The sequence below is a fragment of the Cricetulus griseus genome, unplaced genomic scaffold (genome assembly GCF_003668045.3).
Source record: "Cricetulus griseus strain 17A/GY unplaced genomic scaffold, alternate assembly CriGri-PICRH-1.0 unplaced_scaffold_30, whole genome shotgun sequence".
In the NCBI taxonomy this organism is placed as follows: domain Eukaryota; kingdom Metazoa; phylum Chordata; class Mammalia; order Rodentia; family Cricetidae; genus Cricetulus; species Cricetulus griseus.
Window position 1 is genome coordinate 1 of NW_023277031.1, and position 225,637 is coordinate 225,637.

The 225,637-nt window shown below is 41.6% G+C and overlaps 6 protein-coding genes and 3 pseudogenes across 28 annotated transcripts; 7 read left to right on the forward strand and 2 right to left on the reverse strand.

The window, feature by feature from the left end:
* Nucleotides 1–29,830: 29,830 nt before the first annotated feature.
* On the forward strand, nucleotides 29,831–58,626 carry LOC100765869 (zinc finger protein 850). Of its 2 annotated transcripts, XM_027434016.2 has the most exons (6): nucleotides 29,831–30,059; nucleotides 31,633–31,718; nucleotides 32,750–32,787; nucleotides 35,075–35,166; nucleotides 38,107–38,233; nucleotides 45,467–58,626. In XM_027434016.2, the coding sequence occupies exons 4-6, from the start codon at nucleotides 35,086–35,088 to the stop codon at nucleotides 58,393–58,395; spliced, it is 13,137 nt and encodes a 4,378-aa protein (XP_027289817.1). In that variant the 5' UTR covers nucleotides 29,831–30,059; nucleotides 31,633–31,718; nucleotides 32,750–32,787; nucleotides 35,075–35,085; the 3' UTR covers nucleotides 58,396–58,626. The 2 variants fall into 2 exon arrangements, with proteins under 2 accessions (XP_027289817.1, XP_027289818.1); XM_027434017.2 differs by lacking the exon at nucleotides 31,633–31,718.
* Nucleotides 58,627–60,339: 1,713 nt separating this feature from the next.
* On the forward strand, nucleotides 60,340–62,408 carry LOC103161286 (annotated as a pseudogene).
* An 11,511-nt stretch (nucleotides 62,409–73,919) lies between these two features.
* On the forward strand, nucleotides 73,920–90,033 carry LOC113838224 (zinc finger protein 54-like). Its single transcript, XM_027434030.2, is given in 6 exon segments — nucleotides 73,920–73,944; nucleotides 74,866–75,030; nucleotides 81,880–81,971; nucleotides 83,862–83,988; nucleotides 88,654–89,998; nucleotides 90,000–90,033. Coding segments are annotated over 6 exon segments (1,788 nt in total).
* A 1,170-nt stretch (nucleotides 90,034–91,203) lies between these two features.
* On the forward strand, nucleotides 91,204–157,445 carry LOC113830959 (annotated as a pseudogene).
* On the forward strand, nucleotides 101,123–116,698 carry LOC100765289 (zinc finger protein 54). 4 transcript variants are annotated; one of them, XM_027434023.2, is made up of 6 exons: nucleotides 101,123–101,401; nucleotides 102,871–102,954; nucleotides 108,133–108,224; nucleotides 109,554–109,602; nucleotides 112,751–112,877; nucleotides 114,866–116,698. In XM_027434023.2, exons 5-6 carry the CDS (start codon nucleotides 112,844–112,846, stop codon nucleotides 116,542–116,544), a joined length of 1,713 nt encoding a protein of 570 aa, XP_027289824.1. In that variant the 5' UTR covers nucleotides 101,123–101,401; nucleotides 102,871–102,954; nucleotides 108,133–108,224; nucleotides 109,554–109,602; nucleotides 112,751–112,843; the 3' UTR covers nucleotides 116,545–116,698. The 4 variants fall into 4 exon arrangements, with proteins under 4 accessions (XP_027289824.1, XP_027289823.1, XP_027289822.1 ...); XM_027434022.2 differs by having other exon boundaries at nucleotides 109,554–109,597; XM_027434021.2 differs by lacking the exon at nucleotides 109,554–109,602.
* LOC118237715 (zinc finger protein 54-like) lies at nucleotides 127,931–174,773 on the reverse strand. 5 transcript variants are annotated; one of them, XM_035453805.1, is made up of 5 exons: nucleotides 174,509–174,771; nucleotides 172,543–172,627; nucleotides 171,510–171,636; nucleotides 129,398–130,728; nucleotides 127,931–128,405 (listed from the first exon to the last, which is right to left on the reverse strand). In XM_035453805.1, the coding sequence occupies exons 1-4, from the start codon at nucleotides 174,706–174,708 to the stop codon at nucleotides 129,407–129,409; spliced, it is 1,734 nt and encodes a 577-aa protein (XP_035309696.1). In that variant the 5' UTR covers nucleotides 174,709–174,771; the 3' UTR covers nucleotides 127,931–128,405; nucleotides 129,398–129,406. The 5 variants fall into 5 exon arrangements, with proteins under 5 accessions (XP_035309696.1, XP_035309697.1, XP_035309695.1 ...); XM_035453806.1 differs by having other exon boundaries at nucleotides 129,979–130,728; nucleotides 174,509–174,770; XM_035453804.1 differs by having other exon boundaries at nucleotides 127,931–130,728.
* On the forward strand, nucleotides 135,708–154,143 carry LOC100759173 (zinc finger protein 54). 15 transcript variants are annotated; one of them, XM_035453813.1, is made up of 9 exons: nucleotides 135,728–135,842; nucleotides 136,331–136,435; nucleotides 136,531–136,622; nucleotides 139,534–139,660; nucleotides 140,732–140,828; nucleotides 144,494–144,643; nucleotides 148,108–148,199; nucleotides 150,089–150,215; nucleotides 151,633–154,143. In XM_035453813.1, the coding sequence occupies exons 7-9, from the start codon at nucleotides 148,170–148,172 to the stop codon at nucleotides 153,129–153,131; spliced, it is 1,656 nt and encodes a 551-aa protein (XP_035309704.1). In that variant the 5' UTR covers nucleotides 135,728–135,842; nucleotides 136,331–136,435; nucleotides 136,531–136,622; nucleotides 139,534–139,660; nucleotides 140,732–140,828; nucleotides 144,494–144,643; nucleotides 148,108–148,169; the 3' UTR covers nucleotides 153,132–154,143. The 15 variants fall into 15 exon arrangements, with proteins under 15 accessions (XP_035309712.1, XP_035309699.1, XP_035309709.1 ...); XM_035453810.1 differs by having other exon boundaries at nucleotides 135,755–135,937; XM_035453812.1 differs by having other exon boundaries at nucleotides 135,758–135,892.
* Nucleotides 174,774–180,765: 5,992 nt separating the features above from the next.
* LOC100768463 (zinc finger protein 54-like) lies at nucleotides 180,766–187,973 on the forward strand. Its single transcript, XM_027434034.2, is given in 6 exon segments — nucleotides 180,766–180,824; nucleotides 181,274–181,358; nucleotides 184,545–184,671; nucleotides 186,596–186,732; nucleotides 186,735–187,406; nucleotides 187,408–187,973. Coding segments are annotated over 6 exon segments (1,626 nt in total). The 3' UTR covers nucleotides 187,954–187,973.
* Nucleotides 187,974–188,723: 750 nt separating this feature from the next.
* On the reverse strand, nucleotides 188,724–189,202 carry LOC100765583 (annotated as a pseudogene).
* Between the last annotated feature and the right edge of the window lie 36,435 nt (nucleotides 189,203–225,637).

Genomic DNA, 225,637 nt, shown 5'->3' on the forward strand with positions numbered 1-225,637 from the left:
TCATCTTTCACTTTTATCCTCCTACTTACTGCATATAATACCATTCTCTTTCAAATTCATCACATCTTTTGTTACTTTTATATGAACATATACCTATAAATATAAGCAAATGCATAAAATATGCTGGTTCATTTAAAGGTACTTTTATTTAAATGTGTCTGTGCTGGATAACTTGAAATAGAAAATGTAGCAGAGATCTGGTTGCAGTAGAAGACACAGTATAATATTTCATGGGAACAGCAATCATAAAAGTAGCCAAGACCTCAGGAATCCATGGGATCTGGGATTTTAAAAACACTCAGAAAAATCTGGGGGTAAAGAATAGCATCTCTCATTTCACCAATATAAGTAATTTCTTCACAGACCCAGAATGTACCAAAAATCTGTGCTTCCAGATGCCATGTCACATGATTGCATCAACACAGCTAACAGACAAAAAAATAATTCTTTGCTTTTCTTAGGCTCAGTGCTTAGCTGTGGGTGTCTGCTTCAGCTTCCATCATCTACTGGATAAAGGCTCTAGGATGGCATTTAATCAATCTCACTTAGGGGAAGGACATTTAAGGTAGCCTCTCCACAAATGCTTACAATTCTTGTTGTGGTCATCCTTGTGGATCGTTGTACAATTCCCTCGGGCCATAATTGCTCTTTAAAGTTATTATTGCTCCCTCTATTGATGAGTCTCTATTTTTGCTCTTCTATATTCATCTCCCTACTCAATTTTCCTGATCCTTCAGCCTTCTTCCCTTCCTCTTCTCTCATCTTCTTTCTACTACCTGCCTTCCCCCATACTCCCAATTTATTCAGGAGCTCCCCATTGAGATAATAAGCATTAGAAAATGGAAGCATTTCTATGCAGCAACACCTGTCAATGACATCCTCATCATAAAACTTGCAGATATTGTAATGCTTCTTATGTGCATGTAAATGAAATGCTCTGTCAATAAAAATACTTAAGGTGAATTAAGAATATGCTACTCTCTCTATCAGATGTGGGATACTGTGTGAAGTGCCCAGAGGACCAGTTTGCCAACAGAGAGCACAACCAGTGCATTCCCAAAGCAGTGATATTTCTGAGCTATGAAGACCCTTTAGGGATGACTCTTGCATTAATGGCCTTTTGCTTCTCTGCATTCACAGCTCTGGTTCTTGGAGTCTTTGTCAAGCACCATGACACTCCCATTGTGAAGGCCAATAACAGGAAGCTCAGTTACATCTTGCTCATCTCACTCTTCTTTTGTTTCCTCTGCCCTTTGCTCTTCATTGGTCATCCAAGCTCAGCGACATGTATGTTGCAGCAAATCACATTTGGAGTTGTATTCACTGTGGCTGTTTCCACTGTGCTGGCCAAAACAGTTACTGTGCTTCTGGCTTTCAAGGTCACAGCCCCTGGAAGAAGAATGAGATACTTGCTGGTTTCGGGGGCACCAAACTACATCATTGTCATCTGTACTCTCATCCAAGTTATTATCTGTTCAGTCTGGTTGGGAGCTTCTCCTCCCTCTGTTAGTATCGATGTACACTCTGAGCATGGCCACATAATTATTGTGTGCATCAAGGGTTCTGTCACTGCCTTCTACTGTGTCCTGGGATACCTGGCCTGCCTGGCTCAAGCAAGCTTCACTCTGGCTTTCTTGTCCAGGAATTTGCCTAACACATTCAATGAAGCCAAGTTTCTGACATTCAGCATGCTGTTGTTCTGCTGTGTCTGGATCACTTTCCTCCCTGTGTACCATAGTACCAAGGGTAAGGTCATGGTAGCTGTGGAAATTTTCTCCATCTTGGCTTCCAGTGCTGGGATGCTGGGATGCATCTTTGTTCCCAAGTGCTACTTCATTTTGTTAAGACCAGCAATAAAAATCTCTGCAAAATATCAGGGAAAAATCACATTCCAGAACTGATATTTCATTAACTTTTTTCTGACAATTATATAGTGAATTCAAATATTGACTTATTTAAAACCTATCTGTTTTAGAATTACTGTCACTGTTCCCTGTAATCATATTGACTTGCTGTACCATGTCTACTTATTCTCTTCTTTGTGTCCTATAATATTTCATTCATTCACTGATTTCATGAGACCTAACAATTTGACTACAGTGGAGATTAGAACTATTCTTTTCTGCTCAAGAATACAATAGTGTTCAAAAATATATGCATTGTTCCTTTTCAAATATCTGAGTGAATGAATGATTTTCATGTCAGTTGACTGCTAACAGAAAAATACAAGATATTGCTGTGACAGTGAACTTCTGTTTGTAGACAGAGCTTAAACAATATTCCTCCTAATGTGGGGGATGGAAAAAGTTACTGATGCATCATAATAGTTAGAAGAGTAGAACACAGAAGACAGATGATATTTTGATAAACAGATAGAAAGAATATTAGAGTAGCTTATTGATGACTCAAATGTTAATGGAATGTGCTGTTCTGGCAGAGGTCCTTAATCAATACTAATCTCCAAAATGTTCCTCAGAACCACTTGCAGCAATATATCCAAAGGATCAGATGCCCTCTTCTGGGCTTCAAGTTTACCTGGACTCTCTCTCTCTCTCTCTCTCTCTCTCTCTCTCTCTCTCTCTCTCTCTCACACACACACACACACACACACACACACACACACACACACACACACACATGCCCTCACCAAAAATTATATGTTTTAAATATAAGAAAAATATTAACGACTCTGCACTGGGTTTGACTTTTCTTTTTTATTTTATTAGTTCTAGTTAGGGAACAAGCTTATTTCAAGTCCCTTCTCCCTCTCCCTCCCCTCACCCCCAAACTTCCTCCCCCACCCCAGCCCACCCCCCACCCCATCCACCCACCACTCCCCAGGCAGGGTAGGGCCCTCAACTGGGGCTCTGCAAAGTCCACCAAGTCTTCCTATGCTGGTCCTGGGCCCTTCCCCATGTGTCCAGGGCCAGACTGTAACCCTTCATATGGGATGGGCTCTCAAAGTCCCTTCTTGCACCAGGGAAAAATACTAATCCACCACCAGAGGCTCCCTGGAGTGCAGAGGAGGGTTTGACTTTTCAATGTGCTCTTAAGATAACTGAATTAGAAATAACAATCAGATAAATGATGGGATATGAGAAGAGATGCCTGTGTCTCTTTTCATGCATTTGACATAAGAACCTTCAGCTTTTAGTGCACCATAAGAGACAAAGATAGGGAAGTGATAATGGAAGAACTCCTTTTCAAATTGATGTCTTATTTATGAATTTTATATTACACTGACCATTAAAATTCTCTGTATCTGTCGTATTTCTATTAAAGAAAAACATAGGTCACAATATAGCTTTGCTCTAGTAGGAACTACCAAAAATATTTGTGTAGCATAAATGTTCCTGGTTCCCGGTTGTAAGGATTAGATTTGTTTTATAAAATTATTTCATTTTCGTTTCCAGCATAAGTGTGTTTTGTAATATACATGCAGTAACCACTGATCCCAGAATGGTGCTTTAAATCCTTAGTACTAGTGTTTTGAATATTCTTATCTGCCATTTGGTTGATGGGATGTGAACATGGGTCCTCCAGGAGAACAGTCACTGCTCTTAAGTGGTCCCGATTAGATGCTACTTGGCTATTAAGTGTTAAAAGTTGCAGACTTACTTGTTTTCTTGAGTGTTGTAGTGGTGGGTTCATTTAAGTGACCAAAAATAAAGGAGTTTGACACTGAACTAAATTAGGCAGAATCCTATCCATAAACATTGTATACCAATGTGTACTTACACCATTAGGAATTCATGCAAAGTGCAATGTCATAGAAATGTAATAAATACTATTTGATTTCCAGCCTTATACACATTTGGATTCGTGAGAGATGTTGTAGCATTGAGGAACAGGGGATGGTCTTGCACAAGACCTGGGTTTGATTTCTAGTATCCATATTGTGGTTCACAGATGAGAGTATTTAAAGTTATAGAAGATTTGAGGTGCATAGGTTAAAGGAATGTATGTGGTACACACATATATATCAAGGCATTTCACTCATACATATAATGAATATAGAATCAGGGCAGAATTTGTCATAACAATACCTGTTTGAAATACTAAACTTTTGTAACAGAATTCTAGTGTGTGAAGTATCAAAAGATCTAGTTATATTTTTATTATGGTATATTAGCCTTTCTATGAAACATTTTAGAGATATGATATGAAGTCCAAAAACTAACTATAAAATAATTTAGTTAATCATTAAATTTAGAGAGAGTTAAAGTGGTGAAATACTACTGGAGGTATTCAAGGGATTAAATCTGGCCACAAAAATACCTAGTCTGATTATAATTTTAAAAACAAAAAAGTGTGGCAACACCTAAGGCTTGGGACTGAGCACTTCAGATCCCAATTCGGCAGGATCCAACCACTCAGAGACTGCAAGGGTCCTAGTCCCTTCCACCACCCATGGGACTAGGTGATCTTGGGTCTATTTCCAGCCCACCATCCTATTCCCTGCTTAGAGACACCTGAGGCCTGGGGACTGCTCATAGCAGAACCCATCCCAGCAGGATCCATCCCACCCAGAGACTTCCAAGACCCTGGTACCAGTCTTGCCTCCATCAACAGGAAGAGGACAGACATCAGAGTATTGGGCCTGTTTACACCCGCTGGAAAGGACCTTGGTTCCGCACACACCAGGAGAGGAAGAGACTCCTTCTACACACACCTGAAGAAGGAATAGGAAGAAGACAATATAAAAACACATACAACAACAGAAAAACCAATATGACACCACTTCATGACCCGTCCTGCAGGTCCAGTCATTCAGGATTCTGAAGAAGGGCTACCTGAAAGAGTCATGGGCGAGAGAAAGAAAGGAGACCAAGTGGCGCAAGAAAGGACAAGAGTCCGTCTATGCAATGTCAAGGTCTCGATTTATTGGGGCTTAGAGTGGGCTTAAATAGCCCTGCAACAATAGAATTGGGGGGAATAACAGAAGGAACATCAGGTATTTGCTGGGACTGGAACATTCTTCTTGTCAGCCGGAACATCTAGTGGTCTCCCTTGGAACAGCGAACAGAAAAGCCCCAGACCCTTTCTCGGAACAGAAGCAGTTAGCAGTTCCACTTGGCCAAACCGTGTCTAATTACAGGTTACAGGAGGCTCACAGACCTGGCTTTAAGCCAAAAACTTAAAGGTCATTAAAAGGCTTACAAAGGTGGGCTTTAAGCCGAATAGTTTTGGGCCCACGGCCCCTTACAACTTCAGTCTAGGGAACCTACACCAGCATTACCTGACCATCAAAACACAGATGAAGCCAAAGAGAATTACCTTAAAAACATCTTCATGAAAAAGAGAGAGGCCCCCAAAGGTGATATGAGAAAATCCCTTAAATAAATGGAAGAAAAAACAACCCAAAACTCCAGGAAATCAAAAAATCTCTTAAGGATACAGTTCAAGAGCTAAAAACTGAAATACAGAATTTTAAAAAAGCACAATCTGAGGGAGTGCTCTAAATAGAAATGCCAGGTAAACAATCAGGAACTACAGATGCAAGCATAACCAAGAGAAAACAAGAGATTTGTGAGAGAATCACAGGCATTGAAGAGACACAAGAAGAAATAGACACATTGACCAAAGAAAATCTTAAGTCCAACAAATTACTAATACAAAATGTCCAGCAATTATGGGACACAGTTTTATGGAGAAAACTTGATAATAGCTATCTCTGCCCATGCCTCCTTAGGTGTGGTCACAGTTATGTGATGGGGGAGGTACTTCTGTGTATGGTTGAGTTATTGGTTGATAAATAAAGCACTCTTGGCATGTAGAGAAGCAAGTTAGGTGAAACTAGGAGACGAGGATTCTGGGAAATGTAAGAAAAGAAGAGAGTCGCCTAGTGATCCCAGGAAGAGAGGACGCATAAGGCCGGCATCCTCAGTAAGATAAGTCCATATAAAAATATATAGATTAATAGTTATGTTTGATAATTAAGACTGAGATAGCAAATAAGAAATCCTGGTCACTGACATGCAGCAATGTAACTAATATAAAACTCTGTGTTATTTGGGGGCCCTAGTGTCACCGAAGAACCCAGGCAGCTGGCAGAAAGAGTTATCATTGGTTATGTAACAATCATTACAATAACAGTTATGTAACCTATTAGAAGAGAAAGTGGGAAATATCCTTGAATAAATTGGTACAGGAGACCAATTCCTGAACATTACACCAGTAGCCTGGACATTGAGAATGAAAATTGAAAAATGGAACCTCCTGAAACTGAGAAGCTCTGTAAGGCAAAACACACAATCTGCAAGCCAAAACGACAGCCCACAGAATGGGAAAAGGTATTCACCAAGGCGACGTCTGACAGAAGTTTCCAAAATATACAAAGAACTCAAGAAGCTAGTCTCAAAAAAACCCAAACAATCCAATTAAAAAGTGAGGTACAGAACTAAATAGACAATTCTCAACAGAGGAATCTAAAATGGCTGAAAGACACATAAGAAAGAGCTCAACATCATTAGCCATCAGGGAAATGCAAATCAAAATAACTCTGAGATACCATCTTACTCCAGTCAGCATGGCTGAAATCAAAAACACCAATGATAGCTTACACTGGATAGGATGCCAAAAAAGGGGAACACAGTAAAGGATTTGTCACAGGCCTTACATGTGTAAGGCTTTTCTACTGTATGACTTCTCTGATGCAGTGTAAGACTTGACCTCATAGTGAAGGATTTGTCACAGCCCTGACATTTGTAACGCTTCTTTCTTGTATGAATTCACTTATGCAGTGTAAGATTTGAACTCACATGAAAGGACTTGTTACAATCCTTACATCTGCAAGGCTTCCTGCAGTATGAATTCTCTCGTGTTTGTAAGACTTGACTTCATAATAAAGGACTTGTCACAGTACTTACATGTATAAGGCTTCTCTCCTGTATGAATTCTGTGATGCACAATCAGGTATGAGGCCATAGTGAAGCACTTCTTACATTGCTTACACTGTTATGGTTTGTCTCCAATGTAGTTTGGTTGCTGCAAAAGAGTATATGTAGTGTCAAACATGTATCATGTTCTCCCTCCCTGCATTCTTTCTTTGTCACGCAGAGTCTCTGGTTTTGAGTAAGGCTGGGACTCAAATTTAAGGATTTTTCACAATCTTTAGAAGTGCTAGGTTCTTCTCCAGTGTGCATGATTTCATGTCTACCTGCATTTGATAAGTCAAGGGTGGCATCCCCAGGACTACTGCATCTATAGTCATTAGAGTTTTCTGTAGTTTCATTCATTTGAAAAAGTGCCTGGTGTCTTCCAAGGGTTTTCCAGACCTGAGGCTCCTCCTCTTTCATTTTATACAATGAGGCCACTGTAGCTACTGCACCATGCTCAGGCGAGTCACACTGGATACAGCCCTGGTGCCTGGAACCACCTACAGCCCTGTGGGTTTCCAAAACCCTCCTTCTAACAAAAGCCCATCCTTTCCATCCATTCTAAGTTGGTCTGAAAGCAATTTAGATATTTTTCAGAATTATCTTGAGACCAACTTGACCATCTGCAGATGAACCCTGGGCCACCACAACCGGCCACATGCACCACCTGCTGGTCACACACAGTTACTGCGACTGGCAGGGAAACTGGTGGGTAAATTCGCTTATGGCTAAATGTCTGACAGTGCAGACAATTGGTAACATTCCTGCTTCTTACATGAAGCAGGTAACATACCTATATACTATGTTAGTGGTCAGCGTCATAGTTCATATGATATCGCTAACCAGAGTACTGAGACACAGGGAACAGGAAAAAGAACCTATATGGATTATGGTCAGCTTGAGCTTGGATGCAAAATATAAAAGCCAGCCAGGAAAACTTGATCTCTGAAATGCAACACATAAAAATTTTAGGTAAAAAAGTTGAGGACACTAAGTCTATCCATGCTACATTACTAAAACAGGCAGAAAAACCTCATGGCCAAATAGAACCCAAAATTTTTTCCATGTCTGATGCCTTAAATAGAAAGATAGCTAAGTACCAGGACAGGATGATTGAACTGGCCTGGACAATTCACTCTATGTCTGATGAATGTACTGCCACAGGCCAAAAGCTGGAGTCTAGGACTGGATATTTAAAAGGCAATTTACATGGCATTCAGACACTTTCTAAGGATGATACTATTAAAGCTTTAGAAGCATGTGTAAATTAAAGAAACAAGAAAAATGAATGATTCTATGAAGTTTTTTAAATCTTATATGATTCATGAAATTCAATCTCTCAATGAGACAGTGGTTGCCAGGATCCAAACCTTGGATGACTCCTAAATGGATTAGTCCCAATCCAATGCACCTATTACAATCAAACATCTGGAAAACCTTCCTAAGTTTGTTAGCCCCATACCACTGGTCTTCCCAGTGACTATGACAGAAAAACAGCCATCAAAATATATCCAAATGACCACATAGCAGACAAATGGGGATCAATAAAACTAAAAGAATTGAAAGAAATTAAGGAATCTTGTTTCATAGGGTCTCAATAGCCCTTATATCAAAGAATTATTAAATTGGTGAACAACCTTTAATTAAGTAACACCCATACACTGGGAACACCTAATATCAGCTGAGCTTAAAATTTCATCTCAAATGCAGTAGAGCTCTCTATGGAGGGATGAAGCAAAAGCCCTGGAGATTCAAGTCTTACAGAAAGGTTATGAATCTCCCCAAGACAAGATTCTTGTTGAGCATCTTTATGCTGACCAGTAGGCTCAGGCTGGTTATGATGAGCATATATTGTCATGCAGGACAGCAGGCTTAAATGCCTAGGTAAAGAAAAGTTCATGAACCAGGAAAAAGAGAAGAACCCTAGACTAAGATACCACAGGGAAAGATAGAAAAATTCACTGACTTTTTACAAAGACTATCCAGGGCAGTAGAGTTACAGGTAGCAGGTTTAGACACTAGAAAAATACTAATGGATTTTCGTATGTTGACCCATCCTTGCAACCCTGGGAGGAAGCCTACTTGATCATAGAGGATGATTTTTCTGATATGTTCTTGGATTCGGTTTGCCAATATTTTATTGAGTATTTTAGCATCGATATTCATGAGGGATATCGGTCTGTAGTTCTCTTTCTTAGTCTCATATTTGTGTGTCTTGGGTATCAAAGTGATTGTAGCCTCGTAGAAAGAGTTTGGCAATATCCCATCTGCATCTATTGTGCAGAACAGTTTGAAGAGTACTGCAATTAGCTCTTGTTTGAATTTCTGGTAGAATTCTGCAGTGAAGCCATCTCCCCCTGGGCTTTTTTTTGGTTGGGAGGCTTTTGATGACTGCTTCTATTTCATTAGGGGTTATAGGTCAATTTAAACTGTTTATCTTATCTTGATTTAATTTTGGTAAGTGATATTTATCCAGAAAGCTGTCCATTTCCTTTAGATTTTCCAATTTTGTGGAATACAGGTTTTCAAAGTATGACCTGAAGATTCTCTGGATTTCCTCGGTGTCTGTTGTTATATCCCCATTTTCGTTTCTGATTTTGTTAATTAGCATGCTCTCTCTCTGCCTTTTGGTTAGTTTGGCTAGAGGTTTGTCTATCTTATTGATCTTCTCAAAGAACCAACTCTTTGTTTCATTGATTCTTTGTACTGTTTTCCTAGTTTCTACTTTGTTGATTTCGGCTCTCAGGTTGATTATTTCCTGGCGTCTACTCCTCCTTGGTGTGTTTGCTTCTTTTTGCTCTAAAGCTTTCAGTTGTTCTGTCAATTCTCTAATGTGACTTTTCTCCAGTTTCTTCATGTGGGCACTTAGTGCTATGAACTTCCCTCTTAGCACTGCTTTCAGAGTGTCCCATAAGTGTGGGTATATTGTGTCTACATTCTCATTAAATTCTAGGAAGTCTTTAATTTCTTTTTTATTTCTTCCTCAACCCAGGAATGGTGCAATTGGGTGTTATTCATTTTCCATGTGAATGTAAGTTTTCTGCAATTTGTATTGCTGTTGAATTCTAGCTTTAATGCATGGTGGTCTGATAAGATACAGGGGTTTATTTCAATTCTTTTGTAACTGTGGAGGTTAGCATTGCTGCCAACTATGTGGTCAATTTTAGAGAAGGTTCCATGTTGTGCTGAGAAGGTATATTCTTTTGTGTTTGGATGGAATGTTCTATAGATATCTGTTAAACCCAGTTGGGTCATAACTTCTGTCAGATCCTTTGTTTCTTTGTTAAGTTTCTGTCTAGTGCTCCTGTCTAGTGGTGTAAGGGGGGAGTTGAAGTCTCCTACTATAAGTGTGTGTGGTTTTATGTCTGATTTGAGCTTTAGTAATGTTTCATTTACAAATGTGGGTACTTTCATATTTGGGGCATAGATGTTCAGGATTGAGACTTCATCTTGATGGACTTTTCCTGTGATGAGGATGAAATGCCCTTCTTCATCTCTTTTGATTGTTTCAGTTTAAAGTCTAATTTGTTAGATATTAGGATTGCTACACCAGCTTGTTTCTTGAGGCCATTTGATTGGAAAATTTTTTCCCATCCTTTTACTCTGAGGTATCGCCTGTCTTTGAAATTCAGGTGTGTTTTGTAAACAGCAGAAGGATGGATCCTGTCTTCGTATCCATTCTGTTAGCCTATATCTTTTTATGGGTTAGTTAAGACCATTGACATTTAGTGATATTAATGTCCATTGTTCATTGGTTCTTCTTTGTTTTGGATTTATTGTTGGTGGTGTCATTGCGTGTGGATTTCGCCCTCCTTTCTTTTTGTGTTTGGTAAAATTAGATTATCTATTGCCAGTGTTTTTGTGAGTGTAGTTATGTTTGTTGGGTTGGAGTTTTCCTTCCAGAACCTTCTGTAGTGCTGGATTTGTGGATATGTATTGTTTAAATCTGTTTTTGTCATGGAACATCTTGTTTTCTCCATCTATACTGTTTGAAAGTTTTGCTGGGTACAGTAGTCTGGGTTGACATCCATGCTCCCTTAATGCTTGTAAGGTATCTATCCAAGACCTTCTGGCTTTCAGAGTTTCCATTGAGAAGTCGGGTGTGATTCTGATTGGTTTGCCTTTATATGTTACTTGGCCTTTTTTCTTTGCTGCTCTTAATATTTTCTCTTTATTCTGTAGATTTGGTGTTTTGATTATTATGTGTCAGGGGGACTTCTTTTTGTGGTCCAGTCTGTTTGCTGTCCTGTAAGCTTCTTGCACTTTCAAAGGCATATCCTTCTGTATGTTGGGGAAGTTTCCTTGTATGATTTTGTTGAATATGTTTTCTGTACCTTTGAGCAATGTTTCTTCACCTTCTCCTACACCTATTATTCTTGGGTTTCGCCTTTTTACGGTGTCCCATATTTCCTGGATATTTTGCGTTAGGGATTCGTTGGACTTGAGGTTTTCTTTGGATGATGAATATATATCCTCTAGCGAGTCTTAAGAAGCTGAGATTCTCTCTTCCATCTCTTGAATTCTGTTGGTTATACTCACATCTTTAGTTCCTGATCGTTTATCCAGCCTTTCCATTTCCAGCATGGTCTCATTCTGTGTTTTCTTTATTGTGTCTATTTCAGCTTTCATTCTTTGAACTGTTTCAAGAGCTTTCTTCACTTGTTTGGATGTTTTTTCTTGGCTTTCTTTAGATTCTTTAAGAGATTTGTTTATTTCTTGAATTTTTGGTTTGTCTTTTCCTCCATTTTGTTTAATTTTTTGTTTGCTTTTTCTTCTATTTCTTTAAGGGATTTTCTTGTTTCCTCTTTAAAAGTCTCTATCATCTTGCTGAGATAATTATTGAGGTCCATCTCATCTTCATGCTCTGTGTTGGGCTTTTCAGATCTTGCTGGAGTGGAGTCCCTAGATTCTGGTGGTGTCTTTCCCTTGTTTAGTGAAATCTTATTCTGTCTTCTTCCCATATCTTCTTTAAGTGGGGGCAGGTGGGGTCTCTCTATCTCCTCTTGTGACCCAGTGGTGTGTGGGGGCCAGGAATTCAATGTCCACAACTCTGGGTTGTCTTGACTCTCCTGGTAGTCTCCTCACTAGTTCCTGGGTCGGTTGGTGGAATGGAAGAGTGGGGTGCTAGCAGATCCAGGGAGCAGGGAGCTCCTCCCTGCCTGGGCATGTCTACTCCAAGCCCACAGGCGCAGGCCCGGGTGGAGGGGTGGGGGTGGTCGGGGTGTGTGATGTTTTGGGTGGGAGTTGCTGAAGGGCAGAGACTCACTCACTTAATTCCTGGGTCAGTCGGCGGAATGGGTGGGTAAACTCCTTTAATCCCAGCATTACTGAACAGAGATAGGTGGATATCAGTGAGTCCAAGGTCATCCTTTTCTATAAAGGGAGTTTAGGACATGCATGGCTGATTGTTAATTAGGCAAACACAGTCTCAAAAAAATAAAACTAAACCAAAACAAAAAAATTATACCATCAAAAAGAAAATGCAAACTGAAATGGACATTTTAAAAATATGAGCTGGATGGGATGATGTATGCCACTAATTTCAGCACTCCTAAGGCAGAGGTAGGCAGATATCTGGGGTTTTAGACCAGCTTGACCTACCAAGTAAGTACTAGGACTGCTAGTGTTACACAGGGAAACACTGATTCCAAAAACAAATATTTCCAACCCACACATATTCATATATACACACACTGTGTGTTTCTGTGCATGCACACCTAAACACTTTCCACTCTCACCACCTAACTCTCTACTACCCTGGTCCACAATTTCAACCAATCTCTCCACTATGTTTTTCTCTACTGATTTTGCTTGAGAACCACTGGATTGACCAGGGACTTTTGTGAGACTGAGGATTTGGAGTTACGTGTTGGAGCTTGGGCTCAGCAGAGGACTACACCTAAAGGCAAAGTATCTCCTCCTAAAATACACCCATAGACAGCATTTGAGAGGTAAAGGTGGGGCTCTGTGAGCCTTACCCTTTCCTACACTGATTTACTGATTGTGGTCTAGGATGAGGTCAATGTAAGTAAGTTCAGCTGTTGTTGGTTAGTGATCACAGCAGCTGTATGGAATCTAGAGAGTGGCATGTCTTAGACTTTCCTTCTCTTTCCATTCTTATTTCATTTTTCCTCTGCTTCCACAGTGATCCCAGAGCCAAAGATTTAAGGTGTGACTGATTTCTTAGGGCAAGAAACACATACCTGTAGAGATGCTGTTCTTGTAATAAAAAAAAGGATGCTTGCCTGAATAATATATTAGTTGTAACTTTTTTATTTTAGACAAAAAGTGTAAGTGTAGTGATATTTTGCTTGTAATTTACCCAGTAAGCTTTCCTAAATCAGAGTGTAGAGCTAAGCCACGAGTTAAGCTCACTCCTAGTTAAGACCAAAATCACTGGTTAGCCTCACACCTAAGGCAATAGTTAGTCATACAGGCAAGGAAGTGGTGGCCACACCTTTAATCACAGGACTCGGGAGAAAGATGCAGATGGATCTCTATGAGTTCAAGGCCACCCTGGCCTACACAAAAATGAATCAGTCTAAAAGAGAAAGGGAGCTCACACTTTTTATCCCAGCAATTAGGATCAAAAGCCTTTAATCCCAGCACTAGGGAGGTGGGAACAGGAATGATGGCTGGTTGGAGACAGGAATATAAGTCAGGAGGAGACAGGCGCAGTTCAGTCTGAAGTTTGGTGGAGAGCATTGTAGTGTGAGGATTCCTTGAGACGGGATCACCCATTTTGACCGAGATAGAGGTAAGAACAATGGGCTGGCCTCTTTGCTTTTCTAATGTTAAGGAAAGCTTTATTGGTTAGATGACAAAATAACACAACACACACCTTACTTATTTTCTGTGTCTGGTAGAGCCATTGATCTTGGCATTGACCTAGGGGTGGGTGTGGATAATGTGTTGGGGGGGGGGAGTCTAAGTACCTTAGATAGCTTCAGCCACAGAATGCCAGCATGTTTTGGGGTTACTAAAATGATAAGACTACCATCTACTGATGACAACAGGACAGTGAACGATGAACTCAGACTTGGGCAATTAGCCGGGGCTGACGACTGACATATTGAGACAAGTATTTTTATTTTGGGAGGTGGGGGAGGAGGGTTCTGAGGCAGGTTTTCCCTATGGCTTTGGAGGCTGTCCTGTAATTAGCTCTTGTAGCCCAGGGAGGTCTCAAACTCACAGAGATCTGTCTATCTCTGCCTGCCTCTGCCTTGGCCTGGGCCTCTGCCTCCTGAGGGCAGGGATTAAAGGCGTGCACAACCATCGCCCTTTTTTTATTTTCTATTTTTTTATTTTGTTTTTTGAGACAGGGTTTCCCTCTATTGCTTTGGATCCTGCCCTGGAACTTGCTCTGTAGAACTAGGCTTGCTTTGAACTCACATAGATCCACAGGACTCTGCCAGGCGAGAGCTGGGATTAAAGGCATGCACCTGCTGTTCAGAATCCAAGTTCATGAATTGTCTCTCCCCAACTCACAATTGCAGTATTTGCTTTTGGCTTGTCAGATTTAAAGATTGCGGCGTCCACCCTTGACCAGCAAGAAAGACGCCACACCGAGGAATCTTCTTCAAACACAGTTTAATCGGGAACCTCTTTGCTTTGTACAATGTATAATGGAGGCGGCGGCCCCGGGCCGAGGGAGACGGGGCCTGATATAGTCTACATCTACCAATCACCTAACCCTACGTGGCACGCCAGGATAGGTTGTCTCCAAGCAGAATTAAGAGAATACATGACCTTTACCATATTTGGAGTTGTTTACCACAGAGAGCGCTCGCCGTCGGGCTGGCGGAGGGCAGAAACCGGCGCCATCTTTTGGGTGCGGTTTTCTGCAGCTCCCTACAAAAGATGTGGCTCTATCATTGAGAATTTAGCTTGTTTGTGTTTGGTGTAAATTGAAGCCAAGGAGTTTGGTAGTTTTAAGTTGAGGTTCGGCTCCCTGATTTTATCTGAAGGATTCAGACTCACTATGTAGGTCAGGTACTGGGGTGCAGAGTTCTCCTACACTCGGTTCTGCTCTGGGCTGGCAGCAAACATGTGGATAGGCTGTGAGGAGCAGGTCTAGGGCATGCTGGAATTAACTGTGTGGAAGACAATTTGAGACAGTGGGAGGGACTGGTGCATTGTGGCAGGACTACTCACCTGAAAAGAGAAGTTGGGAGGGAGTTAGACTTTAGATGGTTGAACTGAAAAACTGCAGAGTGGAAGAGGCTAGAAAATTCTCAGTAATTGGATTTTGGGATACAAAGTGAGTGAGGCATGCGAAGTTTCACAGTGAAGATAAAGAGTTAAGTGTCAAATACAAAGTACCAGATATAATAAAAATTCCAGGACTTCAATGTGGGGAATTCCTGGTGCAGACCTGGGTGGTGAGAAGAACGGCAGATACTCATTGTGAATCAAAAACTAAACAGAGTGAGTCATAGGTTCCAGGTCAGTAGTCATGGAAAAGTCACAAGTCAACAGGACAGTAGCAGTATCTTTGACAGCTTGGTGGCAAGCGCCTTTAATTCAGCCACCAGGGAGGAAATGACAGGTTAGATGTAAGCTAGACTGATCTCAATAGTGAGTTTTATGACAGCCAGGAATTCATGGTGAGATCTTATCTCAGGGGGAAAAAAGGAAAAAAAAAAGAAATTTGTCTTCTCCTGCTGTGTTTTTAATGTTGCGCCTTATAGCCTGGAAAAACATAGTATGCTATTTTATGGTATCAGATCACATTACTTTCACAATTATAAAAGGCATTACAAAATGGATGGTTTTGACACTAGCCCTTAATCCTAGTATTTGGGAGTAGTGGCAGATCTTAGAGTTACTTGCCAGACTGGTCCACAGTGGGAGTTTAAGAATAGCTGGTATTAAACAGAAACCATGACTCCAAGGGTTGAGAAAGAAAAATAAGATGAAAAGGTATTATCATACAGTATAAAATTAGAAAGCATCTTTTTGAGTAATTACAATAACTCATCTACATCAAAAAATCTCAACAGGAGTCTTATGTTTTTTGGTCCAAAATATATACTCTGTTCATGAACACATGATCAAATTTCTAATTTTGTCCCTGATTTGCTGTTTTTGAGACTTGAACTCAAGTTATTGCTCTGTCTTGCCCAGGACTCACCATGTATAACAGGATGTATTTGGCCTCAAGAGTTCCATCCATCTCAGTCTCCCAAGTACTAATATTAAAGGTGTGCATAAAAACAACAGTTAGAGCTTGGGAGCTAGCAGCCAGTAAACCATAGAAGCCAGGCAGTGGAGGCCCACACCTTTAATCCCAGCCCAAGGGATGAGAAAATAAACAGATACCAGTTCAAGGCCACCAAAGGCTACAGGAGAGTTAATCAGTCTCAAAAAGAATATAGAGCCCATACCTTTAATACCAGTACTTGGGGGTCACACACCTTTAATCCAGCACTAGGGAGGTGGACACATTAAGTAATTTGGTTGGGCCGAGAGGGATATATAAGGCAGGAGCATATACCAGTTAAGACCATTCAGTCAGAGGACTTCTAGAAACTGGATCTCATCCTTTTGGCCTGAGGATTCAGGAGAGGTAAGAAATCTCACTAGAGGTTGGCATTTGACTTCTCTGGTTTTTCAACATTTATAGTGATATCTGACTCTGGATTTATTAAGACTAATTAGATGTTTGACTACAAAACCTATTGTGTTCTATTGTGTGGTCTGTTGAGGCCCAGTGGTGTGTTCCTTGACTTCTCACAGGAGGAGGGTCAATGCCAGCAACCTGTTTACAGGGCTCCATTCTGAGAGGGGATTCTACCCAATTGCAGCATTCTGCTTTCTGTGGGCTAGAATAGGTTCCTTGCAGTCTCCTTGCTCATCCTCAGTGTTTCTTGGAAAATTGTTCTGCAAATGTGATTCCCGTTGACAGTTTTAAGACATTCATCAAATTTGTTCAATAATAAACTCAATAATTTATTTTTGTATGCTTTTGTGATCCCAATCATTCAGCTCCATTTCTGCACCTGAGATTTGACTAAGAAGTGACTGGAAGTGGCACTCAGGTTACACCTCACTGAAAATGCATACTAGGTATTTTCATTATTGTGACTCTGCGTGATGAGAGAGAATCATTGGTAGAATCTTCCATCTTTCTCAATTAAATACAGTACTGAGTTAGAAATCTAGGTGCTTTCTGAATGATGTCTTTCTCAAGTGTAAGGTAAATAAATGATCACCCAGACCCACTCACCTGTGGATTGAAACTAAAATCCCTGGAAAAAGGAGAATGAGGAAGGTAGTACCTAAAGATATTTGGGACATGAAATCAGTTATTTGTCTTTTTTGTTTATTTTTTTGAGATAGGGTTTCTCTGTGGCTTTGGAGGCTGTCCTGGTGCTAGCTCTTGTTTTCGAGTCTGGTCTTGAACTCACGGAGATCCTCCTGCCTCTGCCAACCCAGTGCTGGGATTAAAGGTGTGGACCACCACAGCCCAGCTCTTGAACTCAGTTTTGCTTCATTCTGATTTACAAAAAATCAATCCACACACATCCACTGAAAAAGATCTCATAATTATCCTACTATACCAATGAGAAGACTTGTACATAATAATTGATACTAGGAGGCAAATCAATTTTATCTTAAAATAAATGTAAGTCTTGCATAGTAATTTTAGGTTCTCGTCCCAGAACTGTCTTTCACTAAACCCAGAATATGCCTAGGTTTCCAGTACTAGGCATGATTTCCCTCCTGTTGAGAAGGCCTCGAGTTCAATTAGAAGCTGTTGGTTTCCAACAATGTGTGTGTGTGTGTGACTCTTGCACCCTTTGTGTTGTGGTGCAGTGTAGATCATTGTTTTCATCCATAGTCGTCATAGTTGGGTAGGACTGTAGGATCCCTCCTTTAAAAGCTTGAATGTTGCCTTATGATACCATGAAAGCTAGTCCCCAGTAAGGAGGATTTAAATTCTGGTCCATCTCCAGTTCTCTGGCTGTGAATGAACCACATGGCTTCTTCAGCTGTAGGGGCTCACCTCCAACCTGTGGGTGGCAAATGTGGACAATCCCAGAAGCCTGTACTGTTTAGGGAATCTCAAAGACAGCTGTGACCAACAACTTCAAAGCAGGCTGCTGTGGGTGGTGTGTGACAATATCTGTGACTCTTGTGAGGAGCATCATCAGCTGAGATGGGAAATTTTCATTTATACTCTAACTGTACATGCTTACAGACACATGTGTACTGTAGGCAGTTTTGGTAGATGATAATAGTAAGATTCCTTATGACTTTTTCCAAACATCATGACTTCTATTTTACTCATCTGTCTTCATGTCTCTCCCTAGTCCATACTTTCTCTCTCTCTCTCTCTCTCTCTCTCTCTCTCTCTCTCTCTCTCTCTCTCTCTCTCTCTCTCTCTCTCTCACACACACACACACACACACACACACATCTTTATTCCAGTTCCCCATTTTTAGATGATTGTTCCCTAGTTTTATTATGTCTATTACTCCACCTCACCCCTTAGTGGTCTCCTTTTACTCCTCTGGTTACTGCAGTCACTCCAGGTTGTGGACTCACATCTGAAAATTTGGAGATGAGAACTTCTTGTAAGAGAGGAGTGGCAATGTCTGTCTTTCTGGGTCTGGGTTTCTCCACACAATATGATCTTTTCTTGGTCCATCCATTTAGCTGAAAAGATCATGATTTCAATTTTCTTTACATCTTAATAGTATTTCATAGTGTATGTGTACCACATTTTCACTATCCATTTATCCAAGTCAAGGACATTTAGAGTCTTCCATTTTGTAGATATTGTGACTAGAGCAGCAGTGAATACGGATGAACAAGTATCTGTGTAGAAGGATGCTGACTCATTTGAGAATTTGCCAAGGAGTGGAAGGGATGGGTTGAGTTGCAGAATTTATTTAGGTGATTTATTTTAATTGAGAAATGTCCACTTCAATTTAAAATTTGGTTAGATTTTTGGTAATGACATATTTATAGACTTTTCCTTTTTAGTGTTGATGCATCCTGGACTGTTAGCAGTTTTATCCTTCATTTTGTGTGAGGATTAGTAATTTGCTGTCTTGCCCAGTGGATGATTACCTCTGAGGTTTAGTATTCATCATGTATAATTTATCATTGCCTATTTTCTCATGGGTAAATCCTCTGATACTCCTGTATAAATTTTGCCACTAATTGTTATCTGCAAGACTGCTTTAGTGAAATCAATGATCTTAACTTGAGAGTATTTTGAAATACACTTGGGTCTCCTTCAATTTTAAGATAGATTTTTTATGGATATAATATAGTTGATACTAATTTTTCCTTCAAGCTTTAAATGTCATTCAAGATTCTCAGCATTTAGGATCATTACCTGGATACCTGGTATTTTTTTGCTTGGGTTTTATCATGTGATGTGACATTTTGTCTAACAGCCATATGTACTAATTTTTTTGTTTCTCTTTTTGGTCACTTATATTAAGGAGAGCAAGCCATCTATCTGCTCATTGTTCCTGAAAAAAACCTCACAGAAGAAAAACAGAAAGAAATGGCTGAATCTCCAGTAACCATGTCACAGGTTAGTGGACATGTCCACTTTTCTAGAAATATTGTATGTTTAGATATTGAAAGTCATTAATTTTTGTCAGTGGTAATATTTTAAATTTTATTATGAAAATTGACATTAAGTATATGCCACTTCTGACTGCATCCACATTTATAGTTATGTTTACTTGCTTAAGTACAACTTAAACACCATAGGATGTATATTTGGACATTGTACTTGGATTTATCTTGTGGGACAACCAGGTCTCCAACAATGACACAGAGACCTATCATTATTTATGAAAACTTGGCCTTTAGTTTAGTCTTGAACCTCTTATAACTCAAATTTACCTTTTTATATGAATCTATGTTCTGTCATGTGGCGTATTACCTGTCCTTCTTCTTTGCTCACATTTTGCTATTGGTCTTGCTGGAATCTACCCCCCTACTAGATTCTTCCTGAACTCTCTCTTTCTGAGAAAGTCTGCCTTAGTTAATGTTCATTTGGCTCTTTATTAAACCAATCAGGTACATTAGGCAGGAGAGGCGATACATACACACATAGTCATGTAATGTAAACACATATCCTGTAACAGGACTTCACTCAAGTTTTAAAACACTACAGAAATGAAATATTCTTCCAAATATTAGAAATTGTTATTTAGCCTAATTTGTCATATTCCTATATTAGCAGGTAAATTTTAGATTATGTCAAATGTGGTTGATGTGGCTTTTTCTATCTCCTTGGTAAGGTCTCAAAATTATGTGTAAAAGTAATCACATAGATTACCTGTTCTTCTAGGTCACTGTTTAAAACAACAGAATTCAGTGCCATTACACACATAGGTACTGTGAAAAAAAGAGAAAATTATTTGCCTGTGAACTACGAATTATGCCTTCTTATCTGCCACTTTTCTATGTAATGGAATGGCAAGGGTCCTAAGGTCCAAACATACAAAGTGAGCATGTTAGAATAGAAGCATGTAAAGTCAAAGAATGCACAGAATTAATTAAAGGGCTGTATATCATCATGATCTACAGGTAAAGCAATTAGAGCACATTTCCTTACCATAAGTATTCCTTCTGATTCATGTACACTCTGACCCTGTGGGACATAATCACAGCATCCATAACAGATAATAACAATGTCCAGACTTTCAATGTGTGTAGTTTTGTGTATAGGGCTTGTGAGCCTGTTGTGTCATACCATTTTCACTGAGGTAGAACATTCATTACAAAAGATGACTATATTAAAGTCATCGATTTGATTAATAGTGTTCATCATCTACATCCCTAATTTCCTCTAGTCTTCTTACCTATAGTAATGCACATAGCCAAACAATCTCTTGTTTCAGGATCTGTTGACATTCAAGGATGTGTCTGTGGACTTCTCCCAAGAGGAGTGGCAATGCCTGGACTCTTCTCAGAGGGCTTTGTACGTTGACGTGATGTTGGAGAATTACAACAACTTGGTCTCTGTGGGTAAGAACATTTTACTTTAAAATTAATAACTAATAACTTGTATGTATTGGCACTATTGGTTGTACGCTCTATGTTAAGTTGCCTTAGAAGCAGCAGGAATACGTGGAAATTTTGGAAAAAGAAAAGAACCTTTTGATGGTACTTTGGGTTTTTTTTCTGTCCATTGTGCATGTAAAATGTGTCAACCATGCCTCATTTTGATTCCATAATGCATTCAAAAAATTAGAATCATATAACATTTATACCCATATATTAAAGCTCTACATCTCTAGTTATATGTAACATGGTACAATACTAAGAAAAATCTCAAGATGTACACACTTTAAATTCCCCTAAAGTTCTTGAAGATTCTGACAGGAAATAGCACCTGGAAAACATACCTACATTGCTCTGCCCTATGTTCTCTTCATGTGCTGAGCAAAATATTTTGTTAGATATCTGAATTCTTTCACAAAATTGCACATGGCCACGGGTTACTTCACAAAGCTTGTGGATTCTTGTATTCAACGTAGGCCTGGTAAGCTTTTGGGAGCAAATGAGATTCCCCTGGGATGTAGAGTGGAGAGAATGTAGAGTAGGCTTAGGAATGAGCAAGACAACAGCGAAGTCTTCTGGTAAAAGGGAAAACAAGAGCTGAGAATGTTTTCCCATGTTCAATTCTACCTGAAAAGATTTCTGATCATTACTTTTAGTGTAGCTTTCTGGTACCTGGATGCATCGTGAAAGTTGTATCTACTACAAGGGCAAATAACACCTTACCTATGATGAGAAGAGTAGTACAAAGTGTAATTTGATTTAATGTTCTTGACATCAGATTAGAAGAATTGTACAAATTATAAGCCTAATTTGGGTGCAAGAAAAAGGATTTTTCTTTAATAGCATTCCTTGATGTCTGTCTTGATATTGATCCTTCATTTTCTTCCTAGTAGAGAATAGACAGACTTCCTTCTGCAAACTCTCTCAGGAGCTGGTTTACTGGCTAGGCTCAAATAACCCTAAGAAGAAAGTTAAGAAGCACAGCACCATGAGGAGCTCAGACAATGGAGAACATAAATATCCAATAGCTGCCCTTGAGAGCCCTGTCTCAAATGATCTGAGCCCCTGATATCTGGCAGAATACTGCCTTTCCTTCTGCTTCTTTAAAGAATCTAATATGTTTTTCCAAGGGGGGAAGTAAACCCTGTGATATTTTAAGTAAGACTATTTTTTTAAGAAATTTGGTCTTATGAACACTGCTCTTCATTGCCTCTCATTAAGTATGAGTTAGGGTTGAGAGACGTCTCAGAGATTATGAGCACTGGCTGCTCTTCCAGGGGTCCTGGGATTGGAAAGAACACTTCTTCATTAGTTTCAGAAGATTTATTTAAAGATAAACACATGTATTCTATATTTAATGAGTCAATGAGCACATCTCAAAGCTAACTATTTCTCTTCACTTTCCTGATCCATCTGGTGCCATTACATATTTTCAATAAGGATGAGATGTCAGTTGTGATTCACTGACATTAAAGACTACCAGTCTGATTTTGGGATAACACATTCAATTTCAGTTTAAGAAAAATAACTAAGTGCTTGCTGGTTGATTTCACAAATGAGAGAGCTAAGAGAGATGGTCATTTATCAGATGTTTCATTTTGGAACAATTCCAAATCATATAACCTGAATCATTTTGCAGAGAACTATTACAAATGTGATCCTGTCCATCAACATAAGAAGACTGAAAAGAAGTCTGGTCAGTGTACTGAGTTTGGCAAAATTCTTCATGACCCCTCCACAGGCTCTGGAGACCAGGCTGGCCTCGAACTCACAGACAAACACCTGCCTCTGTCTCCCGAGTGCTGAGATTAAAGGTGTGCTCCACCAAAGCCCAGCCTCAAGACCCCTGGAAGAGCAGCCAGTGCTCATAATCTCTGAGACGTCTCTCAACCCTAAATCAATAAATGTTTTAAAAAAATTCAACCTTGTGCCTCTGGGCTTTTACTTTTCTCTATCTCTTTCTTTGCTTCTTACTCGGTTGCTGACTGTGTGGCTGGTGTTCTCTCTCCCCCGTTTCCCCTCCTTCCCTTTTCCTCTCTCTCTTCTGTATATTCTCTCTGATCACCAGCCCCATCTGTCCTTCTCTCCTACCCAGCTATTGAGAGTTCAGCTATTTATTAGATAATTCAGTGGTGTGAGGTAGGCAAAGTAACACAGATTCACTGAATTAAACAAATGCAACATGAAAGAATGTAACATATCTTTACATCATCAAACAAATGTTCTACAGCATAAAAGAATGTAACACACTTTCAACTAATATTCCACAACAGCTGTGAGCTGCCATGTGGATGCTGGGAATTGAACCCCGTGTCCTCCACAAGAGGGGCCAGTGCTCTTCACAGCTGAACCATCTCTCTAAGCCCATAGAATAATAATATAATGATATATAATTCCTGTGTGAGATTGAAGGGAGACACCGTAACCACGCCTCCTAAGAGCTGGCTACGGGTGTGCCAGGTCAGGATAGGTTCTTAAAGGGCTGCAGACACATGGGTACTCGCTCTCTCTGGCCTCCTTGCCTTGCTGCCTCTGGGCACCCTCTGGCTTGTGCTTTGCTGGTGTATCTGAATAAAGAAAACCTATATCCTATTGACCACTGGTCGAACTCTAACTGGAGATTGGTTCATCTTTCAGGTCTCAGAACAAATACCACCGACCAAAGTGTAACCTATTTTCTACTTGGCTTTCTGTTTCTGTGATAAACAGCATGACCAAAGTCGACTTCGGAAAGCAAGAGTTTATTTTACCCTACATTTTCTTTTTAGAAATAAGCAAAACCTTTAAACAGAAATAACAGGTTATGGTCAAAATTTTTAACCCATATTACCATTTTTTTAAACTTCGTATTTGCAGATTCGAGAGCCCATAGCCAACCGTTTCCATCCTCCTCTGACACTTTTACGACTTTCTTTGACCCTCTCTAATTTTTTAACGTTACCTTGCATTCGTTCTCTGATTCTCTCAGACATCCCCATCTTAGACAAACCTCTCCTTTTCTCATTGTCTCTTTCTTCTGCCCTCTGGTCAGTTACTCTCACGCCGGGGTGTATGGTTGAAGTGAATGCCTTATCTTCTTATGTCCTCTAATTCCTGAGTGTACCTTCTTAGTATAGTCCCTTACACTGAGCCTCTCTGGACCCTCGGCTCTCTTAACTTCTTGGCCCTTTTACTGTTTATGTGGGGTGTACCAGATCTCCTTTTATGTTTTTTTAATAATTTTATAAATTTCTTACCTCGATACAACTCTCCCCTTTTACTGTTTATTGCCCAGAAAAGTAGAGTGGTACTCTCAACACCTTAAGCTCTTTCCAGTGATCTTCTGTACTGCATTGGTGTATTCTGTGGTCATCCAAATTTGCACCCCCATTTGACCTCTCCAACAACTACTGTTTTACCACATTTGGTCTTCTTGCATCAGACTGAGCATGCCAAGCCTGCACATAGCCATCACATCTATACATCATCCATTTTGTTTTAGCTTATTTCTCCATCTCAGTCCTTAGCTATTATTATTATTATTATTATTATTATTATTATTATTATTATTATTTAGTTGACTTTACAAAAGTCCCCCATTTTCTTAATTAATAATATATGTACCATTTTTTTTAAAAAAAATGATGACAAATAAATGTAACCCTGTTAAGTTTAGATGACTAAAACCCATATATATTTTTTTTCTGTGGAAACAAAAGCATCGTTTTTTTTTTTATTATAAGGTATCTTTGACTTTCATTTTAACGTCACAGCTTCCCAAACTATACAGAATGGCATAATTTAACATTACTTGGCTGAGGAAGAAAGGGAGGCAGCACTGGTGGGCATAAAGTGTCCTTGGCTGTCAGTGTTTTTGAAAAACAAATTTTATTATCCTAACCAATAATAATTTGTAACCAACCCTTGAATCTTAATGACCAAAGCAGCCCTGGTGGAGGGAAGTCTGACTACAGTGTTATAACAGGGCCCTAGCACCTATATTCAGTAACTTGATACCACAAAGCCAAGCCTATTTGGCTTGGAGTGGACATTTGTCAGGGCAGGGTGTGGGAATCCCATTTACTATCACAGGAGAGAGCCTCGATGGACAAGTGAGCCAGTGAGTGTCAAGTTTGGGGGACCATGTATTTCCTAAGAGTAACAAGGTTTCTAAAGGTTTCACACAAGCCCTTTAGGCCTCACAAGCAGGCAAGTGCCACCCCTGCTGCAGTCCTGCTCTCTGCACTCCACTGGGCAACATTGCAAGGGCAACACTGGGCAACACTCCCTGGATGGCTCAGTGTCACTGATGGCACCTCCAGCAGTCACAGGCCCGCTGTGACCAACTGGGCCTCGCCCACAGCTAGACCCTCTGGGGCTTTAGCTTCCCAGGAACAGAGGGCCAGCTGGGTGCACTTAGACTTGGAGGCACCCACCCTTTGGCTAGCCAGGTGAGCACCCGGCGCACATCTTTCTCCCGAGGCTTTGTCACCTGTGCATCCACCACTAACAGACGCCTCGGTGGAGGATGATTGTACCCTGTGCATTCAGGCAGGCCACTGTCCCCCTGCAGGGATGGAGGGGTGGGGCGAGTCCCGTTCAGTGCCAGCTCCTGCGCCAAACCCCAGACCAGCCGGCTCTGGCTCTGAGTGCCCGCCATTTGGCGACAGCTCCTTGGCTGCCTGGCACAGCTCCATCAGGAGGCAGGCAGATCAGCCTGGTTTCCGGCCAACCCTGTCTCCCAGCGGCAAGGAGCAAGGGCATAGTGTCCTCTGCCAGGCTGTAACTTCCTGCCTGGAGCCACTGTGGCAGAAAAGTCTGTGTTTTTCAAAGGGAAGGAAAGGGTCTGTCCCTTTAGATTCTGTCCTGAGTCAACTTCTATCAAGACAAGACAGACAAACAAGCTAACACAGCGCTGAGACAAAGAAGAAAGGGCCCTAGATTTACCTAGACAGTCTTCAACTGCACCCCTATTTTACCTAGATTAAAGGTTTGATCCAACTCTCCACTGAATAGGGAAGTGGGGGTCATCTCCTCACTTCTACGGGCCTGCCTTGAAGGCAAGTGTGCCAAGCTCTTGGCCTATTACCTATTTTGCTAGTGTACCTAAATGCCTAGAAGTACCTGGATTCCTAGATTAAAAGAACATGCACTTAACAGACAGACATAAAACATTTACTCACCCAACAAGTTGGGGTTGAAACCCTCAGAGTTGTGAGTCCTGGGTTTCCCAGTTAGGGAACCAAAATGTGCCATGTCAAGGAACCCAGAGACTAACCCAAGGAGCTGACACTCTGATGCAAAAGCAAAAGGTTTCTTTTTATTTCAAGCTGGCCAGCTAGGATCTCACTGCATGGTGGTCAAATGAGATGCCAGCCAGCCAAAAAGAGAAGCTTTTAAAGGGGCAGAACATAAGGATTAAGGTCACAAATTGCAGAGTTTCCATGGTTACTTCAGGTCATGCAAGGTACAGAGTAAAGCAGTAGCTATATATTTTAAGTGAGATACATTTGAGCCAGATAAGACAGGGCATGGGCTTCCAGGGTTACAGGGTCACAGGGTCTGTCAGTTATCCCCTAGGCTGGGGATCTTTTTGACCAGCAATTAGCAAAGGAATGTCAACAGGAGTGGTAGACAGTTACTTCCCCTTCTCTGAGAGCAGGGGATCAGGCAACAGTCATGACACTCCTGATTTCTCTTTTAATTCTTTAATTACTACTCATATTTACATATCCTTCCCCCCATTCCCTTGACCTCCCATCCTTCCATGTTCCCCACCAACCCCCCCAACCGGCCCCCAACTCCTCCCCAGTGAGGCCCTCCACGGGGGACCTTCAATGTCCATCATATCATTTGGGGGAGGGCCTAGGCCCTCCTTGCTGTGTCTGTGTTGCAATAGTATCCCTCCATAGGGAATGGGCTCCCAAAGTCCATTTGTGCTCTAGGGATAAAGACTGGCTCCGCTGTTAGAGGTCCAATTGACTGTCTTGGCCTCATAGCTGGCACCCACATTCAGAGGGCTTGGTTTGGTCCAATGCTGTTTCCCCAGCTTTATGACTTAGGGTCTCCATGCTCTCACTAGGTCAGGTCCACTGTTCCTGCGGATTTCTCCAGACCCATCTTGGCTCCTTTGCTCATCCCTCTTCCCTCTCCACAACTGGATTCCAGGACTATGGTTCAGTGCTTAGCTATGGGTGCCTGTTGCTGCTTTAAACAGCTACTGGACGAAGGCTCTAGAGAAGTTAAATTTTCCTTTACCATTAGATGTTCCCTTTTCAGGGCCCACCTTGTTAAACTTTTATTAATTTCAATTTTTGGTTCCTCAGTGTGTGTGTGTGTGTGTGTGTGTGTGTGTGTGTGTGTGTGTGTGTGTATACACATATATCATATGGCGAAAGAGTGAGAAGAGAGAGAGATTTCTTCTATCAGTTCTGTTCCTCTAGAGAACCATGACTAATATGCAAGGAGGCACAATCTCATAGCAAAGTCCCTATCCCTTGGTTCATACAACCTTTGAGTCCACATCTTCACCTTCCTTGAGCCTAATATTGAGCAGTGTTTTGTATATGTATCTACAGTGCCTGCATCTACAACTCTGCGTTTTGATTAACTTTGGTTCATTAGTAGTGGTTACTGTGTGTTGCAAAGTGACCACAGGAAAAACTACACTTACCTGCAGTTATAAGAAAAATGTTGCCGGGTGGTGGTGGCGCACACCTTTAATGCCAGCACTCAGAAGGTAGAGGCAGAAGGATCTCTGCAAGTTTGAGACCAGCCTGGTCTACAAGAGCTAGTTCCAGGACAGCCTCCAAAGCCACAGAAAAACCCTGTCTTGAAAAACCAAAAAAGAAAAACGTTTAGATTTTTGTGAAGGATTATGCTGGTATAGTAAAGAGGCAGTTGTTGGTTATTCTCCAGGATTCATGACTTCACCAGAACTGAGTAGTTAGCCAGGTTTCTAGCACCACTCATTGTTTGTCTTTTGTTAAGAACTTAAGTCCAAATCCAAAGTCATTGGTCACCAAGTTATGCGTGCTACGACTGCACCAGTCAGTGTACCATGGTGACACTTGATGTGGTCCATAAGAATCTTAGATGGATGAGACTTTTCATTGGCTTCTTGCTTTGGAACTGAGCATGCTGCCTCTGGTGCATGAAAGCTATGTTTCAGCAAGGAGTTTTTGTTTGGGGGGGACAGGGACTCTGCATATCCCCAGTTTTCCTAGACTCACTATGTAGACCAGGATGGTCTTGAACTGGGTTTAAAGTTTGCATAACCTTGCAAACTATACATAACTTTTTGTTATCATGTCATGACAGTTACCAAAGGTAACTGCATGGCCTACTTGATAGACACGAGTAAACACGTGGACCTTATTTCTACTGATATTAAAGACCTACAATCCATTAAATTGGATAATGTAAACGAAACACATGAGTTTCCAGACACACAACATATTAAATTTAAACATCATGAAATAAATACGTAAACTCAGTAGCAATGAGACTGAAGCAGAAATAAAATACCCCCCCAACAACCTCATGACCTATCAAAACCTCAAAGAAGAACACCAAAACTAATAAAACACTTGAAACAAAAGGAAGTCATCCTGATTGAGTATTACATATTAAACCAGATAGTGAACCAACCAAAGAGAATTACAGACTGCCGTTCTTATTTAAAATTTTTTCTCTTATTAGTTCCCTGTCATTGATTTATCTCTCACACTGAATGTGTGTATAAAAGTGTGTGTGTGTGTGTGTGTGTGTGTGTGTGTGTGTGTGTGTGTGTGTTGCAAACACTGCCCACTCTCACCTTCTACCTTTCTACTATCCTGGTCCACAATTCCAACAAATCTCTCTGTTATGTTGATCTCCATTTATTTTGCTTGGGACTCACTGAGATTAACCAGAGTCATCTGTAAGACTGTGGGTTTGGAGCTCTGTGTTGGGTCCTGCTGGGCTGAGCAGAGGACTGCAGCTAAAGGCAGTGATTCTCCTCCTACAATCCATCCATAGACAACACCTGAGAGGTAAAGGGTCGGCCCTGTGAGCCTTTCCCTTTCCTAGACTGACTGTGGTCTAGCGTGAGGTCAATGCAGTACAGCTGCTGTTGGTTACTGATTACAACAGCTGTATGGAGTCTAGAGAATGCCAGGTCTTAGCCCTTCCTCCTCGTTCCCCAGTTACTCCCTTTCCTTGTCCTCCTCAGTGTTCCCATTTGTTTTAGGGCTGGGACCACATATCTTACTTATTTTCTGCATCTGGGACAGCCAAGAGTCTCTTCACTAACCAGCGCACTAAAATCTTTTTCTATATTTAATATAAAAGCACCTTTAGCATTAGACACAAAGGAACTTGGTTGCGTTAGTAAAATAATAATCAGCCCTGGGCTGTAAGCAATGGCTGACCACTGACTTCTGGAGACACCTATTTCTTTGCAAAATCCTGAAATGTCTCCCCCCTCCGAGGCACAACTGCAGTATTATTTGGTTTTGGCTTCTCAGGTTTGTGCTGCCGATGGGACACTGGCATCTGAATTTAGCCTGTTGTCATTTGCTCTAATTACGTAGCCCGGGAGGCTGGTTGTCAAGTCGAGGCTGGGCTGCCTGTCTTGTCCGTCTCAGAGCTCACTGTGGGGTAAAGAGCGTCCTCCTGGCTGCAGCTCTGGTCTGGGCTGCAGCAAGCGTGTGTGGAGCCTGCGCAGAGCGGGTCCAGGGCGGCCTGACAGCTGAGCTGTGTGCAAGGCAGCCAAAGATGCAGGGGGAGATGCAGGGGTTTTGGGGGGGGCGAGGAGGGGGGGTCAGTGGGGAGGGGACACCCGAGCGGAAATAGCGGATGGGAGGACGTGGCCAATTGGCTAGCATTAGGGGAAGAGTGGGTGGTGGGTGGGTTTAGAGAAGTGACGTGACGGAAATTGGACACAGTGGCAGCGGAGAAATTAGGGAGGAGCCTTGATCAGCGACACCGAGTGTCCTTTACCTGTCATTGTTCTGCACGGAGGGAGCGGCGCGCTGCAGAGCCGGGTGCGCAGGACACGGCGGGTCCGCGGGGACCTGAGACCTCGGGAGCCGCAGTGTCCGCGCTCGCGGGGCGGCCTGGGAGAGTCAGCAGTCAGCAGCGCAGTGGCGGGAACCGCAGCCCGGCGGCCCTGGAAGCTCCCAGGTCAGAGGAGCTGCGGGGCTGGGACCCGGGAGGGAGGGAGGAGCGGGGGCGAGCGGTTTCTCTGCTGCTCATCAGGAAGCCGGATCCGGGATTCTGCTGTGCATGTCTTTCTTTGGGGTATTTTAGATCGTATGGAACACGCCTGCTTTTGTTTGTTTTTTTCAGTCGATCTTCTGATTGCCAAAATATTCTTGTAAAAATAATCCAATAGAATGTTTGAATTTATCTGTTAAAATTTGCAAGCATGATTCTCCTGGCAATGGTGGAAATGACAAAGCTCTTGAAATTTACAATCATCCGTACTGATTTCCACGTTACACCCATCTGCCCGGAGACTTGGATTCCCAGAGAGATTATGGATTATTGTCATGAAAGGAACGCCTGAAATTTTTACTGAATCTTATATATATGGTTGTAAATATTAACTTTCAAAAGTGTGCTTTTATCCACCATTAATTGTCCATCTCGGACATATACATATACATATGCATGCACTCTGTACTATAAATACAGCATTCTGAAAAGAGTCTTTTCCAGGCCTGGTGGCACAGGCCTTTAATCCCAACACTCAAAAGGCTTGAGCAAGTGGATCATAGACAGTTGAAGGCTGGCAGGGTGTCCATTGTGACTTCAAGGACAATCAATACTACATAGAAAAATCCTGTAGGAGGGGAAAAGAGAAATTTAAATACATTGTAGTGTAGAATGATATTGGAAAGAATCTCTTGAGTCATTGCAACGATAATTGATCTATGTCAGAAAATGTCTACAATAGTGTTCTGTCTCCTTGGTCCAAGAAAAAAACCTCTGTCCATGGGCACATGACCAAAATGTTATTTTTGTTTCTGCTGTTAGAGGTGTTTGAAACATGAGCTCACAGTGTTGCTCTGTCTGGAGCAGACCTCGCCATGTAGACCAGGCTAAACTGGAAAACACGCCTACCTGTTTCTCCCAAGTGGGAGGATTTTGTGGTCTGTTGACAGCCAGTGATGTGATTGTGGACTTCTCCCAGGAGTGGGGGCAATGGCTGGCGTCTCCCTTGAGGGTTTTGAACTGGGACTGGATGCTGCAGAGTGGCATCAGTGTGGTTTCTGTGACTGAGAATTGTTTGCTTGCAGTCTTCCTCGCTGCTCCTCAGTATTTCATGACAAACTCATCTGCAAGTGTGTGAGCTTTGTGTGAGTGAGTCCCACATCCCACAGAATAAAGTGGAATCCTCAAAGGGAAAAGGAGAATTCTCATAAATGTTCTCTCTTCTTCTTGTGTGTCCCTTTGGGTGGTGTGAGCATCCATCATCATTGGTCCGTGGTCAATTCAGAACCTCTAGTGTGTGACATCCTTCCCAGTCATTCGCTTCCATTTCTGCCCCTCGGGTTTGACTGAGCTGTGCTTGGAAATGGGATTCAAGAAATGCTAACTAAAAATGCTTTCTAAATATTACCAGTATTCAGACACTGCATGACAATTGAGGAATCATTTGTATAATCCTGTGTTTAGTTTTTTGTTCGTCTGCTGAGCACAGTACTGTGTGAGAAATCCAGGGCTTTTTGAACAATCTCTTTCTCACGTGCAGGGCTCACTGATCGCCCAGTCCTGCTCACCTGAGCAGCAGAACAAGGGGACCTGGAAGGAGAGAGGAGACAGTAGCTAAGGAAGCAGGTATGGGGGAGGGATCGAGTGAGTGTTTGGAAGTGTGACAGGAAATCAGTTTGACCACATTCTGTTTCACTAGAAACAACAGTCTAGACTCCCACTGAGGGAAATCTCGGGATTATCCCAATGTAGGCATGAGAAGAATTTCTTCAGAACAATTGAAACTGGAGTCAAATGAAATTATTTGACTGTGCATGTGATCGATACTGTCCTTACCCATTCACACCACTGACCATGTTTCCATACCATTATTGAATCATTTTCATTTATTTGACTTTAATATAAGAATGAGTAAATATGAATACCTTTAGGCTTATTTATTGTTTTCAATATTTTGGAATTTGGTATCCTAGCACATTCTCTACCTTTAGTCGTTTTGTCTCTGTTCCTGAAAATAATGGTGTCAGGGTTTTGCTCAGAATCGGGAAGTATATTTACAGCCTGCTGCCCTCCATCTATAGTGTCTGCTATGTCTGTTGGAAATTAGGAGAAATATTGAATAAGGATTATGCTGACTTAGAAAGTAGTGGTTATAGGTTCTCCTCCAGGATCTATGCGTTTCCTAGCCCTGGAGTAACTGGTTAGCTTTCCAGTACCAGGCATGTTCTCCCTCTCGTTGAGAGGGTCTTAATCCAATTAGAAGCTGTTGGTCACCACCAAGGTTTGTGTGCCATTCTTGCTCCCTGAGGGTCATCACACAGTGTAGATCATTGTGTGATTTATAGGTGTCATAGCTGGGTAGCACTGTTGGCTGGCTCCCTTCTTTGGAAGGTTGTGTGTTGCCTTCTTGTACCATTAAAACTAGGCAACAGGCAGGAAGCTTTGAGGTCAGTTCCAGCTCGAGCCATCTAGGATTTGTACCTGAAGTGTATGGCTTTTTCAACATTAGGGACTCAACTTCTGCCTGTGGGAGGCGACCATGGGCAACAGCAAAACCGTGTAATGTTTGGAAGTCTCTTGGACAATTGTGACCAACAAGTTCAAAACAGCCTACTTAACACCTGATGTTGTTTTTTTTTTCTTTTTTTTTTTTTTAGAAATTCTATTATTCTTGTGAGAAGTATCATCAGCCCAGGTGAGAAGTATTCATTTACACTCTAAATGTGTATGCTTACAGAGAGGTATAATATGTATTATAGACGTGGTTTTTTTTTTTTTTTTTTGGTGGTTGGATAATGGCCAAGGAAGAGATGGATTCCGTATGAATTTCCCAGACAAGGTTACTGTTATTATTGTACCCTCCTTGTTCTGTGTTTGTATTTGTCCATTCTCCATAATTGAATCCTCAACCCTGTTTTTTCTGTTTCCCCTTCTGATCGTTTGTTTGCTCTTACTCCTTTCTCTGTCCCTCCCTCGAATCCTGTGGTCTCCTTCCCCTTGTCTGATTCCTGCACGCACTGAACGTTCTGTACTGACAGCTGAAGATTTGGAGGTGGGAACTTCCTCTTAGAAAAACATACATTGTCTGTCTTTCTGGGTCTGGATTACCTCACTCAGTGTGATCTTTTCCAAGCCCATCTATTTACCTGCAAAGCTCATGATTTCAATCTCTTTTTAGCTGAATAATATTCCATAGTGTATATGCACAATTTCACTCTCCACTTGTCAGTGGAAGGACATTGAGGTTGTTGCCATTTCGTAGCTCTTGTGGGCAAGCAGCAATGAATGTAACAGGAATTCTAATTCTTTGTTTGTTTGTTTGTTTGTTTGTTTTTGTTTTTGTTTTTCAAAGAGACAGGGTTTCTCTGTGGCTTTGGAGGCTGTCCTGGAATCTAGCTCTTGTAGACCGGGCTGGTCTCGAACTCACAGAGATCCACCTGCCTCTGCTGGGATTAAAGGCGTGCGCCACCAACGCCCGGCAGGAATTCTAATTCTTAATAATAAAAACTTGGCGACAGGGAGCTGGCTCACAACCATCTGTAATGAAATCTGGTGCCCTCTTCTGGTGTACAGATATACGTGGAAGCAGAATGTTGTATATGTAATAAATAAATCTTTAAAAAAAAAAAACAAACTTGGCAACAGATATTAGGGGATGAAAGCTGAGAGATCAGAGAAGCAGAGTGGCCAGCCATTAGAAAGTTCTTACCTCTACAATACTTAGAGCAAAGGGGCCAACATGTCCTCAAACTGCTGCCCTAGACCAAACCACTCCCTAGAGTGCTTCAGACTGACTGCTTGAGCTCCAGTCTTCTCCTTGCTTGTAATCCTCTCTCCACCCAGCCATATCACTCCTTTCTCCCTAGTACATGGATTAAAGGCTGGGATCACTTTTTTTGTGAGCTCTGTTTCTCTTTTAAGCTGGATCAATTTCATGTAGCCGGTGGTGGCCTTGAAATAAGAGTTCTGTCTGCCTCTGTCTCCCAAGTGCTGGAGCTGAAGATGTATGCCACCATTGCCTGGCCTCTATGGCTAGCTAGTGTGGCTAGGTCTGTGCTCTGATCCTCAAGCAAGCTTTATTTGTTGGATCATAACATATCATGGCTAGGTGGTGTAGCACACACCTTTAATCCCAGCAGTCAGGGGAGCCAGAGGCAGATGGGTCTTTATGAGTTCAAGGCCAGCCTGGTCTGAAGAGCTAGTTCCAGGACAGTTAGGGCTACACAGAAAAACACTGTCTCAAAGAAAAGAAAAAAATCACCAGAATGAACATGGGTGAGCAAGTGTCTGTGGGGTAAGATGTCAAGTCCTTTGAGCCTATGCCAAGGAATGGTACAGCTGGTTCATGTACTGAACTCATTTAACATCAGGTTTTGTTTATTTAATCGAGGTTTCTCTGTTTTGATTTTCAGTGTGTTTTGTGGGTTTTTTTTTTTTTTCTGTTCTTGTGATTTTCAGTTTTGTGGGGTTTTTTCCCCCACAGCATTTTTATTTCCTATGATTTTGTTTTTATGTTGTCAATGGTTGGATTATTGCTAGTATTCTTTCTTTTTGAAAAATAGTGCTTTGCTGTCTTGCTCGTGGATTATTTCTTCCCAGTTCTCCTGTATTTATCTGTTCTTCACATTTCTTCACATGAAATCAGTTATTTCCCAGGTTTTCGTGGATGATTCCCCTGACTCTCCTGCGTGTGTTTTGCCTCTAATTTATTATCTGCAGTGCTGCTTTAGTGAAATCAGCTGTGTTGTTTGGTGACTATCTTGGTCTCCATGAATTTTAAGAGAGTAGTCTTCTTTGTGCAACAAGATGCTTGATGGTGATTTTTCTCTTCAAGCTTCAGATGCCTTTCCATGCTCTCCTGTCTTTGGGATCATTGACCAGACACCTGGTAGATTTCTGTTGCTTGGGTCTTTTCATGTGGTTTGACATTGTTCTCTAACAGGTTTCATATTACTCGTACATTCTGACCCTTTACTTTATAGAGAAGTGAGCCATGGCTTCATTGTTGGTGAAAGAGGAAATCAAAGAAGAGAAACAGGAAGAAATGGACGTTACTCCGGTAAATCTATCACAGGTCAGTAGTCCTTCCCACTCTCTATCAAATATATTATACTTTGATAGATTAAAAGCCTTTAATTCTCTGCTTCTGATACTTTTTAGAAATTTTTATTATGAAGAATTCTGCAAACAGACAAGCAGTAAAATCCCTCACTGCAATTAAGCAGACCCAAAGACCGTACAACTCAATGTTCTTTTATACAGTTAGAGTCATCATAGGGAACAGAAGCTCTGGAGCCTCACATGGGATTTTATGTTTCACAATCAAATATCCTCTGATTTACTTATCCATCACCCAACCCCAAAAGCCTTTGACAGAATTAGAACTAGAAAAGCTCTTAGCTTAAGTAACCTTTCCATAACTGGTGTTCATTACCTGGACTCAGTCCCTGATAAGTTAACCTTCCTGTTCTCTTTTCTCCAAGTCATACTGTGTCCATGTTAGAATTATATATATTGTAATACATTATATATACATATACAAACATATATATATATATGTGTGTGTGTGTGTGTGTGTGTGTGTGTGTGTAGATTCTGCATATGAGTGAAAATATAGTGTCTTCTTTATAAAAGTGTATGACCGCACTTTATATTATCCATTTTAGATCCATCCATTTTCCCACAAATTTTTATTTTCCTCTTTAACTGAATTTTACCCCATCTTATACAGTTTTCATTTTACATTCATCTGTTGAATAGATAATTATTTTGACTCCAGTGCTTTTCCTTTGGTGCTTAAAACAGCAGTACACATGGTATATAAATACATCTATGGGGGGGGGTTCTCTGTGTCTATGGCCAGGAATGAAAGAGCTGGGTTATATGTTAGTTCTGCCTTTATTTTTTTTTCAGTAATCTCCAAACTGATTCCCACAATATCTGTATTAATTTGCACCCTCCCCTCCATCAACAGTGAAGAGGGCTTCCTTTCTCTCCCTATGCCATCAACCACTTATTGTCAGGTTAATTGGTCATAGTCATTCTGTCTGGGACGAGGCAGTATTTCTAAGTTGTAACACAAATTAATAGAAGACCCAGAGACCGATGTTGATGCTCAAACTTCAAGCTGAAGATCAGAAAAGCAAAGCAGCTAGCCACCAGCTTTTTACCTCTACCTCAGGCTGAATGGACTGATCCTGTCTCCAGGAGCTCTCACCAAGCCTCAGACTACAACCTTTCCTCAGCTTTCTTGAAGAATGAATACCTCCTACCGATTACTTAGTCCTGTTTTTTATACCTCTCTAGTGCTAGGATTAAAGGTATGAGCTATAATGCTCTTTTAGGCTGATTCAGTCTCGTGTAGATCTGGGTGGCCTTGGACTCACAGAGATCTGTCTATCTCTTAATTCTGAGTCCTAGGATTAAAGTTATGTATCATCACTGCCTGATCTCTATAGCTTGTGGCTGACTTTGCTTTTCTGAATCCCCAGTCAAGCTTTAATAAATCATAAATAATATATCACTATACCAAGTAGTTTTACTTTGTGTTTCCATGGTGGCTTTTTTTTTTGGGGGGGGGGGGTCCTGAGAACTTTTTAATGATTATTGGCCATTTGAATTTCTGTCTTTGGAAGTCTTTTTTAGCTCATTTGCGGTTTTATTTTCTAAGGATTTAATTCATTTTGACAAATTATTGTTTATGATCTAATAAAGCCACTAGACCTCAAAATGCAAAGCCAGCCATACTAGTTAGCTATAGAAGCTGGGCAGAGGTGGCAAATGTTTTTTTAACCCCAGGACTCAGGAGAAAGAGGCAGATGGATCTCTGTGAGTTCAAGGCCACCCAGAGTGAATCAGTCTAAAAAAGACCAACAGCTCACACAAAAGTAGTCTCAGCACTTGGGATCCCACCCCTTTAATCCCAGACCCAGAGAGTATTTAAGAAGCTCAGGGCAGTCTAGGATCCTGAGTCTTGGAGGCAGTCTGCATTGCACTCTGAGGATTCGTGGAGACAGGGTAACCCACTTTGGTCTGAAGTAGAGGTTAGAGCTAGTGGCTGGCTGCTTTGCTTCTCTCATCTTCAGCTTGAGCCCCAATATCCATCTCTGGGTTTTTAGTTTTCATGTTTCAGTAAATTCTTACTATGACCCTTACTCAGAGTCTCAGTGGTACAGATTCTCTTAGCTATTCCTTAAACATTTTTTGATGTGTTATTTGGAGTTCCCTCAATCTTTATACTCTTTGGGAATGAAGTGAAATACTCTTCCAAACTTCTGAAATTGTTGATTTGTCTCTGTATGACTTGTGCACATTCTTGGGAAAATTTTGAATTATATCAAATATGGCTGATGCCAATTTTTCTATCTGTTCATAGTGGCCCAGATATTCTCATAAAAGTAATCCCATAGGTTACTTATCTTATATGACAATGTTAAAATCTACCATATGCATTACTGTTATAACCTTTGCTACTGCAAAAAAAAAAAAAAAAAAAAAAAAAACAAAATTCTTGTCTATAAAATCAGTCCTACATTCTGTCTTCCATACCTACCTCTTTGCTATGTAATGGTGTGGCATTGTGTCTAGAGTTTAAACAGCAGAACTAAGCCTGTTACAATACAGTCATGTAAGGCCCAAGTGCGCACGGGATTGATTTGTGTCAGTATTTTAAGATGATCTACAGGTACAGCATTTAAAGCCTATTTCTTCATCACGAATTTTCCTTCTGAGATATGTACACTGTGATTCTGTGGGAAATAAACACAGCATCCATAACAGATAGATAACTTGTCCAGACCTTAAATGTATTTCTTGTTTTATGTATACTACTTGTAAGACTATTGTTTCATCCTGTTTTCACAGAAGAAAATGTAAAATGTGTTCATGATAGTATGTGACTGCACTGGAAATCACATTTTTGAGTAATTATCTTCACTTATATATATTCCATCTCCTTATACCCAGGAAAGCACTTCCAGGTAGCACTTGGTCAAACCATACTTTTTTATTTCAGGGTGTGTTGACATTCAAGGATGTGTCTGTGGACTTCACACCGGAGGAGTGGGAAACCCTGGACTCTTCTCAGAGGGCTTTGTACATTGAGGTGATGTTGGAGAATTACAACAACCTGGTCTTTGTTGGTGAGAACATTTTGCTTGTAGAATTCATAACCTATCTTTTGTTTGTTCTGACAGCATAGGATGTAAAATCTGTTAAGCTGTGCTGGGAAAAAAAAAAAAAAAAAACAAGAGTCAAGGCAAAGTTTAATAGTAGGAAAGAACATTTTCATGCTATTTAGTTTTCTCTTTCCATTTTCCATTTCAGAGTTGACATCTACCCTTCATTTTGGTTCCAAGATTTTAAGGAGAGCATTTAAATTACAGCCTCAATGCTCTCTCAGGGTCCAGGCTAGGGGCTATGCAGCAGGTGGGTAGGGAAATTCCAAAAAGCGTCTAAGGGTGAGAGGGAAACAAAGGGGCTCACACACTCATTCCTCTCATGGCTCTTTATTGTTCAAAATTGGAGGTGTCCCACAAAGGTTGTCTTTCGAAAGCTCTCTTTAAGATTTCACTCTAAAAGCTCTCTCCCCAAAAGTTCTTTCTCTAAAAGCTGTTAAGTTCTTAAAAATTCTCTAAAATTCTTTCTAAAAAGTCTCCAAAAGTTCCTTCTTCTAAACGTTCTCCTGAGGTCTCTTTAATCCCATAAGGTTTCTACTTTTTATACTCACAGGCACATTTAACAACCGTCTGACAATAGGGCGTGCATATCTCTCAGCCAGGAAGGCTGGGAAGATCTTAAGAAAAGCAAGTGCCTCCAGTATTTCCCCTAGACATGACTTGCAAAATGTCCTGGCAAACTTAAGTCTCACGGGGGACGTGACTTGCAACTCCCGCAGTTAACTGATAAAAGGGGGCTTTTCAGTGCTATATCAAAGGGAAAACTAAGGCTATGTAGGGTGAGATCAGAGGATCCAGCTCTTACTGCTGACATCCCTTTGAGAAGGTATTTTCTTTCTCTGTGGCCTATTTGAGATACAAAGCACCCAGGATATATTCTACAAAATTCATAGTAACAAATATTCAGCAATTGGTACCTGGAATATTAATTGCTACTTCCGTAATAAATGATAAAGGCTTTCAACATCTCAAGCTTTTTTAGCTTATTAAAAAAAAGGGGGGTTGTGGATAATTCAGTGGGTAGAGCATAAGAATCTTAATCTCAGGGTCATGGGTTCAGGCTTCACATTGGGTGCCATTTTGTAGTAGGAAGTTTCTGTTCCTCCTGGTCTCGCCACCCCCTCAGGTGCAAATAAACACACAGAGACCTATTATGTATAAACTGTTTGGCCTATGGGTCAGACTTCTTATTGGCTATCTCTCTCTTAATAGATTCTCTTCTTGGGCAGTGTATACTGTGGATGAATATAAGTCTGACGATGACTTTAGAATAATTGACTAATACACTGCTGGGGTTATTTGGGATGCATCCCACTATGGAAGGACGAGTGCTGTATCTTCACAAGGGTTCTACAGAGATAACAGTGACAATTCAAAAGACAGGTTTCCCCAAGGCTTTGCAAGTGCGGGTTCCTCCAACGGAATGCATGAGGATCTTGTTGGGTCAGTCTAGTGATTCTGTCAATTGAGATCTTATGCAGTGTATAAATTTCTCTCTGTGCACTGCGTGTGGCAGACCCTATGCATTTGATTACTGGAATAAAAAAATAAAAGTAAAAAGATTAGTATTCCCATAATTCCCATATTGATAAGAAGGTTTCAGAAGGAGTTGTTATTAACAACATTTTTAACTTAATTAACAAGCTCATTAGCTACGTCCTCTGTTGAGGAAAGATGGAGCCTGGAATGGCTAATGGTCTTGATCTGAGAATGTAAAGTGCCCAAGTCTGTGCCTGGCTGGGAACTATTCTAAACACTTCTCAAGTGAGCCTGTACCTGATATCATGACATTTCTGAATCATTATAAGGTAAAGGAATGACATAGACCCATCTAAAATCAGCATGGCATGATGTTGTTACATATGTCTGACAGTTGTGATTTTGAGTTATCAGAAGAGGAATGTTAGTTTGGAGTGTTAGTTTAATCTATTAATTTTTGATTAATTGTATTAAATTGATTAATCTGTATATTGCTGAAGCATTGATAGATAAAGAGTTTACCTCAGTTAAATTTGGAATCAAGGTAATCATAAACCATTTTAGCTATGAGAGGGAATTAACAACTGTCTCAAAAAATACATATCGAAATTTCCACAGAACGGTTGTCAGAGATACATGAAGATAATGTCTGATAGCATATGCATTACAGGATCCGGTTGGAATCTATACAATTAGCAACAGAACATTTTTTCAAGTCAGTTCAGCCCCTGGACTGTAGAGTACAATATAGCAAATAAAACGGGGGTTGGGGGTAAGTGGCAGAAGTCGCTCTTGGTTGCTCCCTGTTGATATGGGGTGGAGTTGAGAGTCTTGAAGGCTGGAACACAGTGGAAACCCAGGAAGAGCAGGCTGTTGTGGGCTTTGTAGGGCCCGCAGGCAACGTTGTCTTTGGAGCAGTCAGTGTCCCAAGAATGTAATAGGGCCCCTCTGGAGTGAGAGCTGGAGGTAGGGCCACCGGGCTGCAGCAAGGCTGTGGTCAGAGGAAGAGCAATCTGTAACACTTTAAATGATTACGAATGATGGAACAAATATATGTTAATGACAGAACATGAAGCTAAGAAATTTTCTGTGAGGTACACATTTGAAATTTTTAAGTGCACAGTTTTTGCAGAACAGAGCAATTCAGGCCAGGGAGAGGGGGAAAGTTCCTCCTCCCCCAAAAATAGGCAGGTGGGAAAACAACTTTAGACAAGTAATATTAGTCTGTGCTTATTTTGACCAGTAATTATGTTGCTGGATCCAAGTTGATCTCTTGAAGCTTATTACCTTTCTTAAGGCGCAAAAATGTTAGATATATCAGGTTATTATTACTTGTATGTTATGAAAGCGGCATGTGTTTTTTGAGTCATAATAGAAGTTTGAAAACCAAAAATAATTTTGGTTAAAAGTAGTAATATTCCCTTTCCTGTTTAGAAGGCCGTATGTATATAAATTAAAGCAATGCCTCCATTAAAATTGGAAGAATTTTCAGGGGGCTGGAGAGATGGCTCAGCAGTTAAGAGCACTCACTATTCTTCCAGAGGTCCTGAGTTCAATTCCCAGAAACCACATGGTGGCTCACAGCCATCTTGAATGAGATCTGCTGGCATGCAGGCAGAAGACTGTATACATAATAAATATGTTTTAAAAAATTGGAAGAATTTTCAAGTTTTACATTTTAAAAAAATGCTCAAAAGGAATATAAAATACTATGCTTATGGCAGAATAGTATATCTTTATAAGGTGCAATGATTATAAATATTAAATTTAGATTTGGCCGTTGTCTTTGGACAGGACTAACTTTGAGAATTAAAGAACCCTGTCCTTTTAACAGATAAAGGAAGGCAACTGACTCCAAAGTATATATAATTAAAATAGAACCCTGGCAGGAACTAGAACAAGGCATAGTTCTGCTTATCTTGAGAAGTTTAGACATCTTAAATGGCAAGGAGCTTAAGTAAGTAATTATTTATATCAATAACAATATGTTTACAAATATAGTTTTAATATGTATATATAAGAATATATGCAAAGATTAATTGAATATATTTGAATAATATTTATAAGATCAGTCAGTAACCTGTATTTTTAAATTATTAATAGCTTATACATTAAATAAAATTGCAATTAATAAGTTGTACAGTTTGTAGTATTTTTAAGTTTATTTTTATCTAAATTATTATATATTTATATGTCATACATGTTGGATGTTATATAAATATATATATATATATTTATGCATTATAGAATTAAATTATAATAATCAAAGAAATTATCCAAAAGTTATTCAGATAATTAATCGTTAGGCTGTATTTCTTCATTATCTTTAATAGTTTGTGATTTAAGTAAACCTATTGCTAACACTTTATAAGTTAGTTATCTTATAAACTTGGAACTTATGTTTTATCAGTTAAATTTAGCCTAAAAAATAATGATGAGGTTTTCTTAATATGGAAACAAAAGCTCTTAAACAGAAATACAATATATATAAGGAGACTGTTAACCAGAACTATGAAATATAAGGAGATTGATAATTATGTATATAATGTAGCATAAAACAGTCATGCAATTAAAAGACCAAAACAGCTGCTTTATGGGTAAAAGAGAGGTGTGTTTTTAATTCTTATGGGGATACTAGGATAACAGAGAGGACATGTAAACTCAGATATTTAATAGGAAGGCAAATAGACAGCTGAAGAAATAGCTCCTTAGTGTTAGGATAAGAGAGTTTCTTTTTAGAGTTAAGCGGAATCTGTAGAGTTCAGACTTTAGACAAAAAGCAAGCAGCAGCAGTGTGACTTTCTAGGTGCTGACCACCCAAAACAGAAGGGCTGAGGGCGGTGATGCAGACAAGGACAGTGGCTCAGGAGAGTGCAGATAATTAGACACAGAGAACAGAGATGTAAAGAGGGTGGGTTTTAAGGAACAGTGTCTAGCAGTCTCAAAGTGAACCTAGAAACCCTGTAGAATTTCTGCAATTCTGGAGAGAGGGTCCTGTCTCCGTGATTTCGACCATGTATTTTTGTAAAGCAACCAGGAGCCTAACCAGGAGATGGGTAGCCTCATCCATTTAGAGAGGAAGGCAGATTTAGAGTATAACCCATGAGAAGAAAAGTTGAAAGAATCATTTGAGGGTTTTTTTTTTTTTGTATTTATTTAGTATACAGTGTTCTGCCTGCATCTATATTCCTGCAGATCAATAGATGGCACCAGATCTCATTATAGATGGTTGTGAGCCACCATGTGGTTGTTGGGAATGGAACTCGGGACCTCTGGAAGAGCCATCTCTCCAGCCCCTCATTTGAGGCTTTAAAGTGGCTGGAAAAGTCTGTGTAAGCCGCTCAGCCTTTTGCTAACAGCTTGTTATTTAACTCTGTTACTCAAATGAGGAGCAGCAGGAGCTCCAAGCAGCAAGGCAGATCAGAAGTTTAAGGCAGAATTTAACTCTTTAACTTCCTCTGAGCAAAGAAAGCCATCCAGAACAGGCAGGGATCAGAAATGGGAGAGCCTGGCAAACATTGAGCTTTGTTTATTACGTTTTTTAGGTGGTCTTGTTGAATGCTTTGGTAGACATTACAAGGGCCACCAATTAGGATTGTCAAGTACTGGTGTTTCTTTGATATACAGTGAGTTAAATAGCAGCTCTGTCCCTTCAAGAGAGACAGCAGAAACTGTAGTAACTGATTCCATCTCTTGAGCCATTACTTTCAACAATTGACTGTTGCATTGTAGATTTTGTTTGACCTTTGCTAAGAAGGAAAATTTTAGAGCACTTAAAGAGGGCTAAGGGGGAAAAGTTAGTAATCCTTAACAAAGCACTTAGTCCATAGGACCAGAAGCATTTTACCAGTGAGGGCTGTCTGACAATCAGCCAATTAGAAAGTGTCTCTAGGATGCTTCCAGAAGGGAACATTTGAGGTGCATTGGCAGTGGGTTAAGGGAAATTTTTCTTTTACTCATCACCAAAAAATCATCCTGACAAACTTAAGTCTCAGGGTGGGCGTGGCTTGCAATTCATGCTGTTAAGCGGATAAAGGGGGCTTCTCAGTGCTAAGTCAAAGGGATACAATAAACTAAGGCTATGTAGTGTGATATCCGGAGGCTGCAGCTCTTACTGCTGATGTCCCTGTGAGAAGGAATTTCCTTTCTCTGGGGCCTATTTGACAGTACAAGTCACCTAGTATATATTCTACATACAGCCAAATTTGCAGTAACAAATATACTGGAGGTGATACCTAGAATATTAATTGCTACTTCTATAATGAGTGATAAAGGCTCCCAACAGGACTTATCCATGAACTCAGTAGCATGTAATATTTGCACTCATATCTTAAAGCTCCATATCCATTATTACAACTGACATGGTGTTAATTGTGACAAAAATTCAATATAAAATTCACTGAAACTACTAAATGTACTGAAGAACTAGACAAAAATTATCAGTCAAGAAATCTTGCCTAAATTCTTCTGCTTCATGTTCTCATGTACTGAGCACAGTACTGTGTTAGACTTCTGTATTCTTCCCAAAATGGGCATTATTGTATGTAAGGTAATCGTGATCACCTGTCTGGAAAGCACGAGTTTGCCCTGGAATGTGGAGAGAAGGGATTATCCACAACTAGAATGGGCAGTGAATGAGCAAGAGAACACTGAAGGCTTCAAGTGAAAGAGAAAGCAAGAGCTGAGAATGTTTTTGCAATGTTCAATTCCACTTGAAAGGATTCCTGATCATTTAATTTAGTATACTGTCCTGGCCAGAGGATGCAACCTGTCTGTTGTAATAACTGTCCATTAGGCTTCTGTCTTACTACACCTGTATTGTGGTGACTTAGTGGTAGTACAAAATGCAGTTTTATTTGACAGTGCTGAAATCGGACTGGAGTAATTTTACAAAATGGTCAGTCCATGAAGTAGGATTATTCTGTAATTGCCTTCCTTGTACACCTGTCGTCATATTATCTCCTTCATTTTCTTCCCAGTGGAGAATACACAGGCACATTTATGGGAAATAGTCTCAGGAGTCAGTGTACAGAGTGGACCTGAAAACAACCCTACGAGGAAAGTTAAGAACACAGCAGTGTGCGGAGCTCAGACAGGGGAGGATAGAAATAGGCAATAGCTGCCCATGACAGCCCTGCCTCAGTCCAGCTGGAGCCTCCGATATCTGGAAGATTATCTTTGCATCCATTACTCTTGAAGAGTCTGATGTGTTTTTCTAGAGAGAAATATAAACCTTTTGATGGTTTTAAGTAAGACTTTAATTTTTTAAAGGAATTGTGTCTTGTGAGCAATACTCTTCATTGCCTATCATTAGTAAGTATAAATACTGTGAACCTGTGATTGGATTAAACTTCTCTTCATCAATTTCAAAGAAGATACAATTGAAGGTAGAGATAATGTCTTTTATATATAATCACTTAGTGAGCTCTATCATACAGCTAATTCATGGCCATCAATTATTTCTTCCATCTTTTTCCAGTTAGAGATTTTTGAGAAATATGAGATATCTGTTATAACTCACTGACATTTGAATGCTGTCATGCGGTGTTTGTGAGAATCCATACAATTACAGTAAATGAAAACATGTCCATTATTGTGAGCTGTAATCTAGGTAGTTCCATGTTCACTTATGTTAAGTGACGACTTAGGGAGACAGTCGTTTATCACACATTTGTTATTGGAACAAACCTTATTAATCTGAACTGTATTCATTTTCAGAGAACTATTTCAAGTATGAGTCTGTCCATCAGCATGTGAAGACTGAAAAGGAGTCTTGTCAGTGTAATGAGCTCGGAAAAGTGCTTCATGAACCCTCCACATGTTCACATCATAGAACAAGTGAAACTACAGAAAACTCCAAGAACTACACACGCAGTAATCACAGGGGTGCCTCTGTTGACTCATCAAACCCAGACAGACAGGAAAGCATGCACACTGGAGAAGAACCGTGCCGATCAAAAGTCTGTGAGGAATGTTTAAATTTGTGTTCCAACATGACTCAAGATCAGAGAGTCTACACTGCAGAGAAAGACCACAGGCTGGGAGAACATGATGACACTTTCAGCTCTACATACAGTGTTGTGCAACAACCAGTCCACATTGAAGAGACACCACACCAGTGTGGGACATGCAAGAAATATTTCCAGACTGCCTCATGCCTCACTGAGCATCAAAGGATTCATTCTGAAAATAAAGTCTATGAAGGCAACATTTGTGAAAAATCTTTTAACCAATATTCAAGTCCTAAAATACATCAAAGTGTTCATAGTGGGGAGAAATATTACGAGTGTATGGAAAGTGACAAGTCCTTTACCCAGGGCTCACAACTTACAGCACATCAGAAAATTCTTACTGGAGAGAGACCTTGCAGTTGTCAGGAATGTGACAAGTCCTTTACCCAAGACACACATCTTATAACACTACAGAGGGTTCCTACTTGGGAGAAACCTTATAAATGTATGCATTGTGACAAAACCTTTACATATGACTCCCAACTTAGAAGTCATCAGATTGCTCACACTGTGGAAAAACCTTACAAATGTAAGGAATGTAACCAGTCCTTTACACATGACTCCCACCTTAGAAGCCATGAGAGTGTTCACACTGTGGAAAAACCTTACAAATGTAAGGAATGTGACCAGTCCTTTACACAAGACTCCCAACTTAGAAGCCATCAGAGTGCTCACACTGTGGAAAAACCTTACAAATGTAAACAATGTGACCAGTCCTTTACACATGACAAACAACTTAGAAGCCATCAGAGTGCTCACACTGTGGGAAAACCTTACAAATGTAAGGAATGTGACAAGTCCTTTAGATATGACTCCCAACTTAGAAGGCATCAGACTGCTCATGCTATGGAAAAACCTTACAAATGTAAGGAATGTGACAAGTCTTTTAAACGGGACTCCCAACTTAGAAGTCATCAGACTGCTCATGCTATGGAAAAACCTTACAAATGTAAGGAATGTGACAAGTCCTTTAGATATGATGCTCAACTTAGAAGGCATCAGAGTGCTCACACTGTGGAAAACCCTTACAAATGTAAGCAATGTGACCAGTCCTTTACACATGAATCTCAACTTAGAAGTCACCAGAGTGCACACACTGTGGAAAAACCCTATAAATGTAAACAATGTGACAAGTCCTTTACAAATGACAAACAACTTAGAAGGCATCAGAGTACTCACACTGTGGAAAAACCTTACAAATGTACAGAATGTGACAAGTCCTTTACAAATGACTCCCAACTTAGAAGTCATCAAAGTGCTCACGCTGTGGAAAAACCTTACAAATGTAAACAATGTGACCAGTCCTTTACAAATGACAAACAACTTAGAAGCCATCAGAGTGCTCATGCTCTGGAAAAACCTTACAAATGTAAGGAATGTGATCAGTCCTTTACATATGACTCAGAACGTAGAAGACATGAGAGTGCTCACACTATGGAAACACCTTATAAATGTAAAGAATGTAACAAGTCCTTTACACATGACTCAGAACATAGAAGTCATCAGAGTGCTCACACTGTGGAAAAACCTTACAAATGTAAGGAATGTGATCAGTCATTTACACATGATAAACAATTTGGAAGTCATCAGAGTGCTCACACTGTACAAAAACCTTTCAAATGTATGGAATGTGACAAATCCTTTACATATGACTCCCAACTTAGAAGTCATCAGAGTGTACACACTGTGGAAACAACTTACAAATGTAAACAATGTAATCAGTCCTTTACAAATGACAAACAACTTAGAAGCCATGAGAATGCGCACACTGTGGAAAAACCTTACCAATGTAAGGAATGTGACCAGTCCTTTACAAATGACAAACAACTTAGAAGTCATCAGAGTGCTCACACTGTGGAAAAACCTTACAAATGTTTGGAATGTGACCAATCCTTTACATATGACTCCCAACTTAGAAGTCATCAGAGTGTACACACTGTGGAAACAACTTACAAATGTAAACAATGTAATCAGTCCTTTACAAATGACAAACAACTTAGAAGCCATGAGAATGCGCACACTGTGGAAAAACCTTACCAATGTAAGGAATGTGACCAGTCCTTTACAAATGACAAACAACTTAGAAGTCATCAGAGTGCTCACACTGTGGAAAAACCTTACAAATGTTTGGAATGTGACCAATCCTTTACATATGACTCCCAACTTAAAAGTCATCAGAGTGCACACACTGTGGGAAAAACTTACAAATGTAAGGAATGTGACCAGTCCTTTACAGATGACAAACAACTTAGAAGCCATGAGAGTGCTCACACTGTGGAAAAACCTTACAAATGTAAACAATGTGACCAGTCCTTTACAAATGACAAACAACTTAGAAGCCATGAGAGTGCTCACACTGTGGAAAAACCTTACAAATGTAACGAATGTGACCAGTCCTTTACAAATGACAAACAACTTAGAAGTCATCAGAGTGCTCACACTGTGGAAAAACCTTACAAATGTTTGGAATGTGACCAATCCTTTACATATGACTCCCAACTTAGAAGTCATCAGAGTGCACACACTGTGGGAAAAACTTACAAATGTAAGGAATGTGACCAGTCCTTTACAAATGCCGAACAACTTAGAAGTCATCAGAGTGCTCACACTGTGGAAAAACCTTACAAATGTTTGGAATGTGAACAATCCTTTACTTATGACTCCCAACTTAGAAGTCATCAGAGTGCACACACTGTGGAAAAAACTTACAAATGTAAACAATGTGACCAGTCCTTTACAAATGACAAACAACTTAGAAGCCATGAGAGTGCTCACACTGTGGAAAAACCTTACAAATGTAAGGAATGTGACCAGTCCTTTACAAATGACAAACAACTTAGGAGTCATCAGAGGGCTCACACTGTGGAAAAACCTTACAAATGTTTGGAATGTGACCAATCCTTTACATATGACTCCCAACTTAGAAGTCATCAGAGTGCACACATGGTTCGAAAAACTTACAAATGTAAACAATGTGGCCAGTCCTTTACAAATAACAAACAACTTAGAAGCCATCGGAGTGCTCACACTGTGGAAAAACCCTATAAATGTAAACAATGTGACAAGTCCTTTACAAATGACAAACAACTTAGAAGGCATCAGAGTGCTCACACTGTGGAAAAACCTTACAAATGTACAGAATGTGACAAGTCCTTTACAAATGACTCCCAACTTAGGAGTCATCAAAGTGCTCACGCGGTGGAAAAACCTTACAAATGTAAACAATGTGATCAGTCCTTTACAAATGACAAACAACTTAGAAGCCATCAGAGTGCTCATGTTCTGGAAAAAACATACAAATGTTTGGAATGTGACAGGTCCTTTACATATGACTCAGAACTTAGAGGTCATCAGAGTACTCACACTGTGGAAAAACCTTACAAATGTAAGCAATGTGACCAGTCCTTTACATATGACTCAGAACTTAGAAGACATGAGAGTGCTCACACTGTGGAAACACCTTATAAATGTAAGGAATGTGACATGTCCTTTACACATGACTCAGAACTTAGAAGTCATCAGAGGGCTCACACTGTGGAAAAACCTTACAAATGTAAGGTAAGTGACCGGTCCTTTACACATGATAAACAATTTGGAAGTCACCAGATTGCTCACACTGTGGAAAAACCTTACAAATGTAAGGAAAGTGACCAGTACTTTACACATGATGAACAATTTGGAAGTCATCAGAGTGCTCACACTGTAGAAAAACCTTTCAAATGTTTGGAATGTGACAAATCCTTTACTTATGACTTCCAACTTAGAAGTCATCAGAGTGCACACACTGTGGAAAAAACTTACAAATGTAAACAATGTGACCAGTCCTTTACAAATAGCAAACAACTTAGAAGCCATCAGAGTGCTCACACTGTGGAAAAACCATATAAATGTAAATATTGTGACAAGTCCTTTACAAATGACAAACAACTTACAAGGCATCAGAGTGCTCACACTGTGGAAAAACCTTTCAAATGTACAGAATGTGACAAGTCCTTTACAAATGACTCTCAACTTAGGAGTCATCAAAGTGCTCACGCTGTGGAAAAACCTTACAAATGTAAACAATGTGATCAGTCCTTTACAAATGACAAACAACTTAGAAGCCATCAGAGAGCTCATGTTCTGGAAAAAACATACAAATGTTTGGAATGTGACAGGTCCTTTACATATGACTCAGAACTTAGATGTCATCAGAGTACTCACACTGTGGAAAAACCTTACAAATGTAAGCATTGTGACCAGTCCTTTACATATGACTCAGAACTTAGAAGACATGAGAGTGCTCACACTGTGGAAACACCTTATAAATGTAAGGAATGTGACATGTCCTTTACACATGACTCAGAACTTAGAAGTCATCAGAGTGCTCACACTGTGGAAAAACCTTATAAATGTAAGGAAAGTGACCAGTCCTTTACACATGATAAACAATTTGGAAGTCATCAGATTGCTCACACTGTGGAAAAACCTTACAAATGTAAGGAAAGTGACCAGTCCTTTACACATGATGAACAATTTGGAAGTCATCAGAGTGCTCACACTGTAGAAAAACCTTTCAAATGTTTGGAATGTGACAAATCCTTTACTTATGACTTCCAACTTAGAAGTCATCAGAGTGCACACACTGTAGAAAAAACTTACAAATGTAAACAATGTGACCAGTCCTTTACAAATAACAAACAACTTAGAACCCATCAGAGTGCTCACACTGTGGGAAAACCCTATAAATGTAAACTATGTGACAAGTCCTTTACACATGACTCAGAACTTAGAAAGCATCAGAGTGCTCACACTGTGGAAAAACCTTACAAATGTACAGAATGTGACAAGTCCTTTACAAATGACTCTCAACTTAGGAGTCATCAAAGTGCTCACGCTGTGGAAAAACCTTACAAATGTAAGGAAAGTGACCAGTCCTTTACACATGATAAACAATTTGGAAGTCATCAGAGTGCTCACACTGTAGAAAAACCTTTCAAGTGTTTGGAATGTGACAAATCCTTTACATATGACTCCCAACTTAGAAGTCATCAGAGTGTACACACTGTGGAAACAACTTACAAATGTAAGGAATGTGACCAGTCCTTTACAAATGACAAACAACTTAGAAGCCATGAGAGTGCTCACACTGTGGAAAAACCTTACAAATGTAAGGAATGTGACCAGTCCTTTACAAATGACAAACAACTTAGAAGCCATGAGAGTGCTCACACTGTGGAAACAACTTACAAATGTAAGGAATGTGACCAGTCCTTTACAAATGACAAACAACTTAGAAGCCATCAGAGTGCTCACACTGTGGAAAAACCTTACAAACGTAAGGAATGTGACCAGTCCTTTACACATGACTCCCAACATAGAAGTCACCAGAGTGCTCATACTTTGGAAAAACCTTACAAATGTAAGGAATGTGACAATTCTTTTACACAAGAATCCCAACTTAGAAGTCATCAAAGTGCGCACACTGTGGAAAAAACTTACAACAGTAAAGAATGTGACCAGTCCTTTACATATGACTCCCAACTTGAAAGCCATCAAAGTGCTCACACTGTGGAAAAACCTTACAAATGTAAGGAATGTGACCAGACCTTTACACAAGAATCCCAACTTAGAAGACATCAAAGTACTCACGCTGTGGAAAAACCTTACAAATGTAAGGAGTGTGACCAGACCTTTACACAAGACTCCCAACTTAGAAGTCATCAAAGTGTTCACACTGTAGAAAAACCTTACAAAGGTAAACAATGTGACAAGTCCTTTACACATGACTCAGAACTTAGAAGTCACCAGAGTGCACACACTGTGGAAAAACCTTACAAATGTAAGGAATGTGACCAGTCCTTTACACAAGACTCCCAACTTAGAAGTCATCAAAGTGTTCACACTGTAGAAAAACCTTACAAAGGTAAACAATGTGACAAGTCCTTTACACATGACTCAGAACTTAGAAGTCACCAGAGTGCACACACTGTGGAAAAACCTTACAAATGTAAGGAATGTGACCAGTCCTTTACAAATGACAAACAACTTAGAAGCCATGAGCGTGCTCACACTGTGGAAAAACCTTACAAACGTAAGGAATGTGACCAGTTCTTTACACATGACTCTCAACTTAGAAGTCACCAGAGTGCTCATACTTTGGAAAAACCTTACAAATGTAAGGAATGTGACAATTCTTTTACACAAGAATCCCAACTTAGAAGTCATCAAAGTGTGCACACTGTGGAAAAAACTTACAACAGTAAAGAATGTGACCAGTCCTTTACATATGACTCCCAACTTGAAAGCCATCAGAGTGCTCACACTGTGGAAAAACCTTACAAATGTAAGGAATGTGACCAGACCTTTACACAAGACTCCCAACTTAGAAGTCATCAAAGTGTTCACACTGTAGAAAAACCTTACAAAGGTAAACAATGTGACAAGTCCTTTACACATGACTCAGAACTTAGAATCCATCAGAGTGCTCACACTGTGGAAAAACCTTACAAATGTAAGGAATGTGACAATTCCTTTACACAAGACTCCCAACTTAGAAGTCATCAAAGTGGGCACACTGAGGAAAAAACTTACAAAAGTAAAGAATGTGACCAATCCTTTACACAAGAATCCCAACTTAGAAGCCATCAGAGTGCTCACACTGTGGAAAAACACTACAAATGTAAAGAATGTAACCAGTACTTTACACATGACTCAGAACTTAGAAGGCATCAGACTGCTCACATTGTGGAAAAATCTTACAAATGTAAGGAATGTGACAAATCCTTTACACATGACTCCCAACTTAGAAGCCATCAGAGTACTCATGCTGTGGAAAAACCTTACAAATGTAAGCAATGTGACAAGTCCTTTACACATGACTCAGAACTCAGAAGCCATCAGAGTGCTCACACTGTGGAAAAACCCTACAAATGTAAACAATGTGACCAGTCCTTTACACAAGAATCCCAACTTAGAAGACATCAAAGTACTCACGCTGTGGAAAAACCTTACAAATGTAAGCAATGTGACAAGTCCTTTACACATGACTCAGAACTTAGAAGCCATCAGAGTGCTCACACTGTGGAAAAACCTTACAAATGTATACAATGTGGCAAGTCCTTTACACATGACTCAGGAGTTAGAATGCATCAGAGTGCTCACACTGTGGAAAAACCCTACAAATGTAAACAATGTGACCAGTCCTTTACACATGACTCCCAACTTAGAAGCCATCAAAGTACTCACAATGTGGAAAAACTTTACAAATGCAAGGAATGTGACATGTCCTTTACACATGACTCAGAACTTAGAAGACATCAGAGTGCTCACACTGTGGAAAAACCTTACAAATGTAAACAATGTGGCAAGTCCTTTACACATGACTCAGAAATTAGTATGCATCAGAGTGCTCACACTGTGGAAAAACCTTACAGATGTAAGGAATGTGACCAGACCTTTACACAAGATTCCCAACTTAGAAGCCATCAGTGTGCTCACACTGTAGAAAAACCTTTCAACTGTTTGGAATGTGACAAGTCCTTTACATATGACTCAGAACTAAGAAGACATCAGAGTGCTCACACTGTAGAAAAACCTTTCAACTGTTTGGAATGTGACAAGTCCTTTACATATGACTCAGAACTAAGAAGACATCAGAGTGCTCACACTGTGGAAAAACCTATCAAATGTAAGGAATGTGACAAATCCTTTACAGAAGACACCCAACTTAGAAGTCATCAAAGTATGCACACTGTGGAAAAACCTTATAAATTTAAGGAATGTGACCAGTCCTTTACACAAGAATCCCAAGTTAGAAGCCATCAGAGTGCTCATACTGTGGAAAAACCTTACAAATGTAAGGAATGTGACCAGTCCTTTACACAAGACTCCCAACTTAGAAGCCATCAGTGTGCTCACACTGTAGAAAAACCTTACAAATGTAAGGAATGTGACAAGTCCTTTACATATGACTCAGAACTTAGAAGCCATCAGAGTGCTCACACTGTGGAAAAACCTTATAAATGTAAGGAATGTGACCAGTCCTTTACACATGACTCAGAACTTAGAAGGCATCAGACTGCTCACATTGTGGAAAAATCTTACAAATGTAAGGAATGTGACAAATCCTTTACACAAGACTCCCAACTTAGAAGTCATCAAAGTGTTCACACTGTGGAAAAACCTTATAAATGTAAGGAATGTGACCTGTCCTTTACACAAGAATCCCAAGTTATAAGCCATCAGAGTGCTCATACTGTGGAAAAACCTTACAAATGTAAACAATGTGGCAAGTCCTTTACACAAGACTCAGAAATTAGAAGCCATCAGAGTGCTCACACTGTGGAAAAACCTTACAAATGTAAGGAATTTGACAAGTCCTTTACACAAGACTCCCAACTTAGAAGAGATCAGAGTGCTCACACTGTGATAAAACCTTTCAAATGTAAAGAATGTGACAAGTCCTTTATGCACCACAAACAACTTATAAGTCATCAGATTACTCACACTGTGGAAAAACCTTACAAATGTAAGGAATGTGACCAGTCCTTTACACAAGACTCCCAACTTAGAAGCCATCAGAGTGCTCACAATGCGGGAAAACCTTACAAATGTAAGGAATGTGACAAGTCCTTTACGCACCACAAACACCTTGTAAGTCATCAGAGTGCTCACAATGTGGAAAAACCTTACAAATGTAAGGAATGTGACCAGACCTTTACACATGACTCCCAACTTAGAAGCCATCAGAGTGCTCACACTGTGGAAAAACCTTTCAAATGTTTGGAATGTGACCAGACCTTTACACATGACTCCCAACTTAGAAGTCATCAGGCTGCTCACACTGTGGAAAAACCTTACAAATGTAAGGAATGTGACATGTCCTTTACACATGACTCCCAACTTAGAAGCCATCAGAGTGCTCACACTGTGGAAAAACCTTACAAGTGTAAGGAATGTGACAAGTCCTTTACGCACCACAAACACCTTGTAAGTCATCAGGTTGCTCACACTGTGGAAAAGCCTTACAAATGTAAGGAATGTGACCAGTCCTTTACACAAGACTCCCAACTTGGCAGACATCAGAGTGCTCACACTGTGGAAAAACCTTTCAAATGTTTTGAATGTGACCAGACCTTTACACATGACTCCCAACTTAGAAGTCATCAGGCTGCTCACACTGTGGAAAAACCTTACAAATGTAAGGAATGTGACATGTCCTTTACACATGACTCCCAACTTAGAAGTCATCAGGCTGCTCACACTGTGGAAAAACCTTACAAATGTAAGGAATGTGACATGTCCTTTACACATGACTCCCAACTTAGAAGCCATCAGAGTGCTCACACTGTGGAAAAACCTTACAAGTGTAAGGAATGTGACAAGTCCTTTACGCACCACAAACACCTTGTAAGTCATCAGGTTGCTCACACTGTGGAAAAACCTTACAAATGTAAGGAATGTGACCAGTCCTTTACACAAGACTCCCAACTTGGAAGACATCAGAGTGCTCACACTGTGGAAAAACCTTACAAATGTAAAGAATGTGACCAGTCTTTTACAAATGACTCCCAACTTAGAAGCCATCAGAGTGCTCACACTGTGGAAAAACCTTTCAAATGTTTGGAATGTGACCAGTCCTTTACACAAGAATCCCAACTTGGAAGACATCAGAGTGCTCATACTGTGGAAATACCTTACAAATGTAAGGAATGTGACCAGACCTTTACAAATGACTCCCAACTTAGAAGTCATCAGGTTGCTCACACTGTGGAAAAACCTTACAAATGTAAGGAATGTATCCAGTTCTTTACACAAGACAAACAACTTAGAAGTCATCAGGCTGCTCACACTGTGGAAAAACCTTACAATTGTAAAGAATGTGACCAGTCCTTTATAAATGACTCCCAATTTAGAAGCCATCAGAGTGCTCACACTGTGGAAAAACCTTTCAAATGTTTGGAATGTGGCAGGTCCTTTACATATGACTCCACACTTAGAAGCCATGAGAGTGCTCACACTGTGGAAAAACCTTTCAAATGTAAGGAATGTGACCAGACTTTTACACAAGAATCCCAACTTAGAAGCCATCAGAGTGCACACACTTTGGAAAAACCTTACAAATGTAAACAGTGTGGCAAGTCCTTTACACATGACTCAGAAATTAGAAGGCATCAGAGTGCTCACAATCTGGAAAAACCTTACAAATGTAAGGTATGTGAAAAGTCCTTTACACATGACTCCCAACTTAGAAGCAATCAGTGTACTCACAATGTGGAAAAACCTTACAAATGTAAGGAATGTGACATGTCCTTTACACATGACTCCCAACTTAGAAGCCATCAGTGTGCTCACACTATGGAAAAACCTTGCAAATGTAAAGAAAGTGACAAGTCCTTTACACATGACTCAGAACTTGGAAGCCATCAGAGTGCTCACACTGTGGAAAAACCTTACAAATGTAAAGAATGTGATATGTGCTTTACACATGACTCACAACTTAGGAGCCATCAGAATACTCATGCTGTGGAAAAACTTTACAAATGTAAGGAATGTGACAAGTCCTTTACACATGACTCAGAACTTGGAAGCCATCAGAGTGCTCATACTGTGGAAAAACCTTACAAATGTAAGGAATGTGACCAGTCCTTTACACAAGACTCCCAACTTAGAAGCCATCAGAGTGCTCACACTATGGAAAAACCTTGCAAATGTAAAGAAAGTGACAAGTCCTTTACACATGACTCAGAACTTGGAAGCCATCAGAGTGCTCACACTGTGGAAAAACCTTACAAATGTAAAGAATGTGATATGTGCTTTACACATGACTCACAACTTAGGAGCCATCAGAATACTCATGCTGTGGAAAAACTTTACAAATGTAAGGAATGTGACAAGTCCTTTACACATGACTCAGAACTTGGAAGCCATCAGAGTGCTCATACTGTGGAAAAACCTTACAAATGTAAAGAATGTGACAAGTCCTTTACACATGACTCAGAACTTGGAAGCCATCAGAGTGCTCATACTGTGGAAAAACCTTACAAATGTAAAGAATGTGACAAGTCCTTTACAACTGATTCACAACTTAGAAGCCATCAGAGTTCTCACACTGTGGAAAAACCTTACAAATGTAAAGAATGTGACAAGTCCTTTACACATGACTCAGAACTTAGAAGCCATCAGAGTGCTCACACTGTGGAAAAACGTTTCAAATGTTTGGAATGTGACAGGTCCTTTACATATGTCTCAGAACTTAAAAGTCATCAGAGTGCTCACACTGTGGAAAAACCTTACAAATGTAAGCAATGTAACAAGTCCTTTACACATGGCTCCCAACTTAGACGTCACCAGATTTCTCACACTGTGGGAAAACCTTACAAATGTAAGGAATGTAACAAGTCCTTTACACATGGCTCCCAACTTAGAAGTCACCAGAGTTCTCATTCTGTGAAAAAACGTTACAAATGTAAGGAATGTGACAAATCCTTTACATATGACTCACAACTTAGAAGCCATCAGAGAGTTCATACTAAAGAGAGACCTTATAGTTGTCAGGAATGTGACACATCTTTTACCAGTTTGACAGATCTTACAAGACATGAGAGAATTCATACTGGAGAGAGACCTTACAAATGTTTGGAATGTGATAAAACCTTTACCCGGGACACACATCTTAGAACCCATCAGCGGGTTCATACTGGCGAGAAACCTTATAAATGTGTTAAATGTGGCAAATCCTTTACATGGAACTCACAACTTAAAAGACATCGGAGTGTCCATACTGAGGAGATACCTAACAAATCTGTGGAATGTGACAAGTCCTCTACCCAAGACTCACAACTTAGAACACATCAGAGAGTTCACACTAGTGAGAGACCTTATAGTTGCCAGGAATGTGACAAATCCTTTACCAGTTGCTCAGATCTTAAAAGACATGAGAGAGTTCATACTGGAGAGAGACCTTACAAATGTAAGGAATGTGGCAAGTCCTTTACCCGAGACACACATCTTAAAACACATCAGAGGGTTCATACTGGGGAGAAACCTTACAAATGTAAGGAATGTGACAAAACCTTTACCTGGAACGCACAATTTAGAAGACATCAGCGTGTTCACTCTGGGGGGAAACCATACAAATCTATGGAATGTGACAAGTCCTTGACACAGGACTCAAAACTTAGAAGAAAAGAGAGAGTTCGTAATAAAGGGAGACCTCACATTTGTCAGGAATGTAACAAATCCTTTATCTGTTGCTCAGATCTTAAAAGACATGAGAGAGTTCATACTGGAGAGAGACCTTACAAATGTAAGGAATGTGGCAAGTCCTTTACCCGAGACACACATCTTAAAACACATCAGAGGGTTCATACTGGGGAGAAACCTTACAAATGTAAGGAATGTGACAAATCCTTTACCTGGAACTCACAATTTAGAAGCCATCAGAGTGTTCACATTAAGAAGAAACCTTTCAGATGTATGAAATGTGACAATTCCTTTAGCAAGTTGTCACTTCTCATAATACATCAGAGAGTTCATACTGGAAAGAGACCTTACAGTTGTAAGCAATGTGACAAATCCTTTACTAGGTGCAAGCATCGTGGAACACATCAGAACATTCATACTGGAAAAAACATTTCCAAATGCAAAGACTGATGTGTCCTCTATCCATATTGCATGTCTTAGGAGACATTAGGAAATTCATACTAGAGAGATAAACACCCAATGTAAATTTTGTGAAGCATTTTTCTTGTATTCTCTGCTTACAAATAACAACAGTATATATAATCGAAAGATAAAGATAAGAAAGTTGTAGGAACCATTAATGAAGTTTAAATCTTAGAAAATATCACGTAGTTTATGCCAAATTAAAATTCTTCCATGTTACTGTGGTGAAATCTTACTTCTTTTACTGTGTTTGTTCTTTGCCTGCTTGTTTTGCTGCCACTACATATAGGTGTGGTGCAGGTGGAGGCCAAACAGGAGTTACAGATAAATGTGTGCTGCTGGGTGTGTGTTGGGAATGGGACCCCCTGTCCTCTTAAAGAGCAGCCAATGATCTTAAACACTAAGTGGTATATCTCTAGGCCCTGGGAAAAGCTGTCATAAAAAAAAAAACATTTATCTTGTCCAACATCCAAAAATTCATGACAGTGTCAGGCATGATGGTGCAAGCCTTTACTCCCTCACTCAGAAGACAGGGATAGTACGATCTCTAAGTGTGAGGCCATCCTGATCTACATGGTAAGCTCCATGACAGCTCCAATTACATGAACCCTGTCTCTGAAAACAGAAAAAAGTCATAATGAGGACAAAAATGTAATAACATAAAGATGTTAAAAAGGCCTTAGTTTTGTTGCTAATTTTGCTATGCATCACAAAAATTCATCTTCTGTCCAAGGATATCTTTATAGCTCCTTTCTTGCTGTTCATTCAAAGTCCCATCCCCAGAATGCTTTCATTTTGGCAAATCCTTTACCTAGTTCTAAATTGTACACCTTAACAACAACAACGTTTTTTTTTGAGACAGGGTTTCTCTGTGGCTGTGGAGGCTGCCCTGGAACTCACTTTGTAGACCAGGCTGGCCTCAAACTCACAGAGATCCTCCTGCCTCTGCCTCCCAAATGCTGGGATTAAAGGCGTGCCCCACCAATGCCCAGCAACAACAAAATTGATGGGTGACCCTGCCCGTCTTGTATTTTTCATTCTGGTAGGGGTTTGGGGAGGAGGAGGAGGTGTCCTGGAATGGGTAGCAGTTGGCAAGGGCATCTGGCCAAGCTGGAGTCTCCAGGTTCCCTCCTGAGGAAGCAAGGCTGCCACAGCTTGTTGGTAGCCTAGGATGGGACTACCAAGCTGTAGGACTTGCCCAGTCGCTGGCTGCGCTGCCCTGGCGATCCTGCCTGGCACCCGGTGCCCTGGATGAGGCCACCGAATGCCTTTCTCAGTCACCCAGAACCCCCAAGCAGCAGCCATTCCTTGCCTGGGTCCAACCCCTGGCACAGTCCTCCTTGGTTGGGCACCTCTGCACCTCAGTACAGGCGGCAGGGCCCTTGCCTGGGATAGATCCGCCAGGAAGAGGTAAAGAAGCACTTCATCGAGCCTTTGTGCACCAGACCATGCATAGTGGGAGCTTGCACACAGTAAGCTTTACTCTTCAAATCAATTGATAAACTGGGGAAAACATGGAACAACTTGAAACACAGGAGCCAGACTCTGTTCAGCCTTGAAGAAGGAAGGAAGCCACACCTGGAGTGTGGACATGAATTCCAGCAGGTGCCTGTCTGACAAAGAGAAAAGCATCAGTCTAGGAGAGTCCACTCCCCAGCAGCTTAGTAGTCTCTTACACGAAAACATTACCTTACAGCTGGGACACAGCTCTTCAAAGACCTTTTCGAGACAAAACCAAAACTGTGCCATGGAGATCCCACAGGTTCTTGTAATAAGCATTGAGAAAAGACAATGACTCAGTGCCACCCAGGAACGAAGATTGCTCAAAGAGACTCCTACTCTCAACGCACCCCATGGGGAGGGAATGGAAAACATTCCTTTTCCACAAAAGAGCCAAAGTTCATGGAATCCTGAAAAAAAAGTTTGGTAGAAGCACAAAAGTTTAATAAAGTTCAGAGACAGGGCGTGACTGGGAAGAAGACTGCAGTCAGAAAGTATGTATGAGAATAAAATTTTTAAAAGTTCAATAAAGTTAATTTTTTTCTTTTATAAAACAAAAAAGTTTGGTAGAATGCGAAGCAGCCTTCAGAGGAGATGGGCACTGTGGAGTCCTGTGGCCAGGAGCCCCTCTTTGAGGCAGAGACTCCAGGACACTGTGGATTTGTTTCTCCATGAGAACTTACAGGAAGCAGTCAAAGCCTCTCTTTCCAACAAAAGAAAAGTTCATCTTTCTGAATTAATTCTGGAGAAATGCCCTTTTCCCACTGCCTCAGATTTAGCAGAAAAGTTGCATTGGATTAAGCAGCATGCAGCTCCCGTGAGCCCACATCTAACATTTTTTGATACATTTGATCCCTCACTGGTGTCTCCAGAAGATGAAGATAGGTTCTGAAAGAGAAGATGACTTAATATTGAAGAAGGGGTGGATCCTGCTCCCAATGCCACACGTACACACATTTGAAGCTACGGCACATGCCAATCCATTGTATAAACAGAAACCAAAGTTAGCCACCTGGGAAGATGGAGATAAGTGGTGATGGTTCTTCCCTACCAAAAAAATGAATTGTAACTCAGAAGAGGTCTCAACCACCCTGTCCCTGCAGCCACGGAGACAGAAGCAGCACCAGGTGTCCTGGGAGCTCCCCTTGCATGTTAGCAGACAGGGAGCTTGGAACGTTCATAAGCAGATCAATTTCATTCTATGCTCTTCTACAAGGTAAACCTGAAGGCACGTTTTTGTTCAGGGACTCTGCTCAGGAGGACTTCCTCCTCTATGGGAGCTTCAGTGGCATCAACAGATCCCTGCATGCCCAATTCGAACAGTGGAACCACAACTTAAGTTTCGATGCCCCAACCCTTGTGAGTTTCACTCCTCCATTGTCACTGAGCTCCTGGAACATTATAGAGACCCGGGTCTTGCATGTTTTTTGAAGTATTGCTTATGATATCACTGAATAGGACTTTTCTTTTCAACCTGCAGTGTATCTGCCCTGCAGTGATCTGCGGGGGGGCACTATGTATGATGGGATTGGTGGGCTCCCTCTGCCATCATGTTACAAGATTTTTTAAAAGAGTAGCGCTGAAAGCAGAAAGTTAGGGTTTTGCTGGTTAGAGCAAGAACCAGTCAAGGAAAAGTAATCTCTGTCCCCTATGTCTTCTCTCAAGTGTATCAGACAGTACAGACATAAGAAGCACAGAGCTGGTCTCTAGGATTTTTCACCCGCAATGTGATATTATTCATTTGCCTCTATCCAGTGGGATCTTGTATTACCCAGACAAAGGTGCCTTGAAACAACACATGGTTTGCTGGTGTCCAGAGCCGGGAAAACACAGCTTGTTAGTGAGTGGCTGGGTCTTAAATGGCTGTGATGCCTGAGTGAGACAACTGTGGGGCATTCGCTATGTAGAATTCTATTTATTACTGAAGAACAAGTTATTAATATTAGATGGATAGTTCAACAGTGTGACTCGTGTTTGAAATTAGTTTTCCTAAGAATTTTTCTATAACCTTCCAAAAGTAGTGGTGTTTGTACTTAACTATAAATCAAGCTTTGAAAGTCCAAGACAAATAAGTAAACTAAAGACTGTCTTCCTTTGAGAGAAAAACAAATGCAATTTTTTTTTGTCCATAGGGCATTGTGAGGTGTTCATGTGGTTTATGGTTAGTGCCCTTTTGTTCTTAGAGAAAGAGACTGTCAAGTAAACCAAGGTCTCTAAGATAGTTCTTCCAAGGTCAGTGTTAAAGGTTAGTCTTGTTTCTGGGATGAGCACTGTGACTTCAGACAGGCCTGCAGTTCGAGAGAGTCCAGTGGGATTTTTTTCTCAGTTGACACATGCAGTCCACACATTGTTTTCTCAGAGTTGGATCTTTTCCTGTGTTCTTGAGCTTGTGAACCTGGAGAGAAATGAGATTAGAAGATGCCCAGACACATCAGATGTGAGTGTCTCTGCTGGTTGCTCATGTCAAGTTATATTTATTAAACAATAATTAATCATTTGAATGGTAGTATTTATCTCTTTGTCTCGTAGCATAATTTCTTAAGTACAATTTATAGCATTTTAGTGCAGTTAACTGTTTGCAGAAAACACAAATTGAAGATATAGAAGGTACTGTACACCCATGATGTCTGTAAATAACATCACTTGGCAAGCCTTTGTGGCATAGTATAGTATGTAGTACAACTTGAACAATTGTCAGATGCTAGTGTTGCTTCTCAGTGTTGGACTGAATTCTCAGATATTTGCACTACAGTAGCCAAGTCCAATCTTGTTGTCTGTCACTGTGCTCTGTGCCCACTGGTGAGCGCTGCTGAGTTCCACACCAGCTGCTGCAAGGGTAATTTTATATCCCTCTGTGGCCAGGGCTGCTGGGATAAAAGGCTGTATTTGTATGCAACACTAACCCTTTGATTGCCAAGGTCTATTTCTGCTTGCTGTGTCTTGTTCTGCCTGCTCTTTCGTGCTAATAAAGTATGTTTAGTATTCTTGAAAAAAATCATGAAAGTGTAGTTGGACTTTCTTTTCAATTTCCAGTCCCCTCCCCAAATAAAATGACATGGAGACTTACTAATTATGAAAGATTGGGCTTCACCTTGGACTTGTTCCCAACTTCCTCTTATAATTTCAATTACCCTCTTTCTACAAATCTACTTTCTACCATATGTCCCTTTTCCTTCATAATGACTTGCTTTGTGACTCAGTGGCTTCTACCAGGCACCAAGACTCATGTCCAGCCTCTCTTTCTCCCAGGAAGTCCCACCTATTCTCTCCTGCCTAGCTATTGGCCATTCAGATATTCATTAAAGCAATTGGAAGTTGCCATTCACACAGTGTTGTCAAATATCCCACAATGGACAAAGTGCCTTCAAAGTAAATCTTATAATGAGACAGAAGGTGACAACATGGTCATGATCACACAGAGCTTAGATATACCCAAAGGCAAAAGGTGTGGTCATGCATGCTTCTAATCCCAGAGCTCTGGAGGCACTTTAATTGGATATTAGCTATAAAGTAAAGGATAACCCTGCCACAATCCACATGCCTACAGAGGCAAGGTGACAACCAATGACCAAGGGGGAATGCATGGATCTCCAAGGGAAGGGGAAATAGAAGAGGTCTCAAGGGTGGACAATTGCCTATGGGAACAGGAGGGATCATTTATGGGGGAGTGAAAGGAGGTGGGTGTACTGAAAAAGATGATTGGAAAGTAGTGGCATTTCATGGTCAGGCAGAAACCTGGTGCAAATGAGACTCCCAGGAATCTACAAGGATGACCCCAGCTAAGACACCTAGCAATGGTGAATGCATAGCCTGAACTGACCATCTGTGACTGGGAATGCTTTCAGTGGATAGAATGTGACACCATTCCAACCACACAAACTTTGACCTACAGTCTGCCCTGTCTCTAGGAAATGCAGGGGATAAAGGTGGCACAGAGATAATAGGAGTAGCCAACCAATAACTGGTGCAGCCTCAGACCCATAGCAAAAGAGTGAGCCCATCCATGAAACGGCCTGGACTGCCAGGGCCCAGAGAATGGATAGCCCAAAGACCTAGGACAGAACCAAACATGATTGAGAAGAGGAAAAAAACAGAAAGTCAGCATAAAGATTTCTAACGTTATCTGATATACTTATAGAATGGTGACTGTTCTTCTTTAGTTTCAGTGACTACCCCAATTGTCATTAGGGAGCCTTCATCCAGTAACTGATAGAAACACATGCAGAGACCCACAGCCAAGCATTGGGCTGAGCTCTGGGAATCCTGATGAAGAGAGAGAAGGAAGATTGCACAAGCCAGGGGGAGTTAAGCGCATCTCAAGGGAACCCACAGAAACAGCTAATCTGGGCTCATATGAGCTCAGATTCTGGATCATCAGCCAGGGAGCCAGCATGAGACTAAACTAGGCCCTCCACATACGTGTGACAGGTGTGTAATAGGCTCTAAGTGTGATGCTACTAGAGTGGGAGCCTGGGCTGGGTCTCATACTTTGGCTGGCTTTGGGGAACCTATTCCTCATACTGGGTTGCCTTGCCCAGCATTAATACAAGGGGTGGAGCTTAGTCTCACCTCAACTTGATATGCCATGCTTGGGATATGCACGGGAGGCATTCCCTTTCTAAAAACAGAACAAAAAAGAGGAGGAATGGATTGTGGAGGCACTGGTGGGAGGTAGAGGGAGGGGGAATAGTGGTGGAGACTTAAAATATATGAGTAAATTTAATTAATAAGAATTAAAATAACAACGAAAAATTTACATGGCACAGTTGAGTTCATTTTTGAAGTACTAAGATTGGGCAGGTATTCACTCTGAACTTTAAAATACTGTAGCTGCCAGTAGACCTCCAAGGAGGTAAAAGAGACTCATGGGACCCACCCTCGGCAATAATGAAATGGTAATTGCACCAATCTCTCACAATTGCTTGCTCTCAGTAATTGTGAACTGGCGTAGTCCCTGCACTACCCACTGCCAACTGGATGAGGCTTCCTTTTCTAAGCTTGAGAGTAGTGCCAACTGATAATTGCAAGCATGAACCTTTAGATCAGACAATCACATGATAATTAACAAAGCATCCCTAGGTTCTGCCCTTGGACCTATAATTACTTTTTTATTATTTTGAAAAAATTACATATCAATCTAAGTTCCCTCTCCCTCTCACCCTCCCATTCCCTGCCCCCACTCACCAATCCCATCTCCCATCCACGCCCCACGGAGGGTGAGGCCTTCCATGAGGGATCATCAAAATCTGTCACGTTATTTGGGTCAGGACCTAGGCCATCGCCCTTGTATTTAGGCTAAGAGAATATCCCTCCATGGGGAATAGGCTCCCAAAGTCCGTTCGTGAACTAGGGATAAATACTGGTTCCACTGCCAGAGTTCCCTATAGACTGTCTAGGGCTCCTAGATGACACCCACATTCCGGGGGGCCGGGTTTGGTCTTATGTTGGTTCCCCATCTGTGAGACTGGGGGGGGGGGGGACCTATAATTCCTAAGCCATGATTTTTGGCCTTGTTTACATTACCAGGCATAAATTCCCCTCTGTGGAGCAGATGTCAATTGCAATCATGTAATAGGTTGCTTATGCCCGTAAGTGGTCATACCACTATTGAAGCAATAAAAACATCTTGGCTACTAGATTGGCAATGAAAGATGCAGTAATCAGGGGTAAGTAAGACCGTGGGCATCTTTTCTCTGCCAGCAGCTTGACAGGACCTTGCAGTGCTACTAAACCTTGCCAGAAGGGAGAGTTCCTTGGTAAGTTCAAGACTGTTCTCTATCTTGTAATCCAAGTGTTTGGTGTCTTTGGCAACATCATGCTCAAAGTTTTTAAAATTATAATTACAATTAACTTGTAAGATAGTGGGATTTCATAAGGCTTCTTCACACATCCTTCCTTTTCATTAGCCCACCCACTCTTCCTCCTTTCTTCTGGCCCTATCCACAGTTAAACATCTAGCACACATTATCCAATGCCTGATTGTTTTATAACACATGTGTTCTCCTATCCTCACTTACTAGAACTTTTACTTGGGTTACAATGTGATAGGTCCTCATGTAGCATCTTCATGGACATGTCATTTGAGTTGGCCTTTCAGTAGTTCCTCTGATTCCCCACCATTGCACTAGGCATTTGAACCAAGCTGAGCCGCACAAAAGATGCTCCTACCAACCATGAAGCAGGCACCAGTCAAGCTGTCTGGACCAGAATAGACAAGGCAAGTTACCTTGAATAGGTAATGAGTGTCTTGAAAGATACTTTCAACCTCCCTTGAGCTGCCAGAAGCTGTGCAGTGATCTCCAGGTTTCCAGATTCATTAGCCATCACCCTTACAAGGCGATGCAGCTGTCACTGAGTCCTATGAGAGTCTATGAGTAACCCATCACCCACACTCTTGTAAATCGTCCCAATAAAACTCAGTTTTCCTCTGGGCTTAGGGATGACTCAGCGGTTAAGAGCACTGTCTGCTATTTCAGATGACTCACTTTGAAATTCCAGCACCCTCACTTGGGCACTCAATCTGTAACCTCAACTCCAAAGCATCCAATGCTCTCTTCTGGACAAAGTGGGCACAAGGAGCACGTATTGCAGACAAACATGCATTTAAAACACCCAAAAAGAGGAAAGAATCTGGATCCTCAGTTTTTCACTAAGTTAGAAATTTTTGATTCTCAACTATGGTTTGTCATTGGACACTTACCTGCCTTAAGTAGATATCTGTCATTTCTCCACAATAATAGTGTCACACAACAGTGCTGTAATTGGATCACACAGTCATTTTCTTTCATTTAGTCATCTTTGAAGGACATAGAGACTGATTTTAAAAGTTGATTCTCTAGTTCTCACTCCAACTCCAGTGTTTTCCTCCTCCCCCCATATTTATGCCAATGTTAAGTTATCATTTCTATTTCTGATGACTGACATTGTAGCTAGGGCAGCACTGAGGCTGAAAGGAGTCTCTGTCTCCATTTCCTGGTAGTTATATAACTTTTTGCCTTGGAGTATTGTTATCCTGTGACCCGTCCAGCAGGCCAGCAGGCCAGGTTATTCGCGGGTCTCGAGGGGGTTGTCACCTAAAGGGGTCATGAGGACGAGAGAGGAGGGAGACAAAGCGGCGCAAGAAAGGACAAGAGTCCGTCTGTGCAATGTCAAGGTCTCGATTTACTGGGGCTTAGAGTGGGCTTAAATAGCCCTGCAACAATAGAATTGGGGGGAATAATAGAAGGAACATCAGGTATTTGCTGGGACTGGAACATTCTTCTTGTCAGCCGGAACATCTAGTGGTCTTTCTTGGAACAGCGAACAGAAAAGCCCCAGACCCTTTCTCGGAACAGAAGCAGTTAGCAGTTCTGCTTGGCCAAACCGTATCTAATTACAGGTTACAGGAGGCTCACAGAGCTGGCTTTAAGCCGCAAACTTACAGGTCATTAAAAGTCTTACAAAGGTGGGCTTTAAGCCGAATAGTTTTGGGCCCACGGCCCCTTACAATCCTGTGTTCATTTATCTTATTTTTGTCTTCCTTTTTGACATTATTAATTTTGAGATTATTTGTAGTTAGAACATTTCTCTTCTTGCTTTCTTGCCACAAAAATCTTCCAATATATGCTCCCTGGTATCTTTCAAAAATGTGCCCTCTTTTTTCATTAAGAGTTAATATGTAAGTATGTATGTGCACACATATCCCCAAACTACTCAGTCATTATAATGTTACTGGTATTTATGTTTCCAAGGCTGACTATTTAGTATTCATGAACCAATTGGTGTGCTCTTCCTGTGTGTATATACACAGAGAGAGGGACAGACATTCATTCTATACGTGTGTTACTCTAAAGTACACCAATTATACAGATTGTGGTACCAGACATCGCCCTAGAACAACAGAAATATAAGGATGAATCATCTCTCTCTCTCTCTCTCTCTCTCTCTCTCTCTCTCTCTCTCTCTCTCTCTGTGTGTGTGTGTGTGTGTGTGTGTGTGTGTGTGTGTGTGTGTGTGTGTGTGTGTGTGTAATAAGCTTTCTAATTTACCATCACCTTCAGTTTCAGAAGCCTGTCCTATTACTCTCTCTTCTGGGAGCCTGGAGAGTACTGAAAGCCCATGGTGTGAACTATATTTAAAAAGTTAAGGAGCTAAATGGATTTTATTATCCTTATTCATTAACTGTGGGTAGCAATGTATTTGGGAACCTTGTATATAAAACTTTTGATGGTTTGTGAGAAAATAAGAGAAATGATGCCACTGGTGGGTTTCAGTTAGCAACTCTGGAAAAATTGCTGCTTGATAGAGATGAGTTCAGTGATAAAACTAACCAACTTCTTCCATTTCAGAATACGGTGAGGACAACAGAGAACATAGTAATAAAATTGACCAGGTCCAGATGCAAATAAACAGTCCAGCGGTTTCTAAGTGTGCCCTGGAAGAGAATCTTCTCTCCAGCAGCCATAGAGCTACAGTTGTAAACATCAAACTGAAGCCCTCGTTGTATGGTGGACTGAATTACAGCAAAAAATCCCGTCTCACCCTCAGACATCGTAGGCAGTTTAAATAAGGGCATTAATTGGTAAAGAATGAGACCCTAATGCTCGGGGTGGGGATGTGTGGAAGGACCCTATTTACAGCTGAGAACTGTGAATCCTCAGATGCTTAAGGGTTTATTTCACCTAAGGAAGTGGTACCCTCAGCCCTACCCTTTGAAATATTCTCTTTTCACATTAGATGATTACACCAATCCTTCATTGTCTGCTAATCCATAAATGACTTTCTCTGAAGGAAAGGCCAGGCCAAATAATACTGATGTTGCTGCCTCTAGACCTATAAGCAAACTTACAGCAAAGCAGGCTCTTAGAAGGGCAGTGGAAACTAACCCGTGAGAAGGTGTGCCACACTACTAGCAGCTTAATGATTTCGCTAATTTGTCCAAGCAGAAGTGTGGAGAATCAGCGTGCGATTCGGTTTTAATGGTGTGGGAAAATGGTGAAAGGAACATAAAACTAGATCAGGCTGAGTTTATGATATGCTCTGAGTGGAGACTGTATGTTTAATGTGGAGGTTTGCACAGATTAAAAAGGTGTCAAAAGGCCAGGCGTTGGTGGCGCACGCCTTTAATCACAGCACTCGGGAGGCAGAGGCAGGCAGATCTCTGTGAGTTTGAGACCAGCCTGGTCTATAAGAGCTAGTTCCAGGACAGCCTCCAAAGCCACAGAGAAATCCTGTCTTGAAAAAAAAAAGGTGTCAAAAGTTTACTTGAGTAATTCACTGAAGCATTTTTCAAAAGGTGAACTAATGAAAGAATGTTGGAGATTCCAGACATCCCTTGGTTTAGGGTTAAAGAAGGCATTGTAATTCTCAGGGAAGTTGTAAGGCTATAGAGGTTGTGCTGTGTAAAACCTAATCCTCAACAATTGGAAGGCCCTGGAGAAATAGCCTTCACTAATTCCATAAGATGCAAAATGGTGAGAGGGGCACAAGAACATTTAAAGTATTTCATAAAATTTTATTTAACATCTTTTCATTTATTTTCCATACTAACCACAGTTCCCCCTCCCTCCTCTCCTGTCCCCTCACCCAGTCTCCCATCTCCCCCCCACCTCCATTTTCATTCAGAACGGGGCAGGCTTCCGGTGGTCTTAACAAACATGGCACATAAAGTGAAGGTAGGACTGAGCTCTCCCATTGCATCAAAGTGGGGCAAGGTCATCCAGAATAGGGAACAGGTTCCCCAAAGCTAGCTAAGCACCGGGTCCTGATCTCACTGTTCAGAGCCTTACAACCAGACAAAGCTACACAACTGTCACGCACATGCAGAGGGCCTATGTCAGTCCCATGCAGGCTCCCTAACTTGGTCCAGAGTCCATGTTCTCCCATGAGCTCATGTCAGATGTCTCTGCGGTTTTCTCTGTCATGACCTTTACCTCCTGTCTCCTACAATCTCTGTTCCTTTCATTCAGGAGAGCTCACTGAGCGTGGCCCGGTGCTTGGCTGTGGATCTCTGCATCTGCTTCCATTACTTACTAGATAAAGGCTTTCTCGTGACAATTAGGGAAGTCACCAATTTGATTACAGGACATGGCCAGTTCAGGCCCCCTCTCCACTACTGCTGGAAGTCTTAGCTCGGATCATCCTTATGGATGCCTGAAAGTTTCCCTGGCAACAGGGCTCTCCCAAACCCTGAAATTCCCCCCACCCCCAATCAAGACATCTCTTTCAGTACTCTCCTTCTCCATCCCTTGCCCAACCCACCTTCCCTACTCACCCTGCCCAACCTGCTCCCACCAGCCCAGCCCAACAAACCTGCTCCCTCAAGTTCCTGTCTTCTATCCCCAACCGATCCCTGGTTTACCCAGGAGATCTCTCCTATTTCCCCAATGAAGGCTCTAGGGATCAGGTCTACAGGGCAGGAGATCCTTTAGGCTGTCTATTAGTGCTCCTGTCCTGTGATTAAAGTCAGTGGGAATCTACAACTCCCTAATCCAGGAAGGATGATAATGAGCACAGACACATCAGGATGAAGAAATGGGTCCCTTTCCAAGGAAGGGGCCAAGACCTGGTGAAGGTGGAGGAAACTCAGAATCGGTAGCAGAGGAAGATAATAATAAACACTTGTTAAGACCATGTGACCAGTAACAGAAGGGGAGATTACAGTTGATATTACTATTTCTATTGAGTTTTCCTAAGAATGCTTTTGTACAGATATTTCTGTTTTCTTTCTATCTCTTTATCAAGTGATGTAACATGAATTAAGAGACTATGAATGTTATCATATTTAAATTTGATATACTGAAACCCTATTCCACAAGAGACATTGTCCCCTATTCTAAATTTCAAATGTGTTTGCCATTGTATGAGAACGAGTTACATCATCTTAGGTGTAATTATCATGTGGTTAGATACATAATACATTTGAGATTCCATTTAATATAATCATATTATATTTAGCTGCTATTATTACCTGAATGAATCATGACAAAAGGAGATATCATTGTGTGTCAAGTTGACAAGGAGAGGACTTGCGATGGCTACTCTTGGTTGTCTAATTTACTACATCTGGAATGAACTATAGTCCAGAAATGGAAGCACACCTATGAGAGATTATTTTTCTTTGGTTTGAAGTGTTTGAATCCACTATTATCCCAGACCCCAAATGCCATCAATGTATATCTTGAGTTGGGAGGACACACGTGTTTGAAAAGGATCGTGAGGCATGAGGATAAATCCAGGCCACTCCTTCTGCTAGAAGCCTATATGATGGCAAGATAGAATGAAACTTTTGCTCCTTGTCTGCTGTCTCTTGTTTTTTTTTTTTTTAGCACATCCATTACTCCCATGGCATTGGAGCCTACTTCTTTGGATTCCAGCATATACTGAAGTCCAGCTGAGACATCCAGCCTTGTGGACTAACTACTAGATTCTAGGATTTTCTGTTCACAGCTAGCCATTGTTGGATTAGCTGGACAGCAAGCTATAAGTCAAGTCATATAAATCCCTTTTATATATGTGTGTGTGTTTATGTATATACTTATATGTCATATATATGTATATGTATGGAGAGAGAGAGAGAGAGAGAGAGAGAGAAAGAGAGAGAGAGAGAGAGAGATTCATTCTTTCAGTTCTGTTACTCTAAAGAACCCTGTCTACACAGAAGGAGACACAATCTCTAGGCAAACTCCCTGATCCTCTGGCTCTTAAAACCTTTATACCTCCTTCTTCAAAAAATTTCCTTGACTCACATATTCAGGAGTGTTTTATATGTGTGTCCATTGAGTCTGCCATCCACAACTCTCCGTTTGAATTAATTGTTGTTCATTTGCAGTGGTCTCTGTCTGTTGCAAAGAGAAGTTTCCTTGATGACAGGTGAAGACTTATGGTATTCTGTGGGTATAAGGAAAACATGTACCTTTTTTTTAGGGATTATGCTGGTTTACTAAAGTGGAGATTGTTGGTTCTCCTCCAAGATTCATGACTTCTGTTGTAACCCGTCTTTGTGGGGCTTCAGTTGGATCCAGCCGATTTGCCCAGTTCATACCTGAGAGGGGAGTGTGGATTGAGAAACAGCAGATAAAGACGCTAAGAAAAGACAGAGGCACAGAATAGAGTCAGGAAGGCAGTTCAGTTAATACTGAATGTCCCACGTTTATTCTTCAACATGCTTAAGTACCTCAACCAGAAGGGGAACATGGCAAATAACTTCTTTATCATGTATAAGAAACAAACAGACTTTCTTCCCTTAATTCTCCAAACATTTGGTAACCACACCTTAGACTCAATTTCCCAATATCCAGCCTTGGGGGTCACGAGTAAACAAACACACCTCAGACCAAGTCTGCTGTTATTTAGATAAGACATTCATTAACAAGATCAAACACCCCACAGTAGCTACGCCTTAGACCTTTAGGACTTATGAATTTAACCTCAGAAGACTAAGAACAGGTTTGAACTCTCTGACCTTGAGTCAAGATGAAGTAGAGCTGTTTTTATGGGTCCCGACAGAGACTTCACCAGCTCTGAGTAGTTAGCCTGGTTTCCCTTTTGTTAAGAATTTCTTGTCGGGCGTTGGTGGCACACGACTTTAATCCCAGCACTCGGGAGGCAGAGGCAGGCAGATCTCTGTGAGTTCGAGGCCAGCCTGGTCTACAAGAGCTAGTTCCAGGACAGCTTCCAAAGCCACAGAGAAACCCTGTTTGGGGTGGGGGGAGAATTTCTTAAGTCCAATTAGAGAGCTGTTGGTTATCACTGATGTATGCCTGCTATTACAGCACCCAGGGTTATCATGCCATGATGATCGTTGGTGAGGTTCTTAGAAATCATACCTGGAGAAGACTGTTCAAAGGCTTCCACTTTTAGAAGCTTGAAAAGTGCTTCTGGTACCGTGAAAGCTATTTTACAGGGAGAATTTATCTTTGTTTTTTGAAAAGCGCTCTCTGTGTATTACCAGTTGTCATAGATTCACTATGTAGCCCAGGCTGGCAGTGACCTCCTCCCAGTTTCCTTGCCCCTGACCCATGAGTGCTGGGATTAAAAGCTTGCATAACCTTGCAAACTATGAACAACTTTTTTGTTGTCATGTCAGGACAACCTACTTGATAGACATGAATAAACAAATGGATCTTATTTCTACTGATATTAAAGACTTCTAGTGCCCTGAATTTGAAACTCTAATTGAAATAGATGAATTTTGAGATCCACATAACATACGAAATCTCAACACCATGAAACAATACAAGTAGCAATGTGACTTAATCAGTAATAAAATACCTCCCCCAACAACCCCATGGCCAGATTGACAGCATTCTATCAGAACTTAAAAGAAGATCGTCAAAGCCAAATAAATACTTGAAAGAAAAAGGAAGACTTCACCGGGGGGTTGGTGGCTCACGCCTTTAATTCCAGCACTCGGGAGGCAGAGGCAGGCAGATCTCTGTGAGTTCAAGAGGCCAGCCTGGTCTCTAGAGCAAGTGCCAGGATAGGCTCCAAAGCTACACAGAGAAACCCTGTCTCAAAAAACAAAAAACAAACAAACAAACAAACAAAAACAAAAAAAGGGGAAGACTTCCTGACCCTTGGTATTACCTGATATTAAACTGATACAACCCAAGGGAAATTTCATATGGCTGTGCCTATTTCAAAAGAATTCTAGTATTAGTTTTCTCTCCGTCTCTGTCTCTCTCTCACACTCACTGTGTGTGTGTGTGTGTGTGTGTGTGTGTGTGTGTGTGTGTGTGTGTGTGTGTGTTTGCGTCAAATACTTTCCATTCTCACCTCCTACATCTCAAATATCCTGGTCCACATTCCAACGAATCTCTGTTGTGCTCACTTTCATCCATTTTGCTTGGGATCCACTGAGATTAACCAGGGCCATTTGTGAGACTGAGGTTTTTGAGCTCTGTGATAGAGACTGCTGGGCTGAGCAGAGGACTGCAGCTGAAGGCAGTGATTATCCTCCTACAATCCACCCATAGACAACATTGAGGGGTGAAGAGTGGACCCTGTGAGAACTTCCCTTTCCTAGACTGACTATGGTCTACTGTGAGGTCAATGCAGGTCAGTACAGCTGCTGTTGGTTACTGATTACAACAGCTGTATGGAGTCTAGAGAATGGCATGTCTCAGCCCTTCCTCCTCTTTCCCTTATTTCCTTTTCTGGTCATCGTCCACAATATTCTCAGATCCTTAGATATCTGGGAAGGTGTAACTGACATTATTTTAGCTCTGGGACCACATACCCTACTTATCTGTTTCATCTAGGACAGCAAAGAGTCTAAGCATTCATCACTTCATTTAAAGGAAAAAAGAAAAAAAAAAAAGGTTTTATCCAAAAGGACCTTAAGCATGAGTCACACAAGACAAACTTGTTTCTGAGTTAGAAAAAAAGACAAGTCCACCACTCTCTGATGAGAGCCGTACAGCGCAGGATGAACTCAACGCTGCGTTGTTAGCAATGGGCTGACCACTTCTGGAGACACCTTTTATTTTTTTTCAAAATCCAAGTTCCTGAAATGTCTCTACCCCAGGTCACAACTGGGATACTTTGGGACTCTGCCTTCTGAATTTAGAAGGTTGTCAAGTCGAGGTTGGGCCGCCTGTCTTTTCTCTGAAGGTCTCAGCACTCTCTGTGGGGTCAGACACCGGGGTGCAGCGTCCTCCTGGCTGCAGCTCTGGTCTAGGCTGCTGCAAGCGTGTGTGGAGCCTGCGCAGAGCGGGTCCAGGGCGGCCTGACAGCTGCATCTGTGGGGAAGGCGGCGGGAGACGGGGTGGGAGGGGCGGTCGGTGGGGCGGGGCCACTCGCTGGGAAACAGCGGTTAAGAGGATGTGGTCCCTTGGCCGGGCAAAGGGGAAAGACTGGAGAGTGGGAGGGGTTGGAGGAGTGAGCTGAACGGAAGCTGGGACACAATATAAGACTAAGGAAGTTGGAGAAGAGCCAGGGTCATCAGTACCAAGTGCCATTGTCCCGGGACCTGAACAGAGAGGAGCGGCGCGCTGCAGACCCGGGTGCGGAGGACGCGGCGGGTCCGCGGGGACCTGAGACCTCGGGATCCGCGGTGTCCGCGCTCGCGGGGCGGCCTGGGAAAGTCAGCAGTCAGCAGCGCAGTGGCGGGAACCGCAGCCCGGCGGCCCTGGAAGCTCCCAGGTCAGAGGAGCTGCGGGGCTGGGACCCGGGAGGGAGGAGCGGGGGTGCGAGCGGTTTCTCTGCTACTCATCAGGAAGCCGGCCCCGAGATTCTGCTGTGGATGTCTTTCTTTCCCTTGGTGTATTTTAGATCATATGGAGTATGCCTGTTTTGTTTTTCTTCCTTTTTATTTATTTATTTTTTCCATTTTACATACCAACTATATTTCGCCATTCCTCTCCTCCCGTTCTCCCCCACCCCCATTCACTCCTCAGAGATGATAAGGCCTCCTATGGGGCACATCAACTTGAGGACCAACTCTTCTTCCCAGTGTGTCAAGGCTGATTAAGGTATCCCTCCACAGGGAATGGGTTCCAGAAAACCAGTTCTTGCATTAGGGGTAAATCCTGGTCCCGACGCCAGTGGCCTCCCAAGCTGTCATTCTAGAGTCAGTGAGCTCCCACTAGCTCCAGTCAGCTGTCTCTTCGGGTCTACCCATCATTATCTTTACCCCTTTGCTCATATAATCCCTTCTACCTCTCTTTGATGGGACTCCGGGAGGTCATCAGTCCAGTACTTAGCTGTGGATCACATCTGCTTCCATCAGCTACCTGAGGAAGGTTCTGTGATGACATTGGGGTAGGCCAGTTCAGGCACCCTCTGCACTTTTACTTCCCAGTTTCTCTTCTTTCAGGTTCAGTGTAACTGGATTTATGTTGAGGTCTCTGATCCACTTGGACTTGAGTTTTGTGCACGACGATAGATATGGATCTATTTGGATTCTTCTACGCGCGCCAGCATCCAGTTATGTCAGCACCATCTGTTGAAGATGGCTTCTGTTTTCCAATGTACAATTTTAACTTCTTTGTCAAAAGTCAGGTGTTCATAGGGCTGTGGATTAATGTCGGGGTCTTCAATTCAATTCCATTGATCCACATGTCTGTTTTTTTTTTATACCAGAACCAAGCTGGCATAAACCAAGGAAATTCAGAATTTTTTATTGATCTTCTGATTGCTAGAATATTCTTGCAAAAATAATCTAGTGGAATATTTGAATTTATCTGTTGAGATTTGCAAACATGATTCCCTTTGCTATGGTGGATATGACAAAGATCTTGAAATTTACACTCATCCATACTAATTTCCGTATTTGAAAGAGTGGCACATGGAAATGGAGACTTGGATTCTCAGAGAGCTTTCAGATTATAGTAGCAGGCTCCTGGCAGAGTTGACTTGAGTTGAGCTCCAGAGGGATGGAGTATCATGCTGGTCAACTTCCCTTGTACCCCTTGTGGCCTAAGGGCAGCTGCTAAGGCTTAGGCTCGGAGCATGGCTTTGTCTTTCGGGAGGACTCCGCTGCCTCCTTCTGGGCATTGAAAACTTTAAAACCCATTTTCACCAGTCCCTGTATGGGAGTTTGGGGATCCCTCCTCATCTTTTTAAGAATTGCTTTCTAATATCTGGCACTGACTTGAGAGATGAGATGGGTGGAGCCGGGGAGGCTAGGTCAAGAATAGGACAATGTCTAGAGGGGGACAAGGGAGGTGTCATGGAAGGACAGGGAGGGGCAGTAGGAGGGAGGGGGAAAAGAGGAAGGTTGGTAAGGAGAGAGGAAGTTGTTACTTTATCTTTGTCCTGCAGGGGAAGAGGTGGATAGGGGAGGAATGAGAGGAATGTGAGCCACCAAATGAAACCCTGGAGGAGAGGCCAGTGTCCCAGGCAACAAGGTCAGGGTGGACTGTTCAGGGTCCCAGGTGGGAATCTGGAGGCACCGTGACCCTAGCCAACAAGACCGGTGCTGTGAGACACTGGCTACTGATGGAAGGGCGGGAGCTCAGTATAGAGAAACTGTGGACATATGGGGGTCCTGTTCACTGATCCCCACTCTGTCAAAAAACTATTTCAAGGTCCCACAGAGGATGGAAAGTTCAAAAGTTCCTCCTGGTGGCCATCATGTCCCATTGGCAAGGGCATATTGAGGCCAGGCCTTAGTGCACAGAGAAATCAGGCGTTCGGGACATACGGTGTCAGACAGCCCCAATTTTAAAAGACTTTGTAAAAGGCAGCCCAAGGACATTTGGGGATCTGGCTACTAATGGTCTGTGCCAGAACCCAGAGCCTAATGCAATGCATCCACTGTGGTAGGCTTTGGGTCAAAAACGGAGGGGATTTAGGAGAATTCCTTGAATAGAGCATCTTCCAAAGAAGGGTTCCCACTGGACAAGGCAGGTCCTCGTCCCACTAACAGGTCAGGGGCCTGGCGTGGCCACGTCTTTCCCAGGACACCCCGACAATCACAGGAGGCCCTGGGCCTCTAAGGCCATGACTTGGAAAGGACAACTTACCCAGTCGAAAGCCAATCTTAGCCTGGAGGAGAGCAGGTGTGGGGGAGAAGAGTGTTTTCCCACCCCATGGCCTTGGGCCAGTGGGGGCAAAACAGCCCCCTTGGTGGGGCCTCCAGATGAAAAGTTTCTACACCCCTTCACCCCGGTAAGCGTCTCGGCTGAGGCAGCAATCCATATCAGACCAAATCAAACTCAACTATACAAAGGCCCACATTTAATGGGTCCAGTGCTCCCGGATAGCCTTCAAGGCCCCCTGAGAGGAGACAGGAAAGACAGACCAGAAAAGCACAAGTCTGCTTTCTGGGGGGCAGTTTAAATACTCTGTGTGACTCGTCTTGAGCACCTCGGGGAGGGGTCATCGTTTGGCGGGCTTTCTGAGATGCAGCAGGGTTGGAAGGGAGATAAGAGAGCGGGGCTTGGGTGGAACTTCCACCATAACACCTAGTAGGGCAGCAGCTCAAGGAGGGGGTTCAGGGGAAGCCCACAACTCACAGGGGAGAGAGAGCTGGCTGTCTGAAAAACACACATGGGAGGATGTGGGAGAGGGGCACTTGACAGGAGCTGACTGAAGGCATAGCCAGCTGGTCTAGGGCGGGCAAGCGCTGTGTGTTGGGAGCTCGAGTGCTTTTGGAGTTTGGGTGGCAGCTGGAGACTATTGTAGGAAGCAATAACAGGAAAAATACAAATTTGCTCAGAGGCTTGGAGAAAAAAGAAAACCTAACCTGTGGGGCTGCGACTCCCAGTGGGAGCCCTCGCGTGTACCAGTGACTGCAATGCCACAGGCAAGCGGCTATTTCAAGATTCCTGCAGTAAAGTTGGGTGCCAAATTGTAGCACGAGTTCTAATCGGTCTTAATCACAAAAACATGGAGACAGTATCAGGATGAATGCAGAAAGATCAGAGAGGAAGGAACAAGCCACAGACAATTCTTTTTTGTTTGTTTGTTTTTCAAGACAGGATTTCTCTGTGTTGCTTTGGAGGTTGTCCTGGATCTCACTCTGTAGCCCATGCTGGTCCCGAACTCACAGAGATCTACCTGCCTCTGCCTCTCCAGTCCCAGAAAACACAGACATCTCTTACCTTGCTAACAGCCTCCCAAACAAAACCTTGACCTCCTGTCTCTTCCTGCCTTATATTCCTCTCTCTGCCTAGCCATGTCACTTCCTCTCTGTCTGCACAGAAACCTCCAGACCTCGACGGTGAACTAGTGGCTAGCTCTGCCCTCTGATCTTCAGGCAAGCTTTATTTGTTAGAGTACAAAGAAGGTATCACAACAGTATTGTGTCAGAAAGCCAGATGCTTTCTGAAGCATCCTTTTCTCATGAGCAGACTTCCGATGCACCAGACCTTCTCACCTGTGCAGCAGAACAAAGAGGCCTGAGGAGAGAGGAGACAGATAATGGAGTCAATAAGATTTTATTTGACTATGTATTGTGAGTGATGCTATCTTTATTCATTCACACCACCAGCCATGTTTTCATGCCATTGTTGAATCATTTTCATTTCTTTATATATATCATAAAATGATGAAAACTAATACCTCTAGATTTATTTATTGTTTTCAGAAATTTTTTTTTGAGCTTTGGTATTAGCGCATTTTCTATGTTTTACTGGTTTTGTCTCCGTTCCTAAAAATAATGGCAATAGAGTTTTGATAAGAATCAGGAAGTATATTTACAGCCTGCTACACTCCATCTATGCTGACTTCTATTGCCTGTTGGAAATTAGGAGAAATACTGAGAATGCAGCAAGGATTGTGCTGACTTTGAAAGTAGTGGTTGTTGGCTCACTTCCAGGATCCATGCATTTTAGCCCCGGGGAAACTGGTTAGCTTTCCAGTACCAGGCATGTTCTCCCTCTCATTGAGAGGGTCTTAATCCAATTAGAAGCTGTTGGTTACCACCAAGATCTGTGTGCCACTCTTGCACCCTTGGGGTCATCGTGCAGTGCAGATCATTGTTGTGGTTCATAGGTGTCATAGCTGGGTAGGGCTGTTGTTTGGCTCCCTCCTTTGGGAGCTTGCATGTTGCCTTCTGGTACCATAAAAGCTATTCCCCATGAAAGATGTTTTAAGATCAGTTTCATCCCCAGCCCTTTGGTATTTGTGTCTGTGGTGTGTGACTCCTTCAGCACCAGGGACTCACCTTATGCCTCTTGGAAGCAACCATGGGCAACAGCAATACCCTGTAATGTTTGGAAGTCTCTTGGACAACTGTGACCAACAAGTTCAAAGCAGACTTCTTACACCTGCTGTTGGTTGTTGTGTTAGAAAATCTATGGCTCTTGTGAGGATCTGCAGCACCAATTCTACTTGGTCTTCATAATAAAAATCCAGAATCAGGTATCAGCAGTGTGATGGTGGAGATTCCACCCAAGTCCCCTCCCCCATCTCCCTCCAAACCCTGATGCATCTCAGAAAGCCCACCAAATGATGGACCCTCCCCTAGAGATACTCAAGACTACTCCCACAGGGTATTTAAACTGTCCACTAGAGAACAGAATCATGCTTTTTCCAGTCTCCCTTTCCATCTCCTCTTTGGGGGGTGGGGAGAAACCATCTGGGAGTGTTGTATCCATTAAACATGGGCCTTTTCTTATTCGGTTTGATATGGTCTGATTTGGATTGCTGCATTGGTGGAGATGCTTATCGGTGTCTACAAACTTTTCATTCGGAGGTTCCACTGAGGGGGCTGTTTTTCCCCCACACTGCTCCAGGGTCATGTGATGGGAAACACCCTTCTTCCCCACACCTGCTCTCCATCAGGCTAAGATCTTCTTTTGACTGGGTAAGTTGTCCTTTCTAAGTCATTGCCTCAGGGACCAGGGCCTCCTTCAATTTTCAGGGTGTCCTGGGAAAGATGCAGCCATGCCAGCCCCCCTGACCTATTAGTGGGACAATTACCATAACAAGCAAGTGAATGCTAAAAGAACAGAGAAGCAGAGCAGCCAGCCACCTCTGCGAATGCTCAGACCAAAGGGGCGATCCTATCTCTAGGAATCCTCAGACTGCATGCTCTTTCTACAAAACCTCCAACTAAATGCTTTGAGCTCCTCTGTTCTCCCGGCTTACATTCCTGTCTCCTCCCCGCTATATCAATCCTGTCTCTTCCCTTCTGTTGATGGGATTAAAGGGTATGCGGCCTTGAACTCACAGAGATCTGTATGCTCCTGTCTCAGGAGTGCTGCAGTTAAAGGTTTGTGACACCACTGCCTGGACTCTGTGACTAACGAGTGCGGCTGGCTCTGCACTCTGATCTTCAGGCAAACTTTACTTGTTACAGCACAAAATATCACCCAAGGAGCATCATCAGTCCAGTTGGGAAATCTTCATTTGCACTCTGAAAGTTTGTGCTTACACAGGCTATACACATTTTTGATGGCTGGTTAATAGTCAAGGGATAGGTGGGTTCCTTATAAATTTTCTACACACCCTTAATATTATTGCCCCTTCTTCTCTGTTAATATCTGCCCCTTATTCATAGTTAAATCCTCACACGTGTTTTTCCATTTTCCCCTTGAATCACTTGTTCCCTGTTACTCTCTGTTAATCCCTCCCACCTCCCAGTGCTGTCTTGTTCCTTTTCTGGTTACTGCAGTCACTCCAGGTTGTGTGGACTCACATCTGAAGATTTGCTGCTAGAAACTTCCTATGAGAAAGGACACGCATTGTCTGTCTGTCTGTGTGTGGGTGACCTCACTCTATATGATCTTTTCTAGGTCCATCCATTTACCTACAAAGCACATGATTTCAATTTTCTTTACACATAAATACTATTCCATAGTGTACATGCACCACACTTTCACTCTCCATTTGTCAGTGGAAGGACATTAGGTCGTTTCCATTTTGTAGCTATTGTGAGTAGAGCAGGAATGAACAAGGGTGAGCAAGTAAGTATCTGTGGAGTAGGAAGTCCTTTGAACCTATGAGAGGAATGGAACAGCTGGGTCATAGTCTGAATTTATTTAACTTGAAGGTTTGTTGATTTAGTTGTGGACTCTCTTTTGATTTTCAGTGTGGATAGTATTTTTGTTGTTGTTGTTCGTGGCATTTTTAGTTCCAGTAGTTTTGTTTTTATGTTGTTACTGGTTGGATCATTCATAGTCTTCTTGCTCCGTTTTGGAAAATAGTGCGTGGCTTGCTGTATTGCTCATAGATAATTAGTTCCCAGTCTTCCTGTGTTATTGTCCGCATGACATTTATTATTTCCCATGTTCTCATGGATGATTCCCCTGACTCTCCTGTGTATGTTTTACCTCTAATGTATTTAATGATAGAAACTGTTGATGGGTGACTATCTTGCATGCCTTGTGTTTCCGTCAATTTTAAGAGAGTAGTTTTCATTGTGCAACAGGATGCTTGATGGTGATTTTCTATTCAAGCTTCAAATGTCTTTCCGAGCTCTCCTGTCCTTGGGATCATTGACCTGACGCCTGGTCATATTCTTTTTCTTGTGGTTTGACATTGTTCTCTAACAGCTTTCAGTATTAATTTTAACTCTTCCTTTCTGACCACTTTATTTGAAAGGGAAGCAAGCCATGTATTCATTGTTCCTAAAAGAGGAACTCACAGAAGACAAGCAGTAAGAGCTGGCTGATTCTACAGTAAACATGTCCCAGGTCAGTGGCCCTTTTTACTCTTTTTCTAAAAATATTATACTTTGATATATTGAAAACCTTCATTTTCTGCTTCTGATAATTAAAAAAAATATTATTAACAATTCTGCAAGCAAACAAGAAAATCTCACACTGAAATTAAGCAGACCCAAAGACTATACAACTCAATGAACTTTTATATAAGTTAGCGTTGTCACAGGGAGCAGAAGCTGTGGAGCCTCACAGGGGATTTTATATTTCATAATTGAATCACTTTTGGCTTACCCACCACCCAAACCCCAAAAACCTTTGACAGAATTAGAACTAGAAAAGCTCTTAGCTTTATATCCTTTTCCATAACTGGTGTCCATTTCCTGCATTCAGTCCCTGGTAATTTAACCCTCCTGTTCTCTTTTCTCTGAGTTATACTGTGTCCACATTAACGTTGTCTCTATATACACATGTAATTGGGAGATAATGCACGTGAGCAAAAACATGGTGTTTCTTTCTGAAAGTGATGACTGCACTGAGTATTACACATTTTGCAACCATCCATTTCCCCTGCAAATTTTTATTTTATTTTTCTCTCCAGCTGAATTTTGCATTTTATACAATTTTCACTGTCCAGTCACCTGTTGATAATTATTTTGGTTCCAATGTGTTTCCTTTGCTGATAAACACGGAGTATAAATATCTCTGTAGTGTGGTGTGTTTTTCTCTGGGTATATTTACAGGAGTGAAAGAGCTGGGTCACGTGTTAGCTCTCTCCATTTTTTCCAGCGATCTCCAAATTGATTCTCACAATGGCTGTATTAATTTGTACCCTCCCCTCCATCAACAGTGAACAGGGGTTCCTTTCTTGCCTCATCCACTCAGACATTTCTTGGCCTGGGGTGAGGCCATATGTTTCCAAGTAGTTTTAATTTGCTTTTCCATGGTGGCCTTTTGGGGATCCTGAAAGCTTTTGCAATCTTTATTGGCCCTTTGAGTGGTCTTTGGTCTTGGAATACTGTCTGTTTAGTTCATTTGCCTGTTTATTGATTTGTAGTTTTATCAATTTTATTTCCTCGGTATTTAATTAATTCAATTTTTGGTAAATTCTTGCTATGAGCCTCATCCAAAATATCACTGGTAAAGATTTTCTTAGTTATTTATACCTTAAACATTTTTTATGTGTTTTTGGACTTTCCTCAATTTTTATGCTCTTTGGGAGTAAAGTGAAATATTGTTTAAAACTTCTAAAATTGTTATTTGTCTCTGTTGGCTTTTGCATATTCATAGGGAAATTTGGGTTATATCAAATATTGGCAGATGCAGATTTTTTCATCTCTTCATAGCAGCCCAAACATTCTCTTAAAATTAAAAGTGAAAGTATGTAGTGCTGTTAAAATCCTTCCTACTCTGGAAAAAAACCAAAACTCTTTGTCTATAAAATCCATCCTATAGTCTGTCTTCCATACCTACATGTTTGATATTTAATAGTGACGCATGGTACCTAGTGTTTAAACATCCCAACTGAGCCTATTAGAGTAGAGTCATGAAAGGCCCAAGTACACACTGGAATGATATGTGTTAGTGTTTTAGCATGATCTACAGGTACAACTTTTAAATGACATTTTCTCATCATGAATTTTCCTCTGAGACATGTCTGCTGTGATCCTGTGTAACATAAACACGCATCCATAATAGATAGACAACTGTGCTCAGACCTTAAATGTATTTCTTGTTTCATGTATAATGCTCCTAAGACTATTGTTTTACCCTGTTTTCACAGAGTTAGAACGTTTGTGATAGAATACGACTGCATTGGACATCATCCTTTTGATCTATCTTCGTTCATATACATTCTGTCTCCTTATATCCAGGAAAGCACTTCCAGGTAGCAAGTCGTCAAACCATGCTTTTTTATTTCAGGGTCTGTTTTCATTCAGGGATGTGACTGTGGACTTCCCCCAGGAGGAGTGGGAATGTCTGGACTCTGCTCAGAGGGCTTTGTGCATTGATGTAATGTTGGAGAATTACAACAACCTGGTCTTTGTGGGTGAGCACATTTTGCTTCTAGAATTCCTAACCCATCTTTTGTTTGTTCTGATTTCATTGGATCTAAAATCTGTTAAGCTGTCCTGGAAAATAAAAAAAGAACAGGAGACAAGGTAAAGTATAGTAGTAGGAAAGAGCATTTTCATGCCATTTAGTTTTCTCTTTCCATTTTCCATTTCAGAGCTGTCATTTACCCTTCATTTTGGTTCCAAGATTCATCTGTAGACTCAGTAGCATATCAGGTTTCCAGCATATCTTAAAGCTCTAAGTCTGTTATAGCAATTGACATGGTTTTAAATTGTGAGAAAAATTCAGTGTATACAAACTGAAAATACTAAATACTGAAGAATTTCATAAGAAATATCAATCAAGAAATCTTGCCTGAATTCCTCTGCTTTCTGTTTTCATGTACTGAGCTCAGTACTGTCTTAGACTTTTGTATTCCTTCTAAAAGTTCAGTCATGGCTCATTCTGTCTCAAAGAACTTGTGTATTATTGTATCAGGGCAGGCATGGCCACCTGTCTGGAAAGAATGAGATTGCCCTGGAATGTGGACAGGAGAGAGAACCACAACTAGGGTGGACTAGTGAGTGAGCAAGGGAACAATGAAGGCTTCAAGTGAAAGAGAAAGCCATAGCTGAGAATGTTTCTGCGATGTTCAATTCCTCTTGAAAGGATTCCTGATCGTATAACTTAATGTAGTATCCTGGACCCTGGATGTATCGTGTCTATTGTAGTAACTGTTAAAAGGCATTTTCTCTTATTACACCTGAATTAATAGTGACTTAATTCTAGTATAAAATGCAATTTTATTTGACTATGCTAAAACTTTATTGGAATAATTTTGTAAAATTTTAAGTCTAAAGTGAGTCTGTGAAGTAAGCGTATTCTGTAATTCCCTTCCTTGTATGCCTGTCTTCATACTATAGCCTTCATTTTCTTCCCAGTGGTAAATACATAGACACCCTTCTGGGAAATAGTCTCAGTAGTCAGTGTACAGAGTGGACCTGAGAACAACCAACCCTGTGGGGAAAGTTACAAACACAGCAGTGTTTGGAGTTCAGAAAGTAGTGAATAAAAATAAGCAATAGCTGCCCATGACAGCCCTTGCCTCAAATGATCTAGAGCCTCTCATGTCTGGAAGAATATTGTTTTTGCATCCATTACTCTTGAAGAATCTAATGTGTTTTTCTAGAGAGAAATATAAACCCTTTGATGGTTTTAAGTAAGACTTTAATCTTTAAAGGAATTGGGCCTTCAGAACAATACTCTTCAATGCTTATCACTTGGAATGTATAAATACTGTGAACCTGTGATTGGATTAAACTTCTCTTCATCAATTTCCAAGAAGATATAATTAAAGATAGAGACATGTATTATATAATCCCTCAGTGAGCTCTATCCTACAGGTAATTCATGGCCACAAATTATTTTTTCCATCTCTTTTCCAATTAGATCTTTTAGATTTTTTTTCTTGTGGTGTGAGTGTGCCTCCTTTGGGTATATGCCCAAGAGTGGTATTGTAGGGTCTTGAGGTAGGCTGATTGCTAATTTTCTGAGGAATCGTCATACTGATTTCCACAGCAGCTGTACAATTTTTCACCCCCACCCCCAGCATTAACTTATTTTTTACATTCCAATGCCAGGTACCCCTCCTCTCCTCTTGTTTCCCCCACTTTACCCCACCCCACATCTTATCTGCTCCTCGGACAGGATAAGTCCTCCCCTAGGAACTCTACTAAGTCTGTCTCATCATCTCATTGAGGCAGGACCACAGCCCCTACCTCATGCCTAGGCTGAGAAGGGTATCTCCGTATACAATGGGCTCCACAAAGTCAGTTTGTCCATTACAGTTAGAACTTGGGTGCACTGCCAGTTGCCTCAATCATTGCTCCAGCCACACCACTGTCATCTGTATTCAGGGAATCTAATTCGGTCCTATGGAGGTTCCTGAGTTATCAGATAGAGTCAGTGATCTCTTACTAGCTTGGGTCTGCTGATTCTATGGGTTTCCCCATCATTGTCTTGACTCCTTTGTTCAAATTTTTGCTCCTCACTCACTTTGATTATACTCCAGGAGCACGGCCCATTGCTTAGTTGTGAATTTCTGCATCTGCTTCCATGTGTTTATGGAAGAGGGTTCTAGCTTCTCTGGGGTTGTGGATTGCCAGCTGGGATCTTTTGCTTTATATCTGATATCCACTTAGGAATGAGTACATAATATATTTGTATTTCTGGGTCTGGGTTACCTCACTCAGTTTTTTGTTTTGTTTTGTTTTTCTCTTTTTCTAGTTCCATCCATTTGCCTGCAAATTTCAAGATACCATTGTTTCTGACCACTGAGTAGTTCTTCATTGTGTAAATGTGCCACAGTTTCTTTATTTATCCTTCTATTGAGGGGAAACTAGGTTGTTTCCAAGTTCTGGCTATTAGGAATAATGTTATTATGAACATAGTTAAGCAAATGTCCTTGTGGTGTGAGTGTGCCTCCTTTGGGTATATGCCCAAGAGTGGTATTGTAGGGTCTTGAGGTAGGCTGATTGCTAATTTTCTGAGGAATCGCCATACTGATTTCCACAGCAGCTGTACAATTTTTCACCCCCACCCCCAGCATTGGAGGAGTGTCCCCCTTACTTGACATCTCTCCAGGATAACTTGTCATTAGTTATTTTGATTTTAGCCATTCTGATGGTGTAAGATGGAATCTCAGAGTTGTTTTGATTTGCATTTCCCTGATGGCTATGGATATTGAACACTTAAGTGTCCTCTCAACATTTGAGATTGTTCTGTAGAGAATTTTCTGTTTAGATCTGTATGTCTTTTTGTTTGTTCGTTTGTTTTTTGGTTTTTTTGTTGTGTTTTTCGAGACAAGGTTTCTCCGAGGCTGGAACTAGCTCTTGTAGACCAGGCAGGTCTGTAATTGTATGCCTTTTTTTGGGGGGGGGGGGTTTCGAGACAGGGTTTCTCTGTGCAGCTTTGGAGCCTATCCTGACACTCGCTCTGGAGACCAGGCTGGCCTTGAACTCAGAGAGATCCTCTTGCCTCTGCCTCCCAAGTGCTGGGATTAAAGGTGTGCGCCACCAACGCTTGGCACTGTATGCCATTTTTTAATTGGATTATTTGGTAGTTTGAAGACTAGTTTCTTGAGTTCTTTGTATGTTTTGGAGATCAGCTCTCTGTCAGATATGATGGAAAATCTTTTGCCATTCTGTACACTGCTGCTTTGTCTTATTGACTGAGTCCTTTGCTTTACAGGAGGTCCCATTTATTAATGTTACTCTCAGAGTCTATGCTACTTGTGTTCTATTTAGGAAATGTTCTCCTGTACCTAAGAATTCAACTGTGTTTCCCAGCTTCTCTTCTAGAAGGTTCAGTGTGAATGGATTTATATTGAAATCTTTGATCCATCTGGACTTGAGTTTTGTGCATGGTTATAGATATGGATCTATCTGCAGTCTTCTATATGTCAACAGCCAGTTATACCAGCAACACTTACTGAATGTGCTTTCTTTTTTCCATTGTATCTGTTTAGAGTCTTTGTCAAAAATTAAGTGTTCATAGGTGTGTGGGTTGACATCAGGGTCTTTGATTCAATTCCGTTGGTCCACCCATCTGTTTTTATGCTAATACCAAGCTGTTTTCAGTACTGTAGTTCTTATAATAGAGCTTGAAGCCAGGGATGATGATACATCTCTTCCTCCAATCAGTATAAGTGGAGCTTGTGCTTCAGTAGGTATCTCTTTCTCCAACTGGTATAGTTCGGGCCTATGGCTGTGTTGACCACACCTTCAGTTGCAAGTAGAGCAGAGCCTTCGGTGATCACTGCTCCTGGTGGAAGTGGGTCCAAGGCTCAGGTATGCACTCCTTGCGGTGCAGGTGGGGTTACAGCTTTGGTGGGTGCCCCTTCTATTGGCGGCGAGGCCACAGCTCCAGTGATTGTTCCTTTAGGTGTAGGTATGGCTGAGGTTCCAGTTGTCGAGGTAGCAGCAGGGTATCTCAAACCAAGAAATCACAGTGGATGCTGTTTGGGACACAGGTGCTCTTTCCTGGAGGAACTTCATGCAATGGCTTCTGGAAGACACTGCTGGAAGCTGCTCCTGTTGTCTGCCACCAATCACTCCCTGGTTCTGGGCTGGTGGCTCGGGTCTCTCTCTGACACTGTTCCTGTGCCTGAGGCTTGACTTTCCTCTGATGATGTTCACAATCCTGAGGCTCCAGCCTCTCTCTCTCCAGTAAGAGATTTTTGAGAAAGATGAGATATCTGTTATAACTCACTGACCTTTGAAGGCTCTCATGCTGTGTTCGTGAGAATCCATACAATTGCAGTGAATGAAAAATGTCCATTGCTGGGAGCTCTCATCTAAGTAGTTCCATGTTCACTTATGTTAAATGACAACTTAGGGAGACAGTCATTTATCACATGGTTTTTTTTGTTTGTTTATTTGGTTGGTTTGGTTTTGGTTTTTTGAGACAGGGCTTTACTATGTAGCTTTGGAGCCTATCCTGGCACTTGCTCTGCAGTCCAGGCTGGCCTCGAACTCTCAGAGATCTGCTGCCTCTGCCTCCCGAGTGCTGGGATTAAAGGCATGAGCCACCAACGGCCCTACTTTATCACTTGTTTATTATTGGAACAAGCCCTATTAATCTGAACTGTACTCATTTTCAGCGAAGTATTGCAAATGTGATCCTGTCCATCACCATGTGAAGACTGAAAAGGAGTCCTGTCAGTGTAATGAGCTTGGCAAAGTGCCTCATGACCCCTCCACATGTGCACTTTATAGAGCAAGTGAAACTACAGAAAACTCTGATAACTACAAGCGACACCATTGTCAGACATGCAGGAAATGCTTCAAGACTGCCACATACCTCAGAGAACACGAGAGAATTCATACTGGAATTAAACCTTTCAAGTGCAACGTTTGTGAAAAATCCTTTACCCAGCGTTCAAGTCTTAAAATACACCAAAGAGTTCATACTGGGGAGAAACCTTACAAATGTAAAGAATGTGGAAAGTCATTTCGTCAGTTGTCAGGAATTAATAGCCATCAGAAAAGGCATACTGGAGAGAAACCTTACAAGTGTAAGGACTGTGATAAATCCTTTGCCTATTCTTCCACTGTCAAGAAACATCAGAAAATGCACATTGCTGGGAGACACTATAGTTGTCAAGAATGTGGCAAGATCTTTCTTCAGCTTTCACATTTTAAAAGCCATTACAGACGCCATATTGTAGAGAAGCTTTACAAGTGCAATGAGTGTGACAGACACTTTCCCGGCTATTCATCATTGAGTAGGCATATGAAAACTCATTCTCTAGAGAAGTTTCACAAATGCAAAGAATGTGGTAAGTCCTTTGTTAAATTATCACTTCTTAACAGGCATTACAGAATCCACACTGGTGAAAAACCTTACAAATGTGAGGTATGTCACAAATCCTTTATCTGCAACTCAACTCTTAGAAGACATCAGAAAATCCATACTGGGGAGAAACCTTACAAATGTGAGGTATGTGACAAGTCCTTTACCTGGAAATTATACCTTAAAAGACATCAGAATGTTCACACCGGAGAGAAACTCTACAGATGTAAGAAATGTGACAAGTCTTTTACTAGCCGCTCATATCTTAGATCCCATCAGAAAATTCATACTGGAGAGAAACTTCATAAATGCCAAGATTGTGACATGACCTTTACGCATATGGCAAAGCTTAGAAAACATCAGAGAGTTCATACTGGAGAGAGGCCGTACACTTGTAAGGAATGTGACAAATCCTTTATTAGTTGCTCACATCTTAGAAGACATCAGAGAGTTCATACTGGAGAGAGACCTTATACTTGTAAGGAATGTGACAAATCTTTTACTAGGTGCGATTTTCTTAGAAGACATCAGAGAGTTCATACTGGACAGCGACCTTACAGTTGTAAGGAGTGTGACAAATCTTTCACTAGGTGTGAGCATCTTAGAACACATCAGAAAACTCATACTGGAAAGAAAACTTCCAAACCCAAAGACTGACATATCCTATGTTCATATTATAAGACTTTGAAGACGTCAGAAAACTCATACTAGAGGGACAAATACCATTGTAAACAATGTGATGTAGCATTTATGTTCTATTCTCTGCTTACAAATCACAACAGTATATATAATAGAAATATAAGGATAAGAAAATTGTAAAAGACTTCAATGAGGTTTACATTTTAGAAAATATCTCAGGGTTTATGCCAAAATGAAATTCTCTAAATGTTACTATGGTAAAGGCTTCTTATTTCTTTTAATGTGTATTATGCTTTGACTGCTGTAGGTCTGTTGTGGGTGGAGGCCAGAGGTGTCATCAACATCCAAAAATTCATAACAGTTCCAGGCATGATGGTGCTAGCCTTCAATCTTTCACTCAGGAGACAGGAGAAGGGGATCTCTGAGTGTGAGGCTTTCCTGATAATCATAGTGAGTTCCAAGCTAGCTGGGATTACATGAACCCTGTGTCTTAAAAACAAAAAAACACTCATAATGAGGACAAAATGTAATAACATAAAAAAATGTGAAAAGGCCTTGAGTTTTGCCTCTTTTGCTGTGCATCACAAAATTCATCTTCTAACCAGCCAAGTAAAAGCATACTTTTACAATTCCTGTTTTGTTGTTCATTGGAGACTCTGTCCCTGAAATGCATTCAATTTAACAGATCTTTTACCTAGTTTCAAATTGTACACACACAAACAAAGCAAAAACATAGTTGGTCCTGCCTGCTCCCCCATTTCAGTAAGGTATTTTCCATTCCCCTGGAGGGTTGGGAGGAGGGGTGGACACTGGTGGGATCATCCAACTAAGCTGGAGCCCCCTCACCCCCACCCCAAGGTCTGTTTTGAGGAAGTGCCCTGGCTTGGCAGGGTGACTGACTCTAGAGGTCAGTCACCCTGTAACTGACTGAGCTGCTCTGGCCCACCATGTCTGGCCACAGGTGCCCTGGATGAGGCCCAGCTGTTTTATATACCCTGCCTAAGCATCATCTAAGCCTCTCCTGTCTCTGTCCCTGTGCCGGGTACCCATGCCTGAAGCAATCCTCCTTGTGTGAATTCCTTGGCACTTCGGCATAGGCGTCATGGACCTTGGGCTGGTCTGGATCGACTAGAAAGAGGAAGACAAACCAGGGCATTTAGCTCCTTCTCACCATGCGTAATGGGAGCTTGCACACAGTAGGCTCTCATTCTTCTAATTAATGGATAAAACGGGGAAAATGGGCAATAACATGAAACACAGGTGCAAGGTTCTATTTAGCCGTGAGGGAGGAAGCCTCAGCGAGAGTGTGGACATGAACTCCAGCAGGTTTCTGTCTGACAAAGAGAAAAGCATCAGTCTGGGAGAATCCACTCCCTAGCGGCAGAGCAGCCCCTTACGAGAAAACATTGCCTTACTGCTGGGACCTTTTCGAGAGGAAATAAAAACTGCCACAGGGATCCTTTTGATGGTCCAAGTAAGCTCCCAGAAGGACAGTGACTCCAGTGTCACCACGGGAACAAGGCTTTCGAAAAGAGACTCCAAGTCACCACATGCCCCTTGGGGAGGGAAGAAGAAACATTCCAGTTCCACAAAGACCCGGAATTCATTGGAAACGGAGAGAAAACTTCGGTTGAAGTCTTAGTTCTACGGTTTAGAATTGACAGGCGTTCTGGAGTCATCTCCATCAAAGATAAGGACAGTGTTTCCAGCCCTGCAGTCTGAGGCAGAGGCTCCAGGACACTGGATTTGTGTTTCCCCATGAGAACTTACATCAAGCTGTCAAACCCTCTCTTTTCCAATAAAAGAAAAAATTCACCTCTCTGAATTAATTCTGGAGAAATGCTCTTTTCCTGCTGCCTCCGATTTAGCACAAAAATGGCATTGGATTTAGCAGCATACAGCTTCTGTGAGACTACATCTAACATTTTTGGCACATTTGATCCCTCACTGGTGTCTCCAGAAGATGAAGGAGATAGACTCCAAGATAGAAGATGGCTTAGTATCAAAGGGGACGCCCCCAACCAATGCCACAAATACACACATTTGCGTCTACTGCACAGGTCAATCCATTGTACAACCTGGGAACAAAGTTAGCCACCTGGGATGATGGAGATAAGTGGTGATGGTTCTTCCGTACCAAAAAAAGGAATTGTAACTCAGAAGAGGTCTCAACCATCCTGTCCCTGCAGTCATGGTGACAGAAGCAGCACCAAGTGTCCTGGGAACTCCCCTTGCATGTTAGCAGACAGGGAACTCGGAAAGTTTAAATGCAGTTCCATTACACACACTGCCTTGTACAAGCAGAAGCCCTTGTGCAAGGGAAACCTAAAGGAATGTTTTTTTTGGGGGGGTTGGTTTTTTTTGCTAAGGGACTCTGCACAGGAGAACTACCTCCTCTCTGGGAGCTCACACCTCCTCAACAGATCCCAGCACGCCCTAATGGAACAGTGGAACCACAACTTCAGCTTCAATGCCCACGACCCTTGTGTGTTTCACTCCTCCACTGTCACTGGGCTCCTGGAACATTATAAAGACCCAGCTCTTGCACGCTGTTTGAACCATTGCTTACAAATGTGTGTGCCCTTGTATTTGGGGCACAAACATTCAGGACTGAGACTTCATATTGATGGATTTTTCCTGTGATGAATATGAAATGTCCTTCATCTCTTTTGCTTACCTTTAGTTTAAAGTCTAATTTGGTAGATATTAGAAGAGCTACACCAGCCTGCTTCTTAAGCCCATTTGATTTGAAAGTCCTATACCAAACCTTTACTATGAGGAATGTCTGTCTTTGAGGTAGAGGTGTGTTTCCTGTATGCCGCAGAGGGATGGATCCTGTTTTCATATCCATTCTGTTAGCCTGTATCTTTTTATAAGCAAGTTGGGCCCATTGATATTAAGGGATATTAATGACCAGTGATTGTTAATTCCTGTTAATTTTTGGTGGTAGTGTGTTTGTGTGTTTCCCTTCTTTAGGGTTTATCTATTGCATGTGTTTTCATGGGTGTAGCTAACTTCCTTGGTTTAGAGGTTTCCTTCTACTTTCTGTAGGGCTGGGTTTGTAGATAGGTATTGTTTAAGTCTGGTTTTGTTATGGAATACCTTGTTTTATCTAGCTATAGCGGTTGAAAATTTTGCTGGATATAGTAGTCTGGGTTGGCATCTATGGTCTATTAGTATCTGCATAACATCTGTCCAGGACCTTCTTGCTTTCAGGGTCTCCATTGAGAAGTCAGGTGTTATTCTGATGGGTCTGCTTGGCTTTTTTTCCTTTGAAGCTCTTTGTATTTTTCCTTATTCTGTATATTTTATGTTTTTATTATTATGTGGCAAGAGGACTTTCTAGGGGGTCCTGTCAATTTGGTGTTCTGTAGACTTCTTATATCTTCATAGGCATGCCCTCCTTTAGGTTGGGAAACTTTTCTTCTATAATTTGGCTGAATATATTTTCTGTGCCTTTGAGTTGGTATTCTCCTTCTTCTATCCCTGTTATTCTTAGGTTTGTTCTTTTCATGGTGTCCCAGATTTCCTGGATGTGTTGTGTTATGAATTTTATGGCCTTAATGTTTTCTTTGACCGATAAATCTATTTCCTCTATCGTGGGTAACTTCAATGCCCGATTCTCTCTTCCATCTCCTGTATTGTATTGTTTATGCTTGCATCTGTACCCAGATTTTTGATTTCCAGAATTCCCTCCATTTGTGTTTTCTTCATTGCCTCTATTTCAGTTTTTAAGTCTTGGACTGTTTGATTGCTTTTTCTTGGCTTTCTTTAATAGATTTATTAATTTCTCCCAATTATTTTTGTCTTTTCCTCAATTTCTTCAAGGAAATCTTTCATTTCCTCTTTGAGGGTCTCTATGATCTTCATAAAGTTACTTTACAGTCATTTTCTTCTGCTTCTTCTGTTCAGGTCTTCTGGTTGTAGGAACAATAGGTTCTGGGGTGCCATATTGCAATTTAGGTTGGTGAATATATTCTTGTATTGATGTCTACACATCTCTTCCTCTTATCAGTGTAGGCAATATCTTTGCCTTTTGGTCTACTCATTGCAGCTGTTGCCTGTGTCTCAGGAAGCCATTCTTAGTCCACTCTGTGCAGTTGCTCTCTCTGTCTCAAGGAGCCACTGAGGTCTAGTTTTGAATTCTCTGACCATAAGCCAAGATAAAGGGAAGCCATTTTTATGGGCCCAGACAACTTATTTCAGTAACTCTTCTTGCATGCATATATGTATATTCATATGCATAAATATTCCTTTGGGGTTGTTGTAGCACCCAACTTTATCACTGCATTTTGGAGAAAGGCAGGCAGATCTCTGAGTCTAAGATAAGCCTGGTCTACAGACCAAGTCTGTGACAGCCAGTGCAACACAGAGAAACTTTGCCTATAAAACAAAAACAAACAAAGAAGCAAAGAAAGAATAATGAAACTACATAATCCTAAACATAACCATCTGTGTCCATAGCATGTTACTTGTATGTGTGTTTTCAAGGGTATGATATTAGATAACCAATTGATAGGCTGTTCCTGAGGTGAGACCATGTCTCCTGCTCCCTGGCTGCCTGTAGTTTTCTGTGTAGGTCTTTGTAACATGTAATCTTTCTGTAATCCACATTGTGGTGTCCATTTACTTGTCCTTGCCTTTCTCCCATTACGTGGGCATGTTGGGGAAATTTTAGAGATGTAGATTCTGGCATTACCTAGGTGTGAGGGCTACTCTTGGTTATCAACTTGACTACAACAGGAATGAACTACATTTCAGAAATGAAGAGTACACCAGTGAGATTACTTTTGCTTGGTTTAAACCCACTTGTAATCTGGACCTTGGGAATGGGAAGACACACCTTTTGAAATGGTTTTGAGGCTGGAAAGTTAAACCTTCAATCTAGGCCATATCTTCTCCTGGAAGCATATATAAGGACAGGGAAAATTGAAGCTTTTGTTTCTTGCCTGCTTGTGGGCTCATTTCCTTGGTAGCATATCCATTCCTTCACTGGCATTGAAGCCTTCTTCTTTAGAATTCCATCATATACTGAAGACCACAAGAGACATACAGCCTGGTGGATCGAGCAACTACTGGATTTTTGGATTTTCTATTTTTCTTTTCACAGCTAGTAATTAGCTGGAGAGCAGCCTATAAGTCATATAAATTGTGTGTGTGTGTGTGTGTGTGTGTGTGTGTGTGTGTAGAGAGAGAGAGAGAGAGAGAGAGAGAGAGAGAGAGAGAGAGATTTATTCTCTAATTCGGTTACTCTAAAGAACCCTGTATATACAGATTTTGGGGTACCAGAAGTGGCTCTAGAACAGCAGAAATATAAAGATGAATCCTTTAAGTATCTGGAATATGCTTTTCAATTTACCAGCACCTTCAGGTACTAAAACCTGTCCACTCACTTTTTGGAGAGCTTGGGTCATACTGAAAGCCCATGGTGAATTGCAAAGTTAAGGAGATACATGCATTTTATTATCCTGATTCACCAATTGTGAGTATTTGAGGACTCTGTATATGAAACTTTGGATTGTTTTCAAGAAAATAAGGGAAATGATGCACCTGGTTATTTGCTCTTAGCATCCCTGGATAAATTGACACAGGATAGGGATGAGTTCCATGACAGAACTAACCAACTTCTAGCATTTCAGAATACAGAGAGGAACTACAAAGAAGTTAGTTATAAAATTGACTGGATCCAGGTGTAAATAACCAGTCTAAAATGTTTCTTAAGTGTGCCCTGGAAGAGAATCTTCCCCAGCAGCCAAAGACCATGAGTTGTGGAAAATCAAACAAAAACCCTCCTTGTAAGGTGGGCTGTGCTACAGCAAAAATTCAAGTCCCAGCCTCAGACAGTGTGAGCAGTTGCAGTAAGAGTTAATAATGGGATCCTATAACTTGGGGTGTGGATGTGTGGGAGGACCCTATTGCATCTGAGAACTCTAATCTTCAGATGCTCAAGGGTTTGTGTCACCTGAGGAAGTGGTACCCTCAGCCCCACCTCTTGAAATATTGCCTTTTCCACATTTGATGAGTACACTAATCCTTCATTTTATGCTAAACCATAAGTTGCTTTCTCTGAAGAAAAGGCCTGGTAAGATAACACTGATGTTCTACAAGGTCCACCAATAGCTGCCCCTAGACCTAAAACCAAACGTACAACAAAAGCAGCCTCTTAGAGGGGTGGTAGAAAGTGGAGCCCATGAGGAGGTTGCTACACTACTAAATTAAATCTAGCAGACATCGGGGTATATGGGTGGGAAATGGGTTTTAATGGTATGAGATAATGTTGGAAGGAACATAAAACTAGATAGGGCTGAGTTTATTGATATCCATCTGAGTGGAGCTTCTAGGTTTAATATGGAAGATCACCCAATTAAAATAGGTGTCAAAAGTTTACTTGAGGCCTGCAGACATGGCTCAGAGGTTAGAGAACACTGACTGCTCTTCCAGAGGTCCTGGGTTCAATTCCCAGCAACCACATGGTAGCCCACAAAGATCTGTAATGGGATCTGATGCCCTCTTCTGACCTGAAGGCATACATGCAGACAGAATGCTGCATACTAAATAAATAAATCTTAAAAATAAATAAAGTAGCCAGGCGTTTGTGGTGCATGACTTTAATCCCAACACTCAGGAGGCAGAGGCAGGCAGATTTCTGTGAGTATGAGACTAGCCTGGTCGACAAGAGCTAGTTCCAGGACAGCATCCAAAGCCACAGAGAAACCCTGTCTCAGAAAAGAAAAAAAGTTTACTTGAATGATTGACTGAAGCTTTTATCAAAAGACAGCCTTCTGCCTCAGTGAAACTCTTAGGAGTTTGGTGGTGTGGGGTGTGCTGAGATATTCCTTCTGAAGAGAGAGATAAATTATTGCCCCCTGGATACACCCATCACCCAGGAAGAAGCACAAGGTTTCGTGGGCCCATTCAGATGCTGGAATGAGCACATTCCCCACTTGGATGTGTTACTTTGGCCCGTATCCCCAGTGAGTAGGAAACGTGCTACCTGTGTATGGGGTCTGGAGCAGGAAAATGTTTTTCAACAGATCAAGGGTGTTGTGAAGGCTGCTCTACCACATGGACCATATGAGCCAGCAGATCCGATGATGCCTGAGATGCCAGTGGCAGATAGGGATGATGCTTGGAGCCTTTGGCAGGCTGACATAGGTAAATCGTGGGCGCGACCATTGGGATTTTGAAGCAAGAATCTATCTTCATCTGCAGCTAACTATTCTCCCTCTCATAGACACCTCTTATGCCCTCCCCCCGGGGGGTGACAAGAGTGAGTGAGAGAACTAACCCTGCTGTAAGCTAGTTAGAGCACACAGGAGAGTGGGCCCTGACATCCAGCTGGGCAACATACTAGGGCTGTCCCTGTTGTCCTTGTCAGAGAAGCCATCCCTGAGGGAGTGAGAATGAAAGAGCTGACCCTGCAAACCCTCATGTGCTGCCACAGCAACTGGGAAAGAGGGTCCTGAACCTTGTCTGGGCAAAACAGTAGAGCTGGCCCTGGCAATATGAGTCAGGGGGACCAGGAACTGAGGGTCTGAGAATAGAACTGGCCCTTGAGGCTGCACTGGGTGGGCTGGCCCAGGCAATTTTGCAGAACTCCTCTGTGTCTCAAGGGGCCACAATACAGCTTCCAACACATTTTTTTTACACAGGATTATTCTTTTTGTTTGGAGGGGGGCTAGAGAGATTGTTCAGAGGTTAAGAGCACTGGCTGCTCTTCCAGAGGTCCGGAGTTCAATTCCCAGCAACCACATGGTGGCTCAACAACCATCTGTGATGAGATCTGGCATGCAGGTGTATATGCAGGCAGAACACTGTACCCATAGTAAATAAATAAATCTTTTTTAAAAAGAAACAAAAAACACAGGATTTATTCATTTCATTTGTTTTCATTTACATTTGGTTTCTTTGTTTTGTGTTGTCTTTCATTTTTCTTGTGAATTTGGTTTTGTTTGGAGTGAGGGAAGTTGCAAGGGCAGACTGCTGATGTGAGGGTACAAAGGGGATAAGTGGGATCAGGATGTGTGATGTAAAATTCACAAGAATCAATGTAGGTTGAGAGAGAGAGAGAGAGAGAGAGAGAGAGAGAGAGAGAGAGAGAGTGTTAGTTCTTGCCTGCTATTCAACCTTAGTGGAAACTGAATGATGGACAATGAGCCACCAAGTTACCATGTGATCTGAGCTGCCCATCATGAGCTGGGCGTTATCTGACTCACCAGCTCATGAAACAGGACATTCACAGCAGCAATTATAGACGTGGTAGATGTGAGCATGTCCTGAAGACCCAGGAAAGTTACATGAAGAAGTTGCCAAACGCAATGCTGTCTGCTGCCAAGCATTCACTTTTAGCCTCACGGTGTGTCCCTCTGAATGGTTGACTGAGGTTGCCTAGGGCCTGGTTCCCTGGTGGCTCTGCACATTATAAGACACCACCCACGCAGAAGCTGACAACTGCAGCATTGTAACCCCTTTCTGGGACAAGCCTGAAAGACACAGGAAAAGGGAATTCTTCACAGCGGACAGAACTTTAGGCAGTTCACACCGTTACACAGTTTGTTTGTTGTTCTCCAAATGGCTAAATGTGTGATTGTTCGCTGACTCGCTGGCTGTGGCCAGAGGATGGGCTGGATGGTGAGGGCCTGGAAAAAGCATAACTGGAAAACTGTAGATCTCTCCAAGTGGGCAAAGGATATGAAGATATTCCATGTAAATATTCACCCAAAGGTGGCTCAGTTTAAGAGGACTTCAGTAATCAAGTAGATAGACTGGCCCATTCTGTGGACAGTCAGCCTCTTTCCCTATCCATTCCTGTCATTGCCTAATGGGCCTGTGCACAAAGGGGCCATAGTTTCCACAAATGCTGGTTATGAATGGACTCAGCAACGTGGACTTCTGCTCACCGAGGCTGGCGTGGATACAGCTGCTCCTGAGTGCCCATAGCATAGGTCAACATGAATCCCCAGACACGGCACCATTCTGCAGAGTGTCCAGCCAGCAACCTGGTGGCAGATTAACTACATTGCACCACTTCTTCCATGGGAAGGACAATGCTTTGTCCTTACTGGAGTAGGTACTTATTCTGCTTATGGATTTGCTTTTCCTTCGTGAGATGCTTCTGCCAAAGCCACCATCTGTGGACTACAGCACGCGTTATCAACCATCATGGAATTCCACAGAGTATTCTGACCAAGGAACTCACTGCACAGCCTAAGTGCAACAGTGGGCCCACGATCATGGAATCCGCTGATCTCACCATGTTCCCCACCATCCTGAAGCAGCTGGCCTTACAGAAAGAAGGAATGGTGTTTTTGTTGTTGTTGTTGTTGTTGTTGTTTAAAGATTTTATTTATTTATTATGTATACAACATTCTGCTTCCATGTATATCTGCACAGCAGAAGAGGGCACCAGATCTCATAACGGATGGTTGTGAGCCACCATGTGGTTGCTGGGAACTGAACTCAGGACCTCTGGAAGAGCAGTCGGTGCTCTTAACCTCTGAGCCATCTCTCCAGCCCCAGGAATGGCGTTTTGATTAAATAGTTACAGGGCCAATTAGGTGGCAGCAGCCTGGAGAGCTGTGGCAGGGTTCCCCAGAAGGCAGTGTATGCTTTGAATCAGAAACCAATATATTACATGGCTTCTCTTTTAGCCAGGATCCACGTGTCCCAAGAATCAAGGGGAATCCTGTATCACCCCTAGTAACCCACTAGGAAGTTTTTTTCTTCCTGTTCCCTCAATCTTAAATTCTATTGGTCCAGAAATTTTGTTTCCAGACAAGGGAGAGTTTCTGCCAGGAGATGAAACAAACATCCCATTCTCCTAGAAGCTCAGTCTCCCCCTGCTCGCTTTTGGCTTCTAATGCCCTTAAACCAACAAGCTAGGAAAGGAGGAAATGTTTTAGGAGGAGTGATTGTTCCACGTTACCATGGGAGGAATGTTTTCCTCTCTATTTGTTTTTTGCTTTTTAACTCACTGAGTTTAACCAGGGCCATCTGTGAGACTGTGGGTTTGGAGCTATGTGTTGGGAGTCTCCTGGGCTCAGCAGAGGACGACAGCTAAAGGCAGTGATTGTCCTCCTACAATCCATCCATAGACAACATTTGAGAGGGAAAGGGTGGGCCCTGTGAGCCTTTGCCTTCTTAGACTGACTGTGGTCTAGTGTGAGGTCAATGCAGCACAGCTGCTGTTGGTTTCTGATTACAACAGCTGTATGGAGTCTAGAGAATGGCCCCTCTTACTCCCTTTCCTCCTCCTCTTTCTCAATGTTCCCAGACCATAGATGGGATTCTGTAACGGATGTTTTCTGGGCTGGGTCCACATAACTTCTTTATTTTCTGCATCTGGGAAAGCAAGAGTCTCTGCCGTCACCACTGGATCTTTTTAAAACTCATTTTTTATGTTTCATTTAATATCTTAAGCACTAGTCACAGAAGACAAACTTAAACTCGTTCCTGAATTACATCTGGGGCAGCCGATAGCCTGTGCATTGACCAATGCATTAAACTTTTTTCCCTTTGTTTTATCTAAAAGCACATTCAGCATAAGTTACAGAAGACAGACTTGTTCCTTCGTTAGAAAATAGCAAGACCACTATCCAGTAGTGAAAGCAGTACACGCAACATGAATTCAGCCCTGTTGGGGTTCGCAATAGGCTTACGACTGACTTCCACCTATTTCTTTTCAAAATCCAAGTTCCCGAAATGCCTCTTCCCCAAGCCACAGTTGCTGCAGTGTTTGGTTTTGGCTTGTCATGTTTGTGTTGGCGATGAGACGCTGGCTTCTGAATTTAGCCTGTGATCTTTTGATGTAAGTTGTAGCCCAGGAGGCTGGTAGTCGAGGTTGGGCTGTCTGTCTTTTATGTGAAGGTCTCAGCACACAGTGCGGGGTCAGACACCGGGGTGCAGCGTCCTCCTGGCTGCAGCTCTGGTCTAGGCTGCAGCAAGCGTGTGTGGAGTCTGTGCAGAGCGGGTCCAGGGCGGCCTGACAGCCGAGCTGTGAGCAAGGCGGCGGGAGATGCAGGGGGAGGGACGGGTCCCCCGATGGGGTGGGGACAGTCACCCGGAAACAGAAGATGGGAGGCGGTAGCCCATTGGCTGGGTGTAGAATAAGGACGGAGAATGGGTTGGGTTAGAGGAGTGACGTGCACAGGAGCTGGGGCAAAATTTGCGTGAACACTGGAAATTTGGACGGTGGAGGCAAAGTCCGCAGTGCCGAGTGCCCGGTTCCCTGTCGTTGCTCGGGGTCCTGCACGGTGGGAGCGGCGCGCTGCAGACCCGGGTGCGGAGGACGCGGCGGGTCCGCGGGGACCTGAGACCTCGGGATCCGCGGTGTCCGCGCTCGCGGGGCGGCCTGGGAAAGTCAGCAGTCAGCAGCGCAGTGGCGGGAACCGCAGCCCGGCGGCCCTGGAAGCTCCCAGGTCAGAGGAGCTGCGGGGCTGGGACCCGGGAGGGAGGGAGGAGCGGGGGTGCGAGCGGTTTCTCTGCTGCTCATCAGGAAGCCGGCTCCCAAATTCTGCTGTGCGTGTCTTTCCTTGTCGGTAAATTTTCGATCGTAATAACTCGAACAATCCTGTTTTTTTTTTCTCGCCCATTATCTTCTGATACTGAAATATTCTTATACTCATTCTTATATATGAGTAGCGTGTTTGATTTTATCTGTTGAGATTTGCAAGCACGACAAAGCTCTGGCAATTTACAATGATCCACACTAACTTCCGTGTTATACACTTCCCTGTTCAAGAGAGAGGCATTGGATCTGGGGTCTTGGGTTTCCTCTGGACTTTTAGATATTAATCATGAATGTAACGCCTGCAAATTTCATTGAATCTGAAAGTTCCCCAAGTATGGTTGTAGGCATTAACCTTTAAAAGTAAACTTTTTATCCATCATAAATTTCCCATCTGAGACTTATGCACTCCGTGCTGTAAATACTGCATTCCAAAAAGTGTCTTTGCCAGGCCTGGTGGCACAGGCCTTTAATCCCAACCCTCAGAAGGCAGAAATAGGTGGATTGCTTTGAGTTGGAGGCGGGGGAGGTCTACAAAGTGAGTTCCAGGACAGCCAGAGCTCCGTGGTGAGTTCCTGTCTCAAAAAAACAAGAAAATTTAAACAACAAATAGACAATGAAAAGCACAGTGTCAGATCACAGTATCTTCACAGTTAGAAAAGGTGTTATAAGCCTCTTTTGGTGGACCTTGGAGTCCCTTGCTAGCCTAGTCTATGGAGTCAGTTTAAGAACAGCCAAAATGAGAAAAGAAATTTAAAAGTATTATAGCGGCTTCTACTGCCACCTGGGGCCATGGTGACATCCTAGCCCCCCAGCTGCTTCCTAGGACCTTGTCTGGATCTTGGGTGTGGCCAATACTGATTTCTGTGGCCCATTTCTCCACCACAGGCCACATGGACGATGACTCAGATATAGGTGTCTTTAGGGCTTTATCGCACACCGCTCTGCAAGTTTGTGAATTTTTTTTTTTTGAATGAGTCTCAACGTCTCCCAGAGTAAAGTGAAATCCTCAGACAAAAAAAGAAAAGTTTCAAGAAATGTTCTCTCCCTCCTGCGTTGTTTGTGTGCCTTTGGGAGGTGTCAGGCTTCATAATTTTTTTTGGCTTCGTTATAAATTCATAATGTCACGAGTGCATAATATTCTCATCCCAATCATTCAGTACCATTTCCGCCCCTGAGTTTGGACTGAGCTGTGATTGGAAGTGGGATTCAGGTTACAATAACTGAAATTGATTGCCAATTGTTTTCGGTATTCTCACAGGGAAGGACAGTTGGGGAATCATTTGTCTAGTCCAATGTTTCATTTTTGACGTATCTCCTGGGCACGGTACTGTGGTAGAAATGTGGGTGCTTTCTGAAGAGTATTTTTCTCATGTGCAGGGCTCACTGACCTGCCAGACCTGCTCACCTGTGGAGCCTCTGCCCGGTAGATGGAGAGAGAAGAGCCAGTAGTTAAAGCTCCAGGTACGTTGGAGAGATTGATGAAGGGGTGGCAAGGGGTGTGAATGAATGTGGAAGCTGGGCATGAAATCAGCTTTGCCACATCCTGTTTCACTAGACGTAAGTCTGAAGACTGCCACTCAGAAAGGTCTCAGGATTATCCTAATGCAGGCGTGAGAAGTCTTTCTACAGAAGAAATGAAAACGGAGGCAAGTAAAATTGTACTTGACCAAAGCCTGTGAGCGATGCTGTCCTTACCCTGCTCGCGTCACTGATCATGTCCTCAGACGATTACCAATGATCTTCAGTTCTGCAATCTTCATATAAAATGATGAAAATTAATTCCTCCAGTTTTGTTCATTGTTTCCAGAATTTTGGAGCTTTTGGTATTCTAGCATGTTCTCTCCATTTGGGTTTTAATGTTTCCATTCCTGAGAATAATGCCAGAGGATATTTGATAAGAATCAGGAAGTATATTTACAGCCTGCTACATTCCGTCTATACTGTCTGCTATTGTCTGTTGGAAATTAGGGTAAATACTGAGAATGCAGTGAGGACTTATGCTAACTTAGTAAGTAGTGGTTGTAGGTTCTCCTCTAGGATCCATGCTTTTGCTAGCCCTGGGGAAACTGGCTAGGTTTCCAGTACCAGGCATGTTCTCCCTCTTGTTGAGAGGGTCTTAATTGAATTAGAAGCTGTTGGATACCAGGAAAGTTTGAGTGCCACTCCTGGACCCTTAGGGTCATTGTGCAGTGCAGATCATTGTTGTGGTCCACAGGTGTCATGGGACTGTTGGCTGTTCTTCCCTTTGGAAGCTTGCATGTTGCCTTCTGGAACCATGAAAGCTAGGCCCCTGGGAGGAGGCTTTAAGATCAGTTCCATTTTGAGTCTAGGCTTTGAGTCTGAAGTGTGTGGCTTCTTCAAAAACAGGGATGACAGTGACGATTCAAAAGGCAGGTTTCCCCAAGGCTTTGCAAGTGAGGGTTCCTCCAACGGAAATCATGAGGATCTCGCTGGGTCAGCCTAGTGATTATTGTATGACCCCTGTGGCTTTTAGCAATTCCCCATATTTCATTTCATAAATGCAGTGTATGAAATTCTCTCTGTGCAATGGACATAGCACATCCTACTTATATGAGGACTGGAAGAAAAAATAAAAGTAAAAAGATGAGTGTTCATATAATTTCTAAATTGATAAAAAGTTTCCATGAGGAGTTATTATGAACAAAATTTTTAACTGAATTAACAAGGTAATGAGCTATGTCCTCTGCTGAAGAAAGCTGGAGCCTGGAATGGCTAATAGTATTGATCTGAGAATGTAAAGTGCCCGAGTCTATGCCTGGCTGGGAACTATTCTAAACACCTTTCAAGTGAGCCTGTACCTGCTCTCATGACATAGATCCATCTAAAGTCAGCATGACTCGATGTTGTTAAGCTTGTCTAAAAGTTGTAGCTTTGAATTATCAGAAGAGGAATGCTAGTTTAGGGTGTTAGTTTTGTCTATTAGTCTTTGATTCATTGTATTAAATTATTAACCTTCGCATTTATGAAGCATCGTTAGAGTTTACCTGAGTTTGTGGTGAGCATCTGCAGGACCAAGCCTGTAGTTGAAGTTAAACTAATAAGTTAAACTTGAAATTAAAGCAATAATAAAACTGTTTTAGCTATGAGAGGGCAGAACCAACTCTCTCAAAATGTATATAGTAAAATTTTCACAACAGAACAGTTGTCAGAGACACATAAAGACGTTGTCTGAGACCACATGCATTACAGGATCTCGGGCAGAATCTATACAATTAGCAATAGAACGTTTTTAGAAGTCAGTTCAGCCCCTGGACTGTAGAGTTCAATATAGCAAAAAAAAAAGGTGGGGTGGGGGGTGTAAGTGACAAAGTTGTATAGAAGTTGCTCATGGTTGCTTCCTGCTGATAAGGGGTGACGTTGAGAGGGAGAGCGGGCTGTTTTAGACTCTGTGAGGCCTGCAGGCAGCTTGGGAGCAGTCTGTGTGTCCTGAGAATGCAATAGGGCCCCCTGGAGTGAGAGCTGGAGGCTGGCGCTCAGGGCTGCAGCAAGGCTGTGGTCAGAGGAAGAGCAATCTGTAACACTTTAAATGATTATAAGTCTGGTGGTGGGATAAATATATGTTAATAGGAGAATATGAAGTTTAGGAATTTTGGAGATGAAACTTTTTTTCATAGGTACACACTTGCAATTTCTATGTGTACAGTAGCTGAAGAGAAAAAGGCGGTCCAGGCCAGGCAGAGAGGGAAAGTTTCTCCACCCTCCCAAAAAATTGGCAGGTGGGAAAACAAGCAGCAGACAAGCAATACTTATCTTTAGGTTTATTTTGACCTGTGATGAAATTGAAGGATCCAAATTGATCTCTTGAAGCTTATAAGAGTGTTTCTTAAGAGGCAAAAAAAAAAAAAAAAAATTGTTACTTATTATTATTTGTAGTCTGCATTGAAATGTGTGTGGAAGAGGCAAAGAGGCTCATTTTGAGTCATAATAGAAGCTTTGAAACCTAAAACTAATTTTGGTTAAAAGGAGTAATATTTCCTTTCCTGTTTAGAAGGCTGTATGTATATAAATTAAAGTGATGTCGCCATCAAAATCAGAAGACTTTTTCAGTTTTACATTTAAAAAAAAATGTTCAAAGGGAATATAAGACTATGCTTGTGGTTAAACAGTATATCTAACCATACCTTTCTTTATGAGGCTAATGATTGCATATACTAAGTTTAGATTTTGAGATTATTTTTGGAAATGAGTAACTTGGAGAATTGAACCTGTCCTTTTGATAGATAAAGGAAGGCAATTGACTCCAAAGTTTATGCATACTTAAAATAGAGCTTTTGCAGAAATTAGAACAAGGAATAGTTTTTCTTATCATGAGAAGTTTAAACGTCTTAAATGGCAAAGAGATAAGCAAAGGAATTGTATCAATAACAGTATGTTTATGAATATAGTTTTGAGTATATGAGAATATATTCAAAGATTAATTGAATATGTTTGAATAGTATTTATAAGTTTAGTCAATAATCTGTATTTTAATATCTTATAGAGTAAGTAAATTTTAATCAATAAGTTGTAAAAGTTTACAGTTAAATTTATTCTTAACAGCCGGGCATTGGTGGTGCACACCTTTAATCCCAGCACTCGGGAGGCAGAGGCAGGTGGATCTCTGTGAGTTCGAGGTCAGCCTGGTCTCCAGAGCAAGTGCCAGGATAGGCTCCAAAGCTACACAGAGAAACCCTGTCTCAAAAAAAAAAAACAAAAAAACAAAAAAAAAAATATTCTTAACAGTTTATTTGTCCTCTAAATTATTTTATTATATATATTTTATATATCACATATATTGTATATTATATAGCTATACATTATATATTTATACATAGAATAAAATCATAATAATTAAAGAAATTATCCAAATAATGGTTTAGATAATCATTCGGCTGTATTTCTTAATTATCTTTAATAGTTTATTATTTGAGTAATGTTATTGTTAACAGTTTATAAGTTAGTTATCATATAAACTTGGAACTTTATATTTTATCTCTGTTAAATTTAGCCTAAAAAATATAATGAAGTTATGTTAATATGGAAACAAAACCTCTTAAGCAGAAATACAATATATAAGGAGACTCTTAATCAGAAATAAGGAGATTCTTAAGCAGAAACATAATATATATAAGGAGATTTTTTGAACCAGAAATAAGGAGATTCTTAATCAAAAACACAATATATAAGCAGACTGATTAAGTATGAATCCATAAGGTATTTTATAATGTATCATAGACAGTCAGGTGATTAAAATGCCTAAAACGGCTGCTTTATGGGTAAAGGAGGAAAAGTGTGTTTTAAATTCTTATGGGGATACCACGATAACAGAGAGGACGTGTAAACTCAGATATTTAATAGGAAGGCAAATAGACAGCTGAAGAAATAGCTCCTTAGGGTTAGGATAAGAGAGTTTCTTTTTAGAGTTAAGTGGAATCTGTACAGTTCAGACTGTAGACAAAAGCAAGCAGTGGCGGTGTGACTTTTAGGTGCTGACCGCCCAAAACAGAAGGCTGAGGAGGGTGGGGCGGCATGGGAGAGTGCAGACAATTAGATGCTGAGAGCAGTGTGGTCAGTTTAGGAGTCTTCAAGTGAACCGAGAAACCCTGTAGAATTTTTGCAAACCCTGAAGACAGGGTTTGCGTGATGTCTCCCTGATTTGGTCTCCGGTGGGCTAGCCTGAAGTTCCTGTATGTGGCTATGTATTTTTGTCAAGAAACCAGGAACCAGGTAGCCTCATCCCTTTAGAGAGAAAGGCAGATTCATAGTATGGTGGGAAGAAAAGTTTTAAACATCCTTTGAGTTTTTAAAGCAGCTGGGGTAGTCTGTTTAAAGCACAGCCTAACAGGATTAGCTTGTTAGTGAAACTTGCCCTGTGGTTTCAATGAGGAGCAGCAGGAGCTTCAAGCAGCCAGGCAGGTTCTGGTTCAGAATTTAACTCTCTAGCTCCCATGAGAAAAGAAAGCTCTTTTGGAACAGACAGGGATCCCACATGGGAGAGCCTGGCAAACATTATTGACCTTTGTTTATGTTAGACGTAACAAGGAATGTCAATTAGGATTGTAGTGCATTGCTGTTTTTTGTTTGTTTGTTAGACCTGGAGAGAAATAGCAGCTTTGTCTCTTTAGGAGAGAACGCAGAGACTTCAGCATATCATCTCTTGAGCCATTAATCTGAACAATTGATTGTTGCATTGCAGGTTTTGTTTGCCCTCTAGGAAGAAGGAAAATTATAAAGAGAGAGCACTTAAAGTGGGCTCATCCTTAACAAAGCACTTAAGTCCTCAGAACAGTAGCATTTCACCTGTGAGGGCTCTCTGAGAACTGATTAGCAAGAGGCTACCAGAAGGGACCTTTGGGGGCGGTACCTCCGGGAGGGAGGGGTTAAGGAATTTTTCTTTTACTCACCATCAATGAAGCTTTAGGTGTCTTCAGGTTCTCCAGCTACCTTTTCAGCGAGATCCTGCTGTAGACCACAGATTAGGGACTCTCCCAGGATAGTTCCGCTCTGTAGACCAGGCTGGCCTGGAACTCACAGAGATCCGCCTGCCTCTGCCTCCCGAGTGCTGAGTGCTGGGATTAAAGGTGTGCGCCACCAATGCCCGGCCTTAACTCTTCCTTTTTTGACCCCTTGATTTGATAGGGAAGCAAGCCATCTATTCATTGTTCCTGAAAGAGACGCTCACAGAAGACAAACAGTAAGACGTGGCTGATCCTCCAATAAACATGTCCCAGGTCAGTGGTCCTTCCTCCCAAAAAGTGTTATACCTTGATACTTTGAAAGCGTGTGATTTTCTGTTTCTGGTCATTTTTTTTTTTAATTTTATTATATATAAAAAAAAATGTTGCAAACAGACTAACAAAAATCCCACACTGCAATTAAGCAGACCCCAAAACTATACAGTTCAATGTACTTTTATACAGTTAGAGTCGTCACAGGGAACAGAAGCTCTGGAGCCCCACATGGGATTTTATATTTCACAATCAAACACATTTTTATTTACTTAACCACCAAAACCTGAAAGACCTGTGACAGAATTCGAGCTGGAAAAGTATTTAGCTTTATATCCTTTTCCATAACTGGGTTCATTACCTGCATTGTGTCCCTGGTGATTTAACCTTCCGTTCACTTTCTCCATTTCTATCATTTTTACATATACATTGAATCTATATACATACTTGATTGGGTAGATTCTGCATATGAGAGAGAAGGCGGTGTCTTCTTTCTAAAAGTGTATGACCATATGTAATTTTACACATTTTGGGTCTATCCATTTCCCTGCAGATTTTCATTTTAGTTTGTCTCCAGAACTTTCCTTTGGCGATTAAAACAGCAGTACACATGGTATATGAATATCTCTGTAGTGGGCTGTGTTGTTCTCTGGGTATATGGCCAGGACTGAAAGAGCTGGGTTATATATGTTAGTTATCCCTTCCATTTTTTCAGTAATCTCCAAACTGATTCCCACAGTGACCGTGTTAATTTGCACCCTCCCCTCCATCAACAGTGAAGAAGGTTTCCTTTCTCTCCATATCCACTCGAGCGTCTGTTGTCAGGCTAGCTAGGGACAGCCATTCAGCCTGGGCTGATGCAGTATTTCCCAGTAGTTTGAATTTGCATTTCCACGATGGCATTTTGGGGATCCTGAACACTTTCCTGAATGTTTATTGGTTCTTTCTTCACAAAGTGTCTATTCAGTTTCAGCTGCCCGTTTGTTGACTGTCAGCATTATTGTCTTGGTATCTAATCTCTGTCGTTCTCGGTAAACTCTAGGTATGAGCCCCTATCCAAAGCATCACTGGTACAGATTCTCCCCGACTCTGTGGGATGACTGTGTGCTCTGCTGACTTTTTTCATTGATTAACAGAAACGCTTTATTTTCATGTTGTCCCGTCTGTTGATACTTGCATCAGTTCCTGTATTGTTGGTATTGTTTCTAATCAATAAGTTCTGTCCATCCCCACGTCCTCACAGATGTTTTCTAGGTTTCTGGGTTTCTGGGTTTAAGAAAGGCTTTTGATGTGTTTTGAAAAAATAAAAATCTAATTTCATTCTCCTGATAGATCCAGATTGGCCATCACCAATTTGTTGAAGAGGCGGAATTTTTGTAATGTATTGTTTGGTCTCCTTTCTCAAATATTAAGTAGTCCTAGATTTATCATTTTCTTTCTGTGTCCTCTATCTTATTCTCTCATCCCCCTTTCTCCTTTTCTGATGATACCAGGCTGTATTTATGGCTACAGATTTACAATATCAGTCCATAAATCCACACTTAATATCACTTTTCTCATTTTTCTCCTTCCCAGATTATCTCTCCCATCCCCACGGCAAATGTCTGACCTCTAAACTAACATGAACTTATGACCCGAAATTTTGAATATGTTTCCACTTTGACACATGAACAAGAAATATATTGGTGCCTAATTGCTTTAAAGAATGGACTATATGCCACGTAGGCTCTGTTTGTAGGATCTGTCCCATTTCTTGAATCATGGTTATAAAAATGTTCATTGAAACATATGGACGAGTTGGAATAACTCTTAGAAATGTAGTTGGGCAGTGGTGGTGCACACCATTAATCCCAGCACTCAGGAGGCAGAGGCAGGCAGATCTCTGTGAGTTCAAGGCCAGCCTAGTCTAGAAAGCAAGTTCCAGAACAGCCAAGGATGTTACACAGAGAAACCCTGTCTCAAAGGATTAAAAAAAGAAATATATGGAATCAAAAGAGACCTATATCTTGGTCCTTAATACTAAATAATACTTGATTCCTAAATCTAATGATTTAAGCACACTATAGAGGTCAGACATAGATGTCACATGTGGCATTATGTGGCATGCATCAGGAGTCATGTGTTAGGGTCTTGACTGATTGATGTGCAGGATCCATCACATTAGATGCAGAAAGAACATTCCTCATGATTGCCTTGCTCTAGTCCGTTCCTGTGAGAGTCATGGCTCTCCTCCCCCACCCTGAAGTTGCAGTGTTTTCAAGTGGAGATTTGGGGAATGGGCTCTGACCTGAAGGTTTGCATTTCTATCCCTGACTCATGGCAGGGGCAGAATATGTCACCACCTGGCATTTTCATAGAAAAAACTAAGAGAACCATAAACCCTGTAACCTAAAATCTCTAGACAATAGACATAAGTACTGAAAAAGAACACATTGATGACTACAAAACTCAGACACAATAGCTCACATTTTCTCCTTAGCCATCATTCTGTGTTTTATTATTTGCAAAGCACTGAAAGTGTCTATAATTCACAGAATTTAATATAGGAAATTATGTCATCTTGTTAATCCTAATAGCAAAAATAAGACCATTACCACAGTTTGAGGGAATTTGAAGCATGCTTGATTTTGTTATTGGGGTGCACCAAGGAGCTGGCCAGGAACTCCTCGTAAGTCAGATTAAAGGGAGCAGCCCTGAAACCATCTCTTGGGCTCCTTTTAAGGAGTAGAAACACAAGTAGTTTTACAGAAGGGAGACAAGGAGGCAGTAAAAGAATGCAAAAATATCTTTTTAAAAAGTCATGTGTTCGCCGGGCAGTGGTGGTGCATGCCTTTGATCCCAGCACTTAGGAAGCAGAGGCAGGCAGATCTCTGTGAGTTTGAGTACAGCCTGGTCTACAAGAGCTAGTTCCAGGACGACCTCCAAAGCCACAGAGAAACCCTGTCTCAAAATCCCTCCCCACAAAAAAAAAGTCAGGTGTTCACCAAGTAATTAGGAAGGAGTAAGGGTATTCTCAAAAACAAATCAAGGTCATGGATGGGGAAGACCAGGTTCCAGGAAACAGAGAGAAACTCATCTATCACGGTGAATAGATATTTACTGATAAAAATACAGCATAATGACTCCTGCCTTCAAAATGGAGTCAGGCAGGTTCTGCAACTTCCAAATGCATGTACAGTCACTACACTGCAATGCACATGCTTAACTATAACTTAAACATTATTTGATGTGGATTTTTACTTCCTTTAATTTTTATTTCTCTTTGTAAGTGAAGTGAAATGTCCTTCAAAACTTCTAAAATTGTCTTATGTTGGCTTATGCATATGCTTAGGAAAATTTTAGATTATATCAAATGTGGCTCATGTGGATTTTTTTTTATCTGCTTTATAGTGGCCCAAATATTTTTATCAAACTATTTCCTGAGACTACTTGATATAATATGTTAATGCTTAATGGACAGTATGCAGTGCTGGTACTATCCTTCTTACTGTGGGGGAGGGAAAAAAAAGCAAACTCTTTGTCTATGAAATCAGCCCTGTATTCTATCTTCCATACCCTTTGCTATGTAATGCTGTGACATTGTACCTAGAGTTTAAACATCCCAGCTGAGCCTGTTAGAATGGAGCCATGTCCCCAACTAAGAATCTAAGCAATAATAGGGAGACTACCTTAAATGCCCTTCCCCCATAATGAGATTGATGACTACCTTAAATGCCATTCTAGATCCTTCATCCAATAGCTGATGGAAGCAGAAGCAGACACCCACAGCTAAGCACTGAGCTGAACTCCTGGAATGCAGTTGTAGAGAGGGAGAATGGATGAGAAAAGGGGTCAAGACCATGCTGGGGAAACCCACAGAAACAGCTGACCTGAACAAGGGGGAGCTTATGGACCCCAGACTGACAGCTAAGGAACCAGCATAGGACTGAACCAGGCCCCCTGAATGTGGGTGTCATTTAGGAGATATGGGCAGTCTATGGGGCCTCTGGTAGTGGAACAGTATTTATCCCTAGTGTACGAATGGATTTTGGGGCCCATTCCCCATAGAGGGATACTTTCTCAGCCTAGACACACAGGGGCGGGCCTATGCCCTGCCCCAGATGAGATTGTTTCTAATTTTAATAAAAAGGGATAAAACGAATAGAGTCACGTAAGGCTCAAATACACACAGGATTAATTCAGTGTCAGTATTTTAGCATGATTTTCAAGTACAGCATTTAAAACCACATTTCCTCATTATGAATTTTCCTTCTGAAACATGTCTGCTGTGATCCTGTGTAATGTAAACACACCATATGTAACAGATACATAGGCATGTCTAGACCATAAATGTCTTTTGTTTCATGTATACTGCTCGAAAGACTATCGTGTCAAAATGTTTTCATAGAGTTAAAAAGTCCGTTATAGAATGTGACCACATTTGAAATTAGCTTTCTGTGTAATTGTATTTGTTCATCTACATCCTGTCTCTTTATATTCAGGAAAGCACTCTTCCTGGGATCATGATAACACACTACCTTCTGTTTCAGGGTCTGTTGACTTTCGGGGATGTGTCTGTGGACTTCCCCCAGGAGGAGTGGGAATGCCTGGACTCTGCTCAGAGGGCTTTGTACATTGATGTGATGCTGGAGAATTACAGCAACCTGGTTTCTGTGGGTGAGAGCATTTTGTATCTAGAATTCCTAACCCATCTTTTGTATGGACTGGCATTATATGTTGTGAACTCTCTGTTAAGCTGTCCTTGAAAGTGCAGGAAACAGGGAGTTTTTGATAGTAGAAAAGAACTTTTTCATAGTATTTAATTTTTTTTTCATTTTCCATTTTGGTTTTTGTTTTGTTTTGTTTTGCTTTTCAAGACAGGGTTTCTCTGTATTGTTTTGGAGGTTGTCTTGGAACTCGATCTGGAGACCAGGCTGGCCTCAAACTCACAGAGATCCGCCTGCCTCTGCCTCTGGAGATTAAAGGGTTGAGATTAAAGGCGTGTACCACCAATGCCCGGCTTCATTTTCCATTTTCAAGGTGTCATGTACCATTCATTTAGACTCCAAAATATATTCAGGAACTCAGCGTAAAAATATTTCCACCAATTTCTTAAAGCCCCATGTCCACCATTGTATTTTACATTGTTTTAATTGTGGAAAAAAAACCTTCAAGATATGCAAACTGATACTTCTCCCTAACTATGCTGCAAATTCTGACAGAAAATAGCAATAAGCAACCTTTCCTGTATTCTTCTACTTTGTGTTCTCTTCATGTAATAAGCAGAGCACTGTTAAATATCTGTGTCTACAAATTTTAGCATGGGTCATGGGTCACAGAACACATGAGTTATTATATGCAAGGTAGACCTGGTCACCTGTCTGGAGAGAATGCGAATGTCCTGGAATATGGAAAAGAATGAGTAACCACAACTAAGGTGGCCTAGTGAATAAGTACAACAGCAGTGATGGCTTCCAGTGAAAAAGAAAGCAAGAGCTGAGAATGTTTTTGTGATACTCAATTCCACCTGAAAGGGTCATTTAACTTACAGTAGTGTCTGGGCCCCAGGACACATCTCATCTATTGTTAGAAGACATTGTGTCTATTGTACCTGTATTATGGTGACTTCATACTAATACAAAATACAATATTATTTGACTTTGCTGCCATCAAACTAGAATAATTTTACAAACTATGAGCCTAAGGTGAGTCCAAGAAATGGGATTATTCTGTAATTGCTTTCCTTCTGTGAATATCTTCATATTATATCCTTTATTCTCTGGCCAGTGGAAAACATACAGACAGACACCCTTCTGGAAAATAATCTCAGGAGTCAGTGTACAGAGTAGACTTGAGAATCACCCTATGAGGAAAGTTAAGAAACTCAGTGGTGTGTGGACCTCAGAGAGTAGAGGATAAAATTAAGCATTAAGCAATAACCACCCAGGACATCCCTGCCTCAAACTATCTAGAGCCTCTGGTATCTGGTAGAATACTGCCATTGCAGTGAACCCTTTAATGCTTTTAATACGTCTTAATCTTAGGTAGAATTGGGCTGTAAGTATGAATACTGTGAACCTGAGATAGGATTACCCTCTTCTTTGTCAATTTCACAGAAAACATATTTTAAAATATAGACATGAATTCTAAATGTAACCAGTCAGTGAGCTGTATCCCAAAGATAATTACTTACTCCCAATTATTTTCCATGTCTTTCTAAGTTAGACATTTTCTTTTTTTTTTTAAAGATTTTATTTATTTGTTATATATACAACATTCTGCTTCCATGTATATCTGCACACCAGAAGAGGGCACCAGATCTCATATCGGATGGTTGTGAGCCACCATGTGGTTGCTGGGAATTGAACTCAGGACCTCTGGAAGAGCAGCCAGTGCTTTTAACCTCTGAGCCATCTCTCCAGCCCAAAGTTAGACATTTTCAATAAAGAAGCAATATCTGCTATAACTCACTGACCTTTGAAGGCTACCGTGCTGTGTTTGTGAGAATCCATACAATTACAGTGAATGAAAAATGTCCATTACTGGGAGCTCTAATCTAAATAGTTCCAGGTTCACATATCTTCTAAAAGAGAACTTAGGGAGATAGTTGTTTATCACATGTTATTGGAACAAACCCTATTAATATGGAATATTCTCATTTTCAGAGAACTATTGCAAATGTGAGCCTGTCCATCACCATGTGAAGACTGAAAAGGAGTCTTGTCAGTGTAATGAGCTTGGCAAAGTGCCTCATGACCCCTCCACATGTGCACTTCATAGAACAAGTGAAACTACAGAGAACTCCAATAACTACACATGCAGTAATCCCAGGGATGCCTCTGTTGACTCACCAAACCCAGACAGACATGAAACCATGTACACTGGAGAAGGAACTTGTCAATCTAAAGACTGTGAGAAATCTTTAAATTTGTGTTCCAACATTACTCAAGATCAGAGACTCGACGATGAAAAGAAAAAGCATAGGCAGGAAAAATATGATGACTATTTCACCTCTGTGTACAATCTTTTTCAACAACCAATCTACATTGGAGAGACACCACACCAGTGTGGGAAATGTGGGAAATGCTTCAGTACTGCCTCAAGCCTCACTGTACATGAGAGAATTCATACTGGAAAGAAACCCTACAAGTGCAAATTTTGTGGCAAATCATTTAACCAGTGTGCAAATCTAAAAACACATCAAAGACTTCATACTGGGGAGAAACCTTACCAATGCAAAGAATGTGGAAAGTCATTTCCTCAGTTGTCAGCACTTAAAAGCCATCATAAAATGCACACAGGAGAGAAGCCTTACAAATGTAAGGAATGTGGCAAATCTTTTGCCCACTCTTCCAGTTTCAGGAGACATCAGAATATCCATGCTGCTGAGCAACATTACACTTGTCAAGAATGTGGCAAGGCCTTTCATCAGCTGTCACACTTTAAAAGCCATTACAGACTCCATACTGGAGAGAAGCCTTACAAGTGCAATGAGTGTGACAGAGCCTTTACCCACTATTCATCATTTAGAAGACATCAGAAAACTCATTCTCTAGAGAAATTTAATGAATGCAAAGAATGTGGTAAGTCTTTCCTTGAATTGTCACATCTTAAACGACATTACAGAATCCACACTGGTGAGAAACCTTACAAATGTGAGGTATGTGACAAATCCTTTACTGTGAGCTCAACTCTTAGAACACATCAGAAAATCCATACTGGGGAGAAACCTTACAAATGTAAGGCGTGTGACAAGTCCTTTATCAAGTACTCACATCTTACAAGACATCAGAGTGTTCACACTGGAGAAAAACCTTACAGGTGTAAGGAATGTGACAAGTGTTTTACTGAGTTCTCAACACTGAGAGAACATCAGAAAATACATACTGGAGAGAAACCCTATAAATGTGGAGAATGTGACAAATCCTTTATCCAGCGTTCAAATCTTAGAATACACCAGAGAGTCCATACTGGAGAGAGACCTTACAAGTGTAAGGAATGCGGCAAATCTTTTACTAAGTGCTCAACTCTTCAAGCACATCAGAAAATTCATACTGGAGAGAAGCCTTATAAATGTATGGAATGTAACAAATCCTTTACCCAGGATTCACATCTTAGAACACATCAGAGGGTTCATACTGGAGAGAGGCCTTACAGTTGTAAGGAATGTGGCAAATCTTTTACTAGGAGCTCATATGTTAAAGCCCATCTGAAAATTCATACTGGAGAGAAACCATACAAATGCAAAGACTGTGACTTTTCCTTTATCCAGATGTCAAATCTTAGAAGACATCAAAAAATTCATACTGCAGAGAAAATCACCGTTGTAAATAATGTGACATAGCATTTTCCAGTATTCTCTGCCTACAAATCACAACAGTGCATAAAAGAGAATCATAAAGATAAGAAACTTGTGGAAGTCTTTAATGAAGGTTTACATTTTTAAAAATATCCTAGAGTTTATGTTAAAAATAAAAGTCTGCAAATATAACATATAATATAGCCTTTTATTTCTTTCAGTGTGTATGCACGTTTTGCCTACAAGTATGTCTGTGCACTACATGTATGCCTGGTGTAGGTAGAGCACAGAAGGTCCATTGAATTCCCTGAAGCTGGAGGTACACACTATTGTGAACTGCCCTGCATATGTTGGGATTTGAACACTGGTCCCCTGGAAAAGCAAACATTGCTCTTACCTAATAAGCAATCTCTCCAGCCCCTAGTAAAAAAAAAAAAATGTAATAAAAACATTTATCTTGGGGGCTGCAGAGATGGCTCAGTGGTTAAGAGCACTGACTGTTCTTCCAGAGGTCCTGAGTTCAATTCCCAGCAACCACATGGTGGCTCACAACCACCATGAATGAGATCTGGTGCCCTCTGTTGGCATGCAGGCAGAAGACTGTATACATAATAAATAAATAAAATCTTAAAAAAAAATTATCTTTTTCAACACCCCAAAATGCATAGTAATACCACATATTCTGGTGTATTCCTTTATTCCTAGCACTCAGGATGCAGAGGCAAGATCTCTGTGAACCGGAAGATGTCATCATCTTAAGTTCCAAGACAACCAGGACTACATAAACTCTTTATCAAAAGCAACAAACAAATACTAATAACTAGTAACATAAAAAATATGACAAAGCCACTAGTTTTCCCTCTAATTGTGATATCCATCACAAAATCCATACTTCTGAGAAACCATGTAAAGGTAGAGTAGACACTCCCCAAGTCCACTTAAATTAGACCTCCCCGAATGCAGTGAATTTGACAAACCCTTTACATAGTGCTGAAATTGCAGATAAAGGAAATTCATCATGAAAGAAAACATTCATAATTTCTTTTATTCACCTTCAAATTCTTCATATTAAAGTCAAATCATACAAATTGCAAGAAAATAACTAAGTTTGAAGATATAGTCTGTGAATGGGACATCATTGAAATGTGACATACAACTTTGAAATCCCCAAAGGCTATGGCTGTGGTGGTGACACACACTTTTAAGCCCAGCTTTCTGGAAGCAGAGGAAGATATTTCCCTGTAGGTTCTAGGCCGGCATTGACTACATTGCAGATTCCAAGTCAACCACAGCTACCCTATCTTGAAAAACCAAAACAATAAAAAGAAAAGGCCCTGAGGACATGCAGGATTTCATGTTGAAATACTTAACAAAACTTGGGAAGAATTTACTTGAAAATCTGTAATAAAATGATACAGCTTCCATTTACTGCCAGTCAATCGTGACTGCCATTGACACCTTCACTAAGGTAAAGGACTTATAGGACCCACCCTCAGGCATGATGAAATAGTAATTGTCCTAGTTGCACACACTTGCTTGTTCTTAGTATCTTTTGAACAGTTGTGAGTCTCTGCATTAGCAACTACCTATTGCAAGAGAAGGCTTCTTTCACCAACATTGAGAGTAATAGAAAGTGATCATTTTAAATGTGACTATTGAGATGGCAGATTAACTCTCATGATCATTATCAAAACATTGATAGGTTCTTCCCTACAATCTTTAGTTCCCAAGCCATGTTTTGTTGTTGTGTTTCCATGGCGTGAACTGCTCTCTGTGGTTCAGTCTTGAAATCCATTCAAGAGAGTTTGTTCATGTCCATAAACAGTGGTATCTGTTTTGCACCAGTATACACATCCTGGATAGCAGGTTGATTTTGTAAGATGCATGGCCAGAGGGTTAAGACCATTGACATCATTTTGCTGAGACTGACCTGCACAGTATCTTACAGTGCTACAAAAGCTGGCCAGCAGGGACATTTGCCTGTTAAGTTCAATATTTCTATCTTACAACCACAGTGTTTGGTGTCTTCAGCTACACCATGTACTTATGGTGGTCAAGCAGGAACACTGGCAATGTCCTCTTTTGTTTAGGGTGACAATGGGGCCACCCTGACCATTAAGTCCTAGGCAGATAGCCAGTAACAGATTAGAGTTTCATTAAATAGCCCTGGTGACTGGGAGCAGCATTAATTATGCATGTGGTAAACTTCTATTCAAAGTTCTTAAAATCGGGGCCTGGAGAGATGGCTCAGAGATTAAGAGCACCGACTGCTCTTCCAGAGGTCCTGAATTCAATTCCCAGCAACCACATGGTGGCTCACAACCATCAGTTATGAGATCTGAGATCTGATGCCCTCTTCTGGTGTGCAGGTATACATGGAAACAGAATACTGTATACATAATAAATAAAATCTTAAAAAAAAACAAAGTTCTTGAAATCATGCTTACTATTAATTTGTAACATAGGGGGATTTCATCAGGCTTCTTCACAAATCTTTACTTTTGGTGGGACTTCATCCCATCTCCCTGCCCCATTCCCAGCTAAACCTTCCGTGTACATTATCCAATCCTCCATTCCTTTATACTACATGTATTCTACTATAGTCTCTATACTATAGTATATATATACTATAGTATATATTTTTTACTTGGGGTGCAAGATTTTACTTGGGTTCCCATGGAGCTTCTTCACAGACATCTGAGTGGATCTTTCAGCAGCCCGGTCTCTACTGCGTACTTGAATGATTTCCCCCTCTCTAATGGCATATCACCTATATGCTACTATCTATCCTCTCTTCCTCTATCTCCCCACTAACCCTCTATTTCTAGATTCCTGGCTTCTACAGGTACTCTTGAACTCACAAAGTTTGCAGCTTAGAGACGCATATATGAGAGAACATTTGGTGTTTAACTTTTGGAACCCAGGTATCTATCTGAATTCATCATAATTTCCAGGTACCTACACATACATCAAGATTCCACACTTTTATTGACACCTATAGAATATACTGGGTTACATAGGTAAGTATCGCTTTTTCATTGACCCACGTTTCAGTTCATTGACGCTGACGTGATTCCATTCCTAGATGCTGTCAAAAGAACATCAATGATCGTGATGGGCTCATTCGTTAGGCGGCAAGTCCTTGGAGTTCGTGCCCAGGAGTGGTTATTGTGTATCAGTTACCTTGGTAACCAACAGCTCTCTAATTGGACTTGAGGAAATCTTAAGAAAAAAAGAAACCGAGATGGGTATTGGAAACCTGGCTAACTACACAGTGCTGGTGAAGTCATGAATCTTGGAGGACAACCAACAACCTCCACTTTACTAAACCAGCATAATCCCTAACAAAAATGTAAATATTTGCCTTTTAATCACACACAGGCATAGTCTTCACCTGTCATCAAGGAAACTGCAACAGACAGAGACTACAACTAATCAAATGAAGATTTTGTGGATGCCAGAACCAATGGACACTTATGTAAAACACCCCTGAATGTAAGTTGTAAGCAAATTTTTTGGAGGTGGTATTAAAGTTTTAGGAGCCAGAGAATCAGGGAGTTTGCTGTGAGATTGTGTCTCCTTGTGTCTAGTAAGTGTTTACTCTAGAGTAACAGAACTGATAGAATGAATCTCTCTCTCTCTCTCTCTCTCTCTCTCTCTCTCTCTCTCTCTCTCTCTCTCTCTCCAGGTAAATACTTGCATAAAGGGGATTTATATTAATTACAGTCTGCTGTCCAAATAATCCAGTGAACAGAAAATTCAAGAATCTAGTAGTCAGTCCACAAGGCTGGGTGTCTCAGCTGGTCTTCACTATGTGCTGGAATCCCAAAGAAGGAGGCTCCAAGTCAGTAAAGGGGTGGATATGGTTAAAAAAAAAAAAAAAAAGGCAGACAAGAAGCAAAATCTTCATTTTTCTATGCCCTTATATAGACTTCAGCAGAAGGAGTGTCTCAGATTACAGGTGTGTCTTCCAGCCTTATGGTCATTTTCAGAGGCGTGGATCCTCCCGTATCAAGATATGGATCAAAGATGTTTGTCCTGCTACCTCTAAGGTCTGGATGAGTAGTGGATTCACACAGTTCAAACCAAAGAAAAATAATCTCTTGCAGGTGTACACTCCACTTGTGACTTGTAGTTCATTCCAGATGTAGTTAATTAGATAATCAAAAGTAGCCATTGCAAGTCCACCCCTTGTCAATTTGACATGCAATCATATCTCCTTATGTCATGATTAATTTCCAAGTGAAAGCAATTAACAGGTCATAATATCACCTAAACATTGTATAAGTGTACCACATAGCATCACAAATGCATTGTGTTTTTAACCATGTCATATTTATACTAATATGATATAACTTTCTCTTGAATTACTACAAACACATTTGAAATTTAGAATAGGTGTCAATGTCTCTCGTGGACCAGGACTTTAATATTTCAAACTTCAATTTTATAGGCAGTGACATTCTCTTAATTGATGCCACACCACTTGAGGGGTCTGTGCCTTTATCATCCTTCCTGGATTAGGGAGTTGTAGTTTCCTATTGACTTTAATCACAGGACATGGGAGTACTGAGAGACACCCTAAAGGGTCTCCTGCACTGCAGACATAATCCCCGTAATCCTCATTGTGAAGAGGTAAACCCATTACCCCATGGTAATCTGGATCAGTCACCCCCTCATACCATGTTTATTCCTTTCTTAGCTTGTTGGTTGAAGGGCATTTAAAGGGGCAGTCTGAGCCTCCAGCTCAATGGAATGTTTGTTTCAGCTCCTGGCAGGAATGATACCCTGCTTGAAACTGGTAGACTTCTAACCAGCAGAACTTAATAGCGTTGAGGAAAGAGGAAGCAAAAATTTGCTAGTGGGTTGTGTAGGGAGAGACCCTGATTACTTGTACCAAATGGGCGTGGTCACAGGTATGTAGAAGGGTGTAGACAAGGGCGAGTAATGCAACCGTTCCCAGAGAAGCCTGCAGGAGCCCAGGGAGAGTTCTCTTTTCTTTGTGAAGGGCAGGGCGCCCTGGAATGGGTTTACCCCGAGAGGGAACCCGGCTCTCCCTCACCCTTATCTACACCCTTCTACATCCCTGTGACCATGCTGGTCAGCAGTAATTGTAATTAGCGTCTCTCCCTACAGTGGGTCACTATGGATGATGGTGAGATCAACTATTCCCTCTTCCTCCCCTTGATTCCCCGGACACCTGGATCCTGGCTATGGCAGAAAGCATATAATACATTGGACACTGATTCAAGTCATATTCTGCCTTCTGGGCAACCTGCCCCAGCTCTCCAAGCTTCAAAAGGTGTTTCTTTGTTTCTGTAAGGCCATTGCTTCAGAATGGTGGAGACTACGGTAAGACAAATAGATCCCATGATTGTGGGCCACACTGTTGCATTTCTCTGCTGTGAAGTGAGTTTCTTGGTCAGAAGCAATACTGTGTGGAATGCCGTAATGGCGGAGAAGGCACGCTGTGTAGTCCACAGATGGTGGTTTTGTCAGAAGTATCCCATGCAGGAAAGGCAAATCCATGAGCAGAATTTAAGTAAGTACTCCAATAAGGACAAAGTGTTGTTCTTTCCATGGAAGAAGGGGTCCAATGTAGTCAACCTGCCACCAGAGTGCTGCCTGATCACATTATGAATGGTGCAATATCTGGGGCTGAATGTTGGTCTGTGCTATGAACACATCTGTCATTTTACAGCAGCTGCAGCTATGCCAGCCTTGGTTAGTAGAAGTCTATGTTGCTGAGCCCATGCATAAACCCCATCTCTGCCACTATGGCCACTTTGTTCAGAGGCCCATTTGACAGTGACACAAAACAGGTCATCCTATCCACTTGAATGTGGAAGTCCTCTTGAGGTGAATCACCTTTGCATGAGTATTAACATGGGACACAATACCTTCACATCCTTTGCTCACTTGGAGAGATCTAGCCACATGTTTCCTCAGATATCTTTCTCACCAATTTTCCAGTCCTGCCCTATCCAGGCCTTGACCATCCAGCCAATCCTATGGCTACAGCCAGTGAGTCAGTGAGCAATCACACATTTGACCATGTTTCCTTCCAAACAAACTGCATAATGGTGTGTACTGCCTGAAGTTCTGCTGACTATGAAGAATTCCCTTTTCCTGTGTCTTTCAGGAGTGTTCCAGAAGGGGGTTACAATGCTACAGTTGTCCCCTTCTGGGTGATGCCTTTTGATGTGGAGAATCATCAGTAAACCAGGTCATAGTCTTGTCTTCATCAGTCAACCCATGAGGTTATATAGATCATGATTGGCAGTAGACCAGGAGTAGAAACCATAGTCTTTGGGCAACTTCTGCATGTAACTTGCCTTCAGGAACTGCTCATTTGATCACTTCCATTTGTGGCCCTGCATGTCCTACTTTATGGCTTTATGAGGTAGTGAGTCAGATAATACGCAGCTCGTGATGGGCAGCTCAGGTCCTATAGTAACTTGGTGGCCCATTGTCAAACATTCAGTTTCCACTAAGGCCCAATAGGAGGCAAGAGCTGTCTTTTTTTTTTTTTTACTTTTATTGATTATTGTGGATTTCATATCATGCATTCCAATCCCACTTATCTCCCTCTGCCCTCACTCTGGACATCTTCCCTTTCAACTTGCCCACCCCAAACAAAACCAATTTTAAAAGAGAAATCAAAATAAAACAAAGAAACAAATTTACACAATGAAAACAATAACATATAAACAAGCAAAAAAGAATAATATCATACTGTAAACTATCATGTTGCCTTTTGAGACACAGTTTACCCTTTAGTCTATTCATCTTTACTTGCAAGTGTTCCTTCCCAGGAGCCATTGGTCTTGCCCGAGGCCTCTGGTTTCTGCTACTCCATGGATAATGGCCTCTCACTGGGCTCCTCTGTAGGTTCTTCTGCTTTACACAATCATAGCTTCATGGTTGGTCTGAGCATCTTCTGTTCAGCTCAGCTTCTCTGACAATGTCAGCAGTCCTTACGGACTGTATAAGTTTGCTGCAGGTAGGCCCTGGTGACCCTTTGCTAGTTTCTGTGACTGCCTGAAGCTATTAAGTTTTCTATTTCTGAGTTTTAGGAGCTTCTCCGTAGGACTGAATGCATCACTTCCCCTTAGTGCAGTGTCTGCCTTATGTCATGCATGATCACTTTGGGGGGGGGTCTCATATCAAGTATCCTGCATATAAGATATTCACATTACAATCATGACAGTAGCAAAATTACTGCTATGATATAGCAAAATAATGTTATGGATGGGAGTCACCACAACATGGGGAACGGTATTAAAGACTTATAGCATTGGGAAGCTGGAAACAGCTGCCTCAGTGCACCCCATTTCCGTACCTCTTTTCATGCCCCAAGTTTTAAGTAGATTCCTCCAAGATGGAAGGATTTACTCTCATAGGAAGCCGATACAAAATAACCCTTCCTGGGCATGAACTCTAAGTCCTTGCCATGTTACAAATGAGCACTTATTTATCATGTTCATTGATACTTTATTGACAGCATCAAGGGAATGGAATCACCCTAGATGTTCATGGACAGAAATGCGGGTCAGTGAAAAAGTGATACTTTCCTATGGAACCCAGCATATTCTTCAGGTGTCAATAAAAGTGAAAGTGTGCATGCAGGTGCCTGGGAATTATGATGAACTCAGATACCTAGGCCCCCAAAAGTTAAACATCATATGTTCTCTCATATATGAGTCTCTAAGCTGCAAACCTTTGTTTTATGTTTTCTAGTAAAACCACATGTATAATCTAGGGATCCAGAAATGGACCGTTAGAAGAGAGATTCGGGAAGAGAGGATAGATAGTGAATATAAGCTATATGAAATTAGAGAGGGGGAATTCTTGGGGTGGAATCATTCAAATATGTAGTAGAGAGGGGGCTGCTGAAAGATCAACTCAGATTTCTGTGACGAAGCTACGTGGGAACCCAAATAAAATCTTGCACCCCAAGTAAAAAATACGGTAAGAGACGATAGTAGAATAAATAATGTGTGATAAAAGAGTCATTGGATAATGCGTGTGCTAAGTGTTTAACTGGGGAATGGGGCAGGGAGATGGGATGAAGTGTGGGTGGGTCCACCAAAAGTAAAGATTTGTGAAGAAGCCTGATGAAATCTCCCCATGTTACAAATTAATATTAAATATGATTTTAAAATTTTGAACAGAGGTGGTCCACAAGAGTAATTGATGCTGCTCCTGGTCACCAGGGCTGTTTATTGACACTCTCCTTACCGGGTCATGGTTATCTGTAACGATAAGTCTTACTGCCAGCAGCCCAAGTTCTGCCTGCTGCCAGATTAAGGTCCCAAGTAACACAGAGAGACTTATGTTAGGTACAGTGCTGCTCGCCAATGACTAGGATTTCTTATCTGCTATCTCTGTCTTAAGTATCAACCATAATTATTAATCTATATATTTTATAAACTTATCTTATTGAGGACGCCGGCAACACACATCCTGTCTTTCTGGGCTCACATGGCGACTGTACAGAGAGGAGGAGGAAGAGAACGACTTCCTGCTCATTCATGATTATATTTTGTGTCTGCCTGCTATGCCACTTCCTGCCTGGATCACAAGACTTTACTACATTTCCCAGAATCCTCCTTGACTCAGGTTTCGGTATATGGTGGATGCTCTCTGAGCAGCCTGCTCTGCCTCTTGTGTTTTTAAATCCTCTAGGTAGAAATCCAATAGGAAATGTACCTGGAACTCAGTGCTCTCAGGGCCCAGGGACATTGTCTGGTGTGGCAGGTTAGGCCCATAATTCTTCCTCTCCACAGAGGCCAGCCTCCAAGAGATCTCATATGTCTTGCAGGAGGGCAGGGACCTCTGAGGCCCTGAGTCCCCACAAAGGACTGTGGGTGCAAAGAGTGGTGTGTCCACTACAGGTGCTGCTGAGAGAGCTGTTTGGAAATGTCTGGGGTTGGGGCTTCCCATTCCAGGCTACAGCACCCAGGTGACAGGCAGCACCCTAGACCTGCCTGTAGCTGCAGTTATCTGCCTACTACTTACTGGTCAGCGCGGCCCCATTGTCACCCTAAACAAAAGAAGTCATTATCAGTGTTCTTGCTTGGCCACCATAGGTACCTGATGTAGCTGAAGACACCAAACACTGTGGTTGTAAGATAGAAAGCAACGTTGAACTTACCAGGCAACTCTCCTTGCGGACCAGTGTTTGTAGCACTTTAAGGTCCCATGCAGGACATTCTCAAAGAAATGATGTCAACAGTCTGGTTTACCCCCGGGACATGCATCTTATAATACCACCCTGCTAGCCATGAGGCGTACTAGGGAAAACTGGCATCACATTTTATCTTGATTGGTTTCATGCCATGGTAAAAAGCAAAGGCCAAGTGGTTGTGGTGCACACCCTTAATCCCAGTACTCAGAAAGCAGAGGCAAGGAGAGCTCTGTGAGTACAAGGCCAGCTTGGTCTACAGTGCAAGACCCAAAACTGGATTCATAGCTCTGAGAAACACTGTCCTTTTGTTTGCTTGTTTTTGCTTTTTGAGGCAAGGTTTCACTGTGTGACAGTCCTGGCTGTCCTGGAACTCACATTGTAGACCAGCCTGGTCTAGATCTCACAGACAAGCACCTCCCTCTGACTCTCAGATACTGGGATTAAAGTTGTGTAACACCATGGTCCAGCTGAGAAACCTTGTGTGTGCTTCAAAACCCAAAGCAATGCAAAACACACAATTTGCAATCTATAGGTTGTAGAACAGAAACTATTGATGTTTTGATAAAGATGAGTGTTAATCTGACATCTAAATATTCATGCTTAAAATGACCAGTATGTACTACTCTCAACATTGGTGAAAGACGTTTCCACTTGCAGTAGGTCATTGGTAATGCATAGAATCACAACTGTTCAAAACCTACTAAGAGCAAGCAACTCTGTAAGATTGGGGCAATTATCATTTCATCTTGGCTGAGGGTGGGTCCCACAAGTCTTTTCCCTTAGTGAAAGTGTAGTGGCAGTCAATGGAAGCTGTGTCATAAAGTTTCAAGTAACTTCTTCCCAAGTCTTATTAAGTACTTCAAAATGAATTCTTGCATGCACTCAGGGATTGTTTTTCTTATTGTTTTGGTTTTTCAAGGTAGAGTTTTTCTCTGTAACCACAGCTGACTTGCAATTTGCAGTGCAGACAGTGCTGCGCTAGAACTCACAGGGATACCCCTTCCTTTGCCTCCAGAGGGCTGGAAGTAAAGTTGTGTGTCACCACACTCTTAGCCACTGGGGAGCTTTAAGTTTCTGTCATAATTCCAGTGATGGCACTTTCACAGCTACTTTCCTGCTCTTTGATTAGTTTGACTGTAGTATGAAGAATTTGAAGGTGCATAGAAGATCTTATCAGCATTTTCTTTAACGATGAATTTCTTTTTGTTGTTTTTTGTTGTTGTTGTTGGTTTTGGTTTTTCGAGACAGGGTTTCTCTGTGTAGCTTTGGAGCCTATCCTGGCACTCGCTCTGGAGATCAGGCTGGCCTGGAACTCACAGAGATCCGCTTGCCTCTGCCTCCCGAGTGCTGGGATTAAAGGCATGTACCAGCAACACCCAGATAACGATGAATTTCTTTATCTCTGCAATTTCAGCAGAGATATGTAAACGAGTTGTCACATTCAATGCGTTTGGTGGGTGTAATTTCCAATAAACAGAAGGCATGTGGAGTATATACTCTCTACCATAATATGGTTTTCAGAAGTGTGAATTTTGAGATATGCAGCACATTTAGAGGAGAAACTAAAGGTTTTGTAACTTTATGTTATTTACTAGGATGGTGTTTTGAAAAAGAATTTATGTAGTTCTGGCTGTCGTGGAAGTAAATATGTAGGTGATGATATCTACCATGTCACAGAGATCTTCTTGTCTCTGAATCCTCAGAGCTGGAATGGAGTGCACACCCCACCTGGCATTATTACCAATTTTTAGATGTTGAATAAGATACATTTTTTTAAGTGTGGTTTTAGCACCAAGTAAATTTTTTTAAAGATTTTATTTATTATGTATACAACATTCTGCTTCCATGTACATCTGCACAGCAGAAGACGGCACCAGATCTCATAGAGGATGGTTGTGAGCCACCATGTGGTTGCTAGGATTGAACTCAGGACCTCTGGAATAGCAGTCAATGCTCTTAACCTCTGAGCCATCTCTCCAGCCCCCGAGATACATGTTTTTATTACATTTTTTTTTATTAGGGTCTGGAGACACAGCTTAGGGGTGAAGTGCACTGGTTCCCTCTCAGAGGACTTGGATTCACTTCCCAACATGCATGGCAGTTCACAATTGTCTGTAAGTCCAGCTTCTGGGGATCCAATGACCCTTCTGGCCTCCACCTGTACCAGGCATACATGTAGCACACATAGTTGCCAGTAAAGCATGCACACACCTTTAAAGAAATGAAAAGCTCTTCCCACTGTTAAAAATGAAGACTTTCATTTTAATATACACTCTAGGAAATTTTTAAAAAACATAAACCTTCATAAAGAGTTTCACCAGGTTCTTATTTTTATGTTTCTATATTTTTTAATTTAAAATTTTTATTTTTCATTTTACATAGCAACCCCAGTTACCCCTCCTTCACAATCTTTTACCACGCAGCTCCCCGCCCCCCATCTACACCTCAGAAGAGGTAAGGCCTTCCTTGGGGAGTCAAAAAAGCCCTTCCCCCTTATATTATGCCTGAGTAAGGTAGCCCACCTTGAAAGGTATCCCACAGGGAATGGGCCTCTAAAAGACAATTCAGGAACTCTGTGGTTTTCTCCATCATCAGCTTGACCCACCCCCTTGATCATATAATGGCTCCTCTTTCTGATCAACTGAACTCCAGTAGCTCAGCCCAGTGCTTGGCTGTGGTCACTTCATCTGCTTCCATCAGTTACTGGATGTAGGTTCTGTAATGACATTTAGGGTAGTCACTAATCTGATTAAGGGGAAGGTCCTTTCAGACATCCTCTACACTATTGCTGGGAGTCTTAGCTGGGGTCACCGATGTGGGTTCTTGAGAATTTCTCCAGCACAAGGTTTCTCCCTAAACCCATACTGGCTCCCTCTATCAAGATACCTCGTCTTTCTCTCTGGTGATAGACCATGACGGGCAGCCATTAACTCCCTCTCTCTTTTTTCTGTCTGTCTCCTCTCTTACTATCTGCTCTCCCTGAGTATTTTGTAAACTGTTGTGATTTGTGAGCAGAGCGTAGTGGAAAACGCTATGTCACATTATTTAAACAGTCAGTTTCTCTCCAGCATGACATTTCTAGTGTCTCCTAAGATTCAAAATCTGGATAAAGGATGGCTCAGTCTTTGCATGTGTATGGTTTCTCTCCATTATGGATTTTCTGATGTTTCCATAGAGCAGAAGAGAGGACAAAGGATTTGTCACATTCCTAACAACTGTAAAGTCTACATCCAGTATGAACCCTTGCATATCTTCTAGGATTCAAGTCACGGGTAAAGGACATGAAACATTCCATACATTTGTAGGGTTTCACCCCAGCATGAATACTATGAGGCCTTCCAAAATTTGAGCAACTGGAAAAGGATTTGCCACACTCCTTACAACTGTAAGGGCGCTGGGCGTTGGTGGCACACGCCTTTAATCTCAGCACTCGGGAGTCGAATCTCTATGAGTTCAAGAGGCCAGCCTGGTCTCCAGAGCGAGTGCCAGGATAAGCTCCAAAGCTACACAAAGAAACCCTGTCTCGAAAAAAAGAAAACAAAACAAAAAAACAACTGTAATGCCATTCTCCAGTATGAACTGTCTGATGTCTTCTAAGACCTCAGATATAGGATATGTCACAGTCTTAGCAAATGTCATGTATCTCTCCTGTATGTTTCTGATGTCTCCTTAAAAGATAAGATTGAGAAAAAAAACACTGTCACAAACCTGACAGCTTTAGGGCATCTCTCCCGTATGTACTCTCTGATGTCTTCTAAGATGTGAGTCCTGTGTAAAGGACTTGTCACATTCCATACATCTATAAGGTTTCTCCCCAGTGTGAACTCTCTGATGTGTTCTAAGAAATGAGAATCTGGTAAAGGATTTGTTACATTCCTTACACATGTAAGGTCTCTCTCCAGTATGAACTCTCTGATGTATTCGAAGATTTGAGGAAGTGCTGTAGGATTTGTCACAGTCCTTACAACTGTAAGGTCGCTCTCCAGTATGAACTCTCCGATGTTTTCTAAGAGTTGTGATATCGATAAAGGATTTGTCACAATCTATACATTTAGCAAGTTTCTCTCCAGTATGAATTTTCTGATGTGCTCTAAGATGTGAGCAGCAAGTATAAGATTTGTCACAGTCCTCACATCTGTAAGGTTTCTCTCCAGTGTGAATTTTCTGATGTGTTCTAAGAGTTGAGTTGCAGTTAAAGCATTTGTCACATACCTCACATTTGTAAGGCTTTTCACCAGTATGGATTCTGTAATGCCTGTTAAGAAGTGATAATTTAACAAAGGACTTACCACATTCTTCGCATTTGTGAAACTTCTCTAGAGAATGAGTTTTCCTATGCCTACTCAATGATGAATAGTGGGGAAAGTGTCTGTCACAGTCATTGCACTTGTAAGGTTTCTCTCCAGAATGCCTTTTCTGATGGCTATTAATTCCTGACAAGTAACGAAATGACTTTCCACATTCTTTACACTTGTAAGGTTTCTCCCCACTATGAATTCTTTGATGTGCTTTAAAACTTGAAATCTGTGTAAAGGACTTTTCACAAACGTTGCACTTGTAGGGTTTAATGCCAGTATGAACTCTCTCATGCACAATGAGTTTTGAGGCAGCACTGAAGCATTTCCCACATGTACCACATTGGTGTCGTTTATCTCCAATATTGACTGGTTGTAGCAAAAGACGGTATGCAGAGCTGAAATAGTCATCATATTCTCCCTGTCTCTGCTCTATCTTTGCAGGGTAGAATCTCTGATCATGAGTGATGTTGGAACACAAATTTACAGATTTCTCACAGTCTTTAGATCTGCAAGGTTCTTCTCCAGTGTGCCTGCTTTCATGTCTGTCTGGGTTTAATGAGTCCACAGAGGCATCCCTGGGATTAATACATGTGTAGTTATTGGAGTTTTCTGTAGTTTCACTTGTTCTATAAAGTGCACATGTGGAGGGGTCATGAAGCACTTTGCCAAGCTCATTACACTGACAAGACTCCTTTTCAGTCTTCACATGCTGATGGACAGGCTCACACTTGTAATAGTTCTCTGAAAATGAGAATATTTCATATTAATAGGGTTTGTTCCAATAACAAACATGTGATAAATGACTGTCTCCCTAAGTTGTCACTTAATATAGGTGAATCTGCAACTATTGAAATTAGAGTTCCTAGTAATGAACAGTTTTGATTCATTGTAGATGTATGGATTCTAACAAACACAGCATGAGAGCCTTCAAAGGTCAGTGAGTTATAACAGATATCTTTATCAAAAATCTCAAACTGGAAAAGGGTGGAATAAATAACTGATGGCCATAAGTTAGCTTTCTGTTAGTGCTCACGAAGTGATTATATTTAGAATACATGAATACATCTTTAAATATTTCTTCTCAGAATTGATACTAAATGATAGACAATAAAGACTACCATTCAGAAGACCTAATTCCTTTTTATAGTCTTACTCAAAAGCGTCACAGGTTTCTTTCTTTCTCTAGAAAATAAAGAACCATCACCTTCCTGAAAAGTAATGGATGCAAAGGCAGCATGATGCCAGACATCAGAGCCTCCAGCTGGATTGAGGAAGGGCTGTCACGGGCAGCTATTGCTTATTTCTATCCTTCCCTTTCTGAGCTCCACACACTGCTGTGTTCTTAACTTTCCTCATAGGGTTGTTTTCAGGTCCACTCTGTACACTGACTGCTGAGACTATTTCCCAGAAGGGTGCCTGTGTATTTGTCGTTGGGAACAAGGAAGGTAAAATATGAAGATATGTATAGAGGGAAGGCGATTAAAGAATAATCATACTTCACAGACTCATGTTAGACTTAAAATTTTGCAAACTGTCCAACTTCAGATTAATCAAAGACAACTGAATTGTGTACTAGTGTTATGTCACCATGATTAAGGTGTAATGAGACAATGCCTTCTAACACTTACAACAGACAGGTGGCATCCATGGGCCAGGATCTGACACTAACTTAAAAGATCAGGAATACTTTTAAGTGGAATTGAACACCGCAAAAACATTCTCAGCTCCTGCTTTCTCTCTTGAAGCCTTCACTGTTTGCCTGCTCATTCACTAGTACAACCTAATTGTGGTTCTCTCTCCTCTCCTCATCCCAGGGCAATCTCAATCTTTCCAGACAGGTGGTCATGCCTGGCCTGATACAATAATCCACATGTTCTTTGAGACAGCAATGAAACATGACTGAACAGAAGTCTAAGATGGTCCTATGCTCAGTACATGAAAACAGAAGGCAGAGGAATTTAAACAGGATTCCTCCAGTGACATTTCTTATCAAATTTTTCAGAACAGTCTGTATTTCCAGTTTGTATATCTTGAATTTTTCTCACAATTAAAAACATGTTGGCTGGAGAGATGGCTCAGGGGATAAGAGCACTGACTGTTCTTCCAGAGGTCCTGAGTTCAATTCCCAACAACCACATGGTGGCTCACAACCATCCATTATGAGATCTGGTGCCCTCTTCTGGTGTGCAGATATGCATGGAAGCAGAATGTTGTATACTAATAAATAAATTTAAAAAAAAACATATCTATTGCAATAAAAGACAGGGAGCTTTAAGATATGGTAGAAACCTTATATGCTACTGAGTCTACCTATGAATCTTGGAACCAAAATGAAGGTTGGATGACAGCTCTAAAAATGGAAAATTGAAAGAGAAAACTAAATGGCATGAAAATGCTCTTTCCTACTACTATACTTTGCCTTGTCTACTGTTAGTTCTTACAGGACAGCTTCACAGATTTTACAACCTATGAAGTAACAACAAACAAAAGGCGTGTTAGGAATTCTAGAAGCAAAATGTTCTCACCCACAAAGACCAGGTTGTTGTAATTCTCTAACATCACATCAGTGTACAAATTCCACTGAGCAGAGTCCATGCATTCCCACTCCTCTTTCGAGAAGGTCACAGTCACATCACTGAATGTCACCAGACCCTGAAACAAAAAAGTAAGGGTTGACCAAGCACTAACTGGTAGTGCTTTCCTGGCTAAAAGGAGACACACAGTATGACTTCCAATACAGTCACATTCTATCATGAACATTCTAACTCTGTGTACACACATTGACACAAGAGTCTCACAAGCAGTATATATGAAACAAGAAATACACTTAAGGTCTGTACATGGTTATCTATATGTTATGGATGCTGTGTTCATGTCCCACAGGAGAAATGTCTCAGAAGGCAAATTCATGAGGAAGTGGTCTTTAGATGCTATGTAACTTAGATCACGCTGAAACACTGACACTGAATTCATCCTGTGTGTACTTGGCCCTTACACGACTCTATTCAAACAGGCTCCGTGGGGATATTTACACTCTAGGTACAATGCCCCACCATTAAGTAGCAAAGGAGTAGGTAGGTATGGACTGCAGAATATAGGACTGATTTTATAAACAAAGAGTTTTCATTTTTTTTCAGAGTAGTAGGGATTGTAATAGCATGACATACTGTCAATTTTAACATTGACATATAGGATAAATACTATATGGAATTAATTTTATGAGTATTTTAGCCACCATGAACACATAGTAAAATCTGCATCAGGAATATTTGATGTCATCCAAAATTTCCTGAGAGTATGCATAAGACAACTGAGACAAATAGCACTTTCAGCACTTTTGAAGACTATTTCACTTCACTCCCAAAGAATAAAAATCGAGGGAAGACACCGTTATCAATTGTTCTGAAGAAAGTCTTCTCCTGCTGACATTAGGATAATCCTGAGGAGGTTTTTGCCAGTGAAAGGCTCCAGAATTCTTTCCAGTGAAACAGAATGTGGCTGAACTGATTTCCTGTCCCATTTCCCCACTCACTCCATCCCTTCCCCCTCCTTCTCCAATCCCTCCACCATACCTGCATCTTTAGCTTCTGTCTCCTCTCTCCTTCCAGGCCCCTCTGCTCTGCGGCACAGGTGAGCAGGTCTGGGTGATCAGTGAACCTGCACATGAGAAAGAGATTGTTCAGGAAGCCCCTGGATTTCTAACACAGTGCTGTGCTCTGTAGATGAAGAGAACACTAAGGACAGGATTATACAAATGACTTCCTAACTGTCATGCTGTGTCAGAATACTGGAAATATTTAGAAAGCACTTTTAGTTAGCATTTCTTGAATCCCACTTACAAACACAGCTCAGTCAAACCCAATGGGCAGAAATGGAAGTGAAAGATTGGGAAGACGAAGGATGTCACACACTAGTGAGGTTCTGAATTGACCACGGACCAATAATGATAGATGCTTACACCACCCAAAGGGACACACATGAAGAAGAGAGAACATTTATGAAAATTCTCCTTTTCCTTTGAGGATTCCACTTTATTCTGTGGGATGTGGACTCACTCACACAAAGCTCACACACTTGCAGATTAGTTTGTCATGAAATACTGAGGAGCAGCAAGGGAGACTACAAGGAAACAATTCTCAGTCACAGAAACCACACTGATGCCACTCTGCAATGTCAGGGTGTACCATGTTTCTGTGTCAACTGAAGAAAAAAGTCACTCAAAGATGAAAATTGGAGGCCTATGTGGCAGCAGGAAGATCCTACCTCTCTGATGAACTGATCAGTGATGCAAAAGTTTATTCATTGAAAGTTACACAAAGTATTTCCTCATGCAAAGGTCCCTCATCTAATTTATCTTTCTTACTAGAGGAGAGCATCACATGCCCTCAAGATTTTAGTCCTTTATTATGTATTGTTTGTAATACACAGTAACACAAGAGCCTCAGGTGTGCCTGAAGTGTCTTGTGACCAAAGTCATGGAAGGGCTACAATTTCCCTTCAGCAAAACAATTCTAGAGATCACGTGAAACAACCACTGTTTTCTATAGAGTCTTCAAGGTCAAAGTGCTTCTTAAAAAACTGTTGCTCAGCCAGGCGGTGGTGGCACACACATTTAATCCCAGCACTCTGGAGGCAGAGGCAGGTGGATCTCTGTCAGTTTGAGACCAGCCTGGTCTACAAGAGCTAGTTCCAGGACAGCCCCCAAAGCCACAGAGAAACCCTGTCTCAAAAACAAAACAAAAACAAAACAAACAAAAACGTTAATATTTACAAGGATAGTGCGGATCTCGCGAAAAGGTTTACATTCAGATTCATGACATTTGCAGGCATCGCTGTTAAGAGTATAATCTAAAAGCTCTCTGCGAATCCAAGTCCCCGTTTCCAAGTGCCACTCTCTTAAACAGGGAAATTAGTATGGATGATTGCAAATTTAGAGGTTTGCCGTCTCCACCACAGCAAAGAGAATCATACTTGCAAATGTTCACAGGAATTCAAATATCCTATTAGATCATTCTTACAAGGATATTTTGGCAATGAGAAGATCAGCTGAAAATACCAGGCTTATTCCATATGATCTAAAACACACCAAGGCAAAGACATGCACAGCAGAATCTCGGAGCCGGCTTCCTGATGAGCAGCAGAGAAACCGCTCGCACCCCCGCTCCTCCCTCCCGGGTCCCAGCCCCGCAGCTCCTCTGACCTGGGAGCTTCCAGGGCCGCCGGGCTGCGGTTCCCGCCACTGCGCTGCTGACTGCTGACTTTCCCAGGCCGCCCCGCGAGCGCGGACACCGCGGATCCCGAGGTCTCAGGTCCCCGCGGACCCGCCGCGTCCTCCGCACCCGGGTCTGCAGCGCGCGGCTCCCACCGTGCAGGACCCCGAGCAACGACAGGGAACCGGGCACTCGGCACTGCGGGCTGCGGCTCCTGAGATCACTTCCTGGTCCTCTCTCGTTAGGTGTCCCGACTTCCGTTTACGTCACATCGTTAACCCCTCCCACTTCCCCCCTCCTTCCAATGCATTCCCCTGAAGCCCAGCACCCTCCCCACCGCCGTTTCCGGTTTAGCGTCCCCGCCCCCTCCCCCTGCATCTCCCGCCGCCTCGCACACAGCTCAGCTGTCAGTCAGGCCGCCCTGCACCCGCTCTGCGCAGACTCCGCACAGGCCGGAGACCGAGGGGGAGGGGCGGTCACTGGAGCGGAAGTAGCGGGTGGGAGGATGTGGCCCATTGGTTGGGAAGAAGTGAAGACTGCAGCGTGGGCGGGAATGAAGGGGCGACGGGACCGGAAGCTGAGTCCCAAGTGGAGACTACGGAAGCTGCGGAGTGTCCGTTCCCTGTGGCCTGTTTCTTGGCTATGGTGAGCAGAGCAGCAGTGAACATGGGGAGCAAGTATCTGTGATGCAGGATGTGAGTCCTTTGAACCTGCGCCAAGGCGTGGAACGCCTGGGCCAGGTGCTGAACGTATTTAATCTGAGGGCTTGTTCATTTAACTGAGGATTCTCTACTTTAATTTTCAGTGTGGCTAGTTTTTTTGTTCATGGCTTTTTAATTTCCTATGGTTTTGTTTTTATGTTGTAGCTCTTTGGATTATTGGTAGTAATTCTAATTTCTTTTTGAGAAATAGTGGTTTGCTGTCCTTCTCATGGATGGTTTTTCCCAAATTCTCCTTTTTGCGTCCATTCTTCACATGAAATTTACTATTTCCCACGTGCTCATGGATGATTCCTCTGACTCTCCTGTGTATGTTTCCCCTCTAATTTACTGTCCGCGGTGCTGCTCCAGTGAAATCAATCGTGTTTATTGGTGACTACCTTGAAATGAACTTATGTCTCCATCCATTTTAAGGCAGTAGTCTTCTTTGTATAAGAAGATGCGTGATGGTGGTTTTCTCTTCAAGCTTCAGGTGTCTTCCATGCTCTCCTGACTTTGGGATCATTGACCAGACGTCTGGTACAATTCTGTTGCTTGCATATTTTCAGGTAGTTTGTCGTTGCTCAGTAACAGCTTTCAGTATTAATTCTAACTCTTCCCCTTTGATTCGAAAGGGAAGCAAGCCATCTATTCATTACTCCTGAAAGAGAAACTCAAAGAAGAAAAACCACAAGAAATGGCTGATTCTCCAGAAAAGCTCTTGCAGGTCAGTGGTCCGTTCCATTCTTTATCTAAAGATGTAATGCATTTATGTCTTGAAAGCCTTTAATTCCCTGCTTCTGACAATTCTTTGAAATTTTATTTATGAACGATTCTGCAAACAGAGAAACAACAAAATCACACACTGAAATTAAGCAGACCCAAAGACTATACAACTCAACGTAGTTCATTCAGGTAGAGTCATCACAGGGAACAGAAGATTTACATACCCACCACCCACACCCCAAAAACCTTTACAGAATTAGAACTAGAAAAGCTCTTAGCTTAATATCCTTTTCCATAGCTGGTGTTCATTACCTGTATTCAGTCCCTGATAATTTATTCTTAGCTGTTCTCTTTTCTCTGAGTTTTACTCTGCCCACATATACATTGTTTCAATATACATATATGATTGGGCAGATTCTGCCAATGAGGGTAAATGTGGTGCCTTCTTTCTAGAAGTGTATGACCACAGTCAATATCCCTTTTTGAGTCCTTTTTTCCTCCCCAGATGAATAGTATTCCATTTTATACAATTTTCATAATCCATTCATCTGTTGATAGGTAATTAGTTTGATTGCAGTACTTTTCCTTTGGTGATTAAAATAGCAGGAAACATGAGGTATAAATAGCTCTGTGGTGGGTTGAGGTGTTCTCTGGGTATATGGTAGGGAGTGAAAGAGCTAGGTCGTATGTTAGGTCTCTCTTCAACTTTTTTCAATACTATCCAAATTGATTCCTGCAATCTCTGTTATAATTCGCACCCTCCCATCCATCAACAGTGAATAAGGATGCTTTATCTCCATATCCCCTTAAACATTTCTTGTCAGGTTAGTAGTTGGTGATAGTCATTCTGCCTGGGGTGAGGCACTATTTCAAAGTAGCTTTACTTTGCATTTCCATGGTGGCGTTTTGGAATTCTGAAAGCTTTTGCTTTCTTGGGAATTTAATTATTTTAGTTTTTGGTAAATTGTTGCTGTGACCCTTATCCGAGGTGTCACTGGTATTGATTCTCTTAGGTATACCATAAACAGTGTTTGATGTGCTTTTCAACTTCCTTCAATTGTTTTACCCTTTAGGGGCGAAGTGAAATATCCTTCAAAACTTCTGAAATTGTAATTTGCCTCTTTTGGCGTATGCATATTCTTAGGAAAAATTTGGATTACATCAAATATGGCAGATACCGATTTTTCTGTCTCTGCATAGTGACCCAAATATTCTCATCAGATTAATTCCATAAACTGCTTATCTTATATGTTAATGCTAAAACTAGCAGTGTGTAGTGCTGTTTCATCCTTGCTACTGTGGAAAAAATAATCTTGTCTATAAAATCAGTCATATGTTTTGCCTTCTACACCTACCCCTTTGTTATTGTATGATATGTCATTGTACCTAGAGTTAAATATCTCATCTGAACCTGTTACAATAGATTTATGTTAGGCCCAAGTAAACATATGCTTGATTGGTGTCAATGTTTTAGCATGATCTGTAGGTATAGCATTTAAAGAACATTATTTCATCATGAATTTTCCTTCTGAGACATGTTTGCTGTGATCCTGTGTAACATAAACACAGCATCTGTAACACATAGATAACTGTGTCCAGACCTTAAATGTATGTCTTGTTTCATGTATACTGCCTGTTTGTTTATTGAGACAGGGTGTCGTTTATCCCATGGCAAAAAAAAAAAAAAGCTTGTTTGTTTTTTCTCAAGACAGAGTTTCCTTGTGTAGCTCTGGCAGTCCTGGAACTTTCTCTGTAGACTAGGCTGGCCTCAAACTCACAGAGATCTGCTTACCTCTTCCTCCCCTAATGCAGGGATTAAAGTCATGTACCACCACTACCCGGCTTGTATACTTCTTTCTTTTTTTTTTTTCCCGACTTAATTCATTTTATTTTTCTTGGATAAAAACCATTATGTGGTCACCACAGCTGGAGCCTGGGTCCTCTGAACAGAGTCTCTGGTGTGGGCTTTCACAAGATGGTCAGTGAATTCCTGATAAGGAGACTTGGTGAACACAGTCTCTTTCCAGAGGTCGGGGGTCAGGTAGCTGTAGGTCTTGGAGGTGGCATCAAAGGTGGCCTTGGCAAAGTTGCCCAGGTAAGCAGTGCAGCCCCTGGCTGATGTGTAACAGTCATCAATAGAGGCCAGCAGCCGCAGCTTTGTGGGCACAGGAGCAGAGACGATGCCATGCCTCTGGGGGCAGGCACGAGAGGCACCAACACAGAGCCACAGAGGCCTCTCACTTCGCATGGAACAGTGTGAGTGTGGCTTGCCAATCTTGTTTCCCCAGTAGCCTCTCCACACAGGCACAGAGGAAAGCTTGGCCAAGATGATGGCCCCTGGTATGGCAGTAGCTACCTCCTTGGAGCACTTGACACCAAGACCAACATGACCGTTGTAGTCCCCAGTAGCGACAAAAGCCTTAATGGGTAGGTAGAGCGCCTCCAGGGACTTGATCTTCATGTCCTTAACCAGGCGGCCCAGCATGGTGACAAGGATCTACTCCCTGTCTTTGGCTTTACCATCACAACCCTGCAACTTTGACCACTGCCAGGGCCTCGGCCCCTGAGACCATTGCAGAAGCCTCTGGAAGCCCACCTTGGCCCTCTAGGCCCGGGTCCTCCAGGCCCTCCTGCTGCACTGGCGTCATCAGCCGTTTGGTGTTTCCCAAGTGCCGCTGTGCAGAAAGGAGATTTTATAGTGCATCAAGCGCCGAGACATCTCCACTGCCGCTTGTTTACTTTTAAGACTTGTGTCATCCTGTTTTCACAGAGTTAGAATATTCATGATAGAATAGGACTGTATTAGAAATCATCATTTTTAGTAATTACCATCACTCGGCTACATTCCATCTCTATATATCCAGGAAAGACATCCAGGTAGCAAGTGGTCAAACCATATGTTTTTGTTTCAGCATCTGTTGACATTTGGGGATGTAGCTGTGGACTTCCCCCAGGAGGAGTGGGAATGCCTGGACTCTGCTCAGAGAGCATTGTACATTGATGTGATGCTGGAGAATTACAACAACCTGCTGTCTGTGGGTGAGAACATTTTGCTTCTAGAATTCATCACCCATCATTTGTTTGTTCTGACTTCATAAAATGTAAAATCTGTTAAGCTGTGCTGAAAAAAACCCAACGAGAGTCAAGGCAAAGTTTAGTTGTTGGAAAGAACATTTTCAGCCGGGTGGTGGTGGTGCACACCTTTAATCCCAGCACTCGGGAGGCAGAAGCAGGCAGATCTCTGTGAGTTCGAGACCAGCCTGGTCTACAAGAACTAGTTCCAGGACAGACTCCAAAGCCACAGAGAAACCCTGTCTCTAAAAACCAAAAAAAAAAAAAAAAGAGAGAGCATTTTCATGCTATTCAGTTTTCTCTTTCCATTTTCCATATCAGAGCTGTCATCCACCCTTCATCCGGGTTCCAAGATTCATCCATGGACTCAGTAGTGTATAATATTTCCATTCATATCTTAAAGCTCCACATCCATTATTCTTTCTAAAAGTTCAATCGTGGCTCATTGCTGTCTCAAAGAACATGTGGATTATTGTATCAGGCCAGGCAAGGTCACCTGTCTGGAAAGAATGAGATTGCCCTGGAATGTGGAGAGGAGAGAGAACCACAGCTAGGGTGGGTTAGTGAATGAGCAGGCAAACAGTGAAGGCTTCAAGTGAAAGAGAAAGCCAGAGTTGAGAACAAGTTTTCGATGTTGAAATCCTCTTGTTGTTTTGTTTGTTTGTTTTTTTCATTAGTTACCAAATTTAATTGTAAGAATTTAGCAATGGTTATTGGTCAAACCAATCTATTTTGGTAGCTCTAAATTGAACAGATGCAAATTGTAAACAAAGGTGTACCTTTGGAGCCTATCCTGGCACTCGCTCTGGAGACCAGGCTGGCCTCGAACTCACAGTGATCCACTTGCCTCTGCCCCCCAAGTGCTGGGATTAAAGGTGTGCGCCACCAACACCCATTGGTGAGATTTTATAGATGTAATTTCTGGCATTATTCAGTTTGATGACTACTCTTGGTTGTCGACTTCACTTCATCTGGAATAAATTACAATTCAGATATGGATGGAATTCCTGTAAAATATAATTTTTGCTTTGTTAAAAGGGGTGAATCCACTTATAGTCCACATCTTTGAGGTGGGAAGACATACACCTTTGAAAACAATCTTCTGGCTGGAAGTTACACCTTCATACCTTCTACTGTAAGTCTATATAATGACAGGAAAAAATAAAGCGTTTGGCTCATTGTCTTTTTTCTTTCCTTTTTCTTTTTTTTTTTAATTAGGAGGGAAATTATTTTACATGTCAATCCCAGGTCTCTCTCCCTCCCCTTCTCCCCTGCCCCACCCCAACTAACGCCCTACCTATCCCATGCCCTTTCTGCTCCCCAGGGAGGGTGAGGCCTTCCATAAGGGGTCTTCAAAGTCTGTCATATTCTTTGGGATAGGGCCTAGGCCCACCCCCTTGTGTCTAGGCTCAGGGAGTATCCCTCCATGTGGGTTGAGCTCCTAAAGTCCATTCCTAGGGTAGCATTAAGTACTGGTCCACTTCAAGAGTCCCCATAGATATCCAACTATAAAATCTCCTCACTGACACCCACATTCAGGGAGGTCTGGACCCCTTTGCTCATCAGTTCTCCTTCTCTGCATCTGGGTTTCTGTTCAGTTCAAGGTTTAGCTGTGGGTGTCTGCTTCTACTTCCACCAGTTGCTGGATGAGTCTATTCGATGGCATCTCATTGTCTTCATATTGGCTCATTTCTTTTTCTTTTTTTTTTTTTTTTTTTTTTTTTTGGTTTTTTTGAGACAGGGTTACTCTGTGTAGCTTTGGAGCCTATCCTGGCACTCGCTCTGGAGACCAGGTTGGCCTTGAACTCACAGAGATCCGCCTGCCTCTGCCTGGCGAGTGCTGGGATTAAAGGCATGTGCACCAACGCCTGGCGGCTCATTTCTTTTTTACCACATCTATTCCTTCACTGACTTTGAAGCTTGTTCATATGGGAATCTAGCATGCAGTGAAGACCATCTGAGTCTTCCAGCATTGTGGATGTAGCAACTACTGGATTTTTGGATTTTTGCATTTACAGCTAGTCATTTGATGTAATCGTGACAGGGATAAGTCATTCCAATAAATCCCCTATGTACACACATCTTTACATATTCATATATACAAACACACATGAATATATATATATATATATATATATATATAAACACACACACACACACACACACACACACACACACACACTTGTGTGAATGGGTATATACACTGGCATATAGAAAGAAGGAATAGCCTCTTAAACAGTTAAATGATGAATTAGGAGACAGAAGCATGCAGAGCTATTGCAGGGCTCTCTAAGAGGCAGTATATGCCCTGAATCAGTGTCCAAGAAGTGGTAATGTTTCTCCCATATCGAGGATTCTGGTGTCCCAGGATTCAAGAGGAGGAAAACATATCTAAATATCACTTCAAATGATCCACTAGGAAATTTTTGCAGCCAGGGGGCAGGGGCACGCATATCTCAAAATCATGCATTAACCCTTATTTTCTAGATGTCCTTTTTTAACCATAAAAATTTAGTAAAACCTATATCCTCTCATCTGCCAAATTTTATAGTATCATAGATTACTCATATCTCTAAGCTAATGCTATAAACTTTTGCTAACTTTTTAACTGACTATCTCCTAGGGCTCAAATCATAATTTTTCCTGTTAAGACATTGACTCATTAACTGGATGCTCTTTTTGACTCTATTAAAGTGATTTTGATATTTTTTAAGCAATACCCGAGGCAATGTAAATATCTCTAATTATATCCAAGGCAATTTAGACATTTCCATTCATAAATTCACAATCACATCATGCATCCAGGTGTGGCCACACCATTCATTCATAACTTGCATACGTCTCACATTTCTCCTTTTGCCTAGGTTATGATCAATTTGTAGAAAAGAAAAATCCCTAGTTGAAATTTTTAACATGTAGCTTATAGTCAATCATTGAAATATGAGCATCCAAAATTTGAACAATTCTAAGCTTAAATATGTTGCCTTTTCTTTTCTATAAGTCTCAAAAATAGTTTCTGTCTGGCTGTATCAATAGCATTTATATACATTAATTAGCCATCAACCATGGTGGCACCTCCCAAGGCTGTAAGTTGCAGTCCCAAGCTTGACCACCTTTAAGAAATGCTGCCAGTAATGAGCAGATTAGCGAGTACCCTGTGGCTTGCAAGTATGCAGAGCCCCGGGAGGGTGAGAGCACAGGCTGAGGGAATAGGGGAAGGTCAGTCATTGGCTTCTGTACATGACAATGGTCACGACTTCTGAAGGAAGTCTTTAACAGTCAGCAAGAGGCGAGACCTCTCACCAATGAGTTCAGGGCTCTGAATGACATCCCTGAGAAGAGCCCAATAGTTAAGAATAACTTCAGGAACATTTTTTTTTGGGGGGGGGGTTAACTCATACATCTTACCTAAATCTCTCCCAACCTTTTCCCAGGTCTGGGGAGCTATGTCTGGTCCCATTAAAATCCAACATAGACAAGCTTTATTAATAAAACAGAAAAAATGAACTAAATCTTTCTTTTTAACTCTTACTTTTTATCTTCTCCCTTTTAATTTTTACTCCTTTTTATCTTTCTTTTTAACTCTTATTCCTTTCTCCCTGAATGCTATTTTGAACTCTGTTATGAATTTTAACTCCTTACTAATGAAAGTACCCATGGCATTTGGACAGCAGTGATTGGTACCTTACCTGGTACCTGGAGAGAGCTCGAGTTTAGCTATCTACAGGATCCTCTTTGTCCCAGGCTGTCTTTTCGCCGTCCGACAGCTGACTGTACTTCGGGTCCCTGTTCAGGCGCCACTTGACCCGTCCTGCAGGTCCAGTCATTCAGGGTTCCAAAGGGGGGGCTGCCTGAAAGAGTCATGGGCAAGAGAAAGAAAGGAGACCAAGTGGCGCAAGAAAGGACAAGAGTCCGTCTGTGCAATGTCAAGGTCTCGATTTACTGGGGCTTAGAGTGGGCGTAAATAGCCCTACAACAACAGAATTCGGGGGAATAATAGAAGGAACATCAGGTATTTGCTGGGACTGGAACATTCTTCTTGTCAGCCGGAACATCTAGTGGTCTTCCTTGGAACAGCGAACAGAAAAGCTCCAGACCCTTTCTCGGAACAGAAGCAGTTAGCCGTTCCACTTGGCCAAACCGTATCTAATTACAGGTTACAGGAGGCTCACAGAGCTGGCTTTAAGCCGAAAACTTAAAGGTCATTAAAAGGCTTACAAAGGTGGGCTTTAAGCTGCATAGTTTTGGGCCCACGGCCCCTTACAGGAAGGCAAACACCTTTAACTCATATCTTTAGGTGGGAAGACACAAGTCTTTGAAAATAACCATGAGGCTGGAAGATACAACTTTAACCTGGGCCACATCTTCTAGTAGAAGCCTATAAAAGGACATGGAAGAAGGAAGGTTTTGCGACCGGTCTGCTTATTTTACAGCACACCCATGGCTTCAGTGTCACACAGGCTTGTTCTTGTGATTCCATCACACATTGAGGACCAGCTGAGACATCCAGCCTAATGGACTGAGCAATTTTCTTGAGTGTAGGACATTCTGTTCATAGCCATTGTTGGGTTGGCTGGGCAAAGGGCTGTAAGTCATATATATATGTATATATATGTGATATATGAGTATATGATATATGATATATATGTGTGTGTGTGTGAGAGAGAGAGAGAATGCACATGAGTTTGTGTATTTGAGTATGTGTGTGTCTTAAATACCGTCCATTATCACTTTTTACCATCTCCGCTATCCTAGCCCACAATTTCAACAAAAGTGTTGTTTTCATATTCATTCATTTAGGTTTGAGACCTACTGGGCATGACTGGAGCCATCTGTGAGACTCTGGATTTGGAGCTATCTGTTGGAGCCTAATGGGCTTAGCAGAGAACTACAGATAAAGGCAGCGATTCTTGTCCTATAGTCCATCCATCCATAGACAACATCTGAGAGGTAAAGTTGGACCCTGTGAGACCTTCCCCTTCCTAGACTGATTGGGATCCAGTGTGAGGTCAATGTGGGTCAGTACTGTTGCTGTTGGTTACTGATTACAACAGCTGTGTGGAGTCTAGAGAATGGCAGGTCTCAGCCATTCCTCGTCTTTCCCTTATTACTCCCTATCCACCTCCTCTTTCTCAACGTTCCCAGGGCCATACAAGGGACGCTGTAAGTGAAGTTTTCAGGGCTGGGGCCATGTAATTTGTTTATTTTCTGCAACTGGCACAGTAAAGGCCTCTGCACTCACCACTGCATTAAAAAGCATTTTTCCTATATTTTATCTGAAAGCATCTTTAACAGGAGTCAAAAAGACTAATGTGTCTCTGAATTAGTAAAATAAAGGACTTCCATCTAGTGGTGAGAGCAGTACAATGCAAGATGAACACAACACTGAGCATTTATCAATGGGTGGACCACTGACTTCTGGACACCAATTTGTTTTTGAAGGGACCAGACCTCACTCAGCCCCTGGCTTTAGCAGCCATGACAGGCTACAGAAAAGACACATAGGCTTGTGACACAAGGAAACTTCAGATCCTCAGGCCTCCTGGAACCTATGGCCAAAACTGAACATAAGAAACTCCAGAATACCTCACCCCCACCCCAGCAGCCTCCTTGGTACTTGGTTCCTGGGAACTGTTTGGCCACAAAAACCTCCCCTGCATTCCCCAGGATACAGTTCTAAAAACTATTGGTATCTGTGTACAAAAGGATACCTGCAAGTAACAAGAAAATGCCATAGAAACTTCAGAATGTTTCTCCTCAGAATCAACCAATTTGTGTAGTTAACACACAGGTATTTCATGCTAAAATGTCAACCAATCAGAAACCAACCCATAACTACTGATGTAATCCCGTAACTATTGTCTTTACACCTAGCAGTAGACAGGGAACTTCCCTCCCTCAGGAGGCTGCTGCATCCAGCTTGCTAGACTGGGTGCCTGTCATGGTTGGATGAAAAATAAAACCCTGCTTTTGCAGTTCATTGGGTCTGGCTCCATGGTTGTCTCTGGAGATCTTCACAACTTGGGCACATTTTCAAAATCCAAGTTCCAGATAGTGTCTCACCAAGGTCAAATTGCAGTATTTCATTTTTTCTTCCCTTGTTTGTGTTTATTGATCATAAGTTGGCATCTGAATTCTGTTATCCTTTGCTGTATGTAGCCCGGGAGGCTGGGGGTCAAGCAGGGAATGCTGCCTGTCTTTATCTGAAGGGTTCAGAACTCGCAGAGGGGTCATATATAAGGGTGCAGCATCCTTCGGGATGCAGATAAGGACTGGGCTGGCAGGAAGCCTTTGGGGATTCTATGCAAAGTAGTTCCAGGGCAGCCTGCCAGCTGGAGCTGTGTGGAAGGCAGCAGGAGATGGAGTGGGAGGGACAGGTCCCCAGTTGGGTGGTAACAAAGGTCTACTCAGAAGAAAAGAATGGGGGTGGGGGGAGTTGGGCAACTAATCTAGAAAACCAAGCCTCCCCACCACCCCTGTAGGCGATTTTTGACAAACCTTGAGACCAAAAGTGGATTTTTTAAGTGGGAGTGTCCAGGAGGAGGAGTCTCCAAAGATCCAGGCTGAAGGAACCGGAAATTCCTCCATTCCCTGTTGAACTCTGTGAGCCATGTGGGCCGGAACTGGATGAAGAGAAGTGGGCAGGGCCTAAGGGACCTGCAGAGAAGGGAACCGCGTGCTGCAGAGCCGGGTGCGGAGGACGCGGCGGGTCCTCGGGGACCTGAGACCTCGGGATCCGCGGTGTCCGCGCTCGCGGGGCGGCCTGGGAAAGTCAGCAGTCAGCAGCGCAGTGGCGGGAACCGCAGCCCGGCGGCCCTGGAAGCTCCCAGGTCAGAGGAGCTGCGGGGCTGGGACCCGGGAGGGAGGAGCGGGGGTGCGAGCGGTTTCTCTGCTGCTCATCAGGAAGCCGGCCCCGAGATTCTGCTGTGCGTGTTTTTCCTTGGTGTATTTTAGATCATATGGAATAAGCCTAGTATTTTCATTTGATTTTATTCTTGTAAAAATAATCTAATAGAATATTTGAATTTATCTGAAGATGTGCAAGCATGATTCTCTTTGCTGTGGTGGATACGTCAGGGGTCTTGAAATTTACAATCATCCATACTAATTTCCATGTTATAAACTTCCATAATCAAGAGAGTGGCACTTGGAAACGGAGACTTGGGTTAGCAGAGCTTTTAGATTATAGCTGAGGAATGCCACAGAATTTCTTTCAATGTGACACTGTATTTTTTCCGAGTCCCACGGTGTAATGGTAAACATAATCTTTAAAGGCACACTGTGGTGTAAATATAGCATAGGGAGAAGTGTTTTTGCTGGGTCTGGAGAAAAAAATTTTTTTCCCAGCCAGGTTATCTGTAGAATATCCTGGCCTCAAACTCAAAGAGATTCCCCTGCCTTACGCTGCCAGGTGCTTGGATTAAAGGTGTGCACCATACTACCGGCCTTTAAACCACCCGGAAGGTGGAGGCACGAACAAAGCGTCAGCTGGAGACTGGTCAGGTGTACATCATTACTTCAAGGAGAGTTGTCACTACACAAAAGACCATGTTTCAAGGGAAAATAGAGAAATAAAGTGAAACTGCTAGGAAAAGCTTTTAGCATTAGTTGCATAGGGCTGTGGGTCACAGAGAGGGTCTAGGTTCAATTTGTACAAGAAACAAAACCTGGATCCTTCCACTGCTCTGGCCTAAGTGGCAGCACAGGCCTTCAGGAAAGTTTACTTTTCCCTGAGGATGACCAAATATGCTGATTATCTTTTTGCTTTTCTCTTCTCAGGGGAAACGGCAATAAGCAAATATATATATATATATATATATATATATATATATTTTCTGTGGAGTAGGATGTTGAGTCCTTTGAGGGCTTGTTTATTTAATTGAGATGCCCCTATTCGATTTTCAGTGTGGACTGTTTTATTTTCATGGCATTTTATTTCCTCTGGATTTGTTTTTATGTTTCTGCTGTTGGATTTTTGGTAGTATTCATTTTCTTTGTTTTTGAGAAATAGTGGTTTGCTGTCTTTCTCATAGATGATTACTTTCCAGTTCTCCTGTAATTATCTACTCTTCCCTTTAAAGTTATTATTCCCATGTTCTCATGGCTCTGACTCTCATGCATGTGTTTTTCCTCTAATTCATTATCTGCAGTGCAGTTTTCATGAAATCAATTGTGTTATTGCTGAGTTAGTCTCCATCAATTTTAAGAGAGTAGTGTTCTTTGTGCAACAAGGTGCTCGGATGGTGATTTTTCTCTTCAAACTTCAAATGTCTTTCCATGTTCTCCATTCTTTAGGATCATTGACCAGACACCTGGTCATATTCTCTTTCTTGGGACTTTTCATGTGATTTGACATTGTTCTCTGACAGGTTTCAGTATTATTCGTACATTCTGACCCTTTATTTTTTTTATAGGCAATTCAGCTATATGTTAATTGCTCCAGAAAGAGAAACTCAAAGAAGTGAAACAGTAAGAAATGGGTAGTTCTCCAGTAAGTATGTCACAGGTCAGTCGTCACGTGCGATTTCATATTTCACAGCTGAATATATTTTGATTTACTTATCCACCACCCAAACCCCAAAAACCTTTGACAGAATTAGCACTAAAAAAGCTCTTAGCTTAAGTTTAACTTTTCCATAACTGCTGTTCATTTCCTGCATTGAGTCCCAGATAATTTAACCTTCCTGTTCTCTTTTCTCCAAGTTACACTGTGTCCTCATTAACATTCTTCCTATATACACATGTGATTGGGAGATAATGCACGTGATCAAAAACATGGTGTTTCTTTCTGAAAGTGATGACTGCACTGAGTATTACACATCTGTTCATTTTCCTGAAATTTTTTTTCTCTTTAGCTGAAATGTACACAGCTTTATATACTTTTAATAATACATTCACTCATCTGTTGATAGATAAAGCTTTGATTCTAGTACTTTCCCTTTCGTGATAAAAACAGCAGCAAAGATGGGGTACAAATATCTATAGTGGTGGTGGGGGGGTGTTGTTCTCTAGGGTATATGGCCAGGAGTGAAAGAGCTGTGTCATATGTTAGTTCTCTCTTCAGTTTTTTTTCAGTAATCTCCAAATTGTTTCCCACAATTAATTAATTACACCTTGTATTAATTTGTATTAATTTACACTTTCCCCTCCATCAACAGTGAATAAGGCTTCTTTTCCCTTCCTGTGCTATCTCACCTTTATTGTCAGTTTAGTTGATAACAGACATTCTGTCTGTGGTGGGGCAGTATTTCCACATAGTTTTAATTTGTATTTCAATGTTAACCTTTTTGTGATCCTGAGAACTTTTTCAATGTTTATTGGCCAACAGACTTTCTGTCTTTGAAAACTGTCTGTTTAGCCCATTTGTTGATTTGCAATTTTATTTTCTTGGTATTAATTTAATTTCTGATAAATTCTTTATATTAGCATTATTCAAAGTTTCACTGGTATGGATTCACTTACCTATGCCTTAATAATTTTTGATGTATTTTTTTGGAATTCCTATTTTTTTGTGGTGTGTGTGTGTGTGTGTTTGATTTTTTGAGATAGAGTTTCTCTGTGGTTTTGGAGACTGTCTTGGAACTCACTCTTGTAGACCAGGCTGGTCTTGAACTAAAATAGTTCCATCCGCCTCTGCCTCTTGATTGCTGGAACTAAATGCCTGTGCTGCCAAGTCTCGGCCCAATTTTTATTAGTTTGTGAGTGAAGTGAAATTCTCAAAAATTTCTAAAATTGTCATTTGTCTCGGTTGGCTTATGCATATTCTTAGGAAAATTTTGGATTGTAACCAATATTGATGATGCTGATTTTTCTCTCTTTATACTGACCCAAATATTGTGATAAAATTAACTCCATAGGCTATTTACCCTATATGTGAATGTACTCCTGTTACACTTGGTGCTACTGTGGAAAAAACCCAAAAGTCTTGTCAATAAAATCAGTCATATATTCTTCTATGCCTTCCTCTTTCCTAATTTATGGTGTGACATTGGACCTAGAGTGCAAACATCCAACCTGAGTCTGTTAGAATAGAGTCATATGAGGAACAAATACAGACAGGAATGATATGTGTCAGTGTTTTCAAATGATCTACAGACACAGCATTTAAAGCAGAGACATCTACAATGGGATCCTATGTAACATAAACACCTCATCCATAACAGAGAGATATCCATGTCAAGATCTTAAATTTATTTCTTTTCGCATGTATACTGCTTGTAATACAGTTGTTTCATCCTGTTTTTACAGAAATACATCATTCATGATAGAATGGGACTGTATTGAGATATTTTATTTTTGAGTAATTATCTTAGTTCCTCCTCTACATTGTGTTGCCTTCTATCCAGGAAAGCACATCCAAGTAGCACTTGGTCAAACCATACTTTTTTATTTCAGGGTGTGTTGACATTCAGGGATGTAGCAGTGGACTTCTCCCAGGAGGAGTGGGAATGCCTCGACTCTGGTCAGAGGGCTTTGTGCATTGATGTGATGTTGGAGAATTACAGCAACCTGGTCTTTGTGGGTGAGAATATTTTGCTTCTTGAATGTCCAACCTATCTTTTGCATTCCACATTTTATTTTGGTTCTAGGATTCATCCATAGACTCAGTAACATATAACACTTGCACTCATGTCTTAAAGCTTCTTGTCTATTACTACAATATTATTACTTACAATTTTTTTATTGTAAGAAAAATTCAAGATAAATAACATGGAAAACACTAAATATACTGAGCAATTTGACAACAAATATCAATATAGATAACTTATTTTAAGTTCCTCTACTTTATGTTGTCATATACTGAGCCCAGTACTGTGTTAGACTTCTTTATTATTTCTGAAAGTTCTGGCATGGGTTATGGACTGCCTGATAGTACTGGTGTATTATTGCATGGAAGGTAATCGTGACTAACCGTCTGGAATGAATGAGATTGCCCTTGAAAGAAGAGAGAAAGGAGTAGCCTCAACTAGAATGGACTTTTGAATAAGCAAGAGAACAGTGAAGGCTTCAAATGAAAGAGAAAGCAAGAGCTGAGAATGTGTTTCTGATGTTCACTTTCACTTGATAGTATTCCTGGTCATTTAACTTAGTATACTGTCCTGGCTGCAGGATGCATCCTGTCTGTTGTAATGTCTGTGGAGGGCTTTCTGCATTATTACACCTGTGTTGTGGTGACTTAATTCCATTAAGAATACAGTCTTATTTGATTGTGTTGAAATTGGACACAAATAATATTTCAAATTTTTAAGTCTATCTTGGGTCTTTGAAGTAATGTTATTCTGTAATTGCCTTCTTTGTATGCATAACTTCCTATTACATCCTTCATTATTCCCAATGGAGAATGCATATACATTCTCAGTGAAATAATCTCAGGAGTCAGAGTGGACCTGAAAATAACCCTATGAGGAACATTAAGAAACACAGTAGTGTGTGGAGCTCTGAGACAATCTGACAGAAATAACCAATAGCTTCGCATGACAGGCTAGCTGAAACAAGCTAAACCCTGTGATTTCTGGCAAAATATGGTCTTTGCATCCATTACTAAGTATAAATACTGTAAACCTGGGATGGGATTACACTCCTCTTCATTAATTGCTGAGAAAAATATTGAAAGATAGAAACATGTATTCTAAATATAAACCCTCAGTTTTCTCTATCCTACAGCTAATTCACAAGCATCAATTATTATTTTGATCTTTTTCCAGGTAGAGATTTTGAGAATTATGAGTTATCTGTTTTAAATCACTGACCTTTGAAGGCAGCCATGACGTGTTTGTGAGAATCCATATAATTATAGTGATTGCAAACTGTCCCTTACTAGGATTTAATCTCAAGAGTTCCAGTTTTACTTAGGTTAAATAACAACTTAGGGAAACAGTCATTTAGTCCATATTTATTGTTGACACAAGCCCTATTAATCTGAAGTTACTCAATTTCAGAGAAGTATCAAAAATCTGATCCTGTCCGTCACCATGTGAAGACTGAAAAGGAGTCTTGTCAGTGTAATGAGCTTGGCAAAGTGCTGCATGACCCCTCCACATGTTCACATCATAGAACAAGTGAAACTACAGAAAACTCCAAGAACTACACATGCAGTAATCACAGCGATGCCTCTGGTGACTCATCAGACCCAGATAGAGATGAAAGTATGTACACTGGAGAAGAACCTTGCCGATCTATAGACAGTGAGAAATTTTTAAATGTGAGTTCCAACTTTACTGAAGTACAGAGACTCTGCACTGCAGACAAGGAGCACAGGCAAGAAGAAGGTGACGACACTTTGAGCTCTGCAACCAGGATTTTGCATCGAGCAGTCTACATTGAAGAAAATCCATACCAATGTGGGAATTGCAAGAAATGCTTCAGGTCTGCCTCCTACCTCAATGATCATGAGAGAATTCACACTGGAATTAAACCCTGCCAGAGCAACATTAGTGAACAATCCTTCACCCAGCATTCCAGTTGTAAAATACACCAAAGCCTACATATTGTGGATAAACCTTACACATGTATGGAATGTGACATGTCGTTAACTTGGGATTCACAATTTAGAAGACTTAAGAGATTTCATACAGTAGAGAGACCTTACTGTTGTATGCAATGTAACAAGTCCTATACCCAGGTCTCACGTCTTAGAGCACATCAGAGAATTTGTACTACAGAGAGACCTTACAAATGTATGGAATGTGACAAGTCCTTTACCAGGAATTCAGGTCTGAGAAGACATCGAAGAGTTCATACTAGAGAGAGACCTTACAAATGTATGGAATGTGACAAGTCCTTTATCTGTGATTCAAAACTTAGAATACATGAAAGAGTTCACACTGGAGAGAGACCTTACAAATGCAAAGAATGTGACAAGTCCTTTACCCACAACTCACAACTTAAAATACATGAGAGAGTTCACACTGGAGAGAGACCTTACAATTGCATAGACTGTGGCAAGTCTTTTACCCAGCAGGCACATCTTAAAAAACATCACACAGTTCATACTGGAGAAAAACCTTACAAATGTATGCAATGTGACAAGTCATTTTTCTGTGATTCAGATCTTAGAAAACATCAGAGAGTTCATACTGGGGAAAAACCTTACAAATGTATGGAATGTGACAAGTCCTTTACCCAGAACTCACATCTAAGAACACATCAGAGAATTCATACAGGGGAAAAACCTTATAAATGTATGGAATGTGACAAATCCTTTACCCAGGACTCACATCTAAGAACACATCAAAGTATTCATACTGGAGAGAGACCTTACAAATGCAAAGCATGTGACAAGTCCTTTACCTGGAAGTCACAACTTAGAACACATGAGAGAGTTCACACTGGGGTAAAACCTTATAAATGTATGCAATGTAACAAGTGCTTTACCCGGATCTTACTTCTTAGAGCACACCAGAGAATTTGTACCAGAGAGAACCTAACAAATGTATAGTACGTGACAAGTCCTTTACTTGGTATTCAGGTCTTATAAGACATCAAAGAGTACATACTAGAGAGAGACCTTACAAATGTATAGAATGTGACAAGTCCTTTACCAGAACTCACAACTTGGAACACATGAGAGACTTGATATTGCAGAGAGACCTTACAAATGTATGCAATGTGACAAGTCCTTTACCTGGAACTCATAACTTAAAAAACATCAAATAGCTGGGCGTTGGTGGCGCTCGCCTTTAATCCCAGCACTCGGGAGGCAGAGGCAGGTGGATCTCTGTGAGTTCAAGGCCAGCCTGGTCTCCAGAGCGAGTGCCAGGATAGGCTCCAAAGCTACACAGAGAAACCCTGTCTCGAAAAACAAAAAAACAAAACAAAAAAAAACATCAAATAGTTCATACTGGAGAGAGACCTTACAAATGCAAAGAATGTTCAAGTCCTTTACTTGGAACTCACAACTTAGATCAAATCAGAGAGTTAATACTGGGGAAAACCTTACAAAACTATGCAATGTGACAACTCCTTTACCTGGATCGCACAATTTAGAAGACATCAGCGTTTACACTGAGCAGAAACCTTACACATGTATTGAACGCTAGATGTCCTTTCCCAGGATGTCACATTTTCAAGACATCAGAGGGTCCATACTGGAGAGAGACCTTGGAGTTGTCAGGAATGTGACAAATCTTTCATTAGATGCAAACATCTTAGAACTTGTCAGAATATTCATACTGGAAAGAAAACTTTCAAATGCCAAGACTGACATTACTTTTAGCCATATTACAAGTCTTAACAGATGGAAAGAAAAGTCCCATTGCCAATACAGTGACTTGCCATTTTCTGACATTCTCAGTGTACAAATAACAACAGTATACATAATAGAAACATAAAGATAAGAAACATATGAAAATTTTTTTTGAGTTAAATCTTAGAAAATATCAGAGTTTATGCCAAATTAATATTTTCTCAATGTTCCTGCAATAAAGTCTTCCTATATGTTTTACTGAGTATGTGTGTTTTGCCTGCGTGTTTTACTTTGCACTGCTTGAATTCCTGCTGTGGGTGGAGGCCAGAATCCCCAATGATTGGGTTTCAGACAAATATGAGTTGCTGTGTGTCGGTAATCAAATCCATGCCCTCTGAAAGAGCAGCCTGGGTTCTTAACCACTAAATGATATCTCCAGACCCTAGGAAAAGCTGTCAAAAACATTTTTCTTTGTTCAACATCCAAAGATTCCTAACAGTGTCAGGCATGATAGTGCAAGCCTTTAATGGCTCACTCAGGAGATAGGCTTTGGAGGTTGCCTGAGTTAGAGGCCTTTGTGATGTACAGAGTGAGTTCCAAGACAACAAGGATTGCATTAATCCTGTCTCCAAACAAAAAAATCGCAATACAGACAAAATTAATTTTGTCTCTAATTTTTCTGTGCATCTCAAAAGTCATGCTTCTGACCAGCCATATGAAAATATACTTTTGTAATTGCCATCTTCTTGTTTATTGGAGAGACAGGCCAAGAAAAAGAAGGAAATATCAAAAGTAGACCAGGTCCATTTTAAAAGGGAAATTAGTGAATGTGCACAGGTAGTGCTCTTGGGGGTTGCAGCTATGAGCACATCCTCTCAGAACCCTGAGGGCAGGACAGTACAGATTCCTGAATACAAACACCTGCCCAGGGACTTATTTCCCTTGTTGGTGGGATGTTGGGATTAGGGAGGTGTAGCTAGGAGCAGGCAGCACAGAAGAGGTTGGGGATGATTGGGCATCCAGAGCAGCTGGGGATTTGAGTTTCTTCCTGAGGAGCAATGCTGCCCTGGCTTTTCAGGAGCCTAGGAAAGGACCTCCTAGCAGGCAGACTCACTCCACTGCACTGCGCCAGCCCTTCCTGCCTGGCCATGGGTGTCCTCAGTAATGCTGCCCCACATACCCCTACTACTGAGTGTACCCTGAAGACTTGGCACCTCTCTTTCCCTATTACCAGAGCCAATCATCATTGGGGAGATGCCTGGGCTCCTGTGTGTAGGTAACAGGGACTTGATCTAGGATGGATCAACCTGGAAGAGGAAGACAGCCTGGACATGACCACCTGCTCACTGTACCTTGCTTAGTGAGTGGTAGATTATGCGCAGTAGGCACTTACTCTCCTTATCAATGGGTAAAGGGAGGGGGAGACCTGGACCAACTTGAAACTCAGTACCAGCCTCTATTCTGCCATGATGGATGAATTCTCAGTGAGAGCGTAGACATGAACTGTAGCGTAGACTGAGTGTCTTTCTACCAAACAGATAGGAACCAGTGTGGGAGAGTACACTCCTAAGAAGCAGAACAGTCCCTTACATCTGTGACTCAGCTCTTCAAAGACATTTTCAAGAGGAAACCAAAGCTCTGCCTCAGAGATTCCCTCAGGTTTGAAATAAGCATTGAGAAGGAGAGGACCCAATGGACTCATGTGCCATTCTGAGAACAAGGCTTGTGAGAGGAGACTGCCACTGTCTGTGGGCTTGTTTTTCCCTATGAGAACTTACCTGAAGTAGCCAAAGCCTCCCTTCCAATAAAAGAAAAATTCATCTCTCTGAAGTAATGCTATAGAAATTCCTTTTTGCTGCTGCATCAGATTTAGCACAAAAGTGTCATTGGATTAAGCTGCTTACAGATCCTGTTTGCCCACATACAACATTTTTGACACATTTGATCCCTCACTAGTGTCTTTAGAAGAACATAGGCTCTGAGAGACGGTTTACTAATGGAGAAGGGGTGGGTGCCCCTTGTAGGGGAAGCTGTAGCCACGCCTACTTAGGGGCTGGCTACAGGTGTGCCTGACCACGCTTGCGAGGGCGTGGTCAGGGTGACATAGAGTGACTGGGTTTTTCTCTTTCGGTTTCACTTTTGGGCTTGTGTACAGACCACTGCCATACTGACTGCCTAGGTTGCTCTGTAAGTAAGACTTTTCCCTATTAAATACCCTTCTATTTCCACTTGGCTCCGTATTGGTAATTTCCCACTATAGCCCCTCCCAATGCAACCATATAGATTTTCAGCTACTGCACAGATCAACCCATTGAGGAACCAAAGATATCCACTTGGGATAAGCTAAGTGAATGGAGCTCTGCAGTTCCACAAACAAATTGTGACTCAGAAGAGGACACAAGCAATCTGTGTCTGCTGTCAAGGAGACAGAAGCAGCACCAGGTGTCCCGAGACAGCCACGTGTACCTAAGCAGACAGGGAGCTTGGAAAGTTCATATGCAGATCTATTGCACACACTGCCTTGTACTGGATTTGCTTCAGATCACAGGGAATCCCCGTTCCTGGGGTGTGATGGACCATTAGGAACCAGAAGCTCTTCTGCAAGGGAGACCAGAAGGCACAGTTTTGCTCAGGGACTCTGCTTGGGTGGACTCCATCTTCTCCAGAAGCTTCTGCCCTCTCCATGGCCTCAGATGCCCAAATTGAATAACAGAACAACTTCAGCTTCAATGACAAGGACCCTTTGAGATTCCCTCCTCCACTGTCCCTGGGCTTCTGGAACATCATAAAGACCAGGTTCTTGCAGGCCTTTTGAAGAACTGTTTACGAGATCACTGAATAGGACTCTTCCTTTCAGCCTGCAGTGTATCTGCCCCAGAGAGATCTGCAGGTCCACTGATGGGATCTGTGAACTCCCTGTGCCATCAGCTGTACAGGAGTTTTTTGAACTAGTAGCACTAAAAACAATGTTGGACTTTAGTGATTTGAGAAAGAGCTCCATTGACGACAAAGTAACCACTTTCTGCAAAGGTATTACCTAAGTCTGCACTCATGTGAATCAGACAATACAGCCATAAGAAGCACAGAGCTGGCCACGAGGATTTTTCATGCAGAATGTAATATTAATCATTTGTCTCTATCCAGTGGGATCTTGTATTACACAGACAAAGTTGCCTAGAAACAACAGATAGTTTGCAGGTGTCCAGGACTGGGAAAACACAGCTAGTTAGTGAATGCTTGGGTCTTAAATGGCTGTGATGACTGAGGAAACTGTGGGGCATTTGCTATGAAAAACTCTTTTCCATACTGAAAAACATATTATGAATATTGCATGGGTAGTTCAACTGGGTGACTGATATTTTAAATCAGTTGTTCTAAGAATTTTTCTATAGCCTTCCGAAAGTAGTGATGTTTGTACCTAACTAGAAATCAAGCATTGAAAGTACCAAAAAAAGGGGCTCAGAGGTTAAGAGCACTCACTGATTGCTCTTCCAGAGGTCCTGAGTTCAATTCCCAGCAACCACATGGTGGCTCACAACCATCTATCATGAGATCTGGTGCCCTTTCCTGGTGTATAGGCAAACATGCAGACAGAACACAGTATATGTAATAAAAATAAGTAAATAATTTTTTTAAAAAAAGAAAGTACCAAAAAAAAAGATAAAAGCTTGCTTTTCGATTAGAGAAAAAAATGCAATATTTCTGGACACAGAGCACTGTGAAGTATTGATGTGTTTTATGGTCATTCTCCTTTTTGCCTCAGAGAAAGAGACTCTCAGGTAAACCAAGGTCTCTAATGTAGCTCTTCCAATGTCAAAGTTAAAGGTTAGTAGTAAAGTTCTGTTGCAGAGACTTCAGTATTCATGTGGGATGAGGGCTCTGGCTTCAGACGGCATGCATTTGGAGTTTTTGTGGGATTTTTTTTTCTAAGTTGACACATTCACTGCACACATTATCATCAGAGTTGGATCTGTTCCTGTGCTCTTGAGCTTGTGAAACCAGATTGAAATGAGATTAGAAGATTCCCAGACACACCAGATGAAAGTGACTCCACTGGTTGCAGATGTCAAGTTACGTTAAACTATAATAACCATTTGGATGGCAGTATTTATCTCTTCTTCAGCTCATAGCTTAATTACTTGAGTACAATTTACCTCACTTTCATGCAATTAAGTCTTCACAGAAAACCCAAGTTGTAGATTTATAAAAGGTATGTTAAATCCATAGTGTCTAGAAATAATGTTACTTGGCAACTTTTTGTTCTTGGAATAGTACATACTACAACTTGAGCTAAAGCTTTGGGAAGTACTGTCGCATTCCAGTGCTGCTGCTCAGTGTGGAACTAAGTTCTGGGCTGTGTCCTAGACATTTGAACTACAGTAGCCGAGTCCATTTTCACAGTCTGACACTGTACCCTCTACCCTCTGGCGATTACTCCTGAGGTCCACACCAGCTGTTGTAGGGGTTATTTTAGATCCTTTTGCCTATCTTTAGGACACTGAAATAAAGACTGTATTTCTTTGCAACAATAATCCTTTGACTCCTATTGTCTGTGTTCTCCTTGCTGTGTCTTGTTCTGACTGCTTTTCCCATGCTAATCAAGTATGTTTGCTGATGCCTGGTCACTGGGGGGGTACCTGGGTCGGGGAAGGGCAGGTACTGAGCCCCAGGTAGCAGGGATCTCCAGCTGAGATCATAGACATTCAGTTGTCCCTACAGGTACCATTGGCTCCAGTGGTCACTGGTGATATGGTGGGAGATGGCTGAATGGAGAGGATGCTGCCACCCAATTGCAGGGCAAGCCACTGGTAGGGGGAGGGGGAGCCTAGGGCCTAGAGGGCAGGCCTTCTTTCTTTTTCTTTCTTTTTTTTTTGGTTTTTCGAGACAGGGTTTCTCTGTGTAGCTCTGGAGACCAGACTGACCTTGAACTCACAGAGATCCGCCTGCCTCTGCCTCCCGAGTGCTGGGATTAAAAGTGTGCACCACCAACACCCGGCTACTCTCCCACACTCTTGTATATTACCCCAATAAAACTCAATGGTCCACTTACCTTTAGAGATGACTAAGAATAAAAGGGTACCATCTGGTATTTCAGATGATTTGGTTTGAATTCCTAGCACCGTCATATGGATACTCAATCTGTGACCTCACTCCAGGGCATCCAATGTACACTTCTCATTTTCCAGCAAAAGTAATTTGCACATTGCACAAACTTGCAGACAAAACACCCAAAAAGAGAAAACAAACAGAATCATTATTTGTTCACCAAGTTAGAGTTTTTTGATTCCCAACTTTGGTTTGTCTTTGGATTCTTGTCTGCAGTGAGTAGATTTCTGTCATTATTCTACAGGAATAGTGTAACTCATAGGTGCAGTCATTTTCTTTTATTGATTCATTTTAAAGAACATCTAGACTGGTTTCAAAAACTGATTCTCTAGTTCTCAGTCTCTTTACAGTGGATGACCTCCTTCTCCCACATTAGATAACATTTCTATTTCTGATGATTGACATTTTAGCTAGGGCAACATGGAGACTTTATGAAGTTCTAGTCTGATGAGATCAGGCGCGTTCAGGATGGTATGGACATAGACCAAGCTGGTGAAGCAATCCTAATAGATAACAAATTAGACTTCAAACTAAAATCAATCAAGAGAGATGATGAAGGGCATTTCATATTCATCACAGGAAATGTCCATCAAGATGAAGTCTCAATCCTGAACATCTATGCCCCAATACAAAGGCACCCAAATTTGTAAAAGAAACATTACTAAAGCTCAAATCACACATAAAATCTCACACACTTATAGTAGGAGACTTCAACACCCTGCTCTCAACACTAGAGAGGACCACCAGACAAAAACTCAACAAAGAAACAAAAGAACCAACAGATGTTATTACCCAATTGGGTTTAAGAGATATCTATAGAACATTCCATCGGAACACAAAAGAATAAACCTTCTTCTCAGCACCACATGGAACCTTCTCTAAAATTGACCACATTCTTGGCAAGGTAGCAAACCTACACAGATACAAAAAAATGTAATAACCTCCTGTATCTTATCAGACCACCATGCTGTAAAGTTAGAATTCAACAACAACACAAATTGCAAAAACCTTAAAAACTCATGGAAATTAAATAATGAGCAATTAAAGCATTCCTGGGTCAAGGAAGAAATGAAAAAGAAAAATACAGACTTCCTAGAATTTAATGAGAATGAAGACACAACATACCAAACCTATGAGACACTTTGAAAGCAGTGCTAAGAGGAAACTTCATAGCAATAAATGCCCACATGAAGAAACTGGAGAATAGGCACATGAGAGAATTAACAGCGCAACTGAAAGCTCTAGAACAAAAGGAAGCAAACACTCCCCGGAGGAGTAGATGCCAGGAAATAATCAAACTTAGGGCTGAAATCAATAAAGTAGAAACTAGGAAAACATTACAAAGATTCAATGAAACAAAGAGTTGGTTCTTTGAGAAAATCAACAAGATAGACAAACCTTTATCCAAGCTAACCAAAGGGCAGAGAGAGAGCATGCTAATTAACAAAATCAGAAATGAAAAGGGGGACATAACAACGGACACTGAAGAAATCCAGAGAATCATCAGGTCATACTTTGAAAACCTGTACTCCACAAAATTCGAACATCTAAAGGAAATGGACATTTTTTTGGGTAGATATCACTTACCAAAATTAAATCAAGAACAGATAAGCAAGTTAAACAGACCTATAACCCCTAATGAAATAAAAGCAGTCATCAAAAATCTACCAAACAAAAATCCCAAACCCAGATGGATTCACTGCAGAATTCTACCAGAAATTCAGAGAGCTAATACCAGTACTCCTCAAATTGTTCCACACAATAGAAGCAGAAGCAACATTGCCAAGCTCTTTCTATGAGGCTACAATTACCTTGGTACCCAAGCCACACAAAGACAAAACAAAAAAAGAGAATTACAGACCAATACCCCTCATGAACATCGACGCAAAGATATTCAACAAAATACTGGGAAATCGATCCAAAAACACATCAGAGAAATCATCCACCATGATAAAGTTGGCTTTATCCCAGGAATGCAGGGATGGTTCAACATACAAAAATCCATCAATGTAATCCACCATATAAACCAACCAAAGAAGAAAAACCACATGATTGTCTCACTAGATCCTGAAAAAGCCTTTGACAAAATCCAACATCCCTTCATGATAAAGGTCTTGGAGAGATCAGGAATAACAAGAACATACCTAAACATGATAAAAGCAATATACAGCAAACCAACAGCCAACATAAAACTAGATGGAGAGAAACTCAAGGCTATTCCTCTAAATCAGGAACAAGACAAGGCTGTCCACTCTCTCCATATCTCTTCAATATTGTAGTTGAAGTCCTAGCTAGAGCAAAAAGACAACAAAAGATCAGGGGAAACAAATTGAAAAGGAAGAAGTCAAACTTTCACTATTTGCAGATGATATGATAGTCTACATAAGTGACCCAAAAAACTCTACCAGGGAACTAATACAGCTAATAAATACCTTCAGCAATGTGGCAGGATACAAGATTAACTCAAAAAAATCAGTAGCCCTACTATATACAGAAGATAAATGTGCTGAGAAAGAAATCAGAGAAACATCACTCTTTACAATAGCAACAAACAACATAAAATATCTTGGGGTAACACTAACCAAAAATGAGAAAGACCTGTATAGTAAGAACTTTGAGTCGTTAAAGAAAGAAATTAAAGAATATAACAGAAAATGGAATGATCTCCCATGCTCTGGATAGGTTGAATCAACATAGTAAAAATGACAATCTTGCCAAAAGCAATCTACAGATTAAATGCAATTCCCATCAAAATCCCAACACAATTCTTCACAGACCTTGAAAGAACATTACTCAACTTCATATGGAAAAACAAAAAACTCAGGATAGTCAAAACAGCCCCGTGCAATAGAGAAACTTCCAGAGGCATCACCATCCCTGACTTCAAGCTCTATTATAGAGGCATAGTTCTGAAAATAGCTTGGTATTCCCACAAAAATAGACAGGTTGACCAATGGAATTGAATCGAAAACCCTGATATTAACCCACACGTGTATGAACACCTGATTTTTGACAAAGAAGCTAAATTTATACAATGGATAAAAGAAAGCATCTTCAACAAATGGTGTTGGCATAACTGGATTCGGACATGTAGAAGATTGCAGATTGATCCATATCTATTGCCATGAACTAAATTAAAATCCAAATGGATCAAACACCTTAACATAAATTCAACCACATTGAGCCTCCTAGAAGAGAAGGTAGGTGGCACCCTTGAACAAATTGGGATCAGTCCCTGAGGACCCTGGGATCCTGTCTCTGCTGAGATCGCTGGGCCATTCTGGCCCCCACAGAGTGCGGAGAGTGCAGAGGTGAGCTGATTCGGCCCCTAACTTGGGCCCAACTTCCATCTGCCCACCCTGGCAAATCCTCCCCAGGAATCTTCGACAGGGCGACTCGAACTCTGAGGACCAAGTAACCCAGAGTCTGCTGACATCTCTGAGCCAGTGCTGCTCTCACCCACCTGGAGAGAGAGTGCCTCAGACCTGCCTGCACCCAACTTGAAACCCATCAGAGTATCAAAGTTAATTGCACACACCTGAAGAGAACACCGGACCCATACACACCAGGAAAGGAAGTGATACCAACTGCACCCATTGGAACAAGAGATGGGAAGACGACAATATAAGAACACATCCAACAACAGGAAAATATGATACCACCAGAGCCTAGGGACTCTACACCAGCAAGACATGAACATCTGAACACAGAAGAAGCAGAAGAGAGCAACCTTAAAAACAACTTCAAGGAAATGATAGAGAACCTAAGAGAAGAGATCAGAAAATCCTTCAGAGAAATGGAAAAAAAAGACAAACCAAAAGATGCAAGAAATTAAGGAAAGCCAAGAAAATACAATTAAACAGCTGAAGGAAACAGTTCAGGACCTGAAAACTGAATTAGCGCCAATAAAGAAAACATAAACTGAGGGAATGCTGGAAGTGGAAAAGCTTAGTAAACAATCAGGAACCACAGATGCAAGCATAACCAATAGAATACAAGAGATGGAAGACAGCATCTCAGACGCTGAAGACAAACTAGAGGAAATAAACTCGTCAAGCAAAGAAAATCTGAAGTCTAACAAAACCATAACACAAAATATTCAGGAAATTTGTGACACCATGAAAAGAACAAACCTAAGGATAATAGGTATAGAAGAAGGTGAAGAAATCCAATTCAAAGGTGCAGAAAACATATTCAACAAAATAATAGAAGAAAACTTTCCCAACCTAAAGAAAGACATGCCAATGAAAGTACAAGAAGCCTACAGAACACCAAATAGAGTGGACCACAAAAGAAAGTCCCCTCGTCACATAATAATTAAAACACCAAACGTACAGAATAAAGAAAAAATATTAAGAGCAGCAAGTAACATATAAAGGCAAACCTATCAGAATTACACCAGACTTCTCCATGGAAACTCTGAAAGCTAGAAGGACCTGGATAGATATTCTACCAACTCTGAGAGAACATGGATGCCAGCCCAGACTACTATACCCAGCAAAGCTTTCAATCACTATAAATGGAGTAAACAAGATATTCCATGACAAAACCAGATTTAAACAATATGTAATGACTAATCCAGCCCTATAGAAAGTACTGGAAGGAAAACTCCAACCTAAGGAAATTAACTACACTCACATAAACATAGGCAATAGATAATCCCACTCTACAAGAACACAAAATAAAAGGCAGGGTAAATCCACATACAATACCAGTACCAACAACAAACCAAAAACAAACAAGAATAAACACTGAATGGAACTTAATTTCCCTCAATATCAATGGTCTTAACTCGCCTATAAAAAGACACAGGCTAACAGATTGGATACGAAGACAGAATCCATCCTTCTGCTGCATACAAGAAACACACCTCGAATTCAAAGACAGACATTACCTCAGAGTAAAGGGTTGGGATAAGATATTCCAATCAAATGGACCCAAGAAACGAGCTGGGGTAGCTATCCTAGTATCTAACAAGATAGACTTCAAACTAAAATCAATCAAAAGAGAAGAAGAAGGTCATTTCATATTCATCACAAGAAAAATCCATCAGGAAGAAGTCTCAGTTCTAAACATCTATGCCCCAAATACAAAGGCACCAACATTTGTAAAAGAAACATTATTAAAACTCAAATCACAAATAAGCCCTCACACAGTAATAGTGTTCAACACCCCACTCTCACCACTGGACGGGACCACCAGACAGAAACTTAACAAAGAGTCAAAGGAACTAACAGAAGTTATGACCCAATGGGATTAACAGACATTTATAGAACTTTCCATCCAAACACAAAAGAATATACTTTCTTTTCAGGATCAAATGGAACCTTCTCAAAAATCGACCACATACTCAACAACACAGAAAACCTCAACAGGTCCAAAAAATTGGAATAATCCCCTGTGTCTTATCATACCACCATGCTTTAAAGTTAGAATTAAAAAACAAAACAAATTGTAGAAAATCTACCAGCTCATGGAAATTGAACAACATGCAATTGCACCATTCCTGTGTCAAGGAGGAAATAAAGAAAGAAATCAAAGACTACCTAGAATTCAATGAAAATGAAGACACAACATACCCAAACATATTGGATACTTTGAAAGCAGCACTAAGAGGAAAGTTCATAGCTCCAAGAGCTCACATGAAGAAACTAGAGAATAGTCCCACCAAAGAATTGCCATCACAGCTGAAAGTTCTAGAACAAATGGAAACAAATTGCCCCAGGAGGAGTAGATGCCAGGAAATAATCAAACTGAGGGCAGAAATCAATAAAGTTGAAACAAAGAAAACAATTCAAAGATCAATGTCACAAAGAGTTGGTTCTTTGAGAAAATCAACATGATAGACAAACCTTTATCCAAACAAACCAAAAGGCAGAGAGAGAACATGCAAATTAACAAAATCAGAAATGAAAAGGGGGACATAACAAGAGAAACTGAGGAAATCCAGAGAATTTTTAGGTCATACTTTGAAAATCTGTACTCCACAAAATTTGAAAATTTAAAGGAAAGGGACAATTTTCTGGACAAATATCACTTACCAAAATTGAATCAACAACAGATAAGCAACTTAAACAGACCTATAACCTCTAAGGAAATAGAAGCAGTTATCAAAAGCCTCTCAACCAAAAAAAAAAAAAAAAAAAGCCCAGGGCCAGGTGGTTACACTGCAGAATTCTACCAGAAATTCACAGAAAAGCTAATACCAATACTCCTCAAATTGTTCCACACAATAGAAGCAGAAGGTTCATTGCTAAACTCTTTTTACAAGGCTACAATTACCTTGGTACCCAAGCCACACAAAGACACAACTAAAAAAGAGAACTATAGACCAATAATCCTCATGAACATAGATGCAAAAATACTCAGTAAAATACTGGCAAACTGAATCCAAGAACTTATCAGAAAACTCATTCACCATGATCAAGTAGGATTCATCCCCAGGGTGCAGGGTTGTTTCAACATACGAAAATCCATCAATGTAACCCACAATATAAACCAACTAAAGAATAAAAACCACATGACCATCTCACTAGATGCTCTAACAGTGGAGCCAGTCTTTATCTCTAGAGCACAAATGGATTTTGGGAGCCCATTTCTTATTGAGGGATACTACTCTGCAGCCCAGACACAGCAAGGAGAGCCTACTGCTCCCCCAAACGATATGACAGTCTTTGAAGGTCCCTGGTGGAGGGCCTCACTAACCCTGGAGAGGAGTTGGGGGGGGTGTTGGGGAGGCTGGTGGGAAATATGGGAGGATGGGAGGGTGGAGGGAATGGGGGGATGGATATGTAAATATGAGTAGTAATTAAAGAATTTAAATTTAAAAAAAAGAAAAAAATGAACACTTGCACTACTCTTAACATTGGTGAAAGAAGTCTCCAATTTCAATAGGTTATTGGTAAAATCATAGAATTATAGTTGTTCAAAACCTACTAAGAACAAGTGTGTAAAATTGTGCCAACTACCATTTCCTCTTGGCTGGAGTGGGTCCTACAACTCTCTACCCTAGTGGAGGCGCACTAGCAGTCAATAGAAGCTGTATCAAAGTTTCAAGTAAATTCTTCCCAAGTTTTATTAAGTACTTCAAAATGAATTCTTGCATGCACTCAGGGATTGTTTTTCTTATTGTTTTGGTTTTTCCAGGAAGGGTTTCTCTCTGTAACCATGGCTGGCTTGCAATTTGCAGTGCATACAATTCTGGGCTAGAACTCACAGGGATACCCCTTCCTCTATCTCCAGAGAGATGGGATTAAAGGTGTGTGTCTCCACACTCTTAGGCACTGGGTCTATTTAAGATTCTGTCATAATTCCTGTGATGTCACTTTCACAGCTTCTCTCTTCAGTGATTTACTTTCCTACAATTTGATTGGTTTGACTGTAGTAGGAAGAATTTGAAGGTTGATAGAACTTATCAGCATTTTCTTTAAAGGTGAATTTCTCCATCTTTGCAATTTCAGCACTATGTAAAGAAGTTGTCACTTTCAATGCATTTGGTGGGTGTAATTTCCAATGGACAGAAGGCATGGGGAGTATATACTCTCTACAGTAATATGGTTTTCAGAAGTATGAATTTTGAGATATACAGCACATTTAGAGGATAAAGTAGAGGTTTTGGAATTTTATGTTATTTGTTAGGATGGTATTTTGAGAAAGAGTTTATGTAGTCATGGAAGTAAATATATAGGTGATGAGGTCTACCAAGTCACAGAGATCTTATCTCTGTATCTTCAGTGCTGGAATGGAGTGCACACCGCACTTGACAGTATTATGAATTTTTAGATGCTGAATAAGATACATGTTTTTATTACATTTTTCTAATAGGGTCTGGAGACACGGCTTACGGGTGAAGGGCACTGGTTGCCCTATCAGAGGACTTGGATTCAATTTCCAACATGCATGGCAGTTCACAATTGTCTGTATCTCCATCTTCTGGGGATCTGATGACCCTTTTGGCCTCCACCAGGCATACATGTAGCACACATAGTTGCCAGTAAAGCATGCACACACCTTTAAAGAAATAAAAAGTTCTTCCCACTGTTATATATGCAGAATTTCATTTTAATGTACACTCTAAGAAATTTTTAAAAACATAAACCTTCATAAAGTCTTTCACCAGTTTCTTACCATTATGTTTCTATTTTTTTAATTTAAAATTTTTATTTTTCATTTTACATAGCAACCCCAGTTACCCCTCCTTCACCATCTCCTACCCCTCCCAGTTCCCCAACCAATCTATACCTCAGAGGAGGTAAGGCCTTCATTGGGGAGGCAACAAAGCCCTTCCCCCTTATGTTAAGCCTGAGCAAGGTATCCCACCTTGAAAGGTATCCCATGGGGAATGGGCCTCTAAAAGACCTGAACCTGGGATAGGTCTGGTCCCACTACCAGACCTGCCCTCTTCAACAGATCAGGGCACATAACTGTCACCTGTATTCAGAGGGCCTATTTTAGTTGCATGCAGTTCCCCATCTCTCAGTCCATGGACTGTGAGCTCCTACTAGCTGGGGTCAGATATCTCCTTGGTTTTCTCCATCATCATCTTAACCCACCCCCTTGATCATATAATGGCTCCTCCTTCTCATCAACTTAACTCCAGCCCAGTGCTTGGCTGTGGTCACTTCATCTGCTTCCATCAATTACTGGATTTAGGTTCTGTGATGACATTTAGGGTAGTCACTAATCTGATTAAGGGGAAGGTCCTTTCAGACATCCTCTACACTATTGCTGGGAGTCTTAGCTGGGGTCACCAATGTGGGTTCTTGTGAATTTCTCCAGCACAAGGTTTCTCCCTAAACCCATACTGGCTCCCTCTATCAAGATCTCTCCTTCATTGCTCTCCCTGAGTATTTTGTAAACTGTTGTGATTTGTAAGCAGAGCGTAGTAGAAAACGCTATTTCACATTATTTAGACAGTCACTTTCTCTCCAGCATGACATTTCTAGTGTCTCCTAATATTCAAAATCTGGATAAAGGATGGCTCAGTCTTTGCATGTGTATGGTTTCTCTCCAATAAGGATTTTCTGATGTTTCCATAGAGCAGCAGAGAGGACAAAGGATTTGTTACATTCCTAACAACTGTAAAGTCGACATCCAGTATGAACTCTTGCATATCTTCTAGGATTCAAGTCCCGGGTAAAGGACTTGACACATTCCATACATTTGTAGGGTTTCACCCCTGTGTGAATATTGTGAGGCTTTCTAAGATTTGAGCAACTGGAAGAAGATTGGTCACAGTCCTTACAACTGTAATGCCATTCTCCAGTATGAACTGTCTGATGTCTTCTAAGACTTCAGATATAGGATATGTCATAATCTTAGCAAATGTCAAGTATCTCTCCAGTATGAAGTTTCTGATGTCTCCTTAAAAGATAAGATTGGGGAAAAAAAATTGTCACAAACCTGACAGCTTTAGGGCCTTTCTCCAGTATGTACTCTCTGATGTCTTCTAAGATTTGAGTCCTGTGTAAAGGACTTGTCACATTCCATACATTTATAAGGTTTCTCCCCAGTGTGAACTCTCTTATGTATTCTCAGACATGATAATCTGGTAAAGGATTTGCCACATTCCTCACATATGTAAGGTCTCTCTCCAGTATGAATTCTTTGATGTATTCGAAGTTTTGAGGGAGTGCTGTAGGACTTGTCACAGTCCTTACAACTGTAAGGTCGCTCTCCAGTATGAACTCCCATATGTTGTCTAAGAGTTATGATATCGATAAAGGATTTGTCACAATGTATACATTTAGCAAGTTTTTCTTCAGTATGAATTTTCTGATGTGCTCTAAGATTTGAGAAGCGAGTATAAGATTTGTTACATTCCTTACATCTGTAAAGTTTCTCTCCAATGTGGACACTCTGATGTGATTTAAGACTTGAGTTGCAGTTAAAGCGTTTGTCACATACCTCACATTTGTAAGGCTTTTCACCAGTGTGAATTCTGTAATGCCTAATAAGAAGTGATAATTTAAGAAAGGACTGACCACATTCTTCACAAATCAATTGAGAATGAGTTTTCCTATGCCTACTCAATGCTGAATAGTGAGGAAAGTGTCTGTCACAGTCATTGCACTTGTAAGGCTTCTCTGCAGCATGCCTTTTCTGATGGCAATTAATTGCTGACAAGAAACGAAATGACTTTCCACATTCTTGGCATGTGTAAGGTTTCTCCCCAGTATGAACTCTTTGATGTGCTTTAAAACTTGTATTCTGCGTAAAGGACTTTCCACAAATATTGCACTTGTAGGGTTTAATGCCAGTATGAACTCTCTCATGTCTAGTGAGTAATGAGGCAGCACTGAAGCATTTCCCACATGTACCACACTGGTGTCGTTTATCTCCAATATTGACTGGTTGTAGCAAAAGACGGTATGCAGAACTGAAATAGTCATCATATTCTCCCTGTCTCTGCTCTATCTTTGCAGAGTAGAATCTCTGATCATGAGTAATGTTGGAACACAAATTTACAGATTTCTCACAGTCTTTAGATCTGCACAGTTCTTCTCCAGTGTGCCTGCTTTCATGTCTGTCTGGGTTTGATGAGTCCACAGAGGCATCCCTGGGATTACTGCATGTGTAGTCATTGGAGTTTTCTGTAGTTTCACTTGTTCTATAAAGTGCACATGTGGAGGGGTCATGCAGCACTTTGCCAAGCTCATTACACTGACAAGACTCCTTTTCAGTCTTCACATGGCGATGGACAAGCTCACACTTGTAATAGTTCTCTGAAAATGAGAATATTTCATATTAGTAGGGTTTGTTCCAATAACAAACATGTGATAAATGACTGTCTCCCTAAGTTGTCACTTAATATAGGTGAACCTGCAACTATTGAAATTAGAGTTCCTAGTAATGAACAGTTTTGATTCATTGTAGATGTATGGATTCTAACAAACACAGCATGAGAGCCTTCAAAGGTCAGTGAGTTATAACAGATATCTTTATCAAAAATCTCAAACTGGAAAAGGGTGGAATAAATAACTGATGGCCATAAGTTAGCTTTCTGTTGGTGCTCACAAAGTGATTATATTTAGAATACATGGATCCATCTTTAAATATTTCTTCTCAGAATTGATACTAAATGATAGGCAATAAAGACTACCATTCAGAAGACCTAATTCCTTTTTATAGTCTTACTCAAAAGCATCACAGGTTTCTTTCTTTCTCTAGAAAATAAAGAACCATCACCTTCCTGAAAAGTAATGGATGCAAAGGCACCATAATACCAGACATCAGAGCCTCCAGCTGGATTGAGGAAGGGCTGTCACGGGCAGCTATTGCTTATTTCTATCCTTCCCTTTCTGAGCTCCACACACTGCTGTGTTCTTAACTTTCCTCATAGGGTTGTTCTCAGGTCCACTCTATACTCTGACTCCTGAGACTATTTCCCAGAAGGGTGCCTGTGTATTTGCCATTGGGAACAAGGAAGGTAAAATATGAAGACATGTATACAGGGAAGGCAATTAAAGAATAATCATACTTCACAGACTCATGTTAGAGTAAAAATATTGCAAACTATCCCAATCCTACTACAGATTAATCAAATACAAGTGAATTGTGTACTAGTATTAAGTCATCATGATTCAAGTGTAATTAAGAAAAGAGAATGCTTTCTAACACTTACAACAGACAGGTGGCATCTATGGACCAGGATCCTACACTAACTTAAAAGATCAGGAATAATTTTGTTTTGTTTTGTTTTTGTTTTTTTTAGACAGGGTTTCTCTATGTAGCTTTGGAGCCTCTCTTGGCACTCACTCTGTAGACCAGGATGGCCTCAAATTCATGGAGATCGCCCGCCTCTGACTCCCAAGTGCTTAAAGGCCTGAGGCACCAACATCCATCAATCAGGAATATTTTTAAGTGGAATTGAGCACAGCAAAAACATTCTAAGCTCTGGCTCTCTTTTTTTCTTGAAGCCTTCACTGTTTGCCTGCTCATTCACTAGTCCACCCTAATTGTGGTTCTCTCTCCTCTCCACATTCCAGGGCAATCTCAATCTTTCCAGACAGGTGACCATGCCTGCCCTGATACAATAATCCACATGTTCTTTGAGACAGCAAAGAAACATGACTGAACTTTTAGAAAGAATACAGAGGTCTAAGACAGCCCTGTGCTCAGTACATGAAAACAGAAAGCAGAGGAATCTAAGCAGGATTCCTCCAGTGATATTTCTTATCAAATTCTTCAATATAGTTAGTTTTTCCAGTTTGTATATCTTGAATTTTTCTCACAATTAAAAACATGTCTATTGCAAAAAAAGATAGGGGGCTTTAAGATATGGTAGAAACCTTATATGCTACTGAGTCTACCTATGAATCTTGGAACCAAATGAAGGCTGGAAGACAGCTCTAAAAATGGAAAATTGAAAGAGAAAACTAAATGGCATGAAAATGCTCTTTCCTACTACTATACTTTGCCTTGTCTACTGTTAGTTCTTACAGGACAGCTTCACAGATTTTACAACCTATGAAGTAACAACAAACAAAAGGCGTGTTAGGAATTCTAGAAGCAAAATGTTCTCACCCACAAAGACCAGGTTGTTGTAATTCTCCAGCATCACATCAGTGTACAAATTCCACTGAGCAGAGTCCATGCATTCCCACTCCTCTTTGGAGAAGGTCACAGTCACATCACTGAATGTCACCAGATCCTGAAACAAAAAAGTAAGGGTTGACCAAGCACTAACTGGTAGTGCTTTCCTGGCTAAAAGGAGACACACAGTATGACTTCCAATACAGTCACATCCTATCATGAACATTCTAACTCTGTGTACACACATTGACACAAGAGTCTCACAAGCAGTATATATGAAACAAGAAATACACTTAAGGTCTGTACATGGTTATCTATATGTTATGGATGCTGTGTTCATGTCCCACAGGAGAAATGTCTCAGAAGGCAAATTCATGAGGAAGTGTTCTTTAGATGCTATGTAACTTAGATCACGCTGAAACACTGACACTGAATTCATCCTGTGTGTACTTGGCCCTTACACGACTCTATTCAAACAGGCTCCGTGGGGATATTTACACTCTAGGTACAATGCCCCACCACTGAGTAGCAAAGGAGTAGGTATGGACTACAGAATATAGGACTGATTTTATAAACAAAGAGTTTTCATTTTTCTTCGGAGTATCAGGGATTGTAATAGCATGACATACTGTCAATTTTAACATTGACATATTAGTACAATGAATTAATTTTATGACAATATTTGGGCCAACATGAACACATAGTAAAATCTGCATCAGCAATATTTGATATCATCCAAAATTTCCCTAAGAATACGCATAATAGAGACAGTTACCAATTTCAGCACTTTTGAAGACTATTTCACTTCACTCCCAAAGAATAAAAATCGAGGGAAGACACCGTTATCAATTGTTCTGAAGAAAGTCTTCTCCTGCTGACATTAGGATAATCCTGAGGAGGTTTTTGCCAGTGAAAGGCTCCAGAATTCTTTCCAGTGAAACAGAATGTGGCTGAACTGATTTCCTGTCCCATTTCCCCACTCACTCCATCCCTTCCCCCTCCTTCTCCAATCCCTCCACCATACCTGCATCTTTAGCTTCTGTCTCCTCTCTCCTTCCAGGCCCCTCTGCTCTGCGGCACAGGTGAGCAGGTCTGGGTGATCAGTGAACCTGCACATGAGAAAGAGATTGTTCAGGAAGCCCCTGGATTTCTAACACAGTGCTGTGCTCTGTAGATGAAGAGAACACTAAGTACAGGATTATACAAATGACTTCCTAACTGTCATGCAATTTCAAAATACTGGAAATATTTAGAAAGCTTTTTTACTAAGCATCTCTTGAATCACACGTCCAATCACAGCTCAGTCAGAACTCAGGGGTAGAAATAAACTAATGACTGGGAAGAGAGTATCACACACTAGTGATGTTCTGAGTTGATCATGGACCAATAATGATGGAGCCTTACATCTCCCATAGGGACATAAGAGGAGGAGAGAACATTTATGAAAATTCTCCTTTACCTTTCAGGATTTCATTTTATTCTGTGGGATGTGGGACTCACTCACACAAGGCTCACACACTTGCAGATTAGTTTGTCATGAAATACCGATGAGCAGCAAGGGAGACTACAAGCAAACAATTCTCAGTCACAGAAACCACACTAATGCAACTCTGCAATGTCAGGTGTACCATGTTTCAGTGTCAGTTGAAGAAAGAAGTCACTCAAAGATGAAAATTGGAGGCCTATGTGGCAGCAGGAAGATCCTACCTCTCTGATGAACAGTGATGAAAAATATATCCATTGAAAGCTACACAAAGTATTTCCTCATGCAAAGGTCCCTCATCTAATTTATCTTTCTTACTAGAGGAGAGCATCACATGCCCCCAAGACTTTAGTCCTTTATTATGTATTGTTTGTAATACACAGTAACACAAGAGCCTCAGGTGCCTGAAGTGTCTTGTGACCAAAGTCATGGAAGGGCTACAATTTCCCTTCAGCAAAACAATTCTAGAGGCCACGTGAAACAACCACTGTTTTCCACAGAGTCTTCAAGGTGAAAGTACTTCTTTAAAAAACTGTTGTTTAAGCCAGGCGTTGGTGGCACACGCCTTTAATCCCAGAACTCGGGAGGCAGAGGCAGGTGGATCTCTGTGAGTTCAAGGCCAGCCTGGTCTACAGAGCTAGTGCCAGGATAGGCTCCAAAGCTATACAGAGAAACCCTGTCTCAAAAAACCAAAAAAAATTAAAAATTAAAAAAAACTGTAATGGACTGGCAAAGACACTTTTTGAGTGCTGTATTTCAGTCACCGTGTGCATATGTCTCAGTAGGGAAATTAAGGAGGGATAAAAGGATACTTAAAAAAAACATTTTTTATGTATATGGGCATTTTTTTTAAAAGGTTTTATTTATTATGTATACAACATTCTGCTTCCATGTATATCTGCACACCAGAAGAGGGCACCAGATCTCATAACAGATGGTTGTGAGCCACCACGTGATTGCTGGGAATTGAACTCAGAACCTCTGGAAGAGCAGTCGGTGCTCTTAACCTCTGAGCCATCTCTCCAGCGCAAAAAGGATACTTTTAAAAGCTAATTTTTACAAGCATACTGTGGACCTCGCATAAAAAGTTTACATTCAGATTCATGACATTTGCAGGCATCCCTGTTATGAGTATAATCTAAAAGCTCTCTGCGAATCCAAGTCTCCGTTTCCACGTGCCACTCTCTTGAATAGGGAAGCTTCTAACGTGGAAATTAGTATGGATGATTGTAAATTTCGAGAGCTTTGTCGTTTGCAACATACCAAAGAGAATCATGCTTGCAAATCTTCAGATGAATTCCAAAATTCTATTAGATTATTTTTACAAGAATATCTTGGCAATGAGAAGATCAACTGAAAATACCAGGCTTATTCTATATGATCTAAAACACACCAAGGCAAAGACATGCACAGCAGAATTTGGGAGCCGGCTTCCTGATGAGCAGCAGAGAAACCGCTCGCACCCCCGCTCCTCCCTCCCGGGTCCCAGCCCCGCAGCTCCTCTGACCTGGGAGCTTCCAGGGCCGCCGGGCTGCGGTTCCCGCCACTGCGCTGCTGACTGCTGACTTTCCCAGGCCGCCCCGCGAGCGCGGACACCGCGGATCCCGAGGTCTCAGGTCCCCGCGGACCCGCCGCGTCCTCCGCACCCGGGTCTGCAGCGCGCGGCTCCCCGGGGAACTGGCAACAGCACTGCTGGAGGCTGCTCATCAGCAACTTCCTTAGTCTCAACGTGGGTCCCAGCTTCCAGTCCCATCACTCCAATCCCTCAGAAGCTCCAGTCTTCACTTATTCCCAACCAATAGGCTACATCCTCCCGCCTGCAATTTCCGCTCCAGTGTCCCCGCCCCACTGACCGTCCCTCCCCCTGCGTCTCCCGCCGCCTTGCACACAGCTCAGCCGTCAGGCCGCCCTGGACCCGCCCTGGACCTGCTCTGCGCAGGCTCCACACACGCTTGCTGCAGCCTAGACCGGAGCTGCAGCCAGGAGGACGCTGCACCCCGGTGTCTGACCCCGCAGTGAGCGCTGAGACCTTCAGAGAAAAGACAGGCAGCCCAACCTCTGTTTGACAACCGGCCTCCTGGGCTACTTATTACATCAAAACATAACAGGTTAAATTCAGTTACCAGCGTCCCATCCCCACACAAACATGAAAAGCCAAAACCAAATACTGCAGTTGTGCCTTAGGGAGAGACATTTCAGGAACTTGGATTCAGAAAAGAAATGGATGTCTCCAGAAGCCAGTTATCAGCCCATTGCTTACAGCTGAGGGCTAAGCTCATTCCTCTGTAACCACTAGATGGTGGTGTTGTCATTTTACTAACTGAAAACAAGTTAGTCTGATTCATTCAAAAGGTCCCTTCAGAAAAAATACAAGAAAAAAGATTTGTATGCAGTGGCAAATGCAGAGACTCTTGGCTGCCACAGAAGAAGAGAATCAGGAGGGTGTGTGGCCCCAGACCTGAAAACCTCAGATGCAGCATCCCATCTTTGGCTCTGGGAGCACTGTGGAAGAGGAAGACCAAAGGGACTAGGAAGGGAAGGGGACAAAGGGCTAAGACTTGCCAATCTCTAGAATCCATAAGGCGTGGTGGTGCACGCCTTTAATCCCACCACTGGGCGGGCAGATCTCTGTGAGTTCAAGGTCAGCCTGGTCTATAAGAGCTAGTTCCAGCCTCCAAAGCCTCCAAAGCCACAGAGAAACCCTGTCTCGTGGAAAATAAACAAACAAACAAACCCCCACCCCCCAAAAAGGGAAAATTTTGCTTCCTGTTGCATCAACAATAAGTTCTGCTACTCTGGAATTTTTAGTTCCAGAGAGCAGAGCATACCTCCCAAGAGCTGAAATAAACATTTTATTGAAGTGGAAGCTGAGACCTCCCCTGGGCACTTTGGGCTTCTGATGCCATTAATCCTAAAGACTAAGAAAGGAACAACCATGAAATATAACTTTACTCTTTGTGAATATTTGTTGCTGTCATTGGATTAATAATGAAGATGAATGTGCGAGAAAGGGGACCCAAAGATGGACACACATGGAGGGCCCCAGGAAGGGAAAATAGATAATTTCTCCAGGGAAAACTGGGAAGGGTATAGAAGGGGGAGAAATGGGGACGGGAATTGATGGATCTAGAAGGCTGGGTTGGGTGATGGATGCAGAGGATGATCAATGAAAGGGATATCTTTTTTTATTTTATTTTTTGGTTTTTCGAGACAGGGTTCTCTGTGGCTTTGGAGGCTGTCCTGGAACTAGCTCTTGTAGACCAGGCTGGTCTCGAACTCACAGAGATCCACCTGCCTCTGCCTCCCGAGTGCTGGGATTAAAGTCGTGCACCACCAACGCCCGGCAAAAGGGATATCTTGATAGAGGGAGTTATTATGGGGTTAGGGAGAAACCTGATGCTAGAGAAACTCTCAGGAATCCACAAGGTTGACCCCAGCCAAGACTCCTAGCAACAGTGAAGTGGATATCTGAACTGGCCTTCCCCTTAATCAGATGAGTGACTAACATAATTGTCATGATAGAACTTACATACAATAAGTGATGTAGCAGATGTGGAAATCCACAGCCAACTACTGGACTGAGCTCCTGGATTTAAGTTGAAGAGAGGGAGGAGAGATCATCTGAAAAGTCCGATCAAGAGCATGATGGGGATAAAACCACAGAGACAGCTGACCCAAGGTAATGGGAGCTCAAGGACTATTGATTGAGCACTGGAGAACCTGCATGGGAATGAATTGGGCCGTCTGGAGGTGGATGATAGATTGTGGATTGATCTGTTGGGGGGCGTGGGCTGGCAGTGAGATCAGGACTTTGTGTTTATATGGGAGCAGGTGATGAGACACAATACAACTGCCTATACTACAAAAACCTCCTAAAAATTTTAAGAACGGTCATTGGGCCACATTACCACCGGGAAACTGGATTGCCTCTACATAATTCAGTAAAAAGGATCATGTCTGCAGTGAACGAGATCCTTTAAATTATCTCTTTGTGCTACCATATCCTGTGATAAACATGAATGGGAAAATACACCAGCCTAATCCAGAAAGGATGATTGTTGGGGCCCACAGAGATGGCTCCATTTTATCTGGACTTAAGGTCAGAGAGTTCAAAAGTGTCCTCACTCTTTAAAGGATAAAGTCATAAGACCTAAAGTTCTAAGGTGTGGCAATGTAGGATGTTTGATCTTGGTCCTGGATGTCTTAACTAAAGAACAGACTTGGTCTGAGGTGTGATTACTCTTGACTCCCAAGTCCAGATGCCGAAAAATTCAGTCTAAGGTGTGCTTCCCAAATGTTTGGAGAATCAAGGCAGAAAGTTTGGTTGTTCCTTTTACATGACAAAGAAGTCTTTTGCCATATTCTGATTTTAAGTTGGGGTATTTAACAATGTTGAAGAATAAACTTGGGGCATCCAGTATTCACTGGATTGCAATTGTGACCCTATCCTGAGTCTGTCTTTTTCTTAGTTTACTTGCTGTTTCTCAATCCACACTCCCCTCATAGGTAAGTAGCCGGGTAGAAGGCTGAGCCCGACTAACACTCCACAAAGGCAGGTTACAGTAGAAGATAAAGGCAAGACACATCAGGAATCAAGGAATACAGAATAAGGAGTAGAGAACAGTAGTTATAAATTCTTATGGCCATGTGACCAGTAAAAGAAGATAGGATTACAGTTGATATTAGTGTCCCTATTGTATTTTGCTAAAATTGTATTTGTACAGATATTTGTTTTCGGAGGAGTGTTTTTGGAGACCCGGTTTCTCTTTGTTTTTGGAGGCTGTCCTGGAACTCACAGAGAGCCACAAACATCTCCTTCCCGAGTGCTGGGATTTAAGGTTCCAATGTCTTTATCAAGTGGTGTAACAAACTAAGAGAAAGTGAATGTTTACCATACTTAAATTCAAGATGCTAAACTCCTGTTGCACAAGAGACAATGACAACTATTCTAAATTTAAAATGAGATTGCACATGTGAGAGAAGGATTTATATCATAATAGGTGTAATTATGACATGGTTAATGATGTGACACATTTGGGATTCTGTTTGGTATAGTTATCAAATGTTTAGGCGCTATTATGACGTGTTTCTTGTTTACATTTGGAGATTAATCATGACATAGGAATGATTGTGTGTCAAAGTAACAAGGGGTGGACTAGTGATGGTTACTTTGGTTGTCCAATTTACTACATCTGGAATTTACTACAATCCACAAATGGAGGGCACACCTGTAATAGATTATTTTTCTTTGATTTCAAGTGTGTGAATCCACTCCCAGTCCAGACCTTAGGGGTAGGAGGACAAACGCCTTTAACACATATCTTGAGTTGGGAGGACACAAGTCTTTGAAAATGACCATGAGGCTGTAAGATACAACTTTTACATGGCCACACCTTCTATTAGAAGCCCATAAAAGGACATGGAAGAAGGAAGCTTTTGCTCCTTGTCTGCTTGCCCTAGATTTTATAGCACACACATCCCTTCAGTGGCACCCAGGCCTGCTCTTTGTGATTCCATCATACAGTAAAGACCAGCTGAGACATCCAGCCTTATGGACTGAGCAATTACTAGAGTGTAGGACATTCTGTTCATAGCTAGCCATCATTGTATTGGCTGTGCAAGAGGCTGTAAGTCATTCATACAACCATATATATATATATATGATTGACAGTGCCCATGAGTGTGTGTATTTGTGTATGTGTCTGTCTCAAATACTGTCCATTCTCACTTTTTACCTCTCTGCTGTTCTAGTCCATAATTGCAACAAAAGTATTGTGTTCATCTTCATCCATTTAGGTTTGAGACCTACTGAAAATGACCAGAGACATTTGTGAGACTCTGGATTTGGAGCTCTGTTTTGGAGCCTACTGGGCTGAGCAGAGGACTACAGCTAAAGGCAGTGATTCTCCTCCTACATTCCATCCATAGACAGCATTTGAGAGGTAAAGGGTGGGCACTATGAGCCTTTCACTTTCCTAGACTGACTGTGGTCTAGTGTGAGGTCAATGCAGGTCAGTACAGCTTCTGTTGGTTACTGATTACAAGGATCTGTATGGAGTCTAGAGAATGACATATCTAGAGCCTAGAGTCTAGAGCCCTTCCTTCTCTTTCCCTTCTTACTCCCTTTCCTCCTCCTCTTTCTCAATGTTCCCAGAGCCATAGAAGGGAAGGAGTAACTGATGTTTTCAGGGATGGGGCCATGTAACTTACTTATTTTCTGAACCTGGCACAGCAAGTGACTCTGCAGTCACCACTGCATTAAAAAGAGTTTTTCCTATATTTTATCTGAAAGCATCTTTAACAGGAGTCAAAACAACTAATTTGTTTCTGAGTTAGTAAAATGAAGGAGTTCTGTCTAGTGGTGAGAGCAGTACAATGCAAAATGACCTCAACACTGAGCATTTATCAATGGTTGGACTATTGCCTTCTGAAAACCAATTTGTTTTGGAAGGGACAAGTTCCTCACTCAGCCCCTGGCTTTAGTAGCCATGGCAGGCTACAGAAAAGACACATAGTCTTCTGACACAAAGAAACTCTGGATCATGTATCCTTCCAGAGTCTAGGGTCAAAACTGAACAAAACAATCTCCATACCTCACCCCAAGCCTCCTAGATACTTGGTTCCAGAGAACTGTTTGGCCACAAAAGAAACTCCAGGGGAGATTAGAACTTCCCCCTGTGGTCTCCAGGATACAGTTCTGAAAACTATTGGTATCTATGTACAAGAGGAACAAGATGATTTCACAGAAACTACAGAATGTTCCCCCATCAGCACCAACCAATGAGAATAATTAGCACACAAGTATTTTGTGCTAAAATGTGACTTTGAGAAATTCTAACTGTTCACAAATGTCAACCAATCAGAAACCAATGAATACCTACTGATGTAATCCTGTAACTTTTGTCTTTTTTTTTTTTTTTTTTTGATTTTTCGAGACAGGGTTTCTCTGTGTAGCTTTGGAGCCTATCCTGGCACTTGCTCTGGAGACCAGGCTGGCCTCAAACTCACAGAGATCCACCTGCCTCTGCCTCCCGAGTGCTGGGATTAAAGGCGTGTGCCACCAACGCCCGGCTTCTTTTTTGTGTTTTGTTTTTTGTTTGTTTGTTTGTTTTTGTTTGTTTGTTTTTCTGGTGGGGTAACTTTGTGTAGCCCTGCCTGTACCTCAACTGATTCTGTAAAACCATACTGGCCTCAAACTCACAGCGATCCGCCTGGCTGTGGCTGTTGAGTGGTTGGAATAAAGGTGTACACCACTTCCAACCACCTTTAAACCCAAAACTCAGACGGCAGAGGCAGGTACATGGAAATAAGATGGAGGGGTAAGGTGTACATAGTGACTTTAAGGACAGTTAGCACTACACACAAAGATAGAAAACAACAAAGAGATGTAAATGCATTAGAGTATAGAATGATTTTTAGAAACCCTGGTTTGAATAATTATAATAACTCATGTATATCAGAAATATGTAACCTTCGTTAGCTTGCTTGGTCCAAGAAAGCAATCTGTCCATGTAAACATGATGGAACTGTTATTGTTTAGTTGTGGTGTTTGCTGTATTTGAGATGTGAGCTTAAGTGTTGCTCTGTGTGGTCCGAACTCACCAGGTAGACCAGACCGCACTGGAAAACACCAAGTTCCACCAACATCTATTTCCAAAATGCTAGGATTAAAGCTCTGCACCAACATGAGTGTTCAAATGTTGGGGTTTTCTTCTGTGTTCTGTTGACAACCAGTGGTGTGACTGTGGGCTTCTTCCAGGAGGAATGGCAATGCCTGGAGCCTCCCCCGAGGGCTTGGTACTGAAAGTTGCAGAACTGCAGCAGTATGGTTTCTGTGACTAAGAACTGTTTGCTTACAGTCTACCTTGCTCCTCAGCATTTCTTGACAGACTAATTGGCAAGTGTGTGAGCTTTGTGTGAATGAGTCTCACACCCCACAGAATAAAAGAAATCCTCAAAGGGAAAAAAAAAATCATGATGTGTTTCCTTGAATATTGGTCCATGTTAAAATTCAGAACCTCTCTAGTCCATAATATTCTCTCCCTAATCATCCAGTATCATTTCTGCCCCTGAGTTTTCACTAAGCTAGGATTGGAAGTAAGACTCAAGAGATGCCAACTAAAAAGGCTTTATAATATTGCCAGTACTGTGACATTATGACAGTTAGGAAATCATTTGTGTAACCCTGTATTTAGTGTTCTCTTCATCTGCTGAGCACAGTACTGTGTGAGAAATCCAGGGGCTTCCTAAACAATCTCTTTCTCACATGCAGGCTCACTGATCACCCAGACCTGCTCACCTGTGCAGCAGAACAAGGGGACCTGGAAGGACAGAGGAGACAGAAGCTTAGGATTCAGGTATGGTGGAGGGGTTGGTTAGAGAGTGGAAAGTGATCAAATCATTTGATCTTTCAGCATTTTCCTCAAATACAGGGAAGGAGGATGAAAGAGATGGCTCAGAGGTTACTAGCACGGGCTGCTTTTCCAGATGTCCTGAATTAAATTCCCAGTAACTGCATGGTGGTTTACAAACATCTAAAATGAGATCCGGTGTCCCATCTGAGTAGAAATGATTTTTTTTTCCAAACAGGGTTTCTCTGTGTAGCCCTAGCTGTCCTGGACCTCGCTGTATAGATCATGATGGCTTCCAACTCAGAGATCCACCTTCCTCTAACTCCCTATTGGTAGGATTATAAGTCTGCACCACCAACACGTAGCTCCATTCTCTGTCCTTAGACAGGCTTTATTTGTACCAGGAAGGTATCTCCACATTGATGGATAATAGTGAAGGAACAGGTGGCTACCCTATGAAATTTCCAGACACCTTTACTATTCTTTTACCATTCTTCTGTGTTTATATCCAGCTGTTTGTCCATAATTTAATCCTCACCACTGTCTTCGCATTTCCCCTTCAATCACTTGTTCCCTGTTACCTCCATCTCTGTTAATCCCTTCCACCTCCCAGTGCTGTCTTGTTACTTTTCTGGTTACTGCAGTCACTCCAGGTTGTGGACTCACATCTGAAGATGTGGAGGTAGTAACTTCCTATGAGAAAGAACATGCATTGTCTCTCTTTCTGGGTCTGGGTTACCTCAGTCAATACGATGTTTCCAAGTCTGTCTGTTTACCTGCAAAGAGCATTATTTTAATTTTCTTTACAGCTGAATAGTATTCCATAGTGTATATGTACCACACTTTCACCATCCATTCATCCAGTTCAGAGACATTTAAGTTGTTTCCATTTTGTAGCTCTTGTGTGCAGAGCAACTGTGAGCATTGTTGGCCCATTGTCTGTGAAGTACAATGTCTAGTCTTTGAGGGTTTGTTTATTTGAGGATTCTCTATTTTGATTTTAAGTGTGGATAGTTTTTGTTCATGTCCCTTTCATATTCTCTGGTCTTGCTTTTCTGTTGTTGCTGTTGGATGTTTGGTAATAGTCATCTTTTGTCTTTTTGAGAAATATTGGTTTGCTATCTTGGTCATGGACTTTTTCTTCCCAGTTATCTATTCTTCATATTTCTTCCCATGAAACTAATTATTCCCATGATCTCATGAAAGATACCCCTGATTCTCCTGTGTCTGTTTTGCCTGTAAATTATTATTTTCAGGGTTTATTTAGTGAAATCAATTGTGGTGTTGGTGATTAGCTTGGTCTCCATAAGTTTTAACAGAGTAGTGTTCTTTGTGCTTCAGGATGCTTGATGGTGATTTTTCTCTTCAAGTGTCAAATGTCTTTCCATGCTCTCCTGGGTTTAGGATCATTGACCAGACACCTGGTCATATTCTTTTTCTTGGGTCTTTTCATTTGGCCTGACATTATTCTCTAATAGGTTTCAGTATTACTCCTACATTCTGACCCTTTATTTTATAGGGAAGTGATCCATGTGTTCATTGTTCCTGAAAGAGAAACTCAAAGAAGAAAAACAGTAAGAAATGGCTAATTCTCCAGTAAATATATCACAGGTCAGTGGTCCATTCCATTCTCTATCTAAACATTCTCTACTTTGATATATTAAAAATCTTTGATTTTTTTCCTTCTGAGAATTTTTAAAGTTTTAATCAGGATCAATTCTATGAACAGAGAACAATAAAATCACACATTGCAATAAGCAACACAAAAACTATAAAACTCAATCGAGCCTATACAAGCTGAGTCCTCACAGGGCACAGAAGGTCTAGATCCTCACATTGAATTTTATATTTCACAATTGAATAAATTTTGATCTCCTTATCCACCACCCAAACACCAAAAACCTTTGATATAATTAGAACCAGAAAAGCTCTTAGCTTAAGTAACTTTTCCATAACTGGTATTCATTACCTGCATTCAGTCCCTGGTAATTTAACCTTCCTGTTCTCTTTTCTCCAAGTTATACAGTGTCCATATTAACATTGTTTCTATGTACACATGTGATTGGGAGATAATGCACGTGAGCAAAAACATGGTGTTTTCTTTCTGAAAGTGATGACTGCTCTGAATATTACACACCATGGGTCTGTCCATTTCCTGCAAATTTTTGCTTTTTCTCTTGAGCTGAAATGCACAGAGTTTTATAAAATTCTCATCATACTTTCATGTGTTGATACATGAAGCTTTAATTCTACTACTTTCCCTTTCATGATGAAAAACAGCAATAAAGATGAGGTATAAATATCTCTATAGTGGGGGGGGGTGTGTGGAGGTGGGTGTGCGTCTGTTTTTCTCTTCGTATATGGCCAGGAGTGCAATAGCTGTGTCGTATGTTAGTTCTCTCTTCAATTATTTTCAGTAATCTCCAAACTGTTTCCCACAATAGCTATATTAATTTACACCCTCCCCTCCATCAATAGTGAGTAAGGCTTCTTTCCTCTCCCTATGCCATCTCACCTTTGTTGTCAGTTTAGTTGATGACAGCCATTGTGTCTGGGGTGAGTCACTATATCCAAGTAGTTGTAATTTACATTTCCATGGTGACGTTTTTTTGTGATTCTGAGCACTTTTTCAATGTTTATTGTTTGATAGATTTTCTGTCTTTGAAAAGTATCTGTTTAGTCCATTTGTTGATTTGCAATTTCATTTCCAAAAGTCTTCTTTGTAAAATCAGTCATATATTCTGCATGCTATACATGCTATACCTTCCTCTTTCCAAGGGTGTGTCATTGGACCTAGAGTGTAAACATCCCTCCTGGGTCTGTTAGGATAGAGTCATGTAAGGCACAAATACAGACAGAATTGATAAGTGTCAGTATTTTAGCATGATCTCCAGGTACAGCATTTAAAGCAGAGACATGTACAGTGGGATCCTATGTGACATAAACAACACATCCATAACAGAGAGATAACCATGACTAGACCTTAAATTTATTTGTTGTATCATGTATACTGCTTATAAGACTGTCTTTTCCTTCTGCTTTTACAGAGTTACATCATTCATGACAGAATATGAATATATTGAGAAATCATATTTTTGACTAGTTATCTTAGCTCCTCTTCTAAATCTGTGTCCTTATATCCAGGAAAGGACATCCAAATAGCATTTGGTCAAACCATAATTTTTATTTCAGGGTGTGTTGACATTCAGTGATGTAGCAGTGGACTTCTCCCAGGAGGAGTGGGAATGCCTCGACTCTGGTCAGAGGGCTTTGTACATTGATGTGACGTTGGAGAATTGCAGCAACCTGCTGTCTGTGGGTGAGAATATTTTGCTTGTTGAATTATCAAACTACCTTTTGTTTCTTTTGAGAGGTTGTAAAAATCTTTTTTTTATTTTAAAGATTTTATTTATTTATTATGTATACAACATTCTGCTTCCATGTATATCTGCATACCAGAAGAGGGCGCCAGATCTCATTACAGGTGGCTGTGAGCCACCATGTGGTTGCTGGGAATTGAACTCAGGACCTCTGGAAGAGCAGTCGGTGCTCTTAACCTCTGAGCCATCTCTCCAGCCCTGGTTGTAAAATCTTTTAAGCTGTCCTGAAAGAAAACAAACAGGAGACATGGCGGATTTAGTAGTTTGGAAGATATTTTCATGATATTTAGGTTTCTCTTCCAATTTGTATTCCACTAACTATTTTCGTTCCAAGATTCATCCATAGACTCAGGAACATATACCATTCCCACTAATATCTTAAAACTCCTTGTCCATTATTGCAGTACACATATTTTTAATTGTGAGAATAAATTGAGATAAATAACATGGCAAATATGAAATATACTGAGGAATATGACATGACATAACTATCCAGAAAACTTATTTAAATTCCTCTGTTTTATGTTTTCATATACTGATCCAGTACTCTGTTAGCCTTTGGTGTTATTTCTCAAAGTGCTAGCATGGGTAATGGATTGCCTGCAAGAACTGGTGGATTATTGTATTGTAATCGTGATCAGCTCTCTGGAACAAATGAGATTGTCCTCCAAAGAGGAAGGAAGGGAGTAGCCACAAATAGATGGGCAGTGAATGAGCAAGAGAACAGTGAAGGCTTCAAGTGAAAGAGAAAGCAAGAGCCAGGCATTGGTGGCACATACCTTTAATCCCAGCACTCGGGAGGCAGAGGCAGGCATATCTCTGTGAGTTCGAGGCCAGCCTGGTCTCCAGGACGAGTGCCAGGATAGGCTCCAAGCTACACAGAGAAATCCTGTCTTGAAAAAACAAATAAAAAAAAACAAAAGATAAATAAAAGAGAAAGCAAGAGATGAGAATGTTTTTCAGATCCTCAATTCCACTCGCTGGACTCCTGGTCATTTAACTTAGTGTAGTGTTCTGGCCCCAAGATGCATCCTGTCTGTTGTAATAACTGTCAGAAGGCCTTCTGTCTTATTACACCTAAAGTGTGGTGACTTAATACAATTTTAAAAATGCAGTTTTATTTTAACGTTGCTGAAATTGGAATGGAATAATCTTTGAAACTTAATTCTAACATGGATTTTGAAGTAATGTCATTCTGTAATTACCTTCCTTGTATACACATCTTCCTATTATATCCTTCATTTTATGTGCAGTCAGGAATACATAGACATCCTATGGGAAATAATCTGAGGACTCAGATTTGACCTTAGGATAACCCTGTGAGGAAAGTTAAGAAACACAGTGGTGTGTGGAACTCTGAGAATAACTGACAGAAATGAGCAATTTGTTCCCATGACAGACCTGCCTAAAAGGAGGAAAAGCCTGTGATGTCTGGCAGAATATTGTCTTTACATTTATGCCTAAGTATAAATACTGTAAGCCTGGGATTGAATTACGTTCCTCATCCATAATTTCTGAGAAGAAATATTAAAAGATAGAGACATATATTCTAAATATAATCCTTCAATGAGATCTAACAGAAATCTAATTTGTGGCCACCAATTATTTTTCCATCTTTTTCCAGTTAGAGAATTTTGAGAAAGATGAGATACCTTTTGTAACTCACTGACCTTTGAAGGCTGTCATGCTGTGTTTGAGAGAATCCATGCAATTACAGTGAGTGAAAAACTGTCCATTACTGGGAACTCTAACCCCAATAGTTCCAAGTTCACTTATGTCAAATGACAACTTAGGGAGACAGTCATTCATCACATATTTATTATTGGAACAAGCTCTATTAATCTGAAGTTTTCTCATTTTCAGAGAACTATCGCAAATGTAATCCTGTACATCAGCATGTGAAGACTGAAAAGGAGTCTTGTCAGTGTAATGAGCTTGGAAAAGTGCTTCATGACCCCTCTACATGTGCACTTTATAGAACAAGTGAAACTACAGAAAACTCACATGCAGTAATAACTACACATGCAGTAATCCCAGGGATGCCTCTGTTGACTCATCAAACCCAGACAGACGTGAAAGCATGCACAGTGGAGAAGAACCTTGCCAATCTAAAGACCGTGAGGAATCCTTAAATTTGTGTTCTGACATTCTTCAAGATCAGACAGGCTACACTGCAAAAAAAGAGCACAGGCAGGAAGAAGGTGAGGAATCTTTGAGCTCTGTATACAGTCTTGTGCAACACCCAATCTACATTGAAGAAAATCCACACCAGTGTGGGAAATACAAGAAATGCTTCAGGACTGCTTGCTACCTCACAGATCACAAAAGAATTCCTACTGGAATTAAACTCTGTCAGAGCAACATTAGTGGAAAATCCTTCACCCAGCATTCCAGTTGTAAAATACACCAAAGCCTTCATTCTTCGGAGAAACCATACACTTGTATGGAATGTGACAGGTCCTTAACTTGCAATTTGCAATTTAGAAGACATAAGAGAGTTCATATTGGAGAGAGACCTTACAGTTATATGCAATGTGACAAGTCCTATACCTGTCTCTCACATCTTAGAAGACATCAGAATTTTCACACTGGAGAGAGACCTTACAAATGTATGGAATGTTACAAGTCCTTTATCTGTGATTCATATCTTAGGAAACATCAGAGAGTTCATACTGGGGGAAAAACCTTACAAATGTCTGGAATGTGACAAGTCCTTTACCTGGGATTCAGATCTTAGAAAACATGAGACAGTTCACACTGGAGAGAGACCTTACAAATGTAAAGAATGTGACAAGTCCTTTATCCAGAACTCAAAACTTAGAACACATCAGAGAGTTCATACTGGAGAGAGACCTTACAAATGTATGGAATGTTACAAGTCCTTTACCTGGGATTCAGATCTTAGAAATCACCAGAGAGTTCATACTGGAGAGAGACCTTACAAATGTATGGAATGTGACAAGTCCTTTACTGGGAACTCAAAACTTAGAGCACATCAGAGAGTTCATACTGGGGAAAAACCTTACAAATGTCTGGAATGTGACAAGTCCTTTACCTGGGATTCAGATCTTAGAAATCATCAGAGAGTTCACACTGGAGAGAGACCTTACAAATGCAAAAATGTGACAAGTCCTTTACCCAGAAATCACAAGTTAGGGCAGATAAAGGGTAGAAATAGAGGAGGTCAAGAAAGGAGATGCCTTGAGGGGGAGACTGTATAGGTTTGGAGAGAAGTCTGGCACAGGAGAAATGTTAGGGGATCCACAGAGATGACCCAACTAAGAATCTAGGCCATGGTGGAGACAATGCCTTTGATGCCCTTCCCCTGTAAAGAGATTGATGTCTACCTTGGTTACCTTCCCTAGAGCCTCCATCCAGTAGCTGTTCAAAGCAGAAAAAGTTACCCACAGTTCAGCACTGAATCATACTCCAGGAATCCAGTTTTGAAGAGGGAGGAAAATGAGCAAAGGAGCCAAGAAGGTACGGGAGAAACCCTGAGAAACAATTGACATGACCTAGTGAGAGCATGGAGACCCTAGTCGTAAAGCTGGGAAAACAGCATTGGACTGAACCAAGACCTCCGAATGTGGGTGCCAGCTAGGAGGCCAAGACAGTCTATGGGTCTTCTAACAGTGGAGCCACCCTTTATACCTAGAACATAAATGGTCTTTTGGAGCCCATTCCTTATGGAGGGATAATATTGCAGCCCAGATATAGCAAGGAGTGGCTAGGCCTCCCCCAAATGATATAACTAACTTTGAAGTTCCCCTGTGGATGGCCTCAGTACCCCTGGCAACTAGGTGGGGGATGGATTTTGGGGTGGTTGTTGGGGAACATGGGAGTATGTGAGGGCTAGGGAATGGGGGATGGGTATGTTAATGAGTGCCTCTAAAATACAAAAAATAATAAAAAATGAGAATAAATAAATTCAACAAAAAAGAAAATAACATATATTCACAGGTACACTTTAATTCCTTTTTTTCCAGTCTTTTTATTTATTCATACACAACTACTTGTCTTCTGGTTTGTTGAAGCAGTAAGTCAGACACTTGCCAAAGTAATGTCTGTCAAAATGGCTAGCCATGAAAACTCCAGCACCACACTCTTCAGATGGACACTCTCGAAGAAGGCGACGAATTTTGCCATTTTCATCCACCTTATAGTACTTCAGCACAGCCAACTTAACCTTCTTTCTCTTATGTTTATTCTTCTTGGGAGTGGTTTAAGACTTCTTCCTCTTCTTAGCACCGCCACGAAGTCTCAACACAAGATGAAGGGTGGACTCCTTTTGGATGTTGTAGTCAAAGTATGGCCATCTTCCAGTTGCTTACCAGCAAAGACCAGTCTCTGTTGGTCAGGAGGAATTCCTTCCTTATTCTGCATCTTGGCCTTTACATTTTCTATAGTGTCAGAGGGTTCAACCTCGAGCGTGACGGTTTTTCCTGTAAGGGTCTTCACGAAAATCTGCATCTTGGTAGTGGTTCCACCACAGATGGCGAATCAGAAAGCCACTTTAATTCACTTTGAAGTATGAGTACTACAGAAGTATTCACGCTAGTACTTAAAATACTATAGCTGCCAGTTGTGGTGCTATATTTTTTTATGATTGATTAAAGCTTTCCTGAGGATACAGAAAGCAAAGTCAGCCACAAACCATAGAAGCCAGGCAAACATTAATCACAGCAGCCAGAAACTTAGAGGTTTTGCATACCTTTCATCCTACAACTCAGGATTAGGAGCTAGACAGATAGTTGTGAGTCCAAGACACCCAGATATAAAGAGGATTGATCCAGTCCCAAATGGAAACAGCTCATAGAAAGATGATCTCAGCACCTGGGATCACATGACTTTATTCCCAACGTCAAGGAGGTATAGAAGACTGGAGCAAGGTCTCCATATCAGGCATTCATTCTCCAGGCACAGTGAGGACAGGAAGCCTTCATTTTCCAGCTACAATGAGAAGCAACAGCCTGAAGAAATCATAAAGAAAGGATCAGCCCTTTAGTCTAAGGTAATGATCAGATGCATTGATTTTCTGATCTTCAGCTTGAAGCTTGAATGCCAAAATGTGCCTCTGTGTGTTTTATTTTATTGTGGTACAGCCAGTAAAACTTTATAGAAGTAAAATACTCATGAGACCCTCCCTCAGCCAGGATAATTGAGCCAATTTTACACGATTGCTTGTTCTCAGTACTTTTTGAATACTTATGAGCCCCTGGATTGCCCACTCCCGAGTAAAAGAGTTTCTTCATGAAGCTTGACAGGAGTTCAGATTTATAGTTGTAAACAGATATTTAGATGCCAGACAACAGCATGATCATGAACAAAGCATCCATAGGTCCTGCCCTTGCACCTATAAATCCAAAGTCATGATTTTAGACCATGTTTACATGGCCAGGCATAAATTGCCCTCTGTGAAGCAGACCTCAAATGCAATCATGAAACAGGATTCTCATGCCCATAGGCAGTCATGCCACTTTGGATCTGTAAATACATCTTGCCTTGCAGGTTGGTAATGTAGGATGCAGAGACCAGGTGTAAGTAAGACCATTGGCATCTTTTCTCTGCCAGTAGCCTGACCAGACCCTACAATGCTATGAAACCCAGCAAGCATGGAGAGTTCAAGATTCCACACTGTATCCTACAACCAAAGTGTTTGTTGTCTTCAGCACCACCATGTACTTACAGTGGCCAAGCAAGAGCACTGACAATGACCTGTTTTGTTTGAGGTGACAATGGAGTCTCCCTGACCAGTAAACCCTTGGCAGATGACCAGTACCTGGTACAGAGAGTTTCATTTAATAGCCCTTGTGTCTGGTAGCAGCATTATTTACCGATGTAGTATACCTCCATTCAATGTTTTAAACATTATATTTTCTGTTTTAGTTGTAGGATAGTGGAACTTCATAAGTCTTCTTCATGAATCTCTCCTTTAGGTTAACCCACCCTCTCTTCCTCCTTTCATCCCTCCCTATCCACCGTTAAACATCTAGGACACATAATCCAGAGAGGGTCTTACTGGAGAGCCTAGGCTGGCCTTGAACTTGTTAACCTCCTGTCTCATCTTCCCAGGTGCTGGGATTATCTGAACCTGCCACCAAGCCTGACTCTAGAGCAGATTATCCAATTCCCCATTTTATTATAACACCTGTGTTCTACTATCCTCTCTTATAACTTTTACTTGGGTTAAAAAAGAATAGGTGTTCATGTAGCTTCCCATGGACATCTTGTTTGAAATGACATTTCTGCAGTCCACTCTAATACCCTCCACACAGTCTTATGTAAGCACACAAAACAAAAAGTGAAAAGAGTACCCACATATTCAATTACACATATCTCTTAATAGATATCTAGGTTGATTCTGTATCTTAGATGCTGTCAATACAGGAACAATGAACATCATGGGCCAATGCTCAGGGACAAGATGAAAAGTCCTTGGGGTTCATGCCCAGAATTAATTGTTATGTATCACCTTCCTCTTACACAAACTCCTTAAATGCTGAGGAAACTCCCCCAAAACACAGGACATTAAAAAATGTAAAAGAATGGAATGAACTCGAGTTGAAACAGTACGCTCAACAGAGAATTTCCTAAAGCTCAGAAATAGCCAACTTCAGCCCCGGCGTTGGTGCCTCACACTTTAATCCCAGCACTCCGAGGCAGAGGAAGGCTGATCCCTGTGAGTTCAAGGCTAGCCTCGTCTACAGAGCCAGTGCCAGGACAACCTCCAAAGCAATACACAGATACCCTGTCTCAAAAAAAAAAGTAAAGAAAAGAAAACAAAGTAAGAAATAGACAATTTCATATGATCAGGAAGTCACAGAAACTGACCAGACTCACTAGTCCCCTCCTGTCTTAAGCATATGTAATCAGTGAGGACTGCAGACACTGTCAGACAAGCTAGCTCCACAGAAGATGCTCTGACCAGTCACCAGGCAGACAGCAGTGAAGCTGCCTGTAGGAGGATGTGTGTGGTTTAAAAGAAACTTCTAACCTACTTTGAGCTGTGTGCAAGTAATGTAGTGACGCCCAGGGTTCCAGATTCATTAGCCATCACCCTCCCTGAGTGATGCAGCTGTCATTGAGTCCTTGTGCTACGAGTAAACTCCCATGCACACTCATTATTTTTAAATAAGCATTTTATTAATTTCTTCTTACATTCCAATCCCTGTTACCCATCCCTCCCCTCCTGAGGCTCCCCCCACTCACGCCCACCTCTCATCTGCTCCTCAGAATGTCCGGCCTCCAATAGGAAGTCTACAATGTGTGTGTCATCATCTAATTGTCACTCACACCCCAATAAAACTCACGGAGCCTCTTAGCTGTAGAGATGACTCAGTGCTTAAGAGCACTGTCTGCTCTTTCAGAAGACTCACTTTGAATTCCAGTCACCCTCACCTGGGCACTCAATCTGTAACCTAAATTTTTTGGGTATTAAATACTTCCTTCTGGCCATAGTGGGCGGAAAGAACACACAGGTTGCTTAGACAAATATGCAGATAAAGCACCTAAAAAGGAAAGCAAACAGAATCCTCATTTGTTCAGCAAATTTGAAGTTTTCAGGTCCCAACTTTGGTTTGTCATTGGATCGTTATCTGCAGTGAGTAGTTCCACAGCATATAATGTCAAATATAGATGTTGAAATTGGATCACCCAGTCATTTTATTTCATTTATTCTGTTTTTATCAGAACATCTAGAGTGATTTTTTTTTTTTTTTTGGTTTTTCGAGACAGGGTTTCTCTGTGTAGCTTTGGAGCCTCTACTGGCACTCACTCTGGAGTCCAGGCTGGCCTCAAACTCACAGAGATCCACCTGCCTCTGTCTCCCGAGTGCTGGGATTAAAGGCGTGCGCTACCAATGCCCAGCCTCAGGACCCCTGCAAGAGCAGCCAGTGCTCTTAACCTCTGAGCCATCTCTCCAGCCCTAAATCAATAAATCTTTAAAAAAAAATCTACCTTGTGCCTCTGGGCTTTTACTTTTCTCTATGTCTTTCATTCCTACTTTCTTCTTTGCTGGCTGTGTGGCTGGTGTTCTCTCTCCCACTTCCCCTTCCCTCTCTCTCTTCTGTTTATTCTGTCTGCCCACGAGCCCTGTCTATCCTTATCTCCTGCCCAGCTATTGACAGTTCAGCTCTTTATTAGATCAGTCAGTTGTGTTAGGCAGGCAAAGTAAGACAGCTTCACTGAGTTAAAAAAATGCAACATAAAAGAATGTAACACATCTTTACATCATCAAACAAATGTTCTACAGCTTAAAAGAATGTAACACACCTTCAACTAATATCCAACAACAGCTCTGAGCTGCCATGTAAGGGCTGGGAATTGAACCCCGTGTCCTCTGCAAGAGGGGCCAGTGCTCTTCAAAGCTGAACCATCTCTCCAACCGATAAAATAATAATATAATTATATATAATTTCTGGGGGAGATTGTTGGCAGACACCAGACACCGTTACCACGCCTCCTAAGGGCTGGCTATAGGTGTGCTTGACCACGCCTGTCAGAGTGTGGTCAAGGGGAATTCAGGATAGGTTCTTTTTTTTTAAATTTATTTATTTAGTTCTAGTTAGGGAACAAGCTTGTTTCACATGCAAGTCCCTTCTCCCTCTCCCTCCCCTCACCCCCATCCCTCCTCCCCCACCCCCAGCCTACCCCTACTCTATCCACCCACCACTCCCCAGGCAGGGTAGGGCCCTCAAAGGGGGCTCTGCAAAGTCCACCAAATCTTCCTATGCTGGTCCTGGGCCCTTCCCCATGTGTCCAGGACCAGAGTGTATCCCTTCGCGTGGGATGGGCTCTCAAAGTCCCTTCTTGCACCAGGGAAAAATACTAATCCACCACCAGAGGCTCCCTGGAGTGCAGAGGCCTCCTTATTGACATCCATGTTCAGGGGTCTGGATCAGTCTTGTACTGGCCTCCCAGACAGCATCTGGGGTTGATGTGCTCTCCCTTGTTCAGGTCAACTGTTCCTGTGGGTTTCTCCAACCTGGTACTGACCCCTTCGTTCTTCATTCCTCCCTCTCTTCAGCTAAATACCAGATTTCAGCTCAGTGCATATTTGTGGATGTCTGTCTCTGCTTCCATCAGCCACTGGGTGAGGGTTCTAGGATGGCATAAAGAGAAGTCATCAATCTCATTTTCGGGGAAGGGCTTTTAGGTTATCCTCTCCACCATTGCCTGGATTGTCAGATCGTGTCATCCTTGTAGGTCTCTGGAGATCTCCCTGGTTCTAGATCTCTTCTCAGACCTATAGTGGCTCCCTCTGATATGGTATCTCTCATCCTGCTCTCTCTCCTCTATTCTTCCCCCAACTCAATATCTCTGCTCCTCCATTTCCTCTCCTCCTCTCCTCTCCTCTTGCTCTTATTGTAGCAGCTCCTTCCCCCCTACCCTCATGTTCCCAATTAGTTCAGGAGTTCATGCCACTTCCATTCCTGGGGACCATTTATCTCTTAGAGTCCTTCATGTTTCCTAGTTTCTTTGGTGAAGAGGATTATAGGCTGGTAATCCTTTGCTCTATGTCTAAAATTCATATGTGAGTGAGTACATACCGTGTTTGTCTTTTTGTGACTGGGTTACCTCACTCAGGATGGTTTCTTCTAGTTCCATTGATTTGCCTGCGAATTTCAAGATTCCATTGCTTTTTTCTCTTGAGTAGTACTCTATTGTATAAATGTACCACATTTTCTCAATCCATTCTTCAGTTGAGGGGCATCTAGGTTGCTTCCAGGTTCTGGCTATTACAAACAATGCTGCTATGAACATGGTTGAACATATGTCCTTGTATGAATATGCACTATATGGGTATATACCCAACAGTGGAATGCCTGGATCTTGAGGTAGACTGATTCCCATTTTCAGGATAGGTTCTTAAAGGCTCTGGAGACCAGGCTGGCCACAAACTCACTGATATCCACCTGCCTCTGTCTCCCGAATGCTGGGATTAAAGGCATGTGCCACCAATGCCTGGCCTCAGGACCCCTGGAAGAGCAGCCAGGGCTTTTACCGTCTGAGCCAACTCTCCAACCCTAAATCAATAAATCTTAAAAAAAAAAAAAAAAAACAACCTACCTTGTGCCTCTGGGCTTTTGCTTTTCTCTTTCTCTTTCTTTCCTTCTTATTCCGTTGTTGGCTCTGTGACTGGTGTTCTCTCTCCCCCTTTCTCCTCCTTCCCTTTTCCTCTCTGTCTTCTGTTTATTCTCTCTGATCACCAGCCCTGTGTATCCTTCTCTCCTGCCCAGCTGTTGACAGTTCAGCTCTTTATTAGATCATTCAGTGTTGTTAGGCAGGCAAAATAACACAGCTTCTCTGAGTTAAACAAATGCAACATAAAAGAATGTAACACATCTTTACATCATCAAACAAATGTTCTACAGCATAAGAGAATGTAACACACCTTCACCTAATATCCCACACCAGCGGTGAGCTGCCATGTGATTGCTGGGAATTGAACCCCGTGTCCTCTGCAAGAGGGGCCAGTGCTCTTCACAGCTGAACCATCTCTCCAAGCTGATAAAATAATAATATGATGATATATAATTTCTGGGGGAGATTGTAGGGAGACACTGTAACCATGCCGCCTAAGGGTGTGCTTGATCAGGCCTGTCAGGGCGTGGTCAAGGGGACGTCAGGATAGGTTCTTAAAGGGCTTCAGACACCTGGGGACCCACTCTCTCTGGCCTCCCTGCCTTACTGACTCTGGGAATGCTCTGGCTTATGCTTGGCTGGTGTATCTGCATAAAGAAAACCTATATCCGACGGACCGCTGGTGGATCTCTAACAGGAGATTGGTTCATCTTTCAGGTCTCAGAACAAATACCAGTTACCAAAGTGTACCCTCTGTTCTACTTGGCTTTCTGTTTCTGTGATAAACAGCATGACCAAAGGCGACATCGGAAAGCAAGAGTTTATTTTACCCTACAGGTTAGAGCTGTTCACTGAGTGAAATCAAGGAAGAAGTCTGATGCAGAAAAAAACCACAGCCATTTGCTGCTTACTGTCTTCTTCCAAGTGGCTTTCTCTGCAAGCTGTTTTTATACAGCCCAGCCCTACTGGTCGAGGGACATACTACCCACAATGGGCTCCTGCAACAATTAACCATCAAGGTTTCTCTGTATAACAGCTCTGGATGTCCTGTAACTTGCTCTGTAGACCAGGCTGGCCTCAAACTCACAGAAGTCTGTGTGCCTCTGCCTCTGGAGCTCTAGGATTAAAGGTATGTGCCAACACAGCCCCACCCCACCCCTTTTTTGTTTTATTTTGTTTTTCGAGACAGGGTTTCTCTGTGTAGCTTTGGAGCCTATCTTAGCACAGGCTCTGGAGACCAGGCTGGCCTCGAACTCACAGACATCCAAATTCTAGAGTCATATTCTTTAGCTGCTGCTTCAGTCTACCTGCTTTCTAACTATTTGTTTCTCTGGTCTTCAGCCTGCCATAGCTTCCGTGTGGGCATCTATGTGTTTCTCTGTCTCCTGCTGCCTGCTATGCCTCTGACATGCACCATCCATATGGGCAGCTCCGTTTTCTCCTACTACCTGCTCTATCTGTCTTTGTGCCTTCCTGGCCTGTGCTTTGGGAGGTTCCTTGACTCTCTGAGGAGCTTCCTGGTAACTCCTACAGCTTCCTTAAGTCCTTATGTGCCTCTGTGACCTTGTCCCCCCGTCTCTTCACTCCCCCTTGAAGCCATACGGCGTTTTACACCTTCGTCTTTACACTTCTACAATGCTGGAACCTTGCCTTAGGTGGAGTTCCTGCTTGTTCCTCCTTCCCCTTAACCATTCATCTCCTTGCTGATGCCGTAAGTGTCTTCTGACTGCTGGAGACTTCTAATCTCTTGGAGCACCCACCACATGGGAACTGTACTCCCACCTATGGCTCTGACCTGCTTCATCCTCTGTATCTCTCTACTAAAGACACTCACCAGTTTAGTTCCTTTTCCCCCTGCTGTCTCTTAGTTTTCTCTCACCTTCCCCTAGTGCAGGTTGTCCTTAAACCTTCATACTTGGGCTCTCTCTCTGTCTGTCTCTGTCTCTGCCTATGTCTCTGTCTCAGTCTCTCTCTCTGAATAAATGTATCTATAAAGGAATGTAAAAGGAATAATGGGGGCATGGCTCAGTGGTAGAGGCCCTGACTAGAAGTGAAGGGCTAGTGCATAACTTGGGTAGGTTTGTCTAGCATGTTGCAAGACTGTATATTTAATCCCAAGGATTGAAAAATAAATTTATTTAAACATACAGTCTTTCTTGTTATAATTTCCTAAAATATGAAGCATATCGGGCTAGGCTTGATGACACACTCCTTTAATCCCAGTGCTCCAGAGGCAGGATTTCTTTCTTTTTTTTTCTTTCTTTTTTCTTTTTTTTTTTTTTTTTTTTTTTTTTTTTTTTTGCTGCAAACTGCATGAGGCTTTATTGTTGTTTAACAAGCTAACCCCATGTTAGCTCGGGTCTTTCACCCACCCGCCATGGTGGATGGCTAGCAAAGACAGCTCGAACCGGCTGTCGAGAGATCTTGTAGGGCAAAATAATAGGTGTGTCTAGGGGTTCGCACAGGCTCAGGAATGGTGTACCTCCAGGCTTGGAGGGCTTGCCCTGTGTTGATTGGCCAATTGGTTGTTATGGCCCATAGGCCCTCCCAGGGTGGTTGCTATGTTCTGCACGTCATTGTTGTGCACTCATTCATAAAGCCAGAGGCAGGATTTCTATGAACCTAGGGCAAGCCTTGTTTTCTATATCATGAGTTCCAGGACAACCAGGGCTATGTAGTGAGACCTTATCTCAAAAAAAAAAAAAAAAAAAAAAAGTCACAGTCTATATGTAAGGAGCCTTGTAACCAGGCAGGCAAAGGCCTGGCTGAAGAAAGATTAAAGGAAAGGGAGCATAGGCCCACTATGCAGCCCAGCCGTTGAAGATAAGAGTGAAAATGTGTTGAGTGTGGCAAAGTGTGATTAGCACGATTTAGTGAATTATTTAAGGACCAGCTCAGAACTGGGAATTTTAGTGTACCATGACTCTATGTCCTGGAGGTCTCCTCCACTAACCTGAGACAACCAGTCCATCAAGCTGAGTGCCACCCATTCTGAGCCCAGACACGGGCCCTCAGGAGACTAGCCGGCCTGAATCCAGAGGAGCGGAAGTCCCTAGCCTGAACCTGCAGCAGTGCAGGAAAGGTACCCCCTGCTGTGAGCCTATTGTCTGTGGTTCTTAGGATTGTTTGCTTATGCTTGTGTGTTGCTTTGACATAAGTGTGAAGTAAAACTTAATACTCAAAACCAACTCGCTGAGTCTGTCATTCCTCCCAGGTCAAAACCTGGTAAAGGCTTGAGACAGCTGGTGGAGTCGGCAGGATTAAGGCTAAGAACCAGCTCTGAGGAATGTGCTGGGGATAATTGATTTAGATAGGACTGGCTTGACAGAGAAACAAATTTAACTCCCCAGCCTACTTGCTAATCCAAGACGCTGAAGGACGCCTTCAAGGTACCGCCACCTCGAAGCCAACTGCGGTACGTAGGCCCAAAGCCAAAATACTGTAGGAAAAGCAGGCAGAAGTGAGGGATTGAAGGTTTTCCAGAAACACAACCCTCCCTAAAGGTGCGAAGTATGGAGAGATTACTATGCACCATGATGCCAACTCGGGGACTTGGAAGAGTCTAAGTCTTGGAGGAAGAGCGGAAGGTTGTAAGGGAAAGCTCCCGATGCGTCAGTGGATGAGCAAGAGAATAGAAAAAATGGGCAGATGGCAAATTTGAAAATTTACTGGGAACAAAACAAATTGGAAACTTACAGTGGTACTGGGGGAAAGAGGAAATTAAATTTTTATATACTCTAGCCAGTTGGTTTTGGCCATGAATAGGTTAATTAAGAAATTCAAAAAGGCAAAGGTTTCGCCAGTGACAGGACAGGAAACAGGAGACGAGGTTGAGGAGAATTGGTTTCCTGTGGCCAACAAAGTAAAGAGTAAAATAGGCATGAAAGTAACTGAGGTAGAAGAAACTAACTACTCCAGGAGCTGCCCAAGCAGCAATAGACACCAGACCAAAAGGAGAAACGTCAGCTATATTAGTGAAAACTATACAGGACATAGATGAGGACAGACTAATGGGCAAAAGGCTAGCCTTAAACATAGTCAAAAAGGAATTGGGGAATGGATCCACCCCTTCATTCCCGGTGACCACCCAAACTAAGAGAACTCTGATAATCCGGAACCTGGCACAAAGTCTCAACCCCTTTTCTGGGGGAAGCCAGAGACAGGCCCGGTACCAACCAGGTACTCAAGTAGAGGAAACCAGACTCTTTAACCCTCAGGAGATTTCAGAACTTAGAAGAGAATACGCCCAGAATGGCATGAAAGATGCCGAGTATATGTGTAGACTGTGGGCAAGAGGGGCTGACACAGTAATGCTGACAGAAGGGGAGAGGAGAAAGCTGAGAAATACAGAGAATCCGTCTGTCCACGAGGCTTTAGAACATGTATTAGATACCTCTCAAGGAAACACTCACCCCATTAGACTGGATAACTGCAGCTTGGAAACTAGCATTCTCCACTTAGACCTTACTCAGTTTGAAACAGCAGGAAAATGGAACTACTACACAGAGGCCATTGAACAGTGCACAGAATTAGGCATACTGGGTTTTATATATAATCAAGTAGTTATACCACAGGCGTCACCTTTCACACCCGGCACACCTGTCCAGGCTACTAGGAGGCAGGGCTACAATGTCTCCCTACAATTCCCCTTTTAGTCTAAAAGAGGATTAAAACTTAATAGTGTAAAACATCCAAAATTAACAATCATAAAGGTGAAATATAAGAAGATACAATAATCTGTTATTGCACATCCTAACTATGTCTATTCCGGTTAAGCCCTAAAGTCATGTGGAAAGGGTATCTAACTTGAACACCTCCTTCAATCCCAACTCTAAACAATAAGAAAGTTATTCCTAACTAGGCTTACACTACCCTAATAGACAATAATGGGGAGCAGGGGCGTAGCATCTTCTAAGTTACTTCCTGCTGAAATGGGACGATGGTAGCCTTGTGGGGTCCTGTGGGAAAAAATGTTAGCACAGGGAAAGTCTCTATTGGGTTATCTCCAGTCCATGTTAGATGGGATTTGCTTGATTGAAATTAGTTTTGACCCTACATAGAAAGGCTGTGGCTCTTCCTGTGTTGTCTGGGATCTGCATGTCTGTGCTGTATGTGTGGGGAGACATACTCTTATCCCTACTCTGTAAAAACCCAGAGTCAGATGTCAGGGTAAATGCTGAAAGGTCAGAGAAGAAAAGGAGACAGCCAAAACAGAGACCATTTACCTCTACAGAATCCTCTGACCAAAGTAGCTATCCTGTCCCTATGAATCCTCAGACTGAATGCTGTCTCTTTAAAACCTCAGACTGAATGCAATGTGCTCTTGTCTCCTCCTGCCTTATATTCTTCTCTCTCTACCCAGCCATATCACTCCTCCTAGTGCTGGGATAAAAAGTGGGTGACTCCAAGAACTGGGATTAAAAGTCTGAGCCACCACCACCTGGGTCTGTTTTGCTTTCAGACTAAATCAATCTCATATAGCCCAGGGTGGCCTTGAACTCACAGTGATCTATCTGCCTGTCTCCCAAGTGCTGGTATTAAAGGTGGTGTGTCCTCAGGATCTGAAGCCACCCCTCCCCAAACACCCTGGCCCCAGCCCTTTACCAACTATACCATAATGTGGGAAATTACCAATATGGAGTCAGGTAAAAACACAAGGGAATTTAATAGAGAAAAGCCTTGCTTACAGAGTGACCTAGCCAGCCAGCAGGCAGCAGTAAGTACAGCAAGCCGAAGATGAAAGTGAAAGCGTCCCTCCTCTTCACCTTTCCCTACAACACCCTGACCACGCCCTCGCAGGTGTGGTTGGGCACACCTGTAGCCAGCCCCTAAGTAGGTGTGGCTACAGCTTCCCCTGCAATACCATGCATATTCCCAGTTTCAGAGAAGGAGCTCTGTTTCTTTCTCAATTATCAGAGCCTTAGAGAAACATTCCAAGGCCCAGGGTGAGGGTTAGGCTTAGGGTTAGGTTCTAGAAGTCACAAGGGAAAGGTATCTTGCAAACTTTTGGTTGATAAAACAGCACTGAAAAGGTATGAAAGCTGATTGTGGCCTAATCACTCTGGAGACCAACTGTAGAGGTCAAAGGGAAACATCTAAGAGATGGAAATTAGTATGAGCCCATCAAGAATGTCTTGTGGACTTTGGACATTTTGTCCTTACCAGACATGAGGAAACGAGTTCCCTTCCTGTCTATAACTGAGGATTTGATCTTTACAAGAGGCCCTCTGGAAGGGTATCTTAAACCTACCACCTGATATCCCATGGTCAACTTTCAGAAGCCAGATCAGTCATTGTTCCAATCCCATAATGACAGACTTATCTCTTCAGAGGACGTAGGATAAGAACTGAATGTAGAAATTGACTAGGCAGTTTAGGGAAAAAACAAAAAAACAGAGAAGTTGCTTTCTTGACTGAAATCCAGAAGTGTCACTGGCACTCATAGCAGTTTCATCCTTGACAGAGGCCAAAGACAAAGACACCAGAACTGTGGCGGATGGTTCAATATCCTGGCCAAGGAACCTAGTCTATGGAGCCCAAGTAATGCCACTCAGGACATTTATCAATCACCTATAATTGAATAACTGATTGCACATTGGCAACCCAAACTGTAGACAAAACTGAAAAATTTTCCGACTCCTTGCCACCCCTCCCTTTCTTTACTGTGACCATGACAGCCTGCTATGTATGGAGAATGAATTACCATTCTTCCCCAAGCACTTCTGCATCCCTGCTCCCCAAGAAAATCTAAGCTGCATTAGAACACTCATTCCCCTGGTTTTTGATGGTTTGCATTTTTTGTTTTTGTTTTTTTGGTTTTGTTTTGTATGTTTGTCAAGCCCTCTGAATGTGGGTGCCAGCTAGGAGGCCAGGGCAGTCTATGGGACCTCTAACAGTGGAGCCAGTGTTTATTCCTAGTGCACAAATGGACTTTAGGAGCTCATTACTTATGGAGAGATTCTATTGCATCCCAGATACACGAAAGAGGGCCTAGACTGTCCCATACATGATGTGATGGACTTTGATGGTCCCCCATGGAGAACCTCACTATCCTTGAGAAGTAGGTGGGGGTGGGTTGGGGGATCCGTTGTGAGGGCATTGGAGAATGGGAGGGAGAGAGAATGGAGGGATTGATATGTAAAGTAGGATTGATTCTAAAATAAAATAAAATAAATTTAAAAAAGAAATTGAAACAGGCTCTATGGCCATGTGCTCCAGAGACTAGGGATTTGTATTAGAGCACAACAAGGATTACTAACACCTTTTCTCTCAGACTGAGCATCTTAAACCTGGAAAATGACAGTCCTGTTAGATAAGGCCATATCATTTTATCCAGATCTTCTATTATGGTTGAACTGGAATAACTACAATCATTTGCTTTCATGACTATTCAGTTCTTTATTGAGATTCCTGATTGTCCTGTGTGTGTGCAGTTAGGAAGCATATTGATAATCTAACAATTAAACACTTCAGTGCTCATTGCTAATGTCATCCACTGTCACAACAGGAAAGCTTTCACTCTCTTTCTTGCTCGTCTCTTTTTGTGCTGTGACTACACTTGCCTTACAGTTGGTCAGTGAACTCAGTTCTTACATAGGTCCCACTTAATTTGTAAATTCACTATAAAATCTAGAGAAGTTGGAGGGCACTCACTCACTGGTCTATTTTTCCCAGACAAGCAGGGGTTTCAGGACTGCATTCCCAACCCTGGAGAGCCAAGTCAGGGTTAAATGATCAAAGAGTTTCCCATTTACACAGTGTGAGGACAGCCTGAGTTACAAAAGAAACTGCTCTAAATAGAAATAAATAGCCAACACCTGAGAAAAACATAAAGAAATCCGTAATGACTGGGAAATACATACAATAAAACAAATAAGAGACTAGATCAGTGATGCATTGAAAGAAAAAAATCAAATTTAAAAAGTGAAACTATGCCAGGATAGGCTCCAAAGCTACACAGAGAAACCCTGTCTTGAAACACCAAAAAAAAAAGTGAAACTAATAGTTAACTTTTTAAAAAGATCAATATAATTGAAAAACACATATCTACCCTGACTTTCAAAAAGAGTAAGTCAATCCCTGGTAGAGTACTGGCATTAATAAAATACTATTTGACATTGCCCCTATGTGCAGTGTTAGCTTCTGAGATCTGTAACCTGACACACACAGAAACAGCCAATGGCCTGTGTCTCAACCCTCTGAGATGACTTAACTGTGATGAACAAGATTTAATATGTCTGCAAAGGAGAGCCACCTAGTTAGAAATTCAATATTCATTGGCTCAAGCTAACCTCCCCCCAAATTGTACACCCGACAGTCTGGCCTGCCTTCATTCACATGACATGAATTGATACATGCTGGGAAATTACAAATCACTAACACTGCCACAATCAGGTCATATTTTATAATGGTGACCCCAGCATCTGATTACCTGTCCTCTTTCCCCCTACAATGTACACAAGAAACTATTCTTCTTAGTCTGGTCTGAAGGCAGAAGCCATGCTCCACATGTAAATCCATTACCCGTTACTGCAATGGACAGTTGACTACATGACTCAAATGGTTATTTGAAAGCTCAGTGGTGGTACAGCACTTTAAGGATTTAGTTGGTTTAATCAGGAGAACAGTAAGGGTTACTGCCCTGGGGAGCAACAGGGTGGGAACAAGCCCCACCCCACCAGTCAACATAAGAGAACTTATCTCAGAAACATGTTCTTAATGGCTTGGAAGTACAGATGTTCTAGAATTAATATGTCTTCCCAGGACTAAACCACTCCACATACTTAAATGATTAATAAACAAATATCTCTTTAGTAACTCTGGCTAACCCTAAAAGAGGAGTCAGCCTAGAACAAATTTTATATTCCATATTTGATATCATCATTAAGTCTTTTTAGGATCAGACTGCAAGTTTATTTTGAATAATTAAAATAGGATAAGGAGACTTCAGGTGTAACCACTTAGGCAGACGAAGATTTACAGAGAAAATCAATCTTTTAGATCATGCATTATAATCTACCATTAAAAGACATATCAATACACATAAATGGTGTACCATTACCTATAATTTTCACACATAAAATGGACAGAGAACACAAATACAAAAAAGAAAAGAAAAGTCATCTATCAGTACTGTGGATGCTGTTTTTACACGAACTGTCCTGCTGAGTTATTCTAACCCCAGAATAGGGCTGCTTTTTGCCTTTGAGCAGTCTGGCCCAGAGGAAGGCCACAGTTGCTTCCATGCAGAACCAGAGGAAGTTCAATTTAACTAGCCTTGTGTGCTGTCTGTCTTTTTAAGCTTTGTGTTTCTTTTATGAACATGTCTATTTGTCTACCAAGTATTTGTGTGCAGTAGTGTAGTATCTGTTGATGCCAGAAGAGGGCATCAGATCACTTGGAACTGGTATTACAGGTGATGGTTAGCTACCCAGTGGTTTCTGGGAATAGAACCTGTAACCCAGATCTCTTAACTTATAAGCCATCTCTCTAGCTCCTTTTTTATTTAAATTTTATCTTTATACATTTCAATTAAAATGTATTACATCAGTTTCCCCTTTCCTTGTCCTTCACAAATTTTTCCCTTCCAATTTCTTCCTTGGTAAGCATGTGTGATTAAGTATGCACAAATATGTGAATAAAACCTGCTGGGTCCATTTCTGTTGGTTGTATGTATATGGTTTCAGAGCTGAACACCCAGAATTGGATAAGCCATTGGGGAGCTCATCCCTACCTGATGCTAATTCTCACCTGCAGGAGAAGTCTACTCTTTAATGAGCATCAGGTGTCTGACCCCAAAGGGACCTAGGCTTCCTTAGTCAGGAAACATTATCAAGAATAGAAAAACTGGGGTACCAATACCTCAGTTCCCACTTGCTGGAGCTATAGCCCTGATGTTCTGGAACTGCAGGACACTGCCCTGAATCCTTGTATCATATCCAACTGACCATGCTCACCTTAGATAACTTTGGAATCCTGAAATTTCTGCCTCCCTACTTTCTAAAAACCATGTCTAAAGGTCTGTGCCCCATTCCTGACCAAGTAGCTTTAACTTCATTTAGTGAAGCATTGGAATGACAGGGTGGGTGAGATGGAACAGTCTCGCTTAACTATACTCAAAACCAAATATTTGTGAGCCTGGGTTTCATCATCTGTAGAATAAGGACGGCACCCTACCCTTCTCCCTTGATTGGTTTTAACATAATCAATGATAAAGAAAAGCAATATTGCTCATAGCTGGAAGACAGTGGACTTTAAAGTAGGAGAACTGCATTAGATGGCAGCCGTCTTCTGTTACTGGAGTCAGAACCAGAGCCTGTGTCCTGGCTGCCTAATAAAATCAAAATAAAACCAATATAACTATTTTTTAAATTTTGATTTCATATAAGATTGCAGTGTAGAGGTTGCATGAATCTAAAAACAGACTTTGAACTTTGGACTTTTAAACATTGTTGAGACTATGATAGACTATGAGAAATTTTGAAATTGGACTGAATGCATTCTTGCATTATGATATTGCTACAAGCCTTTGGGGCACAGGGAGTGGAATGTGGTACTGGGAAAGAAAATGTCCCCCAGCCGGGCACTGGTGGCACATGCCTTTAATCCCAGCACTTGGGAGGCAGAGGCAGGAGGATATCTGTGATTTCAAGGCCAGCCTGGTCTCCAGAGTGAGTGCCAGGACAGGCTCCAAAGCTACCTGTCTTGGAAAAAAAACACAAAAGAAAGAAAGAAAGAAAGGAAGGAAGGAAGGAAGGAAGGAAGGAAGGAAGGAAGGAAGGAAGGAAGGAAGAAAGAAAGAAAGAGTCCCCAAAAGGATGTATCTTTACTGGGGTGGGTGTGTTCTTGGTGGAGGAATGTGCCACTATGGAGACAGGGTTTGAGATATCATATAGGTTCATGCCACATCCAATGTGTCAGACCACTTCCTTTTGCCAGAAAGTCAAGATGTAGGACACTCAGCTGCATCTCCAGCCCTATGCCTGTCTGCATGCCACCATGTCTCACCATGATGACAATAGACTGAACCTCTGAAAATGTATGCCACACCAAATAACTCTTTGCAAGAGTTTTAGTGACTCTACAGAGGAAAAACACCTTTAGTAAAGTGGCCGAACACAAGAGTAATTAAAAAAATCACTAGCCCTCTTAAATATAAGCAATAAAAGAACTGAGAAAGAAATTGGAGAGAGAACAACCTTCGAAATAGCCACAAACAATAAAAAATATCTGGGACTAACTCTAACTATGCAAATGAAAGACCTCCATGAAAAGAACTTCAAGTCCTAGAAGAAAGAAATCAGAGAAAACATCAGAAGACAGAAAGAACTCCCAAGTTCATGGATCATTAGGATTAACATAATAAAAATAGCAAACTTGCCAAAGGCAGTGTACAGATTCAATGCAATTTCCGACTGAATTTCAACACAATATTTTTGCAGACCTTGAAAGAATAATATTCAACTTCAAATAGAAAAAAATCCACGATAGCTAAAACAATCTTGGACAATAAAAGGTCTGCCAGAGGTATCACTACCCCGATCTCATATTCTACTTCAGAAATGTAATAATAAAAACAGTATGCTACTTGGCATAAAAACAGACAGTTGATTCAACAGAATCAAATCAAAGATGCAGGCATAAATCCACATACCTATGGACACCTGGTTTTGTTTGTTTGTTTTTTGTTTTTTTTTCATTTTCTATTTAAATTAGAAACAAGACTGTTTCACATGTCAATCCCAGTTCTCTCTCCCTCCCCTCCTCTCCTGCCCCCCACTAACTGCCTACCCCATACTCTTTCTGCTCCCCAGTGAGGGTGAGGCCTTCCATGGGGTCTTCAGAGTCTGTCAAATCATTTGGAGCAGGGCCTAGGCCCTACCCCATGTGTCTAGGCTGAGAAAGTGTCCCTCTATATGGAATGGGCTCCCAAAGTCCTTTTGTATACTAGGGATAAATCCTGATCTACTACCAGTGGCCCCATAGATTGCTGAGGCCTCCTCGCTGACACCCACATTCATGGGGTCTGGATCAGTCCTATGCTCATTTCCAAGCTATGAATCTGGGGTCCATGAGCTCCCCCTTGTTCGGGTCAAATGTTTCTCTGGGCTTCACCAGCCTGGTCTTGACCCATTTGCTCCTCACTCCTCCTCCTCCTCTGCAACTGGATTCCAGTTCAGTTCAGTGTTTAGCTGTGGGTGTCTGCTTCTACTGCCCTCAGCTGCTGGATGAAGGCTCTAGGATGACATATAAGGTAGTCATCAATCTCGTTATCGGGGAGGGCATTTAAGGTAGCCTCTCCACTATTGCTTAGATTGTTAGTTGGGGATACCTGGTTTTTGACAAAATTCAAAATATACAATGAAAAAAGGAAAGAATCATCCACAAATGGTGCAAGCATTATTGGATGTCAGAATGTAGAAGAATAAAAATAGACCCATATCTTTCAACCTGCACAAAACTCAAAGCCAAATGGATCAAAGACCTCAACATAAATCCAGTTACACTGAGCCTGATAGAAGAGAAAGTGGGGAACAACCTTGAATACATTGGCACAGGAGACAAGTTTCTGAATATAACCAGTAGCACAGACACTAAAATTGGCAATAAATAGGACTCATGATACTGTAAATTTTATGTAAGGCAAAGGCCATTGTCAACAGGAAAAAGCAGCAGCCTACAGAATGAGAAAAGATTTTATACCAACCCAGCATCAGAGGGCTGATCTTCAAAATATGTAAAGAACTCAAGAAACTAGATGTTAAGAAAAAAAAATAATCCAATTCAAACTGGGGTACAGACTGTTCTCAACAGAAGAATCTTAAATGACCAAAAGACACTTAGAGAAACACTCAACATCCTTAGCCATCTGGGAAATGCAAATCAAAACAACTCTTGCGATATCATCTTGCACCTGTCGTAATGGCTAAAATCAAAAACACTAATGACAGTTTATACTGGAGAGGACGTGGAGAAAGAGGAACACTCCTCTACTGCTGGTGGGAGTGCAAACTTGTACAGCCACTTTGAAAATCAGTGTTGTGTTTTCTCAGAAAATTGGGAATCATCTACCTCAAGACACATCCTTTGGGCATCTATCCAAAGGATGCACAATCATACTACAACAACACTTGCTCAGCTATGTTCACGCAGCATTATTTTTAGTAAGCAGAACCTAGAAACAACCTAGATGCCCCTTGACTGAAGGAAGAATGGATACAGAAAATGTAGTACATTTACACAATTGGGTATTACTCAGCTGTTGAAAACAATGAAATGAAATCTGAAGGCAAATGGATGGAGCTAGGAAAAAAACACCTGAGTGAGGAAATTTGAACCCAGAAAGACAAACATGGTTTGTACTCACTCATAAGCGGAGAGTAGCTGTAAAGTAAGGGATAACCAAGCTGCAGTCCACAGTCCCAGAGAGGTTTGGTAAGAAGAAAGACTCAAAGGGAGACAGAGGCACATGGATTTCCTTGGGAAGTAGAAATAGATCTTCTTAGTCAGGGGGCCACTGGGGATGGGAACATCAATATTGTGGTTGAGGGGTAGCCGTCGGGGAGAGTACTGAAAGTATGCTTGTAAAGAGAGGTGCATTTTGGCTTAGGGGGAAAGCTGATAAAAGGGAAGCTCCCAAGAATCTGCAAGGATGACCCCAGTTAAGATCCCTAGCAATTAGTGGATAGGTAGCATGAATTGGCTATCTCCTGCAATCAGATTGGTAACTACCCCAATTATCATCAGATAGCCTTTGTCCAGTCATTGATGGGAACACATGCAGATATCCACAGCCAGGCACTGGGCTGAGCCTCGGTAATTCTCTTGAGGAGAGGGAGGGGGCATTTTTGAGTCAAGGGGATGAGGGTTATCACAAGGGAACCCACAGAAGCAATTTGGGGTTCACAGACTGTGGACTGCTGGCTGTGGAGTCTGCCTAGTACAAGTTCCTAACACTTTGGCTGGCTTTCAGGAACCTGTTTCTATTTTGTTTTTCGAGACAGGGTTTCTCTGAAGGTTTGGAGACTGTCCTGGAACTCTCTCTGAAGACAAGGATGACCTCGAACTCATGATCCTTCTGTTTTCCAGTGAATTCCTCCCACAGGACTGAGAAGCATAGACAGTGTAACAATAAGAGTGGAAGGATGGGGGGCGGGCTGGGGCAGGAACCGCAGGGATTCATTAAGTACATAGAAAGCTATTGAACCCCATGATGCAGAGATTTTGAGGGTGGTTGGCGTTGAGTGGAAACTTCCCAGACAGGGGCCAGTCATGGCGGTCCTCATAGTTTTGTGAAGACAACGAAGAGTAGAGTGTAGAAGGAAGACTATCAGTTAGGTTTTCCGTTCATGTGCCCCTGAGCGTCCTCATACCTGCAGAACCCACACATTGTCAGATCAGATTCAGACACTTTCATTCTAATTATAGGTAGGACAGGATAGTTTCAGTCTCCCTTAGAACCCTGACACCCATAACTGGGAAAATACAGGCCAGCTCACCTGGCATAATATCCAGGTAAGGCCATATGTGAGGAGAAATCCATCTCCCAAAATGGTCCCTCTTTTTGGAGTGAAGACAAGAGCCCAGCAGCACTCCTCTTTCTTAACTAAACACAGACAGGAGCAGGAGCTTCCTGGGAAAGGGGAAGAGATGCTTTTCTGTCCCTAGGACTCTGCTGTAGGCAGACATTTTCTGTCCCAACTGCTTTATAGTCCATATAACCGCTCTGGGGTTTATATTTATTCTAAATGCTTTGTCAATAGCTCAGGCCTATTACTAGCTAGCTCTTACATTTTAAGTTAACCCGTATTCCTTATTTATGCTCTGCCAAGTGGTGGTGCCTTTATTAACATGGCACAATCATCTCCAGCTCCCTCTGTGTCTGCCAGAGACTCCTCAGATTCTGCCATTCCTCGTTATTCACAGTTTGCCTTTCCCACCTAACTGTTCAGCTATTAGCCGGTCAGTTTGTTTATTAAATTAATCACACTGACATATATTTACACAGTGTAAACGAGTATTCCACAGCACTATGCCCTATTCTCATCCCCAACACCTATCCAGGCAATATCTACACCTACACTGTTGGCCTGCTCCTCGTTCTGTATAGAGAGGTTCATGGGAAGGTTCTGGGGGTCCAGTGGATTCTGAGCACTGCCGGTGGATTCTCCATCTTCAGCTTCTACGTGGGAAAGCTCAAGGATGCCAGACACTGACATCTGGGAGGGATGCTGGGTTTTCTCTTCCAGTACCAGCTCAGTGATGCAGAATGGTTGCTGTCAGTCTCACACACCAGACCTGGTCTTCTGAGAAAGACAGTGATAGGTCAGGATTTAGAGCCTGGGGACTGAGGAGGAAATGTATACTAAGCTGATTATGATAGTTCATACTTTGAAGTCGACAGGATCTAGAATCACATAGGAGACAAACTCTGGGCATGTATGCTAAGGAGTTTTTAAACTGGGTGAAATGAGGAATACCTGCTCTAAATATGGGTGGCAGTATTCCAGGGTTAGGGTTTGGACTGACTATAAAGCAGAAAATTACGTGAGCACCAGCATTGATAATTCCGTTTCAGACTAGCATTCAATGTGACCAGCTGTCTCATGCTCCTGCTGCCATACCTTCCCACCCTGATGGGCTATCTTCAAACTGTGAAGTGATATAAACTTCCATATGTTGCTTCCGTCAGACTCATCAAAGTACCTAGTACAGTGCTAATCCTGAAATCTGTCTCTCCATAGCTTCCTGTACTGATGACAAGCAGAGAATGGTCCATATTTCAAGGGCTTAGGCTCAAGGAATCGCTCAGTCTCCCAGGAGGAGCACATTCTTTTTTTAAACAAATAAATTTTTATTTAAATTGAAGACAATCTTATTTTACATACCAATCCCAGTTCCCTCTCCCGCCCATCCCGCCCATGCCCCCCAGTGACTGCCCCAACCCAACTCCCATCCACTCCACAGGGAAAGTGAGGACTCCCAAAGCCCATTTGTGCACTAGGGATAAGTACTGATTCCACTGCCAGAGGCCCCATAGACAGTCCAGTGCTCCTAACTGACACGCGTGTTCAGGGGCCCTGGTTTGTTCCTATGCTGGTTCTCCAGCATGAGCTCCCACTTGCTCAGGTCAGCTGTTTCTTTGGGTTTCCCCAGCATGGTGTTGACCCCTTTGCTCATTACTCCCAGGAGAACTGCATTCTTGATAGCTCTATTTTCATTGCAATTTACAACGTAGACATTTTCCTCTTCCCTGCAATTTTTCTTTTAAGAGTGTATTTATTATATATACAACATTCTGCTTCCACGTATACCTGTACACCAGAAGAAGGCACCAGATCTTATAATGGATGGTTTTGAGCCACCATGAGGTTGCTGGGAATTAAACTCAGGACCTCTGGAAGGGCAGCTAGTGTTCTTAACCTCTGAGCCATCTCTCCAGCCCCCACCCCACCCCTTTTAAATCATTCATCCAAAATAAAAAATAAAAAAGAAGTCTGGAAAGAGTCAGTAGTTGAGCACTTCATGCTCTCCGAGAAGACTCAGGTTCAATTCTCAGGATCCATGTGGCAGATCATAACCATCTGTCACTCAAGTCATGTAGATCTGATGCTCTTGTGCACCCATGTAGCACAAAGATATAGCTGTAGGCGAAACCACCCCCACACATAGACAAATAAAAAATGTTTAGACTGGACATAGTGGGCCATGCCTATAATCCTAGCACTAGGGAGGCAGAGGCAAGAGTGGCTCCTGTAGGAGACTGCGTAGCAGTAGTTACATAGTGAGTTCAAGGAACACGGGGCTAACAGGGAGACCAGACTCAAAAAAATAAAGACAAGCAACTACTTTTCTTCTTTCTTCTTTTTCCTATTGCATTCAATACTAGGTTACAAGAGGATATTTTCACACAGGTATATGGTGGACACTGAGTGTAGCTCCCTCCTCTACTCCCTTTCTTCATCCTGTCAGCATCATGCTTACATTCCCCATGACCATTTCACTTACACTTTCATTTCGATTGCACATGTAAGATATTGTATAATCTATATAAATAAGTATTGGGAGCCAAGTCTCAGGGCTTGGCATGAGATCCTAGGCCATGCTTGGCAGGCCACATAGTTAACCTTTACATAGCAGCTCCTTAGAACCTCAGCTCAAGAAAAGAAACAACCTGACCCAGTCCTCCACCCACAGGCACAGTCACCTAGGCAACCCTTCCTGGACCTCTTACTCATGAACTCTTTACCCTGCCAAACATCCTCTTTGTGGCTTCCTAATATCCTGCCTACACTAACACCTGGTGGACAGACAACCCATTCTGCCCCTCCCCATATCCTGACTATATAAGCTAGCCCGAGAAAAGTAAAGTTTGCTACTTGATCAGAATCCTGTCTTGTGATCATTCTTTCTGCGTCTCTTGTCCCCATTCCCTATCCCTGACTCTCTTGCCCCAAGTTGGTGTCCTGCAGGTCGGGACAAATAAGGGTGAGAGAAAACATGGGTTTATCTTTTGAAACTCATTGAGTTTGATTAATGTAATAATCTTCAGTTTTATCCAGTCTCCTGAAGATGAAAACTTATTTTGTTTCATCTTTGAAGAACTGACTGTTAATTTTCAAATGTTTGTTACATTTGGCTCCATGTGTATATCTCTTAAATTCCATCTCTCAGGACGCAGAGTCAGGCAGATCCCTCCATAGCTAGGTAAGTCAGGATTACACAGTGAGACTGTAATTATTACACTTATTTAATGACATATTTTTGTGGCGGTTTAGTAGGGACACATGTTCCATGGCATGGAGGGGAGATCAGAGTACAACTTTGTAGGAGTTAGTTCTTTCCATCCACAACAGGAGTCTCAGGGATTAGTTTTAGGTCTGGCAGCAAATGCCTTTACCCACTGAGTCAAATGGCTGGCTTCATATTCTCCTTTGTCATTGTTCTGTTGCTGAACAGCTTCTCTGATTTCATAGCTTAGCTGTAGTGAATAGCTCCATACTTAGGGGTAGTAAATAGTTCTGCAATAAACATTGATATGTAAGTATCATTGGGAAATGCTGACTTGTAGACCCCCAGGTGGTGAGTAGCTCAGCAATATGCAGGAAAGTTCTTTGTCTAAGTATCTGAGGAACCTATGTATTGAATTAAATTTCTGATCTCACCAGGCATGCATAAGGATTTGCTTTGTACTACATCCTTGACAGCATTTGTTGTTATTTGTGCTCTTAATGACTGCCATTCAGAGAGGCCAGGTTAGAATCTCAGTGTAGTGTTACTTGCATTTCTCTGATGGCTGCTGAGGCTGACATTTCTCTTGGGTTGACATATTTCTTGGGAATACATACTTCATCTTTGAAGAACTGACTGTTAATTTTATTCAGGCTGCCTCCTTTATTGAGAACATCTCTTCCACGATTCACTGACCCTGCCATCCATATTTCCTTCATCTGAGAAGCATATTCCTCCCCTAGACCTCAGATCATCCCTCTCTGAGCTGTAAGGGTAGGGATTCCTATTGAGCCTATGGCAAGCAGCAAGAAGTTGTGAATAGGGCAAACTCAGAAGCCTTTCTGGTTCTGAAATGATCCTTCCAGGGCCAAATTGGGTCTGAACTAGGAAACTAGGAAGAAGACTGGAAGGACGTGAAGGAGTCTGTAGCTAAGGTACAGGTTTGAAGATAGGACCTGGCTGGTAGTGTGGCCAAGGGGAAGAAGAGAACAGAGAGGGGATGAGAGACAGGGGACACCTGTGACAGGCTGACTCCACCCAGAGTCTATAGGAGCCTCCTGTGACAGGCTGACTCCACCCAGAGTCTATTGGAGCCTCCTGTGACAGGCTGACTCCACCCAGTGTCTATAGGAGCCTCCTGTGACAGGCTGATTCCACCCAGTGTCTATTGGAGCCTCCTGTGACAGGCTGACTCCACCCAGTGTCTACAGGCTTATGTTGAGTTGAGGTAGAGGGTGCCTGCTAGGAGAGGGCAGGGAAACTGGGATGTTTTTAAGTAGGAGCACAGTTTCAGTTTCCTGAGAGGAGGATCACAACACACTGCTTGCATAATATCATTAAAGGACTGCTCATGCCTGAACCATGAAGGAAAATAAACGAGAGCAATTCTTTATGTTTATTTCATCACTATCAGTAAGAAATTTGAAACAGAAGGCAAATAGATCTGGAGAAAGCATTACCAGCTGTGTATCTGTGAGACACTGATTGTGGAATAGAACAGGGCTTGTGGAGAGAAGGACTGTCTCTTTCATGCGCTCATGAGGAACTCCCATCATAGCCCCAGAGATGGAAAAAGTCTCTTTCCACCTTTGCCATTGCCGAAGAAGAGCCTGAATCTGAGATTCTGTGGAGCATCTGCGTGGAAAGACGGTACCAGTTCTGGCATATGAGCCTTCGAAAAACCGATGTCGATGGGGAATAGAAAGGAGGGGATGCCGTTTTCTTTTTTTTTTGCGGAGCAGGAGGTTCCTGGACAGGGTTTCTCTGTGGCTTTAGAGGCTGTCCTGGAACTAGCTCTTGTAGACCAGGCTGGTCTGGAACTCACAGAGATCTACCTGCCTCTGCCTCTGGAGTGCTGGGATAAAAGGCATACACCATCACCACCCGGCTGGGGATGATGTTTTCTGATACTTTTTCACAGAACTTCTGGGACTCTGCTTTTAAAAATAAATTGTTTAAATAGTCACCACCCAGGAACACACACAAACACACAATGCCCACAGCCGGTAATGACCAAGCCCTCCTTCCCAGCACTCCCAGCTGAACATTTCTCTCTACACAGGTCAGCTGAACACTTTGGAGAAGCAGATGAGGTTGATATCATGGCCCTGGTGCCCTGTAGGCTGAAGGTGAGCTCTTAGGAAGGAAGAACCCTCCTTGGAGTTGAGGTCATCCCTGTCCAGAAGACGGTGAAAGGTCTATCTCCCTGGTGAGACTCTGAAAGGCTGAAGCTCTGGAGATCTGGGTGTGCAGACTGCAGGGGCTCCAAGGAGTAGATGGCAGGTTTCTCTGTAAGAACTTCAGAGGAGAGGAAAGGTGGCTTGACCCCAGGAGGTGAGGATAGACCCCTTACTGTGACCCTAAAAGGCACAAATGTGTCCCCAGGTTCTCTATTCCCTCTGGCTACACTGCCCTAACACCAGAGCAGAGAAAAGGACAGCATTCTATGAGTTCTAATATGTGGTCTCCACAATCCATCTTATGTCCTCAGGTACCTGCCCACCTGTATCCTCAAGTCCAGTTTCTTATCTGTGTAAATCTCATCTCTGCCAGCTGTGCAGAAAGCTTCCCATGTCCTCCCTTCTGGTCCCTTTGGTACTCAGGTACTAGTTGTCGGTCTTCATGTTCCCAGAAAGACAGAATGTTCCCTGGGTCTTCTGACTCCACTGTTTTATTCAGGCTGTTTGTAATCACGGGATCATCACAATATATGTTGTCCTCATCCTGGAACCAGGATATGTAGAATGGTAGGAGACGTTGGGTAAAAGAAGAAGCAGGGCACCAGCACACCCAGCTCCCCTTGTACTGTCACTGACGGGAGCACCTGGAGATCTGCATTCTCTTGCAGGGACTCTCAGGGGGCCAAGGTTCTAAGCGACAGCACCCATCCATGCCATGCCTTCTCCCTCAACCCACAGCAGGGGAAGCAGCAGCAAGGCCAGAATTCTGCACCTCCCCGGGCTGGAGCCAGTCCTGGGTCCTGCTGGAGAAGTGAAGAATGTGGGGCCGGGTTAACAAAGTCCAACAGAAAGACAGATTGTGAGAGAAGCTACCAAACATCAAAGGGAAAGTTGCATTTTATGTGCTCCTGGAAGTGGTGGTGAAACAGGTCTGCAAATCATCTGTGCCTGCACCTCTAGCAGAGACTGTAGGAGAAAAAACTAGAGTCCTTAGCAGGTGAAAGACTTCCCCGGACAGAAACCTGGATATGGTCACCTTCTGCATAGTGCTTAAATGAGCAGCAAGCTCCATGGGTGTGAATAAAAATAGGACTGTATTCCAAGGTGAGTCGCAGTATTTGCTGAGGCTAGACTTGATTTGAGACTGCCAAGAGAAGACGGCCCTGTTCTTCATGCATACCATGTGTGCATGGAAAAGAGCACCCTCCACCAGCTCTTCAGGCCTCAGCATTCTGGACCCTCTGGGAATTGCAAGAACAAATTTCCTTCCATGTGACGACAGTGTCGGTGATGAGAGCCCGGGTAGAGCCAAGGTGGGAGGAATCTTTCTCTGTCAGGAGGGTATACAAGTTCTCAGGTGGTCTCTTCATAATCAACAGAAATGTGGTCTCAACCATCACTGTGGGGTCTCTGGATCCCATGACCATGTTTTCTGAAAGAAGATGCTAGACCTGGCATTAGTGTACATAGTATAATGGTTGGTTTCAATGTCAACTTGCCACAGATTAGCATGACCTGAGGAGGAAGCCTAAACTGAGGAACTGTCTCAGTTACCTACTGGTAGTGGCCCAGATAAAGCTGCATGACAGAAGGAAGATCATTTGCCTTTTGCTGACTTGGCCTTCCCATCAACTGTTGAATAACTTTATCCTATTGCTGCTGCTTCTGGCTTCTTTACTGACGTCAGAACCTGCATTCCCAGGCTTGAGGAACCCTTCCAGTTTGGGGTACCTAAATGGGCTTGCCAAGCAACTACCAGATCCTCCACTCTCTCAGTGTGAGAAAACTATTGTTACCATTTCTAAGCAAGTTGACTTAACAATTCTCTCTGTCTCTCTGTGTCTGTCATTCTTTTTCTTTTTTCTTTTTCCTTTTCCTTTTCCTTTCTTTCTTTCTTTCTTTCTTTCTTTCTTTCTTTCTTTTTGGTTTGGTTTTTCAAGACAGGGTTTCTCTGTGGCTTCAGAGGCTGTCCTGGAACTAGCACTTGTAAAGCAGGCTGGTCTCAAAATCACAGAGATCCACCTGCCTCTGCCTTCCCGAGTGCTGGGATTAAAGGCGTGCACCACCACCACCCAGCTCTGTCATTCTTTTTCTTACACACACACACACACACACACACACGTGCGCATGTCCTAATGGTTCCATTCCTCTATCTAAAATCTGTCTCTGTTTGACATGGAAAGCATACCTAATATGATTATAAGTTCAATTGTAATAGGTGACTAACTAATAACCTGCATTTCTTTATTATCCTAAATAGTTTATAATGATGATTTTCAAGGACTAGAAATTTGCATTATATTGTTAAATGATCTATATATGTACAATACCTTGAACAAGTTTAAAAATGTATGTACAGTATGTTCTAAGACAAATAACCTTAAATTTGTGTCACAATACAAAAATCCATATCAATGTTAAATATTTAAAAGTAGTAGTTGTTTTTTGGTTTAAAAGTAGATTCAATCATCTATATTTATCATATTTCTATATACTCCCTTTTTCTTTTCAGAATAGATTCAATAATCTACCCTTATATCTTATCATATATATATATATATATATATATATATATATATCCCTTTTTACTTTGAAAACAAGACTCTGAATCTATGTCCTTTGTTCAACGTTTTTCCTGACCATTACCAATTACAACTTGTAACCAAGCCCCTAAACAATGACAAATATCTATAATTGAATGACCAAAATCCACCTACCCCACTTCTTTGGAATGTAGATGTTGTATTCTTAAAATTACTTCCTGCAATCTGGGGGTAATGGCATCTTTAGGGGATCCAGAAAAGAAAAATTTGGGTTAATTGTCAAGTCCTGGGAAAGGTAGATGTATCATTTGTTATCCAGTCTCTGCATAAAGGGAGAGTGCAGGGCTTGTCTCAGGTCCTGGCTAGAGTAGTCCTTGAGGCTGGATCAACTCAGCTAATCACCTAGAAATTATCCTGAGCAGTTTGTGGTCCAAAGTCAATCTACAAAGTCAAGGTGTTTTCAGCTTAGTGGTGTTGTCATAGTCCAGGTGGAATCATTGCTGTGGGAGCACTGTTAGGTATGGTCATGGTTCACTTAATTCCTAGTTACCTAATAGATATTCAATCCTGAAATCATCTTCAGGAAGCTAGATGAAGCCTTATTATGGACTTAGTACTCCATTTGACCATTAATGTTATGACAAAAGCTTTAAAATATATGTATATATAAATCTTAAATTTTTGAGGTAATATTTATACTTCAAGAAAAGCTGTTCAAGAGTCAAGATTATGAAATTAGTGGTAACACAATACTTCCTTAAATTTTATTTTTCTTCTGTCCCCTATCAGGTGGCTATTCTGACCTGAGATAGAGATTTTTGGCTTTTACTTTAACAAGCATGCTTGGTTTTAGAGAAAGAACGAGACACATTCCAACTCCAAAACCAGCTTTCATTTTTAATTGGACTAGGACTGCAAAAAGACCATTTGCAGTATATGTCTGTAGAAAAAATCAGAAACAAATATTTGGGAAGATTTATGAAAATTTATCCTGTTGGAGATGTAATATACTAACGGATCAATTTACTCTTTTTCTTGGTAATTTTTTTTCTGGATGATTTTCCTCTTTTTTCACATGTCTTAATTGTCCTGTGGGCTTCAGATTCCTTAGCTAGATGCCTTCATTCTCCCAAAAGGTCAGAAACAAAATCTTTTCCCAACCCTAATTTTGGGGAGGTTCCCTCATGGCAAGTTAAACCTGATCAAATTAAAAGCATTTGTTAGTTTTAAAGTTAGTTTAGATTGAACAGCCAGCCATGCTGTTTGATGAACTATCTCCTCTTCTAATCAAGAGGTATCTCTTGCTCAAGTTGAAACTCCTTGAGGGACTTCTTGCAGAACCCCATGCCAAATTTGTTCAGTCATTTCCTGTAACAATGGGTGAAACTCCTTCCCAGAGCAATTAAAAAACCTAAAGTCTATGATAAGAAACCATACTGCTCTGGATAATAGAAAAGCTATAGAAGAGAGAACAAAAATTTCAGGAGAAACCATAAAGCAAGGGTTTTGGCAAATTTCTTGAAAAGAACAAAAACCAAAATTAAAAATATGAATAAGCCGGGCATTGATGGCGCACACCTTTAATCCCAGCACTCAGGAGGCAGGGGCAGGCAGATCTCTGTGAGTTCAAGGCCAGCCTGGTCTCCAGAGCGAGTGCCAGGATAGGCTCCAAAGCTACACAGAGAAACCCTGTCTCGAATGCATGACATTGTGATTGGAGGTCTTATAGGCACAGGTGCAGATGTCACAATAATTACACCAGAATCTTGGCATCCAAATTGGCCTCTTCAGTAGGTCAATGTTAAGTTTTCAGGGATTGGAACTTTATCTCAGGTAAAACAGAACATGATATGGGTCTAATAGATATGGCCAGAAGGACAGAGAGGAAAATTAAAACCATATGTGGCTAACATAGCAATGAACTTATGCGGACATGACTCGTTACAGCAATGGAATACTCTGATTAACACTCCTCCAGTCTCAGGAACAAACCATAAATTAACATATGTTTCTGGGAAAAAATATTAGAAGGTATTATAAAGAACAGTCACTGGCAATTCAGATTGTACAAGAACAGGACACAAACAGCTGCTGATCTTTCAAAGGCACCAATGGCCCTACCTTTAAAACGGACAAATCTGTATGGGTTAAGCAATGGCCTTTAACAAAATATATCCAGGCAGCCAAGAGATATCCAAGAGGAGTTTAAGTGAGGATCCAGTCATGATGGTATAAAAGAAAAGGAAGACCTTGAACCAGACCTATGATACATTACAATGAACATTTGTAAGTAAAGACGATTGGACAAAAAGGAATACTATGTAACATACGGCCACTTCCAATGACACCAGGACAAATGAAGAGATTGAGAGGTGGGAAAGATGGAGGAACGAAGAGGATTTTTATTTGTTTGGTTTGGTTTGGTTTTGTTGGTTTTTTTTTTTTTTTTTTTTTTTGCTTTTCCTTTTGTTTTTGTTTGCTTGTTTTGTGCCAGAGACCTGCTTCAGCAGGGGGTTCAGCTTCCAAAGAGGATGGTGGGGAGAGGGAGATGACCAAAATCAAAGGTTGAATCAAGATGGCTGCCAGAAGCACTGAATTGAAAAAGAAGACACCTTTTGTATTCTACAGTTCACACAGGATTAAATGGGAGAAGTGGGGGTGGGTGCATGTGAGCTGTCCTGTGACTTGAGATAAGAGTTGAGATATCTAGCATTGATCTTGGCAATGGGCACCAGTCATAAGTAAATGAAAGGGCCAAGTGTGCCTCTTGCTAGAGATAAAGAGAATGCTATAGCGAGCAGGAGCTTTCCTCAAGCCCCCACTCACCCACCCAGGGAATCCCAATGCCTGGCCTTGGGAAAAGGACTTCTTCTGGGAAACAGACACTATACTACAATTTCTTACTCTTATTATATAGGGCTGTTGGCATTAGAATGCTCCCCAAAGAAAGGTCCCAATGTCTTACTCTTTTCTCATTGCACCATACCATTCTGGCTTCTCTATATTTATTAACTGAACTCTTTTTTTATTTAAATTAGAAACAAGCTTGTTTTACATGTCAATCCCAGTTCCTTCTCCCTCCCCTCCTCCCCTGCCTCACACAGGACCCCTATCCCATCCCCTTTCTGCTCCCCAGGGAGGGCGAGGCCTTTCATGGGGATCTTCAAAGTCTGTTATATCATTTGGAGCAGGGCCTGGACCCTCCCCATGTGTCTATGCTGAGTGCCCCTCTATGTGGAGTGGGCTCCCAAAGTCCATTCGTGTAGTAGGGATAAATACTGATCTACTACCAGAGGCCCCATAGATTACCCAGACGTCCAAACTTACATTCTCCTTCAGGGGATCTTGAACAGTCTTTTTTTTTTTTTAACTATGGGCTAACTTTTTTTCTAAAGATTTTATTTATTATGTATACAACATTCTGCTTCCATGTATATCTGCACGCCAGAAGAGGGCACCAGATCTCATAACGGATGGTTGTGAGCCACCATGTGGTTGCTGGGAATTGAACTCAGGACCTCTGGAAGAACAGTCAGTGCTCTTAACCTTTGAGCCATCTTGCCAGCCTGATCTTGAACAGCCTTATGCTGGTTTCCCATCCTGGGGTCCATGGACCCCCCAGTCTGGGGTCCATGAGCTCCACCTTGTTCAGGTCAGCTATTTCTCTGGGTTTCACCAGCCTGGTCTTGACCCCTTTGCTCATGACTCCTCCCTCTCTGCAACTGGATTCCAGGAGTTTGGCTCAGTGTTTAGCTGCAGGTGTCTGCTTCTGCTTCCATCAGCTACTGTATGAAGGCTCTAGGATGACATATAAGGTAGTTGTCAATCTCATTATTGCAGAAGGGCATTTAAGGTAGCCTGTCAACTATTGCTTAGATTGTTAGTTCAGGTCGACCTTGTAGATCTCTGGACATTTCCCTAGTGCCTGATTTATCTTTAATCCTACAATGGCTCCCTCTATTATGGTATCTCTTTTCTTGCTCTCCTCTATTCTTCCCCTGACTCTCATCTTCCTGCTCTCTCATGTCTTCCTTTCCCTTTCTCTTTCTCCTAACTCCTTCTCCCCTCCCCCATACTCCCAATTTGCTCAGGAGATCTTGTCCCTTTCTCCTTCTCCGAAGGACCATGTATGTCTCTCAGAAATTCTCCTTGTTTCCTAGCTACTCTGTAGGTGTGGATTGTAGGCTGGAAATCCTTTGCTCTATGTCTAAAATCCATATATGAGTGAGTATGTACTATGTTTGTCTTTTTGTGCCTGGGTTACCTCACTCAGGATAGTTTCTTCTAGTTCCATCCATTTGCCTGTAAATTTCAAGATTCCATTTGTTTCCCCACTCGCCCCCTGAGTAGTACTGCATTGTGTAAAAGTACCACATTTTCTCCATCCATTCTTCAGTACCTCTAGTACTTACCGTTAAAGAAGCTAGAAACAAGGACGACTCATAGTTGACATGTCTTTCTTTCTTTCATTCTTTCTTTCTTTCTTTCTTTCTTTTTTTGAAACTGGATCTTCCTATATATTCTGGTTGGCCTGATACTATGTTCACCAAAGATGACTTAGAATTCATGGCTATCCTGCTACTTTTTACTCCCACAGGCTGGGATACATCTTTTAGAACTTATTTATTTTATTATTGAATTGAAACTAGGCTTCCTATGTGTATCCCAGGATGCTATCCTCTTGAGTATAAGAGCCTCCTAGAACCATGGGATGAATAGGATCATCTAACTTGACTTCGAACCTGAGACTTCAGCCACTCTAGCCTGTGTCTACCTGCCAGCTGTATGTAATTCTGCCCCAGCTGCACCTACCTGATATTATGGTTGAAGGAGTTCCCACAGAATTTAGAGCATTCCATGTACAAAGATATAAGGCTGTCTACTTTGGTGTTAAATTGAGACTTTCTGGTATGTCTGTGTGGTGGTTTGATCAGGAATGGCCTCCAGTGGTTCATATTTGACTGTTTGGTCATTGTAGAAGCACTACTAGGAGGTGTGGCCTTTTCAGAGTAGGTGTGGGCTTGTTGGACAAACTGTGTTACAAGAGTTACCATAGGGGGAGGGCCTAGGCCCTACCCCAAATGACTTGACAGATTTTGATGGGAGGGAGAAGGAAATTAGATTGTTTCTAATTTAACTAAAATGTATAAAATCATTTCTATTTAAATAAAATGTATAAAATTGTTTCCAATTTAAAAAAATTATGAGAAAAAAGTATTCTTTCTTTATTCTGTATGTTTGGTGTTTTTTTTTGTTTTTTTTTTTTCAAATTTTTTTTTATTAAATTATTAATATTTTCACATGTACTTTCCCTCTCCCTCTCCCTCCCCCACCCCCATTCCTTCTCCCCCACCTCCAACCTACCCCCCACCCCATCCACCCGCCACTCCCCAGGCAGGGTAGGGACCCCAACCAGGGCTCCACCAAGTCCACCAAATCTTCCTGTGCTGGGCCTAGGCCCCTCCCCATGTGTTCAGAGACAGAGCGAATCCCTTCAAGTGGGATGGGCTCTCGAAGTCCCTCCCACCCACCAGGGCAAAATGCCAGTCCATCTCCAGAGGCTCCAAGGAGTGCAGGGGCCTCCCCATTGGCATCCATGATCAGGGGGCTGGATTAGTCCTGTACTGTCCTCCCAAAGAGCATCTGGGGTCGATATGCTTTCCCTTTTTCAGGCCAACTGTTTCTGTGGGTTTCTCCAACCAGGTACAGACCCCTTCGTTCTTCATTCCTCCCTCTCTTCAACTGAGTTCCAGATTTCAGCTCAGTGTATTTCTGTGGATGTCTGTCTCTGCTCTCATCAGCCACTGGATGAGGACTCTAGAATAGCATAGAGAGTATTCATCAATCTCATTCTAGGGGAAGGGTTTCTAGGCCAACTTCTCCTCCACTGCCCAGACTGTCAGATCGTGTCATCCTTATAGGTCTCTGGAGATCTTCCTAGTTCCAGATCTCTTCTTGGACCTATAGTGACTCCCTCTGATATGGTATCTCTCATCCTGCTCTCTCTCCTCTATTCTTCCCCCAACTCAATATATCTGCTCCTCCATTTCTTCTCCTCTACTCTTCATCTTGTGCTCTTATTGTGGCAGCACCCACTTCCCTACCCTCATGCTCTCAATTAGCTCGGGAGTTCATGCCATTTCCCATTCCTGGGGTCCATTTATCCCTTAGAGTCATTCATGATTTCTAGTTTCCTTGGGGTAGAGGATTATAGGCTGGTAAACCTTTGCTCTATGTCTAAAAATCATATATGAGTGAGTACATACCATGTTTGTCTTTTTGTGATTGGGTTACCTCACTCAGGATGGTTTCTTCTAGTTCCATCCATTTGCCTGCGAATTTCAAGATTCCATTGCTTTTTTCTGCTGAGTAGTACTCCATTGTATAAATGTACCACATTTTCTCTTTCCATTCTTCAGTTGAGGGGCATCTAGGTTGTTTCCAGGTTCTGGCTATTACAAACAATGCTGCTATGAACATGGTTGAACATATGTCCTTGTTGTATGGACAAACAGTATTTGGGTATATACCCAAGAGAGGAATGGCTGGATCTTGAGGTAGATTGATTCCCATTTTTCTGAGCAACCGCCATACTGATTTCCAAAGTGGTCTTACAAGTTCACACTCCCACCAGCAATGGAGGAGTGTTCCTTCTTCTCCACATCCTCTCCAGCATAGATTGTCATTGGTATTTTTGATTTTAGCCATTCTGACAGGTGTGAGGTGGTATCTCAGAGTTGTTTTGAGTTGCATTTCTCTGATGGCCAAGGATTTTGAGCACTTTCTTAAGTGTCTTTAGCCATTTCAGATTCCTCTGTTGAAAAATCTCTGTTTAGTTCTGCACCCCACTTTTTAATTTCATTGTATGGTGTTTTGGTGGCTAGCTTCTTGAGCTCCTTGTATATTTTGGAAATCAGTCCTCTGTCAGATGTGGGGCTGGTGAAGATTTTTTCCCATTCTGTGGGTGGTCGTTTTGTCTTACTGACTGTGTCCTTTGCCTTACAGAAGCTTCTCAGTTTCAAGAGGTCCCATTTATTAATTGCAGACCTCAGTGTCTGTGCTTCTGGCGTGATGTTCAGGAATCGTTCTCCTGTGCCAATTTGTTCAAGGGTTGTTCCCACTTTCTCTTCTAAAAGATTCAGTGTGGCTGGGTTTATGGAGAGATCTTTGATCCATTTGCACTTAAGTTTCGTGCATGGTGACAAGTATGGATCTATCTGCAATTTTCTGCATGTTCGAATCCAATTGTGCCAGCACCATTTGTTGAAGATGCTATCTTTTTTCCATTGTATGGATTTAGCACCTTTGTCAAAAATAAGGTGTTCGTAGGTGCGTAGGTTAATATCTGGGTCTTCAATTCGATTCCATTGGTCTATCTGTCTATTCTTGTGCCAATACCAAGCTGTTTTCAGAACTATGGCTCTATAGTAGACCTTGAAGTCAGGGATGGTGATGCCTCCAGAGGATCTTTTATTGTAAAGAGTTGTTTTGGCTATCCTAGGTTTTTTATTTTTCCATATAAAGTTGAGTATTGTTCTTTCAATGTCTGTGAAAAACTGTGTTGGGATTTTGATGGGGATTGCATTAAATCTGTAGATTGCTTTTGGTAGAATTGCCATTTTTACTATGTTAATTCTGCCTATCCAAGAGCATGGGAGATCTTTCCACTTTCTGGTATCTTCTTTAATTTCTTTCTTTAAAGTCTCAAAGTTCTTATTGTACAGGTCTTTCACTTTTTTGGTTAGTGTTACCCCCAGATATTTAATGTTGCTTGTGGATATTGTGAAAGGTGATGTTTCCATGATTTCTTTCTCATTGAGTTTATCATCTGTATACAGTAGGGCTACAGATTTATTTAAGTTAATTTTGTATCCTGCTACCTTGCTGAAGGTGTTTATCAGCTGTAGGAGTTTCCTGGTAGAGTTTTTCGGGTCACTTAGGTAGACTATCATGTCATCTGCAAATAGTGAAAGTTTGACTTCGTCCTTTCCAATTTGTATCCCTTTGATATCCTGATCTTGTCTTATTGCTCTAGCTAGAACTTCAAGAACAATATTGAAGAGATATGGAGAGAGTGGACATCCTTGTCTTGTTCCTGATTTTAGAGGAAATGCTTTGAGTTTCTCTCCATTTAGTTTGATGTTGGCTATTGGTTTGGTGTATATCGCATTTATCATGTTTAGATATGTTCCTGTTATTCCTGTTCTCTCCAAGATCTTTGTCATGAAGGGATGTTGGATTTTGTCAAAGGCCTTTTCAGCATCTAGTGAGATGATCATGTGGTTTTTCTTTTTCAGTTTGTTTATATGGTGGATTACATTGATGGTTTTTCGTATATTGAACCATCCTTGCATCCCTGGGATGAATCT

Excerpts from the sequence above, each read along its gene's own strand:
- LOC100765869 (XM_027434016.2), top strand. The coding sequence starts at position 35,086 with ATGGCTTCATTGTTGGTGAAAGAGGAAATCAAAGAAGAGAAACAGGAA. Across the intron at positions 35,167-38,106 it reads CTCCGGTAAATCTATCACAG|GGTGTGTTGACATTCAAGGA; the intron begins GTCAGTAGTCCT and ends TTTTTATTTCAG. Across the intron at positions 38,234-45,466 it reads CAACAACCTGGTCTTTGTTG|AGAACTATTTCAAGTATGAG; the intron begins GTGAGAACATTT and ends ATTCATTTTCAG.
- LOC100765289 (XM_027434020.2), top strand. The coding sequence starts at position 112,724 with ATGATAACACACTACCTTCTGTTTCAGGGTCTGTTGACTTTCGGGGAT. Across the intron at positions 112,878-114,865 it reads CAGCAACCTGGTTTCTGTGG|AGAACTATTGCAAATGTGAG; the intron begins GTGAGAGCATTT and ends TCTCATTTTCAG.
- LOC100759173 (XM_035453808.1), top strand. The coding sequence starts at position 148,170 with ATGGGTAGTTCTCCAGTAAGTATGTCACAG. Across the intron at positions 148,200-150,088 it reads CTCCAGTAAGTATGTCACAG|GGTGTGTTGACATTCAGGGA; the intron begins GTCAGTCGTCAC and ends TTTTTATTTCAG. Across the intron at positions 150,216-151,632 it reads CAGCAACCTGGTCTTTGTGG|AGAAGTATCAAAAATCTGAT; the intron begins GTGAGAATATTT and ends ACTCAATTTCAG.
- LOC118237715 (XM_035453805.1), bottom strand. The coding sequence starts at position 174,708 with ATGAGCAGCCTCCAGCAGTGCTGTTGCCAGTTCCCCGGGGAGCCGCGC. Across the intron at positions 172,628-174,508 it reads GCGGCCCTGGAAGCTCCCAG|GTTCACTGATCACCCAGACC; the intron begins GTCAGAGGAGCT and ends TCTCATGTGCAG. Across the intron at positions 171,637-172,542 it reads GACAGAAGCTAAAGATGCAG|GATCTGGTGACATTCAGTGA; the intron begins GTATGGTGGAGG and ends TTTTTGTTTCAG.